Below are 288,358 nucleotides of genomic sequence, written 5' to 3'. Positions count from 1 at the left end.
TCTTAAACCTTAACATAATCATACACTCTATTTTGAAAGAACATGAAACTGATTATAGCCGCATTTACCATAAAGAATTTTTTTTATAATTTTAGTAATCTGTTACCTATAACTAAAAAATCTAATTAATTTATAATAAAATATTGTCAATTAAATAAAAAAAAAACTTCATCTTCACAAGAATATTTTAAAATACACGTTTACAAATTTACATACCAGTGGCATACCTAAAGCCGTTATAAAATAAAAAAATAAAAACTATGATATTTATACAAGCAAAAAGAAAAAATTTAACTGGTTCACGAAGAACATCATTAATTTTTCAACTTTTAATTCTATAATAAACCTGACATAATGTTATCCTAACGCACAAGTAATATGTGTACCTATAAGTATACATATGTTGCATTGCGACACTTTTTTTAATTGACATGCAAAAAATGCAATATTTAAAGGATAGTCAATAAACAGCGGATAACGTAATCATTAAATGGCATGCACATGAAAATTCATTAGAAAAAAAAAGTACACAATTTTTTTTTTCTGTATTATGTAGGTCATCATCATCAGCATTCAGTAATGGAAATTAATAAGTTAAGCAACATTAATGATAGAATTATTCTCGTGGTGCTAAACAAATAAGAATTATATGTACCTATATACATAAAGCAGATATTTATAATATTACAAAATAAAATAAACGATTTGTGTGTAACGTAAGAATATGATAAAATTATATACATAGATAATTCTGTGTTTTCTTAGCATAATCGGATCAAATTTCCTTCTAGTCAAAGCAAGAGACTCAATTAGAATTGTTTCATCCCGTTCTAAACTGAATTATCACGTCAGAACTACACTGATTGTCCGGCGTCGCAATAGTTTTGGACAGGGTTTCCTAAACGTTCGCAAACCGCTGTTTAACTCCGTAAGGGATGTCTCCGGTTTCATACATGGAACGGGGATATTGTAGGTGAGACCGTGAGGAGGCTACAATAAGTCGCTAATGGCTGCTGTAACCAGGGGGATACTCCTGCTCCACTCGGTTCCCTTAGAAATTTACAATCTACCACGTCAGAACCTCAGTAATGCCCAGACTTGCTAGTATGTGATGCTAATCTGCTATATCATTCCAACAAAAATGGAATATTCAAATATACGAAGATCATTTTTTTTGCTTCAACTAAAAATATAAATAATATTTAAAAATTAAACAAATGGACATAGTTAGATTTTCAATTGAACAGCTCATAAATTTAAATTACTTTTAATTGTATACATTTTTTCTCTAACCTTCTGTCACAAAAAAAAAATTATATCTTTTTTTTTTTTACTTTTATTTATTTAACTTTATTTTAGATCTAATATCATAGATATTTTAATTAAGAATTTTCAAATAGTAAAAGTTAAACTTTTTGGAAAAAGAAATAGGTACTTTTAAAGGACATGATGATGAGATAGGAGTCACATTCAAAGGATATTCAAGCTATATGTTCTATATTTATCTTTTTAATTTTTAACCTACTAAGTATTTAAGTATGAACGTAAATGAAACTAAAAAAAAAATTTCTGTTGTCGAGGGTCGTAATTTCTTTCACAAAAAAAAAAATTTTTATGTAAAGTATAATTTGTACATGTGCTATATAAAATTTGTGAATAAAAATAATATTGGGGTTGATGAAAAAATTCTTTCAGAATTTCCAAGAGAACAAAGAAAAAAAAACAATTTTGTTAAAAAGGAGTTAATTAAGATGGAGAAAAAAATTTAATAAAATCAAAATAGAAGTTAAAGAGCATGAAAAAAAAAATACATTTTGAACGACATGAAAAATGATTTTTAAATGCCGCGTAAATTACTTGAGACTAAAAGAAAAGAAAAATTCAAGGACAATGAAACTTAAAAGAAAAATAAACTAAAAGGCAAAATGATAAAAATAATTTACGAATTTAAGAAAAATAAAAAAAAATATTTTTAATTCTCTATAAAGAAAGGAAATCCGTGTGTCAGAAGGGATGTTGTTTTTTCTGTAGAAGAGAAAAAATAAAACGCAATATTACTAAGAATATTTCTTTAAAAAATTAAGTCAACATGTTGGGCTTTAATAAAAATAGAAACAAATTTCAGAAAAATAAAAAAAAAAATTTATTATCCCAAATTTTATATCAGAGGGGGCTGCAATTAATTTCCATTGGTATTCGTAAAAGTTATGATTTTTTATTTAATTTGAATACTAATTGTAAAGTGAATTTTAAGTCTTGTTCCGAAATTAAATAAATTTCTATTGAAACCCTATATTACGCTGGTTCCACAAAATTCACATAACAATAAATCCATAAATAAATTTTTGTTTATTCTGTTATACTCGTGAAATTTTTGAAAATATTTCTCATCTGTCGTCCACACATTTATTGAAATAGCAGTCAATTTGCATAAAATTCGAATTGCCGTCAAAAGAACTTAGCCATATTCATCATGTAATTTGAAAACATTGGTCACTAAGATTGTAAATTGTTGATGCCACTAAGATTGTAAATTGTAAACTAGTAAATATAACAAACTTGAAGTTGTTAGAGTTGTGTTATGAACGATTCGAGTCTTCCCAATAAAATCAATTGGTGTTAAATTCAAACAGTGCACTAAAAAAAATTTATTTTAAGTTATTGTTCAATTTATTTTATAAAACTACAAAAGGTCTTATTTCTTTGAAATAGTTTTTAAATAGCTTTGACAATCCATGATGAAAAATGATTCAGAAAATGAAAAATTTCCTTTTATGAAATTTGCAGCGCAATCACCTTTTAAAACATACAAAATCATATTCGGCTGCAGCATGGATTATAAAAATTTCTCTTATAAAAACTACTACAGCAATATATACAATAATTTGCTATACTCCTTTTACTGGAAATAGATTATCACGGAACTGTTTAACAAAAGTTTCTAAAATTAGCTAATAGGGCATAACCACACAAAAGTTATTTGTCAATAACAAAATAATTTGCTATCCTTCTCAATTTTTCACTTAAACCATTCCGAATTTGTTAAAAAATTTATAATAAACAAAATTTTTAATTTCTTCCTCCTTTATTCGCCATTAACTAAAAATTATCCTGTAACATGCTATTCGACCTATGTAGGTAAAAGTAAAAAATTTGATTCTACATATTACTTAGCAATTAAATGAATTTAGTGACCTTTAACATAATTTACTTCTATTGTTGCTATAATAATTAATTACAAAATATCATGACAGCAAATGACTGCCTACCTTTGTATTTATATAATTAAATATTACAAAAATAAAAGAAAGAGAGTAAAAACGTAGGGTTTTAAGCTATTAACAACGAACGTTTGTATTACAAACGGCATAAACGGAACCTTATCCTTTTCGAAATTTGAGAAATTTTTGCTAACATCAATATATAAAACTATTTAATATAAAATAAATTATTGAAACTATTATTTCAATTGGATCAATTAAAAAATTTAATAATTTATTAACAAAATCTATATAACATGTAAAATAGTTAATATTCACTAACCCATCTAAAACTAACAAACCATATTTTAAAGGAAAAAATATTTTAATAACAAAAATGAATAAATTTTGTTCCCAGAATTATAAAACCACCTTGGTTTAAGCAAATTAATAAATAGACTCATCAAATGTTATGAGTAAGCAGAGATTTCTGGCAGCAACCTCACAATTGATCTATCTTTATGAAACATGCTTTACGGAGCAAGTTAAAATATGTATACAGCTGCCTTCAGACAGAAGATAATTGCAATTAATGTAAATGGTAAGACTCAACTTGAAAACTCATGTGCAATACTTCAATAATTCAATATTAATTGATCACAGATTGGAATATCGTCAAACTGCAAAGCAAATATAAAATTAATATTACTAAATACATATCAAATTTAATGTGAGATTTTAGCATTAAATGAATATGAATATAATTTTATTTTTTAATATGAAAACGCACTTAATTTTATATTTAAAACAAAATTTTTAGAATCTAATAAACACATATTTACTTAAATGTATTAAAAATAAATATGTATGTATAAACATTAAATGTACATAAATGTTATTTTACGATTTAAACTCAGACAACCACATATATTCCATCATCAAAATCATCTTAAAAAAACCGTCGCCATTCATTCCCAGTCTAAAAACGATATTTCAGCATTCTTTAAAGAAATAAAATTAAAACAAATAGAAACCAAAATTACCGCCATCCTCCCTCATATATCTTAAACTCCTAAAATTACTATTTTTATGGGCCTTCACTTCATTAATAAAAACATGTTTCTTTTTTGTTTTCATTTTAAATGTATAAATTTTTATGCTGCTGCTGCTGCTCCTTTTAGTTATTTTTTTTTTTCTTTAATTTTATGTTGAGCATCCGCCGAACATAAATTTAGAAAACTAAAAAAAAAAACATTAAAAAAAACTTGAAACCTATCCGTCTGGAGTAAAGAACACCGTCACATTAAAAGTATACATGTACTTACATAAGTTTCTAAAGGTTACATAAGAGGAATGATATTGTAATTCAACCCTCATCTCATTAGAGTAGAATTTCGTTTTTTTTTAATGATAGATATTTCACACATAAAAAAATATAAGAAACCATAAAGGATAAGTCCTTCATTAAAAATGAAACAGAATATATGAAAAAATAAAATAAAATGAAAAAAAAAAAAGATGAACTAAACAAGATGGTCACAACATGACTATGTCATAAAAATATTTAAAATTTCCAAGAATAAGTGTAAAAAAAATAACCAACATGCCGAGTAAGAAACCAAAAAATTCCTTTTTTTTTTTGTTTTTTTTTTCTTAATTTTATATACAAAGGGGACCTCTTTTTCATTTTCATTATATCAGAACTCTTTAAAATTTTATTACATTAAAGATAATAATTTACACATAACGATAATTCATTCATGATTAAATCCAATGTGCCATTTTGTTCATTGAAACCCTAAAACAGATTATATATTTAATAGTTGTTAAAATTCAATAGCAAGTTATATGTTTTTTAGAACGCAGTCAAACAGAGTCATCGCAAAATATATTTGAAAATTTCAATAAATTTGTAATCAACTTTGGACGCACAAACGGGCGATATAAAAAAAAACACAGATTTGCGGCGAATTGGCTAATAAACTGGAAAAGAACGAAAGCAATAAAATTACAGAGTTAAAATTAATTGACTTTAAACACTTTTCTTAAATATAATGCGGTTTGTCCTGAGAAGCTAATCACTAAGAGAATATTTTATTGTAAAAATTTAAAAAATCTTATTAAACTTTTTACGATAACAAGGAGTAATATAACTGATCAGGTGTACCATTATGCATTAACCAAATAAATGTCCTAATTTAAACATTTGTATTCCTCAAATTTAACAAATTATTTAGTGTTCAAAGCTCACTAATTTGTAATTTCTAAAGTTATCAAAATAAATTAAAATCATTGGAAATATGTATGCTGAAATCCGCTCTCTACTGACCCCAGTAAACATCTTATTCGGACAAATCTTTTTTTGAAGAGTAAATACGCTATGTAACAGCGAATATCAAATAAACAAATGAATCACTGGGAATATTATAGCGTAAACAACATACATACATATATCTATTTCGCAAAGATATTCAAGTATGTATATGATTCGTCCATTTTTTTAATATATTTATTAAAAAACATATTTATAGCTACCATACTAAGTATACAGTATATTTTACTAGGATGAAACCAACACATGGGATGGTAACAAATATTTTAAGTTACATATATACACATTATAGCATTATGATGGTGAATTTGAAGTTATTTTTTAATATAGCTTAGAATGGAGAAAAAAATACATAAAACATAATATCCTTTTTGTCGCAACATAAAAATAAAACAGATGATTGAATATTTTATAATATGTGAGCATTATATATGTACATATATAGTTATAGATACTTGATATACATATACATTATAAATTTGTATATGCAATATGGTTATGAAGATGTAGCCAACTTACATGCTCATGATTACACTATAAAAATATAGTTATTATTCTCAAGCTGATTATAATTTTTGCTTTCCTAAAACAATGTCAATGAATGCTTCATATTTTTATTTAATAATTACTTATAAAGGAAGTTACCTATATTTTTATGTGCTTCTATTGCCTAAAATTGCTGTTGATCGACAAGGTAGGTCGGTAATGTTGCATCTGGTGTGCATGCAGAATGCCCATAATGTGTATAGGTACAACGTATAAGAATGTAAACTACGTATGTATATATCTATGGATACATTAGTATATTCCAGGTAGTTACATATTAATGCACATGTAGAATATGTAATTCCAAATATTTTAGTACTTCAAAAAAAATTCATCCATTTCACGGATATTAGAATTATCCTTTGTAACAGATACAGTTATAATTTGGCACACACTTTGCCTTTTATTTTATGTGGGTCGTATTACTTCGAACACAAAACTTTTGGAAACTAAAAATATTTTCTTTTAAAGTTTTTGTGAATTGAAATTACACGCCAAGCATACTTACATTCTGAGATTTATAATTTCGTATAGATTGATTTTTCATTATAAATTTAAATATTTTTTTTTAAATGTGCAGCTGAATTAAATCATAAAATTATAAACTTGACCAAAATTACACTTAATAAAACAAGCTTTTTGCGCGTTTTAAAAAAAGCAAAAGTAGAATAGGAAAAAACCGCAATTAACCAATGTTAAGCGTCAATTTATTTTCTTGAACAAAAATGGCATATCAAGTGTTGCCGAGCTCGTTTGCAATCAAAATGTAGGGATACAATTTTTGAAGCGTGAAATTTTACAAAACAATGTAAGGTTCTCAAAACTTTTAAAATGTAAAGTTTTCTTCAGTTGAAGAAAACCTTCGAAATATAAAGTTATAGAAGGTTACGATAACTGAAAAATATCGGATAATAAAATAAACAACGTAAGTCTTTCAGTTAAACGCCTACGTAATTATAGTCGTAAATTTGGCATTTCGAAAAATTAAGTGAAAAAGAATAGGCCTTTTCATAAAAGTATGCAACGGTATATAATGAGAACTGCGCTACTTTTGTGTTCAACAGCTAATGCTGCTAATCTAGATTGTTAATTAATATTGCTGGATTATCAATAATTGTCATGATTTACGTAATTAAATAATATAAACTGTCTTGTTTTAATACAATAGTTAAAAATATACTTTATAATTATGTATATTCACCATGTTATTTTTTAAGTATTGCGTTTATGAAAATCCCTAATATTATACAAAATTTATTCTCGATGACTATGTAAATGTTATATAAATAACAAAACGACACAACTTCATCGGTCAATTAAAATGATCCCATAAATTTCGTACGTACTTGACTTGAAATTTCAATCTGCATACATATATACTGTACAAACTTGAGTTTGACATTTTAGCTAACAAGCATTACATACATATTTATATTTTCAATCTTTCAATTTGCGTATATGCAGCCGATTTTCAAGTCAACCTAATAAATTTATCCGATCGACTTGACTTAAAAATTTCAAGTTATACAGCTTTTATATGACCTAGAAGTGCGTTTAGAGCCGGCTTCCAGCTACATGTAAACGCAGTTTGTAATAAGAAAATCAAAAAAAAAAATATACAATACAATCACTTGATACTACTCGCACGCCACCAAATTTTCGAATCCGAAACTAATCGAAGTTAATTATCTTTATTCTTTTATACACACATGTAAACAAACATTTGGCTAAGCGTTTCGGTTAATATTAGATTGTACTAATATTTAACACGAAATTCGTCCTGATTCTGTAAGTAAAGTGTTGTTTCTCACTAAAATGAAACTTTTAAAAATACTATTCAATTTTTCCTCAGTCTTTTAACGATTTTCACTTAACTTAAAGTCATTGTACAATTTAGAAGTGAATTTTTCAGCTATTTTTAATTTTTATCTGTTTATTAACAAAAAAAAAAAACACAAGTTCTCTATAATTAATTATAAATAGATACACAGTCACATAAACAGTCCGGCACGGATAAGTGTATGTTTGTATAAGTTTAAAGTACGTACAGATATGTTTGCACAATGCTTAAAGTAAGTACACATATGTTTGACAAATATATTTTGGGAAACAAAAATTACACAAACTTATTTTTTTTTTTAAATTTTGGTTTTGAATCAAAAGCCGTCCCTCAAATCTATAAAGCTAACTAATGACATATGATGATTTGTCTTTCGATTAACAAAATGTCATTTTGACATAAAAATTTCTAGGAGTCAAAAATGAAAAAATAGATGATTTTTGAACAAAAATACCTACATATACTTATATATGTACATACATATTATGTACAAATGTATAAAACTACTTAATTTAATGTAAGTTTTGAGTTGCTTTTAAACGCATTTTTAAGCATATTTGTTGTACATTCGCGTATTCGACTGTTATTATAAATTTTAAATTGCATAAATTTTAATCATATGCGTATTTCATTCTTCGCTTATAGTGAATTTCAATACAAGAAATAATTTCGTTATCTAATAAAATGTCTAATAAGATATTTTTTAAGAATAAAGATGATAGCTATGGTTAAACATGAAATTCAACTTTTCCTACTTTATTTTTATTTATTTTGAATTTTTTTCATATTATAAAAATTTTATTTTTCTCAAGTTAGTGTCACATTAAATCAATTGAAAGATATTTTTCCGATAAATTTTAAGCTGTAGAATTAAGAATATGAAATATTCAATTAGAATAATTTTTATATTTTTACATACAAACATACATACGTAAGTATGTAAGTATAAAACGTAAAAAATTAAATTCGATCATAATGTAATTTGTTCTTTTTTTGGTTTTTTTCTTAAATTGAAAACATAATTTAAAAAATACTACGTTGAGTGTGTGTACGCAAAACAAAGTACATACGTTCATTTTCATACCTGCATATTTACATACTTATGGATGTGAATAATGCTTGTAAAGTACAGGATATTGAAACTTGTTTTCGCAATATGTTTTTATAATATTGATAAAAGAACAGAATTTTTAAAATAAATTTTCTGGTTTCAGCTTAAATAAGAGTTATACATTATATGTATGTATATGTGTGTAGATAATTTAGTATATTATGCTTATTTATATGGCTTCACCTGTTTGCAACACTCTTCAGTCTTCTTAATAACGATGTTCCACAAATATATTTACTAAAATTTGACGCTTTACTTGTAGTATTGAGAAATAAAAAATATTGGCGTCCAGCGTTCCCACTTGATACATTCTCCATTTTGATACATTTTTGCTTTAAATTTAGCTTGAATACAAAGATACCGAGATCTGCTAAAATGCCGAAATCGGCTACATTTACAAACATTTATAAATATTACAGAACTGTTTAAAATGCTACTAACAAAACTCACATTGCTAAATAAAGCAAATTAATATTAATTATGAGTCGTCTTATTGTACAAAATAAGACGACATAGTATAATAATTCTGTTCTACGAGGTTTTAAGAGGTTAGATACATTTTGGACACATTTTTTTCTCGAAATTGGATACATTTCGTTTTTACCAAGTGAGAACACTGTTGGCGTCTACTCATTTTGGTAAACAAAATTATTTCCTAAAGTCATAATCTACTTTTGTTTTACACTTTGGTAAGTAAGATAAAAATTATTCCTATAAAATGTCAATATTTTTAAAAAATAAAACGAATAAGCAACATACATAAATCTTACATTACCTACATATTATATTCTTCTATACATACATTGCTAAAAATATATTCTTTTGGAAAATATATCGCATTGGCATAAATTTGACATTTTGGTAATTATAGTCATTTCTACTTTCGGCAGAATTGCCGAATGTAGAATTGCCAGATAATTGCCAGACAAAAATTCAAAATGTCATACTGACGTCTTTAATTTTTTTAGATGGCATTTTACTTATATAGTTATTATACGTGAACATATGTATATGTATATGGTGTATGTACTTATATGAAATTCGTAATACAAGTTTAACCCAAAAAAAGTGAATATTACTAATTTCTTTGAAATATTCATAAATATTTTAAAACAATTTAATTTTAAATTAACTACTAAATATACTCGTAATATATGTAGTTTAAATTTTAAAAATTTTAATTATAAAATTTTCACGTAAATTCCTATTTAATTATACACGGCAGATTAATTCATTCATTAGTAAATGTACACAAAATAGTTATTATAGCCGCCATCCCCGATTACATCATATTTAAAATACTCTAAAAATAATTCTTTGGTAGTAGAATTTTATACACTCTCGTTACCATTTTATATTATACCGAATTGTACTCCCGTTACCATGAGTATACTGGGTCTCCCGCACATATTTTACACAGCTGTATATAAACACCCGCATAAGTACAATTATTATAACAAATAAATATTTTTTTTTATGTACATATACTCGTATATCGTTTACAATTTTCCACAATATAAACACTCGTGTTCTCGCATCCTTTACTCCATATTAATATACCTATATATATATATGTATATATATTACGTCATATGGCTAAAGAGGGTTATATAATACATATTTTACATATGCATATATATTAAGTATTGTTATTATGTAGTTTTTAAAATAATTTATTGTCAAAGGATCATGTTGAATAATGTATGTATAATATAATGAAATAATTTAACAAAAATAAAAAAAAATGTATGTGTATACACATGTACTTATAAAAATCAACCGAAATTATACTTATGTATTTCATTTTGATTGTATTACACATTTTATTTATCACAATTCTTTATTTTTTTTTTTTAATAAAAAGGATTCACAGGATACTTGGGAATTTATATTTAAAAAATTTATTTTCAATTCATTTTTTACAATAAAATATATGTATATAAATATAAGTGCATATTGGTTTTGGTAAGGTGTTTGTAAACTAAGTAAAATATTAAAAATAAAGACGATGTTTCATGGTATTTTAAATTAATTCTCAGAAATTCATTCAAAAAATTTTGCATAAATCATTTTAATTCTCAAAAAAATCTTAAAAATTATTTTAGAAATATTCAAATTTGCCCGAACTCAGTTAGGATTTAATTTTAAGCCTGATAACTTAAAGCAGAAACTAATTATATTTATAGTTTATATTCAAATCTATGTAAGCCAAGTCTATGGTAACCTATTGTAAACGTTGAAACTATATTAGCACGGCAAACAACAAATTTTTAGTTCCATTATCACCCGGTTGAAATTAAAATATCTAATTAAAATGTGGTTGTAGCGTGGCAGTTTCGATAGGCGTCAGTTGAGTATTAATAGAGAAGTTTTAATAATTTTCTTTTTCTGGATTACTTTCATATTACTCGTAGAACTGTTCGCGCTTAGAATTTTGAAAATAATATAACTATAAAAGAAAAGTCTAAAAGAAAAATCGTAACTTGATTGTAAATTATATAATTGCAGGGTAACGATACACCGCTATCTTCAAAAACCTGTGATTCTCTCCACTTGAGTATAAAACATCTCCTCATAGGCTGATTCCAATCTTTCTGATGAACTAGATCAGCTATATCTAAAACTATCCCAAATTCAACATACTCAACCATAATAAGGGGATTAACTATACATATATACAACATTTAAGGTAAATCTTTAAGACTACATCTAATTTTTTATAATTTTATATACACACATTAAATTTTTTATTAAGTGCTGAAGAATGCAATATTGAATTCTTTTCTCTTTTCGTAACCTATGTATAGAATTGCATTTAAAAACATATTGTAAAAGTACATACATATACGTATGTATGTCATTGTAAACATTTTGTTGAAATTTAAAAAAAAATAAATATTTTACAGGATTATTAAATATCATGAAACAATTTAAGAATTCAAATTTCATTATTATTATAAAGTAAAGATAGCTATGTTTACAAGGATACAAAAAAACAATAAAATAAAAAATAAAGTATGTTATTTAAGGATAATAAACAGGATATTTTGAAAATATTTTATTGAAATACCTTTTAAAGAAAGGACAAAATTTTTAATGTAATATAATATTTTTATAAAAAACGACAAAATTCCTTAAAAATGTTTTTTATGAAGAAATACCTAGACGAAATAATACAGTGAAGAAAGGTAATTTTTGAAATTTTTCTATTTTTTGCATCTTTATCCTTTCATATTTTCATATTCTCACATTTTTCTATTTTTATCTTTCAGAATTGCCATAGAATTATTAACTAATAGTAGAGTTAACTCTACAACATGTAAATTGTTTGATATGAGGCTTCTTGATAAAATATCTAAGATTATCTTAATGTTTTCCATAGAAAACAAAATCTGATGTGTTCAGAAGATAACCGCAGCAACATATTGTATGCGTTTCGGTGGTATTAACAAATGACACTGAATTTACAATTATTAGGGGATCGCCTTTTCACAATGAAAATTATTTAAAATTTTATAATATCTAGTCTAGAAAATCAATGATTTTGTCTAAATCATTGATTTTCTAGACTTATATCAGCCACAAAATACACCAGTTCTATTCATATACACTTACATACATGTAGAGTTGCTTTACCTATAGTCAAATTTCTATCAATTATCGGATCTAGCTTATTTCGCTAGATCCGATAATTGATTTAGAAGAATGAAACCTATTTATCCAAATTTTATCAATGATCATCACATCTCTCCGATATCGTAATAAAAATAGATGATAGAAGCAAACTATTGCTCTTGAATACAATTCAACAAATGAAATTTGATACGATAACAGTACTTTCCCCAATTACATACGATTCGGCCAAAAAAAAAAACAGAAACCAACCGAATGAGCAGAAAAAACACACCATAAGGGCAAAAAACTTTATGGAATCTCGTATACATTATGTATATACTTTAAAACATATCAACTGGTTGGTTAAATAGTTGATTATTTAGTTGGTTAGGTTATTGGGTTTACTAGTTCATCTTTTAGGATTTTTCATTCTTAATACATAAAAAAAGTGTCATGTAGAGCCAGAATATCGTATTTTTTTCTTTTTTGCGTTTATTATGATATGTCACGTATTTCATTATAAGTGAAATTCGCAGAAAATTTCACTTTTATATTTTCTCCTCTCTCTGGTATACTATCTACATACTTGTGTATATTTTTAAGTATTTTGGGTTTTTATAAAATGTCCTTAAAATAAAGAGAAAATAATATGGTATACTTATGTATATCGTATATATTTTTATTAAAAAAATTTCATGACAAAAATTTTAAAATTAAAAGCAGGAAGTAAAATTTAGATTCTATATATATATATATATATACATGTATGATAGAATATAACAGGGAATGTCAATTCTGTTTATTATTATATATAAGTGAATTTGAATATAATACAATTGTGGTAATGTTTTGGTATGCGTTTGGTGTCTACATATGTAAAATAATTATAATAGAAAAGTTATTAAAATGTTCATAAGGCCATGAAAACATTTTAATAATAATTTATGCAACATATTTTTCAAAATTAAATTTATTTTTCTATTTTCGTAAAATTTAAGAATTAAATTTAAGATTTCTATGTATTTGAAATTTATGAGAGTTTTAAAATTAGGAAGGATCTCTTAAATCACCATAATGGAACAATAAATTTTGTTGAAAATCAATTTGAAGCAATTTTTGAAGAAAAAATTTTAAGTAAATCAGCTATTCCATATTGTTTAATCTTGTAATTTACTCTAAATGGTGGACGAACTGTCAAGAGATTTATTTAATTTTCACTGAATTCAAATTTTCATATAATTGACAAATTTCGTTTAAAAAAATAACATTTAATACAACTCCAAATTTCCTTTTAAAACCCCAATGTTTTTTGAATCCTTAAAGAAAACATTAACTACATTATAATTTCGTATCAATATTTTCAGTTCAATTGGCTCTTTCATAATAAAAATAATCATAAATGTTAACTATATAAAAGCTTAAACAAAAATCAATATTAAAAAAAAAATTCTACTTTGAAAACGACTTCCTCTTTTACCACCACTCCCATCTTCCTCAAATATTCCCTTTATATTTCAGACAAAATACTAAAATATGTACAAGAAAATACCCTAAGTATACAACCAAGTAACTATATAATGTACATATACATAATCACTTATTCAAAATGAATTACCATAAAAAATAAAAAGGAAAAACTTTTTTAACAACAATTTTTTCATTCTTTATCCCCCTCCTCTCTATTGGCCAAAATAATTTTTTTGAAATCAAAAAACCAAAAAACATAACCAAGTTTTGTAACAATATGCCAAAAATAAGATCATAAGACCATATATAACGGCAAAGACGTAAAAGCACTGGAACCAAGACAAAAACAAAAAAAAAATAAATTGGAAAAATTTCTTCCTTTCGATGCGATTCACTTCCCGAAAAATCTTTGCCAAAGGAATTGTTACATATGTATACGTATGAGTGTATGTATATAACTGCGTATTTACAAGTTTTCTTTACTTCTTCAATAAGTTTCTTATACACATAAGATTTCGTTCTTATAAAAAGGTTTTTGAACTACATTCTTATATAAAAAGGTTTTTCAATGTATCTATCAGTCGGCTATGATTTTCAAATACCAATATACCACAAATATGAATATGTATATGTTTGTATGAATGTTTTACACAAATAAGCAAATATCTAGTTATCTAAGTCAAAAGTACTTTACTATAAAACGCAATGCATAAGAACGTATGTAAATGTACATAATCTAATAACTATTATACTGTACTTGAATATCAATATTATAGAGACAGCGGCGGATTAAGGAGAAAATTTGTGTCAAAGGTATATCTGTTGATATTTTTTCAATAGTTTTAATAAAACATGAAATTTGAGAAAAAATAAAGTTATTACATTACTTTTATTCACATATCAAAATATTTCAAAAATTGCATATATTTAGGATGAGAAAAAAAAACAAAATTGAAAAAGGCGTTAATATAATGTTCGAATACAAAAGGGTTAATTGCGTGAGTTAAGAAATATAATTAAATTTTTTGAAGAAATCGGATTTACCGTTAGCTTTATGTATTTATAGAAATTTGGATGCAGTTGCCGAAATATAAGGTGCCGAATATTTAAGTTTTACAAATTTCGGCAGCCGATAACTTGAGAAGGAGCGGAATTGGAAAAAAAAAAACTTTCTTCTAACAAAATGAACTTTTTATTAATACCTAAAAGCTGCTAAACTCTCAGGCTTGTACAGCTTATCGTTCAAAATAAAGTCGATATTAAAAATTTTGGAAAAAAAAAACGGATTTTAGATATGTTCTTTCTTCAAAGGCGTAGAACTTTTTGCAAATGTGTCCCCGGACGGACGGACGAACGGACAAGGTAAAATTAATAAGCCATTTTTTTCAAATTTTTTTTTTTGAAAAGGTGTTAAAAAATAATTCTAGTAAATCATACCCTTAATATAATATACCCTTCCATATAATATGGAATTCCAAAGTTTTTATAAGTATAAGTCAATATTTTTAAAATGTTGTCCATAGTTCAGATAATCGTCATAGAGTTATTGTTCAATTTAATTAATGACATATAATAAAAATATTTAAAGAAATGTTACTTTAAATGTCCTACACGTTGGGTATATAGATGGGTGGGTTATGGTTTTACGAGTAGTACCAAAACATAAAATCAACTTTCGTTAAGGCTTCAAATTTAACTAAAAGCCTCCACTTATTATGCATATAAAAAACCGAATAACATAATATTATAAATACAACATCGTCATACATAAGTAAGGATATTAAACGCTTAAACCATACAAGAAAAAAAAAAAAAAGGATATTAGGTACGACATATAGAGATAAATGAATAAAAAAATGTAGATTATATAACGCGTATAATTGTGTGTTTGTATAGAAAAATATAATATAGTAAGTATATAGGATATAATCTTAGAATAGATATAGGAACGTGTTTAGATTAATGGAGGGTGAGAATAGAAAATTCCTGAAAAGAATTCTAAATTTATATTATAATCAAAATATGGATGATGAAGGAAAAAATAAAATAACAAAATAAAAAAGAAAAATTTTTAACAGGAGCAAAACAAAAAAATGAAAATAATCAATAAGTTTAAAGCCTTAAAAAATATTTTAGAAACCATAAAATTTAAAGCAAAATATTTTTTCGCAAAGATCCTTTTTATTTTTTCTTTCTGATTTTCTTGATTTTGATTTGAAAATATTTAAAATGTCTATATACCCTAAAAATATAAAGCTTGTATTCCTAAATATTTTTCTACTTATATTGCTCTCTTAGAATATTATAAGAAAAATTTTGTTAGTAAGTATTTGAAAATTTTTTATAAGTATTCATGTTTGTTTATATGTGAATATGATTAAGCAAAATACTGATATATATATACTATTATACCTTATATACTTAAGTATATAACACCACATTAAATAATGATGACGATGTTGATGATTATAACGTAATATATTAGCATTTTTATTAATTCTCTTATAGTACTGTTATGTTAGGTTTTTTTTTGTTATTGTTCTACTACTGTATATACATACATATACATATACTTATTGTGGTAAAACATAAAATGACGAAAATTTTGAAAAGAAATAAAATTCCAAGGATAAATTTCATATTTCTATATTAATATATGTATGTGTATATATATATATGTATATGAATGTATATACATAAAAAAATATAATTGTAAATGATTTGCTTATTTTCTTCTTTTAAAAAATATTGTTTTTTTTTTTTTTATTCTGATATTTTGCTTAGAATTTGAATCTTCTTTTCTTTTTGTCTTCTTTTTGTAAAAATAATCATGTATTTCCAATATATAAGAGCCACATATCCTTGTTTATGAACTTATTTGGCACGTGCTTTCTCTTCTATATTAGAATATGAATATAAAATCAAAATATTTGATATTATAGTTTTGAAAATTATATACACACATATATTATATATACACATACATATGTATGTACTTAATATTATTATATATGTAAATTAAAATATGAAAGTGTGATGATTGTTAAAGAAAAATAGATAATAGTAAAAATTATTAACTACTTATTATTTTGTATATATTTTGTATGTATATGTATATGTATATGAATAAGAACATAGAAATTGAAAATAATTGAGTTCATAGAAAGATTTGAAAATAATTGACTTAAATTGAAATAAAAATCGTTAAAATATGTACTTAAATTTTTCACATTTTTTTTTTCACTTTGAATTTTAAATGAATAAATTGAATATAAATAATTGCATATATATGTAAGTATATGCTCATTATTCTCATATGAGTCGTTGTATCTTATAATAATCAGATTTTTTTAAATATAATAAATATATATATATATATATATAGAAACTAAAAGTCTTTCTGAATGTAAAGGATGCATTAAATTTTATTTATTAAAAATTATTATAAAAAAGTTGAAGAAAATAAAATTTAATATGGAATTTGAAACTATACCTTGTAAGTCAGAGAAGAGATCAGTAATAAGTTAATGAACTTGGAGCTTGGGAATTTATAAAGTTTAATTGAAATTTATTCAAAATTCACATCTTTTGCTCAATCACCAAGACTGTCATTTAATTTTTTAGGTGAAGAGACGAAATTTTCAAAAAAGGGAGCTATTTTCAAAAAACTTAAGTTAATTTCTATAGATTTCATACAAAAACAATTTATTAACATAAGAATACAAATAAAATTCTTGATCATATGTTTAACGCCTTATTCACTTTTTCATACATAAAAATGGTTATATATATACATATATTTTATATATAAATTTCATAAAACAGTTTGTATCGGCTTACATCGACGCGTTTTCACAAGTTTGTTTATTTGATACTTTAACTGAGATTTTTCAACTGAAAAACGGTTTTTAAGAATAATTATTAATACTTTTTTTTGGGTGTTAACTGAGGAAAAGACAAAATCAGAGCTAAAATGCAAAAGGAGGAGTTGGGGACATAAATTTTCAAAACAGAGCCAAACGACAACACTCTTTAACACGATATTTAACATACAAAAATAAAATAGAGCGTAAATAAAATGTAAATTTTTGTAACAGATTCTTTTTTACCCATGTAACTAGAACCATATTAAGATCTTTCTCACAAAGAGATTCTCCATCTCTCACTTAGTTTTTAATTTATTACAAACACTTTCACCCGCATATCCTCTTAAATTTGTCTTGATTATGTATATATTTAAATTACTTAAGTAATAATTCACTTACACACACATAAATAATGTACTTTTAATTTAAAAAAATTAATTAACTATAAAATTCATTCTTCTCTCTTCACAATATTTGTAAAATGATTTGAAATTCTATACATATTCTTCTATATGAAAATAGTTACAGTAAAGCTAAGTTGAAGTTAAATTTAAAAAGCCGATATTATATTCAATTTATCATGACATTCTTACTAAGAATCGAACTATAAATCGATTTATAAAGTTAAGTCCATTTGGTTTGTTGTTGAAGTGTTTATTTGAAAAAGTAAAGAACTATAAATTTGACATTTAGCACAGATGCATATTTTTAATGCACGGAAGATATTGGTAATTAATATATGAAGTTTTGTATAATTTGGACTTGTAGTCCTCTTACAAGGTCCCGGTTGAAGGCTTTGAAAAACTTCTTTAAAAATAACAAGCTCATAATTCGGCATATCGTTAAAAAGGTTTCCAAAATTTTTACAACTTTTGTTCGACAACTTTTTTGTACACCGGTTCTCCAGCAACGTAGTCGTCCCGATTATTAACGAATTAGACTATATAGCATATGGTTGTGCCACATAATATTGCAACTTTTTAATTTTTACTGTTTACTTAGGATTTAAAACCTACTATACACACACTGTAATGACTTAGAAAGCTATACTGTTCTAATTTTAGTCTAAATTAATTACATAATGATACTAAATGAAGAACTAATGCTTTGGTAGTATAGTAGCCTAAAATTTAAATCTAAAAACCTGGTAGTGTAATGTTAAAATATTAGTTCTTTTTGGATTATCCTATACCACCAAATATTTCTTATATAACAACTTGTGAATTTTTACTTTAAACTATGAATTTCTGTAAGTTACTATAGATTTTAAACTAGTTCATCGTGTTGGCTGCTTAATAGACTTTCTCAAATTCTGATGTGTAAGTAGTTTACAAAATATCGAACTACATTTTACAAAGTTTATAATTTTGATCTGAGCAAATACTAAATTATATTCAAGTTCGCAAGAACAACAAAGTTTTTTTAACTTATTTAGGGAAAATTTAAAAACTTATTCAAACGAATTTGAATTTCTCTTATGTAAAAAGAAAAACTAAAACTTTCTATTAAATAAAAGTAAAATTTCCCAAACAATATGCATCCCTTTTGCAAAATAACGCTCTAAGGGAAATTTCAAAGTAAAATAAAAATTAGTGACAAAAACAAGAAAGAAAAACAAAATTTAATTTTAAATCTTGAAAATTAAATTTTTTTAAGACCCTCTTTAGTATACTTACACCTACACAAATAATTTGTAAGAATAAATGCAAACATTTTTAAATAAAAAATCAATAAAATCTTATTATTGTCCTTTTATTTGCCTTCCTTGAATTGAAATTTATTTTAATATTTTCCTTCGAAAACAACACCAGTATACAAAAAAAAGTAAAACAAAATTTTTTATGTCTCGAATCCTTTTTTTCCTGCTTTTTGCTATAGCATTTCTTTTGGAATGCCTTTCTTATGTTGTTTTCAAAGAGAAAGAAAAAATAGCGGCGAAAACAAACTTTACTTTTTTTTCTCTCATTTTTTGTTTCTTTACAAAATAAAAACGCTGAATTGGTTTTTCCTTTTTCGTTTCTATCTTAATGCAGTGTTCTTTTTTTTTTTTTTCAAGATGTTTTCAAAATTTATAAGTTCTTAAAAGCACACCATGCCATTACACTTAAATAAATTTCAATGAAGGGTTGTTAAACTTACGATTTTCAAAGATAAGTTTTTGGTACACAATTTTTGTGTGTTATAAAAAAATTTAAATATTTGTTATGTTACAGGGTGATTCAACAATAAGTGCTTTATTGTATAATATTCGTAAAGTTTACCAAATAGGTACCAAATGTAAACAGTTTCTGAAATTATATGTACAAATGTGAAGAAAATTTGGTATAATTTTAACTTGCCCTTTATGCTCTGATTTTAGAAAGACATAGGCATCAAATAATTTTTTTCTTAAAAGAGGCTCATTGAGGGCTTTAACATATAATGTGCTTGAGTCTGTACCCTTTGTACTTTCGAAACATTATAAGAGTATTATAGGGTTGCCAACTATAGGTATGCGTCTTCTTGTTATGTATATAACAAGTCTTAGTATCGTTCAAAAATAGGAGATCGAGAGTCACAAATTTGAGCCCCGAAAAAAAACCATCTAAAGTTCCAACAACCTTCTCGAAAATTCTAGCATTTTGGAAAAGATAAAACATCGTTAATTTAGGAAACAGCTGAATAAATTGCGCTGCTTAAATAGAGCATAAAATTTATAAGCAGGCGGAGAATAACTCAATAATCCTTCTTGTAGAATTATGTGTAACATTCATAAACCGAAGAATATGTTATACGAGCCTCATGACCTGCTTCACAAAAAAATGCAGATAATTAGATTCTTACAAAATCCTTTAATTCATAGAGGGACAGTTGACTTTACAATGCAACTTATAATCAGCCAAGATCTTTGACACTTGACGAGCTGAGGAGTACATTAAATTATCTTATTTGAACTCCTCCTTTACAATTTCCACCCTAAGATGATATCTATAATTCAAACAAGCCCGAATCACATTTATAGAGGTTCATTAACAAAAACACGTTTTATTATTAAAACACGTTTCAGCTTAACCTCAAATCTGGTGTATATCACTGAAATCACTTGAATCACTGCTTATGTTAACTGATAATTTATTTAAAACTCCTCCTCGTTTATAAGCACATAATTTGACTTTTATTGTATAACATTTAATTGTATGCATTCCAAAAATTTTCTATATTCTCAAACCGCAAATTTGGTTTAGAGCATCTGACCACCCTATATCGAACAGAGAACTATAAAAATGTGTCTATGTTTATGTGTATATATACAATTGATAACAATTATTATTGCAAGAATACTTTAAGTAAGTACACAGAAAATAAAAATAAAATAATTTTTTTTTTTTTGGAATATCTTTTACAAAATATTCTTTTACATTTCGATAAAGCTAAACATTCATTTGACTCTTTAACTCTTTTTTTTTTCCCCCCCAATATTATGTATATGTATATCGGCAAGGAAATTTCCGGTTCCATGAATTATACACACGCATCGTTATACATGTAATTGTATGTACATTTCATATACATTGCTATTTAGGTATTTTAAATACACAAAGAGATTCACAGAAAGTATATAATGGCGACAGTTAATATAAATGTTTTGTTTTTTTTTTTTCTTTTTACTTTATTATCCTTTTTTTTTTCGTTAACCCACCTAACTTACATTTTCCATATTCGTACACAAAAGAAAACGATAACGATATATTTGAGGATTAGCCTTTTTTCTTTGAGAAATTCGTCTTGAATTTCAACCACCATTCATTCGAAATGGAGCATGTTATATATAAGATACATACTCATACATACATATATAGATAATATTCGAATAACGTAGTAGTAAAAATGGAAATAAATAAAATTATATGTGAAAAACTTTAAAATACAAAAAAAAAAAAAAATTATATGGTTTGTTAAGGATATTAAGGATTTTTGTCTCTTCTTATTTCTTTATTATTGCTTTTTATTTTTCTTCTTCTTCTGATGAAATAAAAACAAAACATAGTTGTTATACACATTATCCTTTTCAAAGGGTTAATAGGGTTTTTATATATTAGATATGTTTTGGCATCTTGAACTTGTGTGTTATAAATAACAATCCAAAAATAAAATCTTTGAACATTAAAAAATTGCCAAAGAACAACAAAACGAAAAAAAAAAAACAAATATTTTTAAAAAGATCAAAATTGATTGCCAATACATACATACATGTAATGGGGAATCCTTTTTGAATGGACAAAGTTTTCAGTAATAAATTAATAATAAGAACAAAAAAAAATTTATATTTAAAATTAATGGATTCTTGTTTTTCATTTAAAAGTTTAGACTTTTCAACTTTAACTTTCAAAACAACTAAAAAATTCAATTTAGACAAAACAAAAAAGCAATTAGTTACTTAAAAGTTCATGTATATATATATATATATATACTGAATTTGATAGATTATCCTTTTCCTAAATTAATTTTCTATTTTAGATAATTAAATTTTCTGTCATTCATTAATGGCAGTAATATTTTCTATTTAAAATTCCTTAAAAATGAGAAAAACACTCTTATATATACAGATTTTTACAAACTAATAACAAGTCTCGCCAAAAGGATATTTTTTTCTAAAAACAATTCAATTTATTATTAATATCTAACAGTACGGTTTTCTTGAAAATTGAATACAGTTAATTAAATTTTGTTTTCTTGCAGTTTGGACTATATTGTATAGCAATTACATATATGTATATGGCTAGAAGACCGAATTTATGTTCAAACAATAAGAATTACTTGCATTATTTTTTTAATTGTATATTCGGAATGATTATTTATAACATCAGTAGACGCTTGATCTTTGGAAATATTGAAAAACAGGAATATTACATACTATTCCAAAAGAAAAAAAATGTGGTTCTGTTTAAATAAGAAATAATTTTATAGACAGCACAAAATCGTCCCCACTTTTAAAGTTTTACATATGATTACAAAAATGTGCTTTAAATATTCATTCCAAATTCTATGACAAAGTAAAATTAACTAAAGGCTATATTTACTATTAGATAATAAGTAATCTTTAATTGATGTATCTAGAAAAATGTAAAATTGGTTCTTAACAGAGGTTCATTTCCTGTAATCTGATTTCCCTGCAAAGTTTCCAAATTAATTTCGTTGGCAATCATAGAACTCAAATATTACATTTCAAGAAATTCGATCAGTTAACACGTTAGACATAAAAAATTACGATCTTGTGATTGTGTGTTTCAAAAAATTGTGATTGTATATAGCGAACGCGTGCGAACAATACTATTGTTAATCTTGATAATTAATGTATAAGCAATGTGGAGAACAATTTGATGTTGATTTCTTCATATTTCTGTAGTTAAGTTGGTAGGACGGCCACCTAGAAAGTGCGGTGCTCACTGGTGCGTTTGAGTCCAGTTCGAGGACAAATTTTTTTAATTTTTCTGTCTCGACTCGTTCCTTTGGTTACGTCATCCATCTGTTCTACAGTTGTATGAAGGAATTTACTACACGTTTTCATTATTCATTTGTAATTCCCAGACACAATTAAAAACGTAAAATCGGCTTGTAGTACAAGATCAGTTTCGAAGGCCTGAAATATCCCAAAAAAATATTTATTCCGGTTCAATCCTGAAAACTCATATATAAATTTTCATGAAAATCGGTTTTAATCGGCAGTGTTTGAAATTTTTCGTTAAATGAGATCTCATTCATAGTTTTTTAAAACGTCTCATAAAGAGAAATACTTTATCGTAAAAATATGGATTTCATCTAAAACTTTTAGGTTTAAACAAAATTGATATACAGTAATGTACACTCAAGCAGACACGCAGAATGACAGGCAGTCATCGGGTAGGAATAGTTCATAATGCGATATTCAGTCAAAGAGCTTCATCATCCGAATTCGATATTATAAATTTAGAATTTCAATTGTAATATTATTTTAGTTTTTTGTATAAACCAAATTAAGCTTCAATTTTATATTTCTATTCTAATTTAAAAAAAAAATCTCTTGAACACATTAATAAGACCATTTCTCAAATCTCCACACCTTTGCAATTTTTTTAAGGAATAAATATATTACCTTTGGTATTATTTAAATAAATTTTTCTCACGAATATTTCTTAATTTTGACTCTAAATGTAACGATTCCTTTTTAAACAGTTTTTAAGATGGCTTTAGATCAAAACATCAAAAATATCGATTTACCATTATTTTTTATAGCACAATTTACAAAAAATTTTTATCAATAAAAAAAAAAAATCATTTTCGTGGTGTCGTGTTATAAGTACTATCTTCACTTATGTATTTATTTATTTTTTTATTATACAATCATACAATATAGTCAGTCAGTACATAATAAAAAGGAGACCACACCTTGTTCTTGAATTTCAAAATGAACATTAAAAAAAATGTAAAATAAAAAGCTCAGTGCATTTCATTTTTCGATGAAAAGGCAAAAAAAAAAACAAAACAAAAACAAATTAACAAACAAGCGAATTTTATTACAAAACTATGAAGGCGTATGTTGTAAATATTCACTATTTTTTTATCAACAGGTAAAAAATAAAAATATTATATTATAAAAAAATATTTTATTTATTGTGCATGCAATATTTTGCAGTCCTCATGTTAAAAGAATATTATTACAGAGTGTGTCATATATCATAGGTGCACAATGCTATATCTATTGTATACATGGATCCCCATGAGTATAGGTGCAACTTTTGTGCAGAGACAATTATAACAGTTTCCGAGTCATAGATTCTTTAAGTCAATTTCGACTTTTGTTTTACTCTCGATTGCAAAATCACATGATTTTAAAAAATTGGAATTTTTAGCTTTTGATTTTTAAATAACTTTAATTTTTCATGCGATCTAACATTAAAGCTTTCTCTAATTTCAGCACAGATTGCAACTATTTTAACTTTAATTTGATTTATCAGTTACCTTCGACTACCTTCTTGTAGTTTAGAAGTTATTGATTTTTTTCTTCAATGACTTAAAAAAATTTACAAGAAGCGTTTAAAAAAAGTTTCTTTCTTGTAGTATGATGCAAAAATTGGTGACTCGGAGAATATCAGCTTACTAATGAGGCTATACAATGGTATAGAGCAGTGTAATTAAAAACGAGACCCTTTGTATGTAGGTATATAGGGTTTGAACGAGCAATTCTATAAATTTTTTCTAACAATACTTTAATTATTCACCTACAATGATTAATTAGATGATAATAAAAATTATTTTTGTTGTCTATGAAATTATAAAATATAGCAATAATTAAAATTCGGGTTAAATAAAAATCATAAATAAAAGAAAATACGGCAATTGCGAAATTTGCAAGTCACATTAATTATTAGTTAAAAAAAAAATTAATATTATGTACTAAGTATAGTTGATTACTAAGTATACCTTAATATCAAACATTGTTCATACATTTTGTTTGATGAATTTTGTTTGATTATTTATTCAAACTGTTTAAATTAAATTTACTACCATTAAATTTACTAAATATTTAATTTTTAAAACTCTATTTTTCAAATCAAACATAAACTGTTCATTTTCAATTGATTTCAGTGTTAATCCATGAATAATAGACAAGACAAAAGTTATTCCCGAATCCAACTTTTAAAAAAAGTTCAATCAAACCAAATAAAACCATTATGCGAATATTGTTTGATTTCGAAACGCACCCTCATATTCACGGAACAATGAACACGGAACATCAGAACTTTGGAGTATTTGTGCAAAAAATTGACAGATATTGTTGTTGCTTCATCTATAAAAATATGTGCTGATATTTTTCGCTAGACTAAAATAATCTCTCGACCTTGAACTCTAGTGCAAAATTCAAATATTTGGTCAAGCATGTATTTTAATCCATTATGATAATTCGTTTGACGCGCCAGTAAATATTTCACGAAAGGAACCACTTAAGATTTATTTAAGCTAATGGAAGTCGTTCACCTAAGGGAGTATTTTTCGATATTATTTTACACAGATTCACAATTACTTGGATACTCTTAATATTTCCCACAAATTTAAGGCAAAACCATTGTAAAAATTTAGGTTATACTTCAAGCTTAAGATTATTCAAATTCAATTCAGAATAAAAATTTGCTATCTTTATACAATCAAAATTTCAAAATGCAAAACTTTTCCGAAAATGTGAATTTTATAATATAAATTTCAATGATAATTTCAAAAATAATTTATGAATATTAAGAAATTCACGACAGGTTAAATTTAATGCCAATTTTCATTTTATAATAGAAAACAGAAGTACCTACTAATTTTGCAAGTTAAAAATTTTTTTTTTATTTAAACCAAGGACAAAATAGTTTCCAAATTATTTTTATGAGCAATAAATCTTCCTTTCATTTTTTGACTCTAAGAAACAAAAAAATTACTTACTCAACTATACAAAATTTAATTTATTTTTTTTTGTTCTTTCTATATGAAAATTACAAAATGCAGATGTGCAATAAAATTCTCTAATACTCAAAAAGGAATTTTAAATAACAAAAGTGTATATTCAATCAACCAAACTATATATTAAATGAATTGGTGTGAAAATTATTTACCATATTTGTGTGTTTATTTTATTACATTATTGAATATTTTAAGTGAATGGTGGTTAAAGTTTAAGTAATGCAATTGACCCTGATCTCAAAGTGAATATTATTCTCTTATATTACATTAACAAGTTTCCAAATTGGGTTGTAAAAAGTCAACTATTTATATAGAAATAGATAAGGTTTCGTGATTTAGTACTCAGTTGTGTATGGTAACTGAAAGTGAATAAAAGTGTCGGAACCAAGAAGTGAGAGACAAACTCGGACAGTCAAATTTGAAGACCAGGAACTGAAGAGCCGGAGTCAAAGAACAGTGATTGAAAAATATGCTCGATTTTGAAATTTGACAAGAAACTTGGTGAGATTTCAAAATAAAAACACTAAGTTTTATATTGAATTTGGCAGTTGCTAATTTTTAACATCTATTTTACTTTTCCAAAAAACAATTGGAAAATGAGTACTTATTACTTACATTTTATCTGCCCCCTCTAAAAGTGAAAGTGCCCCTCAAAATCCTAAAAATGCCATTGTTTGACTAATTATTGTGTCAAAACCATCAGCATTTTTTAAATTTTGCAACCGCGGAAAAATACCTTCTGGCTTCTATTATCGTGAAACAGTACAGTTAAATAATTAAATGACAATACAACCGTTGAAATTAACTATTATCTAAAACCCGTATTTTGTCAAATTTTTTTAATATCGATTTTTTTCTGGACGGTAAATTGTGGAAGCCTGAAATTTTACCAAATTTTTAAATTCTAATGAAAAATTTACTTCAATAGAGCAAAATTTTCTCTCAATCCACATTTTCCAAATTTCTGTAGAAAAGGCTGTCGGTAAACGCCATGCCACCAAAAAATATAATAATTATTTGTGGCTCTTACTTAACCGTCCGTCCGTCAAATACGACCATTGTATATTAAGGCTTATTTAATTTTTCTTTTTTAGCTCATCCTAAATATATGCAATTTGATATACATTATTTTGGTGTACAGAAAAAAGTATGTATGTAATTTTAATAATGTGCTGTTTACATTGCTAGTAAAAGTAGTATTTTCGCTTGCTATAAGAAAAACTGCTACTTTACAAAACATTAGTTTAATTCGAATTTGTTCTACTACTTATATACCATTTTTAATTTTTGTTTTTTATCTCCATTTTAAAACATTACAATTTATATTGTTATACTAATTAGGAACTAATTTTTTAAAATAATCACATTGTATGGCTTTAATTATTTACACATTGCAACTAAAAGCAAAAAATATGGAAATAAAATGTATGTAAGTAAAGGTATATATATGCATTTATTTTAAAATTAAAAGTGTAAATTTAGAGTAGAACAATTTATATACAAAGCGTCATATTTAGCAAGTATTTAAAAATACTCGTGTGTAATTAAAATACAATTTAGTTTATTTTATTTTTTTTTTATTATTTTACTATTCTGCAGATTACAATAAGTAAATGTAACTAAATAAGTCATTGTTCAATGCCATACAACTTGAAGATAATTAATTATAAAATTTAATGCATTTCATTTTAAATATAAAACTAATATGTACTTAAATAGATTGTAATCATTAAATTCATGACTTGGTTAAATAAATGAGCCTATATATACATTTATTTATAACTCATATATTAATAATATACTTATATATAATATGATTTCATTAAAATCGTGATCTTAAACAATATTCACTTTACAAAATAAAATATCAATCTAATTAGATTTAGCCCATATATCATAAAAATCTGATCAGAAAACAAAACAAAATTTAATTTAATGTTTAAAATTTGTTTATAATTTATTTTTATAAAAATTTTATCATATCTTTTAAATCTTATTAAAATATATATATGTATATGTATATATATAATTAATATTGGTATAAGTTTAATCAAATATTTATGGTATACAATTATAAATGACTACAATTCAAAAGTATGTGTATATGTATATTCGATTGAATATTTATTAGTGGAAAATATTTTACAAACAATTACTTAAAAAAAATTAAATTACATACATATATGTACATATATAATTAACATCACCACAAAATTTTATGTATGTATTTTTGGATCCAGATCATAGCGAACGAGCGCGTTATTTTTTATACCATCATAATAAAATATAGAAAAGATATTAAATTGATTTTAAATTTAATATTTTTCACCACATTTCCAATAAAATTGAAGAAAAATGTGTGTTTATTATTTTCAGTTTGCTCATCCTTCTATGCGTTCGTCTGTTCGCCACTACATCTGTTCGTCTGTTTTCTTTAAAATGTCTACATCTTCTTAGAGAAAAAACGTGGAATTTTAAACACACACAAACGTTAATGAGCTACTAATTTTTTTAGGAAGAAATATTTCACTCCCCCTCCCCCCCCCTCAGAAAAATTATAGCTCCTAATAGTCCTAAAAATTACAGTTTTTTACCATTTTTAAATTTTCGATTTCTTATTTTGCCGAAGCTTTAAGTAGACTTTTCTAAATTTCTATAAAAATTCAAAATCTTTTCTTATCATCAAAAAATATATTTATTTACCTCAACTGACATAACTAACCAACATTTATACGATATTTAATATGTTAATGATTCTTTTAATTTTTGTGCTAATCCTAAAGTTATGCAATAATTGTGGAGCATTTTAACACAAAATTTACAGTTACAAACTTAGTTGACATAATTAATATTTTCCATTTATTCCAGTTAAATGTGCTACTTTACAAACCTAAATTTATTGATTTCATCCCGAATTTATTTACTCAATATCGTAATTGAAAAATAAACACATTACAAATTTATTAAATATGTAATATTGTTCAGATATATGTACGTACATAATATGTGTAAGTATTTACCTGTATTTGTGGTTACGCGATAATTTTTCAATTTATTTTTATTATTACTTTTTTTTTATTACCTTGATTTATCAGAAAATTTTCAAAATACAAGTCCAACCAAAAATTTATTATTTTATTCCCGTACTAATCGCATGCATGAGTAATTTATCATATTATTTTGTTATTTGTTATAGTTGAATAAAAATTATTGTTACACTTATCTGCGGCTAGATGAAATAAATTCTAGCAAAAAAAAAGAAACAATTTAAAATGGAAGGGGGGGGGGGCGGAGGGGAAACCACAAAATTATGATATGATTTCAATAATTTTATTTCTAATTAAAGTTCATTTTATTATTTTTAAATGTGAAAAATGATAAAATTAAAGAAAAATTTAATAAAAATTATAAAATTATTATGTGATTATTTTGTGAAAATATGTTGCAAGATTTTACAAAAAAAAATTTTATCTTGTATACTAGTGAAATTAAGGCAATAATTGAAAGATTTTTGCTATGGTTTCATACTTTTACGAAAGAGTTTAAAGTAAAGACCTCATGGTTTTTGTAAAAATTTTAGTTACTTAAATATATGTACGTACTCATATATTATTAAATTGTTATACCCTTCGAATCGTATCTTGAGTTTTCGATTAATATGACAAACCAAATACAAAAACTTTTTTTAAAAATTTACTTAAAAAAATGTAAATTATTCTTATAAATGTGTAGAATTTTCCGAGTCTGGTTTCTGAGGAGAGAAGAGGATTTATTAACCTAGCGCGGTATGAATACTATGCATACACACAAACATAAGGTACCAAACCGATTTACAAATGGGTCTAAAATAATAGAAAAAAGTATAATGCCCCTAGGAGTCTCTCTGCTATCAAATAGCACTATTGGAGAACAATTTGAAAAAGTTAATTGTAATCTGTATAACAAATTTAAGAAAAACAGCATATATGTATAATATGTATGTACATAACATTTGTATAACATTATAATTCTTTTGTTATTAACTGAAACTTAATTTCTCTTCTTATCTTTAAATAGGTTTATGTATAATATAGACGTACATATTCACATGTAATTCGGCAACAAGAGAAAATAAATTTCATGTAAGATACGTGCATAAATTATATATACATAAATATACTTGTCTATTATATATGTACGTGAAAAGAGTACAAAGCTTTTACATTGTATGACCGGCAAAATTTTTTTTAAATACAAATTTTTATTCTATTATCATTTTTCATAATCTAGGTCCAAATCTAGTTAGCCTCTTTTATTTAAGTTACAATAAACTTACTTTTTAGACAAACTTTTATACACTTGTTCACAATATACATACGAGTAAATGTAATGTAGGTATATATTATGTATATTGCATTCAATATACTGTTTCATATATAGAAATCATCGATCAATGTCTGATCAAAATCATTTCAGGTTTTGAGACAATAGCAAACAAACTAAAAAAAAAGAAAATTTTTAAATATAAAAAATTGTGACGGCACTACTATGAAATAAAAGAAAAATGAAGGGAACAAAAATGATATGAACAAAGGAAACCTGAAAAATAAAACATAATAAGAATTGTCACAACACAATATTTTTTTTCTCGGGTAGTAATATTGATACTTTTTGATTAGAATATTTAAAATTACTCGAAATTGCCCGAATTTTTTCGAGTAGTTTATTATCGGCACTTTTGAAGAACTGGAATACACATTGTATCTATTTAATCAGAATTCTGTATTATCTTAAAAATTCAGTTTGATCCTAGTTCTAAATAAAGTCGAATGTAACTGTGAAGGAATAAATATGGAGCACGAAATGCACACTTCAATTGCACTTACATAAATATTCCCAATATTAGTTGAAAATTTTTTTTTTATATATGTATGTATGTGCATACAAAAAGCTTTGGTTTCGATTACTTAATATAAATATACAAGCTAACCCCCAAAAATTTAGTGCAGTCTTATCTAGATTTAAATATAAAATATATGAAAAGCCTGTACGAAATTCTTCTTATCAATGGTTTGCAGATTTTTCATTTTGGTATAACCTGTATAACTGTTATTATTATTCTATTATATTATAGTTTCTCTTTATTTTGCATATAATTTCGATCCTATCTCAATTCAGTAGAAATTATAATATAGTGACAACTCTCAAAAATACTGAATAGAATAAAAATGAGTACAAAAAAAAAAAATCTGATGTGGTCAGCACATAACCGACCGCATTGTGTATTGTCTAGTTAAATGAAAGTGTTACAGAATATTATAAAAATGTCTGTTAAATACTTCTTTCCAATTTTTAGGACATTAGTAAGCTTATAGTTAACATACTTAGAAAAATGTAAGTTTGGCTCTTAGTAGAGTTTCGCTTTGTGCTACCCGAATTCCCTGAAATACTCGCCAGTTAGTTTGGGTAACAACCTGAACTCAAATATCAAATTTCAAGAAATTCCATCAATTTGTTCTGTGGATATGGTGAAAAATGTAAAATCGGCCCGCAAATCAGTTCTCGAGCCCTGATCTTTCCAAAAAAGTTATATGTTCATTGCTTTAATATGAGGAATTCATATATTAAGTTTCAATGAAATCGGTTGATTATTTCTCTTTATATACACAAAAGTGTATGTTTGGCCCGTAGTAAACGTCTAGTTGCCGATGCCTGATCTGTCCAAAAATTTTACATGTTCATTGTTTTAATACGGGGAATTCATATATTAAATTTCAATGAAATCGGTTGATTATTTCTCTTTATATACACAAAAATGTATATTTGGCCCGTAGTAAACGCCCAGTTGCTGATGCCTGATTTCTTCCAAAAGTTAGGAATTTTTGCGTATGATCGAGCAAAGCTTATATATGAAATTTCAAGTAAATCGGTTGAATACTTTCTTCAAAATGGTGAAAAATGTAAAATCGGCCCGCAAATCCGTTTTCGAGCCCTGATCTTTCCAAAAAATTTATATGTTCATTGTTTTGATACGAAAAGTTCATATATTAAATTTCAATGAAATCGGTTGATTATTTCTCTTTATATACACAAAAATGTATATTTGGCCCGTAGTAAACGTCTAGTTGCCGATGCCTGATTTCTTTCAAAACATACGAATTTTTGCGTACGGTCGAGCTGAGCTTATATATAAAATTTCAAGTAAATCGGTTGAATACTTTCTTCAAAATGTTCAAAAATGTAAAACAGGCCCGCCAAAAAGTGCAGTTCCCGAGGCCTGATATACACCAAAAGTTGATCGATCCGTGCCATGGTGGAAACAAACTTACATATAAAATTTCATCAAAATCGGTTCAGCCGAACTTGAGATACACGCGTGCACACACAGACCGACAGACGGACAGACCGACAGACCGACAGACCGACAGACCGACAGACCGACAGACCGACAGACCGACAGACCGACAGGTTGCTAAAAATAGTTTATTTACACTTCCCTACTATGGAGAAGTACGTTCCCACCGAAAACTCGATATGCAAAATTTGTTGCCATCACATAACCTACCTATTGTTTACACAATACGGTCGGTAAAAATAGAATAGAATGGAAAAGAAGGAAATTCTATTTTTATTAACCTAAACAGATTCATGATTGGAATACATAAATAAATCTTGGATGGAACGCAAAGTAAAGGACAAAAATAACAAAAAATACATACATAAATTGTATATATATACGGCTTCTGGCTATTATCAACTCTGTATAACGATATGGATCAAATCATCTGATGTACTTGTATAGAACTCGGCATCACCTTATTTGAATTAAAGCCCATCAATTCTGATTTTATATACAATAAAAGAATAACTGATTACAATTTTGTATTATTTACCTGTACTTTACACGTATATGTATACATATGCGTGTATATGTAAATATATATGTGCATATAGAAATTTGAAATGTTTTAGTTCCAATATGCATAAGTAAAGAAATGGGATTATGTACATTTAGTACATTCACTTGTACATTAGATATTTATGTATTTTACGTTTATTTACTTATACCTTATAAAAAACTATATATGTAAAAAGAAAATAGTAAATAATTATTTCCATTATAATATTTTCGCCGTATCTTTTTTTTTATTATTTTATTAGAAAGAAAAGAATTTAATTCAGATATATGCATAGATATAAATAAATGAATTATTTTTTAAGATTTCCATTCATAATAGTAATACTATGGGTAATTACCCACAGTAGTTTCAAAAATCTAAGTCCATGTTGTACGACAATCAATACCATCATTTATATTTACGTACAGTTTCCTTGTCAAATAACCTTACAACAACAATTTCTATTAGTTAATTAATTCTTACACTAACGCCAGCCAAACGTATTCAAAACTACTTAGATTCTTTTAAAATCCAAACTTACCATATAGGGGAAGCAATTATTTAAGTACATAGCCACATTAGTTAGACGACCATGTCAATCACGTCAATCAATTTTATTTGCAAATGATAATTATATTCTATTGAAACATTCATTTATACAAATTATCTTTACAAAGCACAGTAACACATCGATAAGGAATGGAGAAAATTCCAAAAATAGACAATCACTTGCACTAGCAATTACATTGTAGCTTAAATTCATGACACCATACCGTTAGGCAGTATTAGAGTTTATGAAGAATTTTGAGGTGAAAGAATTACTCATTAACAAAAACAACTACATACGAGTATAAACTCATGCTTTTTGTGTGCGCTATTATTTAGGCATAGAACAGAATTAAGTATAGATTTCTAGTAAAATATTTACGATTTACCCTATAGTTTACCCTATGTATACAAAACTGTTTTATATTTTTTAAAATTTCCTTCGCTAGTAATGCTCAACTTTTTATATTATATGTATACATATGTATATAAATACTTGTATATAACAATTTAAATTGATATTTTGTTCTTCTATAAAAGTGTAATGAAAATTGCCTTTAGAAATTACTGAAATTATTAAACGTTTGAATAAAAAAAGAAAGAAAAGGAAAAAAAAATAATTTCTGTTTTAAATTTTTTTTTTTCTTTTACCAATTCCGATATAACAATAGTCTAGCGTGCCTTGAACTTTTACAAAGCAAAAAATTGAAGAATAAAAATAAGAATAAAGTATCTCTAATTGATTTGAACGTGTTTTTATTATGTTTGGCATTTATTTGAAATTATAATGATGACTTGTTCTTTTCAATAACTTATTTTGAACAATTTTTAAAAAAACAAAAATTAAAATTATATAGGTACTTGTACATTCAAAGAAGAACACAAGAAATATTTTAGATTACCACCATCACATCATATTTACCTTACATACATACATACAATTATTATAGAAAATACCAATGGTAAAGAATTCAAGTCTAGAAAATCTTGATGATTATTCGTCATAAATTGTTGAAATATCATGCAAGTTTCTTTAAATATATTATAAAACTGGAATTTAATTTTTTCGTTTATTAAAAAATTATTTTACAAAAAAGGAATATTGTATGTAGACTTTATACAAAAAAAAAATAAAGAATACAATTTTTTTTTTTAAAAAAACTTAAAGAAAATCCGAACCGACCGAAACAACACGTGGATTAATTGGATGACTCTTTGTTTTATTATTCTTTTGTTGAATTTTCATTTTAAATCTATGTACACATACATACATACATATATAGTTAATCCTCTTTATATAATAAGAAAGTCTTAAATTTTCTTCAATATTTCAAATTATCTTTTTACATTATTCAAAAATCTCAGACAAAAATTATGAGTTATTCATCATTCACAATAGTTTGATAAATGAGAAAAGATTGTTGAAGACAAAAAAAACAAGTAAAAACGTTTCAGTCGGTATAAACCGATTGAACAATACCCTGCACCTTTCGTTATTGTGTAGCAATTACTCGAACCTTGTGAAGTCATTCTATAGAAACTTCACGGATATGTCTGACCTATAATTGGACATCCGACTGCCAAGTTTCATGAATCTGACTTTATAATTTTTCCAAATATTTAAAATTAGCTTTTGGAGTTGTATGGCAAGTACCTGAACCTGTCAAACAATTCCATCAAAACTTCACAAATATATCTGATCTACAATCGGACACACAACTGCCAAGTATCATGAATCTGACTTTATTATTTTTGCAAATATTTAAAATATGCTTTTGGAGTTGTTTGGCAAGTCCCCGAACCTGTCAAGCAATTCCACTAAAACTTCACAAATATATATGATCTATAATCGGACACACAACTGCCAAGTTTCATGAATCTGAATTTATTATTTTTCCAAATATTAAGAATAAGCTTTAAGACTTGTATGGGAGCTACTCGAACCTGTCAAGCAATCCCATTAAAACTTTAGAAATATGTCTGACCTATAATTGGGCACACAACTGCCAAGTTTCATCAATCTGATTTTATTATTTTTCCAAATATTTAAAATTAGCTTCTGGAGTTGTATGGCAGGTACCCGAACCTGTCAAGCAATTCCTCTAAAACTTCACAAATATATCTGATCTATAATCGGACATCCAACTGCCAAGTTTCATGAATCTGACTTTATTATTTTTCCAAATATTTAAAATTAGCCCCTGGAGTTGTATGGCAGGTACCCGAACCTGTAAAGCAATTCCTCTAAAACTTCAGAAGTATATTTGACCTATAATTGGACACATGACTGCCAAGTTTCATGAATCTGACTTTATTATTTTGCCGAATATAAAAAATTTGCTGTTCGAGTTGTATGGCAGACACCCGAACCGGTGCAGCTATCCCATTATAATTTTTAGAGCATGTGTAGAATATAATTGGACACATGTATACAAAGTTTTATATCTATAGCTTTATTAGTTTTTGAAATATTTAAAATAAACTCTTTGAGTTGTATGGCAGCTACCCGAACCCGTTGTCCGAATTAGTCCAATAACAATAGGGCTCGTTTTTGAGTTATCGTGCGAACGGACGGACGGACGGACGGACGGACGGACGGACAGACGGACATGTCTAAATCGACGCAGAATTTTACGCTGAGCAAGAATATATATATATGTCCATACCGCAGATGACTCCTTCAAGTAGCTACAAACTCCATACCAAAGTTAATATACCCTTCACGAAGTGCAGAGTATAAAAACATCTAAGACAAATAAATAGTGATGATGAATCGATGATAATTATTATTTGTACCCGATTCATCTAATTTTATGTCTATGAACTTTATTAAGTTCAATTTTATGTAAAGAAATGACGATTTGGATTATTTTTTATAGTCACATATTGAACTTACATATTTACTGAATTCCGGATTATTTTAGTTTTGAATAAAATCAATTTGACACAACAATAGTTAATGCCATTTACCGGTTATAATAATAAATTTTTTATTGTCATTGTTACAATTTTCAAATCTAGCAAACGTACAAATTCACCATTATATACAAATATATTTATGTATATAGGGTTATTGATTTATAAGAGAGTGTGTATTTAAAGAAATTGTAGTCAAAAATATCAGGGCTTCAAAAATATTAACTTTTTCATGTCAGTTTTGCATTCTCCCTTTTATTCAACATTTTAGTTAAAATCAAACATTCTAACACAATAATTTATTCTTGTTTTGCATTTTGGTAAGCAAAAAAATAAAGCATCCCTACAAAAATCAATATTTTAAAAAAAATTTAATAAAGTATCAGAAATTTATATATTTTTTTCTTTTGTAAGAATTCTCAACGTAATTTTGTTTATTCAGACTGAGCGCATACTATTTGTTTTCCAAAATTTGTCGAATTCATTTGACCTTTGAAATTATGGGAAACATTAGTAAAATCCATTTTACTTTCTCCAGATTTTACCAAAACTGAAAAAAGTAAAGTTGACGTCATATTTTTAATTTGGTAAAAGCCCTTATATTAGCAAAAGAAGGAGAAGTACGCACAGGAAGAAGGCTTTGAACATAACAAACCCCGATTACAAATTTTCTGTATTGAACAATTTTACAAACTGAAGTCAAAACATGTCAGTATTTTGTAATAAATTCTTTTAATTTGACAGATGCTGTAGCTGTTTAAATTTTATTAATTAATCGTGAATGATTTTTTAACTATTTATTATACTTTTAATTTAATTTGAAACTAAATAAACAATAATTAAATAAAATGTGGCTGCATATTACTTAAAATTATTTAAGTAATATGCAATTTCACTAACGCTTCAATAAAAAACCACAAAAAGCAATTCATTCTAACTTTCATATTAAATGTGTCACACTTCAAATGACGTGACAAAAATGTTCACAAAAAAAAATAAATAACTTATTATTACTTACTTACTTATATACATATATGTATATAATATATATCTAGTTAGATTGAGAAAAATATTGTCTATATAGAAGAGGGAAACATAATTTTATTGATAAAAATTTATGATTGACAATAATTTCCGTTTTAATCATTTACTTAAACGAAATTTATTTTCTCTTTTCACTTTACAATATACAAGTAGTTACTCTCTTGTTTTTTTTATTCTCCTTTATTTCCTATCTGCCGTGTAGTCGACTGTCGCAGCAACGCAATGCTATTATTGTGTTTGCTTTTGAATTTTCACCTTCAAAATATGAAAGCACATTCAATTTTAAACGACTATTTTTTTACAATTACACAGGTAAAGTGCACAGGTAATATTATATAAATATATAGCAAGTAATGTAGCAATCTAGTAAGTTTTATCAGTTGACTAAAAGTTTTCCGTGAAAAGCTACAATTAAAAAATATTGAACATCAAAAATAAAAAAAAACATTATAAAAATTACAGGAATGAAAATTTTTTGTTTAAGAAAACAACAGCTATGAAACTTGGCACTCTCTGTAATATCATGTATTGTACATTAAATTGAATTCAATTAACAGGCATTTAATGTAAAAAGATTGTACATATACTTATATGGAAAATTATTAAGATAACAAATTGATACATGATTTTGATAACATAAAACAGTTATCGTTGAGTGTATAAAACATTGAATCCTATATAGTAATAGGGTCCTATATACGAAAAATTATTAAACAGGCGCGAGGTATTTTTTAAACAATGAAATAATAGAGTTGAATTCTGTCATAATTTTAATTTATATCAGATATAATAAATAGTCGGTACCACTCGATATACTACAATCAGCGTTTGCAGCCCGGACTTTATTATTTTCAAATATATATCAGTATTTACCAAACAAACAAATCAATCTTTTCTATTATACGGTCGGAACTGTATAAAAGTTATGTTAGAACAAAAATGTATGTATATATGATTCAGAATTTTGTTTTTTAAAGGAAGAGTTTGAAAAAAAACAAAAATTGTACGTCCCTTAATTTCTACCATAAGTCCAAAAATAACGTCTGATTTCAGTTCAGCTATCATTAGGTTTTAAATAAATCTAAGTATTGCTATTGAATTTGAACAATTTTTCTCATTGAACTTGAAGCAAAATTTCCAGAGTTTTAGGTAGGCCTATAATCAATCCAAATTTCTATAAATAATTATTTCTATAAAAAATAAGAATCACTAGAGCGACATTACTTATATTAAAATTATTCTCAATAAAAAATAAGCAATTGACTGACCATAATAATGGCATAACAGCAAATTTCCTGCTTTGAACTTATTGAACTAAATAAAAAATTATTAATGTTATACAATAAGGTATTGTCCACAACAAAATATTATACACAGTAATATAAGCATGTCGTTCAATTTATACTCCATAATCTACACTCTTTTCTGTTGTTGATGGGAAATTACAATTAAAATTTACAATAGTGCCAGTAAATAATACTACTTATATCTTACTATTATTTAGCATTTAATTTGTTACTAAACTATAAATTATTTACAATAGTAATGTGATCATACATGAAGCTAATTTAAAACTTGCCCCAATAGAAATGTCAAAAATTCGTATTAAAACTATTAATATTAACCATTATTTTCAATTAATTTTGATGTCATACTGTTTTAATGTACATACATGCATATTATATTCACGGACTTAAGAAATTAAGTATAACAATAAAAAAAAAAAAACAATTTTAAAAATATTTACATCTAATCAAATGACATTTTAAAAAATATTTTAACAAATAACGAGAAATTAAAAAAAAATATAAGTATAACAAATTAAAAGCGGTTAAAAAATTTTTCTTTCAACTGCTCCTTGACATTCTTTTATATTGTATACATACGAGTATCATACTGTATAATTAAAATTTTTTTCTTATTTTTGGTTCAGTGTTATCTATAATGGTCCGCCTATTCGTGTACCCCATATACACTATAAAAAAATTGTTATAATACTTAGTATAATATAAAAACTTTATGTTTAACATGGCTATATGTTTCAACTGTTATAAAATAGTTATATAATATGTCATTTGTGGAACAGACAATTGACCTCGTATAGAAAAAGATATTAAAAAATTGTTTTGTTAATAAAACTTTCTGATATACTCTATTTGTTTTAATAAATTAACCAACCTATTTCATGTGTAAATAATTATCTTCTTGCTATTTGAATTTGTTATATTTTAATAATATTTTATTTAATTTCAAAAATTGTGTATTCTAAATTTAAAAGTATATTTTATTTATACTCAAAAAATTTTCTTGTTAAAAATTCATTAGGTAGGATATCTGATTGTTTTCTGGAACTTGTTATATGCACAACCATTATTAAAATAAACAACAACCTAAATGAAAATGAATATTTTTTGTCAATAAATAAATCGTGAAAGTAAATTTTGAGAATATTGAAAATTATTCTTTGCAATTTGGAATAAAATTTATGCGGAATATTTTTCTCATTATTTAAGCTTCGTCTTTCTGAAATGCAAAAAATGCAAATTATATAAAGGAATAGAATTTCTCCAATTAGAATTGAAAACATAAAAATCCAAAACATTTTACTTAGAAGTATTTTAAACATAAAACAGTAATTGCTTATAAGTAATGTAAGTAACATAAATTGTTTACTTTTTACTACAGTTAACCCTCGTTTACGTCTAAAATTCGTTTTCGGAAACGAACATTTACGAGTTTAACCGAAGTGACTTAAAAGAAGGTAAAACTCCAATTTCTTTTCCATTTTGTGTTATTTATAAAAGGAAAACTTTGTTACTGTACTTTTGTAAAATTTACATTATTACGAATAAATTTTAAATATTTTACGAACAACACCCTTTCACCTTGTCCAACATGACATTACCATTATGAAAACTTTTTTAACCTATTTTCACGGATCGATTAATTTTAAAGTTAACCAACCATTGTATAAATGACAACAATATTGTAATGATTTTATTTTTGAACCAAAAATAAAATGTCTACAATAATAATCCCCGCAGACCCGAAAGGGTTAACGAAAAGAGATTACAAATTTCTATATAGCTGAGCCTTGTTTTATGCCACAAGATATGTCAACAAGTAATTTATATTAGGTTTCTGTGACGGTGTACATAATAAATTAAAATGTTGACACAAACTAATTTTTAGTTCTTATATACGTTATGCACTTATGTAACTGAACAAATTCTCATTTATAACAATTAACACGTATAAAAATTTTATAGTTAAAATTATATGACAACTTTCTCCAAGTTGGACAACTTAATTTTTTTCTAGTTTTATAAGTATATTTTGCGCATAAAAAAAAATGTTTTCTTTAAAATAAAACTTGAAATTAACATTTCCAATTTAAGTGTATACAAGATTTAAATATATAGAGTGTTTATATACCGACCTCAAAATTACTGTGATAAGATTCAAGTATCAACAATTTATCTTAATCAAAATAATTGTGAATAGAAGTAACACTATACATTCATATTAAATTTACCTTTAAAATTTGTGAGTAGAAGAGAGTAGTGAAAACTTCATTCTCAACACTACGTCTTTTATAATAAAATTATTATTTTTGTTTATTTTTTTTGCAAAAAAATAAAAAATAAATGAGAAAGTTCTGTTAAATGCACTTTTGAATGTGTTTATTTAACATTATGCGATCACAATGTACATAAATAATAATGTGTTTATATGTATATATATGGTGTATATGCATAGAGAGTGTACTTAATCGTGAGAATAATAAATTTTCTATATGTACACATAAAAGTACTTTTATTCTTGAACTATAATTTAATATTAGTCAAGTATGTTTAATACAGCTTGAGTATAATTATTTATGCTTGAAAAAGTCATTAGACTCAGTATGAAAAATTCCAAACAAAAAAAAAATTTTATTTACTTAATGATAATACAAGAACGTCGTCAAAATATTTTATAAATTGCATTAATTTTTCGCGACATATTTCAAAGATTTTTTAAATTCATATATTAATTTGTTTGTATAGTAGATATTAATAAATGCCATAATTATGTATGCTGTCTCCTCATGCGTACGAGTATATTCTCTTATTGCACATACATTTTGTGTGTGCTTTCATGACCGTGTCACTGTATGAACAATTTAATAAAAAATATTCAACAAGCATAACTGCAATATACCATTATTGTATTTTAAAGCTCTTAATTTTTAAATATTCGACGTAAAACTTTACAAAAGAATTTCGTTTATTGTATTATTCACAATTAATTTGAAACAATATTGTAGATATTATGAACGTACTAGTATTCCGAATTTGAAATAAAAGCAAGCACTTTTCAATTATTTCTAGGTTTGTATTGGATTTAAGACATTGCTCTTTAGAAGACATTTATTACATTTGTAAATTTAAAACACTAATTTTAATATTTTCATATTTTGAATGGAAACTTGGCCTATAGAAATGCGTACTCAAATGGTTATTGCAACTTTTCTTTTTTAAAACCATATAAAAAATTTCAACAGTGTTTACAATATTGTATAGCCATATATACTTGAAACGATCATAAAATTTTAATGTGTTTGTGAATATTTGCACATTATATGTATGTACTTGGATAAATATCTGCACGCATTCATTATCTTCGGAATGGGATCTAAACTAACACGTTTATTTCACATCTTACCGGAATGTATGTATGTATAAAATATGAAAAATTTAAAACAAGAAAATAGAAAAGTGTGTTAATACATCGAAGTAGCGATTAGATTATTTAAATATCAATATATGTATACTGTTGTATACTAGTTATGTTTATTTTTGTGTTTACACCAACTAAATTAAATTGAGTTTGTAATATATTTAAACCTATTAAAGTTTTAAAAATTCTAATATAAGTATATTTGTCAAAAAACTGTCATTTCTATATTCCTCCCATATTGTAAAATTCAGAAATATTCAAATTTCTAAACATGTATAGGTAATTCTCGTATCTGTCATGGTTGCGATTTATATCATACTCTTGCATAATATTGTGAATTGTGATTAGTGAGTAAGGAAGTATTTCTTTTTACTTTCAACTTGTTGCTTTCGAATAAAACGAAATTTTTATTGGAGAAAGAGACCTGTTAAAGACTTCGGAATACACAAAATTTATTATGCAATTCCTGTTTGCTTAATTATATAAATTCATTGCATGCAATTAAACTATTACATCAATAAAAAACGATTGCGTCAATTGAAAATTGTTTGACTGCAATCAAACATTACAACATGTTTGATTGCAATTATACAGCTTTTGCACCGTGCACATATTCAAATAATTACAAGATGCTTTTAAACAATTACAACATGTTTGATTACAGTCATACAATTGCAAGTATTCCCGCTTCAAAATAAACTTATCGAACACGAATAAACAATAAAACTATTGCATCAATACAAAACGACTATGTCAATTAATTATTTATAAAAAATTACAACATGTTTGATTGCAATCATACAGCTATTGCACCGTGCACATATTCAAATATTTACAACATGTTTTTAAATAATTACAACATGTTTGATTGCAATCATACAATTCATACAATTCCACGTATTCCCGCTTCAAAATAAACTAATCGAACACGAATGGGCAATTAACCAATTGTACTTATACTTACAAAATATTTCCAGTGTGCTGAAGCCTGAAGTATACTTACAATATTTCCAACTGAAATCGAACTTATTAAATTATAGTTTGACAATACAAGCGAATTAGCAATTTTAATACTGACAAAACTTATATAAATAAATTAACATTGTCTTCTAATACTATATATATAAAATATATGCGTTTACATCAAATTTTCAATTGATACTTGCAACACAAACTCAAATTCTTAAAACTTTTTTAATCACATTTTAATAAAAATTAATTGGAATTCGTAATTGAAATTGCTATTCAATGTAAACATAGACCATCGATGTAAGCATCCAAAACATAAAAATAAAATAAAAAAAAATCTTGTTAATTCCGTTATGTTATTTAATTCTCTTCTTTCTCATAAGTTGTTAAACAGAAAAAAATATATATATATACATTATTTCACCTGGACAGGTAACATGATTATATTATTACAATATATTTGTACATTTCTTTTCTTATTCCAATTTTTTTTTCTTTTTCTTCGGATCTATGACTGTACAATTTTATTTTTTATAAAATCAAACATTATAGTGATCGGATAATATTATTAAATTCAAATATACCGATTTAATGATGATATGGATACGGTTTAGTTTTTGTTTTTTTTTTTTGTTATACACACTTATACTTGCGCGTATATTAAAAAATTACAATAACAAGTAAAAACGTTTCAGTCGGTATGAACCGATTGAATTATACCCTGCACCTTTCATTGTTGTATAGCAATTACTCAAACCTGTAAAACCATTCTATAGAAACTTCACGGACATGTCTGATCTATAACTGAACACACAACTACCAAGTTTCGTGAATCTGACTTTATTATTTTTCCAAATATTTAAAATTAGCTTTTGGAGTTGTATGGCAGGTACTCGAACCTGTCAAGCAATTCCACTAAAACTTCGCAGGTATATCTGATCTATAATTGGACACATAACTGCCAAGTTTCATGAATCTAACTTTATTACTTTTCCAAATATTTAAAATAAGCTTTTGCACTTGTATGGGAGCCACTCGAACCTGTCAAACAATTCAACCAAAACTTCAAAAATATCTTTGACCTATAATTGGACACACAACTGCCAAGTTTCATGAATCTGTCTTTATTATTTTTCCAAATATTTAAAATTAGCTTTTGGAGTTGTATGGCAGGTACCCGAACCTGTCAAGCAATTCCACTAAAACTTCGCAAATATATCTGATCTATAATTGGACACACAACTGCCAAGTTTCATGAATTTGACTTTATTATTTTTCCAAATATTTAAAATTAGCTTTTGGAGTTGTATGGCAGGTACCCGAACCTGTCAAGCAATTCCACTAAAACTTCGCAGGTATATCTGATCTATAATTGGACACACAACTGCCAAGTTTCATGAATCTGACTTTATTATTTTTCCAAATATTTAAAATTAGCTTTTGGAGTTGTATGGCAGGTACCCGAACCTGTCAAGCAATTCCACTAAAACTTCGCAAATATATCTGATCTATAATTGGACACACAACTGCCAAGTTTCATGAATCTGACTTTATTATTTTTCCAAATATTTAAAATAAGCTTTTGGACCTGTATGGGAGCCACTCGAACCTGTCAAGCAATTCCACCAAAACTTCAGAAATATGTTTGACCTATAGTTGGACACACGACTGCCAAGTTTCATGAATCTGACTTTATTATTTTGCCGAATATAAAAAATTTGCTTTTGGAGTTGTATGGCAGCCACCCCAACCGGTGCAGCTATCTCATTAAAATTTTTAGAGCATATGTAGAATATAATTGGACACATGTATACAAAATTTTATATTTGTACCTTTATTAGTTTTTGAAATAATTAAAATAAACTCTTTGAGTTGTATGGCAGCTACCCGAACCCGTTGTCCGAATTGGTCCAATAACAATAGGGTTCGTCCTTGGCACAAAAGAAGCAACTTGTGAAAGTTTGGTGTCGATTACATTATTCGTTTTTGAGTTATCGTGCGATCGGACGGACGGACGGACGGACGGACGGACGGACGGACGGACGGACGGACGGACATGTCTAAATCGACGCAGAATTTTACGCTGAGCAAGAATATATATATATGTCCATACCGCAGATGACTCCTTCAAGTAGTTACAAACTCCATACCAAAGTTAATATACCCTTCACGAAGTGCAGGGTATAAAAACACATGGTGGTTAAAATTTTCTCTTCTTCTCTTCTTTTAATTTTTTATCTCATTTTTTATTTGAATTGTAATTTACTGTCTCAACTTTCTCAATAATGCAACAATCTGTTGAATGCGTGGTGTTAAAAGCCACCAAACTGGTAGTGATGTTGATCATATTGAAAGATGTAAAGACACTTGAAATCTTAAGTAAATGTGTCATTTATAAAAATTGTGTGGTTACAAATTTTTATATTCGCACAAGATCTTGTTTTATGATATTTAAAATTTTTATTGATATAAAAATAGAACTTATATACTTAAGTACATAAAAGTAATTTGCATTCACAAAACACTTACTACTTTTTGAGGTGATATAGAAAACGACTAATCTTAGTGCAATGTAATTTTATTCGTGTGCGTACTTGTATATATGTGGAAATTCTATAAAATATAAATTTAATATTTTACACTTAAATTGGATCGTTTATAGAAAGTCTCATGCACATAAAATTGTTCCACGCGTCAATATGCATTTTTTTATTACCTAGAAAACCACAAAATAATCAAAGATATATAAGGTTCAATTATCATAGATATTAATTTCACTACAAATTAAAATTGATTTCTTTAAAAAGCCACATGAATTGATGACGACTTTTGAGACATTTTTTCAATATAGTTTTAAATTCTAGTACATAGTATTGATTATTATATACACACATTAATAGTTAAATTAATCTTTATATTTAGCACATTTTAAGAACAATTTATTAATTAATTTTAAGCTAATCGTCTGTGCGTCTGTTCAGAAATCTTTTACACTGATATATTTACAGTGTTACGATAGAAAGTTTGAACTTAACATATGAATGTTGTCTATATTATGAGGTATGAGAGGGAAATTAATTTATTCATGAAAGAAAAAATTTAATTGAAACCCAAATCAGATTATAGCCCTTCAAAACTTAAAATGCCATTATTTCATAATTAATATTTTATATCGAAGTATTTTAATAAGTTCCATACAAACAGAACGGTGGAAGTAGATTATCTTCTTTAAGTATTCCAACTAACGTGGAGATGTTACTCGTTAATGGCTAATTAAAACACATTTTAAGTTTTTTTTTACTGATATTCGCTCTAAAACGCTAAAAAGGAAAATTTAACTTTAACAGTTTCTATAAATTTAACATTTTAATATTTTAAAAACTCCTTCTTTTTTCATTATTTTCACTCAAAGTTAAGCGAATATCAATTCGCGGGAACTAGAAGGTGATACAAAACGTCTTCTTATAGGAAATTATAAGCATATTGCCCGAGCTTTATTTTTAGACTATTAATTCAAATGTTCTAATTCAACTAGACACACAGTGGTAATGATAAATATAAAGTCACCTGCCTTCAATTTATGCATTCGAATACTAAACTTATTTTTAACATAAGTATGAATATATGATAGAACCCGAAAACCTGATTATGATAGCACGTATCCAACAAATGGAAGATTGCAAGAAATAAATTTTAAGGCACACTAAACCGCACAAAATTTTCAAAATGTAAAATTAAGTGGGGGTATGAAGCGATAAAAAGATAGTGAGGTGTCTTATTTTTAATACTTCACATGTGATTCATTACAGTTAATTTGGTTTATATTTCACCATGGAGGGACTAACAACCAAACATCGCTTCCAAAATATAAATATTTATTTATTTCACGCGTTTTGGATGTGTCAATTATTGTACACGGAAACCATAATTGACGGAACAAGATTAATCTCTTAAGATTATATCAACGATTCTAAGTATGTTAGAGCTTCAGAAAGCCATATTGAACATGCAGTGGGTTCTGCCACTTCTAACGAAACGTTCTTCAAAAAAATTCGAATGAATTTTCCGTACTTACCAACCCATATTATGTTTAAATTTCGAAGATTCGGTAACATTCAATTTTACTTTTATTCTGTTGAATGAATTTTTCTAAGAATTTATTTCCTTTGAAATCGATATGATTACTTTTATTGTGCCGCGAACAACAGTTTTTTTTTTACTTTTCTTACGATATTTGATAACGATACTTTTTTTTACGCTTCAAAATTAATTATTAAACCGCTAGACTTTTTATATATATGTAGACGCATACATATATACATTCATTGTATTCATGCTATTTTATGATAAATATGCAAGGAAATACGTGATGAAACCCCAGAAAATTAAAATGCGTAATATAATATTTTCATTAATAAACTGTTTATAAAAATGGTTACTTAAGTAAGATCGTATATGATAAAGTTATAGTTAAGTAAAAGAAAACTCGATCACATTCGATCTTTCATTGTTTTTTATGTTATGTATATAAGGAACCGCTTTAGAGCATTAAAACTTGATATTTTAAATTCAAATGAAATAAAAATTTTTAGAATTACGTTCATAAAATTTAACGTATTCATACACAATTCATGTATGCACGTACATATGTATGAGTGAACGTTTGTACAAAGTAACTTGAATATAAATGAAATTTTAATTATTTTTTCATAAATTAATTTATTATTTATTTATTCATAACAAAAATGGAATCATCCTGTATATTTTCTAAATAATCCAATTTTGTGCTATAGATAAATAATTTTAATTGTTTTTACGCCATTTTTATATTAAATTAAAATTTTTCAAAATTAAGATGTTAAAACCATAATGCTTGTATTTAATAAAAATTAAATCAACAACATGTTTCTATATATAGAGAAGAATAGCAGCAAATATACAAGAACCAGTATAAAATGATTAAAATTCGAAGAAAAGATTTATAAAATTTTAAGCAGTGAAATTATTTTACAAGTAGTTTTTGCTTTTTCAGAAGGACCTAGGAATTACGACGCTTCTCTACTCGACCAAATGGATCTTTTGTGATTCGGGTTCTATTAACTTGAGCGGAATAAGGCCTCTGACGAATCTTAGCATTACGTCGCCTGAAGAAGTCACAATTCACAAAACCCCATCGATGCTTCTTAGATCTATGAATATATACCTCAAACTTGCAAAGCAGTAAACCCCCTTCCAAGCAGCTCACTTCCCACCTCTTGTCGGGGCTTCATGCAGGTAACGAATGGAAAGGCAATGTTCAGTGAGTACTGCAACAAGTAGCCTTAAATCTGGAAGACGCGATAAGACCTTTCCAACTCCATGTAAAACTTTTTATAGTAATTCGCAATATTTTTGTTTCAATATTATTTTCGTTACTAATTTTACCTGAAGTAATTATTCGTATCATTATTGCCTTTCACTAATTTAACCAAAAATATTTTATTTTTATAGAGTTTAAGCATATACGATAGCAAACTCTTCTGTCATTGCAAAATTAGTTTCCTTTATTTATTTATTTAGAAAGCTTAATTCGCGCATAAATTTTACGATATTATTATTATGCTATATTAAAAGTATAAATAATTGCATACTTAAACAACAAAAATAAAAAGAAATAAATAAATAAATAATAATAATTTCCAAGATTTCTTGTAACGATAATCACAATTGAAATATCTCTATTATCCATTACCAAATATAGATATTAAAAACTAAAAATATTTTTATATTAATGAATGTATATGTATGTACATAAGTGTTCACAAAAATACCAAAAAATTTATCGATAATAATAACTATCAATTTTTCACCTCCAATTCAATCGACACTTTAGAAACCAGTTATTTACTTTTGGCACATTTTACAAACCATTATTATAGATTTTACTTATTACTGTTGAATTTGTAGTATGTACGTAAAAGTATAAATGACAACATTTTGACTTAAGAAAAAAGTAAAAAAAAAAATTGGTATTTATTGCTACATACTCCTTTACCGTTGTATTTTCCTTAAAGGAAAATTACATACATACATAAAACACCTCACCTATAAAAAAAAAATCGGAAAAAAATGTTATAAGTATTATTAAAAACCTCATAATTTCACTTGAATTCACTAAATTACACGCACTTATATATACACACGGCTTTTTTACATACATAATATATTTTATACACATACATATGTACATACATAGAATATTTTATGTTCGGGTATCTGAGGTAAAGTTGACGTGTAAAATCACAATTAAATGAACAAAGAAAACAAAACTTTGATGACAAACAAAAAAAAAAGTATATCGATACATCGATTTTTTGATACAATTAACTTGTTTTCAATATGATGAAATTGTACCAAGGAGATAAGGAATTATACATATACATTTTCTTTATATACATATGTATAAATCGTGTAAGTTTTACAGTTGTTAAAATATTTCAAAAGGTATGATAAGTTTTATGACCCCATTTATAATACAAAAAGTATTGAAATTTGAAATAAAAATAAACTTATTTGGCAAGTGGTCTAAATATCAAATTCATTTCTGCCGGTATATGGAATATGGCCTTTGATACAAAAGGGGTTGACTGATGTAAGACTATAAGATTAATCCCAACAACTACTAGATTAATGCGAAAATTTCCAAAAAAAAAACAAAAGAGTGTTAACAAGAGTTACGAGTTTTTAAAAATATATTTACATAGGCAGTTTCTTAGTACTTTCCAATGCGGCCGAAAAAAATGTACTCATTTCCCAAAATATCGAAAAACTAAATTAACAGCCAATAATCCAGTTTTATGCTCTTTGCTGCCCACTGTGTTGGCAGACAAGAATATGCTGTTATTTCCAAATTTATTTTTGAATTGCTACCATCTTGGATGTACGTAGTTCGAAAAAAGAACTATCGATGTAATGCCGAAATTTATGAAATTTTTCTGAACATGTAATTGCACTAATATATTCAATAATTCATCCTACAATTGGATTGACCAACTATTGGGAGTATATAAAAAATGTATTTTTACTGTCGTCATGTTTGAAATGACTAGCATGTTTTATTGTTATATAGTTATTTGACAAAAAGAAAACATTCATTTTATTTGTGATCATATTAATTTTACAGTTATTAAGGTTAATAATATTTGTTTAATTTTCGTTTTTATTTTTTTCTCTTGTATTTCTAAAAATATCACTAAAAATTTTTTTGATATGTTGAAACATTCACGTATGTTTAATTTATAGGCATCTTATTTCTAAACTTTATTTAATAAATTCATTTTTATTTATTTATATTAATTTATAAAATCTAAATTATTTAATAATTTGTACAACACGATAGAAAATCAATGTTTGAAATGAATAAATATTTCTCTTAGTTCGCGAACCTTCACAGGATTGCTGTCAGTTTATATAAACCGTAACGAGTACAAATACAGTCGGTAAAAATTTGATTACAATGCCGTCACTATTGTGAAAGTACGAGTAATTTAATATGAAAACAACTACTTAAATCAATTGCATATTTATGAACATTTTGTGTTCCTGTCACCATATTCATATTTAGTCATAAGTAAGTATATGAAATCGAATTCACATTTGTAGCTCCTGCTTTATCAGGGCTTTAATGAGGTCATTTATTTGGAAATTGAAAAGATATTGGTTGAATCTGGATTGTTAAACCAAATATAGGAAATGATCTACTTATGGGAAAATATCAATATCAATTTTTGACTTGACTTTTCCTTATATAATGCAATTCTAGTGCTAATACGCAATGAAAGCATTTAATTAAAACTTCTCAAAAAGTTTTAGGGTTTTAAAAGTACGATAACTTATGTTATCGTATTATCAAATAAAGAAAATCGTTTGAGAAATTCTATTTAATGTAATGGAAACAATTACAATAAGTACTCAAGATTTGGAAGGATACCATGGTACTTAACTATATCGTATTTATATTCAGGAACGATTTACATTTGGGAAGAATATTTTGATGAAATAAATTCTAAATATATTGGAAAGACTTGAATTTGCATGCATATTTACAAATCCGTACATTCGTATTTTAAAATTCGCCGTAAAATTTCGTTTTTTCGTAAAAACCCGAAAATTACACGAATGAAAGGTCCGAATAGAATAATCATACGATTCGAGTGAATCATAAACTCCTAGTTTTCGTAAAATTAGTGTTCGAAGATCGTAATAAATTTTTTTAATAATTTTATAGCTTAAAATTGTGCACACCTCACCTACTTACCTAATTATGTTCAAAATTCCGTACTTAACTAACACATATGTATGTATGTAGATATAATCAGTCAAAAGCAATATTCTTTTTTGTTCTCATAACTTTTAATATTTAATAAAAATCTTGTTAACTAAATTCAGTAAAAAAAAAAATTTCTTAACACTTTAATTTAATTTAAATTTTCCAATTATTAATTATTAAAGTTGTTAAAATAAAAAACAAACAAATCAGTCTAAAATTTTTTGTTCCCTTTCTCTCTCTCTCTCTCTCTCTTTCTTTCAACTTTATTAATATAAATTGATTCATCATTTTATTAACATTTGATTTTATGTTGACTCTTATTAAAATTAATTTATATATTGGACAAAAACAAAAAAAAAACAAAACAACCTAGATAATAAGCGGAGAGAAGAAAGACACAAGATAGTTGAGTTGAGTTGAAAAGGGAGATCTAAAGATAAAAAATATGCTGCCGCCGCACCAATTTAAACTTCAATTAATTTTATGTTTTTGTTTTTTTTTTTGTTTTTTTTTGCTCTTGCCTTGTTGTAATGAAAAAAAAAAAGCATTTCAGATTGTTCAATATAATTATGATCGATTGATATCGCGAGCGACTTCGAACCAAATAAGTACTTATGTTTTGTATACATATTGTACACATAATGTAGACGTATGTATGCTATGCACTAAAATTGAATTATATTAGCGCGATCATAAAAAAATATTAAGTTTCAAAATATTTTTGTTTTTTATATTTTTACTTGATTATTTCTGTGGCACAACATCAAAGTTGTATCAAAATGATTACTGTCGCCTTGCTCTTCTTCATGTTACGATACTATGTTGTTACGAATGCTGATGGAAAGCGAACTTTATTTTAATTATTCGAATGTGTCTAAAACAACCTGAACTTACAACAATTTGTGCTTTGATTGAACAGTTATAAAATGAAAGATTTTAGCGTTAATTTTATTCTAAACTTTCTTTGGAATGCGACTTGTTGCAAGGTTTGGAATGCGACTTGTTGTAAACAACATGATTCGACTTATATGTCACATGATTCGACTGAAACCAAAAAACGACATTTCTTCGTTTACTGTGTCAAAACAAAATCCTTGGGACGAAGTTGCATATATGTACATACAAGCATATGTATTTTAAGTTGGATTGTACTTCTGTCAAATTTCGGGTTACACGGAATAAACATAAATTTCTTTTTTATTCAAAAATTACTTCAAAATCAAAAAAAAGGCTCAGGTAGACATAAAATTTTTAGTTTTGCAATTGCTTGATTGCATCAAATTTTAGTTTGATTCAAACACGAACACATGCAACTGGATAATCACATGCAATTTTTAGTTAACTTACTCGATTTAAATTGACGCAATAGTTTGTTTGCTTAGTTGTGCCCGCAACGATTTTGCAATAAAACAATAATTGCAAAATTAAAAATTGCATATCTCTCAATTGCATAACAAAACCAAAAACCAAAAATGCAATAACATTTAACTTCAAAGTTTAAAATTACTCTACTGATGAGTAAGATGTAGAAATAAGTTGCTTTGCCCTCTTCCCATAGATATTTTTTTTCCTATAAATTTTATCAAAAAAGCTGAACAAATATTTACTATTTACTTGAGAATTCGAAAACGATTAGCCCACAATATACTTATACTTTTGTATTTTTTTTGTAATACTTTTACAATACAAACTTTATTGTGTTTATTAAAAAACAGAATAAAAAATAAGGTATAATTGGTAAATTATGTTTTTTTTTGAAATATTGATTATATTAAAATTGATTTGAAATGCTTATAAAAAAAATCGCTGAAAACAAATATAAAAAATACTTGATCAAACATAATTGTATATTAAATATGATATAGGGGCAACTATATCGGGTTTGTGCACCTATTCTGAGCATATCAAAAATTTTATGATTTGTGCCCATGTTGTAAGGTTGAAAATATTTTTAAAATTCGATTCATATAGATTTTATGCATACAAATAGACTTTTGTAAATAAGTAATAATTTTCGTGACTAAAAATTCAACAGATATTAATCATCCGCTGGTGCTTTTTTTGTATTCTACTCCAAACTTTAAGGTTTTTTATTTGTTTTTGTGTAAATGATGAGTGCTTAAAGGCTTTTCATTTATTCAAAAATCATTTTGTTTAGGTTTTTCTTTAAAATGAAAGCCTTTTTGTTGTGTTTTATAACAAAAGTATTTAGGACGAATTAGAAAAGATTTATTAAGTGAATTAAAGTTTATTGAAATTCATTGAATTGCGTGATAAAAGACAGTTTATTGTTTATTTACTTTTATTTTCCATATTTCTTGTTTTTCTCGTTTTTTTTTTGCCGAAATTAAAGTTTGCAGTTGAATCCATATTTTAAGATCTATTGCAATTTTTTTATTAAATACCGATACTAACTTGTTAAGAGATTATGTCGTAAAAGTTCATTTTTTTGGTTAATTGTCGTATATGTGCGTCATGCCGAAAAAGAAAATTGCATTATTGCTATGAAATTTAAAGTTAAGCAAAAAACGAAAATTTCCCTGTTAATAAAATTTCGTAAATACGCGTCTTCGCTTGAAATTAATTCAGGATAATAAATCGAGCTGTCTAAGAAAAACTAATCGCTTAAAACGTTAATGAGTGTTTGTAGTAGAACAGTAAAATGTCCAAGAATCAATGATGATTTCAATAGATTATTGATGGCTCTAATTTATAAAATTTATTACACATTAAAACTTTTGTTATGTTCAAAATTTATTATTCCAAATAATGGCTTATTTCCGATATTTGTGTTCCTACCTAAACCTAAAATCTCTTATCGTAAGAAAAAGAGGCGTATAAAGAAAAATATTTCAAATAAGATATTTTACTTTGAAGAATTCAAATTAAATGCAATATTTATTTTAGAATTCATATAGTTACCTTTAATTTTAATAAACTAGCAAATAAATTAAAATTTGATTTATTTGAATACATATACACGTTAAAAGCTCGACATAAAATACAACCATACATGCTGCCTACAAGAAAAATAAATGTGGATCGATCCAATGACTATTTATATAAAATGAAACACATTTCCCTTGAACGGGGTTCAGTTAGCAGTTTAATTCAACGACCGTTTTGGAATTATGAAATTTGGTTTTTAGGTCTCAATCGGGGTGGCAATACACAGTTTGTTTATGAAATTGCAGCTCTTTATCTTAAACGTACACACGGGTAGAATACCACATATTTCCTTCCAATTCTATTTGAAAGGTGTCATAATTATTTAAGTTTTACTGTAATTAAAAATAACAAAAAAAATTTACACGATTCGGAAAACTTTTCTTAAAAAAAAATAGTATCAAAAAGGAAATTGTTGAAGTTAAAAAAATTTTGTTGTACTTCAAAAAATTGTTAATAAATAAATAGAGAAAGCATAAATTGTTACGTTATGAACTTTTCCTTTTGAACACAATTTTCTTTCTCATTTTTCCGTTTCTTTTTATTTCTTTTTTTTTTTAATTTATCGATAAAACACTCAATTTGTTAGGATTTACAGTAAAAGAAAATAAAAGAAAAAGTTTACCTTTCTATTTTTTGTTTTTATCGTAACAATCTTAAAATTATTTTATTTATGTTTTGATTTTTTGAATGAAAACAACCTGTAAAATAGTCAGTAACGAGATTTTCATAAATAAAATTGTTGTTCCTGTCATAAAATACTGCAATCATTTATCACTTTTACCAAGAAATTAAAAAACTTTAATCGTAATAAAATTCGACTTAATCGTAAATTAAGAAATTCTTTTCTGTGTCAAATGAAAAAAGTCAAGTTATTATAGTGAAAAACTAATTAATTTGTTAAAGTAAATTATACACTGCTCATATTTAAGGGTGTAGCTCGAAATATTAAGAACTTTTTTTTAAATTCTTAAACTAATTCAACCAATAAATAACATAATTTCATTGTATTGAAGGGTGGCCGTCTTTACGACATATCACTCTCTTCCTTAAATCAAAATACATAACAAAAAAAAAAAATCTACTGCAATCACAACATCCTATTCACTGCAGCACGCTATTTATTATAAAACTACAACACTGATTTTAATATTGTAAAATTTAGAAAATTATTATTGAGTGCAATTATAATTTTGACTTAAACATTTTAGTGATTCTCCCTGAAATACGACATAATTTTTAAGAAATTTTATGTATACAGTGTAAATTTGTATATGATATGTACATGATACCTACAGTTTCAACTAACTTTCTTACATAAATGTATATCTATATAGGTATATTATATGTAATTAAAGTAGATTTTTATTTTAATAAAATAAGTATGCTATAATAAAAATTTCTCCAGAGATTGTGTTCATTATACACCATAATGAAATTGTTAAATTATTTTACGCGCATTAAATGCATATAAAAATAATAAAATACATACTTATATATCTACATACATCCATGAGTACTCAAAAACTTAGAATTTGTAATTAAGTAAAATAAAATTCTTATTTCATTCTCCTTTTCAATCTCCTTTCAAAGTCATAAAAGTGTAACTTTTAGACGTATACAATTTTTAAACAGTTATACTTTTTTATATCACTTAAATAATATAAACTTGGAACAATTTTTTTTATATTACCTTAGGGTCACATTTTATTACATCAGGTGAATGTGACTATAAAAAGGAAGAAATTAAAATATAAGAAAAATGTACTTAATTAATTCATTATTACCTACACCAATTTTTAATTATTAACTTGCATTAATTAGTGATTATAAGATATAGAACCCTTTACTTCTTAAGTATATATACATATACAAAAGTGCATAATATCATCGGTTAACAAGAATCAGATTCATAGAATTTTCTTTTGTGAAAAATTTTTTCGGAGCTGCGAAAAAAATATGCAGTATAAATAAATTAAATATTGATGCGGCTGGCGCGTAAGATATGTTTAGGCCAGATGAACTCATCTCATACGAACCAATTCAATAATTTCATAAACCGATTGAGATTCCTTGATTCGCTAGGTTCGTAATTCGAAGAAAGAAATGCGGCCTAAGGAATCTTTGTCCGCCTCTGCCAAAGCTTCAAATAAGCGAAATAGGTGAACCACTGCCTCAACCTGTTACTCGTCTTCATAGCAGCTTCTTAAGAGATCGTTCGCGAAACGGAACATTATTCTGACATGCTTGCCAATCAGATGGTGTTTCGTTATTCCGTCTATCACTACTCGCAATATCACCCTAATGGGGAGTCCTCGCGCACCGCTGATATAATTTAGGCCAAATTAAGTATTTATAAAGTCAATTTTTCTTTAAAGCCGATTTATTTAAAAAATTAACTATTTTTCATTAAGTTATTTTTGGTTTTTAGTCAACCGCCTAATTTGGTTTAAAATTTGTAGAAATATGATTATACGCATATAAATTTATCCAAGTGCCTTAACCACAAAATCAGGTTATTAAAAGGCAAAGAAACTTTAAGAGAAACATTAATAAAATTTTACAAATTATTTGAACTATGCTAACCGTAACTTAATTACAGGTAAACGTTGTTTAAAATTTAATTGTTAAACAAACTTCTAGCATGAATGAGTTTCAGGACTAGCTGTTGAATATTGAATTTCTTATTTCACTCAAAATATAGAGAATATGTACTTAAAATTAGAAATTTTATATTAGATTCTTTAAAAGTATTAAAAACTGTAAGTATATTTTTAACCTCATAATAAATAACGCCCACAAATATATAAGTTCTTATGATAATAACGCCTATTTAGCTATGCAAATTTAATAATAGCAAATTTTTATAAAATTTTTATGATAAAATACAAAATATTTACTTAGTGGAAGTTTAAATTAACGAAAATGCAATCATAGCACATAACACTTAGATATTTTTTATTCATAAACTTAGAATAAACAGCAAGAACCTTTAAATTTTAAGAAAAATTGTAAATACTTATGAGGAAAAAAATTTTTTTGCTTTCGTGTAGATAATTTTGCAACAATGTTTCATTCTGCTTTTATAATAACAGGAATAAAATATTTCTTGCCCCTTAATGCTTGCTATACTATCATACTACTAAGTAGATACTAAAGTGCTTAAGTGCTTTCATTAAATTATACGAAGAATATAACAAAATTCATCAATAAATTTGCATGATTATATATACTTATATTTTTAAATACACGATTTAATGCCAAGGAATACATAATCGTACAATGCATTTTGTAAAGAAAAATGCAAATTTTCTTATAATTATTTCGATTTTTAGCAGACTCGAATTTTCGAATTGAAAAATTATACTTTCGTCACAACAGCTCAAATTTTTATGTACATATGTAGATTCGCAAGTAATAATAAAGTAAATGTGACTACATACGTCGTTCTTTTGCTACAAATTTTACAATATTTATAAAGCGGCCGCCTTATTAATGAAAATTAAACCATATTATTTCTTCTTAATAAGATCACTAATAAGAAAAACCTCGAGTTAAATGTTTTTTATTTCATAAATTTTTTATTATTTTGAATTTGTTTTTCTATACCCTTAATAAGTACAAATAATAACAATATTCTTTTAAAGTTTACATTGAAATTACGTCACATATAAGTACAATTGTTTGGAGATAAATAATTTTAAGTGGATTTAACAAAATTTTGTACCCTCCATATCTTAAAGTATATTTTAATTACACGTTATTAAAATGATAATACTCGTAATTGCCACAATAAAGATTAAGAATCAAATCAAATCATATAGTCTTTATAGCACTGTTTTACATGTGAATATAGATAAAGAGTTATAGTTAAAATCAAATTTCCTGAATGATTTAAAATAATAATAATTTGATAAAGTTAAACACCTCTTAAAAATTCACTTTATTAATAATAAAAGTTATTAGTTATAGAAATTGATGTAGATTTTATTCAATATTCATGCATACAACGTTAGAATACGCAGTATAGAAGCAGAACAAGCATATAAGCCACAAGTTTTAAAGCAACTCAAAAATTAACCATTTTTTTTCATACACTACAGTAAGTTTCCGCTAAATTTACACGCATACATGCACAACTCGGTCAAATGAAATAAATTTTCGAAAAAAAAAACAATATACAAATATTCGTGTTCGGCTATAGGTTGAATTCCCGTTTGCAGTTCTGAATGCGAAAGATCTTATTAGTTTAAACTGTACTGCAATAGAACTACGAAAAAAACTGCCAACGCTGTAAAAAACAAAAATTCTGGTGTCAAAAAGATTCTCTATTAATATCTACTAATATTCTCTACTAATTGCAAGTGAATCTAACAACAACTGAGGGGCTGTTAGGGACTGGTACCATCCTTCCTTGAAGCAGTTCTTCATATGCAAATACTGCCAAAATGTAGAACTACAATTAAGAACGCAACACGACGGATTGCTCGCAGCTATTTCAAAATTGGATGATAAGAAGAAGGTTTTGGCTCAAAAATCGCTGAACATAATCGCTTTATGCAAACTCCGCTAATTTCAATGACAAAATCTAACGAAAACTCTGCTAACGTCAATAGTTTATTATCATGCCACGCAAATGCCTCTCTGAAGGATGTGCTTACGGCTGCTTTTGAAGAAAAAGTCAAAAACTCGAAGTCGACAGAGATCTTAAAAGCATCAATCACAGCCCTACATGAAGACAACACAGTTCCAGCGAAAAGGAGGGACTGCTTATACTTGTATTTCAACTCTCTTAGAAGCCATACAAGATTTACAAGACCAACTAGACAGCATAAAAAAGTGATACGCAATCAATATGAAAAGAAAGAGACCCCCGTTCCAGATGTTAGTTTATTGAGTATTCATAACGAGATTGCTAGTATCACCTGTTCTAATATTACTACGCAGTCGAAACAAAAATGTTACGCGTTAAATATAAAAAAATGTGCTACAATATTTCTTAATAATATAATTTTTCAATAAATTACCCTACAAACCTTTTCCTGTAATTATAGCCCCGAATTCGCTATCGAAGGAATTAAAGGATTAAAAAATATGAATTGCGCTTAAGATAAGTACTAATATCCAAATTTTTTTCTGCATATTCAATTTTTGAGTTTGGGCAGGACAAATTAATTTATTGTATGAAGGTTTTGTTGTAATTTTGGATACACTTAAATTACAAATTGAATAAAGAATTAAAAAAGTCAAAATTTCACTCAATTCATTATTTCAATTTGTATGCACATATTTTGCTTCATTTCATTTCAATTTTAAAAATTTTATTGCCAAAATGAAGTGAACAACAATTATTTAAACTAATTTTCCTATATTTAGGTTCTTGGACATTTAATTTATTAAAAATTATAATCAAAAGATTCTGCAACACAATTAAACTTCTTTTATCCTTTCAAATAAGAAATATGACACAATTTTACTAATATCAGGATAATTTTGAATATTTACTGCTAAAAATAGAATACTTTTTAAGTTTTCATTTTTAATATTTTTGATTCTGAATTTATGAATTAGCAAGATTCTCACATACACGTATCTATGTACGTAAATACCTATTGTATTTAGCTACCTATTGAATTTTACTTCTTCATTTTTGTTCTTCTCCAAATATACGAGAAAACAAAGGCTCAATTGTTCACTCGAAAAAAAAATCCTTTTTTTCATATACCCACTAGTTTCAATTTACAATCAAAAATCATAAAAATTCCGAAAAAAACAAAGTACTTCATTCATTATCCTTTTTATATCCTATGATAAATCCTTATCTAAAAATAGAATACCACAATTTTTTCGGTTTTTTTTTGTTGTTGGTTCTTTTTTGCTTTTAAAATTTTTATTCTTTGATTTAAAATAAAAAAAAAATGAGAAAAGGAAACTCTTTGAATTCTATTTATTGATTCTTCAATAATTCTAAATATATGTATGTGTATATGTACGTTATACCTTCAATTATACATTTGTTATATGTCCTTACAGTTGCATAATTTATATCTACATACACAGATCTGAAAAATTGTGTCAAAACAACTTTTCACAAAATTCAAATTCATTAATGTAGAAAAATTCTCTATGTAGAATATGGTAGGCACAAAGACCTACCTTAATTGCAGTAAATAAGTATAAATATTTCAAAAATATCTAAATACTATAACTATAAGTAACTACAAAATATTTATAAATATACACATATATATATAAGAACTGTATTTAATATTTTTATAATTTAAAATGAATTCTAAAAATAAAAAGCTTAAATCTCAAATCTTAATTTTTTTATAATTTGAAATTAAAATCAGTTCAAGTAAATATTTAATTAGAAGCCTGAAAATCATTTGCCAAATATTTTTACCAAAAGAACGAAAAAGGAAAACAGACCTCTGGGTTTTAACCTATCAGGAGCCAATTGTAAGGGTATTAAAGAAAAGAAAATGAATAAGTCATACATTGCAACAGCCACTTGAGATAATTGTAACGAAGGAATTGGAGTAGAACATGTAGGGTAGAAAAAATGTTAGATGATCCAAGAATACACCGCAGAGAACACTAAAGAAATAAATCACCACGATCGAGATGACATGGAAACATGTAACAAGAATAACCCTTAAGCGAACTCGAGAAAACGAGAAACACTTTTGTGGAAGCCTATAATACTTCCAATACCCCTATAATCTAGCAGATTAACGCAGGGAGGAAAATAAAATAAAATTTAAATACAAAAAGATTACGGCGAAATGTTAGTCAATTTTGATTCTTTCGTAAAAATTGTTGCCATTCCTATAGTAGCAGTCATTGAAAATTAGATCATATAAGAATGATCTAATTTTAAATGACTGCTACTATAGGAAGCATCTAAGCAATGATGTAATAATTTGTAAAGATATACACATGATTGTGGTAAATTCTAAATTTTTAATATGAAAAATATAATTGTCTTAAGACCAAAATATTGTTGGCATATGTTAAAAAAACCGAAAAACCTAAAACACCGAAATGGTAAGTTCCTATTTGAATTTTTATAAAATGCCATTAAGTACACATGCTATTTTTCAATTGAGATTTCTTTGCACAATTGCACAGAATTTTGTTTTTTCTTTAGTTCATAACATCGTCATTCAGAATTAATTTATAATTCATACGGATAATATAAAAATCAAACCATTGCTTAAATATCGAATTTAAATAATTTTGAAATTTAACTTAAGTGGGTTCGATTTGGATCCATCGACATACGTAAGTTAATAACATAAGTATTTTACATATATTCTTATACTTGATTCTATCATTTTAAATATTAAAAGCAAATTGGTATAATATTTTGTCTTTATATTAAATTTTTAATGTACTCAAATAAGAATGAGTATAATAACCGACAGAATATGCTTTTTCAATTGCTATGAACATACTCTCATAAAAAACCGAAAAAAAAACCACCTCAAATGTAGTGATTTCGCAAAAACTTAAAAGGATATTGCTTTTATGTATTACTCTTCCTATTATATACTTATATACCCTTATTATTTATAAAAATACATTTGAACTTACATTCATACTCCCTTTTTTCGCCAACACAAATATTACACTGACAATACCTTATTGTTAAAATCGATTTTTCTGCTATAGGTACGTGTAATCGCATATTAACTTTGTATATTATTCTCTATATACTTATATACATAACATAATGTTATATAATGTGTTATATCACAAGTTTAAGTATTTTTGCAAAAAAAAATATTTTTCATTTTTATTGCATTATCAGAGTCTAGGCGAAAAAATCTCATTTAATAGCTTTAGTATACAAGGAAATCGTCGATAGTATATATAACAATAAGCGTCAGGACAAAATAAATTTCCCCTTTGTTGTTGTTTTTGTTGGCTAAAAAAGAAAGGTCAATTTTTGAATATTTTTTTTCGTGCTTTTTACTTCATTTGGTTTTTCGATTTAGGAATTTGAAATCAATGAAATTTTATTAAAAAAAAAAAAGAAAAAAAAATAAAACTATCGATGGGAAAAAATTCACAAAAAAAAAAAGGTAAGAACTAAAAGTTCTTTTTGAAAATACCAAAAGTTTGGCAACAGTTTTTACAAATAGTAACGGTAAATCTTGTGTATTTTTTATTTTTATTTTGTATAAAAACAAAGGAAGACAAAAAGGTAATATACACACTATAAAAACAATATAAAAAAAAAAACCAGGATATAAAAAGAAGGAATCGTAATGGTCATATTTCATTGCATTAAATATTCATGTACACATTGTTAAATGTAGAGTTTTGCAAAAACAAAGGCACGCACGCACACACCTTCGCACATATTGCTATTCGTACATGCTATTTATATGCTTCACACATATATGAACAGGAGTTATCATAAGTACACGTTCTAAATTTATTTCAGCTAAATAAAATGTATATATATATAAGTATGGTGAATATTTGCAATATGTATATAGACGGGGTTTGATTTTAAAATTTGATAAATATGTAAGATTTTAATAATATATTGTATACATATGTATACAAATTTCACGAATATCCAAATGAAAACATATGGCAAAAATACTCAGTATAGAGAAGATAGCTGCAATTATTGAAAAATTTTTTGCATATTAAATAGAGTGAGATTCTTTAAGTTTGCAGCAAAATATTTGTGATTTGTACGTCTTGCCGTTCACTTGTAATTCACCTGTTATATGCATGATGCTTTTAACGACACACTTATTCATATATGGTCAAATAAAGTTGAATGTAGTTGTTTTAGGTGAATATAAAAGCTACCAAGTTTCGATGATTTTTAAAAATTCTCTGTATTTAACTTTTGATTCGATAACATTGTCACTATTGCAACAAGACAGCGATATATATAAGGCGATATATATATACGTGAGCGATATAAATTCTCTACTTCCGAGAAGAACAGTGGCGTAATCAATGTTTACATTTAATAGCAAAAAATGAATTTCAAAAAATATCAAAATTTTAAATGCTTATAATTTTTCTCCTTAACACATTTTGATGTCTGAGTCGTATCGGTTCCCTTATGATTGAGATTTAAATAAACCACCTGTAATCGTATGTTCGACGACAGCCTATAGCAATTACGGCGTAGCTATCACTAGCAAAACGGCACATTTATGCTAATTGGGATACGATGGCCCTGTTGTACTTGCCTGCACAAAACCGATCAACTAATCTTGCCCATAATCATCGGCTCGTTCCTTACTCATTTCCTTTTGAGGTTTTTTTGTGGGCATTTTATAAATTTTATATATTTTTGTGGAATTTTTGTGGTACTTTGTTTTATTTTTGTGATATCTACAAATTGAAAAGAACTATTTTCGAAATAAGAAATTAACATCACCGATTCTAGAAAATGCAACGATCTAGAGTGTACACGATCGATTGCAATAATAGAATAAAGAATTTTTTTTTTTAATATAGAGACGTTGATATGCGTCTGAGTCTCTCATATACGATATTACGTTGATAAACAAAGATGAATCCACGGGATTGCTCGTTAGTCCATCAAGGCAATTTAATAAACCCGATTGGTTTTGCTAACAATAAACCAATAAATTGCTATTTTCCGCTTTTAGACTTTGCTCTTGAATATTTTATTTTTAGAAATTTATTGTTAATATATGAAATTTTCACATACTTATGTAAAATTGTAGGTTAATTTTAAAAATCAAAATTTATTAATAGTACACTCTTTTAAATGCATCAACAATGCATTTTTCGAAAATTTCGCTCAATTATAGTACATTCGTATCCTTTCCTTTCATTTTCTCATTGCCATTCATTTATAAATACACACATACATACATTTAGGTAAAATTAACACAGACATTTTATGCTTATAGAAATATTTTAAATTAAATTTCTCCCATGGGGTAAAAAAACTTTATTGTTTAGGTTTTACACAGAAAAAAAAAAATTCAAACTTTTCCCAATTTTCTTTTCTTTATTTTTTTGTAGTTTTTAACAAATTTTACTTAATTCATTTTTTTAATTTTATTTTATTTTACATTTCGATATTATACTTATTACTTGGTGAATCTTTCCGAGAATATTTAATCAAAACTTTAAGCCGGAAATTAAATACATAGTACTTGCTGCTTATATACTCGTATATCACTTATTTATATAAGTAATAAGTGTATAAGTGTGTGTATAGAGAAAAATATACTTAATGTTAGTTATTCGAAAGGATACATAGAATTTAAATTTTATGAAAGAATGCATATACTTATATGCATATGTATAACGTATATATATATATAAATAATTCATACAATTGTGTACATACTTTTAAACTATATAGTTGTATGAAATTATTTTTATTATCTAAAACCAAGATCTTAGTAATTAAAACTGCAAAAACAGACAATTTTAAACTAAAAAAAAAAAATGTTAAATTAAAATTTCATGAAAATTGAAAAGAGTATAAGTAAGTATAATGGATAATGAAAAAAAACAGAGAAATGTTAAGGATAATAACAAAGGGGGAAAAATGAAAATTCAAAAGTTAAGTAAAATCTTTTATTTTTATTTTTTAAATTCTGACAATTCTGGTGAATTGCTGAATGTAACTACTGAATGCATATTACTTGCAAAATGATATAATAAGTGTATATATGTAAATATGTGATGAGAATTGGTATATAAGTATACAGGGTGAAATGTAACGTTGTGTAATCGCTCGGGGGTGGAAAGATGGGACAACTTTATGAAAAAATCGTTCCCGAAGGGAAGGACCCACAAATGAATAATTAATCCCCAAAATCATAGTTCAAAATATTTGATTTCGACAAATAAGTGCATCAAATTAAATGGCTATAACTTCTATTCGGTTTAAAATCCGATTTATAATCCGATTTAAAAAAATTATCATGGAGTAAAAAGCTGAAAAGTAGCTCTTTATTTTGAAAAAAACAGTGTAAATTTTTTCAAAACAAATTTTCCGCCAAGTGGCCAATTAACAAAGCATTTACCTTATGTTTGATTTTTAATTGGCCTTCAAATTATCTTTTAATAATTTTTTTTATATAACGCCTCGTTTCCGAGATAAATCGATTGTAAACTGGACGGATTCCAGGAAAAATGAGAACGATTTTTTTTTTCCAAAAAATTGTTCCAACTTTCTGCCCCTCGAGATATTATACCACGTTACAGGTTTAATATTCAAAAAATGTGAATTATTTTGAAGTCTGAAAAATTTTTGGATAAAGAAGGATAAAATATAAAATGGACGCATATATATAACAAATTCATTTCAATTACTTACTTATCTACATTTTTCAAGAGAAAATTCTTTTGTACAATAAGCTTAGAACTAATAACAATTTATTTATTTTAATTCCATTTAAACCATATTTTTTTAATGTTTTCATATTCATAATATGGAAATATTTTGAACAGGAAATGAATAATATTTAAGTTTGATATCATTTAGAAAATATTTTGAAATTTATATTTAAAGATTTTGAGGCCAAGAATTCATGTTCATTTAAAATTTATTGGAGATTATATTATATTGGAGATTATATTATATTGGAGATTATATAGGTTGAATTAGAAAAGTGTGCAACAAAACATAGCTTTGGAGGATCGAATATGGGTAAGAATTTCGAAGGGTATACCAAATATCAAAGAATTTCTACTTTTGGACTTGTTGAAGAATTTTCGGAAAATTTCTACTTGTAATTGTTGTCTCAACAATGTCAATTGCTTTTTAAAATGAGCATTTTAATCAAAATTTATAAATAATTAATGAATATAGGATCAAAAATTAATAAAAAGTAGAATACAGACTATAAGATTTTTTAACGTCTGAGGGCCTAAATTAAAACTCAAGTAAATGAAAAAAATTTTGTAAAAAAATTCTGTAAAAAAAAATTTTTTTTGAAGTTTCCAAAAGTTTCATATAAAATTTTCGGTATGAAGAAAACTAAAGAAATAAAAAATGAAAAAAGAAGTTGGAATTTTCTAAATTTTGAATACTTTTATTCTCGAAAGTGCTGGAATAACCCAATAATGTTGTATTTTGCTTTTAAGCCCTCTATTAACGCTTTCAAAAAAATCTTTGCTGACAACTTCCATCTTATTTCTGAACGGAAATTATAAAGGAACAAACTAAGGCATGTTAAAATATTCTGAAAATGTCCTAAAATCTTTTTATCTTGGAAAATAATGAGATTTGGCAAGCATTCTATAATAAAAGTTTTACAATTTTTTGATGCTCTAAACCTAAACTATGGTATAGATTCTTGCACATCTTTCGGAGTTATCCTGTATAGCACACTTTTTAATTTTTACAAATTTTAATTATCACCGCAAAATTTTGAATTTTTATAAATTTTTACGAATAACAGCGAATTCTTTACTTAAATCTGGTATCCCACTTAAGGTTGTTTAATTCATATTCGAGAATTTTATTTATTAATCTAATCGAAGAAATTAATACTCTCATTCGAGTATCCACTACCAATGTATTTTATAATTGTGTATAAGTATTTATTTTTCAATACTTAAGAGCTCTTACCGTAATGCTATTTGTAATTATGTCAAATATTGCAGAATAAATTTAATTCTTATTGTATTTAGAAGTTCTAATTAACGCCCTGTTATGTTGTTAATTTCATATATGTATTACTGTTACATCAATTACAATTATTGTACTATGTATATATGTATATGTTCATATGTAAGAATGTTACAAGTTATAAATTATTAATTTTTTTTTTTGTTTCTCCAAAAATCTAAATCATGTAATGAAAAGTTGAATTTCTTAGTCCTAGACATCGGTTTGAGTTATTTTATTGAATTTCTTTGTTATAAACTTTTATGTATAGCCTTTAAATAAAATCTTTTCTTTATTTTTCTTTTATAATTTTTACTCTTCTTATCATTTTACTTAATTGTTCTTAAATGAAAATTTATTACATTGGTAACAATGATAAGAAAATATAATAGAAGACAGTGTATAACAATATAACAATATAATAGCATTATATAATAAGTAAAAGATGTAATAAAATTATAATGCAAAGGAAAAAATGAAAGTTTAAAAGAAGTTATTAGAATGATTTACTCCTCCAGTCTGAATATAAATTTTATGAAAACATAGAAATTCACAAAAAATAAAAACTCATAACCAAATTTTTGGCAATATAATATTTAAGCCATTGCGTATACAACATGGAAAACGTATACCATGAAAACTGTTTTATGAATGCGGTTGAATTGAAAGAAAAGCAGAATTCCATGGGAGAGAAAAAATTAGCCAAAGTAGTTTATACAGGCATTCAGCTCCGAAATCAATCTTTTTCGAGCTCAAGACCAGATACGTCTTATTCAAGTTATACTTAATTGTAAAAGCTGGTACATTCACATATACCTTATTTATTATCTTAAGAAGAGTGAATATTCAACTAGATATTTGACTGCATGTTTATTAAATTCAAATTTATTTGCTTCGATATTCAAAGAAGAACAAGTTGACAGTGTTCAAATTTTAAATGATCATCTACATCTGATGGACACACGAAATATTTATTTTAATAATTTCCATTAAATCCATAATATCATCTACAATTTCTACTCCTTAAATTCCTGCAATATTCCTTCTTAAAGTCTAACACAATTTATTTTTTTTATTGATAAAGAAAATTCAATACTATTATACTGAAATCAATCGGAAAACAAAAGCAACAAACTAAGTTTAAACATAAAAAGAGTGAGTGCCAAAACAGTTAAATTTCTTTAATAAGAAATAATTATTAATAATTATAATTAAATTACTGTAATGAATTCTTTGTAGAAATGGATAAGAAAAAGGATAATTACAAAGGATATTGTAAGAAAAGATCTTTGTATTTATAAACAAATACACACACAATTTTATATGTAAATATATAAAGTTAACGGTATACTTAGTACTCATTATGCATAAATTAAATAAATTAATGGTCGTATATATATACTATTTTTCAGATTATTAGAATTGAAATGAGAGTAGTACATAAAATACTTAATCGTAAACAGTAATTGGGTGTTAATTTACATAATTTTGTGTTCTAAAAAAAATAAACGAAATTAATTTCATTATCTTTTTTAAAAGTAAAATTATTTTCTTTTATAGCGTCCAAGTTTTAGAAAATTAAAAAATTAAAAAAAGAAAAACGTTCAGTAAGTAGTAATCCTCGAACTGCTACGGGTATGTATACATAGACAAGCGTACAAAGCTATTTGAAATTTAAAAATTTATTTTTAATGCTTTCTACTTAATATTCTTTGTAATTATAATTAAATTATATGCCTAATTTAGTAGAAAATATATCTATGTAAAATTTCTACAGAATAATGATATTTATCTATCTAGCCAATGATGCTGGTCTAATGGACCAGTGGTTATGGCACTGGCATTGTAACCGAAGAGCCTCGAATTCAAACTCTGGTCAGGTTACTAATTATACTTATTAATATTATACAATATTATAAAATAAAATTCTAATAGAAAAAATAGTCGCCCATATGTCCACAATTAATATTCGATATTGCATACCAACAAAAAAACTACGGCAGGCTGGTTACCGCCTGTAAAACTGGGTGTTACGACTTGCAAAATTGTAGCTTAGCTCTAAAATCAAATGGAAAGGTTATATTTTTATTGTTTCCTTACTCGCCTAAGTGGGGTAACGAAACAAAAAAAAATATGATGTTCATCTAAATTTTTAAGAAATTTTGACAAAAATCAAAGCTTTTCAAGCTAGAATTGTCTTAAAATTTCTTAAAATCGGTAATACATATGTATGAAATTTCAAATATATTCGCTTATATGAATATTGGCTCAATACAGAATTTGATAGCTCAATCATAATTTGCCTAAAAATATGCAAAATTGAAGATTGCTATTTCTACTTTTCCTGTTGAAGATTGCTATTCCTACGTTTCTATAGTTTTTTAAAATTTCGAAATTAAAATTGCTTTACAATAAAATTCTAAAATCAATTACCAATCTTATTCAAATATCGATTATATAAAGTTATTGATTTTACGATATTACTTTTGATCGTAAACATTAAAATTTCTCTCAAACATCTTCCATGCGTGACATCAAATAATTAACAATATCTACTATAAGAATTTGGCAACTAATTTTTATTCTAAATTCTTAAGTTAATTAAAATATAAAATTTCTTTTCAATTTTATCTCCATTTTAAGAATTCTGTTTTATTTATTGCTCTTCTTAGACACTTTAATCAAGTATTATTATATTAAAGTACAAGACTTTTATTTTATTTTATTTTCAAACAAAAATTTTTTTAAATTAATGTTCCTTTAAATAATTTATGACATTGTTGCTTTAAAAATAAAAAAAAAAATCTGCCCACTTCAATTTTTTAATTTTCTTCATTTCGAGACTCGTTTTCATTTTTCTCTTTTTTTTACAAGTGACAGACAAAAAAAAATCGTTTCTACAATCTATTTATTATTATTGTACGTATCCAATTTTCATGTACAAAAATTTTATTCGAATACCCTTAAGGTATGAAATGAACTATGGCAATGTGTACATATTCCTAAATATGTGTGTAAATACCTACTTGAATGCATATTATATCTATTTTCTATATCAGTATTCAATATTAAATATGTATGAAGATGTATCAATCTGCCTTTACATACGATTTTGCAGGGTGCTCCTTGAAATTAAATGCAAAGGACATTCTTTTTAAAATTAGAATTTTATTAAACGTTTGCCAAAAGTAGTATTGATTTTTGAATTAAACATGAAAGGACATACTTTATTCTTACAGAAGGATTTTTTTTAAACCTCACGTCATCACGTCATACCTTTAGAAAATTAATATTCAATAATGAGCATATTTAATTGTATATGTAGGGTGTTCATTTAAGGTGAGTTTGCATGTTCACAAAAAAACTATTTTAAAAATTTACTTTTACTCTCCGTAAAAGAACTTGACTCTCACTTAATCTTAATAAAAGAGAATGTTCCCGTTTAACCAATCACTCGAAGCCCATGCAATATAGGTCTACAAGAAGACCCATCAGAAACTGTCACATAATACGTATAATAATCGCCCCCCCCCCCTCGCTCCATCAATTTACTGTTCTAACGAAAATTAGAAATTAACAAAGCTGCGCCAAATACACCGTCCATAGCTCCTCCAAACTTTCGTAAAAAAACGGTCAAAAAAGACGGGTGCCATAATAACGTTAACAATGTATTTACACTAAAGCTTTCTGTTGATTGCTAATAATGCTCTTGTCCCACCTTCATCTCCGTAAGGCTAGGGCGTCCTCACCGCTTTGCACATAAGAGCGTCTGCCCACAAATCCTTCTCTTTTACTTTTTATATCCATTATATACCAGAATTTCTTTGTTGGCAGAACGGTTGCATCGACCAGATTAACATCATTACTCTTTCAATTCTACTCTTGGTACTTTTGGAAATTTTTAAATCAGTTTCTTAAATTTACTTACTCTCAAATTTCAATACACTACCTATCTATATAGATAATTTGTTCACGAAATACAAAATCCCCTTTCATTCAAAATCACCTTGTATAACTAAGTATACAGATTGCATATATAATAAAATATTATACTTTAAATCTCTTATCACCGTTTCATCTACATGTTGTGTACCTGTATATCTTTGGAATGGGAAAATTCAATTTTTTTTTTTGCTTAAAAAGCACAAAGGCAAGCCTATAATAAACGCCAGGTGAAACTAGAATCAACATTTATAAGTAATTTACACACACACACACACATTTTCACGTATTTGATAAAAAAAAAGGTGAATATATGTACATATGCATATATTCCTTCTATTCTTGTCATGATCTTCTCCGGATGGATGATGGTGAATTGAATACGTGTATATTTTGTTTTTCTTTTAAAAATGAAACTTAAATAAAAATATTTTCGATTTCAATTCTTTTCTATACTTTAGAAAAAAAAATTGTATTTTTTGCCTCTCTTTTCATGATTTTTAACTCAATTTTTGCTTTATTTTTATCCTAGTTATTTATGGTTTTATTATGTTTTGTTACAAATATATGTACATATATATATGCATTTATATAGCCTACAATTGTGATACTCATATAAGTAATAAATGTAAAATGACTGACACATTCGAAGATGATTTAGGACAGAAATATATAAAATGGCAGGTAAGTAGTGAAATTTAAGGTTGTTATCCTTGAATAAGAAATTCAAGAATAAGAAATTCAAGTTTTTTTTTTAAATATTTGTAAGTGTTCATATGGTTGTGTTGATCAGAAAATTTGCGTTAAAATGATTCTAGAAATTTGTATTTTAACCATTTACCCGTAAAGTATGTACGAGTTTCTTTTGAAAACTATTAAAACGTGATATGCAATATTTTCTAAGAACTATATATGATAGAGATAGAGAGACCGATATAAGAACATTTTCTTATTAATTATTTTTTTTTTTAATTTTTTAAGTTTTTAAGGCAATCTACAATTCGCCCTACATTTCTTAAAGGAAGTTCATTTAATATCCGATGTTGTCTATATAAATTTAACACAATATTTTAAATTTTTAGAATAGAACATAATTAATTTCAAATAAAGTCAAAGAAGAATTCTAAATTATTCAATATGAGGGAAAAATCTACCCCTGCAGAAATTATTTTTTTCGTTTATGAAGAATTTTTGGTTTACAAAAACAATCTTTCAATATTGTTACTCTGCTGTAGAATTTGGTAAAAAATTTCTTTAATATTTTTGAATACTCAATTGACAAACCAGACAGTTTGCTATCCCTATTACTATTAAAATATTTAAATCTTTCAAATATGGTACTTACTAATATTATCGACAAAATTTGATTACAATGTAAGTGTACTAATAAGCTAATAAATATGGAACTAATGTGTGTATTAAGAATACTAAGTAATTTTAAATTAAAATTAGGTGAGTTCGGTGGAAAATATTAAAGCGACAATAGAATATTTGAGCATTAATTAAATATTATAGGCCAGTTATCACAGGCTAGTTATTAATTATACTTAGTAATAATTCTAATAAAAGTGTACAAGTCTCCTATTCTAACTCAAAAACTAAAAGAAAATTCACTACGAATCCCTTCTATTATTTTCAAAGTAAAATTGAAAATTCAGTAAAGAAATTTTTTGCATTTCGTATGCCAGCAAGTTTTAGTTCCCCTTTTCTAACCCAGAAAACGCTATAAAAATTAACAAACGTGTACTTGATCCAATTAAATTTACTTAATCAGTCAAAAAATTTTTAATTGAAAAATCAAAAAACAACTAAATTTTTGAGGGAAGAATCCCTAGAATTTAAAAAAAAATTATAATAATATTCAAGAATCAAAATTTAAAAGAGTAAGAACTCTTTATCATTTCAATAAATTTAAAAATTAATAAAAAAAAAATTTTTAAAATAAGACTTACCTTTCCACCAACTTTTAATGAATATCCCATACCGGATGGTGTTTTTAATTGTACTGGACATACAAAACCAATATTACGATGAGGTTGTCCATCAATAAAACCTTTACGTGTATGTATAACTTTTGGTGTATTTGTACGTATTGGACTTGGTGTTGTTGTTGTATTATTTCTATGTAAACACATTTCCTTTGATTCTAATAATGGAAATTTTGAACATTCTAAATTTTCTGGCCAATTAAAATTATATTGTTTCATTAATGTTTCACATTGTCTTGCTGATTCACATAATTCACGACATGGTGGTATCGGTGTTTCTAATATTGTACATACCGGTACATATAATGAACATAAAAATAATTGTATATCAGCACTACATGCTATTTTAACTAATGGTGCAAATTGATGTACTTCTAAACCAGCTTCTTCTTGTCTTGTATGACCAATTATATTTGGCATTATTGTCATATTATATGGTATATCTTTACATATTGATATTGTAATTGGTTCACAACGACCATGATGTGGAAATAGATCTTCACTACCAGATAATTGACTATGTTCTGATATTATTTCACCATTTTGTTGTACAAAATGTGATGTACCACCGCTAATACCAACACCATTATTATTTCCGATACCACCACCATTATTAATACCAGTTGATGATATTGAAGATGATGAACGTTGTCCACATATACATAAATTAATTAATATCGATAATATTATTGAGATTTTAATTAATTTATTAAAATGATCCATGATGATTACGAGAAATTTTCCGTAAATTAATTATATTAAAGATTTTGTGTGAAAATAATTAAATTTTTTTATAATTTATTAAAATATTTTCCTTTTATTAGAAATGTTGTTATTTTGAGAACCTACTATGTTTTATTCATTTGTGAAATAATTTTTAAAAATTTGAGCTTAGAATAGAAATATGATTTTTATTTTAATATTTTATTACACTCATAATAATTATTAAATTTAATATATGAAGTATGACTCTATTGATTATGAATATTTTATTTATTTATGAATTAATAAATGATAATTTTAAATAATAATTATTATTAAATTATTTACATTCATTTTTAATCAAATGCCCATTTTGGAAAATTTTTCATTTTACAACGCTCATCACTGCAGTACGATAAATAAGCAATTTATTTCGATTCTTACAGTAAATTTCGAGAAAAACTGTAAACTATTTGACACTTTAATTAATTTTCATAAAAATTTCACTCACTACTAATAATTATTTTATATTTTTTAATTAATATTTATTTATTATATTTATGTAGAAAAACCAATTCGCTTTTAATAAATTAATATTATTCTTTTATTTTTTACCAATTGTAAATCGACACACTTGACAGATTTTAATAACACTGAGCCAAAATCAAAATACACACTAATTTTATAATAATGAAGTATAATTACTATATTACGCTCGTTATGACCGCACGCTTCTTTTCTAATATTCTGTTATTCTTTATCAAAATTTTTGATGATTAAATTTAATTAATAAAATTTACCTTTTTACAAAATTACAAAAAATTGCAATTGAAAATAAATGAAAATCTTATTTTTCATTTTTTTCCCAAAAAGCAATAATAAAAATTAAAAGATTTTTGAATTATTCTAAAAATAAGCCGTACATAATTTTTATTTATTTATTTTGTTTTTTGTTTTCGAGAATAAAATGACCGACGGAATAACCAACCTTAAAACTTTTATTTCGACTCACATATACGAACGCCGCTTTCAATACTAAATAAAATTATTCATTAAGAATTTCAATAATATTCAGGTTTTTGGTGGAAAAAGAAAAAAAAAATAAAAATGTAAAAATATTTTGATACAATTGAGTTTTTTTTTTTGAGTAATTTTTTAATATTCAATTTGTTTTGATTTTGTTGAAAGGAGTTAAGAGATACTAATATATACCATTGAATGGGAGAATCTACATGGATATTGAAATGAGTATTTTAATATTTAACTTGAAATTAACATATGATACCTTGAGCGGTTTTATTATATTTGAAGCAAAACAAAATACGCTAAAATTTTCACTCATTTTACTAATTTTAAATGGTATATTTGTATTTGTAAATCATATTGATATATTTACTGAGATTTAGAGCATGTGCCTGTTTTATTTACAAAATAAATTAACCCTAAAGTTAATACAAATCCTTAAATTAAATGTATCTCATTAGATCAACTAGGACGTTCTCAGAGTTCTCAGAGGCAACAATTAATTCAATATTCAAATTTCAAATAACAAATCTTAAAAAATCATTACACTTCGGTAACAATAGCTTTATCTTTATACAGTCCTGTAAATAGAATTGTATAAAGACAAAATTCTGTAAATAGAATTGTATAAAGGTAAAGTTAGTATTACTGTAGTTCTGTAAATAGAACTGTAAACATATGAAAAAAAAAATTGTTCTGTCTATGTATTTATTATGGGTAGTTCAATATTTTTTTGAAAATCGGAACTTAATAGATCCAACTTTCATTTGAGTTCGATACAATAGGAACAAATAAATCGACAGTTGATGGTTAAAGAATTTTAATTAGCAATTTCAAAACAACTTTGAAAATCAACATTGTAGGTAAAACTAAACAATAATATTCTCTTTTATTTTCACTCAAATCTAAACATAATATTATGTATATATGATTGTACTCAAACATTTTTTATTGCATATCTTCTTTAAGAGAATATTTTAGTTTCCGAAAATCATACAAAATTTTTTTTTTTTATGGAAATTCTAGAAACTTTAAAATAAAGAACTTAAAAAGTATACTAATGAAAAACGCTCAAGTAATTTTACTCAAGAGAATTGAGAGTAAAAAACGTACTAATTTAGTTTCCGAAAAACTACATTAAACGAAATTCATGAATGAAACCATTCGATTGAATATGAAAAATGGGGTATGAAGTTATATTTGTTGTTGTAGTGCATTTTAAGCACTCTTAATTTAAGTAAGTAATGATGGATTTTAATTTTATGAAATTTTATTTTATAATTTCAAGAAATGGTTGAATATTAATTTATTTTAGTTTGTAACAATTAAATAAAATTATTATAAATTAAAATTTTAATTAAAAAATTCAATCTTTAAATTGAAATATTATTCTTTGAAAAGGTATCAAAAGTACAATAATGTGCAACACTATTCAAAAGACCGAGTAAAAAAATGAGTGTTAAAATAAGTAGTATAAATTTATTTGAGAGAATTTTTTCTTTGTTTTCTATTACTACTCAACTACTAGAGTAAATCAAACATAATTGTAATTATAAATACATACATATGTATAATAAAAGACCAATTCCTTCGATTTTAATTTTATATACATACATACATACAAATGTTTATTGTTTTATGGCTTTTCATGAGAATTGAGAATATTTTGTTTACAGATAAACCGGCTTTTAATGAGATTTTTTATTATTATTATTTTATTTACCTCAAAATAGGTATTTTATGATATACAAACATACGCATACATGCTTTAATAACTAACTTGTATTTGAGAAAAATGAGAAAATATATGAGAGAGCAAAACATTTTTTTGTTTACTTATTTCTCATGCATAATTTTTAAATCACAATTTCTTTAATCAAAATTGAAGATTTTTGAAAGTTTTTAAATCAATTTCATTCATAATTTAAGTAAAATTAAGTAAAATTTTTTAAATAAATAAAAATATTTTAAAATATTTTTAATTTTATATTTTGAATTTTATGCAAAATGTTTAGTTCTAATATTCAAAATGAGCGCAAAATTCAAAAGATTTCATGTAAAATGCATAACACTAACACTAAGAAGTTAAAAGAACTCTTACACGGAATGAGTAGTAAATATTTATAAAAGTGAGTATTAATTACAATACCACGCTATACATGTATAAGTATGTATAGAAAAATGCATAAAAATATTGTTCTCATTTCTCAATTAATGACTGTATAACAAAATAATGGTACGAATATATAAATGGTTAAATTAAAAAGTTTATAACGAGAATAAAAGAAGAGTGAAACTCGTCAAACAACATCTTGTCATCGACCTACAAGATATTGAATATTGTGGCGGGCATATAAACATACTCATAGATTTTTTTTTTATGTCTTTTTAGACTTTTATAGTGTTAAGCAAAAATAATATAATAAAATGTTGAAGATGATTACAAAATGGTAGTGTAATATTAAAAATATTTACACATACAACATGTTTAATAAACATATGTGGGTGGAAATTTTATCTCTTTCTAACAGTGAATAGTACGTAAGTATATCAAAAAAAAAAAAAAAACTGGAATTATATGAGTTTTTTTTTACTCTAAATGAGTTATAATTGAATAATGAATGAGTTTCTGAAGTTTTTGTATAGTAAATATTTTTTGCATGCATTGTTGTATTGTAATTATAGAAGAATAAGATATATTGTTCTTTCATTTCAAATTTTAGATTCTCGCAATAATAATTTGAGCAAGAGAGGAAGAGTGGTAAGAAAATTGAGTTTCTCATTCTACTACTATAATAGCTCGTACGAATCACTCAATCTTTTATATAAAACAGCAGCTACTAAAGTACGTTACGTACAATATAAGATCTAAAACCTTTCGGAACCTGGCTTATAATTGCATTATCGTAAGTATACATACATAAAAATACAAATTACAATATTCAATAAAATTTTCCGTAAAAATCTCGTAAATGAGCGAGAAATTTCGAAAAACTTTTATATTATAAGAGACTCTACTCGCGCTTATATTTTAATTATAATTAATTATTAATCAAAAATTAATTTTATTATTTTTTTTTTTAAATTTAAGAATAATGAAAACTTTTTTGTTGTTGTTGTTGTACTATCACCTTTTTTAAATCAACTTCATATTATAGATTTAATTATCGTCAATCATCGCATTTAATATATTTAAATACATATTTATTTTTCTATTATATATACATCTACAAATATTTATTTGGGGTCTATAATGAAAGTGTTAATGAACTGTCAATAAAAGAGAGAAAAACCAAAAAAAATAATCGTCTTAAAAGTCATGTTATATAAACAAAAATTTAATTTTTTAATAATAGTTATATAAAGTGTTACTGCAAAACACATACACTTACACAATAATATCAAAATGAATATTGAATATTGTATGAATGAATGTGATATAACATTTCTATGTATGTATGTATGTATGTGCCGTAAAATCAAACTTCATAATCTAATTATGATTATTATTGGTCTTTTTATTATTACTTATATACTGAGTGTATAACTCTTCATTCTCAATATAATCCCATTAAAATAATAATTATTATAGGTAGTAAAATAATATATAATTTAAATAAATTTATTTACCTATATTATAATAATTAAATCTAATTTAAAATAAATAAAGAATTTTCCATGATTTCGCTCTTTTTAAGTATTTGCCCATATTTATGCATCATACATACTGTAATAATAATATTAAATCACTTGCTTATGTACCTATACTACATGACTTTAACTCATGTTATTAATTCTCATGTGTTTATAGAACGTATAATAGTTAACGAGTATATAAGTCTACATACATTTATATTTATGATGAGCATAGAACGTACATACTTATGTGCCTCACTGCTTCTACATATTACATATATAATGTATTAAAATAACTAATAATAACCACATGCATGTGATAATGATTTTCTCATGTATTTTATAAAACAAATACCTGTAGATACCTGAATCAATTTACCTATGCATATATTTGGTTTTTGTAATACATACATATTGCTTTTCTTTGACATAACTACTGACATCCAAAAACATTACATATTGGGATCTCTTATAGATATACTCTCTTCTTTAATCAAATACGTATTGTAAGTACATTGTAAAATGAGTGATTTTGATTTTAAAGAGAAAAGTGAGTAAATATTTATTATATTAGAATTTTTTTGATATACTCAAATGTTAAAACCACAGAGATGTGAATTTTGTAGAAAAAATTATTTATTAGTTTTGTTGTTTTTTCGTTTCTTCCTAATTTACTCCCCTTGGGAACCTAGGTTCCATAAAGCTTCTCCAACGAACTTTGTTAGCAGCCATTCTTTTTACTTCTGCCCATGTCATGTTAGCCGTGGCGATTTCTTCTTTTATTGTTCTTTGCCGCGTATTCTTTGGCCGTTCAACACTTCTTCAACCCTGCGGATTCCACTCCAATACCTGTCTTGCAATGGTTTCGGGCGGGCATCGCAATGTATGGCCTATCCATCCCCATTTTTTCTTCTTTATATTATTCCTATTTATGAATACCTGCATTTTATTTGTGTATTCATTTTTCACTAGCCATGTTTCGGAGCCATACAACAGGACCGGCTTCATACATGTGTTGAATATTCTCAGTTGGGATTTCCATATGATCCATAATTTGCCAAATGCCGCCTTGGAAAGTTTTAGTCTATTTTCAACGTCTTCTTTGACCTCTCCCGTTGTCGATATTATACTGCCGAGGTAGTTGATTGTTCAACGTCTTGTATAGCGGTTGTATTTATGACGAAGGGGATAGTGTTTGCTGCGTTGATCCGCAGTGATTTGGTTTTTCTCGTATTTATTTTTAGACCGACCGCTGCTGCTTTTGTATGAAACTTGTTCAATTTTGCTTGCATGTTTGAATGTGTGTGAGACAGCAGAGCGATGTCATCTGCGTATTCCAAATCCACCAGGTGGCTCGTGAAATACCATTGTATGCCCCTTAGAGTGGTAAATTAATTTTGTACTCATCGTTTATTGTCCGTCTGCCTCTTATGATAAATTATTAAAATTTTGAATACAAATGTATTTTTGTTACGGATTTCAGCGCTTCGAAATGAGAAAAATTCAATATTTTACTGCAAGGTTTGCTTATAAAAGTTATTGTAAATCAAAGCGTAAATATTTTCAGCTACTCCAATAATTTGTTGAGATTTGTAGAACAAATACATTTCATAGCAACATTTTTAGAGCTGCTGCTTGATTTATGTACTTAAAAAATGTTTCCATTGTGGTACGACATAATTTTTTTATTAAAATATAACAGTTTTCATTTATGTTTTTAAAATACTAAAATTATACTAATTAGAGAACCAAGAGAAAAATAAATCAACTTGTTTTACTTTGAATTCAAAATTGATTGGAAAAACCTAAGCAATTCAATATAAACTGAAAGCAGGTCAGAATAGGCACGTTGCCATTATTAAAATGACTTAAAAGCGTTACTAAAAGTCTGTAAACAATATTAATATTAAACAAACTTTTATACAAAGAACACATGTTTGTATATACATATATATAAATGTAGGTAATTCTAAATTGTTTCAATTTAAATAACAAAACAAAACATTTAGGAAAAATAAAATTGGTAAATATTAGTTTATAAAATTAAGCTAAACATATTTTTTTACAGAGCCGGGTCTAGTCATCTCTGTTTGAAAAAATGCCAAAATAACCAGGAAATGAGTAAAAAGGACATTTTTCGCTTTGTTTATTAATTCTATTTATGTTGACCTCGATTTTAAATCACACATTTAGCCCCATATTTACCTAATTATCGAGCATCATTTCTCTTAGACCCGAGCCTTTGTTACCATTTTAAAAGTATTTAAATAAAATTTAAAATGTATGTACATAAATTTTATAAATATTAAAATACTAAATACTTAATAAACGTACCTAATAAATATATAAATACAAACATATATCGCACCAATATAATATTGTTGCCAAACCAGATCAAATATTCAAGTTTTATTATATTTCAAGTGAATTTTATATTTAAAATAAGAAAAATTCTTACGATATTAGAAAACTACTGTATCTTCAAATAAGGTTATAAGCAAAAAAATTGTGGGTTTGTAAATTGTGTGACCAGTGCAGTAGGTCCACCGCGACCTGTTTAGCACAAAAACGGCACGTTTTGCTACCAGTACTCCGTCATTGACCATATCATTACAGGTGGTCTATCTAAGCCACCCGAATCTCATAAATAATCTGTTTAAATCCTTGTTGAAAAACATAATGCTAATTGTTCGAAAAAAATTCTTTGCTAGAAACGATATAATTTGCTAAAACCAACTCTCAATATTTTCAAATAAAATGAAATTTACTTCACATCACATTTTTTACGATATCAAATTTTTTTTTACGATATTTTATAATATGACAGTGTTATTCTACGGGTGCGATTTTTCATATTTTCGAATACATACCAGCTATATATGAACACATACAAGTTATATGTGTGGGTTTATGTGACGTCACAATAAAAATTAGGCAAAAGAATTAAACTTCCATTAAATTTTGTTTTTGTTTACTTATTTTTAATAAATTAAAAGAAAAACAAATTACTAATCAAAATTACATGTGTATTTAGTTCTAGGAGCTCAGTTGAAATTAATTATACTACTTACATAAATTTTAGTATTTTAGAATAGATTGTGAAATTATGAACTTGAACATTTTTATTCGTAGGTCTTTGTATTTCCAATTGTTTTTAGCTATAATATAAATTGAAATGAAAATTCAGCCTGTACATATGCAACAGGAAATTTACATTTGAATGTAAAAATTTTCAAATATTAAATTAAAGGTCAAGAACCTGCACGTATACGAGTGAATAAATGCAGATTCTAAGGTAAGTTTGATTAATTATGAAATTAAAAATTAGTCAAATTGGGCTTATTGATTTTGAGTTTGTAGAGGCGTTTTTAATCTTTTCAAATTGTCAGTCAAATAAAACAAGTTTTATACAAATTTCCTTAAATTTTTGCTTTGCAAAATCAAAATTTATGAGTGTGATTTACGAATTGTGGTATACACACAATATACACACAAAAATGCTACCATAATTTAGCTTAAGAGATCCAAATTACTGAATTGTGTATTGCTACAGGAATACTGCAATTTTAAAAGCAAGGTGTGTAAGTAAATTAATTGTTTGCCTGCGTAAATTGAAAATTTGTACATTAATTTAATCAATTACCTAATTTAATTGGTAATGCAAATTTGACACAAAATTTACGTAATTAACGTAAAGTTTTAACAAAAGGGTTGTCATTCACAAAAAAGAAATTAATAGTCATATATGTACATACGTACATATATGAAAGAAATTTTAGAAAAATTTTGTCTATAAAATATTTTAAAAGAAAAATATTATTATTATTATAATAAACATTAACATTATATTTAAATGCAATCCAGTTGGTTAAATATTGAATTTTTAAACATAAGTGGCTTATAAGAATCGATTTAGGTTTTTCTTTCTTTCTCAAAAAAGATATTTGCTAATTTTTTTTTATTGTATATTGTACCCAGCACGTATGTTGAACATAGCGTGCTGGGTACAATTATTGACACCCTTAAACGATATTTCTCATAAAACTTTTCTATGCAGAATTATAAAAAATTGACCATTATATACTATAGAATTTATCAAATATTATATAAAAATATTAAAAAATTAAATTCTACCAAAAATATACCATTGGCGTCAATACCAAAAGGTAGAATTGTTGACACCCTGGTACAATTGTTGACATGCTTCAATTATTGACACCCAAATATAGAGCTGTTACTATAGTATTGCTGTACAATTATTGTTATAAATTGTTATAAATGAAGAGAAAATAACACAATTTAGACAATGATTGCTATAAAGGAAAATAATTAGTTAAAGGAAAATAAATAGTAAAGGAGTTGTAATGCAAAATATAAATTAAATAAACAATTTTAAAAGGAATTCCATTGTACAAATAGCCACATTTAAAAGACAATTAAAATTACTTGGTCCAATTAACACAGCTAGATAACGCATGATATGTAGTATTCGTTTTCCATTTTGCAGTTCTTCCCTTTACTGAGCTATTTCTTTTCAAAAATTTATAAAATATGCAATTTTTATAGCTGGTGTTGTATATAACTATAATTGAGCTGGTTTTGTTTGAAAGTGGTATAAGTCCATTTTTTCATATATTGACATATTTAAGGGTTTGCATTTGAATCAATTAAAAAATATTGACAATAATAACATATTTTGTTTGTTTTTCTGTTTAAGCAGAACTTTACTGAAATTGTGATTGTAACTGTGGATATAAATAAACTGTGATGACAAGATATTGAAAATGTGAGTAGCTCATCAAAAGCACCATTAACTTAGCCTTTTTAAAAAGCGGACCTATACCACTTTCAAAAAAACCAGTTCAATTATGTAATTATTACCTTCATAGAATATAGCTATTAACAGCCCATGTCAATAATAGGAATTCATCGAAAATTAGATCGATTATTGGCACACTTATATCTATAACTAATTTTACCATCACAGAATGCACAAATCAAATTAAAAATATCGCAGCAATCTTAAAAATTACTAATTTTACATATTGAAGTCCCCAATTTTTTTGTCTAAATTGATAATGTCCAATAATTGGAATCCATAATTAATTTTTTGCAATTAATAATTATAAAATACTCGAAGAGCACTATAGCAAGCAGAGTGTCAATAATTGCACCCGTTACACTATATACGATAATTAAAATTTCATTTTATATTTTAATTTTAAAATAAGCACACACGCAATATAAAAATTATTAGTTTAAAAGTGTGTATATGCATTTCAATTTATTTATTATTTTATTTATTTATATTTATTATTTGTTTTTATTAAAATTATTTGCATATATACTTTCTTTTTGCCTATAAAAAGGCTTTCAAACTTCAAAGCTGTCATCAGAAATATTGTGAATTTTTCGCAAATTTAAAATAAAAAGATCATCACATTTTCATCACATACACACACACATAAATTAAAAAATGAAATTCGTATTTTGTATTGTTCGTAAGTTTTTGTTTTTGTTTTCTAATTTATTTTAATTTTTAAAATTTAATTAAATTTTAAAATTGTAATTAATCTTTTGTTGCTTCTATATTTCTTTTTAGTTCTCTGTTTATTTGGATTAGCATTAAGTAATCCAGTATATTACAGTCCAGGTGTAGCATCATCAATTGGATTTGGAACATTTTTCAATTTTGTAAGTTCACCACAATCTCTTATATTCTCACCACCTCCAGAAGATGTTGTTCAATAATGATTTTTAAATAAAGAGAAAAAAAATGAAAATTCACACATGTATGTATGAATATTTTTGTCCACTCCGCATAAATTTTGGATATTAAAAATTAAAATAAATTAGTTAACAAAAATTTATTAAATATTTTTCTTTCAAAAAAAAAATTTCTCTAATAAGTTGAGTGCTTTTGGGGGTCTTTTCGGGAAATTTTTTTTAATTTTATAGAAATTTCAATTGAAACGTGCAAAATTTTAAATATTTTATTTTGTGAGATGAAAAGAGATAGAAAACATTGGAGATTGAAATTTTTTAGAAATTTAGAATAAGTTGTAATTAATAACAATTAATTTGAACTTTCGAGAAAATGCAAATTGAATTTGTTGCTAATTTTAAATACAAAATAATTTATCTTATAATTGGTATAATTACGGAACAATTGTGAACATATTCCAACATTGGGCTGCATATTGACTGGTAAAAGGAAGGTTTGATACAAATGCACAGAACAGATGTAGATGATGTAATCAAAGGAACGAACGCTCTACCAATTGAACTACAGAGGTATGAAGAAATTACAGGCAAATTGTTCTTCACATTGCTTTATACTACAGTCTACATATGACTACTAAATATTGTTTACATGAGATGCTATACATTCAATGTTCTATTTAAAATACACAATCATCCAAGAACACATAAATAGATATTCTGTCTGTAACACTAATAAATATTGCATTGTTTTGGGTTTAACTTAGTTTAAAACGGACTAGGGTCATTTTCAATATTCACACAATTGTACATGTGTTACGGGTAGAGTATTGTGTGTTTTTTTCATATTAAATTTGATGTTTATATTGTGTTTCAAGTGTAATTTTGTAAGTTTGCAAGTTTTTCAATATTGCGAAATGAGTTTTTATAGTGTAATATTAAAGTGGAATTGGTTTGATTGTAAGAGGAATTAGAAATTAGTTGTAAGCCAACGAGACAACAATTTAAATACCATAATATGAAAAATTATTTACCGAAATTTTTTTACGATATGTAATTATTTCAATTGATTTACACAGTTGATTAAATAAGAATTTTATAAGTGTGTTGAGCTATAGACACTAGTTCCTTTTCAGATATAGAAAAATACAAAATCAAACACAGAGTTTTATAATAAATTTATTAATTGTGTAAGTGTAAAATAATATAAAAAAAATATTATAATTTTTGTTCTAAATAAATTTTAAGATTTTTCCTATATAAAGGGTTTTAAAATTTTTTCGATTCTTATCAGATAGTAAGATTTTTTCCATTTGAATACTTTAATATTTCCAGTTCATCTTAATTACAAAATGAGAACAATAATATTCTATTTTGCACGTAAGTGTTTTTCAAAAAAAAACAATTTTTAATTATTTTACGTGTATAGTTCTAAAATCATCATTAAAAAAAAATTTATTTTTTGAAAAGTTCTTTGTTTATTTGGATTGGCATTAAGTAATCCTGTATACTTTAGTCCTGGAATTTTTGCACCAGAAGAAACATCATCCGGATGGGGAACATATTTTCATAGACCAAGTTCACCACAAGCTATTATTCTAACATCAGAACATGTTCCTGTATAACATGAAAAATTGAAAAATTTTTTTTTTGTTTAAAAATTTTGGAAATAGCTGCCCTATATTATTTTATGTACATTATAAGATGTGAAAAATTAAAATGAAGAAAAATGTAGAAATTTTTTTTTTTTGTGAAAATTGCAAAATATTTTCGATGTGAATAATTTTTTTTTAAATTAACTTTATAACAAAGACAAAGTTCAAAAATAAAGGTGGATTTCAATAAAAGCAATGACCATTTTTTTTAATAACAACGCAATATCAGCTGGAGGCTCATTTGTGGCATCTCTCTGTTGTAACAGACGGTAATTCACCTTTACACGTTAAAGACAAATAGAGTGTGATGCGTCATTGGATGAAGGGATTTTTACGGTTCTCCTACCTCTATATTGACGACGCAGACAACAGCATAGGCTATGACTATTAAAGGATATTGTTAAATTATCAACAATGTAGATATTCTGATAAATTTTAAGTTTCAATAAATATAATAGTGGTAATTTTTAAATACATGGTATAATTTTTAAGTTATTTGATATTTTTGGAATAAAACATGAGGTGCATTATATAACTAATAATATTGAATTTTTAATGAAGAAAGAATTAACGGAGTTAAGGCATTATCTTTCCTCCAAAAATTCAAGGATATAGCTTTCAAAATGCATCCAAGTATATGTAGATCATGTCCAATGCCGAATTTTTAATGTAATTTAATTGTCATATAAGAACCACTCTCCTTTAAAGACTCCACTCCGCCTCCCATCAAACACTTTTTGCCCAACCATCTCCTGATCTACTTGAAGAAAATTACAAAGAAATTATATATTAAAATATTGCGCATAATTCTTTAAAGTTTGTTCCTTTTTTTTGTGCTAACAAATTCAGAAATTGAATTTGTGACATGCTGTGGCACAAGAACTAAGATAACAAAAATCGTATGATCTTAGAGATAAAAAACAATAATTTACAAAAATTTTTGTTTTTCAAATATTTACTTAGAAAAAAAAATATTGAAAATATTTAAAAGATCTTTTTTTTTGGTTGGTTGACACATTTGGAAAAAAAAACAAAATACTGCTTTTTTTTATTTACGTCCTATGTTTCTATGTTAACAAATATTTTCCAAATTTTAATTTAATTTAGTACATATGTACATACTTAGTCACATAAAAGTACAATGGTACAGTTAAACAACAGATGTTTATAATTTCAATAATATTCTGTAAGTATGATGAGTACAGGTACACAACTTAAAAGGTTGGAAGAAATTCGCTTTTTACAGAACTTCCAAGGTTTTTGTTCTAGGTTTTCAAAAGCACTTTTTCACTCTGTTATCATTGTAATTTAGAGGTCATAAGGTCATAAGTGTTGAATCGCTATTTACATATTTGCATTATAAATCATAAATATGATGACATTATGATTGTCAAGAGGACCGTCAAGAGTATCTGAAATATTATTGAAATACTTTGATAAGCTGTAAATTACCGCAATAGAAAATTAGCCTTTAGGCTCAATTGAGGTAATTGGCACGTGTGTCATTCAAATAATATAAAAAATTTTAATATTATTGTCCAATTATTTTTAGATAGGGTTTAAGTAGACTGAACTGTGATTTGAATAGGGTTTAAGTAGACTGGACATATTTAATATTCAATAGTTCTATAATACATGCATGACCTGTCGTGAGCATTTTCATGTTATTAATTTTCAATACAAAGCCATTCCCTTTAATTACCGCCCCCTTTAATTTTTTTGGATGTGTTCATTTATAAAAGAAACTTTTTATTAAATCAATCTTAATCAGTTATTGAATGAACGATATCGTTATCTTTAGAGTTTTAAAAATTTTTCAAGGATAAATTTGATAAAGCCTTGAATTAGGGACAATGTGACTTAACTTCATTTAGGTAGGTGAACTTATTTAATTAAATATTTTGCATATCAACTGTCTACATCTATTGAAATTTATTGAAATTAAGAATTAAATTCCTACCACCTAATACGATATGTATTCTCTCATATTTTCGCACAAATTTTTAAATCGCAAATTATTACGATAAGTATTGACTTCGTTAAATTTTCTTTATATTCGAAAAAAAATTTCGCATTTTTATAAATTTATTTGTTTTTCAAATTGCTTAATCCAAAAAAAAAAAAATCAGAACAAATGAAATTGAAACACAATTCATCCGATTAATGTGAAAATGAAACATAGAATATTTTTTAGTACTCATTAATGCCAACCTAAATTAGATCCTAATGCCAACCTATTAGAGTAAATTTCGAATTTTTAGAAAATAGAATTTATGTGGAATTCAATTTCATAAGTATTCGATCAAAATCGCATTATACGATATTAAAATATGGAATTTTAATTCAACGTGCTTGACCGTAGTAGGTACGTTAACACCGATTCCAAATTTACGATGATCGTAAATGTAATTTAATATTTACATCTTTTTTTGATTTTGGTTTTTCTATGATTGGAGCAATTATAAATGTTTAACATCTAAATGTTTAACATTAACATCTAACAATAAATTAGTATTGTAAACACAAACCAATACTATCCGTGGTTTATTCATATTTGGTTTGTGTCTCCAATAATAAATTTTTAATCTTAACGATTGTCACGCTAGATGACGCTCCTTAATATATTTTTTGTGTAAGAAATATCCCAACTCATATATTTTTGTAATAATCAGGAAAAATAAATTCAAAATAAATCGGTCGATTCAAAGTAGGTCATAAATTCAGAAACTGATCTTTTTATTTAAAAAATATTCATTTAAATGATTTCGTTTTTATACTCTCACATTGTAATGTAAATATATTTGGACATTTAAAACAATACAGCGTTCTAGCTCCGAGTTGTTTTAAAACAATTCAGCGTTTCAGATCCCAATTCTCAAAATTTCACTAACAATTTAAAAAATCAGTAAATCGTTCAATTATAATTGTAAATGTAAGAGTCATTCATTTATTAAAACACAATCAAACTGTATATAAGATTAATATAAGCATATTCAATCAACTTGGAAATAATATTTTCTAATAATAATGCAAAATAAATAATTTTGATTACTCTTGAAACCCATGACCAGTTCGAATCTAATTGTAATTGAAGATCGTATTTCAGATATTTATTTCAGAAGTACATAATTTACATTAGAATATAAAAAATATTTTGAAGATTTTGGAGTTTTGAAAGCAAATGATGCTATTTCCACGTATAAGAAATGTTCGTATACATATTTCTTCCTTCATAACTTCTCTTCCCCCTTACCAAAAAAATATTTTTGTTTTTTGTATAAGAGAAGGTACAGGAAGTAGAATAATGTGGCCAAATAACTTCATTTTAAAATCAATTTTTTAATTGCAATTTGTAATTTAGTTTAAAGTTGTTTAGTTTTAAGTTTTAGTTTAATGTAATATTAATTAATTAATTAAAATAAAATACTATTTTTTTTTTTTATGGCCTTAGGTCATTTATTTTTTATGTATATATATATATAGATTTTTTTTTTTAATTACTTTTTAGTTAATATAATTTGTTTACGTTATTTTAGTATAAGAGAATATTATTATTTTTTTTATTTCAAAACATTATTTATATTTATTTTTTTATATTAATATTTTATATAAATATTTAATTACATACATATATATATTTATATAATTTAATTAATAATTAATTATATATAAATTCAATACCAATTTTTTTTTTTTTTTCAATTTGTGTTTTCATTTTATAACTTATAAGTAAAAACAGTTTAGTGTCATATAAAACATGACTAATAATAATGATAATAAAAATAATAATAATAATAATAATGATAATAATAATAATAAGGATAATAATTAATAAAAATAAAAATTATATATTTTTTTATTATATAGCTATTTATAAAAATTCTTTTCCAATTATTATTATTTTTTTTGTATTTATTTCAATTATTGATAATTAACAAAAACAAATAAAGAATTTTTCTCTAATTTTTCTCTAATAGTCTTAATTTTTTAGTCGTTTTGTTTTTTTTTTTTTAAATATAATTATATATAAATATTATATTTAATAATAATTATGTATTTTATGTATGTATATATTATATTATTTTATAAAAAAGGGTTTTCCTACATCAAAATATAAAAATTTGGTTGACTGAAGAAAATATTATTAAAAAGGTACAAGAAATTGAAAGCAAAAATTTTGTGTTATTTATTTATTTATTTATTTATTTATTTTGAAATAATTAATTAATATTTAAATATTTTGATATGAACGTAGTTTTTATTCTAAATTATTTTTTTTTTTATAATTATTTTTACATTTTGTATTAGATACAAAGTAATGATTCTCGTAATTGAGAAGAAATTAAAATTCAATCAAATTTTGTATATTTAGAAAAAATTTTTTTTTGGAAAATATATTTTATTAATTTTATTTTTTGTGTATTTTATGAAAATATATATTTAAGAATAATATTTATATCTAAAAAGGCACTTTGATATATAATTTTAACAAAGTGTTTTTTTTTTCTTTTTTTTAATTATAATAGTAAAAAATTATTGGTAGTGTTTAAGTTTTAATAAGTTTTTTAGTTTCTTTTTAATAATATTTTCTAAAAACAAAATATTCAATAAAAAAATTTAATATTTAATGGTTTTCTCTTGTTTATTCAAATTATAATTAAAGTTTCGAATTCAATTGAATATTAAAACTAAATTTCATATGTAATATCATTTTATATAATTTTGAATATTTTAAATTTTAAATAATTTATCAATTACTTATTGAAATTAAAAATTAAATCTTTTGACATTTTGAATTACGGGGTATTTTTATTAAAAATGCAGTTCGTATTTGCAATTTTGAACTTAGAATTTAAATAGCATTTGCAATAGAAATGAAAAAGTAGTTCCACAGAAATGGGGGAGAGGATTTTCGTTTATTCAGTTCTAGAATAGTTCTAACTTGTAATACGGTTCGCAAATTTACGCTACATATATTGAAAATATAGATTGTTCAGAAATTACTGACTGCAATAAAGTGCGTTCAGAAATTCAATCTGAATGCAAGAATTGGTGTTCAACTTTTTTAAAATTTCAATTTGCAATTGACAATATTCAAAATTTTACTGCACTTTCAAAAATAATATTCTGGCAGCAATTCGGGTAGTATACCTGATTACTAAATATGCTGCAAATTAAATATTATAATTGAACTAAATTATTAAAAACACCCTATTTCTTTCTAAATTTTTTTAAGAAATTAAAATTTTATAATTTTATACACTAAGAAACACTTTTAAAAATTGAAATATTCTTAAATTTCTTTTTCGAATTTCATATAAATTAAATTAACAGTGAAAATTGTTTTGAAACTAAGAAAAGAATAAACAAAAATTCTTATTTATATTTCAATGTGAAACCCTTTCGTGTTTTTTCTTTATTATTATTATTATTTTTTAATATTTTTTTATATGATTATATTTTTGTAGTTTTGTTTTAATTTCTAATATTATAACCATTTTTAATATTAATATTGTTTTTATATAAAAATTTAATAACTCTAATCTATATATTTATTTAATTTGATTCTACATTTAAGTTTTTTGTTTTTTTTTTTGTTTGTTATTTATCAATAATTTTAAAAGTAAAATATTATATATAAAAAATAAAGAAAACATAAAAACTAATATTGTATATATTTTTTTGAATAATAAATAATTTTATAGGATATTATAAATTTAGAACTATATTAAATAAAAATGAATACCATCATAACGTTAACTATATACGAAAAAAATTTAAAGCTCTTAAAGTAAGAAAAAAAAATATTGTAATTGAAAATTAATTTTATTAATATATTTAAAAATACAGAAATTATTTTATTGATAGGAGAAAAGGTTTATTTTCCATTTATTTAAGAAAATTAATTTTCATATTTTTCTTTTTTGTAATTTTTAATAAACGTGTAATATTTAAAATTGTAGAGAGGTATTATTATTAGAATTATTTGTCATTCATAACTTTAAATGGAACCAGTTTCAGACAGTTGCGACCACTCATTTTAATATCAATATTTTATTCAAATTTTTAGCTGTGAATTCAATCAGTTCTGAATAATTGCGGCCAAACATTACAATATCATTAATTTATGATTGAAAACTAACAAAATTTCAATATTTATTAGAAAAAATTTGAAAATTTGTAAAAAGATTAAATAGAATTGGATATGTACAAAAACTAGATAACGAATACAAATTCTATAATTGTAATTTATTAATTCCAAATTTATTTTATTATTGAAATTAAATATTAAATAATAATTTCAAAATAATAATCTGATATAATTTTAAAAATAACATTAAGCAAAATATTTCGTATACAATTAACTTTATAACATTTTAATATTAGACAATCAAAAATCTAAAATTTTAACTCAAAATTATTTTCTGAAAAAAATAGAAACGGAAAAACAGAAAATTAATAATAATAATAGTATTTTCATTATTCTATTAAATTAATATAGTTTTAATTCAAATTTTTTAGTAGAAAGACAAAAAAAAAAAAAAAATAATTTAAAAAAAGTATGTACACTTCATTTCAAAAATATCTTTAAATTTGTGTAACAAATGACATAAATACGGAAAAAAAAAATTTTAAATTAGGTATTTATTTTTTTATTTTAATAATATCATGTTTTATAAATCACAATCAACTCTAAAATTAGAATTTAATTTAAATTTTTGTAATTTACACATATACATATTGCTTTTTAACATTTTACATACATACTTTTTAAAAGTTTTAACAAGAAATTTTACAAAATTAAATAAAAATATTTCAAATTTATTTAAATACAATATAAATATTTTATATAATAATTTTACATAATTGTAATACAAATTACATATTTCATATTAATAAAATTTCAATACAATTTTTTAAAGAAAAATATTATTTTAATTACTTTGCGCACATTACTCTAAAAACACAATAAAATAAAGTACTTAGGAACCATTTTTATAAATATTAATATTATTTATTTTGTATGAAAACTGAATTGAATTAAAATATTAAAATTGAATTATGAATTTGCTTACAATATTACTTATATAGCTATTATGTATAATTAAAAAAAAAATTTATAGAACAAAAGAGTACAATATTTTAATTAGAATAATATTCCAATATAAAATTTTTCCTAAAATTTTAAATTTTTTCAATATTTCAATATTAAAATAATTATTTTTAAAGTTGATTGTGATCTCATTTCAAAACTGTATACAAATTCAAGTTATAATATGTTATTATAATTATAAAAAAATTATTTATTTTAATTTTGCAAATTAAAAATTAATTTTTTATTTATTCAATTCTTTTATTTTTATTCTTTATTAAATTTTATTTATTTTATTTTAAATCTTTATTTTATTATTTAATAATTTATTGGAAGCAATAATTCAATTGAATATAAAAATTTATTTTTTTCTTTTTTTATTAATATTTTGTTTTTAATTTAGATAATTGTAATAATAAAAAATATTTTTAAATCAATAGAAAGCAAAAAAGCAATAATTTTATGTATTTAAAATTTTAATTTAATATTATGAAAAATAAAAAATAATTTGAAAAATTTTAAATTTTTAATGGATGATTTCTAAAAAATAGTGTTTTTTTTTTTGTTTTTTGTTTTTGGTTTTCTCTCATTTTAGTTGTAAAAAGATTTTTGAAGCAAGAAACAGGTAAGTATGGTATTTTTTAATTTATTTAATTAATTTTTTGTTTTTTTTAATAATTTATTCATTTCAATTTGTACATTATTTAAATTTCTTAATTTGATTAATTTCAAAACAAATAATAAATTTTACTTAATTTCAAGAATTTTAAATAATTTGAATTTAATCTTGTTGATGAAATTAATATTGAATAATTCTTGAAATTTAACAATAATTTAAGAAACAAAAATTAAATACTTTTTTACTTTTTGTGAGGGATTGAGGCACTGTGACCCTCTTTTCCCGTTTCGACCCCATAGTGGATCATCTTTTGTGGTAAAATTACATACTTTAAAGTAGTACAATATTTTCTTTTTTTTTTTTTAATTTTAAGGATTTTTCTAGAAACTTGTACATTATTTTTTTGTTTTGTTCAATTTTTATTAAAGACATTTAATATTGTGCTTTCAGAATTAATTTAAAAAAATAAAAGAATTTCATAATATAAATATTTTATATATATAAATTTTTTTTTTTTTGAATTTTTTCCAATTTTAATTTTATTAACATTTTATATAAAACATAAAGTTGACATTTAAAACATAAATTTCTTGTTTTATTTAATTTTAATTTTAATTTCATTACATAACAACAAATCTTGAGTCCTTTCTGGTTTCACCTTCATAAATCATTTTTGTTTTTATTTTTTATTTTTCATTACATTTTAGGAATCATCCAAAGTAGTCCTTTTCTAGTGTACATGTATAAAGTATTTTTTTTTTTTGAAAATTTATATTTATTTTTATTAGTTAATTTTTAATTTATTTAATTTTTATGCTTTAATTTTTTTTTATACAAGCATTTTTTATTATAAACTTTGCTTATTTTTTAATTTTTTATTTTTTAAAAATTTTTTTTTTATTTTAATAATTTTTTTTTTTTTGCTTGTTTTTAACAATTTTTTTCTTTCAATTTTCTTTAATATTTTCGTTTTTTTTTTTGTTTTGTTTTTTTTTTTCAGTAAATACGAAACTAAACCACAAAATCAGTCATATTAGGTTTTCTTTAATTTTTGTTTTTTTTCAATTTTAAATTTTTTAAATAGCAATAATTTTAGCAGCGATTTTTTCTCTTTCAAAGATTATAAAATGAATGCTTCTCTCTTTTACTCTTTTATAAAAATAAAAATACATTTATGTTGATCCACATTTTTAAGAGTGCAATAATGACGATGACGACAATGACGACGACGATGACTACGATGACGACGGCGATAACGGCAACAAAATGCGATCCTCTTCTTTCATACACACATACAGGTATATTTCTTTAAAATTTTCATGCTACATATTATTTGAATTTCGCATAAATTGTTGAATTTTATTGAAGAAGATAAAGGAGGCGTGCAATTTTTATCCATTTTTTATCCATTAATCCAATATTTTTTAATCATATATGAAAAGTTTTAAATAATAATTATTAATGATTAAAAATAAAATTTTCATATTATGAATTTTTTTTTAATTCACAATAGAAGGCAATTTTTGAAAATTCTCCTTTTCTCTCCATAATTCACAACAACAACAAAAAAAAAATGGTTTTTATTTTATTCTTTTGTTTTTATTTTGGAAGATACTTCTGTTTCTTCTCACACAGACACCAACCCACCCAAAAATATTCAAATATTAATCGAATATATAAACACAACTTAAAGCTCTCAGAAATTCACAATTAGAATTTTTTCAGACAAAATATTTTTCTAATACAACAGCGCACAAATTTGTTTCGCAATCAAACTTTCACAACAGTACAAAAAAACAAAAAAAAAAAAAACACCAACTGAGCAGCTATACAGGAAACAAACAAAAATCGCAATCGGAAACGCTATTTTGCGCATTAAAGTCAAAAATTCGCTTTCGTAAAAAAAAAAAAACCTGACAAATTAAAAGGAAATCTTAATTTTAATATTTTTTTTGATATTTTACATTTTAAATATTAATTATGTTTTGTTGTTTTGAGTAAAATATTTTTGAAAATTTGCAAATTTTGTTTAGAATTAATGGAAAAACAAACAAAACGCAGAGACGATATTTATTTTTAATTTTTGTTATTATGTAAGTAAGTAATTATTATTATTTTTTATATAAGTATGTATTTATAATAGAGTTATGAATGTCATTTAAAAAAAAAATGTTAAATTTGTAGATTTTATTCAATTCGTAATTTATTTTTGTTAACTTTTTGCATTTTAATAGAATGGATTTAGATTATAGGTCATTTAAGTCTATTTTTATTTTTTTTTTGTAGTTTAATTTTGATTTTAAAGTTTTAATTTTTTTTTGTATTTGTTTGTTTGCAAATTTCCACACTGTTCAATTTTTAATTTTTCACAATTTTCAAACATTTTCAATTTTCTTTAAAAATTTTCCTTTTTTTTTTTGTTACTTTGTCTTTTAAAAAGTTTTCAGTTTTTTCTTTACAATTATTTAACGAATTTTTTGTTTTTCTGCTTTGTTTTTGTGTTGCATTTTGAATAATTTTTTTCTTTTATTTAGTAAAATGGTTGTTTGATTTTTTTTTTTTTTAAATAATAAAAAAAAAAATGCTTATAGTTTAACTATTTGAATTGCTGTCTAATAATGAACAACCTATTGATTTAACGAGTGTTTCATAATCATCTAATGATGTTTCAAATTGTTCTAATTGCTTTGATAAATCATCAACAGCAATTTCAGTTTCAACTGTTTGTGGATCAGTACATGATTGTAATGGTGGTGCATTATAACAATCTCGATAAAATTTGGCCAAATCACCCATATGAGTGTTAACGGAAGCGAATGGAAAATGCTAAAATGAGAAAGAACAAAAAAAAAAATTATTAAAAATAATTATTATTAAAATTAAAAAAGTTTATATAATTTGAAATATTATTAATAATTTTTGAAATACATACATAATTAATATTAGATTTTGTAATATAAAAATAACGATATGAAAAATTGAAATTGAAATTATTGTTAAAGAATTTACGAAAGTTCTTCAAGATTTTTAATTAATATTCTAGTAAATTTAAATTAAATTGAAATTTTATCTTAATTTTTTTAAGTGATTAACTGTTTAATAACAAAAATCAGTGAACAATATTGTTAATTTCTTATTAAAAATTAAAAATTTTGCAAAAATTGCCTACGATTTACTAGAAGAAATTGTTTTTTAATTCTAAATTATTTAATTATTATAAATTTAATGTTGATTTTCAAAAATTTCTAAAGAATCTCTAGATTAAAATAACTTTTATTTTAACAAAATTGCAAGGATCAATTAAAATTATTGTGATTTTTGTATTCCAAAAGAGAATTTCAATTTGTTGTTTCAATCTAGGGATTGTGAACGTCTACTATTTTATTTAATTGCATAATTATGTACAAAATTACAAATATTTTAGAATTAATTAAAATCAAATTCAAAAAAAAAATATTCCTTTATCAATATTTTAAAAATCATACCAATTCTTTTAAAAGATTTTCATCTTCTTGCGATAATTTTGATTTATTTAAATTCTTTTTTTTTAAATCTTCAACTGGTGCTGCTACTAATAATGATCTAATTGGTGATGTACCACTAACATCTTTTGTTTGGCCACCATTTTGTTGTTGTTGCTGAATTTTACCACCAGTACCACTACCATCTTGACAATTTTGTTCACAATTTTTAAAATTAGCATTATTATTATTTGTGGTAGTATTTGTTGTTGTTGTTGTTGTTGCATTTAATATAGTTGTTGTACCAGTTGTTAATGGTGTTGGCACTTTATCAACTGGTGAATTAAGATTTGATGAAGAACGATCATCTTCAACACTAGTTTCTTGGGATGATTCCTCCTAAAAATATAAAAAAAAAAATATTAATTATACGTTTGTCTTTATTGAATTTAATTGTATGTTTATTAACATTAATGGTAAATAATAACCTAAATTATTAGAAACTGTTGGAACCTTAATGTTAGAAAATATTTTCGAAAAAAATTGAGGTTTACTTAATGTAACCTTAAATTTTATATTTGGTTTTTAACAAAAATTGAAAGAGAGAGATCAAAAACAAAAAGGAAAAGTTATTTAGTTAATTTGTAAGTTTGTATGAAATGTCAAATTTATTTTAATTCTGAAACGTCAAAGTTATATTGTTACGATGTCAGGCATACAATCGGTTTGAGAACGAAGCTCTAAGGCTTAAATTAAAATGTGTTTTTTTTCTTTGAATAGCTATTCAAAGAATTCAGAAGAGATTTGAAAATTTTTCATTTAAATATTATACAAATTAATTTTCATCATATGTATGTATATGTATAATAAATAAACGCGTGCATTTTGTCAATTTTATAATGATAAAATGTCCTATTTCCATTTTTATTGTAAATAAAATATTGCAAAATTTTTATTTGTGTTTTCTCTGCAACATACATTTGTAGCTTATGTCGGCTTAGCGTTTCCTACAAGCAAGATTTTCGAAAAACCGATTTTAAAATTTAGTATTTAATTTTATTTACTTAAAAACTGCTCTGTAGACTTTTGCTTGTTAAAATAAGATATTGATTTTATTATTTTTTTTTTTAAATTTAAAGAGCTCAATATAAATTTAAGTTGCTTGTCCGAAACAAGCACTAAACCAATGATCAACGTCGAATCTACTATATATGCAAATTAAGCATGTGTAATGAGCGCCGAAAACAGGTTGGGGCGATTATTATAGAGCAATTTTCAATGTTTATTGCGTATTGTTCATTGTTTTGTAACCGAGGGAAGAGAACTAGGCCTGCTTATCATATATCATTTTCTATTTTGATTCAATTAAATGTTCAAATGAATTTACATATATAACATAATACAAGTACAAATACATACCTTCGTTCGACGAATAAGCCAACTAAATGGTGGCGTCTCCGGCAAAATATAATCTTCTTCAGTAAATTGCTTAAGTTTTGTTGTATCAACGAAGGCGCCTGGTCTTAATGGCTTATCAAGATCGATAATTTTCTTCTCACTAAAAATAATAAAAAAAAAAGAAAAATATTATATAAAAATAAATAAAAAATTATTAGAAATTTTTGATAAACAATTAAAATATTCCCTTTCTTTTTTTTGTTTTAAATATTTATTTTTATAATAATAAAAACAGATAACAGATGATAATTAGAGGTCAAATTAAATATTTAATTGTTATTATTTTTTGTTCTTCTTATTCTTTTTGTTTATATTTATTTTAATGGTGGTTTTTTTTTTCGGCAAAATTTGTTGATACCAAAATTAAAACGCAATAATTTTATGAGATAGCAAGCGAAAAAAAAACAACAAAACATCTAACCCATGTTTGTACATATGTAATTTTTTATCATATTATTTTTAGATTCATTTTTTAAAATAGTTAAAATAAGAAAATGTTTTAGCTATATAAACACAAACTCTTTGTAGATTTAGTTGTGAAACGTGACATAATGAAAAAAAAAATGGAAATATTTTTTATATTTGGGGAATAACAATTAATAAAATTTGAAAATTTATTTCCTTGTTTTCTTACACTTTTCAGTTCTTTCGAATTTCTTAAAATTTAAGCTTAGTCATAGTTAATATTCTTAATTATATTTTTTTTTTTATATTTTTAGAGAAGATATTAAAATAAATTTTATTAAATTTATTGGTAAACACAAATATTAAAAAACTCTATTCATATGTGAGCTGAGCATTAGTAAAATTTTAAAATTAAAAGTGCCCCGTCTACCGCAATAAAATATCTGAAGTCAATTTGACGTTCTGTATTCAGATTCTGCAGTCAATTTGTTACAATCAGAATGTTAAACGAAAGTAAGAGTGTACAAAATTCACTTTGTACCATTATGTCAAAAAGAAGACGTCAACTTAACATATTTTTGCAGACAAAAATTTCAGTATGCATTGAAAAACGTCAAAATTCGTAATTGAAGTTGTACAGCTGGCTAAAGTAGAATTGTCTAATTACATATGTATATATTATATTTGTTTACCAAAATATTTAACAAAAAGTAAATTTCATATTCTGCGTAAAAATTTTGCAATTCTAGTAGACGCTCATGTACTTAAATTTAAATTTTTGCACTCAATTTGAATAAGTCATTAAATTTTTTTGTTAGAATAATGAAAAAAAAAAATAAATTGAGAAATTAATTTATCGGAAAATCCCCTTAAAATATTTAATTAAATTTAATTGTTTTTTTTTTTTACTATACATTGTTTTATTAATCACAAAATAAAAAAAAAATATAAATTGTAAAATTGACACGAGCACAAATAAAATAAACAATGAAATTTCACAGGCACAAATAGAAAGTAGTATAAAACGTGCCGCAATTATTATCTTGTTAATTATTATTAAAACACTCACACATTTTTCCAAAAAAAAATTGTTGTATTTAAAAAGTTTTTTATCTCAAATTATTAATTTCTTTTTGAAATACAAGAATGTATGCATGTATGTATGTATGTAAAATAATTATTAATAATTAACTTACAAATTATCTTAACAAATTTGCTGCACATATATGCGCATGAACACAAATACTTAAGGCTGCCATATATGTAGGCAGTTTTAAAATTTAATAAGGTTTGTTTTCTCTTTTATTCTGAAAAGTTAATTTTTAAATCAAATAAATGTAATTGAAATTACAAATGTGTAGAAAGAGTAACAGAGAGAAGTAAAGAAATAAAGGGACTTTCTTAGTCAGGTCAGACAAATTAATTTTCAAAAACATATATATTTATGCATTTTTGGCCCAAAAAAGGGGCTAAATTATTTGACACGAGAATTCAATTGTCAGTTTAATTAAAGTTTTAGAGTTAAATACCGAATTATGGCAAATGATATCACGTATCTACATCAAATAAAATTTTGTAGGAGATAAAGACAACTTTCTAATAGGCTAAATTTTTTGACTTCAATTTATATATCGCATATATGGGAAGAATAACGACACAACTCAAAAATATGACATCGACTTCCGGAATTTAAAGTACAATACTATCGAAGGCTAAAAAACGTTGGTATAGAACTATTTTACAATTATATGAACAAATTTTCTGTATTATTTTGTTACAGAAAATCTTTATACATATTTATTAAAGTATAATAGTAATAAAAGCAAGTTTGCGATTCTGCATTTTGACTTATTCAGGTCATTATTCTCGCAAATTTGTGATACAAGATTTTATGAATTGCTACTATGATTTTTATTCTCTTACAGGGTTATACTTTTCTTAATTTTGCATATAGCACGAAGATGGATTACTAGTAGACAATGTAATCTCTTCATAGACCACAGATTTGTTACAATTATTGTCATCCAATGCACTATTTAATTTCCAATTTTTTTTTAAAAGCATTTTTAGGAGTACATATTTAATTGTTATTAATATAAAATAAATTACATAAATAAAATTATTTAAAATTTTATATGTATTTATAATTTGACTTCGTTTTCCAAAAGGGAACGACTAAATTACCCATAATAATTATGGCTACTTTAATAATTTAACATTATTACTAAAATATTTTATCTTGTAATTCAAGCAAATTAATAATCAGTGTGTGTTAGTGCAGTCGTTGCAAAACAATATTCCCAAAAAAAAAGAAAATTTATGCATTTTTTGATTTCTTTTTCAAGTAAATAATAATAAGAGGAAAAATTTATATATATGTATATGTATATGTATGTAAACAAAAAAATTAATAAATCTCGCACCTTAATAATGAGGTCAGTGAGTTCTTTACTATTTATTTTGAATCACTGCAATTTGTGTACAAAATATTAACCCCATATTTTTAACTTATCATAATTTTTGATGATACTGTTATTACTGGTACCATAGCCATTATTTACTCACTTGAATATACGAAAATGAAATTCCAAGTAATTTAATTGATAATTATTTTTATTTGGTTTCAGGAGTGGAAAAAAATATTTAATATATTTTAATCAAATTAATTTTTATATTATTTCTTTTGACATTATTTTTCAAAAAACGAAAAAAAAGTGAAAATTTTCCTCATAATAAATTACGTTTTAATAATATTAAACAAATTAATAAATGCATACATAAATATTTAATTTACATACATAAACATATACATACTATATATTGCATATTATGTAAGCAAGAATTTAAAAAAAAATCAATAAAAATTACAAAATAAAATTAAATTTCATTATAGTTAAGTAAATTTTATGTATGTACATATGTTCGTATAGGCTATGTTTGTCCTTATTGTGGTATACATAATAATGTGGCGGACAGACAATAAATAAAAATATGTAAACAATAATGATTTTATAATTGTTTGTTTACATTATAGAAAAATATGCAACATATGCTAAAGACTTTCAATAATTCTCATGAAAATTTTTATTATTAATATTAATATTTAATAAAGTTGGGTCAAACCAATGGTTTGTATTGTAGCACTTTTCCCTTCAACAAGTGAAAATACTGCTTTTAAAAACAGTCTATGTATGTTCACCACACTATTAAAATTATTTTCATTTATAAACGAAACTATTTCTAGGATTGCATATATTTAGGATGAACCATTTATGCAGTCTTTGAAATAAAGCAAAAATTAATATAAAATGGGGTTAACATAATGCTCGATTTTAAGGGTTAATTGTGTGAGTTAAGAAAAATAATTATATTTTTTAATGTCATGGAATTTACCGTTAACTTTTTGCATTTATAAAAATTTGGAAAAGCTTGCGGTTTCGGAAATATAAGGTATTAAAAATGCAAATTTTACAAATTTCAAGAGGCCATAACTTGAGAGGGGGTGGAGATGGAAAAAAATTTTCTTCTAGAGAAATGAACTATTTGTTAATGTCTAAAAGCTCCTAAAACTTCAAGCTTCTACAGCCAGGGGTCTAGGAGAAAACCGACATCAAAAATTTGGAAAAAAAAGACTGCAGATAACGGTAAATTTTAACGGCCATTTTGTTTTTCTAAAGTTTAACTATAGTATACCGCGGTAGGGGAAGCAAGCCACTGCCTTTCTGCGTTTGCAAAATTTCAAAAATGCTTATGGTTTCATTGCAACAAATAGTTAAAATAGGCCATTTTTAGTGCTTTGGGGGGGTATAACTTCTAGAGGGGGAGAGATAGGTAAAAATTTTGTTCTACGGAAATAAGTTTCTAGTAAAGATCTATGTACGTATTAAATTTCAGCTTTCTATCTTTAAGAATGTAGAAGTTTTGTAAACAGACACACGGACAGACGGACGGACGGACGGACGGACGGACGGACGGACGGACGGACGGACGGACGGACGGACGGACGGACGGACAGAGTGAAACTAATAAGCACTTTTTTTCAAAAAATTTTTGGAAAAGTGCTAAAAAATGAGAATTCGCCGAGTTCTAATTTGCTTCATACGCCATTTTTGAAAATTTTGACTTCAGAGTGATTATATAGATTTTGACGGGTGCTCTTTCACATTACGCAAACTATTTTTTCCTATCTTCCTTAGTTTGTAAGATATTCGGTGTCGTTTTTGCTCCATAAACAACATTTTACTGATTTTTATGTGCTTATTTGCTCTATAAACCATTTTTTTTTTGTCAATTGAGCACATTTTACATGTATATATAGTTAAATATTGCTGAAATTCCATTGCAAAGAAGTCAGTAAGTGTTAAATAAGCTCATTGAATATAGAGCAATGGCAAAAATGACCAACTTCAAAACAACAAAATTGAATTTCTCTGAAAAATCTTAGACTTGAACAAATGAAATTTTACTCTATTGTACATAAATAATTAAAAAATCAAACTGGAAAATTTAAAAATAAAATTATTTGAAACATATTTTTTTTAATTAAAGTTCAAAATTTCTTTTTCAAATTTCTCGAATTCCTGTTGGTGGCGAATGGAGCAAATTAGTAGTCAGCTAACGAAATTTGTTGAAAATTTGAATGAAATTTTTTAAATAATAATCAATGGATTTTTATTATCTGTAAATAAATATGATGCATATGTGTTAATAATAACAAATTATAAAATTTATTTTATTACATTCAGTCGCCAGAGTTAATAAAAAATGGCGAAAAAAAAATTATTAAAGAATTCATTCTTTTTTTTTTACAGAATTTTTTTTTATAATATTCGTATAACACTTATCATAAGAAAAATGAACTTTGAAACTGATTCTGTTTTAAAATTCCCATTGAAAAATTAATAATTTTGGTATTCTACTCGATAATACTAAAAAAAAAAAAAAAAAATCAGATTAAAAAAAAAATTAAATTATTTTATTTTTCTCTTTTTTATAAACATTAAATTTATTGAATATTTAAATGAATTATTTAAAAAAGAGTAAGCAAAACGCATATTGTAGAATGCAAAGTGCATTATTTAACACGTAATTACAAAAAGAAAAAAAATTTAATTGAGATTTATTATTAATTTAGGTCAAATGTGGAGAATCAAAAAAAAAAAATTAACAATAAATTAATTTAAATAATTGTAAATTTTTGATTATTGTTTGTATAATCACGAGTTCAGTAGTGATTCTTGATTTTATGAAATGCGGAAATTAAAAATTAATAATAAAATTATGTGTGTGTCTATACAAAATTTTGATACTTTTTTCAATTGACAAATTGAACTAGTGTGCACTTATTACAATTATCATTAAAAGAGTAAATAAAAACAAAAACGAGAATTGTAACTTAGTAGGCGTCTTCTCACAAAACTGTATTAAATTTTAATTCAGTTATCTTAAGAAATCATGAATTCAGTGTGAGAGAAATAATGAATACTTCTCTTTAAATATCAACATAATTTCTCTCTACACATTTTACTTACAATATTACAATACAAAGCATATTTTTATTAAAATATTAAAATTAAGAACTTAAAGAACTTCATTGATGTTAGTAAAATTTCCTATGGGAAATTTTGTTACAGTTGAGTTCTGAGATTATTATGTATAGTTACCGCTTTAGAACAATTATAATGGGAAATAATTTCTCATTAATAAAATTCAATATAAAATTAAATGAGAAAATTTTATTTTTAAACTTTCTCATGAAAGCATTTTTTGTTTATCAATGAAATTGCCGGCATGTTATGTTAATTAGTATAACAATTGTAAAGAATCTGGATTTGAATTAAGAAGTTATATAAGTATAAATTTAATATAATATATGTATGTACAAGTAAATATATATTAATATTTTTGTTAATAAATTTTTCTATTATATTCTGTAATTATTATTTAACTAGTAATTTATAAGGTACCTTGTTTTATAATGATTGATGAGGTACCTTTTATTTTCAATTTGAACTTTAATTCTATTTAAGATCATAATAGTGTAACAATACCTTAATCTAGTTTCTGATCATATGGTTAACGAAATTCACATGATTTCCTCAAATTAACAATAGCTATATATTTGAAAATTTTTTCAAATATATATAAAAGAATAGCCAAAAATTTTATTAAAGAAATCATAAAATAATCTGATTGCATTTGGGTATAAATTCCTACATACCAAATTGCCAATGAATTTTTATAAAAAATTATATAATTCTTAATTTCTCTATATTGAATACGCATTTATATACATATATATGTACGTGTATTCGTTTCTTATACTTATAGATCGTTGCGAGCACATATAAAAATAAAAAGAAAGTCTTCTATAAATTATTAACGAATAAATGAAAATTGATAATGGCAAAATATGTGCATACATGTATATACATGTATTAAAACATATGTACGTATATATGTATAACATAGATAATATAAATTCTATTTAAAGAGTTAGATTTAAATAAAAAAAATGAAATTATGCGCAATATTACAAACAATACTTAAATACTATCCCCAAAATAGCTCCGTGTGGTTCACATGTTGATATATTCTTAACAATATTATGTATGTATGTATGTAATTCATAATGTTTATGAATTTAAAGTTTGTGCAAAAATATTTTCAAAATAATTTCACTTCATTATAAAGTAAACACTATCCAAATAGTGTTAAAAAAATTAGCAAATCTTTATTTAGTACAAATAGAAAGTTCTAATTTTTATAGTTAAAAAATTTTCACTTTGAATAATCTAATAAGCAATATACACATTTACATACAATCACAAATATTGTATAATATAAAAATTATACAGAGTAGATAGAAATTCTTTAGAATTAATAAATTAGCACTTATAAATATTTAAAAAACTATCATGATCATCATTATTATTATTATTATTAAGATACATCAATAATAATTATTATAATTTCTTTAATATAATCATCTTTTCTATATTTATAATAATGACGTTATGAAAACTGAATAAAATTGTTGACAGATTGAATTTAGCAAAAAAAAAAAAATGCAAGTTTATATTTGAATTTTTCTCTCTTATAGTTAAACTACTTGGTATATGTATGTATGCATTTAATTCAAATATGTATAATGTAAGTATAGGTATATTCAATATTGCTCTTCAAATTTATCGATATCTGAATGTTATTTCCTCTGAAATGCTATCCACATTGAATTCTATTTAACACACAGTGAATTTCATATACTATACATACGGCGCATACTAAAAATATGCTGTGTCATACTAAAGAAACTCATAATAAATCAAGATTTTTGCAATATTATCAAAAAAATTTTTATGGAAAATCAAATAAATAATAAAATAATTCTTTACTTATCAACAAAATAATTGAAAAGAGAAAAAAACATTTAATATTAAAAATACGTTTATATTTTTAAAGCATAAATGTACATACATACATTAATTATGATATACTCATTCATATTTTGACATTTCAATTAAAAAAATAAAAAAATTATTATTGACTTGGCATCATTTTACGTGACATTTAGTACCCCCCGTTACGATTCTATGTAAAACTTAATCAGCGATTAAAAAAGTATGGAAAAAAAATAAATAAATAAATAAAAAAAAAATCAGATTTTTATTTTTCACTAAAAAAAAATTAATATTTTTCTAAAAATATATGCGAAATAAATAAACAATTTAAGAAAAGCATTGAAATTCTAATTTGTATTTGTGCATATTTTTTGCCTTTCAGAATTTTTGAAGAAAATAATATGCTTTTTTAAGAATGTATTACTGTTTATAAATATGTACGTTTGTATAAAAATGTAAGAGTACAGTAAAACACTTTTAAATGTAATTGTTTGGTTAACAGCCAAAAGATGGCGAAAACAAAGCCAGAATAACTGAAAATAAATCGTCTGTTCAAAACTGTTAAAGAAACAATTAAATAATTTTATAAATTATAAGAAAAATGTGAAATTAACAAATCCATTAAAGTGACATCTATAATGTTATTCTGTAAATTTTATAGAAACAATTAGTAATTTCGGTATATTTCCGAAACACTTAATATATGTGTGTAGACAATAAAATAACAGCGGTCTTCCGCACCTCTTCTGAAAGCCAAACGTAAGGAATACCCAAGAATAAAATAAAATTGTGATTTGTAATGGAACTCTCATACTTTCAGGAGGCGTAATACTAGTACAAATCGGTTTAAATCGGTTTTTAAGAAAAATTCTAAAAATTAGAGAATTGAAAATTGACATAATTTGAAAGTTAAAAATATTTTACTGTATTCTTAAAAATACATGCAAAAACTTTAAAGTTTCTGATAAGAAAACTGTAAAAGAAACTGTAATAGTTATGTATTAAACAGATAACAGCTGTAAAATTTGTTTATGTTTTCGAATCCCACTGGGGTCTACAATTTAAATTCTCTATAATTTTCAGCATATGTAAATTATAAAAATAATAAAAATAAAAAGTGTTTTTATCACTATTATTTTTTTGTAGTTTACCTCGAACTAATCTAATCTTTCACGTGATTTTATGTTTATTTTTTTAAATGTTGTGGTTTTATTTAATTATCTTTCATTGTTTTTAAATTAGAATTTTAATAATAATGTGCGGTGTTTTATAATACACTTGTTAGTTGCAACATACGTGAATAATAATATTTAATTTTAATTAAAAAATTATGTTTTTTCTATGGAAAGGTAATTATGGCTTTTTTTTTTAATTTGTTTACTATACGATTGAAAATTATATAATTTATTGATATACTCAACTCATTAGCATGTACAAAATCTAAAATTAAATATACAACAAAGTTTGATGGCCGTTTATACAAATCAAACTGATAGAATTCAGAATTTTCGACAAAATTTAATAATTTTTTAATAAAAATTATAATCAAAATAAAAATCACCTGATTCCCGTTCAAAACTCTCACAAAAATTAGTTGTTGCCATCCTACTTTTCAAAAATCTAGCAGTACAGCTAAGAATATTCTATTATTTGCCGTTACACAGAGTTTGATATCAAACAATGTTGACATAATACGATTTTCTTCAGACTCAGATTAAATTTAAAATTTTATTGTTATGTGTAAATGCTAGATACTTTATAATTAGAGAACTCTCTCTAAAATACTTTAAAATATTTTGTTGAAACATGTCATTTAAAATTTTGACAAAATATGAGTCGTGTATGAGCCTTTTGAGCCATGTATGAAGTAAACAACTTCAACTACATTTTTTAAATTACGTTTAAGAGAGGGAAGTGAATTGATAACATTTCTCCAGTTATCTTCTCTATCTTCTCTTATACCTTCATCAATACCGTAAAAAGTACTACTCAATTATTTTAATTTTTTTTTTTCTTGTATAACAATATTTTATCGTTTTGTTATTTTTTTGGATTAGTTAGTAATTTAATTCGATACAATTCGTTTTACATAACATCAACAATAACAATTTAATAATAACAATAAAAAAAAATTAATAATTACAATAATAAGTGTGTGTATTTACCGTGAATGATAAAATGAATATAATAATACTTCCGCCATCATTTATAGTAATTTAATATTGTATAATAATATGGAAGAGCAATTATATAGTAAACTAGTTACAATTACTGTTATGAGTGTTAAAAAAAAAATTCGTGTAAAATAGTATTAAAAATAATAAGGCTATTATTGGTACTTGTTAATTTCTTATATACACAAATAGGTATAAACCCTTACTGAAATTCGTGTTTTGTAAAATATTACACATGAGAGTCAGCGACATACCTATAGCATCTACATTCATGTACTTACAATTCTTGACTTAAAACATTAACACTAACTATATTTGTTTTATAAATTTAGTAAAAAAATTTCCAGTTAGAATTGATGTTAGAATAACCTTCAAAAATTCTATTAAATGAAAAAAAAATAATAACAAGTGTTTACGTTTTTTATTTATTTTATGTGCTTACATACATACACACTTTTAGCTTTTTATTATCTTCTAAATGAATTTCCTTGAACTTTATTTTTTAAGACAAACTTAGTAAATAAAATAATAAATTTTATATTTTTATATTTTATAAGTATATTTTTTTTTTAATTTCAATACTTTATCTGGATTTAGCAAAAAAAAAAGCTTATTCTAATAATTGTTTCGTTTAGAATTTTTCTTAAAATTTTTTGCTTTGATTCTAGCGCTAAGTACATAGGCTAATGTAAAATTTCAACAGAAAGCAAACTATTAAATTTAATTATTTCAAATAGATTAGATTATTAATTTTATATTATTTTTTCAATTACCTATATTGAACTATTATAATAGATAAGAGGGAATGTGATGATATGATTAATTGCGAAAAGAGTGCTGTAACTTTAAATTTCGTAAGGTACAGTTTTTTCAAAAAATTACTCTCCTGATACTTGCCTGATTTACTATTAACAAATACTATATTATTCACATTATAACGTCTTAACCGAAAGAAATTGAACTTTCAGTTTCTTAAAAAAAGCTCTCTTCACTCTAAAAAGAATTGCTTGCGTCTAACCGACATAATGCAATATAACCGACAACAATGCACATATAACATCACTCGCAAATGACATTTCTGATTATTTTCAATATCTAGTAATGGTATTTGTAAGGAGTTGTTCTATTTATGAGCAACTAATTAGGTGTTGTATATTTTCTGTGTAAAATTAAAAATTCATTTCCTAGTTATTTTGATTTTCAAAAAGTTTTTAAGTATTAAAATGGGCAAATAGGTATATAAAATTTAATTGATATTTTTGACTCTTTTTTCCCCGTAGAAACAAAGATTTTTAATAAATAAAAAAAATGTGGGCGATAAATAATCAAACGCCCCATTTTTAAATGTTTAATTTTGTACAAAAAAAAAATAAAATTTCATTCTAAAATAACTAAAGTTCAATGACTGGCAAACACTACAGAAAACTAAAAACAATGAAATTTCATCAAAATTCTTAAAATTCCCATTCCTAGAGAGAATTATTCCCTGAGAGCATTATTAATATTGAATTTACCAAATTATAACAGTTTTGAACTTTTTTTTTTTCTGATATATAGAATTGATTTTCCATTTCAATACTTAATGTTACCGAAAGAATAATATTAAATTTCATTTTTAATAAGTTTAAGAACAACTGGTCAATTTTGAGGTTATCTAACATTAAATCTAATATTGTTTTGTTACTTACATACATATTTTTTTTATATTTTAAATTTAATTATGTAAAGTTCTAACATTACAGTTTTCTAAATATAGCACACATTGTTGTTGTTGTTTTTTTAATGAAAAAATTACGAAAACAAGTTTTTAGTTTTGTTTTTTTTTTTTTTAAAGTGACGTTAAACAATTTTGACAAGAGAAAAATAAAATAAGAGAACAAAGCGAAAATAAAAGTGTAAACAACAATTTTTTTTTTGTTTTTCTTCTCATTTGTTTTAAATAATTTTATAAAAAAAAAGAAAAGAAATAGAAAATTTTTATTGTTTTTCTACTTTTATACTATACTTAATTCACATGGCGTTTTCAAATCAAAAAATAATAAAAAATGAAATAAAAAATACAAAAAAAAAAGGATCATAACCTATTAGGTAATTAAATTTTTAATTCTAAAGTAAGAGTACTGTTGTCAAAGTATGTATAAGTAGGTAGGTACTTAAACTCTTATATAATTTTTGAGGTTAGAAAGGTTATAAAATAAGATTAAAATTAATTAATTAATTAATGCCTTACCAAAAACCAAATTACATATATTTAAGTACATACACGCATACGTACATACATACATATATATATGTATATATATATGTATATCAGCTCGTATCAAGCAACATAAACTTCGAGTAACTGTGTATTATTATTGTATGTCATTTATGTAAATAGATGATTAAACATTCATACAAGATCAAACAAAAACCCGTACACATGTATACATACTTAAAATAACGTATACAGAATATTTATTTAGAAGCATGAATTATGCTAAATAAACTTCAATAAATTTTTTATGTAAATATTTAAATTTTATTTCTAATATTTGTACAATGTACGGCAAAAAAAAAAACAATATTAATGAATAAATGAATATACAATTAAAATGAGAGATCAATGAACTCTCAAAAATGCTATAAGTACATAATACTTAGTATAAAGGTAATTATAATATTAGTTTTTTTATATGTTCTAGTTTAAGTAATTAAAAATAATCAGAAATTTATTTTATATTTGAATTTAGTTGCTAGTCATCGAACAAAATAATAAAAAAAAAAATGTTTAATAATCTAAATTAAAATCAATAAAATAATTTGTAAAACAATTTCTTTTCAGAAAAAGTATAAAACAATAATTACTTAATTTCCCTATCAGTTTGATGTTTGAAAGTTAAAAGAGTAAATAGAAGGATGGGCTGACTTTATTTGCAATACTCTTGCTAAAATTTCAAAAATTTCTGTAAAAGTTGTCTATTTTTGCTGTTCAATAGCCAAATTGCAATTAATAACTTTGCACTTACTTGTTCTATTCTAATTCTAAATAAGTAAATTACCAAAAATAAACAAATTGCAATAGAAATTTTAGTAAAGATTTCGGTCAGAAATTTAAAATCTTCAAAAATTTTGTAAAATTCATACAAAATTAAAACATTTAGAGCTTGATTGTGTATCTCGACTTTTCAGTCTCCATTTTTATTGATTTTCAAATCGGATTTCGAGTTTGTTTTAATTAGACTTGTGATTTTTTAAATGTGACAATTAATTTTTTCAAATAAATTTTCACAAAATTGTATGTGATTACTTAACAATTTCAAAAACAAAGTGAATGCGGATGGTGACTAAGAATAAGATTTTGAAAAAAAAAAAACGGAATATGAAACTATTCTTCTCACTTAAAGAATTATACCAATATAATAATATCATACTCATCCATTCGTTACACTCGGTGAGTAAAAAGACGAGATACATAATCAAGCGCCTGTAACAACTAAATTTTGACATTTTACAGTTAAAATATGCATTCTATTCTGTGAATAAGATCTACATATTTCTCATAATTTAACCTAGTGGCTAATAGTAGAACTACAATAATTGAAATATCAATAAAAATTATTATAATTTGGTACCATTTGTGTTAGCACCTATTTAATTAGAAAAACTTTTAGTACAAAATAGAACAAACAAAAAATTGATAATATTTTATTAAATTTTAGATTAAATAAAATGAAAATAAATAAAAAGATTAAACGTTTCTTGTGTTTTTTTTTTAAAATACACAAGTAAAAGTAAAAAAAAAACAATAAGATAATAAAATAAATGTTAAGTTTTTTTTATAACTGTTATACTTAGTAACTGTTGATTTACTCATACTTAACAGATTATTTATTCAAGTTTAATATTTTGTACATTTTATTTTCTTATACGTTTTTTACTTAAATAAATATTTAATTATGTAATATTATTTCAAGTAATTAATATATGTATGTATATGTTCCACTTATTATTTAAATTATATATTTATTTTAATTTTTATTATATAAAAATTTATACTTAAATAAATAATTAAAAATTTTTTTAAGAAGTTGTTCTAAAAAAAATTTTTGTTTTTTCTTTGTTTAAATACTCAAAACAAAAATTTAAACTCAAAGTATACAAGACGAATGATGGAGATTAAAATGAAATTAAAAATTTGAAATGTCATGCATATGCTAACCAAAAAAAAAGTTATCACGTGTCAGACTTCTTGATCTTAATATTATCACAACAATAATTATTTATAATATTGTGCAAATAATAAGAATCAAATTTTCTATTGTAAGTACCGTTAAGTATATAATATTTTTGTGAAAAAAAAACTTGCAAAAGTAGACACTAGAACAAATCCGAACCCCAAAACAAAATTGTTACAAAATTATTCTCATCAAATTGGACTCAAATCAGCTCCGATCTCCGACCAATTGCAAATGAATGAAAAATATTATAAGAAAATTCTCCAAATTGTAAAAGTTATATAGCAGTTATACAATTAATATTAAGTGTAAAATATAATTATACAATGTAATAGAGTTATACACACTATGTATAACAACAATGCTTTATTACTATTTCTAACAATTTATTTAAAAGTTTTACACTTTTAGGAGAATTATTTTATATTTTAAAAAAAAATGTCAAAGAATTCCAAAAATTTATACAAAATTTTTAAAATTTTAAATTTTTTTTGTTATTGTTTACGCAACATTACAGTCACCTAAAACGAACTAATGAGATTGCTATAGTTTTCCAAACTAATCACAATATTTTTCAATAAAATTGCTCTCAATATACGGTTGGGAGAGTTTGATTGGAATATATCAATAATAACTATTCTTTAAGAACTTCTAAAATATTGCCTTTTTTATAAAATATTTCATAAATAATTTAATTTTTGCTGTTTGTAATTTTGTAATTGCTACAAAACATTAAATACGATGGAAATAGTGTCGTAATACTATCGTAATTATTTGCACTCATGTAAAAATATAAGTAAGAGAATTTTAAATTTGAGAACAAAAATGTAATCAAAGTTCATATGAAAAAATAAAAGAGCGCAAAAAAAAAATTCTTAGTTAACCTTCTGAAAAAAAAAAAACAAAAACAATATAAAAAAGAAAGAATTTGCTGATGAAGGCCTTCCTTAGCCTGGTGTGCGACCAAATATTTTTAATTTTATTTTTTTTTTAAGACACAAGTACTTGTGTAACAAATTGTTGGCGGCAAGTTTCTCTGTTTTTTATTTTATTTTCTTTTCTTTTTTTTAATTTTTTATATAAAATATTCATAATTAAATTCATATCATATTACAAAACAAGAAATAATTAACAAGGAACGTAAAGGTAATTAAAAAGGTAAAAAATGAAAAATAGCAAAACACTGAGAAAAATAAAAGTTTATTCAAAGAATTTGTGTGTACGTATAAAATAGAAATCAATGTATGTATAAGTATGTATATGAATGGTAATTGACCTCAAAAACTTTATACCCATATAAGTGATATGGACATTGCCTCTGTCCCCACTAATACATATATAACACTAGTAAGTGAATAAATTCTTTGTTTAAAAAAATTGACTAGTTTTCATTTTCTTTCTATAGTATGTGCTTTGTTGTAATTTTACTCAAAAATACTAGTTGTACAAAAAATAAACACAAAAAAAGCTTGGAAATAAAAAAAAAAAAAATACCAGAAAAGTTGAACTTCTAAAAATAGTTTGTTATGTGGTTTGAATTTTGTTTTTATTTTTCTATTCCATTCACATTTATTCATTTTTAATTGTTAATTTAAAACTAACCACATTCCAACTACATAAAGTTAGACCACTGCGCGCTTATTATCTTCTTATCTGAATAACTAAATCTGGCCCATAATTCTATAAGTACTTTTTTATTGTGTTGACTATTTAATTAAAAATTTATTTTGTACTTTGACTTTAAAAATGATTTTTCTTCTCCCAATAGATTAAAATATTTAAAATGCAATTGCAGTAATTTGGAAAATGAATTTGTATGTATATGTATGTATGCATGTATGTATGTATTTAATTAATTAGCATAAAAAATTTTACACTGTGATTAAAATTATAATAATTTGTTTTTTGTTTTCTTTTTTTCACTTGGCACTTTATCACCAATTTTAAAGGTGCATTTAATTACATTAAGTGAGATGTGAACGAACCATAAAATTTAAAAATACATAAAGAAAAAGCCTATCACAAAGTGTTTTTTTTTTAAATTAGAAGATTTAGAAGGAAAAGGAAGTTCTTATTTGATTTTTTTATTAATAGTTTAAAGTACACTCAATATAATAAAATGAAATTTTTGGAAAATAAGATGCCATCCGTTTGGAAACATTAGAGATTTTGTAAATTTTAAACAATATAAGTTATTCATAGTTAAAATTAAAGATGCAATTCCAAAACTATGCGATTTCGAACCCAATCGGTGTTTTTTTTAAATTTTAAGTCATAGACTATAACTTCAACTTTGTTCTCTGTTTATATTTAATCCTTTGCACTATGAAGTCACCTCTGACAAAAATATTTTTCTCTAAAACCCTGAAAGTACCTCTGGCGTGACAAAACTGTTATTCATGCATGGGCAATGCAATTATTGTTAGTATTGAACAAGTTTTAAAATTTTCGACTCCAACAGAGAAAATCAAATTATTTTAAAACATTAATTTTGACTCCGAATTTCTACTATACAAATATAATATATCAAAATAATGAGCTTTGATATTTAAGAGCAAATAATGAATTAGTTATACTTAATTAGTCTCTCCGATTTATCACTCTTTTATATTCCGCTTGATTCACGTTCACTACACAACACAAGTGATTGACAGGGTAAAAAGTAAATGAGAGAACATAACACATTTAATAATAATGTTACTTTCATTTTTTAAAAGAGAGGAATATTTTCCAAATTACGTAAATAATCTCATTCTCTCCAGAAATATCACTTTTTTTAGAAATGTGATACTTAAGTGATTAAAATATTTAAATTGAAAACATTGAGAAATTTAAATACTTACTCTAATTCGATAATCGATCGTAACAGGCAACTTAAAATACATAATGAAATCCTAAAATATTAACAAATATAAATAGAATTTTCATCATTTCTCTAATTACATTTAATTAACAGTATAGTATTTGTACGAACTAGAATAATAATAATAAAATTGTTATAATTTTGGCATTAAGTATCAGGAAAATAAAAATAATCAAATTTAAATAATTTTGGCAGCACTTTCAGCCAAAAGAAAAACAGAAAACCAACAAGAATTAAGGAAATTGTAATAACACGAACACAACACTTTCTTTATACTCATTCCATTAAAGAAAATGAGAATGCTAATGTTAATTGTTAGAGTCCCTTTGTAATTAATTACTAACCGTATATAATGTACTTGATATGCACTTAAAAAACGATGACAATATTATATTCACAATAAAGATTTGTTTCCGGTTCCTATTTCTTTCTTTGTCTCGGATTTTTCTCAGTTCTTTCTTTTTATAAAATTAAAAAAGAAAATTTTTTTAATTGAAATTTTTTCTTTATTTTTAGATTTGTTTTTTACTTTTTGTCTTTATTTTTGTGTTCGTCTGACTGTCTTATTTTTTTTATTACTATTTTGTTTTTTTTTTGATATTTTCTGAGATATTTTCAATGTTTTCATCAAAATACGCAAAAATAGAAGAAAAAATGTCTTCATCGTAAAATACGAATAGATTTTTTTTTTTTGGTAAATAAAGAAATAAAAATATTACCGCCGCCCGGCACTTTTTTTGTTTTCTTTTCCTTCTGGTTGCGAATAATTACGAATGTATACGATACGAATTGTCGCACAAGTGGGTATAGTGGTATAGATAAAAGATTGAATGTATGTAGGAACTGTTATGATATAAAATATGTGGCCACCTCGATACATATCTGTCCTAAGTTCACTTTTGGAAAAACTCATTTGTCTCACATTAATTTTGTTGCTAATGTGAAAACATTAGACTCCTTCAGAACTTCTTTTTTTTGGTTTTTTAAAATAAGGGAAATTTCAAATGCTTCTAATGTAAAAATTCATACATAAATGGTACCAAATGAATTGTTAATAATTTTTAATTACAACTTAATTCTAGAACCATTTTGAAAACTATTTAAAGCAAAAAAACACTTTAAATCAACCTCCTGAAAAATTTTCAAAATGTGATATAGAATGGCTCTGATTTAAGAGACGACAATATGCATGAATGTGCAAAAAATTTATTCTACATGAATTTTTTTTTTTCTATTTAAAAAAAAACACATGAATTCAATTTAAAACTCATATTTTTCGCGTCTATGAAAAATAAAAATTTTTTTTCACGAATTCCGTAAATTAATTTGGCATTTTTTTTTGTTTTCTTTTAGATTTTACGATACTATAATGCTATTTAAAGATTTTTTGAAATTTTGTAAAAAAATATAAGAAAAAAAAATAAGAAAGCAACAAAAAAGGATATTTATAAAATTTTTATACAAAATTATTAAAAAAGACGGAAAATATGATTTTGTATTTACGTATGTATATACATACATAGTATATATGTATGTATATAGAAAAATTTTCTTCAAGGTTATAAAAAATTGCAAATACATAATGTTTCCTTTAAGTAGGTATATAGGAAAATACAGTAAAACGTGTCAGAAGCGGAATCGCTCTAATTTCCCAAATTTTTCGACCTCCTCAGTTCAAGATCAATTCATAACTTTTCGTGAGCCAATTAAATATCTAATTGATATTGGCAGAAAATTTTCAATTTGTTAAAATTAAACTAAAACATTTCAAACCAAAGGATAAAATTGATAGGTTCCGATATTGCCAGCCGTACAAAATTTTCAGAAATGTTTAAAAATATGTTAATGTCTAAATATGTTAATAAATTTGTGGAGTTTTTAGTTAATTTGTGTTCGGCAGCTTTTTTCTCTTTTACTAATAAGAGCTCAATTTTGGAATTGGATTTTTGTATACCAAATCGAAATAAAACCGTATTTTTTTTAATGGGTTTTACTGTACATTTTAGAGATCGTAATTCATGTATTTGTATGTACATAGATATATAGTTAAATTATATTAAAAAAAAAAATAAAAATTCAAATATAAAATAAAGAACAAAAAAAAAATGTTTTTCTTTTCTATTTTTCAAGTTCAATTTCAATAAAAATAACATTTACTTATAAAGAGAAGCTAAAATTTATGTATTTTTTCTTGTATTTTTTTGTTTTCTACATTTTTCGGATAAAAGTAAAATTAAAATACAAAAATAAGATTATATTTTAAATTTTACTTTTCCTGCATGGTGTATTAAAAATAACAAAACAATAATAAATTTTTGAAATTAATGGGGTGGTCAGAAAATAAATTTATTAATAATTTATTATTCTTTATTATACTATTTAATTTATTAGTAAATTTTAGTATATATATATATAATAAAATACACATATACATAGAGTCACTAACTATAGCTCTTGACAGTTAAAATATTAAGAATTCGAATGTGATGTCCCAGATATACATACATAGCCATACATAAGTTTATCTTTCACCATTAGAAATTTTAAGGAAAAACTATTGCAGAAGTACATTTTTGAACTATCTCAAAAAATTGCTGTAAATTGCAGTGTACTACAAAAAAGAACAGGGTTCGCCTTGAAATAGGCAATATTACAATTTATTATTTTTTTTTAATTTTTTAAGATATTATGTATAAATCTATATGAATCCAATTGCCATTTGCCATTTTTCCATGCGAACGCAAATTACATATTAACTGTTTTTTTATTACATAAATTTTTTTGACATTTTTTAATTTAAATAATTACTACTGAACTGTAGTAACGAACGATAAGAAAAAAATTTAATAATAGTTGAATTTTAAACACGTTTGCAAATTAAAAAATTTATAGGTACTTTATATGTTAAATAATAATCATTCATGAGTCATAACGCATCAGTAATGGGCGTAAATATAATATTGATCCATATACATACTTTGTATCTACAGTGGAGTCCGCTTATAGTCACACAAAAAGTTTCATAAAAATGTGTGACTATAAGCATCATATGCCTATAAGCGTCAGTAGAAAAAAAAAATTTATAAATAAAACTCAAAACTTTATTTTTTTTGTAAATTTAATTTTAAATTAAGTACTTATATGATTATGTATGTACATAAATAAAAATCGTCTTTTTGAATTGCAAATTAAATTAATGACAAATTTTTGTTGTGGAAATAATGTACCTATGTATGAACATCCACAAAAGTGACAGAAAAAAATATTTAAGTTACAACATTTGCCGCTACAAATTCGACAACAAATATTGTGATTAAACTATTTGCCGTAAAGTAGGTAGTAAAACTACTTACCGCTTTAAAAAAAAAAGGCGTTCAGAGTATGTGACTATAAGCGACGTCAAATATATGAATTAAGCAATATGGTTCACAAAAAATACGATCCAATAACCGTATGTGACTATAAACAAATGAAAATACATGAAAATATAATAAAAAAGATGTTGACAACGAAATTGTTGACTGTAACCGAATTATGACTATAAACAGTAGTGACTATAAGCGGATTCCACTGTACCTACATAATATTTATGTATGGCCTTATATATAAAATACGCCTATAACTGATATCAGTTTTATTAGTAAATCATCTTTAAAATATTTTAATATGAAAATTTATTGAACAAAGCACAGCAGCTTACAGTATGTTTACAAAAGCTGTAATATTATTTTAATACATAAAACTCAACAATACATACACACGCACATACAAAAATACGCGTCACATAACATTTTAATAAATAATGTGTTAATTGTAATCACGTGACGCATAAAATCTTTTATCTTTAAAATTTTACAAAGAAATTTGTAAAATTAACAATAAAGTACAGTTCATTCTCATGTAAATATTACAACTTACGTAAATATAAAATATGTTATTAAAATTTATAATTAAATTTATCATTTAATATTGTAAGCTTAATGTAAACTTAAAGTACTTAAAAGTATTCGATTACAATTCCAAGTAATTTATTTAAGTAAGTATATTGTAAACTAAATACCCACTATAGACTCTTACGTATCTTATTTTAAACATTTAGAATAAATTGTAAAAAACAAATTCCAGTTAAAACTAGTATGTACATATGTATATGCATACAATATGTATACATATATTTTTTTGCAGTAAATTTAGCAAATTTGTTTACAAATAAAAGCACACTGCAAATAAAAATAATATGTAAAAGAATTTTCATACAAAATAATTATTTAAATAAATATTTTTTAAAATTACAAAATAAATGGGTACTTAATTATTATATTTTTTTTTTTCCCAACATCTGTCGCTAAAAAAATTGTCAACAAGAGATTAAGTAAATAAGATTATTTTTTTTCACATTTAAATATTTTTGTTTCCCTTCTTGTTTGTTTCTTTTTTTTTAAAATCCCGGAATATTCATCTAGTCATACTTATTATTTTAGTAAAATTAGTAAGAATTCATAAATTTGAATAGTCAATTTTTAATTTTGATTTAATTATAAAAATAAATATTTTTATTTATTAATAATTATGATTTTAAATTAATGGTTAAAATATAACAGAGTTTCTCAAGCTGGTTAATTATTTTAATAATAAAATGACAAAATATTTATTTCAATTTAATTAGCATATTATTACAATTACAAAACTATTAAGTTTTGTAAATTTAAAATTTTCTTAATTACGTATTTGTTAATTGAATTTGAACACTTTAAATATTGAAAATGTGGCAATACCTACTAACATCCAATTTCGAAAACGGAAAAAATATACAGCATTCTTCTATAGGCGTACTTATAATATATCAATTTGAAAATAAGCTTATTTAATAATTTATTTAGTAATTTCCGTGAAAAAATTCAAATTTACACTCTGACACTGATTTACGATCCTTTTCGAATTTTCATTAAAATTTTCTGATTAACACCTTTTTTGTAATTAACGTCAATTAATTCTGTCTTATTTCATTTCGATCAAGTTTACGACAAAAATTCAATTATGTAGATGCACGGCATAAAAAAAAACATTCTAAATATAACCATGTTTCGCTCTTAATCTTTAATACATTAATATTCAGTGTCGTTGCATATGTCATTAGAATCAAATTCCCATTTAACGTTGATTACATTTTTAACAAATTACTTATGTACATAATTTAATAATGTTAAAAAAATTTACGGGATAAACATTTAGAATTGTGTAAATTTTGGAATGCAGTGTCTAGAACAGAAATCGGGTACCAAGTAAATTAGTCGGTTATATCACATTTACTAAAAATGTTTTTAAAATCAATTCTTTGAAATTCTTTACACAAAATTTGAATATTCACAATGAATATTTACACAAAAACAAAGAAAATATTCTGATTATTCGAATACCTAAATCTAATGTTAATGAAAATCATTTGAAACTGTTTACAATAAGCTTGCAATTTCTTTAAAAAAAAATGCCGAAATTAACAACATTTTTTATAATAAAAATTATTAACTATTAAAATATAAGTAGATTCACAATAGAAAATTAATTTGTTTTTTTTTTCTATTATTTAATTTTTATATTGATCAGGAATGTTCAAATTAATTGTCTAACTAAAATCGATTTAAATGATTAATTGACATCTTAATGAATCGGAATTCTACTTCTAAGTTTTTGTTTACTTACTGAACAGTGTTTTTTTTTCTATTACTACTATTAGTCTAATCAAATAATAACAAATTACATAAAATTAGATAAATTGCGAAAAAAAAAATTGTTTTGAACAATTTTTTAATTTAAAATTCAATGTTTTAAAAAATTATAAGCTTTTTATTGTGAATTGAATAAAAATTACCAAATGGCGCCAAATAATTGCAATTTTAGCTTTAGTGGCTTTTATATTTTACTGTATATAAATATATATGAATGTAGAAATACATAAATATTTTTTCTGTAAAATTGTAAATGTGAAAAATAATTAACAACTTTTATTGATAATTAATATTAATGTTGTCAATTATTTTAGTAATTTATAGGTTATGTTGTAAATTACATAAAATATTATTCGAATAAAATGAATTTAATTTTGAATTAAATATGAAATCAAATTTATTTTGGAGGGAAAACTGAAAATCAATAATTTTAACAACAATTTCATATAATAGAAAAAATGTATTATGTACTTATGTACTTAGTACTTAATTTAATATCGTAATTACAAATTCATTGAAATTTATTCCTAAAAAAGGACTTTGATCGCATTTCTTTGTAAATAATTTTTATTTGATAACCATGTAAAATGCAAATTTTAAGGCAAATGTGAAATTAATTCAAATACTTAATTATTATTCATGAATTGAAAAATACTATAATTATTTACGACAGACAGAATATTTATATTAATAAATTATTGCTATTATCATTCAGAAATATTTGAATATCGTCATTTATTCACAAATCATAATTGATAATCGTAAAAAAATAATAATATACGAGACATTAAATATAAAGTAGGGCAAATTTAATTTTTTTTTATTTGTTTCTTATTTGAAATTTTGGAATATATCAAAATTTACCAGAAAAGCAATTAATTTTTATGCGTTTTTAAATAAATATTTAGAAAATCTAGAACAGGCATGGGGAACCTGCGGCCTTAAGGCCGCATGCGGCCTTTCAACTGTTTTTTAGTGGCCTTTGTCCTTAAAAAAATTTATTTCTTATATTTCTTAAAAATTAAAATTTTGCTGCCAAATTTTTGAAAACAAATCAAACATTTAGAAAAATAAACCGTGCACATAAACTTTCAAATTTGAAAACTAAAAATTGGAAAATTCAAAGCCATGAAATTTCTAACAACGTTTGAATTCAAAATTTACATACATATTTGTTTGAAAACAAACCCATATTAATATTTGAATCCTATTAATATTATGAAATAAACTGTTTTATGTTATTTTTTATATTCTGACATAATTTTGTTTTCATCAACCTACACAAAGCAAAAATTTATAACCTTTGGACTTTTTTTAAACTTTGCGGCCTGATTGACTTTGCATTGACTAAAATTTGGCCTTATATAGAGAAAAGGTTCCCCATCCCTGATCTAGAACAACGTCGTGAAATACAAAAAAAAAATATTTGGGTGATTTTTGGACGAACAATTAAATTACAAAGAAAACCAACAACAATAAAATATAATTTTATAGCTTTGTAGAAATTAATCAAATTGAAAAAGATTTTGTACATTTTATTCTCATGCTTATTTCTAAATAAACAAGATGACCGACGTTGCCGTGACAAATTGAGCAAGCACACCTCTTCTTGGGCCGGGAACAACCTTCTGCGGAATCCCACCACATACGGTTCGAGTAGAATTAAGGAAGGGAATGGAAAAGTGGCGTTCGGAGCGTTAGTGAGGCTTTCTGGAACTTCGACAGGTCAAGGACCTTCTGAGAAATTACAACCAGGAGTGCTTTAGGAAAATTATAGAATTTGGTAAGAATCAGTTGAGAATTTCCACCGGGATATCGACGGCGCATTGTAGGCTTAGGCGGTCACCTTAGAAGGCTGATGAGGTTAGGTAAAAAGTGAAGGTGTACGCAGATTTTGCGGGGAAAATAAGGAAGCCTCGGTACACCTTCTGGAAGAATACTGGGCTCTCACCCGCAGGAGAATGATATTCACTTTCTATTTTAAATTCGATCATATATGAAGATAAAATATTTTAATGTATCAGAATAATAGATTACATTTACAAAATCACACAAATGTAATCTCTGTTTCTCGACGATTGTTCGCTCATTTACTCTATCGTAGTAGATTCCTTTTAACTTTTTTAAAAAAGAAAATTTCTCCTAATATTTTACAGACTTATTTGGGATCCAAACCATTTTCTTTTTTTTGTTACACATACATGCACACACATACATACCATGTACATAAATATTAATATTTAATGAAATTTGAAGTTATAAAATTAAGGTAAAACATCAAAGAAAATGAAAACAACAATATTATTAAAGAAAAAATAAAAAAACAAATAAACAATTTTCAATTATTTTGAAGTTTACAAACCACTGAGTTATAACAAATATTTATATACACACGTACATACATATGTACATAGTTACTTTACTTGTTGTAAACATTTTTATGTAATTTAATTATAAAAGCGGCTTAGTAACAAAAGACTTATTATACTTGCCTACTATAGAGAAAAAAAAATTGATGTTTTGATTTCTTCTGTTTCACTCGTAAACAAAATAAAACTTTTCTTCATTTTTTTTTTTCTTTATTTTTTTTTTAAATAAAAATTCTATTTAAAAATGGTATGAACTTTGATGTCTCTTCAAAATAAAAATAAAATATATTTGTATGTATGTATGCACGTATATTAAATTAAAATCTATTTAAATTTTTTTTTACATTATACTTATGTGCATAAATAATATTTACTTTTTTTTTTTATATAAAAAGCACAAAAATCGCCTCGGTAACAAAATAATTATTTTGCATAATAAAAATGTACATACATATATGTATGTATATATTGGAATGAATGTATATAAATGTTATACTGTGTATATATATGATTATAAGAATGTAAATTAGTTTTGTTTTTTTTTGCTCTTTTTTTAGTATTTAGCAACTCATTTGTCGTTGTTGACGCCTGCCAACAAAACACATTTTTCATGTTGGTCGTCAATTCTGTGATTCTTTTGTAAAATTATAAAATTTTTATTTTTATTCTTTTTTTTTTAATATAATTTGCATAAAATTAATTTTTGTACTTTAAAATGTTAAATAAAACTAATGAATAAAATATTTTTAAAAAATTTTTTTTTTTGCTTGCTTGCTTGCTTGCTTGCTTGCGACTTGCTAAATTATAAATTATAATTTTTATTATTATAAAAAAAAAATTTGTATGTAATTTCGCTTTTTCTTCAAAGATGCATTCATGAGAGAGAGAGAGAGGGAAATGCCGGTTTTATTTTATAACAATAAAAGAATTTTTTTAATAATAAAAATTTTAGTTGTCAATATTAAAATGACAAAAATGTAATGACAAAATGTCAAGAGTGTCAGCAATGTAGCTGACAATTTAATAATTGACGTATTCTTGCCCTATGTAAATAAAAATATTTGACAAGTCATATTGTAAATGAAACAAATTATCGGCCAAATATTCGGTATTTGGTTTTGGAAATGTATTACGTACCTATACATCTGTCAGTAATTGAAAGGGTGTAAAATGTCAATATATTAACTGATATTTTTTTGCAAAATCTCTTTTATACAGTAAAATTTCTTGCTGTGAGTGTAGGAGTGCAGAATGATTATTGTGCTAATCACAAATGTTTCCATTAAAAACGATTTTGAAAAATATTGAGTCACTTTTGATTTCACCTCGTGAATTTATTATATCTCACCATATTGTAGTTTCATTATACTAATTAAATAAATATGTATATATTATTAGAATTCCTTAAAATTTTCTATACAATTTAAAAAAATCTCTCATAATAGATTTCGAAATTGTGTATTAAAAGCTTTTATTTTTATAGAGTAGTTTTTAGAATTTGCAAACTTGTTTAATTTAATTTAAAATATTTTTAAAAATATTTGTTCAATTCTACATCTCTTTGCTCATATTATTCAAGTTAATCTAAAATACGGATAGTGTTGCTATCCTAGAATAAAAAACATTTACCAGTGATTATCAAACTGTATAAATATCTCGTGATATGCCAAATACAAATACATTATATACACTCTATTATTATGATAAGTGCATAACAGCGTCAAGTGATTCAAATTAAAATGTAAGTGTTGACTGCTAATGTTACATACATATATGTATGCACACATAGTATAAAGATATAAAAATACTAAATAATTTTATTATTATTATTTATTTTAAAAATAAAAATAAACAAAAAAATTAATCTAAATTTAAATATTACAAAAAAATAAACACTGTAATATTTTTCTCTTTTATAATATGGCGAATAACCAACAAACTGCATTTAATGTTAATGTGCACTTACTGGGCTCTTCAACGAATTTTATTGTGTAAAAATGTTTACACGGATGAATTGCCTGTATAATGTTTGTATATATAAATGATATAATATATAAATATGTATATACGAGTATATATGGATAAAATGGCAAAATACATTTAAAATCAAAATAAATTTATTTATTTATTTTTCTGCTTTTGAGAATTTTTAATAGCTGACCTAGGACAATTGAAATAGTTTTGTGGTGTTGCAATAAATTGTTGATTTAATGCTTATTAAATTGTAAAAAAAACAACGTACATAAAATTCAATAGTAGAATTGCAACACCAAAACAAAATGAAAGAAATAAATTGGAAAATTATTCGAATAATTAAAAAAAAAAAACAACAAAAATATACGCGAAATGTTTAAATTTTTTAAAATTTCTCATTGATTTTTCATTGTAACTACAAATTAAATTTTAGGAATTAAAGCAAAATTTATTTAAATTTACAAAATAAATTCATTAAAATATTAAAGTTTGTGTATGAATCAATGCTATTATAAAAAGTTTTGGAATTATTTTATTTTGTTATTTAAAATTAGAAAATTATTGTGGAATAAAAAAACCTAAGTAAGCAAAATAAACAACCAAAATATTTACAAAACTAAATTTTGTTTATTGTTTTTGCATTTTTTGCAAAAAAAAATCAGCTTCCATTACTCAAAATAAATAAAAATACTTAATTAAAAATAAGAATTTGCTCAAAAACAGAAAAAAGAAAATATTTTATCAGTTTATTGATTTTCTTGGAAAACATAGAACCAATTAATGATTGTCGCTAAGTTTTACTAATAAAATATTTAGTTCTGGCCCTACAGCGAATAAACAATAAATTTATTTTAACCCCTTTCCGTCTTACAGTAAACCGTAATTTGGCTATTTTATTTGAATTGTAACGTATGTATTATGAAACTTATCATGATCGGGACGAAGATAATCGAATAAACTTAGCGAAATTATAGCAACGTTTCAATGAATGACTGATTTTATTCGCCAGATTCAAAATGTTCCTATACTTCAAGACATAAAAATTACATTATCATTTATTACCATAAAAAATATAGTGTATGTGATTGGAATGATTTGCTTTCATTCGTCAAACTTGTTACACAGAAATTTAAGCGGATTTGCAAGTCATGGTACTGTAAATGTCATTCGTTTCGCCGCTCATGGTAAAACACTATAAAAGAGCTTCGTCGGCTGTTACATGGAATTATTAGAATTGGGATTTTTTTAAATTTACTATCCGATTTCATCAACATATGTAAGTTTATACCGTTAAATGAGCGAAAATTTGAATATGATAAAATTTTTTCTTTTACGAACACCACCTGTTATCATAGCTGATTGAATATTGCTGATATTTTAAAAACAGAACAAATAAGAGACATTTTTATGTATTTTATGAGAAATTTTCAAAACGACATACTAAATTTATCTTGTTAGCAGAACTTTCACTCATACTTCCTCTTAGAAACACAGAATTTTGATTCTTATGCTTATTAAAGAAAAAACTAATTCCAAATTAATTAGGAAAATAAAAATATTTTTATTCTTTCGAATTCAATTAAAAATTAAAATTATCATTTAATTAATTACTATGGATGCTCTTCTTTTTTTCTCGTAAAATTAAATCGGAAATAGTTTTTCTTATTATTATTTTTCTAGAACATTTTCTCATATACACACTCGCACTATTGTAATGTATGTTTGTATGTTTGTATTTATCTAAATAGTTTCTTTTGTCTCGTCATCTCTAACGTCAATACTTTATTTTCAAACAATGAATGAAATATTTTTGTCAAAATAATAACAATAAAGTAAGAAAAACATAAAAACAAAATGCTTAAGTATGTAGTAATCAAAAATTTTTAACCTCATTTCTCTTTATGTGCCTTAAATAAAAAAAAACCATATTATGTACGAGTATGTACGTTGCTATATTCAGAGCAAATTCCAATTTTTAATGAGTTAGCAAAAAAAGTGGAATTTTTTTTTCTTGTTCCTAAGTTTGCCATTTCCTAATTATTGCGAAAAGTGTAATTTTTTTGTTCGAATCTTTGTATAACAATAAAACTTTATCGTAAATCACAAGAGTACATACATATACATGTGTAAATGTAAGTATGTAATTATTAATTAGAAAACAGTTATAATTATAATAATAATAACTAATTATTATTAAAAGTGTATTAACCCTATTTGAGAGGAAATAAAAAAATACCACGAGCAAAGAGAACTTATTGTGAGAAAACAAAAGAAAAAAATACTCAGTAATTTTCCATATTGTGTGTACTCAAACAATTAAAGAGTTCAATGTATAGTTATTTAGTAAGTACTAAGCTAGTAGCATGCAAGTTATTAATGCCCATATAATGTTCTTATCAAATACGGTACTATAAAATACGGTGAATGAACTCATTATTGTATTGAATTTTAGTATTCAATTGAAAATTTTGCAAAAAATTTCATCTCGCAACAATGTAAATGATTTTAACAAAAAATGAGAAAAAACACAGTCGATCCTGTCAACTTTGTGATAGCCGTATGAATACCTTCTATAGTAATGATTTCTACAAGCAAACTGCTTATGGAATTCTTTTGTATAACAATAATAAGTACTTTTGCAATAGCAGTATATTTGGAAACTGATCTATAAAAGATCTAAACATCTTATAAAACTTCCGATATATAATCAAATTATGTCTAGAAACAGTATGGGGGCAACCATTTTAAGAACTTATAGAAACACAAAAAAATTTTTCGAATTATTGGCCCCACTAACAAATTAGTTTATGTAAATTTTATTAACTCTATTTGCTTCACAGTTTCTATATAGAATGTCTAAATTATTTTGTGCCAACTATATGGTAGGTATTTGAATTGAAACTTTAAGTAGCTGTCATACAACTAAGAATAATTTTTAAAAGTTTGGTTAGATTTGTTCAATACGTTTTTTGAATTATCGTTGGGACAGACTTACTGACAGACGGAAACATATAGCTGAAGCGGCGTAAATTGCATCAAAATACAATTTTAAACGTTCATTTCTTAGAGTTATAAACAGAGTTATAAATTTGTAATACCTTTCGAACATTCGTTAGTACGTGTGTGAAGATGATAGGTTAAAAATCTAGGAATGATTAGCTAAAATGCTGACTTTCAAAAAATTTTTTTGTTTTAAAAAGTATTCTCATTCACTTAAGTTTGAACGAAAGTAATCAACACACCATTAGAGGCCACTTCGGGTCTGATAATGTGTTCGTTTTCAATTTAAAGTTTTATAAAACACTGAATAGATAAAAATTTGCAATTTTTGCGAAAATGATTTGTAATTTTACTCCAGCATACTCTGCAAATTTTGTGTTACTTTGTAAAAATATTTCCATCAAGAGAATTTATAACACAATATAAATAAAATGTAATCGATAATCTCTGTAACACTATAGCACTAACACACTGTAACGAAATAAGATTAGATTTAATTTATAAAAAATTTCGTCAATAACCTTATACACACTTATGTAGGTATTTTAACAATTTGTGACGGTAGGGAAAAGCATATAACGAAAATAGAAAACTAAAATTTTCGTTACAATTATTTTTCCTTCTTTTACAAAATAATTAACTTCCGTGAATTGCGTTTAAGTGATTTCAAAAGAAGCTGTTAATTTGTGGAATAAGAAAATATGATCTGATATGAGATACTTTGAATTTAAAAAAAAAAACATTCGATTTAAATTGTAATTAAATTAAAATTTGTATATATGATAAAATGTCTCTAATACTGACATACTTCGCAACAAATTCAACTTTGACGTGAGATATTTTATATGTGGGACACTAAGAGCGATCGTGTTTCAGATTTTTTGAGTAATTTAGATAATTAAGAATAATGTTTTTTATAAAATTATTTTATCAAAATATATTTTAATTCATGATTTTTCGATTAAAGATGAAAAGAAAAAATTTTGCTAATATTGACCTATGCGCAAATGTTTGTATCTATTACTGACAGTTTGTGTTCCTAATACTGACAATGTAATTGTCATATGCTGTAATCTATATTCTATATATGAATACAGGTTTAAAATAGTTAAAATGATAATATTCAAGAAGAATGGAATAAAAACTTAGTTTTCTGAGGATATTTCATCTTGTTTAAAGAATATTAAAAATGAATAAAATTATAAGTGAAACAAAAATAAAAAATTTTAACATGCTAATCCAATTTTAATAATAAAATTTAAAATAAAAAAAAATCATCAATATAAAAATGATTTTTAATTAAAAAAAAATTTCATGAGACCGTGATGTAAGCAAACTATCAGCATTTTCAACAGAATTAAAAAAATCACTTAAATATTTCAAAAATTAAAAATAAAAATAAATGTTTGTATGTTATATGTACCTTTATTTTTATTATTAAATTCTATATATGCATACAAATTTGTGCAAAAATTTGTTTTGCTTTAATTTTGCAATTTGGCGCATCAAGAATATTAAAAATAAAAAAAAATTTGGTAATCAGATCTCGTGATCAATTTTGTATTCAATAATCGCATCACTACTTTTCTATGAATATTACGGATATTTTAGGTGATTCATTCACACAAAAATCTATTATCGTAAATATATAAATATATGTATTGTTGTATATGTACATATTTTGTTATTTTTAAAAAAAAAAAAAAGTTGTTTTTGTAAAAATATTACGTAAGTGCGATATTTTTTCAATTGTATCACGAATTTAAATATGTACGTATGTGTGTTCATATGTTAATGTTTTATAAGCACACATACACGCATTTATATGAATTTATATCTATCGTTTATACCTTTATAGTTCACACACTTACTAACTCTCATATTTTTATTTTAGAATTTGCAATTTAATTCACGTGTCATTAGCACCTGGTCACGACAATTTAATATTACATAAGAGTAAAAACATGTTATATGTAGGTACGTATGTACGTAAGGTTGTTTGTAATATTTATTTCATATGTATTTTTTTATCATGAATTTTATAAAAATTTAAATTAAAATTAAAAATATCAATATATGTATATGTATGTACATATGTTTTCATTAAATATTAAGCAAAAACATGAATAAATTTTATAATATCACGCTCAGTAAAGGATATAACACATTCACTTATCATATTTATATTAAAACTATCTATTGAAGTGAGTGTATATACCATGTGCTACAACATGATCGTGTTTATTTGTATGCAAATTAGTTTTATTTTAAGATTTCAAATACAACCAGTATTTTAATTGCAAATATTATAAATTTTCATGCGAAGCCATAATTTTTTTTTATTTTATTATTTCTAAGAAAATATTATTAATATTTAATTAACTGGAATTATTGGCAATGTCCCACAGAAATTTGAGTTTAATTTCTCAATTCATATTTATAATAATGTGATAGTCGGCAGGGTGTTTTTTAAGAACACAGAATTTGATATGATCAACACAATTCACTCACCAAATATTTTCAAATTAAATTTTTTCGAATTTTTCAACTAAAAACAAATTTTGAAGGAATATTAATAATATTAAAATATTTTAAAGGTGAATATAATTTTATATAAAATTTTTTGTAACATGATAATTATTGTTGAGGTGAACTGCTATTAAGACAGTATATCGATTAACTAAACTTCCTTGACCCAACTTTTTATTCGAAAATATTGTAATACAATTAACATTGTATGTAATTTAATATTATAGTGCAGTTATTAATAAAATTTGAGAGAAACATCGTACATGCATGCATAAATTTTATGAAGATTTTTTTTAAAATGAATGTACATATACAATGTATACATATAAGAAACGTATGGTGTTACTAAATATAAAATTACAATTATGTAATCGAAACTATATCATAAAAATAATGTAAAATAAGAATAAATAACATTTAAGCATTTTGAGAAAAATCAAAAACTCTCTTGTACCGTCGTAACTCGTAACATACGAGTGACAAAATTTACAAACCATTGAAAAAAAAAGAAGAAAATGAGATTTTGAATTCCTAATTGAGTTTTCTAAATTGTTATAATATTAATAAATACCGTACATACATAAATGTATAGATTTTTGTGACACTATCATCCCTATGTTATTGAACTCTTGTAATTTTAAGAATTATTAATCTCTTGTAATCTCCTGCAATTATAGTAAATGGTGGGATGGATGTAGCGCATAATATTGATTCCAAAGTTTTATGTATAACACTAAAAACAAATTCTTTTAATCCAATTAGGAATTACGGTTAATTTGTAATATTCTTATTATATATTAAAATACATCCAACAAAATTGAAATGATGAAGGTAGCGAAATTTGGTAATGAATTTATCTTAAATTTTTATAATGATTTAAGGAAAATTAACACCAAAATATTGTATTTTCTAAAAAAAAAAAAAAATTTAAAATTTTAAATTATAGCGTATATACAGTGGAATCACTATAACACAAATCATCATTATTAACAGTTCGTGTTTGAGAGAAAATGTCGTTTTACGTAGGTTCGTGTCATATTCTTCGGTTTGACTATACATAATTTCAAAATGAGTTTACTTTCATTTCGGTTTAAGTTCTGTTCGAGAACACAACTGTGTATATATGTAATATGTACATATACATACAAATAAATATGTTTATTTAATGTATGATAAGTTTTTTAACTTAATTTAAATTTTAATTCCTGCTATTCATTTGCATTTTTATTCAAAAAGGAAAATCATGCAAAATTTTAATATAAATTTTGTTGTATTCGCGGTACATTACACTAATTTTAACTTATAAGTACTTAAGTACTTCAAAAAAAATTTTTTTTTAATCGGATCAAAAAATTTATGCTTTTCTTTTACTTTATTCGAAAAAAAAAAATTGTTTTTTTCCAATAAAACCATATTTCAAACCAAAACATTATTATTAAAATTGAAAAGCTGATTTATGTGTACACATTCATACAAAATTATATAGAACGCCCCCATATTTTCTAATCATACATTATTTATGTATACATATGTATGTAGTGTAGAGAGAGAGTCTATGATCTTTGCATGAAACGAATAAAGAATAATAACCACCACAATAAAATAAATAACAATAAATAATCTTTTAACAAAAAAAAAAAAATAAAACATTTAAGAAAAAACTAAAAATTTATGGGCTTTCATGAAAATTGCATTACAAAACGCATATATGCAAATATTGGAACAAAAAATTTGCCCTAAAAATGCAAAAATCTTTTAAATACAACTTTGAGTATTTCTGTCTCATTGCATTTTATTATTTTTTTTCTTATTAAATTTTTTTTCCTCTAAAATTTACTCTCATCTATTAAAATTATAGGAAGAAAAAAAAGCGCTAAAATAGAAAAAATTAAGTTTTTTTTTTCGCCATTTTTATATTTTTTATCCGGTTTGTCTAGTCTAGACGTTCAGTTATACTACTAGACAACTTTCAAAAGTTAAACCGAATAAAATGCAAATATGCAATAGAAAAACAAAAAATGAAAGAAAATCAGCTATACTTTTTTTTAAAAGAATGAATATGTGAAGAATGTACATATGTACGTGAGTATGTTTTGTAGTTACAACAAGTTTGATTGTGTGTTTTATGGGAAAATGAAAAATCTTTTGTACATTTCTTTGAAATGAAAATAAAATTTTTAAATAGTCATCTAAAATAGCAATCAAATAAGCATATAAGTGCTCTGTATGTATGGATGTATGACAAGGGAATAGCTATATTCATTGATGATAAAAAAAAAGTAAAAACAACAAAAGAGAAAATGAAGAAAAATAAACGTCATCTGAATTGTCAATTTAATTAAATGTAGCGATTACCGACCCAGACAAAATTTATGATTTTTTGTTTTTCGAGCAAATTTAGAATTATTTTAAAATTGGAAATAAAATAGTGTCGATCGAACCTCCATAATACAAATAATCATTTTACAACAAAATTAATTCGTGTTAGAGAGGATTAGCAACTGGGGCGGTATGTGATCCGAATATAAAAAAAATTTATCACCCAAATTGCAACAAAACAATTTGTGTTAAAAAAAAAATTTCGTCCTACGTAGGTCAATCAATAAAAATTTTAATTGTTTTAAAAATAATCTAATAAAATTTCTTAAATACCTTTGACTATTTAGATTAAAACTATTAATCTAGATAATCTTAATAACGTACATACACTTAAATGTATAAAAATATATCGCCAAATTAGTAATTGGAAAATTACCTCAGACCCAACAAGTACTACCGAAATTATTAATTACTTAAGTCTTATCTATTATTTCGAAATTAAGTCGTCATTAAAGAAAGTGTGATTGTGAATTTTGCAAATGCTGTGAGCATTAACAATATTGTCTAGCCCCACAGCGTATCATATGAAATGCTTATCACATAAGATAAATATATTTATAAATAATTTTAATGCGTAATCTAAGTAAAAAAAATTTGTATGTTTCATACTTTTATAGTATGTTTACTTTTAAATATAGAAGAAACAAAGGAACGTGTGTATAATATGCATACTTAGCTATCAAAATTTAAAGTCTACGATAGCAAATCTTTCGATTTAATATATGACGCCATAACGGTGAGATTATTCATAATCAATGATTATATGAATAAATTGTCTCAAAATTTTAATCTCATTATTTGTATGATAAATAAATTTACCGTTGTGTTTGAATAATGTTGTACGTACATTTATGTATGTATGATTATATTAAAATTTATCTCGATTTTTCTTTATATAACTGTTGTACATTGTACAGATTATTATCATTATAATTTTATACATAAACAAGCGTGTTTATAATAATATTAATAAAATGTTTAAAGAATCAATTAAAAATATTCACTATTGTTTGAATTCAATTCAAAATACAACATGTTTGATTTGAATCTATTAAATTAAAATTTTCTCAACTTGCTTACAGTTATCTTCATTATTGTGTTTTATTTAAATTATTCTAAATTTTTTTTTAAGAACTCGTTGTGTTTTTTTAATATTGTATTGAAAAAAAAAAATGTTGAAGGTCTGTTGAATTTTTGTATACTTTGTTTTAAAGGGTTATGAATTTATCAATATTCAAAAGAATTGTTTCCGGACCTGTTTTTTTTCCTACATTTTTAAAATACTCAAAATGTTTTTGTTTGCTTTTGTGTTTGAAATCAAGATAAATTAACATAAGTGTGGTCAAACATGACTTATTTAACGTATAACATAAATTAATTTCAATATTTTTTACAGTCCAACGTTTAAGTATTTGGAATAAATGGTAAAGAATTCATAATTTTCTGACTAGATTTTTAATTTTTAAAATATCAATACTAATTAATTATCTCCGGTGTACAATCGATGAGAAATTTAAGAAATTTAAAAATTATTCCACTTTAATGTGTTATTACCAGTAAAAAGTAGGAAAATGTTATACAACTACAACAAATTAAGAATTAATTTCCCGTTGTTTTCATTGACGATACTTGTTTGATACTTGTTGGATCAAAAAATTTTATTGAAAAAAGTTAACAGGCGTAGTTATGATTAAACTTAAAATTATTTGAAATAATAATTTTTTCGTAATGAATTAGTTCACTTTCGAAAGCTAATCACGCCTAGGAGCAGTCGTAAGCTTTTCAAACAACTTGACATTTATTTATTCAATATCAATTATTATTCTGAAGATAACTAATAGAAATTATTCATTTTCATCAGAATTACTGTCAGATTTCCTTAAACTAAAATAGCGAAAATGAAATTTTTGTGAGAGTGATCAGATCAGCTGATTTTTATTCAACATTTTGAAATTTCAAAAGACCATCAGACTTCGTCATGGATTTAATCTTAGATTTTGTCGTAAATGTAAACGACACCCTAAAATTTCAATTGAAACAAAATTTCTCCAACAAAAAATGTAATAAAGACAAATAATTGAAATTAATTTTTAATCAGACTAGATGACTAGCTGACTGACTGACTGACTGACACCTTGTCGTATGGTTATCAGTTGACATTTAATTTTTAAAACTACTTTAATTGCACATTAAAAGCAAAAATTAATACTTGTCGGGAATTTTTTTATTTTTCATGCATTTCTTTTAATTTTTTCTTATTTTTGTTTTTTTAAACAAAACAATAGCACTTAAACATTTCTTTTAAAAGAAAGTTATTAACGCAGAAAAAAAAAAACAAATGAAATCTATATGCGACACATACAAGTAGCAAAAAAAAATCACTTATGATAAAGAAAAAAAATTAACAAAATAACACAACCAGCATTTTAACCACCATCACATACTAATAATAAAAATAATAGCAAATTTTATACTTGAGTATGTAAGCATGTATGTATGTAAGCATATTTTAATATTCAACCATAAATTAATATAAATGCAAGATTCTATGGTACCAATAGTACCATTCACTGTCACTTAAATTCAAGATTAGATTTTCTTTTTATTTAGCTCTACATATTACATGTATGTATGTATGTATAAGTACATAACATTAGTGTAATATATGAAATATAGATGTAGGTAGTATAGTGTATTGCATAAATTAGTGTAGGAATAAAATTTTTTAAATTTTTTTATTTTCTATTTAGTTATGATTATCACATTTTTATAGTTTATTATTATTAACTGCAAAAGCTAAGTATACAACAATATCTTGTGTTGTGACAGTCAACCATATACATTATAGTTACATACCATAGTTTTATATTTTGAATGCAATTTTTCAAATACTTATGTCGTATGTTGTTGTGGTTATATAGTTTTTCTATACTTATTATATTTTTCTATTTAATATGAAAGGAAATTGAAATTCAAGTTGTAAACACAATAAATATTTATTTATATATGAATGTAATTATGTGAGCATATTCACAATATAATTAAGTGAATGCATTTAACAATATTATGTATGTATACATACGTACTTATATAAAATTCATTCACGTATACAATATTATGTATACATGCCACAAATGTGAATGCTTGTACATACATTTACATATATATACATGTTCATATTTACATAAATAGCTACTTATGAGCAATTCACAATAATTATATTTGAAATTGAAAATAGAAAAAGAGTAATGACATATACGCTAATTTTATTAAAGCCCCGGTCACAATTTCTTTTTCTCTTTTCTTATAAGCATGTATAAATAAATTTAATAAATATTTTATATTTTTATACTGGTTGGTCGTAATTTAATAATAATATTATTAAAATAGTAAAAAAAACAAAATAATAGTAAAAATTTTACAAAATAACAATAATATAGAAACTAATTTGTTTTTGAATAGCTTGTTTAGTTATTGTGAGTATTTTAAGTGAAATGAATGAATGAATTAATGAATTTAACAGAATTGAATGAACGAATTCATTATATGTTGATCTTTTGACAGATGCTTTAAGTAAAGATTAAAAAAATTTAATGTATGTTTGTATGTACTTACAAATTTTAAGAAGATTTTTAATTTTTAATTCATTTTTTTATTTAAATATTGGATTTATGTCAAAAAGATAAAATAAATAAAATTTTATAACTTTATTATTTTAAAATGTTTTAATGTATACGTATAAAATTTAAAGGATTTAAATAAATAATTTGTTTTATTAATTATAAAATATGTGATTACAAGGAATAACTGTGTAAGTCATTTTTTGGTAATGCTACTTTCGCTAAACGATTATTTTATCTACCTCATCAAATTTTGACACTATGTAAATCGAATATCGCAAATTTGTGTATGCGATAGTAGCAAAATTGATCCTACAAAATTCTACTTTCGAACACTTTTTGATACTTTTCATTCATTTGTCATTTTGTTTACGAATCTTATTGCAAAATTCTCGAAATTTTCGATCAAAATCAAATTAAATAATGTCACTTTTATTTTGCTTTATTACATTTACAATGAAAAAACTGTCAGAACTGTCAAAAACAAAAATTTTAGAAAATGCTGCCAGCCTAAATTTCTGACAATGTGATTTTGTTACATAGTACCACATTACTTACGCAAGTCGCAAATCAACTTAACGCAAATTTGTGACTACATTTCGCATTTTTGTTTAGTAAGTGAATCAGGATTCGAACACAAAAATAATGTTAAAGGAGTAAAAAAGAGTTAAGTAAGTGTACAGATTTTGTTTCAGTATTGTATAGCACAATTAGTTTCAAAATTGTGATGAAAAATTTAAAAAAATTAAATTTAATTAACTTTGAATTTAATCTTACTCAAAACACGTATTTTTGATTTAAGCAATTTTTCCTTTAAACCACGGAATTTTTTTTAAATTGAAAACTTTAATATTCTTTTATTTTACAGTAAACAAAAATATGTGTAATTCAAGGATAACAGCAAAAATTTTTGGATTTGTATTTAAACGGACATCATATGCTTGTATACAAAAACAGGATTGAAATTTTGATTTTGAAAATAAATCGGGTGTTTAATATTATAAACCGATTTTACATGGATTTAAGTATCAATATAATAGATAAGTAATAATCATATAACAGCTTTAAAATCAAATAGAAATTTAGAAATTCATTAATTTATTTGTATAATTTATGTTAACACATTAAGCCATTGGGGATAGGTTGCTTGCCATTGCTTCGATTGTATTTCGAGCGGAAAAATACAGCAATCGCTTCGCTTCGTGCAATCGCTTAAATTACTTTTGTCGAATGTAACTGGTTTAATTTAATATTTAATAAGATGCTTTAAAAATATTCTCTCTAATCATAAGAATTCGAATTGAAGAATTCAATTCTAAGAATCTTCAACGCATAATTATAATATTGCTCCACTTTAATTTTATTTCATAATTCTAAAACAATAAAAATGTGACATACAAGTAAGAAAAAACAAATTACTTAATAAAAATTTTTATTCGATATTGAATCTGTCACAAATAATAGATTGGTTATGACATTTTTCGATTTTTGTTTTTTTATTAAAATTTATGATTTTCAAAGTAATTTTCTTAATTGAAAAACATCTTTGTTTTGATTTACAAATTATATTTTTCAAATAATTAAGTAATTCCAATTGAATTTTCATAATAAAAATCTATTGTTTAGATCAGAATTATATTTAAAAGATTTAATTGTAAAGAGTATAAAATGTCGACACAAATCATGGCCACATTAATTTTGAAGTAATTTTTGTAAGATTGGTAATATTTGATATCTTATATAAATTTAAAAATAATAAAGAAGAATAATTATTTAATTGAGTATGTGTTATAAGAAACAAAATGGAAATAATTTAAATAGGTTATTAACAAAATGTACATATGTACATAAAATGTTCATTCTTTAAATATGCCTCCAAATTTTACATCTTTTAAATTCTCCTCCGAATTTGAATTCGTGGAGGAGAACAGGGTGGATTAAAAATGACGGAATGATTGATCCATTTTTGTTAATTTATAAGAATGTTGACATAGCACTTCCAAATTCTATCAATGGAAACTGATTTCAAACGGTGAAAAAGCATAGTATGAGATTAATAAAGAGAGTTTTCAAAAAAAGGAAATTGGATCTTCACAACAAAATCTGACACAATAATCATTTGTCGCTACAAGGTTCTAAAATTTCATTATTAAACATTATTCTATTACAATAACTAGCAAAATATTAATATTACATATATCAAATATCTTATACTGTTTTCGATATAATTTGCTCATTAAAATTCTAATACATATTTCCAACATTTTTCATAATTTACTGCAGAAATTTTTAATAATAGAAAAATTTAATATAAAAATTTGAATTCTTAATTTATAAATATTTTAGATACAATTTATAAGTATTAATTTTAAACAAAGACCAATTGAAGAAAATTTAAAATTAGCAAAAAAACGAAAATAGAAAATATTCTCTATAATAACAAAGTAAGCAAACAAAAGCTACAAGTTGTTGTTAAAAAAAAAAATTAAAATTATGAAAATACAGAGACGATAAAATAGCACAGTAAATAGCATAGCAATTGGCATAACACAGCAGCAACACAATATTGTTTATCAATAAAGAACGAACAAACAAACTGCAGGAAGAGAATTTTGAGACTTGAGAGAATTTTTTAAAAGAATTTTCAATACAAATTTTTTTTTTTCTAGTAAGTTTAGAAGAAAATTTTATTTGGACTTTATATACAAAATACAAAGAGACAGAAAATTTAATCGAGGTTATTAAACGCAAAAAGAGAAGAGAAAAGTAAAAAAGAACAAAACTACACTTTGGACAAATGCAGTTTTTTTTTTCTTGTTTTGTTATAAAATGCATTTTTGAATTAAATTTTAATTTGATTGACAGAGGAATGCACTTTCTCAATACTTTTATTTTTTTTTTTGTGTTGGCTTGTTGTTGTTAAATTATAATAAGTAGGGAGAAAATAGAGGAAAAATTGTAAAGAAAATCGTCGCATTTCTGATTAAATTCTATTGTTAATAAAAAAAAAAATATAAGTATGGGGAAATATTTAAAGAAACAGAAACTGTAAGAAAGAAAACTGTTTTATATTAGCCCAGATTTTCTCTATCAAGTATCAACTTATTAAAAAGTCAACAGAATTTTATTTATTATCAAATTGCTTTTAAAAAGTTTTTGTAGAGTATAAAAATTAGAGTAGAAAGCAATTGGTATAAATGCTGACTTTATCATTACTTAGCATAATGAAATCTTTAATTTTTACAAAAAAAAAAATTAACAGTTATTAACAAAAGAATTAAGACACTTTAAGCGAAATTTAAAAATATACTCAAAAAAAAAAAAAGAAATTCGTATCTGAATTAATTTTGTAATTATGCACTCGTGTATGAGTAATTCCCAAAATTCCCAAACTAGAATAGTTGAGATTTTTTGTGAATTGTAACAATTATGACAATTACTAATGCTATTCAATAGCCTAATATTCATTTTGCAATTTCTCCAATAAATTCGAGTTATAAGAAAATATTTCAAAAAGAGCATATATACAACAATCTTAATTTCTTGTAACACTATAACACTATATCCAAGACCAACATAAGGTAGTATAACTGAGAGTAGTAGATATACCAGTTTGTTCCAGTTTGTATTTTTGTATAAAGTAAGATATGTACTTAATATTTAGATTTAAATGTTAGTTTTTACGCTTCAATTACAGAATTTCAATTCAGGAAGGCATTCCATTTCAGAAAACGCATCTCTCTGAACTATTCTTTTAATAAAAGGAATATGTAATGTAGAATAGTAATATATGGAATAGTAATATACATAGAATACATTGAAACACATGCATTAATTATGGTGTAATAAAAGAATTCTACGGTAGAAAAACACACCCGAATTAAAATTAGTAGACAAAGACACTTAAGCTTCAGCAGCAAAATCTATTTTAAAATTTATCTTCGTTTTTTTGTTCATAACTGTACTTGAGTGTATAAATAACATAAAAATATTATTGATATTATTAAAATAAATTCCAGACGTAATGGTAATAAAAAAAAGAAAGGAATAAAATTTTTTCCTAGACTTGGAAATGATTGAACGTACATAAAAATTTAATTTTTCTCTCTTTTTTTTTCAAAAAAAAAAAAAAAAATTTATTCAAAAAAATTTAAATTCAAATTTTTTTTTTTTTTTCTAGCACTTATTTTCTTTAGCCATTATTGGAGTTGTGTTTGTATATTAAGCTACTTGTGTCCGTCAGCAATAATTAAACAAAACTGAAAGAAAATAATCATAAAGACTATAAGGCTAGCTGCTTTTATATTTTCATGGGGGCGTTGAAAAAAAATCATTTTGATTGCAAAAATTTTAGCAAAATTTGAAGAAGAAAAAAAAGTTTTCCATCTTCTCGCTGTTTTTTGTAGTTTTAATAGTTTTAATTAAGATTGGCGTTTTTTTTAGTGTTTTGGTTTTTTTCTTTCCCTTTTCATGAATAAAAGTAACCATTAAGTTTTTAACAATAAAATTAAAAATTATGAAAAATAAGAAAGAAAAGAAAATTAAAGTAGTGTGGGTGCAGAAATGAAAATGGAATTTTTTTCGAAATGATCGTAGGTTTTTGGTCATTTCTTCAAAAATCAAAGAATTTAAGGTTATTTTTTTATTTTATTTTTTCTCTTCTTCTTCGTCAACTCTAAAATATTTTGTGTGTTTTCAAGGTAATCAACCGGTGATTTTGACGATTTTATTTTTATTTTTTTTTTTTTAACAGTAAAATTTTACATTTCTTTAATTTTATTTTTAATCCTTTTTTGATTAAATTTAATTGTAGGATTGTTTTAATATTAAATTCAATTTAATATTTGAAAAAAAATCTTACATTTTGACAAATTTTGTATTGTGTTTCGGAGAATATCAGCAAGAGTGGAGGAGGGAGGAGATTACCATATTAGATTTGATTTTTAGACCAAAAAATTTGAGCAGATTTTATGCTTTATTTAATGAATTTTTTATATTTGAAATTATTTTCCATAAATCAAATATAAAAAGTGAAATCAAGTGTATAAAATATTTTTTATTAATAAGTAATTATAAAAATTTATTTATTTATTCTTGTAATCTTTTAATCAATAATTTTATAATGTGAAATTATTTCCAATTGAATAACTAGAATTCTTCTTTGATTATTGATATTTAAAAAAATTTTTTAATTATAAATTGAATTTAATGTAATCGGAATATTATAAAAAACTACTTACAGAAATTTTTTGTAGAAATGTCACCTTCGAATTTGACAGAAAAAGAGATGTTTTTGAAATGAAAGATGAAAGGTGAACAACGAATTCAAATTGCATCAAATTTAATATTCCAAAATTCGAGAAATAAAGAATAATTTAGGAAAAATTAAATGATAAAGATGTTATGTAGTACACTGGTGGTTAGCATATAAAATTATTTGCGCCTACAAGTATGCAAATCAGTTATGTCAAATATTAATTTTTCTTTTTAATTTAATGTATAATAAAATATTTAACTTACATTTCACGGTTATATTATTGGTATTATGGAAGAGCCATAAAAAAAACATACTAACCGAAAAAATACCGAAAATACTATCGTTATAGTTATGCGGGTTTTTTATAAAGATATTTTAGAAAATTTTAAATTTTTCTGTATATACAACTCAAAACTCTCAAAGAGGTAATTTCGTGACAGCTAATTTAATTTGTAATTTTAAATAAAATATGCATAATTTCTTATAATTTAATTCTATATGCACTGCAATTTTATTAATGTCAGAAGAGCTAAGTTGAATTAAAGAAATCAACTAGAATTAAATTATCAACTAGAAACAAGAATAATTAGTAAACCAATTTTAAAAATTTGAAATTATTCTGATTTATTTGAAATACTACAAATTCCTGTAGTGTTTGAGTTGATAGTGCACTATTTTTTTTATAAGGAGTTAGAAGAAATGCTTGTTATACTCTTCAACTCTGACATATTTTATGCATTTTTTTAAATAAATTAATATCTACTTAGTTATAAAATTCGACCTTATCAATGGCAACCATCTTAACTACTATAAGCAATCTTAACTACTATTGAGTAAAATAATATTTCATCTATGGCTCAAATTCTCTTCGTTAATTTCATCGTACGGGAATCTTTAAATTAATTACAATTTTAAAAATTGTAAAGACTTGTACATAATTTTTAATATTATCAGTCATTCTTCCAGTATGATAAACAAAATGAACAATTTCTTCTTACTTATTGAAATTTTTTTTTTTCTTAAATTCAAAACACACCACCACTTTAATCTTAAATTCAAATATGTATGTATCTGAACACAAAATTCAGGAAACAAAAAAATTCATGATATGCCGACCAACTAACCACGAACTAACTCTATTAACTTTACTAAATATGCCTGTATGTATTTTTTTCTTAAAACATTTTTTCTTCATAACTTTCGTAATCAAGGAATGAAGAAGCTTGATCGTAAGCAAGCAAGCAGGCAACCAAACCAAAATAATTAATAGTTTCCAGTTTCATTTGATATCAATTTTAACCCAGTTTTGCTTTGCTTTTTTTTTTGTTTGTTTTTTCTATTTCTTTTTTCATATTGACATAGATTTTTAAATCAGAAAAACAAAAAAAAAAAACTAGCTGAGCTGAAATATTGCCCAAATGAAAAATTTTAGAAATAAATGATGTGTCGTTTCGCATGAATGATAAGAGTAACAACAACAAATAACACGCTGTTAAAATTAACCAATAAAAATGTTAAGAGAAAAAAAAAATTATTGAGTTTTTTTTTTTTACTCTTTAATCGCAATAAATCTTGAAGACTACAAAGTAAAATTATGGTTGATAAACAAGGTAGTGTAGAAGAATTTTTTGTAAAATAGTGATAAAGAAACCACCACCAGCTTAAAACTAGTTACGTATATTAAAATTTTTGTCTCATAGTCAAAAAATTCAAATGAAATTGAAAAAACATGAAAAAAATTTTAATGATAACGGTAAAAACCAAATGTAAATTTTTATAAATATTTTGCAATTTTAAGTTTAAATAAAAAAAAATTTCAAAATAAAATCGAATTGATTAAAATTTAAAAAAAAAAAAATATTTGGATATTTTACAATTTTTTAATATTTCCAAAATGTCTGAATGGGATAGAGAGAGAGAGAGAAACGATAATATAAAATTGATACCAAATTAAAATGTTAAATGACTGCCATTTTAGTTATAACGGTAAAATTCAATTCATTTCAATGACAACATTTTAAATCAAACCAAATTCAGGTTTCGAATAATACGAAAAATGCGAAATAACTTAGTTAATATTCAAAATTCATAGTTTATTCGATTAAAACCAACACGACAAATCGAAAACGACACAAAAAAAAAAATAAAAAAGAAATTCCCCACCAATAATTTGTTTACGATTTTATTTTTTTATTCTTTTCGTTTTTAATTTTTTTTTTCTGCTATTCTACCTTAATCAACAGGTAACAAAGGGGAATTGATTTTGCACGAGTCTATTTAAAATAAAATCAATGAAAAACTAATAGTGTTAAAGATTTTAAATTAAAAAAAAAATCAGATTAAAAAACAAAAGTACATTCAAATTTTTTTGATTTGCGTAAAAAATGTTTTCGTAATAATTAAAAAAAAACAAGCAAAAAAAAAATGATAAGCGTGTCAACACATCAATTTTAATTTAAGCGCTTTTTGAAATAAGCGTCCAATTTTTACTTTTTATCGAATGAATTAAAGGCAAATGAAGTACTTATTATTTTCGATTTTTGTAAATTGGAACGAATTAAAGATTAACTATGGATCAAATATTAAGTATAAGTAGGTATATGAATAAATTAAAAATATTAAATTTGTAATTAATTATAAATTGAATAAAATCGGTATGACTGTGGAAATTGAGAAAAAAATTGATACTCAATTTCATGGATTCTTAATTAATTTTAAAATTTCCATGTGAATTTCGTTGGTTTGAGAATCGAATCACAACTCAAAAATCAGAATCTTGAATTTAAAAAAAAAACAAACAATTTTAAATGTTTGACTTACTGAACTGGACCTATATATGGAATCGTAAGGTAATCAAAGATTTTTACGACATACAGACAAATTTTACGGGATAGACAGATTTTGTTCAACTAAAACTAAAAATTTATTAAATTTTTTGACCTTCCCAACATCTACACTGTAACTTTCCTCTTTAAGTTAATAAGAAGGTACATATATCAAAGGAATAATGACAATTTTTTTTTTTCAATTTAAAATATTTTTGCTAAATATCTTGTTTTAAATAGATTTCTTCCGCTAAATTAGCTTTACTGGTAAAAATGTTCAAAAATATTGAGTTCTTCTAAAATTTCTAAAAAAAAATTTTACGACTTTCGCGTTTCACAGTTATTTTTGTCTTTTTAATACTAATTACTTTTCCAAGTATTTCAACTTGGCGTTTTTTCTTTCGGTAACCATACATTTTCGTCTCTTAAAGGGTCCGATTTTGACAAGTTTAACCAAAAATGTAAATGCCATATTCTTAAAATCAATGCAAACCAGTTTTCATCACAAAATTAAAAATTTTAACTTTTCGTCACATACTATACAGCTCTTAAAATAAAAAATGCATAAATGGCTTTCGAATCTGACAAGCTGAATTTTTTGAATTAATACACTTTTGTCAAACAGAACCTATTCTAAGTACATATGTGAGTAAATATGAATTTTTTAAAATTTATGCATTTGTATGATTTCATTAAAAATCAATTTAGAAAAATCGAACAGGATAAGATTTACTTTTCAATGTGTTACAAAAAAATTCAACTTAGAGAATATTTGATGTTATTGGATATTTTACATTTCTTCTCACAGTTTCGAATTCAAATTCAAATCAATTATGAATAAACATTGGTAAGGATTACCTAATTCAATTGAAAATCAAAAATAATTTTTAAATTCTGCTACTTATAAGACACTGAATTTTCATCAACAAATTTTATAGGGTACCGACTTATACAACTTAAATTTCTCTTTACAAAAAGCATATTTCCTAGCAGTGTTGCTATACTGCAACTTAGTTAAAATTTTAGTTTCGCTTCAATGAAATTTACAGAAAAAAAAAGAGTCAAAATAAAAAATTTTAATTCGATCATGTTAAAAAAAATGTTTTCAAGGAAATCTGAGTAAAACTTCAAAATATTTTTTTTTAAAAATAAATAAAGAAAATTAAAAATTCATAATGATCAATGTCATAAACTTTTATCGAAAATTATTATTAAAACGTGTCACAAAGTATTCAAAGTATTTTTGCATACATAAAAATTGTTGAAATATTGCTAAACATTTTAATTTTTAAGAAATTGAAAGCTTAAAATTCCCAGCTTTTTTTTTAAATATTTTTTGCTATTTATATTATTTTTAAGTAAAAAATGCTTGAATAAGGTTCTTTTGAACAATATAATTATAAAATATGTTAGTATGCAAGTAAATAATATCCCAAAAAAAAAAAATGTGCAAAAATATCAGAATTTTGCATATATGTTAAGTAAGTATGCACAATTTATATTTCAACTTCCTATGTAAATGCAGCAAAATTTTTAAAAATTATGATTATTTTTTAAAATTTTTTTTTATTTAAAATACATAAAGGTCATTCACTACATTTGACTTTAAAGGTCACGTGTAATCAACTGCAGTAACTAAATTTTATGTATGTTAAAGGGATATACAACAAATTAATGTGATTTAACGTGCTTTTGTAACTAAATTTCATTGGCAACACTGATTTAAAGAAAATGCACCAATTTTATTATTGAATTTTATTATTAATTTTATTTATAAATTTAAAATCATTAATTAAAAAATTTTTGTTTTACAATTTGATCTTTTGAACTTTATTGCGTTAACGTAAATGAATAAATTAGAAATTCTAATTGTAGAAAAAAAAATATTAATGACCTTTTCATAATTTTATACAAATTATTTAAATTACATAAATACGTAGACATTTTTTTTTTATATTAGGAATAAATAATGAATTAATAGAGTAATATTGATAATATTATTCAAACTTAGCATTGAACTTGTAATCAATTTCATTAAATTGTAATCAGTTTGATAATTTAAGTATACTTAGGTACTCAACGAACTGTCAAAAATTCTAATTGAAAATTAGATACATCGCAATTTGATTTGTTAAATTTTACTATCTACTACAAAATATGTAAATTATCAGTCCTTACTTTAAAAAATCATTTGAATTCTAAAATTCAAAATACAAACTGTATTATCGAATTTATCATATCAAATTGAACAAAACGTGTCAACAATTAAAAATTTGAGATTAATTTTTGAAGTTTGATTACCTTAGTTCCGATATCAAAGTTTCTCGGTCAGTTTGTAACCATTGTAATAACCACCAAAGAAAACAAGTCCGAGACTATGCCCCGTTTCCTTATCAGTACAATTAATTATATAGTATAATTTAAAATTAACAGATGTGAAAGAATCTTAAAAAATTTTTATTCCCTCCGGTAGGTAATACAAAAATAATAAAATCGAAATTTTCTGAAAATTTAACAGCTGCACTTTTTATATTTGAACTGAAACGAGTGAAAATCCTATATTTAAATGATAAAAGAAATGACCAAATACGTACTAAAAAGACAGAATGAGCTCATTTTTGCAGCAAAAACATTTAATATTCATTTTATATGCGTAATAATGTAAAAACATTCTTCGATAAACCAAAGCTTCAAACTCGTTTCTTGCCAAAAACGTCAAAAATACATTCAGAGACTTATTAATTTATAAAATGCTGCTATAAAACGTTAAAAAACTCTAACTACGAATTTGCTACAAAAATTAACTCAATGATACTTGTGACTATTTGACACTTACCAGCGTAGCGTCACTAAAAGAGTAACACGCTGAAATTGCCAGTAGCTTAGCATAAATACCGTTTTTTTTCGAATTGTACAAAATTTTTAGCCAATATCTACAGTTTGCAACGAATATTCTAGGAATAAGTAACATTTTAATACACCATTGTCATTTGTTACCTTGCCTGTATTAATTTTAAAATTAAAAATTAATTTTAAATTTTTGTTAAAAAATTAATTTGGAAAAAAAACCTTATAAGTACGTACATTGTGAATTTAAAAATAAACTAATTTAATTAAAAAATATTAAAAATTCATAATGTTATAATTAATTTTGTGTGTGTTTGTGATTTTTCAAAAAGATTTTCTCAAAATAACCATAAATGGTGAAAAATATACTTATACAATATATGAAAATGAGATTGAGTATCGCGCGCATTAATCCCACTCATAAATTCCATATTAATTTAAAAAAATAATAATAATATAAAAAAAACAAAATAAGAAAAATAACACCATCACAAAATTATAGAAAAAAAAGTAACAAACATTTTTTTTTTTTGTAATAAAAAACGCAAACTCAATTTCATTCATTAAATTGAGAGTCTATTAAAGAATGAATCATTTAAGTAGGCATGTATGGAAACACGTATGTATACATAAATATGTAAGTATATTACAAATAATAAACATTAAATTTGTACACATTGTTTTTTTTTTTGTTTTTGTTGCAGCACGTAAACTATAATACAATAAACATACTCAAACGACATACATATCAAACGACATCATGTATATAATTTATTGCAAAGAGGCTTGAATTTAAAAAAAAAAAATGAGTTGGCTCAGTTTTTTTTTTTATGACACTTCTTTTCTGTTATACATACTTTATTCCTACTCTATGGAATTTATTTATTAAAATAATAAAATAACAAGTAGAAGAAGAAGAAATAAAAGAAAAGAGTTAAATGAAAATAACATAAAACTAAATAACTTAAATACCATTTCAATGGCACACCCAATTAAATTTTTATATTATCACATTTTGTACTAAATTTTTTTTTTGTTATACCATAAGTAGCTCTAACAATACTTATGTATGTATATGATTGGGTACATGAGCACTATTTAAATATGTAAGTATGTAAAATAAATCTACAATATTATAAAATAATTTTGACAAATATTTAAAATTCCTTGCTTCTGTAATGGCACACACTGTAAAAAATTATAAAATTTTGTTATTGTTTTCTCATATTTTAATGTTTAATTATTTAATATAAAAAAAAAAAATATTAAAATTTTGCCACATCAAACCATAATTTTTTTTTTTTTGCTTCGTTTTTACTGTTATTTTGTTTGTTTTTTATATTATTTTTTATTTTTTTTTAGCAAATGCCACACTATAAAAATTAATTATTTTCACTTTTACTTTACTTTATTTTTTTTAATATGTACATATATTTATTAAATTATTAAATAAATAATTGTAGGTTGCTTTATTGACATTTTAATAGCCCCCATAAGTAATTACAACCAAAAAAAAAAATATATTTTAGACCTCTAATTATTCATGTTTGGAGAACCCCCCTTTTCTTAAAATTTAATTAATTTTTTTCTTTTCAATTTACTAATATCATTTTCTTTTTAAAATTAATAAAATAAAATAGAAATTAAATAATAATTAATTAATTTTCACAAACCTTTTTTTAATATTATGATATCGAATATGTTTTGGACTTAAATCCTTTAAAAAATGATCACTTTTTAACATAATTGCATTATCGCGGCCCGTTTGAGTCGGCGATATTGTCATTTTTGTACGATACGCGACAGACATGTTTAATGTTCCAACACTGGTACTCAACTGTCCAATACGAACTTGTTTATTACCCTCGCCTGTTTAATAATTTGTAGGTTGGTAGTTTTTTTTTTTTTATTTGTTTGTATTTTGTTTTTTATTCGTTTTGTTCACCGCATTTTACATTCATTCATTTTATATACAATTTTTTTTTTTTTTGTTATTTTATTCATTTTTCATTTATTTATGGTTGTATTGAAGAAAAATGTTGTTGAATATTTTATTTTTAGCATTTTTTTTTTTTAAATTAATTTGATTTTACAAAATTTTCATCAATGATAACGGTTAGTTTTATAAATGAATTTGAAATTATGATTAGAAAATTATAAGAGAGAGAATGAGAGAAAAATAAATTAGAAATAAAATGTGAGAGAGATAGAAAAGGAAGAAAATATTGTTAAAGTTTTTTTTTTTTGTTTTATTTTTGCACATTTAATTCGTCATCATATTTTAATATTCACCAATTTGTGTTTGTATTCATAGATGTATGAATGAATGTTTGTAGAGTGTGTTAATTTAAATGATTATAAAATTCAATTTGCAATAGTAGTTGTCATTATTATTATTGTTGTTATTTTAATTCAATTTTATTATCAATTTAAAAGAGTATAAGTAGTGGTGGCGTCATGGCGCGTTTATTTTAGTATTGGTGAAATTTTATTTTATATTTTAATATTGTTGAAATTTTTTTTTTTTTTGTATTATTGTTTTTATTTTTTAAGTTCAAATATCATGCGCGTCACATTTTTTAAATATTTTCAGTTAATTTTTTTTTTTTATTATTTTTGTTTTTTCATATTGTATTCGCACAAATTGTAATAGTATTGGTGAAATTAATGCAATTGTAGTTGTGTTAAAAATATTATGTGGTTTGATATAATTTGCGAATTTTTTTTTTTTATTTAATTTTTTTGTTGTATTTTATTTTTGTTTGTTTGTTTTTTTTTTCACATAACACGTAAATGTGTGTAATTTCAAAAAAAAAAAATAACAAAATGAAATAATTTTCACAATTTTTGCACAATTTTAATATTTTTAATTCAGAATGTTGAATTTTTTTTCATTTTTTCATTTTTGTTGTAGACAATTTGTTGGATCGTCATGTTGTTCGATTGCATAATGTTTGATTTGAAAAAAAAAAATTGAAAAAGAAACAGCAAACACACATTTTATTTTATTACCAGGCACGATCAAACACCCCAATGTTGACATATTTTAATTTATGATACGTTGTTTGGGATTTTTATTTTTTTTTGTTGTTGTTTTGTTTTATGTCAAAAAGGGAAATTACAAAATTCATTGTTGAATGATGGTGCGCGTAATTTTGTTGTAATATGAAAAGAGAAGAAAAAAAATAATATAAAATTATTATTAATGGTATTTTTTTTTAAAAAATTTATAAATAAATATTGTATGTAAATATGTAAATTATAGCCATTTATTTGTAAAATAATATTCATTAGCCAATAAGTATGTATGCAAGTAATTTGTATATCACAATTTTCTTAGAGTATTATGGTCGCACACGCATATTGCAAAAGAATAGTTACTATAAATCATTCGAGCAAGACATTAAGAAATATTAAAAATATTTTATGTAAAATAGACTTATAACATTAAATTAAGTGTTGAATGCTGTAAGGGTTTCTGACTAAATTTTTTGATTTTATTTTCCATATGCAATATATGTATATGTATGTGGGTATGCGCATAGTATATAAATCAAAGTTCATTAGAATAGTAGATAATAATAGAACTGTCAAGTCAAATTATGGTGGTACGCACATACTATGTACCCACATGCATATACTTACATACACACATATGTACATACCCACATATCTCATATTGTTATTAAAGTAAATTGATCCTAAAAACCACAAAAAAATTGTGTAACGTTGATTGTTTTTTTTTTTTAATTTAATAATTTATTTTTGATTTTTAAAAATATAAGTACATGTGTACATAAAGTATGTGTATATACATATACCTATGTAAATTGAATTTTAGATAATTTTAATGAAATTAGAAAATTGTGGCTGACATGGTGGTTAAAAGCGTACTCAATCGTTAATAAAATAATCTATAACAAGAGACCATTATAAAAATACCAAATATACCACTTGTAATGTTCTACATAACGTAAATACATGGTTATTTAATTATCTACGGATTAAATACCGCTAATGTGTAAAATAGATAATAAAAAAAAAATAAGATTTGAAGGTTTTATAATTTTTAGCATGAAAAATTAATTAACATGATAATAATTTTTTTTTTCGAAATAAGTACATGTTATATAAATTTATAAAAATATTATTTTATGTACATGTTTAACACAAGAACACTGTGGTTTATTTTTCTTACCGTACATAAGTACTCATACCTTATATTATATTGAAATCTAATATTAAATTAATTTACAAGAAAAATTAATTATAATATAAATTAATAATCAGATTTAGCATTCACATAATAGACCATAACATGTAAAATACCTACTTATGTATGTATAAGTTATCAAACTTTAACGCAAGTTGTAATGAAGATTCTGTATATGGGATTTGCTTTTATTTTTATGGGCTTTGCTCTCTCATCATTTTTAATAATTAAAAATTTTTATTTTTAATTATTAATTATGATTTGAAATTTCCCAACAATATGAAAATTTATAATATCAAATTTCAAATGTAATTTAATAATTACATTAGACGTTAACGTTAGCTGTACTAACTGTTATAACTACTTATATATGCACTTACACCTTAAATTTAACTTAAATACAGAATATACGGACGAATTTTTATCGTAATAGCAAAGTAAAGTAATAAAATACGTTTCTTTTTTAATTAATGAGTAATTAAGAACGAATTCAATCTGTATTGAAATATTTCTAAAATTCCAATTACTGATTTATGATTTTATATATTTTAGTTTTCGTAAAATTCTTAATATATTCAAAACCTTCCAACGAAACTTAAATGTCCGAAACTTGTCAGGTATAAATTTATATAGCTATGTTACAGTTCAAAACTACGTATGTATATATTAAAGTTACAATAATTGAGCTTTTTTAATTCAAATCATTACAAGGGTCTTAAAATGATCAGAAGATATTTTTTTTCCGCATATGCATTTACAAAAATATATGGTTGGTGAATTCGTCTAAGCTTTAGAGAAATAAGTTGTCGAACGTCTCGAATAAAAATTGTGTGAGACTAATTAAGGCGAATTAACAAGAATTGAAAAACAATATTTTGAGGTTATGGTAATGTTATTTTTCGATTTCTTGTACTAATATGTTTAGGGATCTAGTGACAGAAACTAATAATGGTGACAAATTCGCCCAGTTCATTTGATTCGCTTACTTTTTTTTTTCGCCGATCTTGATAAGGTCGTCAATATTAATCAATTTTGATTAATAATTTTGATAATAGAAAAATCGAACAATAGCAATACAAAAATGAAACTGTTATTAATAACAAAGTTAGGAATTTTTAATTTGTTCTATTAAAATTTACTTATAGAGTAAGAGCTTTCAGCGAATTTAAATCTCATACTACGTTTTTATTGGCTTTTTTATTCGGTAATCATTTTGAAGACAAATTATTTTTTATAGATTTAAAAAATACTAGAACAATATATTTCGTTTTTGAAGAAACCACTGGCAACAGTTACTGGAATTTACAAAACAAAAAAAAAAGAGGAAATGATAAAACTGTAAATCTGATTTATCACAAAAATTAAAAAACAAAAACAACAAGAATAAAAAAAATCAACAATTGCACAAGTTATACACATTCAACTTTTTTTTTTTTTTGTTTAAATTAAAATTCCGGAAATCAAAAATCCTAGTCCAGAAGCAAGATAATAATTATAGATAATATAGAAAATACTTTATGGTAATTATTATTATCGTATATAAAATTAAATACAAAATGTGAATGTGTGTGTGTGTATAGTCGACGAATGTGTTATGTGAATTATTTCCAGTATTTAATTTCATTTTGATTGTTTGTACATCGGTTCTTGTCTCGCGCCTAAAAATTTACTTGTTTGTTTTTTAAAATTGTACGGTCAAGTGCCTGTCAGAATGCCATGCAATGAAAAAAAAATAAATACCTAGATTTGTTAGTTTTTTTTTTTACATAACTTAAAAATTATTTTTGTGTTTTTTTTTCCTTGTTCATGTCAATTATTTACAACGATTCATTCATTACATCACAGTCACAATTACATTACATCGTAATAGAATTTTATTTTTTACTCATCTCTTTTTTGTTTTCTTTGCATTTTTCTAGTGAATATTCTAGAGACCGCACACATTTGAGTATTACTTGTTTGTAAACATATACGAGTAGGCATAACATACATACATATTTATACGTAAATGTTTATAAATAAAAATATTTATAATACACCTTGTAACCTACATACCAATTACATGTGTATGTACATTCATCCCCTCAATAAAAGGGGTGAAAAATTTCAATGTAAACAATTTTTAGTTGTTTTTCTTGTTTTTTTAATTTATATTCTAGTTACACAGCTCTTATTACACAATAAATCTATTATAATTATAGTAGTATATATGTATGTATGTAGAAGTGTAAATGTATTTGTACAATTTTGTATGAGTTTAAGTTCAATAATTTGTAATAATAAATAGAAAAACAAAGTAATAGTAAAAAAAAAATTATGAAAATAAGTGGTGCGGAGCGGAGCGGTGGGTTTTGTAATACAATAAAAAAAAAATTCGTAAAAACCCAGTATTTCCGCATACCAAAAGTTTCTAGTCAACGTTTCAAAACAATTTTGTTAAGTGTTTTTTTTTGTTTTGCTTTTTGTCTAACTTTTTACCCTTTTAGCATTGTCATCTTCAAAATCAGTGACGGATTAAGTTAAAAGTAAATAATGTAGAAAATAAAGACTTTTCAAGAATTCAGTTCTAGTACTTAGTTAGAACAGTAAAAGCTTTATGTATGTCAATCTATACTGGAACTACTGGAATTCTTCAATTTACGAACTTAAAGAGTTGAGTTGTTTCAACATATATGTATACTTCTAACTTTAATAACTAATTATTTACTAAAATTGCAAAAAGAGAAATGTCATATGTACGTATGCCTCATTATGTAAAATCTTTACATAATTAATTTTAATTTTTTGAGACCAAAGGTTGAATACCAATATACTTTCAACTCTTTTTTATATAGTTTTCTAAAAAATAATTGTACGATGTCAATGTCTCACTGCTATTGAAAATTTAAGTTCTTCCTTAATCCTGCACTGACGTATAAATATTTAAGTACAAATTTGATTTCCATTTGTGTATAAACATATAGACTTAATAAAAAATATTGAAATTTTCTAGAAAAAACGATTGAATCCCATTTGGACTTTTTCTTGTAATATTTCAGTTTATAGAGTATTATTTTATTGTTGTAATTTTGATCTACATAGAATACAAGCGTTTTCTTGAAATTACTACATATGATTGAAATTAAAGAGAAAAAGAGATAAAAGTTTCACATATACAAATAGTGGCTTTCTTGTTTATCAAACAAGAAATAATAATTGAATCAAAGAAAACTCATAAGGAATATTTGATATTTCGGGACACTGCCTATTGTTTTCTAAAAACGTTTATATAAAATCAAGCATTTATACTTGTGCAATATTGTGGCCAAGCCGTGTCAAGAGTAATTTAGGCCGTCTTTGAAACTTTCATATAAAACGAAACACTATACCCTGTATAATATTGTAGTCAGTCAGAACCAAGAGGAATTGGGCCCGTCTAAGTTTTTATTTTTAATATTTTAATTATTTCGATTGAATTTTTTAGCGTATTGAAATTTTAATTATATAACTTAACAAACTCAATCTCAAAATACTTACTGGGTAATCACAATATTAATAGTGAAACGAAATAAAACTATTACATTATTACCATACTTTACCGGTATATAAAACTGAAGTAATAAAAAATAAATAATAAATCAAATGATAGTAGTTGTTTGTAGTAGTTTTAGTAGTGGTAGTAGTAGAAATAGTAGTATTATTAATAATAGTTTCGTAAAACTAAATTAAAGCTTTTGTATGCGCCACTGATTCATAAAATACCTTAAAGAGCCACGTAAATAAAATGATTATTTAGCAAACATGATTGTAATAAGTGACTGGGAACAATAACGAAAGGTTGACGGTAAACAAAATAAAAAAAAAAATTTAAAGATTTTTTTTGTACGTCTGTATTTTTTGGGGAGTTTTAATTTTTATTTTTATTTTCTCTGCTCGGTCAAAAATACAGGTCAATATCAAAAAGTTGTACAAATATGCATAATATATGTATGTGTGTATGGATTTTTGTTTTTATTCATAACTATGTATGTATATGCCGTAATTTTAAATAATTAAGTATAAATTAAAGGTAAATAAAACAAAATCAGTATTAAAGCACCTGTTAGAAAAAAATTTATGAAAACAGAAAGCAAAAGTATGTATAAAATTTTAATGTATTCATGTACGTATTTATGGATGTGTGCAGTTTAGTTAACGATCGTAAAGAAGTGACCTTCATTCAAGGTTATATTAAATCGTAACCTGAAATCTTATTGTTGTATTGCTTTTTTTATTTTCTTCAGAAGAAATATTACAAAAACTCAAAGTTCAATAATTTAAAAATAAAGAATGGATGCAAAAAATTTAATATTCAAGTTTTGGATATGAAATCCACAGTGCAATCTTTATTTATGAAACTTTATGAGAATAACCATAATATGTGCGTACATACATACATTTATACATAGGTATTTGAAGAGACGCACATTTACTTATTAGCAGTGAATGAAACTGCTACTACCACAAAGTTGTGTCAAATTTAAAATGTAAAAGGAAAAATTTTTTCAAAAGAAAATTACATTGATTTGTGAGGGTGTTGGTCTTTTTAGATTTAAATGCTAAGGGCTCAGGCAAACATGCAATTTTTACTTATTGCAACTGTTTGATAGCTTGTTTCTTTTGTATAGGTTTGTATTCAAGCCCGAAAATATTCAAATATTCGATCGTAAGCAATCAAACAGTTCGTAAATTTTGACAAAACTGATTACAATTTTTAGTTAATGCAATCGATTTAAATTGCCGCAATAGTTTATTGGGTTAGATGTGTGCGGAACGATTTTACAATCAACCATTATTCGGAAAACTTAAAATTGAATTCCTGTCTGAGCTCTAATATGAAAGTCGAACCTTAAAAATTTTTAAAAAGAATGTAAGTACTTTCACGGCTACTTCCAAAAATGACAAAAATTCGCTTGCAACTTGAACTTGTATCCGGTATTACTATAAACGCCCGTTCAACAATTATTGTGTAAAGTTACTTTGGTAACAATTTAGCACCTACATTTGTATAAGAAAATGGCGAAGACATTTTTTTACTAGCATAGGAATAAAGTATTTCAAGGTTGCGTCCAACAAAATTCGTTGAAATTTCGTTCAAAATTGTGTTTGATACTATTTAAACGCACACTGGGGGAGAAAATGTGTTAAGAAAGAAGTTCGGTCAACATTTTTTTTTTTATTTTTTGATTTGACGAAAATCGAATTACTTAATGACGACAGTCTATTACAAGTGCATTTAGTTTAAATTTTTTTCCTAATAATCTGAACCTGTTGACAATCCAATAATTTTCAATTTTACTGTATTTTGCAAAGTACTTTCGTATATTTTCTAATTTTTGCAAATATTAAAATAAAGATTTTGTCTTTATTAGGTTAAGAGTGAAGTAAAAATTTGTATTATGCTTTGTTTGAATAATTTGGATAGCGACCTTGATTCAAAAACTAAGTGAGAAATAACACTAAAGTCATAAAGTTCTCTTTGTGTAGAGACGGAGATGTAGAATGTTTTTTGTTTTTCTTAATTTTTATTTGAACTTTTGCTTTTGGGTTTTTTTTTATGATTTAAAATTTTTGACAAAACATTAATCAAAGTTATTGTTTGTATATGACAATAGTTATATAATAAGTAAATCTTTTATAATATGCAATATTTAAATTAAAGCGGAAGTCATTTTTCTATATGGAACAAAAAAAAAAATTTTTTTTTATAAGAACGAGAATGAAAAGAAATATTTTTTTTCGTGTCTTATTTCACGACTTAGGTTCTTTTATAACAAAATATGTTAATATTAAGATTTCACATCAAATTTTACTCTACGTATGTGTATGATATGCAAATTAAAATTGACATAGCCGAGTCTGTTTAACAAAATATGTTTCATAAAGTTTAATTGGTCGGGTTCTTCAAAAGAGAACTTAGAACTTTTGATCAAGTGTTCTGTTTAGTATAATTTACGATATTTAGTGGTAAATATTTGATTGTTTATGCTTTCACATTTTTTTTGTTTTGTCGGTTTATGTCCATCAAAATAAATTCGGAGAAACATGTGAACGTTGAATGGACAATAATAAAAATTTTTTTCAAATTATTTGAAAAATTTTCGAAATTTTAAGTTAACCCATTTCAATCAGGACAACAATCTAGGAAAGGAATTTAATAAAGATCATAAACAGGATGTGAAAGTAATGAACAAAATTGCTCTCCAAAATTTCAAATTAATAGTTTATTATAATATATATAGAAAATTTGCCCGCCATCTTGTCGAATTCTCTTTCTGTTTTTAGTTCTATGCAAAAAAAAATTTTCTTGGAATATGTGTATTGAACCTAGTGCTCATAGTATTTTATCTGTCTCATTTGATTAGCTACGTGTAGTATCGTTCAAGATGCCGTTTACACATACGACAAAATCTAAGATTAAATTTACGATTGATGATTAAAATCCAATTTCTGCTGAACGCCCTTTAAAACTATCTCAAAAATCAATTTCCTCCATTTCATCTTTTATAAATTTGACAGTTAATCTGATAAGAATAGAGTATCTTATATATTTTGTCATCAAACAAAGTCTGATGTCAGAAAAAATTTACATATCTCATTAGACTTCGACTTATTCTTAGATATAAGAATATGTTAGCAGTAGCTAAAATTTCACCTCTCGGACATGTAAATAAGTATCAGTTCATATCATATGACTATTATAACTCCCGTTAGTTTTATGCAATACTTATATTTTGTGAACCCCAATAAAGGGGAACAAGTGTGTGTAGTTTAAATTTTAAATTCTAAATAGAAAGTTGTTGAAATCTAATTATATTGAAAGTAGTCATGCTATATGCAATTTTAATATCTAATCATTAAATTTATAATCGGTTCTAATAACTAAAAAATTAAATTTATAGTTTTTAATTTTTGATATAGAATTTAAGCACAATTTTTCTAATGAAAGCCTTGTTGTGTATGTAAGTGCTCGTGAATTTAAAATTATAAATTTTTTTTCTAAAACAAAAAACCTTTACTTTTACATTATGTACAAACAACATTTTACATGATAATATTAAATATTTTAATCCATGTCATTTTATAACAGATTACAAGGCAATTAAAATATTAAACATAGAAACACACCACAGACCCTAATACCACAATTTAAAATATAAAAATAAAGTCGGCTATTAAAAAAAAAAATTGAACAATTTTTTTTTTTTTACATAATTACAAAAATATTAAATAATAATTACGTTCTATTTTACGTAATACTCTCACATCAGTTATTTATAATTAAATACCCTGATTAAGTTACATACTTTATTATATATGTATAGCGTGTATATGTATAATTAGAAAGGTAAACTATCGCAATTTCACTACAATATTATTATTTTATCAGTATACAAAATTCAAATTTTAAAAGTTGATTTGAATTTGAATACAATTTAATTTTAATTTAAGCTTATCTGTAAATTTTATTGCAGCACTTTTCACCTTAATAATGAATCTCTGGCTTCAAAATTGTTAAAAAAAAAATCAGTCGATAAGCCAACTTTAAATAGCTCCCAAAATCTAGAAATGCTGCAGAGTAAAATATTTAAAAAATATTAGGTTTACATCATGGAACAAATTTGAAATTAAAAATTGTCAAAATCGTATGTATTTTGACATTCGCATATAATTTTAGCGTTTGATAGCTTGGCTTAAAAATTACCAATTTCTTAACAATTTATGTAGGAAATAGCAAAATAAACTAAAAAAAAAATTATTATTTTATAGCGGAAAAATATAAAATGGGTTAAATGCATTCAACTTGCAATATTGCATTCTGGAACTTTATAAAAAACCTCAAAATATTTTTTGAGATGCTTTCCCTGCTTTGTCCTGATTGAAAATGGTTTTTAAACAATATGGAATAGAACAGCATTATCAACATTTCTGCACAATTAATATGAAAAGTATACTTTGCCGAAACTAACGCATTTTATATACAATTTGGAAATCACCCATATTCATCTTGTTTCATATTTTGCAATTTTGCATATGTACATACGTACACAATGTATTTGAATAAATAATATTTATTAATTTGTAGTATTGTGCTTATAAAAATGAGTATAATCTACAAAAGATTTGTGTGGAAAATTTTGACGGAACTTTTGAATTCTTAAGTAGGAACACAATAAAAAAAAAATTTTTTACCATATATGTATTTTAAAAGTTTATTTTATTTAATGCATATAGTACGTGTATAGCAAAAAGTATACATATTTATGTATTAGTTATATAACGCAAATTCAACAAAATAACAAAGCCATGTTAAGTAATCTAAATAAAATGAATTATATAATCAAGTTTAAATCTGTTTGCAAATTTTAAAATTAAAGAAATGACATTGAAATTTGTCGATTTTTTTTTTTTTTGCCAAAATAGGTAATAAAAATATTTGAATGATTTTAGAAATAAAAAATTATATTTGCGGAAAATCAGATTTACTTATGCAAGACTTTGTGACACAAAAACAAAAATGCTTTCATAACTATTTACTGTTAGAAATAACGGTAAAATATTGTTAATTTTAATGTTTAAGTACTGTTATAGTCTGTATATGTGGGCACATGCTCGAATAATAGATTGATTTGATGAAAATTCTAAAAAAAATTAATTGAATGAGTTTATGGCATGAACACTAGGCATAAAGCAATGCCATGGACGGCAAGAGTGCCATATCAAAATTTAAAATCTCATTCTGCAAGCAAACTTTAGTGAAAAGAGTATTAATATTGATATGGAGTATTTAGCCACTTAAAGGAGCCGTCTACATTCTGGTTATGTATTTTATATATTCTTACTCAGCACAAAAATTTGCATTAATTTAGAGATATCCCTCTGTCCGTCCATCCGTCCGTGCATTCTGACGATAATTCCAAAAAATTTTTGTGGAACGACTTTTTGTGGAATGTTCGATTAACTGGCATACAACCCTAAATTTCATGTAATTCCCATTACCCGCTTACAAAAATTTCTTATTAAAATTTCTAATATCACTTATAAAATTTTGTTTTACTAAATTTATAAGTATGTGTATCTGCTCAATTAAAAAAAAATTATATAATTAAAATTGAAATATGTAATAAAAATTTTAACATTTATTATTACAATTTAATTTCATAAATTAAAATTTTTCAAAAAGAATTTTACTTTATTATAAATTAATTAATTAAAATATTTGGAATTATAGGAAAAGTTTTAAAATATTCTATTGCACGTGCTTGCATATTTTATTTGAATATTTTAGAATTTACACAAGTACAACAAAATTATAACTGTTTGGTGTCTTTTATATTATGCTGTTTGGTGTCTCAAAATATGCTTCATCTAAAGTGTTATACGAACGAGGAAATATTCATTAATTAAAATTTAATTAATTAAGATTCTATTTAAAATTTAACAATTTTTCATTATATTAGTTTTGAAATATGTAAATGACAAGTGTTACAAATTTTATTATATTAAATTTTGAATAATAATTTTAGCATTTTATTAAAAAATTATGAAGAATTTTGTTATATTTCTTACACCTTAAATTTGTGAGTTTAGATGCACTTCGTGTCTTTAAGGAGTGACACGTAAATTTGTAAGGTGTCACTAAATTTCCTGACAATTAATATCTACTGTAATGAATTTTAGTTTACTGTTGTAACTGGCATACACGTACGTTCTATTTTTTCCTCTTTTAACATACATATTTTGTTATACTGAACTCTTTTACAATATCCTTAATAAAATTCTTAAAAAATTTAAGGTTCTCTCACGTAATTTGATTCGAAATTCTAAATTTACATCTGTAGTTTTCCTCAAATATAGGAAATAATACACACTTGCAATTTCACATGCATATGTAATGCATGTAATATATTTATTAATAGATATGGTGCTATTATTTTATGTAGAAAATTTTTATTACAATATCCAATATATGCGGTCATAAATTTTATTTGCATAATAAAAATTGTTTTTTTTTTGTTATTGTCAGCTATAATAAAAAAAATAATAATAAATTTTCTATATACATATATTTTTGAAATATTAAAATCAAAATATTTTATTTGATTTTTACAATAAATTTCTATTTTATTATCATTTTATTGAAATTTATTATTCAGTTTTGAAAAAAAAAAAACAAAATCAATAATTTAAGATTTATCTTTGAAAAATATTTATTTTTAGTAAATAAATTTTATTATGAATTTTTGTAGTATACAAGAAGATAAAAGCGATTCCTATGTGCAATAGATTCAGATAGAACTATTAAAGAGTACTTAGAAAAATAATAATAAAGAAATTTTATAAGATTCTTTTGAATGTGCTTCAAAGTTTAGAGCAAAACTTAAGGAATGTGAAATGAATCTGTAAAGACGTCATACAATAGTATAACAATACAAAATCCAACAGTAACCACGTATTATAGAAGAAGGTTTAATGGTATAATGTCATCTTAATAAAGGATTGCACTAGATGTCAAGAAATATTACTCAATTCTTTGACTTCAATTTATAATCATATATTAATTAGTCATATAATAATCGCAATGTAATAGAATTTCTGCGTTGGTTTTTGCGAGTACATTCATTTTTTAGTTTCACTTTATCACTTTAGGGCCACAACATTATTAAAAATAATGTAAAAAGCCACCCAACTTATAGGGAATGCATGTGTATCATACAAAAATACCTCTAAAGTACACCCCTAATCTTCAAATATGCAGAAACTTAATTATTTTTTTTTTCAATTCAACAACTAATTTTAAAAATATCATGTACACAATCGAAATAAACAATTAGAATTACTCGTAAAGCGGTAAAATTGCTCTCGCCATATTTCACTTGCAATTTTTTTATCCAAATCTAAGAAGAAACAAATACGTTGAAACATGAAAATTTTAACTTTTTTTTAATTGATTTATTTCTGTGTTTGTTGTCTTTTCTCACAAATCGGCCTGTACTAATGCTTGTTTGAGAAATTGGCTGTACTAAGAAGATTGAAAATTCTATAACATTTGAAATGGAATGCACTTACTTCTCACTTATATCAATTTTAAATGAATTTCTCAGAGCGAATTCAAACTTTCATACAAATATTTATTATTTTAAACAAAATCCTTTATTTTACTTGAACTTTTTAATATTCTTAAATTCCCAAATCATATAACTATTGTACTGCATTTACGTTGGTATAAAATTAATTCTATTAAACAAAGAAAATATACTACAATCGTAAAAATTTTCTAATAAATCAAAAATAATTAATTGAATAAAAAGCATTGCCTCAATAAATTTTAAAATAAAAATTCCTCAAATTATTTATACGAGTATATCCCTATTAAATATTTTCATTGTTTGACTAAAATAGCACTTTGCATTAATTTTATAATTATACTAAAGAAGTATGGTTAAAAATTATAATTGTGTGTTTGAAATAAATTTTATGTTTTCCCATTATTAAAATATTCAAAAAATTCAGCAGCTTTATATTAATATTGACAACAATATCGTGTGTGTGTTTGTGTAAAAATAAAAAATGGAACGATCATTACAATTGCGGGCCATTTTTGTAAATACATAAGTATTCGATCTAGGAAGTCTACTACTTGAAAATTGATTTCTCAATGATAAAAATAATATTATGTAATATTTATTGCATTTTAGGTCCAAACATATGTAAGTACGTAGGCATTGGCAAGTTACGAATTACTACTAAGGGTGATATTAAAAGTTTGAGTAAAGAATAAGTTCCTTTAGAATGAAGAACAGTAAATAAAATCAAAATTGGCGAGCCGCACTTATTAATTAAACATTCTTACACATTATGTACTTGTATAACATACTTAAACATGTAGAACTAACTGCATTGTTGTTCAATTACAAATCACAATCTCAGTATTCATATTATACAAGTACAATTTAACATGTAAATCCCAAATATGTACAATTGTACGTATGTATGTACATACATACATACATCTGCACACATTTGAGTACATGCAACGTGAACGTCTGCATATTATAATTTATTCAATCTATAAAAAGAATTATTATTGGCGTATATGTACATAAATGCAAAGTCATTCATACCGACATATACATACATACATATGTATAGCTTTACATATTATTCTTTTCTGATTTACATACCCAGTACTCACCACATAATATACATTTATATGTACATACGTGCACTCTAATAATAGTTTAATTGAAATTTTTACACACCCCCAATTTTTTCTCTCATTACTTACTCCTTCTATTCAATCTATTATAGATAGAGAAATTTTTTTGTTTCTCTCCATATTATTTTTATTGTATAAAAATTAACAAATTACTCATCCGTTTGAACACGAAAGCATAAAAAAAAAAATTCGACCTTTACAATATGTAATTCTATATTTTTCGTTATTTTTTTTTTTGCTGTTATATTTGTTATACTATTTTTATTAGCGGAATTTCATTTATATTACAATAAAAAAAAAAAATAACATCAAAATTAATAAAATCAAATCAACGAACAAAATAATTTTTTTTTTTATGTAGTAGTAATAAATTTTTCTATTCTATGTTTATTTTGCTCTGCTATTTATATGTATAACAAATTAAAAATTTACTATTTAAATTCATTATCGTTTTGTTATATGATTCCATCAACCAAAACTATATGTATACATACATCACACATACATACATGTACTTATAAATTATAAGCAAATTTTTTTTTTAAATATTATTGAAATAGCAAAAATTCGCGCGCTGGCGATTTATCATTAGTTTTATTTTGTATACCAGTTTAATTTAGATAATACATATATAAATTAATGTATGTATAATGTATGTATGTATAAATTAATGTAATTAATAAATTAATTAATTATGTATGTATAAATTAATGTAATTAATAAATTAATGTATGTATAAATTAATGTATGTAGACGACAAAATTTAAAATTAAATCTACGATAATGACCGTTTACGTATCAGACTGAAATTATGCCAGATTTTCCGTTAAAATTTTACAATTACTTTTTTTGTTATACAGAACTAAAAATTAATCTACAAACAATAACTATGTATTTAAAATATCTTCTATCCGCATAAATTTTCAATTTAAACACAATTGAAATTAGTTTAGTAGAATTAGTACAGTTAAATTTTTAATTTAAACAAAATATTTGACATAAATTTTTAATAGAATATTTGTACATACATATGTTTGTATTAAAGTGTTATACACACTAAAAAATCAAATGGTAAATTTCAATAAATTTATTTTCATTATTCTAAACAAAAAATGTATTTTATTAAAACTGTTATACACTTCAGAAATATGTATATTTGCCATTCTTTTCTTGTATTTAATTATTATTTTGCATTTAAGTTTAAACTATTCTAATATTCGTTGAAATTTGTATAAAAGTCATTTGAAAATCTTTAATTTTATAATAATTAAATAATTTACACTTCTATTAGCGTTAATTTTTTGTTCGTATTCAAATAATAAAATGTTTTTGATTTGTTTTGAAGGTTTTTTGCTTATAAAAAAGCTTTGAAGATTTTGTAGTTTTTCTTTTTTAATTTTTTGATTTTTTCATTGTTCATTTGCTGGTTTCAAGGAATTTTCTAGATTCTCCGAAATTCCAAAATGTTTATTAATAAAATATTTCTTCCATATAAAAGTTTTATACTTATGTTTCATGAATTTTTCATTTATAGTTTTTCATTTCTAAAAGCATTTTAAGATATTTTTGGGGGTTTTTTTTTCTTTAGTTCGTTCAGAATTTTAATTGAATTTTTATATTTTATAACCGGATGCATTAAAAAAAAAATTATTCATTTGAAGACCAAATTTATTCTGTGTATGTATGTATGTATATTAAATCGCTAAACGCTGGGAAATACTTTACAAATCAACTTCACTTGGGAGTTTGATTTAATTTCAAAGTAAATAAGATTTTCTAAAACTAATTTGGTAAATAACGTAAACTATTTTGATAAATTTTTTAAATGAATTGAGTACGCATAAAGACACGAATAGATTAGTACTTTAAGGTTTACTTTTGAATTACGTACATGTGTATGTATGTTTGTACGTTCATTTAACACATAAAAATGCCTCAATTTAACTTTAATTCAAGACGTAAACAAAAATGAATTTATGATTCCCTAACTCTCGCTTTACGTAAATATAACAGCGATGCGCGTATTTTTCATGTTTGCAATATAAATTCTCATATATATATACACACACACATATGCATACTTACATACTATTTATTCAAGTGTTTATATAATATGTGTGTTTACACACCTTTATTTTAATAATATATGATCTTGACTTGCAAAAACCTACATAAGTATATACGCTACATATTCTACTCACTACATGTTTACAATAATGCTAAAAGATTGCTAAAGATGCTGACATTTACATTGATTCTTTCTACATGTTTCTCGTGTCTTTTTCTGCATTGTGTACTTTTTGCGAATTTTTGCCTCGCGAAATATTTTTTTTTTTTGATGTTGTTTTTTTTTTCTTTTTTGGTTTTTATGATCTTGTTGAACAAGTTGCGTGTCAATAATTTTAACTCTTCTTTATGAATTTTTATTGCTACTTTTGATTTCTTGTTGCAATGTGTTTTTGTGTATCATTCGTCGTAATACTCGAGAATATTTTAATTTCTTTTTCGTGGAAAAATGTAAGACGTCATAGAATATTATTTTATGTACATATAAATAGATAGCAGTATAAACCAGTGCAGAAGAGTAAAAGCACTATTCCGGGTAAACGTACATGTGTGTTTATATATAACGGGTGATTTTTTAACGATTCAGTTTTAAAGTATTAAATGTGCAATCGTGTTCTACCAAACTATAATAAATCGTCGGCTGAGAATTATTTTATTCCACGCGCCATTTAGTCAGTTTCGAGAAAATCGAATTTGAAGGTTTGATTAAATTTAATGAAAAAACTAGTCGAAAAATGACCCTTTTTTATTATTTAATAATAATATTGGAACATTTTTCTTTAAATTTCAAGGTTGACCAAGGACACTCTAGAAGCTAGTTTAAAAGTTATAAGCACTTTTGGAAAGTAAGGTCACAGAATCGTTTTAGTCCACCTCATACATTTGTTGATTTTTTTTTTTACATTGTATGAGGTGGCCTAAAGTGAGTTGGATATGGAATACTATAAAATAAACTGAAAATTTAAAAGTTCTTTTAAAAGTCTTGCCGTATGGCCTAAATTATTTTAAAAACTAAGAATGTGAAATAACAACGAATTGTTCTTACTTTTTGTTTTTATTTTTTAGTTGAAATAATTTAAAAAACATATTAAACATAACAGCTTTTTTCACAGTATTTTTTTTCGTTAACTAAAAATATTAATTAATGATAACAATTTAATTTAAAAAAATATAAAAAGTAACAACTTCAGCCTTAAATATAATAATAACATTTTATCTTAACAGTTAAGAACTTAAAATATTTTTTTATAAAAAATTAGTTTCTGGTTTTTGTTTTTATTTAAGTTATTAATAAGTCTTTTATATAATTTATTTTTTGCTTTGTCACTTCTGTTTTGGTAGATAGAATTTGTACTTTACTAGTACTAATTTGTAATATATTTTTTGATGTCAGCAATGTTTTCTTATTGCTTTTTTTAATTAAATTTATTGTTTGGTCTTCCACTTGTTTATAAGACGTTTTGTATTTTAAAATAAGTGGATACTCCTTTTCACACAACATTATTTTTATTTTATTAAAAGGCACTTGCTGATAATCCATCTGTTGAGAAATTATAGAAAATGACTTAAAATCGTTTGCGCACCTCTGTATGATTTTCAGTTTTACTTCATCAAAATTCATAGCTTGCAGTAATTTAATTAAATGTAATGGACTATATATTTCCAAGTCATGCAAAAATCGGTCTACACAAAAATATACGCAATCCATTTCTTGAATAAGGGAATGGCCTGGTATTGAATATTTATGAAAAATTTTTTGTATTTTATTTGTTTGTAAAAAGAGTTTAATTGCTGTAGTATTAACTTGATTTTTATTTTGCGGTACGCAAGCGTCACTCCACAGCGTAATTATCTGGGTTTCAGGAAAATCTTCAATTAATTTTTCCAGAATTTTAATTAAAGCCGAAGAAATCTCATAGGCGGATCTGCCATTATGTGCTTCAGTCCATAGGGCACAATATGTAACTTTTTTATTTTTATCAGGTGTTATTGCAGTAGCAGTCAGGTTGAATGTATTAATTTTGCGTTTGTAGTAAAAGGATGAAGCAAAACATTTTGGAAGACAGAGTACACTTTGTAAATCATAACAAACTACCACGTGGTCCTTATCAATATTCGATCTATCCACTTCTCTATCAGATCTGGATAACGCCTTTTCTTTTTTATGTAATTCAAATTGTAAAGTCTCTAATCTTGAAGGAGTTTTTATATTTTTGTACAAAACACATTTGTCACACTGATCTTTCTTCGGCTTATAAAATTCCAAGTTAAACTCTAAATTAAATGTTTTGCGATACATAAACATAGATAGTGGATTTGATATTTTTTCCTTGTATAAAGCATACATTTTATTGAGATTTAAATGGCTTTCTAGATATTTTTTCAAAAACAATACTGAAATTTTATTAACAAACTTATAAGCTTAAATTGCATTTTATATGGATGTGGAATATAACAACAATTTTATAAATTTAGTTTTATATTATTCCATGTCAATATAAACTCATTTAAGCCAGAAACGTGGAATAAAATAATTCTCAACTTACTTCGAAACTTTAAATCCGGACACGTGTATGGCGGTGGATATGGAATATTATAATTACAAAAAGAAAAAAACTCATTTATCTATGGATATGGAATAAAAAAATTCAAAAATGGCGTTTGGCATAAAATTATGCCGACAAAACGAAAATATGGGTGGATATGGAATAAAATGAAACTCTGTATCTTGAAAACGGCAAGAGATAGGAAAAAACCGATTGCAGATTTGAAAAGAGCGTGCTTGAAAACCCATTACCCTATACTCAGTTTAAAAATGTCAAAATTGGCGTATGGACTAAAATAATTCTCAGCCGACGAAATGTCGGATAAATGTCAATAATTACGATTAATTAAGGTGTTGCTTAAAAGTTTTTGCCTGTGTTGTAAAATGGAAAATGAATTGAGGTGAGGATTATTAAAACGTATCACACGTCAAATTTTAAGTGTGCGAAATGAAAGTTGAAAAAATCACCCATTATTAAAAATAAATTAGTAAATTTCTTTTTTTTTTCTGATTGTTTTCATCTGCATATAAATTTATGCAGATTTTATAGATTTTATTATTATATTTGAATATACATACATACATAAGTATGTGGAAATATGGGATATAACTGGTTTTTTCTGGAATGGTAAACCGCATCAGATCAGTGGAATGTTTTTTAGTTATTAAAAAAAAGTATGTAATTTTTTTTAATTATTATTTTGTATACAGAAATCTAAGGAATGCCATAATAGGTGGGGAAAAAGTAAATTAAATTTCTAAAATTATCTGTGCATGTATGTATACATACAAAGTAAGTTTTTTAATAACTAGGTACATATGTAGATACATACATATGTATAAAAAGCAAATCTTTGATGTACAATGTACATTATTAGAAAAAGGTTATTCTGCATAATTTTAAGAATATCAGAGGATTTTAATTTACAAACAAATTAAATACGTATAAACTAATTTGAAGATGCAAAATTTAAGAACAAAATCGCTAAAATATATTAAAACAGAATGTGAATTTGTTAAAATTTCCGGAAATTATATTGAACAAATATTCATACGACATACCCTATAGGTATCTCGTAGCATCCTTATAACAATCACAATTGAATCTTATAAATTCACTTTTTATAAATATGCTCACATACATATGTACATATCCCCTGTTTGCTGTATTACTGACATAACTCCAAGTTTGTACATCTTGAGAATGCTTTAATTAGCGCATGGTTTCTGTATAAATAACCTAGAAATCATATTTTTTGATTTATGCCTTTGTTGCAATAAATGAGCAATATATACTGTAATTGATCGTTTAAATTACTTTAAAAATATCGTAAAATATTTATGTTAAACGATTAAAATTTTTATTTTTAATATTATGTATGTATAACATATATATACCGGATATATGATTTTTTAAAACTTTAATAATTATACATACTTATATAAATTTATTTTCCATATAATTTTTATGTAGATTGACAACAGTAAAATTTCACTTACGTAAGCAATGTAGCAATGTACGTTAAGGGTAATTACGGTAGCAGAGAAAAAAAATTTTATCATTAAAATTAACAAAATCACCATTAAATGATTAATTAACTTAATATAAATAATAACTTATAGTAATATTAAAAAATTAATTTTTTTATTAAAATTTAATAATCAAATTTATTGAAATTATTTACACTGTTTCCGGAAATTAAAAAGAAACTAATTTAAATAGGTAGTCGTCTCTCTTTATCACTTGTACATAAAATTCTCTTTGTTCACTTTAGTAAGTATATAAAAAATAAAATGTTATCGGCGCGTCGTTAAAGTTCAACGATCAAAATGTCAGAGTTGCTTTCGGAGAGGAAAGTTTATATTACCTATTACAAGATTTACATAATTTACAGGCATACTCTAAGTTTATTTTTTCAGTGACGTAGCGTCATTTTAATTGATATTGTAGAGGTAGATGATGAATTTTTAGTTTTATTAGGGACGATACAGACAGGAAATTAATTTTGAAAGACATGATTTCTCAAGACAAGTGCTGTTGAAGTCTCCTCAATGCAAAGACTATAAAATAATAATGCAGATATGAAAGGAAATTAGAAAGGATTTTAAACCTTAAACCGATAATATAGGATTTTGGAAATATGTACTAAAAGTCTTGAGTGACAAATTAGCGGCATTTTAACTTAATAACATTTCGAAAGCTATGCTTTTGTTACAAACTCATTTCATATATTTCAATGTCAATGAAATATATATCTATGCATATTTTTCTATGTCGGGCACAAAAATTAAATTTGGTTGTCATTTTATTTCTCCCGTCCATTGTCAATAATATTATTAAAATTAATGTCATTTATTAATTTTAAAGAGGTTTTTCATTTTAGCAACCACAGTTTAAGGTTTATATAACAGAATCTCTTATATTTACACTAATATATTAGAAGATAGGATTTTTGCATAAAATACAATGTACTAACTTTGTTCAGGTTCAAGAAGAATCAATTAAAAATTCTCGTTTTCGAATTTAATTCAGAATTTTAAATAATTAAAGAAATTTTTATACATATAATTTTAAGTAATTAAATTAAATAACAATCCTGAAAAATTATTGAACCGTTTAAAAGTATGTGTGTACCTACATCGTACTATAGTAAATTTGAATTTTTTCCTGGTATACAAGTTATAATTAATAAATATTATTATACAATAATAATTGCATGATGAATTTTTGATTAGAAGAGAGAATAAAAGTTATTTAAATAAATCATATAGAAATTATTAAAATAAATTACTGAAGCGAATATTAGACAGTTGTTTACTATTCTTTCTATATACTATAATTTTTTTTTAAGTAATCACTACACTACTGTATAACAGTTCTGATGTATTAGTGAACATTGTTTTTATTTTAGCAGCAGCATTTCCTTATTTGCAATATTCAAGTTTTTTTTGTATTTTTAATTTGCATGATAGTTTCTGGCATGATATGGTTACGTTTTCGTTTTTGTTTTTCTTTCCTATAGGGGGAGAGAATCAATAAATGCAACCAGTTTCTAATTTATCGTGTACTTTCTCCTCCAATTTTTTATCCACCTACATTTTATTTAGACTTTGAACATATTTCTTTTTTATATTTTTTTTTTTTTTTTGAAAATGATTGTAATTTTAAGGAAACCAGTTAAATTTTGCGATTAAAATTAAATTTATGAAAAGTATTTGTATAATATAAAGAACATTGAATGCATTTTTTTATTTAAAATGGACTCGATAAAAGTGTATCATAATTTTTTTTTTGCAACAAAAATATTGAATTAAAATTTTATCATAGTTTTGAACTTTGAACTATAAGAAAATTGAATATAAATTTTAAAGGGGGGAAAAAAAACTATTGTTTAAACGAAAGATCTAAGCAAGGATTAGAAAATTTTTGAAAGACTTATGATGATCGTTTGATAAACTTTGTTATACTTCTTTTTACTTAAATATTTGTGAATGGAAGAAATTTTTGAAAAGTCTAGTAAGATAGGAATTAAATTAACAATAAAAATTTTAGTTTCAATTTAGTTTAATTTTTTCGGATTTTCACCATTAGCCTTTTGCATTATAAGAAATTGGTTATGGATTTTTGATGTTAATAGAGCAATTGACTGTAAATTATTTGTAGGTGAGAAATTTTGAGGCACATAATAGAGTAAATTGTAATGGACAAATACACTGTTACATCAATCAAGATGACTGAATGCTAGCGATTTCAATGAGAAATTTTTCATTCAGAAGTGATTTTGCTCATTAATATCATGCTCTACTCTTTAATTTCTCTGGTATAGTAGACAAAATTAATTTTTAGAATAAATTTATTTCCGAAATTTGGAGAAAATTAAATTTGTTCTAATTTTTTCAAAAGTGCAGTGCGATTTAAATATTGAATTAATTTTCGTGTTAATTACATAAGTTTTAAGCAAAATCAATATAAATAAGGAAACAAGATCCAAATATTTTAAATTCAATATTTAAATTATTAAACATGTAGTTATTCGTGTTATTATTAATCGAATTTTAGCTGTAAATTGTAATAGCCTAAAAAAAATTTTGTTCTGAAATTTTGTCTTACAATTTCATATAATCGTATGCAATTTGTGTGCAAGCCTTGATGAATATTCGAAATTTGTTTTTAAAAATGGAAAATCAAGATTTATTGAAAATGTTATTAAGTTTTCTTTTACTTTTCGTTGCAGATTCCTTTGAAACTAAGCCCATTTTCATTCTTAAATGCTCCACATTATATAAGAATAAATGCTAAGAGTAGAAAAAATTTTGTCGGTCCTTTTGTAATACAAAAAAAATATCCCAATTTGATTGTAAAATAAAAATTAAAGTAAAAAAATATTCTCTTTAGGAGTATTTTAAGTGTTATTATACAATTTTTTTTATGAAATTTATTAGCACAATAATCACAAAGAAATGCTAAAATAATCTCGACATTTAAAGTTCCCAAAGCGGCAACTAAAAAAGCAATAAAAATATACGGAAATTTTTTTTTTCTGTAAACTTTTATTTTACTAGCTTTTCAGGGTACTTTCATCGTAAATCTTTTTTTCAAAAAAAAAAAAACTTTTATCAAAAATATGCCACAATTTCTGTAGCATAGAAAGTCTAAGCAACTGATAAAATTTCTTTCTCTTTAAAAAAAAACAAAAAAAAAAAAATTTTTTTTTTCTCTTTTCTATTGTCTACCGAATAAAAATTGCATTCAATTGCAAATTTTTTTTGTTTCCATTTTCAGATTTTCTTTTTTCATTTTTTTTGTTGATTATGCACTTCTATTGTGACTCATTTAAAATAGTATTGTGACTAATATTGTTATTGAAAAACAATTTCTTTATTGAATACCTATTCCATTAACTACTATCATAGCAGTAGATATTATGTACATAATAAACATTGCTTTTGAAAGCTGCTGTTGGCGATTGCAATGAAAATTGTAACAAAAATAAAAATAAAAAAAAAAATAAGAAAATCAATTTGGTAGACTAAAATAATTATTTATTATTATGGCCCGAATACATTAAATTCCTAAGAGAATTTTTTTTTGAAACAAGACAGAGAGAGAATTTGATAGCAATATAAAATGAGAATATTGTTTTATTAGACAATAGACTAGCATTTATAGAGTGTTAAAATTATGCTATATATATTAAAATGTATTCGTATGTTTGTATGTATAGTACAAGATTATGGAAAAAAAAATTTATATTAAAAGAAAATTGGAAAAATGTTTGGAAATTTTTTTCAACAGTTTGACTATTTTGTTAAAATTAATTTCGAAAAAGATTTCATTTCTTCATTTTAATAAAAAAAAAAAATGTTAACAAAAAATAATCGCAAAATTTTTGAATTCGTAGAGTTTTTGGTTTTTTTGTTTTTGTAAAATGATTTTAAAATTTTATTTTTTATTTTGGTTTTGATTTTATTGTTTTTATTAAGACAGAAAGGTCACATTCCAAGTTATCATTTTCGAATACCATGGCATAGTTAAAATTCAAGGAATTAAATTCCAATCACTTTAATATTTTTTCTTATTATTTTTATTTTTTTTTTTTAATTTTTAATTGATTTTATTTTTTTTTTATTTATTTTAATTTCCCGATAAAAAAAAAATTTGCACGATTCAGTAAATTTATGGAATTTGAAATAAGAACGACGGTAAAAATATGAGAAAAACGATTGTTTTGTTATTGTAATTAAATATTTTAGATTATATTTATAACATATTTTTGTACATTGTACTATTATATGTATGTATATATATATATGTATGAGCATGTACATATGTATGTTAAATACAATAATGAAATTTAATTGAATTAATAATAATAAGATTGAGTTGAAATTTTTAAAATATTTACTCATACATAAGAGAATAATATTACATACATATACATATATTTATGTATGCAAGTATGTATATAGTAAGTACAGGTTTCCCTCGATTTACGTCGTAAATTTTCAGTCCCAAAAACGTCGTTAAGCGAAGGATACCTGTACATAAATATTTATTTCGTTAAATTCAATTTTATATTATTAAATTTCTTCAGCAAAAATTTTTCTAGATAGGTACATACATCATACATGGAATTTCAATTTTAGATACATATAAAAGAAAAAAATCAGAAGCTTCATCATAAAATTAAGTATGTACCTACATACAGTTAAAAATTAAATTCTTGTAAAATTTTTAGTAATGAAAGAAGAAAGTCTAAGCTCCTAGACTTAAATTGTGTTAGAGACATACTTGTAAATACATATGGACCTGTATGCAATTTTATTTACGAATTTTCAAAAAATTTGAAATAAAGCAAACCAAAAAGGTACCTTCTCGGAACGTTATTTGAAAACAACTTATAAAAGTTGTATGAAACCTAATACTATTCGACGGTACCGTTATGATTTTCACTTCTAAATTGTTAGCGTAAATGAGTGTCACTTTTTGAATTTTTTTATCTTCTACTGTATTTTGTAAGAACAATATTTTAAAAAGAGTTCTTTAACTGCATATCATTGGGGAAACAACAATGAAAGTTATTGGCGTGATTGTCATCATTTTCAGATTATGATTCTGAGTAAGTGCACATTTCTTAGAGTCTTCTTCAATATTATTTTCAATATCATTATTCTTAAAATTTAAAGGTCAAATTATTCTCAGATTTATTATTTTTACGAAGGAGAAATTCTATAATTGAAGACTAAGGACTATTTTATTGGAGTTAATGTTGTCCGTCGGCTTTAGTCGGGGAGTAATTAAAGTTATATAATATTACATTATGCTGAGTTTTGTATGAATTGAGCTAGCAATATTTCAATTAACTGAATAATTTCAGCATACCAACATAACATTATTAACTAGTATTTGCAATAAGAGAATAGAATAAAATATTGTAGTTGCTACACTTAGTTTCTGGCATCACAGATATAAAATCATGATTCTTGATTCACTTTCTCCAAAATGTGCATAAATATACGTAAGGTATTTAAGTTCTACAGGATATTATGTACACATTGAATTCGTATTCGTATAATTTAGTTTTCACTTTAGAAAATAAACTCCACTTGAATTTGATTCAAATAGTAAATACATAGATTCTATGGAAATATTTAATAAACCAAAAACACATGCATATATACGTACATAAATAAATATTTAATTTCTAATACATAATTTTACATTTAATGTAAAAATTTTCTATTTTGATGTGCATACATAAGTACATGCATAGGTACAAAAATTAAATTATCAAATATTGTCAAAGTAAGCTATAATTATTTATTTTAATTTTTTTAAGTGATTTTTAATTAATCAATATTTGCATATAATTTTTAAATGATAATTATTAAAATAAATAATTATAATAAATAAATTTCCAAGTATTTTAATAATGAATAATTAATGCAAAAAAAAATATTGAAAATTTCAACACAAGTTTTAATTAAATTCAACGTTTTGTTAAAAGCGCATATTTCCCATAAAAAATAACGGTGCGCGTATTTATTGAAAAGTAATTTTCATTTCAAATTCTTTCAATTGCCCACAGTGGTTTAGGTATGTAAATATGAAGAGGTTGTAAATATGAACAAGTTCCTTTACGCTCATTAAACTACATTTATAATAATTTTTTTTTTGAATTTGAAGAACTCAATCATATAAATAATATAGACATACTTGGGTACTTACATAAAATTACATACCAATTTATTATTTGTCAAAACAAAACAATCAACAATGTCAGTTGAAAATATTATTTCTTAATGTAAGTATAAATAATGTAAGCAACCCGAGTGTTCATACTGATACTCACATAGTACATCTTTTCCCATAACCACATCTTTATATACATTATTTTATAAGAGTACATTATTGGAGTTTATGCCATAACCCACAAAAGTTTGCCTACGGTTGTTGTATAATACAATGTACATATAAATTTATTTACATTACATAACCAAATATTGACCAAATTTCAATGCAATCAAACTGGATTATGGCTATACAATCATTTGTTTATCCATAATCAAGCAATACAATCAAATTTTATTCCATTTTATATTTACATACACAGAGAATTTTTATTCAACTAAATAACATTTTGGTTATTGAAAGGGTAAGACAAAAATTTTGACTTATTTTTTTAAAGAACATGTGTATGGATGAATATAAAAGAAATAAATAAAAAAAATTATAATTAAACAGGTTTCTAGAGCCGAAAGATGATACAAATATTGCCGCTACTTTTGAATCAAATTTACTTGATTAACTCGATTTTCTTTAAACTAAAAAACTCAAAAACTTTTAAAATTTTCTGTTTCCTATTTTGACTTTCATAAGGAACATCAATGTTGAAAAATCGGCCGCAACAGACCATCAACAACGAGCAAACACATTTTTTTATTTTTCAAAACAAATTTTTTTTTGAGAATTTGCCAAAAAAATAAATTTAATGAATTTGTCAATATGAGATGAGATTTACGTGTAGATAATTATTGTGTTTCAATTTGTGATTTAAAAATTAAATTTGCAATTCAACTGAAATTCAATTATTATTTTTTTTTTTTTAATATTTAAATTTGTATTCTTGCATGAGTATCGATATACTAATAAAAATCTATTATGTAATTATATTTTAGTATTGTATTTGCGTCAAAATATCGTCTGTCTTTATAAAGAAATTTGGTAGACACCATAAGTACCTATGAATGTACATATATATATCAGTCTTTTTTGAAAATATTAGAAAAAGATACCATATATTCGCAACTTCAGCCGTCTGTTTGGCTATAACAAGCAATTTTTATTCTAGCAAGGGTGTCCTGAGCTCAACTTGCCTTTTGCTTTTGGTATACATATATAAAAATTTTCAGCTTATTATCATACATTTGCCGACTCTCTTTTTCGTACCAAACGTTATTAAAAGTTATTTTGAGCTCAAATAAAATTGGATGTGGTCTTTAACCAGGTGTTCTAAAAAATCAAGTAATCGCTTGTTCTAATTTTATATTTGTTTTGACGTTGATTTGCTTACTTTAAATATTTGAAAAATATTTTTAAAAAATTTTTTAACTTTTGGACAACACTTATAAGATAAATATACGATATTTGTTCGACAAACAATCAATATTTACAAAACAACGAGTTGCCATTTATAAAACCATGGTAGGAACGTCGCTTCTAAGAATTCATATTTGATTTTGTTTGCGACAATGTGATAAAAATTAGAGATTGACGTCAAGACTTCGTTTTGTGTTAAATTATGTAATTTTAGTGTTTTTAAATAGAAATTCAAAAAAAAACTTAATTAGTAGAAAGTAATATTGGACGTAAATGGCGTAATAGTAACTTCTATGTCTGATATAATTTGAATTTAAATGAAATTAATTGTCACGTCAGCGAAACAAAAAAGAATTTTAAGAGTGTGCTCTACAAATTTAATTCAAGTTACCAGTAAATTTTGAAATGAAATAATGAAATAAAATTTCGGTGACAATAGGGTCCTTTAGCAATATTTGACATCTAGGCCTATTGTTAAATTAATGTCATTTGTTTAATATGGAAATATTTGAATGAAATTTTAAAATTAACTGTAATTTATAAAAACGTTTTATATACAAAATTATTTTATGTTAGACACAAGAACAGCATTTTAATTGTTTTTAGGTACCATTTAGTAGCATTTTTGTTTGATTGGATCAAATCAATATACAAATAATTAAAAGTTCTCGAAAGTGTTCCAGCCTTACACTGTGTGAACGATTTTATCAAGTCTCGCTATTCCTAGACTTCCGACGTAGGTAATATTTAATAATATTTAAACGCATAGTAAGACCGAATAATTGTATTTTTTGTATCTAACGTACTCATTATTGATTTTGTTAAAAAAAATTAAAATTAAGTGAAAATAATTGCAAAAACAAAATTATTTTTTTGTATGTGCAAACCATAAATTCATGATTATTTTTTTTAATTTTTTCCCCCTTCAGATAGATAATTTGTATCTGCAAATTTCAAAAAAAAAAAACTGTGTGTGTATAATTAATTTTTTACAGTCGGTTTGTCTTTATTTTGTATGCTTCTTTTACGTAAATTAGAAATCATTTAAATTTGCAAATGTTTACATAAAAATAAACAAAAATTAAAACAGAAAAAATATTCAATAATTATAAAAAAAAAATTAAAATATTAAAAAAAAAATTGTTATTTTTTTTTTATAAATTAAAGAGAAAAAAAAAGTACAAACAAAAAAAATTCTTTTAATTGAACATGTGTGAAATTTTAAATAAAAAATTCAACAAAAAATTATTTGTTTCTCTGATTATATTTTAAAATTTTTAAATTTTTTCACAAATAAACAGTTTTTATACTAGACGTAGATTGTCTACTGCAGAAACTATATAAGGGCATGAAAAAAAATGCAGAAATGCTAATAACAAGTTGTTGTTTGAGTAAAGGGGTTCAAGTTGCTCTTTGTGTAAAGGTAAAAAAATGAGAGAAATATTTCTAAAAAACTTTTGAATAGACTTTGTTTAGGAATTGTAATTTTTAAACGGAAAATCTTTTAATATTTACAGTAAAAAACACTAGACTATTATACACTAAACTGTTATACACAAAACTGTTATACATAAAACTGTTATACACAAAAACTGTTATACACTAAAATGTCACATCTACTATAACTGTTATACAATAATCTCTTATGACAGTTCCATAAATTTAACTTTTATAAGTGTTGTGCAATCTAATTTCATAATATGTATGTATAATAACTGTTATAATTGTTACATACCTAAAATATTATTTAAAAGAAGCGATTATACATTATATATGCATTATTTGACAAACAATTTAAATTTAATTATTACTCATTATTCGGACTCGTTATGCAGTCCGTTAATATCTACATAATTTTTATTAGGGTGCTTTATTTTTAACAGTCCGAGTATTTTTATGGTAAATTCTCGAATAAATCAAATATAGCAATTATTGCTTAAGATTATTTTTTTAAAATTTCTCAACAAAATATTAAGTAAATAAAAGATCTTGTTATTTATAAAAAAAAATAATGAATTTTTATTTTTTAATTAAACTTTAAATGAATTACAAGCAATCTAAATATGAGCGCATTTTTATATTTACGTATGCACTACAATTTCATAAAAAATTTTATTTTTCAATAAAATCGATTGGTCCTTGTATTCAAAACACAAATTAAAATAATTATGATGTTATTCGAAAAAAAAAAATTTTTTTTTTAATTAATTTGTTAAAATAAAAACAAAAATATCCATTAGAAAATAAAGTATGTATAAGATAAAAATAATTAAATTTACTGATCAATTTAAAAAAAATAATCGACACCATAAAATAATTATACGAAAAACCGCAAACTAATTTATTAAGTACAATAATAATTTATTATTTAAATATGTTGTCAAATTTTCAACCATTATATTTTCATTATTATTATTATTTTATATAATGAATATATGATTAAATATATGTATGTATTATTATGTGTGGTGGTGTAACAGATTAAATTTAACAATAATTCATTATAAAATTTTTTACATAAAATTTAATTTGAAAATAATTTTTGTAAAATTTATTTTAAGAGAAAATATTTAAGAAAATTTTGTACGTATAAAAATTTAATTGAAGGTCAATAATTAAAGATCATTAGATTTAGTCAATTTTTAATTAGTCAACATTATCTCATTTTACTCTACCATTATATTTGTTATAAAAAGCAAATTGAAATTTGTTAAAAATATCTCTTTAAAATATTTAAGAATAAAAAATATTTTCTAAAATCTAATAAAAAGTCTATAATATTTATGGTTATTTAATGTACGTATTTACATACATACATCCATATACACATATACATTCACATAGATAATTCGAAATGTACACAAATCATTTTTCATAAATTCATATAATTATTATAGTAGTGTGTTAGAGAATTCAATAAAATTTGAAATCTTGGTTTTTATATCCGGCTTGAACGAAAAGCCTTCTAAATTTATCACTCCCCTTGTAACGGCAAGAAATAAACGTCTGAAATATAGGCACAAGTATATGTTTTTGATCAGTATCAAATTTTGAATCGATTTAGCCTGTTCGTGTGAATGTCCCAGCGGTAACTCAAAAATCCATTAAACAAGACTAAGCAAATTTCTATAAATTTAAAAATGCTATTACCATAAGAAGCCTAATTTGAACCAAAATTAAATAAGGCGATTCCAAAAAGGTATCATACAATTCTAAAAATAATTTGGTCACACTTCTGGAAATGTAAACTTAGCAGTATAAAAATTTCGCGTAAATGAATGAAGTAATAGGGCAACCATACTCGTTATTTGCTTGTGATTATATTGTTGCACTAGTCACTGAAAAACTTCATAAATAGTTTGGTCGTATCCCCGGGGTAATAAAGCATGTATGATAGATACACTATTCCAGTGATAATTTTGCTAAGTTGTTACAATAGCTGTCATACAAATTCATACATAAATAATTTTCATTCAGTAACCAAGTTTAGTAATACAACCATTCTGAAAAATGTTAGTATTAATTTTTTTTTGTTAAGATGTCAAATAGTCCCTTTTCAAAAACATTTGTCTGGGTATAACAGAGTTGACACGATCAACTCTTTTTTTTCTCTCATTTTTTGTATGGTATTTGATTTAGAAGAGTGTATTTAAGCAAATGATATATCATTTAAAATTATTAAAATTTTAATAATGAATAATAATAATAATTAAAAAAAAAATTTAAAATATTTTATAATTGTTTATTATTTATGAGTAAAAACAAAATTTCTACATAATAATTGATAATTGTTTGTTTTTATTGATTAAATAATGAGAACACTTTCTATGTACTTATGTGTTATAATATAGGTATGTGTTGTAATATAGGTATGTATTAGAAATCAATAATTCTATATGTGCATATGGAATTTTTCAATTCCAAATTTTATGTTATATAATATGTATAAAAATTTTGGGAAATTCTATGATTTCCAAGTTTAATATTCTTTGCTTTGGGTATACTGTTATACAGAGTATTTCATTTGAAAATCACAATTTTGAACACATACATAATTTTACACACATTTATATTTAATTTTTGTTTATTTATTTATTAATAATTATTTATTAATAAATATTTGAATGTATTATCAAAATTCTTAAACATAAGGTAATTCTGAAATATAATTATAAGTAGCTCCCACACGACACATATTATTAAAACACGGTTACTGCCGACAAGACCTTTAATTGAAACTAATAATTTAATGTACTTAACAATTGAATTTGCCAATTTTCTAGCAGAAATAAATTACTTTTATACAAATGGATATATACGAGTATATCGAATATTTTTTGAAAAGTTTTTAAAATTTTGCACGACCCCCTATCTTGGCAATTTTTTTTGCAAATTTTTTTAAATTTTTTACCAAGTTGAATAGTGGATGGGCAGCATTATATTTATGTTATATGACTTTGAATATCTCATATTTTTAATGCTATATGTGCAATATGTATAAGAGTCATTAAAATAGTGAGTCACTTCAAATCATACATCTATGTATATAAGAGAAATATTGTAAATCATCTAATTATGGAAAAAATTAAAGAAAAAAAATTCAGAAAATAAGAGAATTTTAATCTAATTCAGAGTTTTATTCAATTCCAAAGTGTTTTTTTTTTTTTTATTAAGTAATTGAAAATTGAAACTCTGGTGTAGGAGATCATTAATTATTGATTTATGATATTATGTACATATTTTAAATTTTTTTTTAGGAATTCGTCTGTTAATTGTTGTATTTATAAATAACAAAATTTCTTTTTGTTTCAGTTTCACCATGAACACAATACTGCAAATTCAAAATAACAAACATTTTTTACACATTACTGTCAAAAATATATTGCAAATGTATCCCCTGCGTACGTATCACATTACTGTTTTGCAATATTGTGTTTATGAAAATGCCTAATATTATAATTGCAAAATATTTAGTAAGCATGATAAACAAATACCCTATATAACATACACTCTTTATACACTCACCTAGATTGGTAATGTATATAAGGAATTTTTGATATAATATGAATAAAATGTGCAATTAGATTTTATTAATATGCATATTTTGTATATGTACACACAATTATATAGAATTTTATAGAAATTATAAATATATGAATTTTCATTATAAATTCAATAAAATATTAAAAAATAATTAAGGAAAAACTATAAATTATTTTAATTAATTGTCATTAGTATATACATATATGAAATATGTATTCAAATTTACATATACATGTACACACGTATATTCATTCACATTTAAATAAAATAATTTTTCACAATTTTATGATAAGAAGAAAAATTTTCACTCAATATTTTTATTAAATGAAAAGAGAAAGAAAATCAAAATTATTATAACGTATGTATATGAAAAATTCAACTTTTTAATTTAATTTGACTTTTTAATATTTTAGTTATTTACCATAACTATTAGGCTTTTTTTTTGTTTAATATTACTATTATTAATAATTTTTGTGAAAAGAATTGAGTATTATAATATGAAATATGAATAATGGTAGTCATAAAAATACAAACAGGAAATTTCCATTCATTTAACTTAATTACACAATAAATAAAAAATTCATATAATATTTACACATACATAAATACTTATATTATTTTATTATATTTTATTTATTTTTATATATGAATATGCAAAAAAAAAAAAAATTAATTTTCGTGATCCTCTTAAAAATTAATGGTGCAATTTCTCGTTTACTACAATATTACTGTATAATATTATTATATGAAAGGATGTTAAATGTGCCAAATTGTAAACATAACTATGTTTTATATAAATAGTATTGTGGCAGAATCACAATGCACAAATTGTCTATAGCCAGGCATATGTAACTTTTATAAGACTATGGGCCAAAATTAAAAAGTAGAAAAATTCTACTGACTAGAAATTTTTAGTATATTATTATAAGTGAAGTTTTTTATATTACGATAGATGGCGCGTACATTTTTTAGGAAGTATTTGAAATACAACATAATTTTTATATTATTAGCAGGTCATCATCATTTAGCTTTACAACCTTTGACCTTCTGCACAATTTTCCTCCAAGTTTTTCTTTCTTGCGCTGATGTTTTACAATTTTGTACTCTCACCTTTTTGGCATCATCTTCTACATTGTAGACAAAAAAATGTTTCAGGAATGTATGTAGTAGGAGTGTAAAAATTCAGCCTCTGAATTTACTGAATTCTGATGTTATATTTTAATTTTTAAATAATATTTCTTTCGGAAAAACAATTAGATTGTTTCAATAATTAAATTTTGTTAACAATGGAAAATTATATTCACCGTAAAATTTTGTTTTTGGCATTGCCGGGCTAGATTCAACAAATTTTTTTGGAAATATTATTAAACAGTTCATATAAATTAAAGATGCCTGATGAAAATAATAATATCTAAATTGCATTGTATAGTCATTATATCAATAAAATCTTGTATTAAATTTCCATTTTTTTTCATTCTATGTATTTTTACATACTTATAGGAATGTTATATATATTTTTTTTATTATTATTTAAAGTTCAATAAGCATTACGCCTACGAATAAAAATACAGAAATTTTTTATATACTCATACAGTACTCTAAAAATCTATTTACATACGAACGTAAATATTTATTATACTCTAGAAATTCAAACAATTTCGAGTAGGTTTGAGTATTTTATTAAACAATATATAAAATGAAATTTAACTGTTTTATGAAAGTTAAAAGTCAAATTATATATATGTATATATATGTATGTATATATACAGATTATAGAATCAAGGATTGCTTTTACTTTAAAAATATTTTATATACAAATTGTATACATATTTTATGATTTTATTTTCACACCTTCACTTTAAGTGAAGTTATATTATAGCTATCAAAGAACTTGCTTTCACAAACAATACATACACATGTTATGTATTTAATAGAAATGAATAAAAACATTTTCCATTACTTTAAAATCCGGTCGGCAGAGCTCTTAAGTAAGTTTGAGAGCAAAAAAAAATCATTTTTAGCTGAGTTGAGCCTCTATGTGAACACAAACAATACATGCGAGATAAATAAATTTCCAATCATGCAAATGTAAAAATATTTTATTAATTTTTGCTATCATAAAAAATATTTTTAAATATTTATTATTTTTTTTTTATAAACTTTCATAATTTAAATGATTAGACAGTTAAGACATTTCAGTGTATATAATTAATAATAAAACTAGATTCTTTTAATTATCATGACTTTTAAAATATTATGATCAATCAATCAAATTATCCCGGGTTTGAAAATTTGCTATATTTAAAAATCTAAAATATTTTTTGATAACAAATTGCGGTATAACACTTGCGAATATTTATAAAATATAAGAGAAACTGTCTTTCAGTTTTCAGTAATAGAAAACTGTCCCCCAACAAAATTTTATCAAATTATATTTTTAGGGGAAACATTCTATTTGTTTCGAAAATCTATGATTAAATTTGAAGAAAATATAAATAAAAATTTTTAAGAGATAAGTTAATTTACAAATTTTGACCTCTATGGCAAATTTGCCTTACTACATTTAAGACTGTATGTATTAACAGTTTATTAAAAATTAACAGTTTATATGTATTAACAGTTTAGTAAGAATCTTTGAAGATAATTGCTGAAGATTGAAATCTAATGTCGGAGTGCTGCTTTATACATTTAAGAACGACTTCTTACTTGGAATTCGAACGATTAGATCCGAAGACCAATTGAAAGACAGCCATATTTAAAGTCCAATTCAGTTAAAGATTGAAAAAGTAGTCTAGATGATAAATATTCCACAAGAATTGTTTACAATTGCTCAATTAATATCTGCACATTTTTGATTATCACAGAGAGAATTAGTAATTTTTCACATATTTGCTAATCTTTCTACAATTAATTTTATAAATTTCTTCATTTCATTCAAAATTTTTTTAGAAAATCATGTTCGTGTTTATTGTAATTAATAAAAACATTTTTTCCTATTAAAATTTTTATTATTTGTAAATATATATAAATGCATATAGTAAACAATCAAAATGACATGGTCATTATTGTATGCCTACATTAAAAAGTCAACAAATCAAACATATTTTAAAAGTTGATAATGCAAGTCAACATGTGCAATTTTTTATGAGTATAAAATGGTACAAAACTAAGCATTAATGGTTAAACATTTGCGTTATTATTTTAATATTATTATATTTTTACCGGTGATTTGTAAGACAGTTCATTCACTACCTACTACTATCTAAGTTACTAGCTAACTTGCTATCAGCCTACACAAAATTTAAAAAGAAAAGTAGTTAAAAATAAAATATTAATGAAAATATTTATTTTAATGTTACCGCATTAATGTTAACTGTCATGCAAGTAAGTATGTACTACTCTTATATGCTATTTGAATTTGCCCTCGGCCTCTTTTATTTTAAAATTTTAACAAAATACTTATAATATTCACTCAATGAAAGTTAAATACTTGAAATACATGTAGACATTGTCATATATTGCCAAATAACTAACAGTTAAGTGTTAAAATTACTGTTTTTTTTTCAATATTTTATTATCTTATATGAAATCTTTTAAATAAATAATTACACACTTAAAGTATAGGAAAAATGGAAATGGAAATATGAAAAAAAATAAGTTTGGAAAAATGCATTAAAAGTGTTTAGTGTCACTCAAATCTTAATAATTTTGTGATTGTTATTAAAAATGGTAAAGTGTTCGTTAACGATTTTGTATTTCAATGCTGTCTAGCAATGCCTTTTATTCGTCACTATTAATAAAATAGTCAGAAATCTTGTAATTTAAAATAGGATTAACAATTGAATAAATTTGTTCGTGCGTAATGTGTCGAAAAGTATAATTAAATAACAATAGCTAACAAAATGTGAAGGTAAATAATTTTGGTACTTGTTATGTTTATGAAAGTTTTTAGATTCTATCAGGAATATTGATTAATAGAAGTTATTCTACAATTTCATAATTTTTTGATCTTTGTATTTCCACTGCTTTCCACATGCTTTTCGAAGATTTTAGACAGTTTTGAATAATTATTGAACTAAATAGTTGAGACTTTTTCTTAAAAGCACTACCATTCAAATTACTTTCTTATAGTCTTCTTTTTATAGCACTAGCACTCATATTCAAGTTTATAATTTAATTTTTATAGCGTTAGAAAATATGAAAGTTTCACTATGAAGAGGATATAAAAATTTTCCTTTATTCGCTATATGTTATTTCTGAGACCATTCGTCCGTCTGCATTAAAATAAAACTAGTCGAATTTAATATGGAGGCAGGTGACTTTGTTTGTATGACAACTATTGTATATACATGTGTATGCAAATTTGTTTTCCTAAAAAAAAGGATGCTACTATGTGCAAAATAATATTGAAGCTTTTCTATAACAATCAATCAAATTCTCTTATACAGACATATAACTTCAGGTGCGATTAGAGGATATTGTTCCAAATCAATGAGGTTTTCAATATTTAGAAATATGAAATTCTAAATTCGAATTTGATTTTGTTCTGAAAATTACAAATTCATTGAATCGCCATCACGCTAAATGTTTATCCAACTCCTTATACAATTTGATGTCAGAATGAGCGTAATGAAAAAATTACGAATATAAAAACTATTATCCTCCAATTTTGCTATACATTGAATTTCTATTTTTAAAGTGGTTATTTTAACTACATATACTACACGTGTAATTGCATTATTATTTTTTACATATGCAACATGGAAAAGCAATTAAAAATTCTCATGATGATGCATAATTGCAAAAAAAAAAAATTTTATTTCGTGTTTTATGATTTAATTACAAACATTTTAAATTTTGATTAAAATTTCCAAGAAATTTTTATAAATTCACAATACTCCAAACATAAAAAAACTTGTAATAAAATAAATAGAAATTTTAAAATACAACAACAACATTTTAAAAATGGTGTTTTACAAAATTTTGTTGCAAATCAATTGATTTTAAATTTGCATTTCATTTTCATTTTTGCAATAACTAGCTATAATTGGATTTTAAAAACATCAGACACGTTTATTTTGAACTTTTGTAGCAGAATATTGTATTCCAAATAAGCGAATTTGAATGCATTAATTTTAAAAAAAATTGGTGTTGGCTTTTTTTTTCTCATACATTTACAAAATAACTAAATTTAGTGCTTAAATATTGCAAAATAAACATTAAAAATTTAAAAAAATAACATTTGTCAAACATTTGTTTTCAATTAAAATATTATAGGGTAAATATTTCTTAAACGACATGTTATAAAACAAAGGAAAAAAATATATGTATAAGAATTTTATATAAGGTTTGTGTCTATAATCTCATTGGATTTAGAGCTTCAGTTATCTAACATTCAGCGTTCACTCAGTTATCAATTGCAAAACTAAAAGCTGGGAATAACAGTGATAGACATCCGTCCTCCATGCAATTGAAAGAAACAAATTATACATGGTTTGGTGTTATAAAAATTTGATATTACTATATTAAAATGTATTCGAGATAAAATAGTTATTCTGTAGCCGATATTGAAAATACGGTGATTAAAGTTATCGACACTAAAAAATTGCCAAAGAAATAAGTGTGTAAAAACACAGACGAAATTCTTGAATTGATAAGCAATCGGATGATAAAACTAATTTTCTATAAAGCAAGTGTAATATAAAATAAAATTGAAAGAAAATTTTAGTAAACGCAGTCCTACATGAAAATATTAACTTCGCTTGTATGAGTATTTTTATTCAAGACTAATAGGATTCATTTTGAAAAAAAATTCATTCACGTTTGCCAAAATTTTTAAGAATTAATTTTAAGGATTGTTTAAAATTATAAAATGTTTTGGTCATTAACAACTTGCTTAAATTGAATAATGCTTTGCAATTTGCAAATAAAAATCGAAAAATTTTTCAAATAACATTTTTTTTTTAGATTTTGAGTACCTCATAATTTTGTAAAGCTCAAAATATATTTTTAATGTATTTGTTATTTAAAAATAAATTACGTGAATTTTTACATTTAAAAATATTTTTCTAATTTTACCATTTTGAAACTATTTAAAGAACAAATTTTTCTAATTTTAACTCAAATGACCCTCTTATAATTACATATTCAAGTTTTTATTTTGAGCGTCTTGGAGTTATTAATAGATTTGGTATATTAAGTATACAAGATATTTTTGACTTTCAATAAGAGTGACATAGAACAAAATAAAATTTACGATGTAAAATTTCAAACCATTTAAAAAAACATTTAGGGTCTTATGTCATACCTATATTTTATTTTAAAATAAAACATGCAATTATATGTGAAAAATAAAAAAATTACTACGAGCACATCTGTATGACATCATACAAAAATCAAAATGGTCAATGACTTTATTTTATGCAATTATAAACTATCAATGATATATATGCACGCACAATACATACATATATCTTTCAGGTCATCAAGCTTAGAGAGCAAGTTTAAAATATGTAAGAAAATAACAAGAAGTGTTGGAAATACTTAGTATGAACGAATTTCATTAAAACTTTTAACTCGTCTAATTCTACATATTATATTTTTTTTTCCTTCTTCACTCCTAGGAGGAATATAGGGCTAGTGCATGATATCATGCACTAGTTTCATAATGTCATAGAGTTTACTAGGTAGGTGACTAGCCAGCCGTAATTCTACATATTATATGATTGCTTCGAATTCAAATTGAAAAAAAATTGGTGATAAATTCGCTAGAAAAATTTAAAACAAAATCAATTGCAATTTCGAACGTGTCAGATTTTTTAAGTCTTCCAAATGGAATGGGAACTGTATTACAGAAAAATTTTTAATTTAACTCAAAAATTAAAAAAAAAAATTCTGAGCACCTTCAATATTTTATTTTATTACATAAATAGGGAAAATATAAAAAAAAATTTAGATAACCTTTGAAAACACACGTAAAAAAATGAGATAACTCAAAAATTTAACAAAAATATTTCAATCGGAATACTTCGGAATATCAAACACTAAGCATTGTTTTTATAAATTTTGTTACTTCGGAATACTTCGGAAAATATGTATATCATTCAGAATAACTGATATATGTAAAGCCTTATCAATTCCAAAATTTCATTATTTTTGATCTATTAAGTAACTAATACTGAAATACTTGTATAATTTTAAATTAAAGTTAGTAATACTAAAATAAACTGAATTTATGAGTTTTTAGTTACGGTATCTAAATATATTCCTACGGCCCCCTCTCTACCTATAATTATTTAAAATATCATGGATTTTCTCTTTCAAAATCTAAATGCAATTTCTGTTGCAAAGAATTTTATTTAAATTTTAATAAAATTAAAATATCTATTTTAATAGTCTATATAAGCTTAAAATCTTATTAAACTATGCAAATTTATTAGACAATATGTAAACATATGCATTTGTACTTACATTTGTACATACATATCGTATCGTATAAATAACGTAATTGTAAATGGGATTCATGGAATTTCATAAATAAAAGTTTTTATTTTTGATTAATATTTTAATAAAATTAACATGTGACATTTCCACGTGACAATTTTTATGTAGGATTTAATAATAAAATAAAAAATTGTTTATTGTCTTCCTATTGGAACTTTAAACAGACGAATAATTTATTAAATTTGTAATTTTAATTTACTTTTATTTAAAAAATTCATATTTTGCATAAATATTGTAAATGACATATAGTTAAAATTGAAATATTAAAGAGATAAATAAATTAATCAATAAATATTGTAATATAATAGGAAATATTTGACATTTATGATGAGATTTTTATAGTCCAAATGATGAGCTCCAACAAAAGATTATTGTTTCTGACAAATTCACAATATGCAAATCACAAATAAAATGTTATGAATTACGTACAACAATTGTATTGTAAGTTATAATAAATGGAAGACAAATATCATATAAGAATATTCTGTTATTCTTTTAATTAACATGGAATACAATTTATTCTATGTTAATTATGCATGTTATTTCCTTAAATCCTTTACATAACTTTAGAATATCTAAACATTACAAATGCTCTGACATAAACATCCTCTAAGATCTAACATAATATAAGATCTATATTATAATCCATTTTTTAATAAATTGTCATTATATTTTATAAGTATAACAGTTTAATATGATTTTGAAAGTGAGTGATTGCCCTAAAGATCTATACTACTGCAGTATTATAAAGAATGATCACTAATTACTAAGTTTTGAATATGAGAGTATTCCATACTAGTGTAAACATTTCAAACACTCGCATAGATTAATTAATTGATATTTGGATTAATTGTTTGATATGGAATTATAATGAATTGGTAGTTAGAAATTTACTTTAGAAGTAATTTTAACTATGTAATTAATTATTAAATAATAATTTAATTGTAAGTATGAAAATAATATTAAGAAAATGTTTTTGTTTGAATTGTAGTTTAACTATTAAATTTAACTTCAATTAAAGTGAAATAATAATTATTATTAAAGTACATAAAATTTAACGACATAATAATATTAAAATTAATTTGTTACACTAATTGTATTCAATGATCAAACTTATAATTATAACATAAACGAAAGACAAATAGAGTTGACCGTGTCAACTCTGTGATACCCGTACGAATACATTGTCCTATATGCGAATAAATATGCCATAACTGACTATGGGACAGACTATGACTTTAAGTTGCCGTGTAACGTTATTGCTTTAAGCAAAATTTCTATTGAAGTTGTATGGCACCTACCAGAAGGAGCCAAGCAATTTCAACGACTTTTACGAAACACATTGCCTACTAATATATTCGCTTGTGTAAAATATCAATATTACAGCTTTTATAGCTTCTGAGATATAGTCAAATAAATTTTGAAATTGTATGGCAACTACCCGAACCAGTAACACGATAATGTCCAATTTAAATTGGGTTCTAGCACTTAGCTTAATTAGTTTTCGAGTTATCGCTGGGACGGACGGACAGACAAAGGTAAATCGACTCAGAATTCGACGCTGATCAAAAACGTACACATGAGTCTATATCTCAGAGCATTATTTTTTAGCGTTACAAACGGTAAGGCAAATTTAGTATAATCTTCGAACATACGTTCTTAAGGTATAAAAATGGATATTGCAAATACAAAAAATTTTATAAAATTTTAATTATTTTGTGTAATTAAATTTATAAAAGGTTTAATCAAATACATAAACAATTTTATTTGTAAATAAAATACATAGTATGATTTTCAGAGCTTTTTTTTTTTGTTTATCAACAATTCATTTAAAATTTTGTAAGTTGACCGAAATGAAATTTACGAATTCTTCCGAATAATGGCATGTCATTCTGCTCACATATAGTGACATTCAATACAATAGCAATTGTATATACGAAAAAATGTGGCGATTTTTCATCTACGCAATCGTACTCAAAGCACATTTTGAAAACTTTGTTGAATAGAAAACATGTAGCGATGGTACTGAAAGCACTACAGAGGGTATTAAGTGTTATACAATAAATTACAGTTCAGTATGAATTTTATTAGATCAAATAGCTGTTATTTCAAACAAAATGCTTGAAAATATGAATCTTTTAAGAATAAAACTGAATTTAAATTTATTTACCAATAAGGAAATAAAATTGTGCGTGTATGACACAAAGAAATATTCGATATTTTAAGTGAAGTTTGTATAATATGACATTATAAATTCTATATGCAGATATACATATGTATGTAAATTATAAAATAGAAATTTTTTAAAAAACTCACCTAAATTATGTATTTGTGGTTCATCAACATATACTCTATAATAAATACTATATGAATCTGGACTCTGACGTCTTGATAATTTATATGCAGGTGTTGCTCTTGTTATTGATATTAATGATTTTAATAAAATTCCCATACGATTATAAATTGCTTGTGATGCTTTTAACATTGGTTCAATTTGTTCAGATACTAATCCAAGTGACCATACTTCTAATATCATTGCATCACCCTCAACTGTTTTCAATGAAATCTCCACACACAATGGTAAACGTTGTAATATTGTTTCGGTTGCTGTTAAATTTAATGCTTTCTTTGTTTCAGCTAAAACATCCGGATGATCAATTATAACGATATTAAACTGCAAAAAAAAAAAAAAAATGAAGGAAGAAAAATAATTTTAATATTTAAAATTGATTACAAAGAAATTTTATTAAATGAATCACAAAAATTTTCTAGAATAATTTCATAAAGAGAATTTTTTTTCTTGTTGCTTTTTCAATTTTTTGTAAATAAAGTCTGTATTTTAACCTTTAAACTGTAACAAATGCTGTAAACATTGATTTTATTATTACTGTAAATTTTTTTTTCTTTTTATGGTATTTTTGCGTTTATTTAAGTTTTGTGACCTTCATATATTTTAATAGTAGCTTCCCAGTATAAATTTTTAAAAATATTTTTTAATACCAACGAATTTTTTTTTACTAATATAATTTTTTTGAATGTCACAAAATTTCACAGACAAATTGATCATAAATTTTTAATTCTCAATAAATTTCAACAAAAATCAGAAAATTTTTTTTTTAATTCAAATAATTTCGAATTGAAAAATACGTCAGTAAAAAATAAATAAGTCCGGCTTAAACACGAATGCATAGAGAGCACATCCCCTCTCCAATAAAAATAAAATTATTTTCACAAAATAAATGTTAAGCACACACTTTTCTTTGGGCTCGTTATTTAATTCGAAAATATAAATTAACAGTCCGTATTTAAGAACACGTTTGGAGAAAATGAAAATGCGATACTCTTATTATTATGTTGTGTATATTTTGGAAGGGAGCATTCAAATTTTGATTTTACGTACATATACATATTTCAATCCGTACATATATTTGTTTTCAAAATTAAGAATAATTTATCTATCCTGACTTTAACTGTAAGCACTCCCACCTTTCAAATAAAATAATTCAATTAAAAAAAAATCAATTTTTCGAAAGTTTAACATAATTTTCTATTTTTTTTTTTTAATTTTACAAAATAAGTAACTAAGTAAAAATCTCTCTCTATATAGAGTGGATCGAAATTTAAAATGCGATGATTTGACAGCGAAATTGACAATTATTTACCGTACCTTCGGAATCTGAATTTACTTTTCACGGTTTTTATTTGAACATTTTGAAAAACAACTATTGCTAATATGTGTGATGCTTTTAGAATTTTATACATGCTTATTCTATAATAAGTTTATTATGGGTTTACATAATATTTATACTCAAAACAATATTAAGTAAGCATACAATATTATTAACTAGTGTTGTAAAGATTATATAAATCGTGACATTTTATAATTATATTATTATAATTAAAATTATTATTCCACGTGTCGAACTATAAATATTTACAATTTAAAAGAAAGTGTAAAATTTTATGGCAACAGCTTATTTGTGTAAAATTTTAAATTAAAAACTTTTGAATTTGAATTACAAGAACACAAACGAAACTAAATTTTTAAAATTTGTGAAAATTTTAATTTAGAAATTAATCCTTAAAAAAATCCTTTTAAAATTATTTTTACTGAGAATATTTTGAATTTTGTTAAGGTTTTCTTATACATGGAGTTATGTTCTATAATTATGTATTTGCTTGTATTAAAAGTAAAATCAGTAAAGTAAGAATTGTAAAAATAAAAGTTTTTTAAATTTCAATCCTTTAGTTTCAAAATCTAGCAGCAATTTATTCAGAAATTCAATTAGAAATTTTATTTTATTGGTTTTTCAATTAAATTTTCCATATTTTTTCCAGAGAAATTCAAAGAAATTACATATAATATTTGTATAGATTCGTAAATTTTTAAGAAACATTTGCTTACAAAATAACTGTATGTACACTAGTAGATGTTGTTATCTCTCTAGTTTGCAAAATAAAAGAAATTATTTGGTAATAAAACAGATAGTGATCATTTTGAACAGTTGCTGTACAATATTTTAAGTCAAAAATTTGATATAAAAAAACACTTGCTGTAATCCAAGTGTTTCTCTCAATAGCTTCTAAACAATAACAGGAAGGAAGACGACTCACAAACCAAATTAAAGTTAACTTAAAAAAGTTTTGCAGCTGTGCTAAAATTAAAGAAAGCTGCAATGTTAAGTGACCTAAAAAATTTAACGGTTTTTAAAAATGAAAAGTTAAAAATTCAAAATTTTTGAACTTTAAAGTAATGTGATTCCGAAATTTGAACAGATTATAACTAATTCAGATATTTATAAGAAACCATATTTATTGCCATGCGCCTATCCATATAATGCGCCAATCTGGCACAGGAACAGAGTTATATACTTTAAATTTTAAATGCAATACAATGTCTCGGTCGAGATTTAAATTAAGTCGCAAAACATACAAAAAATTTATCCTAATCTTAAGGGGTATACAATGGCGTATTACAATAACGAGAAAATCTGAACAAAATTTCAATAAGATTTGTTTTGCTATTATTTTTAGGACTAACATCTTAAGAACCAACAAAAAGTACAGCTTTAATTTCAGAAAACTATTAATGAACTGAAGCAATTTGAAACAGAAATTTTTACAATATTTTCTAATTTTATATAACAAAGTCTTAATTTCATATTAAATCCTTTAAAACTTACATTAATAACATTTTTATGGAAATTTTTTAATTTTCACTGAATTTATGGTTCATTTATTGAAGAAGAAGCTTGAGTAGATGAAATATGCATGTAAAATTAATATTTATTTTTTATTTTAACAAAGAATAATACAATTTGTAACTAGTATTATTAAAACTATAGAGAAGAAATTGAAATTGTAAATAATAAAAAAATTTCACAAAAATAAAAAATAATAATAATATTAAAATTATTTAACAAAAGAATTTTTATCATTAACATTAAAACAATGTTGAAAATAGTTGAGAATTTTTCAAAAAAAATAAAAAATTAACAGTAATAATATTATTAAATAACGGTAATGGTCAAAAGATGAATTCTGCTCAAATATTTTTTTTTTTTCGTTTTTGTTTCATGTTCTCATTTTGTTGCTTTTTAATGATCTCCTAATTTTCTCTTAAAGAAATAGAAGAAAATTTTTAACATTTTTTTATTTTCAAAATTACGGAAAATAAAATTCATTTTTAATTACTCTATGAGTATTTTTCGTTTTTTTTTTTCTCTCATTTATTTTTCTTCCCTCGTTTTTTTTTTTTTTAACTCGTTTTATATGTAAATATATTTTATAAATAATATACTCTTTGTGTAACTGTTCATAATTTTGTGTACAGTTATCTTTTGTACTTAAAAAGAAATTGTTATTAGCAAATTACTCTTGAAAAAACAAGGGATGAAAATGAAAAGGTTTTTCATTTTTAATGAAATGAAAGTCTTCTCTTACTCGTATTTTCTCTTAATTTTTTTTTCGTTTTCTGTAATGAAAATGATTACCAAATAATATAAATTTTTTGAAATTTAATACAATAGAATTTTTTGAAAAATTTATAGTTGAAAAAATATTTAAGGAATGCTAGGTAAAATGTACGAAAATTTTTTGATAGAATTGAGATTGAATTTTTCTTGAAAGTCAAATTGAAAAATTTAAAAAAATATTTAATATTAAAATATTGAATAAGAGTTTTTATTTAAGAACTGTAGGAAATATTGACATTTGTAAATATGTGAAGGTATAAGTGAATTTTAATCTTAGCACATGAGACAAATTTAGCGTTTTCCCGATCAAAACACAAATAAATAATCACAATATGCCTTGAAAAAGCTCACTTTTCTTATATTATATTTTGGAAAATGTTAACAACCATTAAAATTATTAGATAAATTGATTTTGGAGACCTTACTTCAAACCGGAATTGGGCGCTAATTAATGAAAATCTTACAATACAATTAGCCCTTTTCTGGGTATGATACAAGCATACATCGTTCTTCAATTTTAATTTCCAAGTCAGTATACAGTAATTAATATAAATTTAAGTAAATTCATTAATCTAAAGTAATATTTTTAGCACTAAAAAATGGCCAACTATTCAAATTACACTCGATGTCAATTTCAATTATGTATTTTAAAAAGAACTTTGACTCAAATTAATGCAAAATGTACTTCACTTTCAAAAAGGTTGCTGGTAATAACAGAAACCTCCCAGCAATAATAATATATCAATTTCCATTATTCTGAAATATCTAAGTATTAAGTAGACATTCGTCCATTTTGTTACTTTTATTGTTTATCAGAATAAAAAACTCGAATATTTGTTATACAATTAAAGAGAACTGAACAAAAATAGATACTTATTTGTTTCTAATTCTTATGAAAATTCAAAAGTATTTGAAAAAAAAAAATTAAAATTTTCAAGAAAAATTCCAAATAACCCAAAGTAGTTTGAAAAAACCAAGTTTTCTAAATTTGCTAAATAAAATTCACTGCTGCGCTACTATTCTTCAATAGCCTTCGAAATTAATTTTAGTACAGAAATTAGTAATTTGGGCTAGAATTTTGTTCTACATTGTAGTTTAAATAAATTTCTTTGCAATTAAGAAAAGTTAGGAAATATTCTGAAATATTAAGCTTTACCAAAGACTCTTCTTTATGTCAAAACACAAGAACGTATTTTTATAAAATTTGGAAGAATAACAAATTTTCCTACTTTATAAATTTTTTTTTTTTTGTTTTTTTAATTCTGTTCAACTTCAATTACAGTCTTTTTAAATGCCCATATTATTACTATTATTATACGAATTTTTCTTGCTGGAAATTAAGAATACAACAATATACGCTATATATATACAAAATATGTATGTATATATGTATATAAAAAATATCCTTTTCAAAAAAAACAATTTTATTCTTTATTTTTTTACGGTTATATTAGCATAATTTAAAAATATATTTTAGGTTTTTTACAATTTTTCTTTTTGTAATTTTTTTCTACAATTTTCATTTTTTATGTCATTTTGTAATGTTCTAGAATAAAAAATAGCAAAAAAAAAATAGAAATAATTTTTTGGAACATGTCCTTAATGACGCAATCAAACAGCAGTTATAATAACTGTTATATAAAAATAAAAAGAAAACAAAAAAAAATAAAAAGGATGCGTTGTTAGTATTTTAACATTTTTTATTTTTTTTTATTTAATTATAATTGTTACCCTCTAGATGGTTATTATTTGTTTAAAATTTTATCATTATTGTCACTCTTTATACTACACTATACTATTCACAATTGATTATTCTTTTTTATTGTTTTGTCATAATGACACAAATTATTATTAAATGACACTTTTTAAAGAGTTTATGTCCGTTAGCTAGAGCTAAAAATGTAGGAAAATAAAAAATAAAAAAATTGTTATACTTATTAAAATTAATAAAATTTTATAAGTTAAAAAATTTAAGTATAAAATTTAATAAAAGAAAGAGTTAATTTGGAAAAAACAGAAAATTTCGTTCATTCTATTAAAGACTTGGGAATTTCAAAGGAGTTAGAGGGGGAAGGGGGTTTAGGAGGATGGGCTATTAATGAAATTAAATGACACGAAGAAAAATTTTTTTTTTTTATATTTTAGGAATTTTTATTATTGAATTTTTTGAATAAAAACATCTGGTATAAATTGGATATTAAGAATTAATTATATAAGGATAATTTAACGATTATTTATAATAAAATATCGAACAAATATTATACACACAAACAATACAATTATAATATTTTTATAAAAAAAATTTATATGGGCGGAAATAATTATGAATAGTTTTTGATAATAATTCGTTTAACACAATGAAAGAAGAAAAATTTTTAAATAACTGTTATACTTATAACATTAATGTGTTAAATAATAAAATTAATGGTTTATGAAAAAGTTTTATTGTAAAATAACACTTACATAATGATGCAAAAATGAAAGCATGTAAATATTTTCATTGATAACATTCGAATATGACAATTTTATAGCGCTAGTTTTGAATGAATTTTTTTAAATTGAGAATTTTAAATTCCATTTGCATTCATAAAATCGATGAGAAGGAAAAACTTATATTATTTAATGTAGCATATATACTAGAAGTGCTAAAAGTTGGAAATGAGTAGCTCAGATGAATTAAATCGCAATAGCATACTTTTCCTTTTCTTTCAAATTATTTCGGGATTACTGTATATGTGTATAAATGTGTAATTGCTCACATTCTAAATGATTGGAAGAAGAAGAAGTAGACTAAAGCGTACTAATCGAATAGTTAAATTTAACTATTTTATTCCCTTTATGTTACATGCCTCAAACTGGTGAAACGAGAACCGGATCCGTTGTATCAGTGACGTCTTTTGGAGCTAACACTATTGGTCTATTGGTCGGTGAACATACTGAACGTTGTTTCCCTGAGAACCCATTAGAAAAATATAGCCGATTTTAGTGTGACAATAACAATTAATAATTAAATTGTAGTAAGTATAAATTATTATATTTAAAAAAAAGAATGTACTTATACTAAATTCAGATAATTTAGTTACAAAACCAGTAAACTGAAATTCATATCTTACTATAAGCCAAAAATTAAAAAATTTGTTCTAAAACATATTTAAAGAGAAATCAGATAAAAATTTTTAATTGAATTTTACATATAAAAATCTTGCTTGAAAAATAATTAATATTCAGTATTTTTTACAAATTTTACCATAATTTTTATATCAACTAGTTTAAGTTAAAGTTGTCTTTGATATGAGACTACCATTTTGTTCCGAATATTGTTGTCAATTCACTTGGTACCATTTTTCATATATAAAATTTGCAATTCAATACTCAATACTACTTTTATCGAAAAAATTGACACAAAAAATCGTAAGATTTATTCATTAAATCAAAATAAATTATCTTGATACGGATTTAAGTTTAAAAATAAAAGAAATGTGAAATAAATTTTATAATATTAATTTCCTGTAAAAATTTCTAAGATTTTTTTTTCTTTTATATTTTCTTATTTTCGCAAAACTGTACGAATATTTTTAAAAACTTGTACGTAAAATTTTTCACAAAGTAACAACAAAAAAAAAAAACCTATTCTCTTTTGCAATTTTTTAATTGTCGTCTCCCCCCCAGGTAATTATTTGATCTACTTTTATTACAGCAAGGTAATAATTCAGCTGCCCAAACATTGTCGCAGTTTCCATTTATAACTACTTTTTTTTTGTGTTATGTTTTTTTTTTGAATTGTTTTTATTTATTTTCTTGCATAACGTTCCATTGGATCTACTACATGTATTTAATATTTTAAAAATATAAAAAGTTGATCAACAAAAAAAAAATAAGATATGGAAAAAAAATGTTTCAATATTTTCTAATTGAACCTTGGCGGCATTATTTTTGTAATGTCTGGCCAGACAGACAAACTTGCAACACAATTGTGACCATATGTTTTTTTTTTCTGTCTTTCTTTATTTTGCTAAAACTTGCTTGCATAAGCGTAAAATTATAACGTCTTATGCAAAAATATAAAATATAGCCAGCATGAATTTGTTTTTCGTATTTTGTTGAGTTTAAATAAAATATAAATGAACTTTAAACAAATAAGTGATATTAAATGAAAAATATTCAAAAATTACATCTTAAAGCAAATATTTTAAAATAAATAATAAAATAAAAGCCTTAAGGATAAAAGGCCTACATGAATTTATAATGAAATTTTATATTGATAATTGGATTTTTCCTACGTTTTTAGAGTAACTAGCAATTACTTTAAAATTTATTAGTTTCACGTTTAAAATTTTTGAAAGATTTTCATTTTATCTAAAAGTTGATTAAAATTGTAATGACATTTATACTGATATAAATTGATTTCAAACACATACAGTAATCGAAAATTAATTGTAAAGAAAAACTTGAAATTCAAAACAAACATGTTGCAAAACGATTTCGAACATGTTCGATGTGTGTTTTGCGAGTTAAACAAATTGAATTATTTTCAAAATATGCAAGATTTTTGGTTTTTGAAGGAATCTTGATATACCGATTCCTTAAATATTGTAGTAGATACTATTTAATTGATTTGTCTTTGAAAAAAAATCCTTACATTTAAATAAGATTAAACTAATTTTATTATACAAATACCTCATTTCTCATTTCTTGAAATAAATATTGCATTCATTCTTGATGAAAAGAGTCAAGTCTTGTAATTTAAATTTTCATTAATTTTTTATTAATAATTTCATTAATTTCTTTTTGGTCAACGTAGTTGTACTTCTTTTAAATTATAAAATATGTAAAATAAGAATAAAAGTATAACAATTTCAAATGCCATTAAACTGGACCAAATTAATTAAAAATCGCGCAGACAATAAAAAATGAAAACATTTTGTTATTATCGAAAAGGTCAAAACAATTTTTTTTCAAAATGTAAAATTTTAACAAAATTGCAGTTGGTTAATAATTTAAGCATCTTATAGTTGTAATAAATCACAAGTGAATGTTTGCGTTATTCAAAAACATTTCTTGAATAATTAAACCAAATTTTTGGGAATTTTCCTCTTTTTTTTTGGGTATTATTAAAAATTAACACAATTTTAATGGTGATAATTGAAATTGTCGAGTCGAAACAATACAATGAGGCAAGCAAATATAAATGCTAATTCAGATTGTTAAAAATGTAAGAGAACGTTTCTATTTAATATTTACTATCTATATCTTATTATCTATAATTACATATAAGAAAATTCCTAGTGATTAACGACTAATTGAATATAACAAAAACTATAATTAGTACATTACGATAACAAGTTACTTGATGTAGAATGTTTTAGAATATGGAAATTTACCAAAATGTAAAATAACCCATATGTATGTATGTATGTATGCACCTGACCATTGGGGTGCAATGGTTATGGTACCACTCCTTTAACCAAAGGGTCTTTGGTTCAAACATCGCTCAGGTCACTATAAAAATTATAGTCAATATTAAAGGATAATATACAATATTTATAAAAACATTAACATATTATCTAGAAAAGTGTACATTTGGCTCTTAGTGAAAAGTTCGCCAGTTAGTTGCGGTAACAACCAGAACTCAAATATCAAATTTCGAGAAATTTCATTGATCCATTCTGTAGATATGTTAAAAAAATTAAAACAGCCCCAAGTTCGGTGCCATAGTAAAAATAAACTTACATATAAAATTTCATCAAAATCGGTTCAACCGAACTTGAGATACACGCGTGCAAACACAGACAGACAGACCGACTCATTACTAAATAAAAGTTTATTTACGGTTTCCTATGGAAATGTAGGTTCCGACCGAAAACTAGGCATCTTGTATACAATGCTTTTGGTACAAAAAACTAAGGCAGACTATTTAAAAATCAGCGGCAGCCTAGTTAAAAACTCTATGACGCAATGAAACTGTAGCATAACTATCCATGGCACTATGCGTTTGCCCTATGTTCCTTCTAGGAGTGAATAAGGAAAAAATTAAAATATTTTTAAAATTATTCCGAAGGGTACACCTAAACCATTGAGGCCCGTTGTGATGCCGCCGGATCCCCCGTCTCTCCCTCACTAGAACCAGCCCGAGTTCCTCAGAAACTTAATTTATATTAATTAAGTAGTGATAAAACAGCTAATGAAAAATAATTACAATTGCTGAAATTTTTTTTTACTTTCATTAAATATTTGCGTATACTTATGTCAGAGCAAATCAAGTAATGAGCATCCAAAGTTAATGCTTTTTTCTATAAAGCTGTTTAGGCATAAACAGGAAAAATCATTAAAGTTTTAATTATCTATGTAAAATAATTTATGGCAAATAATTTACATATTTTTGCTTTTACATTGTGGTTTTCCCATTCGCATCATAGAAATTTTTATAGAATTATTATACGTCACAGAAATATGAAATTTTTAATACAATAAAGTTGGGTCAAACCAGTGGTTTGTATTGTAGCACTTTTCCCTTCAACAAGTGAAAATTCTGCTTTTAAATACACTCTATGTATACCTATCACACTATTAAAATTATTTTCATTCATATACAAAACTATTTCTAGGATTGCATATACTTAGGATGATGCAAACATGCAGTCTTTGAAATAAAGCAAAAATTAATATAAAGTGGGGTTAAAGTAATGCTCGATTTTAAGGGTTAATTGTGTGAGTTAAGAAAAATAATTATATTTTTTAATGGCATGGAGTTTACTGTTATATTTCTGGGTTTATAGAAATTTGAAAAAGTTTGCGATTTCGGAAATATAACGCGTCAAAAATTCAAATTTTACAAATTTCAAGAGGCCATAACTTGAGAGGGGGTGGAGATGGAAAAAAACGAAGTGAGCTACTTGTTAATGTCTAAACGTTCCTAAAGTTTCTAATGGCTGGGGTCTAGAAGAAAAATGACATCAAAAATTTGGAAAAAAAGAATTTAGATAACGGTAAATTTGAACGGCCATTTTGTTTTTCTAAAGTTTAACTATAGTATACCGCGCTGGAGATAGGTAAAAATTTTGTTTTACGGAAGTAAGTTTCTAGTAAAGATCTATGCACATATAAAATTTCAGCTTTTTATCTTCAACGGTGTAGAAGTTTTGTAAACAAAAAAAGTGTCCACGGACGGACGGACAGAGTGAAACTAATAAGCACTTTTTTAAAAAATTTTTTGGAAAAAAGCTAAAAAATGAAAATTCCTATTCGAAAACACATATAATTTTGCATTGTACCATTAAAAACAGAAACGTATTTAAAAACATGTTTGCTATCGTTTTTGTGTCATACTAAGTGTAATTCCAAATATTATTTCCAAAAATAAGTACACATAAATATTTTGAAATTTCAAGAACAATAGAAAAAAGCTTGAGGCTAAATAAATATTATTGAGAAATCTATACATTGTAAATTGGAAAAAACAGATACCATGTATTGTAAAATTATAAAAAAAACTAAATGTCATGTATAAGGTATGCATATTTTTCAATAATTTTTAAAATTTACAAGCATAAATTCATAAATTTTGTATAAATTGTAAAGAACAATGTATGAACAATTTAAGTAAAATATTAAATTGTATCGAAGAAAAGTTACAAAATAACTACTATTAAAGATTGTTGATTAAAAAAAATTATATGAGCATATTTGTGTATTACAATGTATTTTTTGGTGCATAAGTATATGCAATTAGTTTTACTGAAAGTCACTGTAAGTAACTTACATTTTATGTAAATTGTATTCAATCTTTCACATGCCTTACCAATTACTTATAAATATAAAAACAATATTAAAATAAATGTTATTTTATTTAAAAATCTTATCGTATTAAAAATGTGACATTTACATTAAAAATTTTATTTAGAAATGTATATGTAAATGTATATGTATATAAGAATGTAAATGTCATTAAAATGTAAGTGTCATTTAATGAATAGAATAAGAAAATATGTAGAAAATATTTCGAAAATAAGAAAGTTGTTTTTGTACAAATATTTAGAATTACATTTGAAATTGCAACATATTCTAGTAATTTTGTATAACTTTATTAAAATCACTTTCCAATCTCATATTACAAAGAAATTATATAGATTTATATAGATTTTATAAAATTATTTATATTAGAGCAACATAAAATAAAATTAAAAATTTGATTTGCAAGTGTAATTTGTATATTTTGAGTCATGCTGTTTTCAAATATTTTCCTAATTTTGTAATCAAAATTTTAATTGTTAATTTGTTGACAAAATTAAAGTTTAATATAAAAATATGTAACCACTCAAAATCAATTACCAGAATCTTAAAGAACAACATAAAATTTGAGAAAATGAGCGCTGAGAACCTAACTATACATTTTATGTATATATTTATACTAAAATTTCTAAAAGAAGAGAAGAGAAATTTTAAAAACTATGAGAAGTTTAAAAGACATTTAATATTTTACATAGGCATTTCACTGAAAATTAAATATTATATTAAATCAGGTATCAAGTTAAGTAAACGCCATCAAGTTATAAGTAAAACAAAACAACACATTTTCAAGTAATACACTTATTAATAATAGACCTATGTGATAATGGGCATTGGTTGTTACGGCGAGAAGTGTAGTATATTTTCAAACCTATTGTGAATAGTCCGAAATGTATTTTAAAGAAAATTGCATAAAATTGACATTGAAAGATGATATGAACACGTTAATGATATCACAATGCAATGTAAAACTGTTTTGATTGTCTGAAAAAATTGTATAAAGGTAGTCGGCTTATTCTATTTTTTCGAAAGCTTTTGTAAATATAGATGTGAATAATGTTTCCAGATTCATTTTTTCAGTGTATATTAAGTAGTTTAGTTCGTAAACAATACAAAAACTTCGGCTAATTTAAAATTTTTTTAAATAAAATTTTCCCAAGTGAGTGCACCAATAATTTTCCCAATACATTCTGTTGAATAAAATACAACCTCTCAGCCTCCCCCTTTTTAATTGAAAATAATAATCTTAAAATTAAAATCAATAAATTTATCCTCAAATGACGGCAACCTTTATACAGATCAGACTAACTCAGAAGTCTTCAAACAAAACGTAAAAATCTTTTTTAAAAATGTACAATTCAGGAAATATTTCCTTGAAATTTACATAGGTATATGTACTTACATATGCAAATACATATGTAGTTATACAAATTCCAAATAAGCGCCACAAAGGCATAGAGTGTTATGGGACGCTACTTAAATATTTAGTTTAATTTAAAAAACCAAAATAAATTTTTTCTATTATATTTTGACTAAATACTAATAAAACCAATTTTCAAAAGATCTAAATTAAAAAGTCCTTGATTTTAACACACACACACATATATTTTGTATTTTCATATTTTTTAAAACATACTCTTTATAAATAGAAAAATTCTTAATTCTTTTACTATTCTTTTCTTCCAACCACATGTAGACATACATAATCATGTATATTTGTTATAATGTATATAATGTAAATATATGGGTGAAAATTTAAAAGTTAGCACATTTCCGTCACAAAAATGTACACTTAAATAAATAATTTTTTAGAAAATAAATCAAACTATAATTAATAAAATAAAAATTATAAAATCTTTAATTTTAAATAAAAAAAAATTTTTAAATTGTAAAAATAAGTAATTTTGGAAAATTTTGAAAAATTGTCGGAGCGCGTTTTCTGTTTTCATATAAATGAAACTTGTCACAGACCACATTTTTAATTTTCAATTTAAATTTTCATGAACTTCCTCCACAGAAGGATATATTTTAAATTATATTGTAAAATTATTTCATTATTTTTAAACAAAAATCAAAAATTAGTTTTTAAGTTTTAATTTATTTTAATGTCATTTTAACAGAAAAAAAGTGTGCCACTAGAATTGTTCAACTGCGTTACTTCAACTATGTTACATCATAAAACTTTTTAAAATTAATCATTTTTTTAAATATTTTGGCATCATTATCTGTTTTAAAGAATACGCAATAAGTCTGTTCGGGCTTGTGGTGAATGTTGTTCCAAACACATCGCTGGAGATAGTTTGAATTTTTTTTGCCGTGAATGTAAAACGCTTTTTTCAACTGTGTTATGTGGTTTTTTTTTAAGTATTTTTTTTTAAATTCAAAAAAGTGGCATATTATTAAGCAAACCCAGTAAACTAACCAACTGTATACTTTAAAATGCAAAAATATGTTGTAGTTTTATGTTAATATACTTTTTATTTTAAAATATTCTACTGCGTTACTGTTCAACTGTGTTACTAAATTTAAGAATCGCTACTGAAGACATGGTAACAAAGTTGATTTTTAAGGCAGTTTACTCTAAGTTGGTGAATAAATTCTTAATAATTTTAAATACAAATAGGCGATAACATGTTTTATTGATTATTAGACAAAATGCCGCTATCTATTTTATATTTTAAATATGTATATTACGAAAAATGCAAATGAAAAACTTAACCGAATATATACAATTTCTTCGAGAGGAAAAAAGTTAATATCTTAGCATATTCCAGAACAGCAGGAAATTTACTGTTTTTGTTTTAATTTTTTTTGTTAATATATTGAAGACTGAATCAAATTTTTCAACAGTGTTACTATATTTTCCACTGCGTTACTGTTTTGTCACAAAAAAAATCAAAAAAAAAATATTGTTTTAAACATTTTTCTTCATATTTAAGCTCTTAAATTTTTTGTTATTGACATTTTTAGAATAAAAAATTAATTTTTAAAGCAGTTATGTAAAAATTCCTGCAAGAAAAAAACTATTAAATAGTTTTATTTTAAAAATAAAAACTTTAAATTTAAAATTAGTAACGCAGTTGAAATAACTTATAATTTATTTTTTTATAAAAATGATTTTTCAATATTACAGAATAAATTTATTTATAACTTTAATTACAAATGAGAGTAAAATATGAAAATAATAATTTCTATTGAAGAGATCGAAAAATTTAAGCTATTTTTATCGGTAACGAAGTTGAACTAAATTCAAACCTGAGCTTACTTTTTTGGTTATAATTTCTAAAATATTTACAAAACCTCCGGACCACTTGAGGAGGTTGAACATTATATAATAGGCAATTATAAAAAAATAATATTAATAAAAAATTCTAAAAAAAAAAATTGGAAAAAAAAAAATTCATTTGTGCCAACTTTTAAATTTTGACCCATATACATATATGTACATATAATAATCATTTATGAGTAATTCATTTACAAATCTTAATTAAGTAAACCATCTTAATTTCGTACCCCGAAAAAACTAAAATTATAACAATAATTTTTTTTATGATTTTTAAATTAATCAAACACAACAATTTTAACAATTTGATGGAACCGATATGAAATTTTACTGAAAAAAAAATTTTATTAAAAAATACAAACAAATAAAAAATCATCAAAGAAATTCTAGAACACACAATGATAATAAATTGTATACAATTAAGTAGTACAATATAACAGAATAAAGGACCTTGAATTTTTAGGTGACCGAACTACTTTATATTTAAACAAAAAGTATAAGTATGTAGGTCAAGGTAGTTCACATAATTTCATACTAATGTAAGATTCGCATACTCATACATACATGAAATAATACTGAAGGTATGTATGTATGTATACATCAATATGTAACATTAAATTTTTATTATCTTTTTAATAAAAATTTATCACGCTAGAACTGTAAGTATTAAGAAAAATTTTTCTATATTAACAAACATTTTTACAAATTACTTATACTAAATTGATGGTCATAAAAAATTCTTATGAAAAAATAAATTCTTACATATGTAAGTATTTATATAATAACTATATACATAGGTAATGTAATTGTATGTAAGTGAAACTAAAACTGTCCAACTATAAAAATTTATTTGATTACTTGCTACAAACTAATAAAATAGCCAAAAAACAAAATTTGAACTTAAAAGCCGTAAACACTAGCAATTTATATTTCTTAATATGTACATATGTATGTACATACTTACATGTGGATGTATGTACATATACATTTTGGTTCCTTCTATATATTAATCACAACCGTACAACTTTTACAATGCGCATGAATAACATTTTCCATATACAGTTATTAGAAATATCTTAGTATTAACATTCGGTTTGGGTACTACATACTTACCCAATGAAATAAAAAATTTTTCTGTAAAACGTAATTATGTAAATTCATGAAATTTTGAAAAAGTGCCGACGATATTTACATCCAATTTTAGAATATTATTTTTTTTTTATTGTCTACCGACACAGCTGATTGTTTTCATCAAGGTCGCAATCAAAATATATATATATATATATACATATGTACAAAACTAATAATTATAATCTGATGCGTAAAATAAAATTGAATAAGTTGGAATGAGTCTTTTATACTACTCTTCTAGACTTTAAGAACAAATAGAGTCTTGATATAACGGTAAATACTTTTATAATTTCTTTTGTAATGTGAAACTAGCACAATTATTTTGACGTTTTTGACCAGTCAACTGGTCATCGAGATATGCAACTTCAATAACCTTCCGTTTAAATCTCCTATGTATCCAATACCGATCACCCGACATTTATTGCAAACTGGAAAACAATATTAAAAATTGTAATAATACGAAAATTTTAGTACTTACAAAAAGGGAATCAAAGCAGAAGCATTCGAATAGACCATCCAAAATGTAATCGTGACAAACATTTAGGTGAAATTATATTAAGAAATAAGTGAGAATTATTGATTTACAAAATTGGAATATTATTTCAATGTTTTCTATAGGTACTAAGTTTATCTAAACTCTATTCATCCATTAGACTCCAAAAGCACAAAATTTCTCTAATTTTGCTTAATTAAGATTTTTAGTGAAGTTCTTGAATTGTTGTCCTTGGAGGATTGTAGCATCGATTTAAGCATCCGTGAAAAAATTACATACAAAAAAAATAATCCAATTTATTTGTTAAAAAAAAATTTAAAAATTATTAAAAATTTTATAATAATTAAACTTATTATTTATGAATATTGTTGAATTTTATAATTAAGTAGGGTACTTAAGTGAGAATTATCGATAATAATTAATAATTATTGTGAATTCCATTCAATATTTAATTTTTGTTTTCTCACGCTTACATCCAATTTTATATAAAATTTAAATATTTATTGCGCTCCAATTCTTTTGTTAATAATGAATGTAATATTTAAATAATATATGTACTTAAATTTTAGTAAAAAAAAAATATATAATTACATAACCATTGTTATATGATATTATTTTTCATATGTATATGAGCAGTTATGTATGTATGTGCATAAATAAAATAAATGACATAAATAAAATTTATGAATTGTGGTTTCTCTAGGTACATGTTTATTTTTTGTAATTTAAGAAAATTAAATGTACACCGAATAAGTTAAAATATAAGGCTATCAAATTCCAATTGAATGAGTCAATAATTATGAAATTACGTACATACATATGCTTATATATATTGGGTATGAGATAGAGAGTATCGTAATTAAACTTAAATTAAAATTTTTAAGAGAAAAAAAAAAACAGTTAATTTTATATCTCATTCTGTTACTTGAGAAATAATATCCAATGAGCGCCACAATTAGAGTGATCTTATATCTATAAGAACTAATGAAATCAATATGTCTATCAACCGGTTAACAGCTATCGGTCTGGAGCGTGTTATAAACATTTCGAAATGAAATACATAAATAAGGAAAGAATAAAGCAAAATGTAATCATTAAATGTAATCGTTATAATAATTTATTGCGATACTCTTAAATACTTCCAAATAAGTACATATGTATGTCACTTTGTTATTAAAAATAATAAATTATAAATTATAAAATTGCGCGACATTTTCTTTCATGATTTTTCAGATTTCATTGTTTACTTTTGTTTATTAAACAATGTAATTACATTTGCTTGCAGCCATTCATATGAGTTTTCATAGACAGCAAAATGTAGTTATAAGAAATATAAAAGAAGTAACGATTAATATTTCTAAATTATTAAAAATTTATTATTATAAAAATAAATAATATTTGTAACCAAGAAAGACGAAAAATTCTATTCATTCAAGGCAAAATATTAAATAAGAAAACAAGGAAAATTTTAGAGCAAATAAATGACAAATATAAAGAAACCAAAATAAAAGTAGGTGTTTCGGTTATAATTATTTGATTAAGTACTTTTTTTGAAAATTAACAAAATAAGTACTTACAAATTTCATATTTTATTAACTTTTTAATTCTATTAACTATTGAACTTTTTATAGAATAATTTGAAATAAATTTTACAATTGTCATTTCATTTATTTACATTAAGTTCTATTTCTATTTCGTTTGTACTTCATATATTTACTTCATTAAGTAGGTACATACATATATAGGTAAACAATCGAATTTTATAATAAATTACAGAATATGACCAGCTACATTAATATGTAAATAAATGTTTTCATTAAAATTTTCAATTGGAATTTTGAATTTGAACTAAAAATGAAAAGATACAATGAAAAATAAAAACAATAATGTCAATGTACTCTTGTGCAATGTACTCAATGTTATATTTATTTTTATGTACTCACTATAATTGTACTCGTACAAATTTTGTAAACATACTCAATTGCAGTAAATAAAATAATAAGTATACTCGCTCTATGCTTTATTAATATGTAATTATAAATATTTATTCCTTCGTTGAAAGAAAAGGGAGAGAATTATAAACAAAATATGTATAACATGTATAATGTGACATGTTATACATATTTTATATGTATGTAATATAATATATGTGTGTATGTACTTTTTTAAAACGTAAAAAATAAAAAATGCAATATTATCATTTTGTTAAATCGAAATTAATGATGGCGCCATTTTTTTTTTACCTTACTCTTTCTCCTTAATCCTATTTTTTATATAAAATAATGAAAGGAAAATCTACATACGTACATATTTATGTAAATGTATGTATATAAAAAATTTTCGCGCCAATTGAATTTTTTTATTGTCATAACATTAAAAATGAACCAAATAATTTTATTATTTCAACTAGGATTTTGTATAAAGCACCTACATAACATGTCTAGTACCTATGTACATGTCTGTTGAAAATAACAGTTATTTTTCTATTTAAATAGGTTTCAGATGTAATTACAGTGGAGTCCGCTTATAGTCACACAAAAAATTTCATAAAAATGTGTGACTATAAGCATCATATGCCTATAAGCGTCAGTAGAAAAAAAAAATTTATAAATAAAACTCAAAACTTTATTTTTTTTTTTTAATTTAATTTTAAATTAAGTACTTATATGATTATGTACATAAATAAAAATCGTCTTTTTGAATTACAAATTAAATTAATGACAAATTTTTGTTGTGGAAATAATGTACCTATGTATGTACATACACAAAAGTGACAGAAAAAAATATTTAAGTTACAATATTTGCCACTACAAATTCGACAACAAATATTGTAATTAAACTATTTGCCGTAAAGTAGGTAGTAAAACTACTTACCGCTTTAAGAAAAAAAGGCGTTCGGAGTATGTGACTATAAGCGACGTCAAATATATGAATTAAGCAATATGGTTCACAAAAAATACGATCCAATAACCGTATGTGACTATAAACGTTTGTGACTATAAACTAATGAAAATACATGAAAATATAATAAAAAAGATGTTGACAACGAAATTGTTGACTGTAACCGAATTATGACTATAAACAGTAGTGACTATAAGCGGATTCCACTGTACTTACTTTTGAAATTTAAAAATTTATTATAAAAAAAAATTTTTATTCCTTTTGCTTATTGTTTTGTACACGTTTTTTAATCCCTTTAAATTTAATGTGTTATACACTTTGATTAAGTTATATTTGGATATTTTTTGTATTTTTTTTTTGTTATATTGTGTAATTTAGTTTGTAATTTCTATAACTGAATCAATAAATAATTTTGTTATACAAATGAAATTTTCACTAAATTTTCACTTTTTTTTCAATAAATTCAATTGAATTTTCAAATTTAACTCACAATTTAATTTATTTTTTTTTATAATTTATAGCAATTCACAAGTATTTTTTTAATAAATATTACAAAAACATTTTTTTAAATTACTCCAAATGCATGAAAATATTGCTTTTCAATTGATTGCTTACAAAGTAATGAAAGCATATCGTAAATATTAAAATGGAAAAACGAATTGAATTTTTAAGGAACCCCGACAACCATAGTTAAAAATTACAAATTCAAAATAACAACAAGAAATTTTTTTTTATTATATTTATTTTTTTAACTTCCAAAAATAAGAATATTTTTTATTATAAAACATCTGCTTTTATCGTGTATTTTACAAGAATGGTAGATGAAAATGACGACGACTGTTATAATAATATTATGAATAAGAGTGAGATAGTAGATGATAAAATTAACCTCATTTTTCCTTACACACGAAATGTTTTTTTCTTGCTCTGTTATTGTTTTTTTATTTTTACTATGAAGAGTCACGAGCATCGTATCGCGTATATCGGTTATTTTTCATCATTAATAATCAACATCAAACACTATCAACAATATATAATACCGAAGCGAATTTCTTCTGTTTTTTAATACATTTTATAAGTAAGTGAATATGTGTGCGTAAATTTAATACATTCACGCAATTTATAATTGTGTTTGTAAGCGGTTACATGACCATATTGCATAAAATGTGTTTTCTTTTTGTAATATTATTAAGAATTTTACACGTTTATTATGTGTGTGTTTAGTACAGTATAAAAAAACAAGAAAAGTTGTAAAAAAAAAAAAACAAGAAAAAAATGAAAGGGCCAGACGATATAAAAACAAATAGAAAAAATAAAAAATAATAAAAAAAAAGAACTCAAAAAGGAAAAAATTTTGTACTCTTCGAACACTCATATTTTCTTTACTCACTCTTTCTCTTTACTCTTCTCGAAATTGAGTGTAGATTGTAGATGGCTGATGGGGAAATATAAAAGCAATACAAAATAAGTATACAATTTATTTAGGTAAATGTGTAAATTTTATATAATCAACAAGAAAAGAAAAAACTGGCGTTAGTCCAATCTATTTTAGGATAAACACTTTGACAAATGGCACAATAATGTAATTTCTTAGAAATATGCCTGTAAATATGTGTACCTAAACATTTACATATAGGGCTTCAGCTATTTTTGAATATTTGCGTAGTTTGAATTTTATAAACACACATACATTGCATATGTACATATAAATGTACAAGCATTTATACATTTTACACCAATCAAGTGGAACAAAATTTAAAAATAATTTCGTATGAATTCACAATGTATTAAAAAATTTTTTTTGGTATGCAAATACTTATATGACATAATTATTAATGCGGTAACAGCAAATTAGATTAACCTTGGAGTTATTAAATAATAAATATAGAATTTTTTTTTTGTTTTTTATAAACACTTGATAATGAATTTTTTTTATTATTAATCAACACATGAAAAATGGTCATGCACATACATATCTATGTATTGTACATTCGGGACTATGGCATAATATAGTAAAAATTTAATTAATATTAATTGGTTTCATAAAATTACTTGTAATTGTGAATGGCTGTTAGCTACTCCAGAAAATTTTACGGTTTAAAAATTAACCAACACCAATTCTTTTTGTTAGCAAGTTTATTTCATTTTTTATATAAAATTACTATAGTAATAAGTAAAATCACTTTGGCAGTTTTAGTAAATACCTCCGGGAATATTTATATATTTATACATACACATATTTTAAAACTTTTTTACTTATGCTTCTTGTAAATACTAAAATTTCTAGTAGTACAAATTTTTTTAAGAGGAACAAATTTAGAGGATGACTTCCATCAAATTTTATTTATTGAAGTCATTATCTTGTATGTAGTTTTATTATTTGTTTCACCTTATTGTATCTTTTCAATTTCTATTACATAATATTTATCGGACCATATCACGAAATTGAAAAAATGTAGCTCATGTCAATAAATAATGACATTTGAATGTTATTTTAAAAAAAATATTCTTTTCATAATTATTCTTGGAACAATTTTTTTTCAAATAGTATGTTTGTATGTATGTATTTTGCTTTTTAAAAAAAAATTAAGTCAAAATAATATTAAATGAATTTGGAATTTAAATTTCTACGATACAACCAGATAGTGTTACTACATATACGTTAACTACATAATCACAATAAAATATCTAAATAGCCGTGATATTTTATATTACCTAGTTAGATAGTAAACCTATAAAGGGAAAGGGTACTTCATTATACGTGATATTTAAAATGTTGTTGAATAAAAATATTATCATAATGAAAATAAAAGGTCGGATGATTTTTTTATGCAAATGTGTATCTTAAATTTGGTTATTTGTATGCATGTGTGTATTTATACACAATATACAAACATATACAAACAAAGAATAACAAGAACAGAAAACATAGAATGTTAAAATTGTAATAAAAAGAAAAATGATTCTTCTTTTTTGGATACTAGATTTTTACGTTTTTAATTTGGATATTCCAGAATTTTCGTTTCCACAGACAAGAATTTAATACATATACATATTCACATACATACATATGTGTGTATGATGTACAAAGATGTAGCAAAAACAATTTTCTGTAAAAGTAATTTTCATTACAAATTTTATATTTTGAAGTAATACAATTTTTTTAGAAAATATTCCCAATTAAAACCAACCATATTACAATAAATATATGTATGTTCACAATAGAAGTTATAGTTTTCCGCAGTGATATTGCATTTGGGCAATGTCAATTAATAAGAAAATATGTAATTTTTTATACTACCCACGTAAGAGAGCTTAATCAAGTAAGCTAAATTAACAAGGAAATGAAAGGTTTCGTGCCAGTAAGTTTAAATGTTGAAAGGTCTCCTGCCAGTAAGTGAATATTGTTATTGTGAACTGTTTCTATAATATTAAATTTTTAATAAGTAATATTAATATGTATATTTGACATATGTATCTATTTGGGACTCAATTCTTTGAGTCCAATTTAGCTAAACCAATAACTGCAAATACTACTGAAAATTGCTAACAACGGAAGCACCAATAAATTATAGATGTAATTTGACATTAATATGAACATACGCACAATATTTTTCGTGTATAAATTTTAAATATGACAATGACAACACTACACGACAACCATGTGTACACCTTAATTTCTACAACACAAAAAAAAAAAAGAAAAAAATATGTAAACAAAGTTTTTCTGTATACAAACAAAAATTCCTACCATACAAATGGCACGTAGGCATTAAAGGCAAGCATGCCGATTCTCTATAGTAAAATATTATAAAATAATAAGAAGAAAAAATAAAAACAAAAATATAACAAAACAAAATCAAACAAAAAAACCCGAAACGACCATGAAGTTGTTTACAAGTTGAATTGATAGTTCAGCGACATCTGTGATTTTTTATTTTTTTTGTTTTTAGATCAAATATTTTCCGAATAGTTTTCATTATGATTTTTTATATGAACATACTTACGTAGGTATACATGTTAAAACGCATGCATGCATAATAGTCTTAATGCCGATAGAAGCACATAGATAATATTGTGTTGTTGGATACATAGAATATCTTGTGGGAAATAATATTATAATATTCTATTTATATTTATCTAAACTGTTATACACACATGCATTATTGCCTACAAGGTATAAGTACATAATGCGTGCGTACATAAATGTTTTTCCTAAATAGAATAAACATATAGGATGTAGCAATTTTATTGCATTCAATATGCTTTTGCGTTGTAGTTTTTTTTATAAACAGATCGGAGTATTTAATTATGTGGGTACCGACGGTACAGAATGCACTATTTTTTGATTTTATATTGTTAATATTATATGTGTACATTAAGTTACATTCATGTACTTGAAACAATTTAAATCACTTAAATTAAGTTTTCAATTTAAGAATTTCATAAATGAAGTGGGAATAGATATGTATGTATATGCCGTACACTGTACAGTATGAATAAATTATACAGAAATAAACGCATATTACATTGATGTTATTTAACAGTTTGATATTTAATGTTTACATATTGATTTTTTTATGAGATGAAACAAACAGACTGCTTCTTGTAATTTTTATGGTTATTGATTCAAATTTTTAATATTTATTAAATTTATTATAGAAATTTGGTAGTTTTTAATGAATCTGAAATTTTTTTTAATAGAACCCATATGTATATATATACATGCGTATGTATGTGTAGATACATACATACGCATGTATATATATTTAATGTATAAATATGTATGTTAATTTAAAAGAAAATATTGTAATTTGCAGTAATTTGAGAAAGAAATGCAGAATAGTTATGATCCGTAAAAGTATCACCCTTTTTGTTAAAATTGACCGACATGACATACAATAACCAACTGATATGTGCGATGACGCTGATTGTAATGCTACCTAATCAGACACTAAGGGTTCAGTCATCATTTTATCAAATATTTGGCAAAACTTCAAAAAATTAATTTATTTTATGTAAAACTCAAAAACAAAAAAATCTATATTGTAAGAAAGAAACTAAAACCGTAAGGTCTTTGGGGTTATTAAACCATATTCATTTAAAAACTCTATTCATTCAATATGTAGGTAAAAAAGTCAAATATCTCATAATTTAATAAACAAGAACATAAGTGAAACACATAATAAGTAAATCGATACTTTTTATTTTACCACTTAATTTTGCCAGATCACATTACGTTAACCATTACCGGGTGTCATATTTTTTTTTTCAACCATTTGTTTTCACTTTTATTTCAATTTTTTTTTTAACAATACAAACGTATGCTCAAAGGGTATTATAACTTTTCCAAGCGGTTTATAACACTAAGCTATAACTGTCTGATAACTCATAACTGATTTTCATAAATCATTTGTTACATTTAATACTGGAACCCTACTTGAATGGATTGTGGTCGAGTCAACGGCTCACGGAGTATTCTTACAACTCCAAAAGTTTTTTGTTTGTACATATTATGTATCCCAGAAATTATTGACACCTGTAGAACAAAAAATTTCGCACAAAATATATTTATATTCATATCATTAGGTGTTGCATTTGAAAAAAGTAATTGCAATTACTTGAATACTTGTTTGTAACTGCCATGCAATTTCTAAAATTAATTGGTAATTTATATCAGAAATTATTAAAGCTACAGAAATCAAACGGATTGGCAATTATTATACAAATTTTGAAAATCTTTTATTCATTCTAGAGGGAGTCAGAAAGTTGACATGGTCAACTCTTCATATTCCCGTTTTTATCAAAAACTAACCTAACGTTGTTGACGTGTATTACATACATACATATATTGCAAAAGTATGTGCATTTATACATGTATGTTTGTAAGTATATAATTGCCTTGATAAATATTGTATGAGAATAAGGAAAGTAAAGCAAAAGGTATAATAATACTAAAAACCGCTTAAAACTTAAATTAATAGAGAACTACTAACTGTTATACAAAAGGGTAAATTAATTTAAAATTTGATTTTTCTCTTTTACTTACTTAGTATGTATGTAGTACTATAATAACGTTTTAAATTTAAAACAAAAACTGATATCTCTTGTATGTAATACAATTATGTATACATAAATATGTATGTATGTAAGCGTATTTATAAATTGTACATAATATTATATGGGAAGTAGGTTCACGTTTATTAAAATAAGGAAGGCGTCAGTTTTATGTTGATTTGATTACAAATAGTATACAATAATAACAAAAAAGTTTTTTTTTTACGTATATTTCATTACTTCGGTTTTTTTATGAAAGTAACCATGTAATATATTTTATATATATACATATGTACATATATAAATGATAACATGCACGTGTAATACATGTGTACATTATTGTATGTACATACATAAAAGTAATCGGACTATAATGTGATTTCATTTGTTTTTATATGGGATAAGTCAGTAAAATTGACGGAAGAAAAGTGTTTTAATCACTTGTAAATACTTCGTAAATTGAAAATTACAAAAAAAAAAAAAAAAAAAGCTTAATAGAGCAATTATTATGGATGTACGTACATTTAATGGGCAAGTGAATAAAATACGAATGTGTATGACCTATTGTATACATTATGTACATACATATGGATGTACTCGTAGTTAATATTATGCATTTGTGGATTAATTCGATATTCAATGGAATAAACTTATTGATAAGCTTGTGTATGCATGTATTTCTATACCTACATACATACATATATAACACAGATATAGGAAAGTTAATTTTGTAAAAAGAAAGCTGAAAATTAAAAGAGTTGAAGATTAACAATATTAAATTTAAAGTTCATTTAGTTCATTTGATAGATTAGAAGCTCAAAATAATGATTTTGTTATACGCCATTATCATAATTATTATAATTTTAATAAATATTTATTTAATTGCTCAAATTATATAAAAAAAAATGTTTTCGCGTTGGGTGGCAACTTTTAAGTTTTCTTTCTATTTTTAAAAATCTTATCTCAAAATTTTCGCTCGCACGCAAAATATTTCTAAAATTTTTTGAAAATTCATATTTGTTAGCGAAATTAAGGTGAGCAGCCTTTCATTTTAAAACAAAAAAAGATGCATGTACCGTAATGCATCATTCTAAGTATTAGCTCAGAAAAATTTTGTACTCATTTTGAGAATATTTAGTTTTTTTTTAAGGTTTTAACCTCAGTTTCTCCACGGCAGATACGCATGTTACTGAGACTTTGTGTACATTGTTATATCAAAAACCTCTCAATTAGTGAGGTCTTATTACGAAAAAATGTCGATTTAAGGAAAATTTATTGGAAAATTTTTTTTCCTATTTCCATGTTTTAAATTTGCACTCAAATATCCAATGATATGCTGTTGGAAGAGGAATTTCTGAAGCTTTTCCTGTTATATTTCTCAAGTTATCAGTAAAAATGTAAAAATTGAATGATTTTCAGAAAATCCACCTTTTAGACCTGGTCTCATTTCACTTTTGGATGCCCGAACTTAAGTAGGGGCACCAAAAAGTGAAATGTCACTAAATGTTTTTTGTTCGTCTAAAGTTTCTATTGTTTTATCATTTTGCTTTGGGACTATTGTCGAGTCTCGATGATTTGTATAAGTATGGTAGGTAATTCACGAGAATTGATTAACATATGACAAAATTATTAGAATTGACATATTACAGTTGACATATCTTAAGTCAAAATTGACATAAGTCAGTTTTTCACAGAAAATTCGCAATAATTGAATTCAATACACGTTATTACATACATATTTTGACGCGATTATTTTAAAAAAATTGAAAATTAAAATTTTTATTAGTTTTATGTAAAATATTAGCATCACAAGTTCTAAATATTGTAGATTACAATTTTTTTCTGACTTTTCATTCTATTGATTGCAAATAATCATTTTATCATTATTGTAGCAAATAATTCAAAAGTTAAATAAATAAAAAAGCGATTAAAAACATTTCATTTTCATTTTTTAATTTTAAAATCGGAGCGAAAATATGCCTTTTAAGTTTTTTATTTATTTTGATAGTTTATTTGTCTGTTTTTTTAATTTAAAAATCATCAATTTAAAATTCTAGTTTATTACTTTTTTTTTCTATAACCCCAAGCATATCACACACATATGTATGTGTATGTATATAAATATATATGTAAATATTATGTGTGTAAATTGATTTTGAATCGTACATAATTTGAATTGGATAAAGTTCATTTGGATTCTTGTATGTACTTTGCATATAATGACATATACATACGTATATAAGTATGTGCAATATATTGAATTATAATGCAGATGCACTTATTGGTTGCAACATGGAAAAACACTTATGTATATTAGTCAATACAATATTAACGCAATATATTGGGAAATAAACATGTATACCTACATATATATTTACATTTGGTGTCTATATCCAAAAACTTGCTTCCAGTACTGTAAACATATTTCAGCTATATATATGTATCTAATGCACTTATTTGAATTGAGTTCAATATAAATGAAAATGGAGTTGCTTACTACTTATTTAGAAGCATAGAAATTGTTTTTTTTTTTCAATTTTCATACCCAATAAAGTAGTGCACCATATGTAATGTCTGGTCATTTAATATTGCCTATTTAATGGTTTTTTTTTCTTGTTTTTTTAATTCTAATTTAAAGTTTAGATGATAATAAAAATTTTTTCATTTCATCTCAAAAAACATTTTGCATCTACATATACATTTTAGGCATCTAAACATGTACTTTTATTTTTATCATATAGTGCTTTTAATGGTATTTGCAGAGATCAAGTAAAACGCAAAGTATAAGTACAGTTTATGTGAATATTGGTTTCAAGCAAATGTTTCTCCCATGAAAAATTTTACTTTTTGCCGTCACTTGCATAGGAGCATGCGTGTATAAATGCGTGTAGTGTGAATAAATTCCTAGTTTATTAAATCCGCAGTCTCAAACCATTTTTGGACCCTTCACTGCTTTTTAATTTTAATTAGAAATTTCTTATTGTATCTTGATTAGTCAAAACCGAATGGTTACCCATGTTCAGAATAATTGAGATGGCTGGACTAATCTATTATTTTTAAAATAACAAAAGGTGTTCACTTTTTAGCAAATGAGCCAATCTTAATTGTTTTACTAATTTTTCGTTTTACAAAATTTTAGATAAAATTAATTCGAAATTAGATTCTAAACATTGAAGTTCAAAGTTCATTCTCATTAGAATTCTAATAATAATCATATAATATAGCCTCCGGCATAACTTACATTAATTATCAAGTAATTAACACCGGCACAAAATAAACTCGTTTTTTTACTTGAATTTAGGAATAAATGCACAAAATAAACTTGTTTTTTACATATTTAGGAATAAATGCAGTGTGGTTTGAATTCAAGTTTCCATTTTCGCTATTAAAAAAAAAAAGAAAACGAAAAAAACAAAATAAGTGTTCAATAAAACAAATCTATATTCATTGAATCGGAAATTCGAAAATACGCATTACTCGGGTACACAAAATATGGGGTGCTTTTTTTTGATCTCTCACTGACATAAAAGCTTTATTTAGTTGTCAAATTTGACAGATCTGTTATAATTTCGAAAATCTGTTGTATGTCTGTAAAAAGTATATCTTTAAATTTAATGGTAAAGTATGGTACATCCAAGTTATTTGACGGTAACTCTTTAAAAAGTAAACAAATTAAAATTTAAGAACATATAGAGAAGCTATTCCATAGTTAACAAGTCTTTTGTTGCTTGAAACGATGCTATTTAATATTGATCGAATTCAACAATAGATTTCTTGGAGAACAGGTGCTGCAAATTAAATAAGTTACCTGATCTATAGATTATAAACGATGAGAGGACGGCAAAACATATTCTGTGTTATTGTTCTGTTCTGGCCGTCAAGAGGCGCAAATGGTTTTCTCAGTGTTGGGGAGCTTATGTCCAAATCTCTGTATTTACTTGGAATCGGGGCAGTATATAAGTGGGATATGTGAGGGCTTAAGTAAGAAATGACTTGCTGCAGTAGTCGCGTAAGACACCCAGTATTATAATTGTAGCATAAAAAAAAACAAAAAAATCAATTTCATTCAGTACTTAATATACATATATATTTGCCTTCTTTCACCTCAAGAATATTTTTTGAAATTGAAACAATTCAGTTTAAGACCCAATTTCATTGGTTAAAAATTAATTTCGAAGTCTTTTGTTTATTTTATTGCCGCACTTAATTAATAATCTTTAAAAGCTTAATAAATTTAGACTTGATTGAGAAGTTGCGGAGGAATTTTTTAAGCCATTTACTTTTATCCGTACCAGCTGTTGTTTATGTTTTTAGATATTAGGAAACTACAATCTCTTGGAGGCATAAATTTTAATTGAAACTTCATTATACATAATTCAAAATTGAATATTTTTTCTGATATTACAATATTACAATAGCGGAACTCACGTCAAATCATAGCTCAAATTGCAAATTAGCCTCCCAGTTTTAAGTTGAAATCCAAATTTTTTGTAATGAAGTAAAAAATTTTTTTCATTTTTCATAATACGTACATACGTATCACTACTTGGATACGTGCTGATTGTATCATCGCATTGGTAAAAATTGTGACCAACGGATTACAAATTTTGCAAATATTGATTCAAAATTCGTACATGTACACATGTATGTGCGAACGTATCATTTATTTTGAATATTGTGAATTTTCTTTATTGCATTGATAGACATACATACATACATACTTGTATGAAATTGTATTGTACTTATTTATAAAACGAATAATCGCACAATCGTAAACAAATGGCATGTGGTAAAAAAAATACACAAAAATGGAATTTCAACAGTTTCTGAAAAAATTATGATGCACGGATCTTTTTTTAATTAAATCAGTACGTATATTGAAGTGCATACTATAAAGGTTTCATATTTTCATATTCTAAAAAGCTTATGAAAGATAAAGCAAAATATTACTAGAAATTTACACCGTTTTTTTCACTATAGAAGTTGACGCACCGGGAACAAACCAAATATTTTTTGTACTGCAAGTACTTTGTTTTTTTTTTGGAATTCTGTACATTAGAGTAGCAATTTTATAGGTGTTAAGTATCAATCTTCATTGATAATTTTGACAATAAAAAATAGTAATCTGACAGCTAGAAATGCCAATTTAATAGATAGAATTATTTTTCATCCAGCTGATTTAACCGAAATTGAGTAAACTATACCGTAATTTTAGTATTTTTTTTTTCCTTTTTTGCAAATTATTTTTTTGATTTCCATGCTTCTTAATTCTTCAAGGAACTGTTAAAAATTCATATTATAACATCAATATTATGGTTGATTCCGTTGTTGTTATGGACATTGAAAATTGTAAACAACTTTGTTTATTATGAAAAAAAAGGGGATATTTTTTAATTATGCAGAAAAAGTATAACAACAAAAAACGATAAAAAAAATCAATACAGAATTTTTTACTTTTATTAAAACGATGGCAACTCAATAAATTTGAGTTAATTTGTTTTTCTTTTATTTCATTTGTTATGATCTCTGTTATTCGCTGCATAAATGAAAACAAAAGGCAGATAAAAAAAAAATGAAAAAAAAAAACAAAATAAAAGAACGTGACTTATTTTTAATATTATTTTCACGGGAAAGCGTAAAAACAAATATTTTTACTTTGCTTTGCTTCTGATTTTTTTTACGCGCGATCTGTTCCCAAAAAACATTAAAAAAAAAACAACAAATTCAATTTTTTTTTTTAACCTCTTCCTTGATGGCTGTTGACAGTGTTGACAAAGCCTTGCTTTTTTTTTATTTTTTGCAAAAATTTTCAAGAATATTTTAATATTATTTTGAATTCTCAAGGTTACCTTGAAAGAGACACAAGTAAGCGGTTAACGCATGCACTCACAACAAATAATATTTAAAAGACGGGGGTGAAAAGAGGACGGATGAGCGGGTTATTTTCCAGTTTTTTTTTTCTTTTTACATAATAATAAAAAAAAAATACACAATAATTCAATTTTATTTTTATTTTTATCTTTTAAATTTAAATTGCAAAGTAAAGTAATAAAAAAAAAACCTGCATAAAATAATAATCATAAAAAATAATTTATAATGACGTTAGTTTGCGTTTTTTTTTTTTTTTGCTTTTTATTCTGCTCGTTTTTCTTAAAATAAAATTATTTTTAAGTATTTTCTGTCTATCTCATGTCTATTTATTTAACGCCAACAATGTGAAATTTTGAAAACAAGAAAAAAGAAATTTATTTTGGCATTCAGGAAATCATCATTATTTAGGCGTCTCTGATTCATGCCTTAAAATTTATAATACGAAGAAAATATTTTATTTTAATATTAAATCAATATTAAAATATTATTTTTTTATTAGACAAAAACAAAAATTATTATAATTTGACAAAAGTAAAAATTTCTCTACGTTCATAAATAAATTCTGCTTTATTTATTAATTTCTCTATATAGTTATGCTTAACACTAATTTATAACGATACGGATCAAATGATTCATTTCCAAAATTTTTGGCCAGAATTTATTTTCCAAATAAATTTTAAATTATCAATTTACTTTTGTCGAGAAATACGAGTAGGTTTCTTTTACGTTTTATTCAAAATTCTTAAGTGGTTTAGAAATGCATTACCAAAATATTATGGTGAATTTCGAAAGTGCCAATAACTAATAAAAATTCTGGTAAAGTCAGGCGAAATACATAATTGGCTACATACATATTTATGATTGGACTAACTTGAACTGCATTGCCGTTGGTAAGAGTATTAAAAAGTTTTTTTTACTAGAATTGGAAAAATTGTGAAAAATTTGACTATTAAAATTGAAGACAATTAATGGCTTCCTTTGTAGCACATTTGAGAATTGAAAGTAAATATCAAAAATTTGAAATCCCCACTAAAAGCTATTAGCATACTTAATTTTTTTAATAACGTAAGCCAAAAATATTAGTAAAATATAATATTATCTCATAAAAATAACGGCATTTATTGCCTTTTTATTGATAGTATTTTAAATTTTACTATAATAATTTATATTTCTGAAACACGTAATAAAAGCATACTTGTATGAAAATTAAATAGTTTCTTTAAATAGGAATTCTGTAATCGATAAGGACATGTGACTATCATTCTAATTTTATTATACATACATACATCAAGTCCAATAAATTATAACGAGGATATAAATTATTGTACATACATACATAATGCATATAAATGTTACTTTTAAAATTAGTTATCGTGAATTGAATAAAAAATTCAAAATATAGTTTATGGAATATTAGAGTGTAGAGGAAATATTAATAACTACGTGATTAAACCTAATTTTCGAGTTCCATATAAATTTTAATATAAAATTGATCAAAATATCAACATAGAAAATCGATAGAATCCCGCAGAACATCTCGTGGGACAAATCGATTGGGATTTTAACCGAAATATTTACTCGTGCAGGATTATAAACCTATAGTAACCAGGAGAAATTTGAAACGTAGAGGCTTTTCAATAATTTTTTTAACGGGAACGCCATAAGGAAGCCATATATATCTAAGGTAGATTCTTTAAAACGACAAGGTAGTTTTGGAAGGTAACCTTATAATATTAATCGAGTTTCGGACAAAAACAACAGTGGAAACCAAAAGGCGCTCGAGAAAAATTTAATTTTTGACAAAAATTATTATTTATGTCTACGGAACAAACTAAGATAGGAAGATCAAATTAGACAAAAAATGAAAAAGAACCTTCTTTTTCATAACACAGCTTACATTTCATCTGATTTTTAAACAGAATTCAGTAGGATTGTAAATTAAATCAGATATCATTTCCTTTTGCGTGTGAAGGCAATTTCAAAAAACGATGATAATTTTTTCCAATTTAAATTTTGCCAAATTTCTTCATTATTTTTTTTTTATTTGGTTCCGTATTTTTACTTTTCAAATATTTTATTTGATATTTTTTAATTATATATACATACATATTTATATATATACCAATATTTTGGTAAGAATGTACATAAGAAAGTTATGTCAAAAGCTCTTTGGTTCGATTTTAATTTATGAATTGTCATTGAAAACTGAAATGAAGGCTAAGAAATCTCAAAATTCCTACAAAAAAACCCGTATACCGGTATTCATATTTAAAAAATTTCTATTCAAATGAGAAAAAAAAACAAAATAATAATAACTAATTTTTAAAAATTTGAATTATAAAATTATAATTTAATTAAAATATTTTAAATAAAGAATAAATTTATGTGATTTAGAATTCTCTTTGAATATAAAAACCGATTTCTTTTATTTTCTAAATGAAATATGAACTGCAATAAATTATCAATAGTGTTATTTATAAAAAATTAGTATTCAAATCATTCAAATTATAAGAATTTGCGATAAATGAGATGAGACAATACAGTAATAATTATTTGTTATTATTCTAACAAGATCACATTACTGAAGTTTTCCATTTGCCGCCTTGCTAATCATGCAATATACTCGTACATACATACACACATATTATATCATTTCTGAGAATTTTCTTAAAATATACAAGAACAAATTAACTACTTATATCTACATCAGTGCATAATGTGTGAAATAAAGCTAAAATATGTATGTATAAATGTGAAATTAATTTTATATGAATTTAAACAAAAGAAATTCTAATCAATTTATTGTGTAAAATGGAGGGCGAAAATGAAATTTATGTTTTTTACCGATCGCATTGCATATAATAAGGGAGGCGATGTGATGGCACCAAATTTTGCATGTCGACTTTTCGACTGAAATTCGTTTTTCAATGTAAATTATGCATTTTAAGCCAGATGAGTGAGTTTTCGTGAAATTATTTATTTGTATCAGCTCATGTGAGCAGAATTCACATTTTTGCTCTTACACGGAGAATAAATCAACCAATTTTCTTGAAATTTAGTAATTTCAATCTAAGTTAGTTATTAAAATAATGAACCATTAAATTTCTCGGGAATATCAGGGCTTGGAAACAGAACTCTGACTAGAAGTTGATTTTACATCTTTTATTGTATCTAAGGATTAGTTCCTTAACAGAATTTTTTTTTGAGTTCTCATTTTCTTCAAGAAATTAAAACTGGTAGCGAAACTGAATCATGAAGACATTAAAATATTATGAAATAAATTTACATTCTTCTAGATGCCTTAACAGAAGGCTATCCTTTGTATGTTTCTTTTAGAATTTGTAAATCATTGTCAGTGCTCAAAGGAGATTTTCATAATTTTATGTAAAAATTTTAATAATATGGTCTGTATGGTGCTGTTCACATCAGATTTTTTTGTTAACAAATTCTTTAATAGATAAGAATGCAATGACGTTCATTAAATTTTACAAATGATTCATCCGTCATCGCAGTATCATTGTCATATTAAAATAAAAAAAAAAATTATATTTTAGTCATCTCATCAGAAAATCATCCGATGTTTTTATATGTACATATGTATGTACATATACATATATATTATAATTTAGAATTATAATAATATATCATAGTTGTGCATGCATGTGATTATGTTTATATTATTTTCATATATTCTATATACTTTAGTATTTATATGGTTATAGATACATGCATAAGTATGTAGTGAATTTATGATATACACAGTAGATCTCATATTTAAATATACAATACGAATGTATTTATGTACCTATCTATGTACATGAATATACGCATAAGCTTTCTATGTACAAGCATTAGGATCATATTAACATTTGAAGCATAATATAATGCACATACGTACAAACTTATTGCGGTATTTTTATAATGTTGATAGTGTAAGCTTTTAATATAATACTTTGATATTTTAAATTTGTTCAAGCAATTTCTAAAACGATATTTGAAAAGTATGTCGGAACAGCGAATATACATATGTCATTTTGATTTTAAGATTAATAAAATGTTGCGATTATGTTCTCAAGTAGGTAGACACGTTACACAATATCAGAACACTTGGATATTACGAAAATGTTAAAATAAGGCATCTATGATGAATTTGTTCCGAAAGAAAGAATACAAAAAAGAGTTGAAAGAGGGACATTTTTCTCTAATAAAAAATAAGAATTATAGTTATAAAATCAAAGGAATTGTAATTAGTTCCATTGGAACATATTTGCAATTGGTCCTATTTGAACGTAACAGAACATATTTTCTTTCTCTCAACAAATTTTGAGTGATTTATCGTATTTGAAATAATTTGCTTATAAATGATTTCCTTTTTAAATCTTCTCACATTATGCTTCTTAAATCGAATTATAATGTGAATAGATGGTGCGAATAAGATGAAATAGTTATTACTCTCTCAAACTCAAAACATAACAACACTGTATATTCTATTCTTACTCACAAAATATTAAGTGACAGGAAACGAAAAAAAAGTAATAATAATAAAATAAATTTATTAATACATACATAAAATCCATATTATATACATACATACATACACTGTACATAACATCTGTAAAATGTGAATATCATTTCAATGTAATTGGTGCATATTACACACGCATCATAAATCAAACATTATACTTGATATTGCGTTGAAATTTTCAAAACTGCACTCTACTCTACATACATATATAATACAATAAATAATACAATTTAATCATAATATAATTTCACTTGAAATTTTAATATGATGCATCACATATTTTATAATAATATTATGTATATCATTAAAAAAATTTTACTGCGGCTCTTTTCAAATTAAATTTGTTATTATGGAATTAATTCATGTTATCAAAAATGTGTTGATCTCAATAAATTCAAAAGTTAATTTTAACTTTAATTAACCAAGGTTAATTTAGTTTTAAAAAATAATTCTAAACTAATATGAAATTGGAGCCTAATGTACATAGATATACTTACGTACATACGACGATGTATAAAGAAAATTTTCCTTCCAAAATTTCAAAAACTTTAGAAATAATATGAACAACATCGGACCAACCAAATTGTTCAAATTCAAATAACAAAACACATTATTTTGTGTAATATTGAGATAAAGTTACCAGGAATATGAATTTTAAGAGTCTAATCGTATATCTCGCTATCTTACTCATCAAGTGAAGAAAGTGAGAAGAAAGTGAATCATTATCATATATTTTAATTATTAACTATTTGTATAATGTAATTTTCATGTGATGAGAATTATTCCGTATTACCCTAGAGGTAATTTGAGAAAAAAAGCAAAAATCTAATTGAAAAAATTACAAATTTTATTGAAAAAATCAAATATTCATTAGAAAACCGATGAATTCCGAATTGAAATTGAATAAAATATGAGAAGATAAAATGAGATACACACGATTCAAAAGCTGCAAGATTCAAAACATCGCTAAGAATAAAAATACAAATTGAATTAGGAAGTCTTATACTTTAAAAATTCACAACTGGGAAGTTGTGTTTTGATATAGGCCACAATTTTTTCGAGTACTTTTAAAAACAAATACTGAGTCGAACCAATCGATATAAAAAATATTCAAATTTAAGAATTTTTCTAATTTATTGTTGAGTTAGTAGCCGCAATTACATGTATACCCAAATTTGAATGAGCTAGATAATTTTGTATGTTACGTATTTCTAAATCAAATTAGATTGGCATTAAATAAAATTTTTCTACTGCTTCAAATATTTTATTAATCAAAAGACCACAATCCATCATTTTTAAATTTAAAATTACAATTTCTCTTTGATAACCCTCTAAATTTATAGTAATAAACCTTATTTTAATTATCAATTCTAAATGCCTACATAACAAGAGCATTTAAATTTATTTATTGCATAAAATATTTTTTGAAAAATTTGAAAATATTGAACAAATTTATTTTTTATTTAATTATTAAAATATTTATTTGTACACAAACATAAGTATGTATGAATGTGTAAATAAATGTTGAATTTTCATAAATATTTTATTAATTTTGCGTTCATGCCTTTGAGAATCTTCTTTTCAATAATAATGAAAAATTTCAATTTCATATTTATTAAATATTATTAAAAACGAAAATGCTTTCATCTACATATGTACATATATTATAATAAAATTTTTTTTTTTAAAACTCATTATTTAAGATAAAAATTAAAAAAACAAAGCACAACAGAACAGTTAAAATAATTTTGTTGTACTTTTTTTTATATAAACAGCGCTGATCAACTTGCAGCTCCATGCATAATAATTTGCGGATCACAAGTAATGTTTAGAAATTCATAAAATAGTCAAAAAAATTTTCAACAACTTTGGAAATAGAATCAATTAATCACCAAATTTATGAAAATTTGCTGCAAAAATTATAACAATTGCTAACTTTGCAATTGCTGCTTTAGTTTACAACTAAACTATTGCGTTAATTCAAATCGAGTACGTTTAATAAATAAAATATTACAAACTGCTTGATTGCATGCGATCATACAGTTGCATGAGTGCGCGTTTGAATATAAACCTGTGGAGTACAAAAAGCTCTCAAACTGTTGAAAAACTAAAAAGTGCATGATGGTCTGAGACTTAATAAGACTTTGCATAATCAGTTGAAAAAAGCACAGTCTAAAATTGAAATTATGTAATTTAATTGAATTCGGTACCAATTGAATGACCAATCTTTGATATCAACTTTGTGGGCTTAAAACTGAAGGAGGAAGAGAAGGATGAAAAAAGTAAAATATCTTCTCAAATTCAGTTGAACTGATTCTTTCACAATCTGCATATAAAATCGTAGAATTTTATTTTTTATTTCTTTAGTTTTGGTTCATTTTTCAGTTAAGGTTGATCAAACCTTCATATAAAACAAAGATCATGCCGCGTCGAATTTAACAAAAACCATTTAATTAAGAGATGTGAAGCAAAAAGCAAGAAAAAAAAAGTGTAAATAAAAGAGTTCAAACAAAAATATGGTAATACATATTTATTAAAAAATAAGAAAAACATAATAATTGTTTAATAATTAAAACAGTATAGCAAAATGTTTGAATAGAATCTACTTTGTATGGTGTAAATTAATATGGTGAAATCTATTAACACCAAACAAATGGTAAATGAATGCTTGTTATATGAATGTTTAATTGTTATTTTTTTTATCATTGATACAGTTAATGATTGTTATAGGCAATTTATATAGAACAATATGCTGGAAATAAAGCTGTGTATGTTCGTCTAATACATGTATTGTGTTTTATATATCGATTCATACAAATTGTATGTATGCTTTATTGGAAATTTTTTTTAATGATACTCGATTGAAAAGCTTGCATTGCAATTAAATTTGCCTCTACTTTCCTCTTAACCATTTGAAATTTAAATTTTCAATTTCAAATTTTTCAAACAATAAAAATTATTGTTTTTTAATGTTTTTTAATTAAAAAAACATATTTGAAAAATTTTTTTTTTGTTTTCAATTGTAATTGAAGTTTAATTGAATTCTTTGATTCGGATAGCTTTCAAATTATTTATAGTGTTTGAATACAAAATGTGAACGATTTGAAAATACATACATATGCACATACATGCATACATAATAATGCATTGTCAAATCTGTGAGTGTAAAACGGAGTTTTTAGCCGGCACTTATATTGATAACTACATTATTAGTTTTTTGACAAACAACAAAATTATATTTGACATACATACAATCATTTTAATTCAGATTAATGCGGCTAAAAAATAAGCATTACAGACTGTATAGATCATATTATGAGGTTTTCATTCACAGCTAAATTGGGTATACATTTTTCAAAAACATTTTGAGCCGAAATAAAAATTTTTGAAAATTTCTCAACAAAATTCAGAATTGAAACTTATTTAAAACGGAATTGAATTTGGAGTTTTAAAAGTAAACCTTGAAGCAGTATTGCAAATTTTAGTTTACTTCATTATTTCAACAACCAAAAATATCGAGTTCTCGACTCTTAAATATGCATAAATATTTATATATGAGTTAGTAAATATTTGAAGGATCATCATAAATTAGCAACATTAGAAATTAATGTTGCCTTTTCCATCATATAAAGTAACCGTTCGCTTTAAGCCGTTTTGAGGACCGAAAATTTATGACTTCAAGCAAAATCACGTCTGAATTTTATATGTATAAGGAAAATTATTCAATGAACATTCAGCGACGCCTAAAACATTTCCAGTGAGTAAATGTTGTTAAAAATTTTAGTCATTTATACGAAATTTTTCTGTATCGAGGTTTTTTTTGCGAAAAAATCAAAAAATTTACCACGCCGTCGAATTATTTTTGTAAGTCAAAATAATATTGCAAAATTTATAGAAGAAAAGCATAAAAAAAATTGACTGAATTTAATCATTATGCGCCTTGAATACAATTTTCATAGATTAAAGATAAAAACTTGTTGTTAAAAATAAATTTTTTTTATATTATCCTTGAATTTCAATATCAACGCGAAGCCGATATATGTATATACAAACGAATTTGCATAACATTCATTCATTTTTTACATGATAATTTTATGAAAATATAAAAAAAAAGCATTTATGTATTTTACATGGCTGATATTTTTAAGATAAGAATAAAAGAGACAAATATTAATAAAACTGAAAACATAAATTAATTATTAAAATAAGAAATGAAATATAAATTTATCACTGATTAATTGAATGATCAAATTGATTTAAAAAGTGAAAAAAAGAGAGAAAACGCTCAATGTCGGATAATAAAAGTTGTCTAGCAATTTCATATTTTCATTGCAGTCATCATTAATGCTATCTATATGAAAAAAATCATTAATTTATGCAATATCAAATATGCCAGCTTATTAAATTTATATAATTGAATTTAAAAAAAAAAAAAAAACAAAATATTCACGTGCATATTTTGTACAAAAGTTAAATTTTAATTGAGATTTCTGCGAACCTTTAAGATTTTACACATTATATGATGGTGAGGGACGATTTATGGTATACAAATCCATTGATATATGAGATGATTGCTAAAAATTTTGATAAAAATTTTGAATTCTCGTTTTAACAAACAATTAAACTGGGCCGATGATCCCAGAAGTTGATCGGCTGTGCGTGATGTTCAAAAGTCGAACTTAAACATTTTGATATGATGTACAGCGCGATTTATTAGATTCATGTAATTTGTAGTGATTTTTGCTAAAGTATATTTTACGTCACTGGTTCTGTAACTGAAGGGTCTCAGATTCAAATCCAAGTCAGATTGTACTTAATATTATTATATAGCTTAATATACAATATTGCAAAATAGTTTAAGTATTCCAGAATACATCCATAATATTCGAAATTGAATACGCTTAACTCAATAACTTATGCGATTGAAACTTGATCTAATGTTCGCAAATGAAGTAAAGAGAAAAAAAAATATATTTCGCGTCTATAATTAAAGAAATTCATGGTAAAATTTCGGTAGTAAAATTTATGTTCTAGTTAGGCTTTTAAACTAAATTACAGTTAATCTGGAGAATTTAAATGATTGCTCGTACATCTCTTAGCTCCTCCTAATTTCTTAACTACTCCTAATTATACATGTTAAAATTTTCACAAAAATATTCATTTTCAAAAGGAGACAAAATTCAAAGCTCATAAGCTTCTTAAAAATTTTTTGTTTTTCAAATCTAAAATTTATTCATTTCACAAAACTATTTTTAATGAAGTCTTTTTGCATTATGAATTAAATGAGTACATGTTATAGGTTTCCTTTAAAAATTTTATACAATTTTGAATTCGTCTAGCCATCAAGATTTCAATTAACTGTAAATTTACCAGGTGTGATTTAATTTTAGTGAGACACATAATTACATAATATCAAAAACATATAGATAAATCTCAAATAATAAAATTTATAATGAAAAGCTGACTAATTTATAAAAATGAAGAAAACAAAAAAAAAAATATTGTTGAAATTTAATATTTTTTTAAACTCAATTTTTTTTTTTGCTCAAAATAATTTCCATAAGTGGCGCCAAATAAAACATTAATTATAGTTTTTGTGTATGTACCTATTTAGTTATAGTTCTACATTTAAATATATTGTGAGCATTTTATAAAATAAATAATTTTGTACATGCAAACAAACAAAACAAATTCAATTTATCCTCCCAAAAATCTATTCAAAAGACTACTCAATTTTTAGTATTTTAACAAAAAAAAAAAGAAAAAAATGCTTGAAAAATTTCCAAAATACTTGAAAATTTGCTAATTGTATCACACACACATTTCACCCACTCATTTATTTTCTGAATCCTACCAAAAAAAAAAGCGAAACTCATAAAAAAAAATTTTTTTTATTTCAAACAAAAGTTCATTATTCTTTGGGTCTTTTTTTGCTGTATAAGTTTCCATTGTGAACTTATTTTATAGTGTTTGTATGTAAGTTTATTATAGCGTGTGTATGACAATAGAACAGATAAGGAATGTGTATATAGAATCTATTTTATTTATTTTATTTTTTGTGTAAACTTTTGAATGGAATAATTTCAACTGTTATTTAAAATTATAACACTAAACTACAATTAGTAAAGTGTAAATGATTCATAATTAACTGGTTTCGTTTTGTTATTACAAATTGAATGCCAGACTTTTTTTTTTTGGAAATGAATTATATACTAGATGTACTGTATCTTTTGTAAATTGTTATGCTATTATGAGTAATTTTACAATGTTAATTAAAAACAATGAAACTTTTTAATAATTATATTATGAAAATTAGCATACGGAAGTTTCTTGGTTTATGCTTTTATGAACTCGATCAAATATTTTCCAAATTTTTAGGCAGAAATGAGCTCCTTGTAAAACTATAAAAATTATTTAATACTTACATATTTTTCTATGAAAAGGCCGACAAGCTAGCTTGATTGGAGCCGTGGCCGACACTGCAGTGTCAGTGCTGCCATCCTTAGGAGAATTGAAGAACATTATGGATGAGGAAACTAGAAAAAGGAGAAACTTGCTTCGAAGGTTGGGTAATTCCTCATCGAATATTTTACGGGGATAGGAAATGGTATCGGGGTAGTAGAGGATATGCGTCACGTACTCCGATGAGGTGGTAAAGAGGCTACCTTGAACGATATTGGTTCGACGGATTGAAGGATCTCTGGGTGCGCCTGTGTGTGGTCTTTCAAGAGACTTCAATGAATTTTGTAGGAAGAGATGTGTTGCGGAGGGATGGCGATGAGCCTTCTACTGGCCTGGTACTGTTTGGCAGCGTTAAAGGTGTCACTTCCCCTCTCTAAGTATTTTTCTACGATATTGTTTTATGATATCTTAAATTTAATAACTAAAGTATAGATAACTTTAAAATATTGCACATTTAAGTCAAATTCCATAGTTTCTTCAAACAAAACTATTACAATGGTTAGCAGATTTAAAACTCATTTTCTTTGCTCATTTATTATTAATAACTAATATCTTATAAGTTATTATTCTTATTTTTAGGATATCTATTATTAATTTTATCAAAATTTTTCGGTCTCATTCAGTAAAATATTTGATTTGCTTTTATCGTTTAAAGGACAATAACCTCCATAAGAAATGGAAAATTTTGAAAATAAAATTAAAAATTTTTGTGTATAAAAATTGTTTGTACAATCATTTCAGTTGTCTTTTTATTCTTTCATTCATTTTTTAGAAAATTTGTATTTCAAAATGTATAAAAGTGTTCGTAATGTTTTATACAATTTAATGATGTTAACAGATTTTTGTTTTAAAGATATTTTGCTGGAGTCATACTTGAACATTTCAAAAATTTATAATTCATCATATAAGGATTAGAACTGAGTTCAAAATTGGAAATAAGGGCCAAAATAAAAGTCAATGTTTAGGACTGATTTTAACTTTAATAAAGCAATGCAATTTTCACAAGGTACTGAAGTTATTTTTAATGGTAATCTTCATAATTTCTTATTATAAAATCAATAAATTCTGGAACGTTTATCGCTCTGCCGATTATCGAATAACAAATACAAGATATGAAAATTACAATAAAAGAAAATTAAATAATTCAAAAAAATTATTAAAAATTAGAAAAAATAGAGTTGATCATATCAGGTCTATGATACCCGTATAAACTTGTTATTTTGCAGGCGAACAATTATGTCATGGCTGACTAAGAATGAGGCTATGATTTTAAGTTGCCGTAGTATCATATTAATTTATGCAAAATTTCAATACTGTAATTTCAATAGTTTCTAAAATAAAATCAAATAACTGTAAGGCAGCTACGCAAGCAGTCGAAAATATTTCAACAATTTTTACAACAATAATATATCAATAACAACTGCCTCAATAATATATTTGCCCGTATGAAATTTTAATATTTTAGCTTGAATAATTTCTAAAATACATCCAAATAATTTTTAAAGTTTTGAACCAGTTACCCGAACAATTATCTGGATTACATCCAATTTAAATAGGACTCCGGCATAAACCATTTATGAAAATTTGGTAGTTTTTGATTTAGCTCAATCGTTGGGACGGTTGGATTGTCGAACAGAAAGATAGACCGACAAACATCATTAAATCTATTCAATTTCGACGCTGACCGAAAACCATAATTTTTAAGGTTACAAACAGGTAAGGGTAATTACAATATGTAAGATTTTAAATAAATTTTTTTTTAACTAAACCATTGAAAATTCAATTGAAGAGAATAAGAAACATAGAAATAATTTTTTTTTTACAATATTTTTTGCATACACACATACTTACATATCATATAATCGATTTCTTTTGAAAATTTTAGAGCGATACGAAAACTACAAGGATTATGTATATGTTTTTTTAATTCATTCCCTAAAGTACAAAATTGCATTATGCAAGTTCCATTACATTTTTTTTTAACAAATTTCAAATTTTTATTGAAAATAACATGGTCAAAAATGTTACTTTAAAGACACAATTTTTAAGGAGATTGGAAAACAACATAGAAACCTGAAAATTTATTTTCATGAATTTTTGTATTGGTCTGTAATGTTTAACAAAGATTTTCCTTTATTTTTATGATCGCTTTTGGTTATTTTTCTCTTACTAAGTAGTTTTTCTCTTTTTATTACACACCACATATCAATTACGATATAATTTTCAAATAGTAAAGTGTTCAACTCAATTAATTACGTTATTCATTCACAAGGTATTTAAAAACCAATTTACTAAATTAATTTACAATACTCTCAAATGCTCTCATTTCTCACACTTTAAATGTAATTACATTTTATTTTTATAGTTTTGTAATATCAAAGATAGTTTTACAATGTGAAAATTTGCTTTATTAAGGAAAAAAAAATTTTTCTTTTTGATTTGCAAACTTTGTATTTCTTTCTTTTTGATTCAAAAAAGAAGAGGAGCTTATCTTTAATAAATTAGATTGTCTGTGAATTTTTAAATTTCTTTTGATTTTTCCACATAAATGCATTTATAAATATTTTTTTTTTAATTCTGATCAATTTTCAAATTAAAATTTACGGTCTAATAAATATCGATCTCATTAAATTTTACTTTATATTTAGATTTAATTGTTATTCTTCTTTTTTATTTTTTTTTTCTCATTTTGAGTACAAGATTTTACAACAAGTATGTCATTATGTTTTTAATAATGTTGGAGTGTTGCCGTGTCATGTACTTTTTAAAATGCTTCTCTGAATAAATCAAATGTAGTTTTTACACGAATATCAAAAAACATCTTAAAAACATTCTGAAAATTAAATTCTATCCAGTTCCATTCGTAACGCATATTTTTTATTAAATTCTACGTTAAACAGCTTCTCATATTCTGTTAGCCGCATTAATTGAGATGAGGGCATATTATTGAAAAATGTTTTGGTTTTCAGTATAGAATTTCATATTTCGAAATTGACTTTACTCAGAAAAATATGAAATACCGTTAACAACCCATCCGTTAAGTTATTCGACTAACAAAATTTTGGTGATATACCTAGTCTTTTGTCACAAAAATTCAAGTGGCAATAAAATATCAAACTTATTCTGTCTTCAGGGAGTGTTAAGAGTCCATTTCTTTATGGAAATTCCAACTAATTAATTTATTATAATTTTATTAGTTTCAGATAATTTTACAAAAAAAAAAAGAAAATTGGGGTCGATGGTAAGAAAAATGCGTTTATGATAACCATTCTAGATCTGGAAATGCATATACACATTTGTATATTCTGGACACACATTTGTGTATTCTATAGACACACATTTGTGCGTTGGAGATTATTAATTAAATAAGTATTACAGCGGCTCAATTATGTAAGAGAAATATAATGACGTTTTTGCCTATAAAATATAATTTTTTTTTTGCTTTTAGGTCTCAAAGGAATAATTTATCAACTATTGACAATGAAATGTTTCTTAATGAACAATAGAAATATGATAGATATCACTGATAAGATTTTCTACGCGCACAACAGTTATGCAGTTTATATGTAAATGCCCAAGTGAATCCCAAAATAAATTTATTTTTATGAATTCTCTAAAAATAACTTTATGTATTTGAATTTTAATCACAATTTTTTTATGAATTTTATTTATTTAAGCTGGTAGGTATATGAAATTTTAACACATTAGTACTTTCTATACTTTCATACGTACAAAATTGAAAATGTTTTCATTAAGAATTTTCTACTACTTTGTATAATTGCATTACGTAAAATTTTATTGAATAACCCTGTTTACTAATTCAAAATATCATCTACTAATATCATTTACTCAAATAAAAAATTGAAAACAATATTCATACATAATTACAATCATACAATAACAAAAAACAACGACAATAAAAAAAAATGGTATTTAATATCTTTTTTAGTAAAAGAAATATTTAAAAAACGTTTAAAAAGCAAAGAGGTAAAAAAAAATAGATGTGAAAAATAATTTTCAATAAAAGCATGTTAAACTCACATGAAAATTGACCTACTTAGTAAAAAAAAAAAGAAAAACACCAAACTGATTAATTATGAACATGGAAGAAAAACTTAAAATTAACAATAAAATTGTTAGTACATTTGTACAAACATATTATGTATACGTATGTATGCGCATACACACATACATAATTACAATAATTATTATTAAATGATGATTGAATACCATTTTCTCTCTTAATTATCATTACCGTCTGTGTGCCTCTGTCTGTTGTGTACCGTATACTTTCGAATACTTGAGTCACCACATGATGAGTAAAATTTAAAAAAAAAATTACTGAGATCATCTTCATTTGGGGATTGGGATTAAAAAATTTTATAAAAAGATATTTGTACGTATGTACATATGTTATTTTAATGAAAGTAGACATTTTAAAATGTTTGAAATATTTGATTGATTCACGCAACATTTAGAAAAAAAAAAAAAAAATAGAAAAATGAAAATTACTTTTTATTTTCATTTTAAATGGGGAATTTTTATTTTTAATTGAATAGAAAAAAAACGGCGCTCATTTGAGTAAGCATAAGAAAAAATTGAGTGAGAAAAAAAGAAAACAAATTGAACAGGTGTACTTTTTTTTTCTCTTAGTAAACTTAAATAAGAGTTTAATGGCATTTAAGCAATAAGAATAGGTTAATTGATAAAAATTATGAATAATAAATTGTAGAAATTAAATTTTATTTTGAAAAATTTTCTAGTTGAAGGTTGAATCACATACGTATACACACATGCTCATCATTTCGAACAATGAAACCATTTGTTTACTTAGAGTTTTTTAATTAGTAAGTTTACAGGGTGTTTCGATTGCAAACAATTAAGGTGGAAAATAATTGATAATTGATTGCTCTTTATTTTCCATCTTATAATCAATTTAGTTTTAGTCATAGTTTATGACGATAAAGCTGGTCAAAATCGAAATTTTAGTCTTTTGAATATCTGTAAAACAAGCCCCCGATGATTACTCCATGTTGTATGATTCGGAAGTTGTAGGCATTTGTTTATATGCAGGAAAAATCCAGTACCTTTTTATTTCAAATAGGCTGTAGCTCAGAAACGAGTATATATATCTGCACCTCCCTCCACACTCATACAATTTTTTGCTAGAAATTGATCAAAGAATCATGCGAAACACCTGATCAACTTATGCGAAACATCCTGTATACATATATGTATACGTACATATGCACATAATGAGTAATTTATTTTTAAACGTGTTTAATTTTAAATTTGTGATTTTAATGCAATTTTAGAAAAAAAAAAAATTAAAATTTAATTACATATTTAGATTTAATTCTGAAAGAGTTGTTTTTGAGGTTATGTGTACAATAAATTTTATGCACTAAAAGAGAACTGTCAATCGTGGTTTAATGAAAAAAATTTTCATTGATTTTCATTGAATTAAGTATCATTAAGAGTGTGTAAAATTTTTGTCTTTTCTAATAAATTGTTTTAGTTTTCAATGTTAATTTATGAAGAAAGAAAGAAATTTTTTCGAATACCTAACTATGCCTTGGAACAATTGATAAAAACAATTGATAAAATAAAATTGGATTGAAATTTTTTTACTTTAATACTTAAATAATTTAAGTAAGGAATTTGGTTCGATTATATTTTGGACACGACAATTAAATGTGTATGCAAAAATTTTCTAAATCTCAGACAGCTGATTAATTTGACAATTTACTGAATTGACTTACTAAATTTGACTAAGTATTCAAATGGGGCCATGCTAACAATGAAGAATTGGACAAATTGACTAAGTAAAGAGTCAATATTTTGAATCAATTGATCATTTAAATTCACAAACAACACAAGATCAAACCAGCATAAATTACAGTGTTAGTGTTAAAGATCATTAAGCATAAAAATTGCGTGTTTTAGTAACAATCGATTCAGCTACTTATAATTTAAATAATAAAATTTTAAAATTAATATAATTTTATCACACATACCCTTCTAATTTAACGCCTTAGATGTCTTTATGACACAATTTTTTAATAAATTGTAGATATGTAATTATTATCAAAGTTTGCTCATAAAAGTTCCGTACATTTCTTATGTTCTTTGTGTGTTATTTTTAGTTAATAAAGATCTAATCAATTTTATTGCACTATTTTTTAAAATTAATAAGTAGCACTTATGATTAATACGATAATAAATTTTATGCTTCCATGGCGTAAATTTTCAAAATTTTTATTGTATTCCAGGCATTTATCAAAAAAACAAAAAATTATTTTAAAAAAATTAAATTTCAATTTTAATTATCAATAAATAGCTAGTTCCATAAAAATTTTTTTTATCATTTCATTAAAGAAAACATTATGGTAATAAAATTTATGTTAAATCTGATTGCCGAATAGTTTATAATCTTATGTATTTAGTTTAAAAACTATTGAGCAATATATTTGAAAATTAGTGAATTAAACTCATTAGTAGGTACCTAGTTAATTTGAACCTCATATTTTATATAAAATTGAAAGATATGTACATATATAATTTCTATATATGTATTACGGCGCAAATACAATTCTAGAATTCAAAATTTTCTGATATCTCTTTAAAATTGAATGCTTACTTTTAAGAGAATATTTTAAAATATCGAATTAGAATCGATTTCCTAGTTAGGCGAGTTCTATCAGAAATAATTCCAACTTTCATTTATGTATTTTCAATCTTAGAAAGCTTAGTTTTACGATATTACACAAATTAAATGTACCATTACCGTTTATATTGCTTTTTGAATTCAATATGCACAAATTGCAAAAAAAATTGTTCAAAGACAAAATATACCAATTTTGTTATTTGAACAAAAAAAAAAAAACACAAAAAATTGTCATGAGTTAACGTGTGATAAAATGCAAGGAGAACATAAATTTTGTCTTGTTGTTTCAAAAAACGAGAAAAGACAAGTAACTAAAATAAGCCAAGGACTTTTTTAAAATAAAAAAAATTGTCCAAATTTTCTTTTATTGTTTCGTGATAAAATGAATTAAATTTAGACTAAATTTAGACTCCATGCACTTATATATCTATCTATCTCTTTCTATGCATACTTAAAATAAATATGTACGGAAAAACAAAGGTACTTAAATAAATTATTCCAAATATCCTTAACACTAATATTTCAATTTATTTATTTAGTTTATTTTTCATTTCCTTAAGAAATTAAGGACGAATTTATTTTCAAATAAAATTATATTTGAAGTATTAAGGTAAGAATAGTTTTTTTTTTCAAATTACCTTAACCAACTACTATTATTATTAGATTAAAATTTTTTGGTAGAGGTGATAAAGAGACAGCCAATAAATTTTTATAAATATATAGGCACTTTCGAATAGATGTACGTCCTAACTGCGTAAAAATAAATCTAAATATAAATAAATTATTCTAAATAATATTCATAAATTTATTTATGGTATAAATAATTTGATATGCACTTGTTTACATTTTCTAAGAATTTCAATAATCAACTATAATCAACTTATCAATTTAATATGGTCTCTAAAAATACATTTAATTATTTTGTAAATTATGTCGTCGCTTATTATTTATTGATTGAGCATGATTAAATTTATATTTGGACTAAAACGTTTTTAAATATTTTTATCTTATTGATTTTGATATGAAACACCTGTATTTGGAAAATAGTTAGGAATATGTAAAGTAAGTATGTATGTAGGTACTTACCTATCTATTTGCCTACTTGCAATAAATTTTAATGTAAATTAGATTTACATATAAAAGCTTTTATTAGAAAATGATAATGTTGACATGATTATTTATTATACAATGATAAATTTGAAGCGATTGAAGCTATTTAAATATTCAATCGGAGGAATTATGTAAGAGAAATTTATTTATGAATATAAAATTGAAAATAATCTGATTTTAAACTAGTGAGCATAAGAAATATTAAAAGAATTATTTGAATGTTTCGGTAGGTACACTCATAGAAATTAATTTGTGATACCTATATTAAAAATATTAATGATTAACCTAAATTTAATGCACATACATTTACTATAATATGAATAAAATTATTTAATTTATTAAATTGAGTAAAATAACCAGAAATTGGTTTTCTTTCCTCTCTGTTTTTTTATTAACACTTAATTTATGTTAATAAAATTCATGCGATCTTATTTTTTTTTTGTTTTAACAAATTTAATCTTCGTTTCCTCGACTTTGAATTTCTTAATTAATTAATTAATTTATTGATCAATATTTATTTGCAAGGTTAATCTTTTAATATTACTTACTGAATCTTCTTCATAGTTTTACACTGACAAAATATAATTTAATTTTAAAAATAATCATGAGACTTCTCAAATCTATTGAAATAAAATGTTGTCGCACATGATCGAACACAAAAAACAGTCACGCACTTATCACTAATTCAAAAATCTTGTAGTTGAATATATAAAAATTTTAGAACGTCACAATTACCTACTAATAATATTTTAATAATACCTAAATAAATTAAAATTCCAAGTCTAGTAAAATTTAATTTATTCTTATTTATAATTTTATTAATTATTGATTTTATTCAAAAGAAAGTATGCGGCAGAAATAAATGAATTTTTTTTTTTCACTAATTTACATACACAAATATAACTACCTAACCGTAAATTTATACACATGTGCACACCGTACATATTATACTTTTATATTTATAATGTATTATAGGTATACTTTGGTAAGTCTGGTATACTAAATTTTCTGTATATGTAGTAATGGCCTGATGACAGTTTTCATTTTAAAATTCCACGTGGTTTTTCAAATATGTACGTACATTTTTTTTATCTACATATATGTATCTACAATACTGGTATTCTATAGAACATGATATACATACGTATACTTAAACGAACACTTATGTCATATACATATTATGATGACATTTATCATTAAAATCGATTCAAACATGACTAGTGCGAAAATATTTTGCAAAATTTTACATATTTTAATATTTCCGCAATAATTTCAAGAAATTACTTGCCTTAAAATTAAAATTTTAAATTTATAAATATTCATTTGTAGATTAATATGTAAGTAGACCCCAATAAGTAGGTAGGTAGGTACCAACATAGCTATTTATGTATATACATACATACATACGTGTATTTATTTGTAATATTAAAAGCCGGTCATTATAAATTTAAAATACGTATTTCTAAATAAATTTTATTTTTGCATAATATCAAGTAAATGATTCAAAAATAATAGCCCTTCAAGGACTTGTTTTATATATGTAAGTACATATAAATGTACATATATGAGTAAATAATGAAATATTAAAATTCTACAAGGTTAAATTGGTAAGTAAATAAAATTACTTATAAGCATATTTATAATATAAATATATATATGAATACAATGTTAATATTATAAGAAAAAAATAACAAAATAAGTAGGGACCTGTCTGCATTCTTACGATATAAGAGCAAGCAATACCGACGTAACCATTATACAAAATTTTATTTAAAAACGCAAAAAATATCGTTAATTTTACTGTCACTAGTAGTCAGAGATAGATACTTTGGTATGTACATACTTTGTATATGTATGCATCCATATATAAAAATAAGAAGAACATTAAAATATAAAATCGATGAAATATTTTATGCAATCATTCATAATGCAAAAAAAAAAAAACATTAAAAAACAAAAAAATTGAAAAAATTTTCAAAATTTTTTAGAGAAAATTTAAAGAGCTGTGGGTTTAAGAGCTGTTCAAGGTAGATATTGAAAAAATTAAAGGTCAAGCAATGATTCTTTTTTTTGAGGACACCTGTGTTTCATAATAACGTATCCAAAACTGAAATTCATGATTGAATATGCAAATATTTTAAAAATCGAAAATTAATAATTAAAAATATGAACTAATCAATTGAAAAGATTCATCTTTTAAGAGTAGTAAACTGGGAGATGTAATGCAGAAAAAATCATCTTATCTTCATCTTTTAGATTGCATCCGAATTGTTCACGCCTTTATTGATTATGCGCATTAAAATTTCTGATTTTATTCTTCTTATTTTAAAATTTCATTCAATAATTATTTTAACATTAGCAATTTTCAATATACAATTGCATTTTTATGTAAGATTTTCAAAAAAACATTCTTATAGTAACTAAAAAAACAAAGATAACAAAATTTTATTGTTTTATATCTAAATATGTAATCATTTTAAATTACCCAGTCATTGCCTCCACCATTTGGATTCGATGGTGTTTTAATAACTTCACCTAAACGGCTTTGAACAATAACTTGAACCATTTTAAATGTTAAAAATTTAAAATATTTTTCTAAATCTTTTTCACCCGCAATTATTTTTACCGTAGACATTTTTATTTACGATATTCACTTTTTCTTAGATGCACAAAAATAAAAAGAATTGTAAAATAAAAAAAAAATCACTTGTCACTTTTGTGTTTTTTTAAATTATTTCCAAATCAATTTTTTGTATTTTTCACTTTGCATATATATATTTTTCTTATGTGGGATGTAATATTGCAAAAATATATATAATCTATAAAAATAATTTGCAAAATTTTTGATTTAAAACACAAAATTAAAACCAACACACCATTTAAATGTCAAAAGCATTTTAATGTTCTTTCATTTTTTTCTTGCTGAAAGAAAAAGAGAAAAAAAAAAGACTTTGACATTTATTTTTTCAAGAATGTAATAGATTTAAAATAAAGGAAAGTAGTAGAATTTGACAGTTAAAATACCCAATAAACTTTATGAAAAAAAAAAACAGGAATTGCTTACTTTACAATAATATTGCATATATTTAGGAGAACGTTAAAAAAGAAAATTGAATTGGAAATTTTTGAAATTTTTTTTTCTGATTTATAAGGATAATATTTTTTTATGGATTAATATTATTAAATCTAAGATTTGAAATATTTCGAAAGAGCATAATAAAACGTTATTGAATTCATTCGAAATATTAAATGTTATATTCGCAATATAACCTGGAAAACTATTAAGATACTTTGGGACGTTACTTCGTTTCTGTTATCCGCAAATAATTAAATGTATTTCTATAGAGTCTATGTGTTTGTTAATAGACTATTAATAGACTAAAATTTAAAACTAAATTAAATATACCTACTGGGGGTTAATTAAAATAAATAATTATAATATAAATAATAAAAATTCTTAAAAAAGGTACTAACATTTAGAAGATACGTAGTTACTTCACATGAGAGGTATAACTGCAGTTACATATATTAAAAGAACTCAGTTTCTACTGTATTAAAAGAACTCAATAAAAAGGTGCTCTGTCTAATGTAAATAGTGTTACCGCGTAAATATTACATTGCATCATAGACATATAAATTAAGAATTTACAATTACAAATTCGATTTCCGAAAATTAAAACTTAACAAAATTTTTAATATCTTGATTATTATAATTAATTAGTATTTTTCATTAATATAGAAGAAATTGCGGTACAAACTTGCATTTTTATTTTTGACATTTTAATTATAGTAGAGCAGAAATAAATTCCTTTTTATGGTTAATATTGTTTTCATATTTTGAAATTTCGCATAATTTTTTTTTAATGCTCAACAATTTAAATTATAACAAACAACATGGAGTTGATCCAGTTAAGAAATGTTGATAGTTATTGTTGTATTATTAATTTCATTAATTTTGAAAAAAAAATTAAATTTATTTCGAATAAAATTTTGTGACACCGCCTTGAATAAATGTCGTTAAAGAAGCAAATTTGTCGCAATCCTTTAGAACAGGGTGAAAGGATAAACTTATTTCTTATGTTAGTAGAATCTTAAACAAGTTTAACGAAAAATATTTCCCCAATGATGAAGAACCTTTTAAGAAGATTAAAGTTCTTTTTCATTATTTGACATTCATATGTACAATTCTGTTACATTTTAAGCTCATATTGACGTTTATATACCATAGTTATAGAGCTCAAGTCAAATTCAGCCTGAATTATGTTTAACTTAGACTCAAGCTAATACGAAGCAAATGCAATATAAAATCCAAAATCAAACAAAATACTTTCCGTCTTTTTGTAGTATTTCTATACCTTCATTTCTTCAAATTTAATGGTGGAAGTAATAAAAATTAATAGAAACAATGGAAAATATTTAAATAATAATAAAATAAAATTTAATTATAATAATTTATTGTTATATAAAATAAATCAAATAATTTGTTTTTAATCAGATTTATTTATTTGCATAAACAACGTACGTGTGCGTGGAATGAGTACATAATATATGTATATGATTTTATGCCATATACAGGGTGTCACGTTTTTCAATTTAATAAAGTATAAAACTAGTGAATTTTTAGTGTAAAATTAGAAATTGGTTACCCAATTTTATTGAGGATCAAAGTACCATTCAAAGTTCAACTGAGAATTTACACACCTATACTAACTAACATCGAAAATTGTACTTTTCTTCATCAGAATTATAATATATGAAGAGCACAATTTCTACGTAAGTTTTAGTGAAAAAAGTAAAACCAAATTAGACGAAAGTAATTTAAATTTTTTATAGGTACAAGTGTATATAATATTTTGGAGATAATAGTTTAAGTTCAGTTGATAGAGCATTCGTCTTGAAGATCTTGAAGAAGGTTAAATTCGAGAAGTTTTTAATAGTTCAGCTTTGGGATTCGTTTTAGCGTCTATTTTCTGAAAATAAAGATTAGTAAAGCATTTCTAAAACAAAAATTACATTTCTAATTTTACCCATTTTCTGGAATAAATTTTTGCTTATATTGACTGACTGTGTTTTAGGAGTACGCATGCGATATTTAAAATTTTATACTTAAGGAAGCCTGTAAAACTACTTTATTAATTTGATTTCCCGTATTGTGATCTTTCAATTCTTCTAGGTTTATGTCTGAAAATCAAATAATTTGTATTAAAAATAAAATTATTTCATAAAGAATTTCAAGTCATAAAAAATATTTTTGGGCCACCTTGTACAATGAAGTACGAAATGGTTGTTTATGAGCTCAATCAAAAAAAAAACAAAGCAAAGAAATCATTATCTTTAATTAAAAAATTAACAGAAAAATCTAATAAACAAATTTCAATAATTTCTCTAAAGTTTTTGCTAATTTTTCGTAATAAGAAAACCCTCATTGCTCTTATATGAAAATTAATTGTAACAAATAAAAAACAAACAATTTTTTTTTTACGTAGGCAAGGTGTTTGCATTGCACTGCTTTACAAAAACATAATGAAAACGTTCGCGGTACAAATTAATAATAATATTTTTTTTTATTTATCAAATAATTTCAAAAATGGCTATGTAAAGCGTTTTAATTAAAAAACAGAAAAATAGTGTTTAGGTTGCATTCGATTTCAATTTGAATTTTCCTATTTCCCCATTTTTCTATTTCACGTGACAATTCTAGATAGAATAACGAGATGTCGCATGCAAAACATTCTTAAGATGTTATAAAAATGATAAGAAGTGTAGAGAGAGAGACGATTTTGAAATTAGATTGAATAATGAGCGGTTCAATTTGAAAATAAAATTTTTTCTTTTTGTCCATTTCATTACCAACCGAATTGAATGTAAAAAGGAAAGCTATCGGGTGGGGTAAATTTTCACATGTCGTATTTTCAATAGAATTGCATTTGTAAAGCACAAAAGAAATTTAGCAAGATGGTGGTCTACTGGTTCAACATGTATCTCAACTTCGCAAGAATCGATGTTAATAAATATTTATAACTGTATTTCAATTGGAAATATCACTAATTATGAATTACTCCGGAACGATTTTATAAGACCCATCTGACGACACAAAAATCCAGCCAGGTTTTTGAAATGCCAGTAACAAGGTTCTTACTATACAACTTTATATTTCAGTCCATAAATTTATTTGGTTAAGATTTAATATATTAATTGTGATTGTTAAAACAATAAAAACTTTCTTTTTGAGCTTGAAAACCGAACTTTCACATTAATGGACAAAATTTTTTGAAATTTAATTTTTAAGTTCTGTTTAATACCGGAACAAAATTTTCAAGGGAATCAAATATCAGAAAGTTAACTTCTACTCAGAACCATATTTACATTTTCCTATAGGTGATTAATTTGAAGGTCCCATTAAATTTGAAAGATCTTGTGCAATATTTTCGCCAAACCACAAAATATATTTTTTGTTCAGGTATGTGCTGACCACATCAGTTAGTTTTGTTTTTATGTTTCAATGTTTTAATTCCTTTTTTTTTTGTATTTTTGCACAAACCCATGTACATATGTATGTATGTATGTATACATAGGCAATAGAATGTTCAATGAACTTGAACAATTGTTTATTTTATGTTGGACTGTCATTATGTTTTGTTTTGATTTTGCTTTTATTTTTGTTTCTATTATGGTATTTTTATAAACAGATCGTTTTAAACAATGTTCAATTTTTATTAAAGCTTCTGATTACATAACATTTGTCTTATATACCTACATACATACCATCAGTACTAGAATTAAAATTTTTAAAAAAGTCAAAAGTATTTGTGTGCTTTCAATAGAGATTTTACACACCTACACAATATTGAATTTCTAAAGTTGTTGTTGTTGTATGTATGCTAAGCTTATTTCAATGTTTGTTTGTTGTTTTTTGAAATTCTAAATGAAAATTACGCGTATTTTCTTTTATAATTTGCAAACAAAATAAAAACAAGAAAAAATCTCTTTAACAATGGAAAAATAATTTAAATTCTTAATTTATATAAGTTGGAATCAATGTATACGGAGATCAGTTCTGTTTCTTTATTGTATGTGCAAATATTTCTAAAACTTTGTTAAAGAAAATTCATTTTACAAAATTTCCATAATTAGAATAACATAGAAGGTTCTGTGTGAAATGTGTTCGGGGTAAAAAAAATTAAAAATGACAAGATGTTTGCGTTGACGGCTCTTGCAAATCAAACATTGTTCATCGATTTTTTTTGATGACAATTGGATGGAATTCTATTTTTCCCATCAAACAAAATTCGCGAATTTTGATATACTCTACTCTTATAAAATTTTCATTAGATCATACAAAGCCTCTTACTCGTAACTTCATATCCCTGAATTATTTTCTGTATAATTTGACTTGCCAACATTCTAATTCTGCACAAAATGACATATAAATGATTATGAGTTTAGACTCTCTAATTTTTTAGGTCTATATTTAAAGAATGTATCGTAGAAAACGATGTTGCATTTAATTAAAAAATGAAAACACAATATTTAAAAGTGTTTAGAGTTTAAGGGTTGCCATTTTTGAGTGACCATATTTTTTGATAACTAATCAGCATTGCACGCAGATTTTTAGCAATGTCAAAGAGCTGCATTTTGCTCTAACTTTTGAGTGACGACCAATAATACATACTAATAAATTTAACAATGGCAAAAGTAAGTGTACGAGTGTATATGAAAATCATGACTTTTTTGTATAACAACTTCTATTTTTATTAGAACGAAAGTTATATGCAATAAAACTTAGATGTGTTAAAATTTCGCCAATTTTTTTTAAAATCTCTGTAGCTCCGAAACGATTTCGATTTGACATTATGTTCTGAATAAAAATTTTACTTATTTTCGATTGTCTCTCTGATGTTATATGGCTCGTACCTTGTTATTCATGAATCTGCAGAGTGTTCATCCTGGTGAACATTGAAATGTTTTTCTAAAGATCGTCACTTAAATAATTGACTCTCTCTCAATCAGTATTGCCTGACAAGATCCACTATCCAGTTTTATACTTAAAATTAACTACATACTGTTAAATTTTAACAATATGTTATGAAAATAACTGACAATTGTGCCATAAACCATTAAATCAATTTATAGACCCACTGATAAAGAGAGAAAATAATTATTCCAAAATTACTCCGCAGCAAATTTTAAGCAATTCTATCCCCAATGCTGCTTTTGATTTTCTAACTGCTGTGAAGAATAAGGAAGGCCATACTTCGCTCAAGTAAACAAAGTTTTTACAATACATAGGTCACCATAATTAATTGACATTCGAACTGACATTCTTCAAAACAAAATTGTATTTTTTTTTTGTTTTTCAAATTATTTACTTTCGAAAAAATGACCTAATATCAAAATGTTGTATAAAATTTGTAAAGGGTTGGAAATATTTTATATAATATAAGGAAAATATTTACCCATTGTTCTAATTATATTAAATTTCAGAATTCAAATTTGACGCTAAGTTTAATAATATATAATATACATGCTATATATGTACGAGTATACATTTAGACACATTTTTGTTTTAATTTTGCATAGTTTCCATTGTGTTTTTGTTGTTTTTGCATTTACAAATAAAAAAATGTAACGTAATATGATTTGATTGAAGCTTCCAATTGTACCCTTTCTTATTTCTTAAAAAGGAATTTCTACTTTTATATACTTGTATAATTTTTTAAGAAATATATTTTTTTTTTTTGCAAATTAAAGATTCAATTTATGAATAAAATTTTGTTCTTCAAATACATTTGCTATAAAATTTTTTAATATATTCATTGTTAACATTTATACAAATTGTTTGAATGGCTTTATATGTGTGGTACCACACGTATAGATAGCTTTATTAGCAATGAATTTGCGTCATAATAATTTTATAAGAATTTTAAAAATATTTTAAATAAAAATTTTTCAGATTTAGCAATTATTTTTTTTGTATTTAATGTATAAACTAAAATTTAATAAAATGAAGGTATTCTGGGATTAAATGATAAGATACCAAGCTCTTACACGAGTGACAGTGATTTCCAATGTTTTCCGAAAAAATTTGCTTCTCATACTGCAGTTGTGAAGACGAGTACCTCGAGTTCTTACTATTATATGCTATATAAACTTTATTCTACTATCTATTCTATTACAGGAGCATGTAAACTACAATGACTTCTGGTGTGTGATGTGTATACAGCTTCGCAGTCATTAACATTTTTTATCAAAGTTTGCGCTTTTATACTTTTTATTATTTGAAATTCTTAATTTTCTTATACAGTTTTAAAATTTTTTATTACACTTTAATTATCAAAATTACTAGCTTTATTGTTTTTGAAATATTTTCAACTATAACACAAGCAAATTCATACTGGTACGACACATTAAATTACTAATTAGGTGTTCTTAACATTTTCCAACCATGCTTGCTCTTCAGAAGAGCAGCTGCTTTAACTCGTTCTTTGGTTACATCATGTGTTTTTTTCAATGTTTCAGTCTGTCTTTCATGCCTACAATATATTTAAACATTTCAAAGAACAGACTCACTCATCATATTGAAATTTTGTGATTTATTCGAACTAAATCGTAAATTGGTTGTATCAGCGATTAATGGCAAAAATCCAGGGATATGGTAGTGATGTATGAATTAATTGTAAATATTATGAGCGTCTCTTGGAAGATTTTAAGGAGCCAAAATATGGCAGTTTTTTAATAATATTATGGCTCTTTATTATGAAATTGTCATAATATGATAATTGTATTGCACGTGTAATATTTTGCTTTATCCATTCAACAATAATATTACAATCTGTTGCAATAAATCATAAAATAAAATAAAAAAACATTTCATAATTTGAAGGTCTAGGAAAGTCTTACAATAAATTATTAATTTTGATATCAAAACAAAATCTTTAAATAATTATTTTCAATAACTTTTATAAATTGTGTTTGTAGCTATATAGAAAAACTTCCTACAAAGTTGTAAAAAAATTAAATAAAAAATTGTAATAAATGCATATATGTTATTTTTATATTTACAGGGTGTTTTTTAATGTAGAATTTCAGAATTTTAACTTTTCAGATTATTGCAAACAGATAATTAACTTTTGTTTTTTAATATTAAATACACAGTACAAGAAAATAGTAATGAGGGTAAAGATTTGGAAAACGCCTCAATTAGTTTTCAAACGTCTATAATATATTCATAATTTTAAATGATAAATTAAATTAGAAGGAAGTGAACCCTACTGAAATTAAAAAAATTTCGTGCACAAGAAGAAAATCGAATTTTTGTGCGAATTCAAATATTTGTTTTGACTCTCTTTGGAGTAAAATTTTGAACTTAATATAGAGTTTTCATAATTAAATTTATAGTTTTGCTTATCCTAGTTTAGTTTTGACTACAATAGGTCTTCGAGTTGTATAACACCTTGATATATATGCTAATATGAATGCAGTTTAGATATAAAAAGTTCAAAATCATCTCATTATCAGAAAAATATTATTAAAGTGAGTTGATTTATTCCAACATTGCCCTGACTATAATTCTATTTGATTGGTCCATAATTTAATTGCGAAGCCTACCAATTAAAATTCCTGAATTAATAATAATTATATATTGAGAAATTTCATTTTTATTAATTCGTATATTACCAAAAATTTAAATTAAATTTTATAAAGATTCACGCGCCTTTCAATATGAAGCCCCCAGATATATGCAAATTTTACAATTTTTATTTATATAGAAAATTTTATAACAATAAAAATAATTTTTAATTTTCTTACAAAATAAACGAAAAAAAATAGTTTTTTTTTTGATAAAATAAAATATTTGAAAATTTTCATTCATTATCAATTTCAATAAGAATTTTCATTTGTCATCACAAAAAAATTATATGAGAAATTACTTATGTAATTTTGAATATAAAGAGGATTAGAATTTTTCTTTGTTTAATACTTTAATAAAATATCAAAGTTAAACAAATTGAATTTTTAAGATTTAGATAAAAAATTTTTTTTCAATGATATTTTCATAATTTCGAAAGTTTTCTATAATAATTTCACATATCTATAGCTAGTTTGTTTTATTTAATTTCAAAACTAGTATAATATTTCAAAATACACTTCTATAGTTGTTTAAATATAAAAATAGCTGATGCACAAATTTCATTGCAATTTTATAATTCAAATATAAATAATTCAGAAACATTCCAAATGTTAAAGAATGTGCAGTTCTGTTATGTGCGAGATCAGTACTGGCTTTGGTAGAGTTGCAATTGTCTTTGGTAGAGTTTCCTAAGCGTTTGGGAAGTGCTGTCTAATTCCCTTTGGTATCTCCAGTTTTATATTTGGAATAGCGTGCGTATTACAATAAATCGCAAATGACTGAAATTGCTTGGAGGATATGTCCTGTTGCCTCATTCGGTTCCTTTAGAATCTAGCAATCTACCAAATCACATTAGAATTTCAGTGTTTCTCTCATAAATCGAAAAATATACAAAAAAAATTTAATAATAACTTTTATAACTCAATAATTATTCCTTAGTAATAAATATTTTTATAAAGTTTTTTCTCTTATAAAAATACTGTCATGCAATTGGTCATCATCATAAATAATCGCATTTAATACTCTTTTAATGCGCTATACTGATTTGTTCTCAATTTGCATGCCTTTTATATAAAACACAATTTGTATGATTTGTCACTCGTTGTATGAGTGTTGTGATACAAATTAAGAACATTATAACTTTTATATGAGCAATCATATTTAACTATGTATTTATGTAAAAATTACAAATATCATTAAAAATAAATCGAAAATTTTTGCAAATACATGAAAATTATTGTGAACAAAATAATAGTAAATTAAATTATTTTAAATACAAATAGGATCCGCAATATTTTTTACACTAAATATTCTGATTATTGTTATTGAAATTTCTTTACAAATTGCATTATGCAACTGCACGTCTGCAGCTTAATTCATAATAGCATTCATAATAGCAATGTTGATGTCGAAAGTAAATTTTATATTTAAATATTTCATTATTTTTTTTTTAATAATAAATAATTTTAATTAAAATTTTGCGTGAAAAATATTTTTGAACTAATATTTATTAAAAATGAAAAATAACAATATCTAAAATTTTTCAACGAATTGTTTATAGGAGTTCATGTGCTCCAATATTAATGGTAATGGGCAAGCATGTGTATGTACGTATGATAGATCTATACATATTAGGCAAGGATATAAAACTGTTTTATTATATAATAATTTATAAAAAAAAATGGTAGTGTTATTTTTAAAATTTATATAGAATTCTTAATTCTGTTGGAAAACTGGTATTGTTTTAAATACAATTCTTATAAGAGTAAAAATTTAAAAAGTTTATATTTATTTAAATTTCTCTTTTAAATAAAAAATGGCATTGATCTAAATTAAATATACAAAATATGAAGAGTAAAAATTAGAATTTTTACATATTATTTTCTTTATCAAAAATATGCTCATACTTCACTCAATAATTAATTATTTCTTTGGTATGTTAATCTTTTATATTAGTCACATGCCAAACTGAGAGAATTGATCAGTTTCTCATTGAAAAAGTTTTGAGTATAAAATGAGAATATTCATGACGTTGATTTTATAATAATACCTTATTGAGCACTTCAATATTATATTGCTCAAATATTTTCTTGTACGTAAACCTAAATTTGTTACTGTTACAACACTTCATATTCTGTTGGTACTATTAATGTTTGTTTAAAATCGATTTACCAAATAGTCTAAAAGCAAAGTATTGGCAATTGTGTATATAGTTTTTAATGCTATACAGAAGAAAATTTTTGTAATTACACAATACAACTACTTTATTTGAGTAGAATTAAATTAAAAAAAAAAAAAAACTTAATACTCGTTAGCCCCCAAGTAACTTGTTGTTTAATTACAAAAATTGCGACCTATATAGCTGTATAAACTATACTCTGTAAGCGATGTTCTATAAACTCTATAAACACAATGGTATTAGTATACTGCAGAAGTCTTTTTTGGTAATCATTTACTTATTTGCGTCATTTATATGGGACATTGGGATCACTAATTTCCGCTATATTGTCAATACTAATAACATTATGTCAGTTATAGTTGAACAATTTTTTTTTGAGAGAACAATTTTCACAGCGTTGAAGTAATTTTAGTATAATGTTGTTATATTTGAACTGTTAGTTATTCACTTGAAACATCTTAAGTGAACAAACACTCAAAAACTTTCAATGCATTTTTCATTTCATAACACACCTTGTAATCACAAGATATAATATTTTCCTTTTGTTTTGCTTTTTTTTTTTTACATAATAGTGTAATTAATATTATTATTTTTATATATTTACATTTATAAGCGATTGTTTTCTTTTAACAAATATGGGCAATATTGACTTTTCTTATGTAAAAAGCATAAATTTTGCCTCTTTCAAAAAAAAAAAAAAACAAAAAATCATCCGTAAATGGTTGACTTTTAATTACAGCATTTTATTAAGTACAACAAGAAAAACGAAAGCCAAATCTAAAAAAACAAACAATTAGATCTAGAATTTTTGCGCGCGATTTTCTATAATCTTCCTACATGAAAATTGAAAGCAAAAAAAAAAAAAATAAGAAAAAAAATATTAGAATAATTTAATAAAGAATTGAAAAATAAAAAGTGAAAAATTTATTATTAAAAAAATTAAAAAAAAAAAGTTATTATAATTATTTTATTGCCATTACAGAAAGCGCAGAAAAAGCAAAATTAAAACACAAAATCAGAAGCAAAAAACACCAAACAGCTTTTATTATTTTTCCTAAAACAAAAGAGTCAATATAAAAGCGGATGAATTTTAAGTAAAAAATTTTAGTTAACGAAAAGCGTTTGAGAAAATAGCGACTTTAAGAATTTTTTAATAACAAAAAAAAAAAAAACAAAAATTGTAAATTCGGATTTTTTCAAAAAATAAAAAAAAAAAAATATTAATAAATAATAACAATAATTAATAATTTTTTTCTAATTTATAATTAAAAAAGAAAAAAAAAAATTTTCAAAATTCGTTTATCAAATATAACGAGAAAATTAAAAAATTCGATTAAATCAAATCGAAATTCAAAAGATCCAAATATGGCATTAGTACCAGCACGTACAACAACATCAACAGATCCATGGGATCCAATTGAATATCGTCCACGTTATTGGAGAGATTGGGATGAATTTGATTTAGCATTAAAAGAGGCCCGTGCATTATCCGATTATCCATTATATCGTTCAAATTCATTAGCATGGTTAAATTTACATCATGGTTTAATAACAAAAGATGGTTTTAGAGTATCATTAGATGTACATAAATTTAAACCAAGTGAAATAACAGTTAAAATTGAAAGTGATACAATTGTTATTGAAGGTAAACATGAAGATCGTTGGGCCTATGATAAATTAACGAGACGTGATTTTTGTAATAAATATACATTACCATTGGGTTATGATCCATGGCAAGTAACATCAACATTAACAGCTGATGGTATATTAACAGTTAAATGTCCACCACCACGTAGAACAGCAATACAATGTTATAAACGTTATGTACCAATAACACATATTTAAGATTCAAAAAAAAAAAAAAAATCAAATCAAATCAAAGCCTGCGAATATTAATTTTTTGGGGTGGTTTTTGCTTTACCACAACACAAAAGATCAAAACAAAATGGAAAAATATTGTTTTAACATTAATTTTCAAAGTTCTTTAAAACATAAAACATGTATAGTAGCACACAATAATTTTATAAATTGTTAAAAATTTATGTTTAAAACCGTAGCCCCGAGCATATACAAAGGAAACCAGTTATAAAAATATACCAGTTATTTTATTTTTTTTTTTTTTTTGGTAATTTTACACCATTATTTAATTGAATTTTTGCCAATATATATGTGAAAAAGAAAGTGTTCTATTTTTAAATGTTTTATTTTGTAAATGGTTGAAATTTCATCGGGTTATTGAAGTGGTGATTTTCACTAGATGTGATAATCTACTAGATATCGCCTGAGTATTTGAGAAAAAAAAAAATAAATCAAAGTTCAATTTAGTTTTAAATGTTTGTTGTTAAAGTGTAAATCAATTTAATTATTATTTAAAAATCACAAAATAAATAAAAAATTAAAAAAAATAATTTCTAATTCTAAAAATCTGTGAAATAACAATAAAATTTCTTTAACAATGTCAAAAAATAAAGTTTAATATTAATAAAAAATTTGAAAAAAAAAAAAATGTTAAAAATAAATCGAATTTTTAGAGTTTTTCTTATTCTTGTCATTTTTATTACAGTTTCAGTTTCCGAAAATTTCGAGTTAATTCCGAATAAATTCGATTAAAGTTGATCGGTTAAATACTTCGTAAGTATTCGTAATATTTCGTTTCTACTATTGGAATAATGTCCAAAGAAATTCAATATCATTGAAATTTAAATTTTTTATAAGAATTCTTTTATACATATGTATACTATATTCATAACTGTTATATATTTACGTACATATTATATATATGAAATTAAGACGAAGGACTTATAAACTTAATATAAATGATTATTATTTTCTACAATTTAATAAGAAAATAATTACAGTAGAACTTTTATATAACGAACTATTTTGATCCAATTAATTGGTTCGTAATATAGTAAGTTATAACGTAGTAGTATAGTAAGTTCGATAAGTTAGAGAAAATTAAATAAAATTCAATTCTAAATTTTTCTTATGCTACAACAGTTGTTCGACAAATAGAAAAATTGTTTATATAAGTGGTTTACTGTATCGAAGTTTTAATTAATTAACATTATTTTTTACTTCTTATTCTTTAAAATATATTAAAATTATATTGATTTTTATATTTTTTTTTTAGCAGAAAAAAAGTCATGAGGGCCGAAATTTAAGAGAAAACTCAGCTTTTTCAAGACTTACTCGTATACAGTCTATGACTGAAATACCATGTTTTAGTAAAATTTCATAAGTAAAACATTTTTAATTCAAAATAATATTGAATTGATTTTTTTCAAATAAAATTTGAAATCCTTAATATAGGAATTTTAATTATTCACAGATATATCAAATTCCAACTTAGTTTTACTGGAATACGTCCCCTATTAATTTCAATTACAGTAATTTCTGTAAGTAATTCAATTTATTTTTCAAAGTAAATATGTATAATATGATCAAAATATTTGAAAAACATGAGATATTCTAGCGTCGTGTTTCTGAGAATTAAATTTCCTAGAATTGAGGGCCGAAATTTTTGATTTATAATGCTTATGCAATGCATGAGGAAAAATTTTGAAAACTGTAATGTACAATACTATTTGATATCGGTATTATTGGTATAGTTGGTATATTGGTATTATTGATATAATATTATTTGATATTGGTAAATAATTAAAATTTTGTATAACAGTTAACATTAACTCTTATACATATGTGTAAAGCAGTTAAATCATACTTTTATAATAGTTAATGTTGTCTATAATGTACATATAAATTATTGTTATATTTTTATACGGTATTTCTATTTTGAATAAACGCCATTTCCTCCTCAATTTGTACCTGTCTATTATATTGTTAAATAAGAATGTATATAGAATTTTAACTTATTAATTTTAATAACAAAATGCGATTTGTCAGCTATCATATATTTATATTTCCACAAAATCAATTGCTTATATTATTTAATAATAGAATATAACAATAAATTATTAGTATAGAATAAAAAAATTATAACAAAAACAAATTATTTAAGTAAAGATACAATTCTTCTCTTATATGGATTTTGAATATATCATTAATTATGAAGATTTGTTAAATTGTTCTACTCTTGCTAATTTATTCAAATAAAATTTGTGATACAATCAATTAGTTATGTACATTAAAATCACTTACAATTTAATATATTCATAAAAAATATCTCATTCTCTCATTCAGAATTTTGTATAACAAAAAAAAAATCTCAAAACATATTATTCACAATATAAGTTAAAATATTGTATATAATAATATATTCAAAAATTTTACCAAAATTTTTAATCAAATTAACTATTTATAAAATATAATTACCATATTAGGGTATAAGGATTTTTTAAATATTCTTATAAACGAGCCACAAATACTTTATTCTAAAATTTATTCATTGTTGTTCTATATTTGAGTATATTATAGAATAAAATTCTTAAACATTAGCTATATACATTATATTATGTTATACATTATTTATAATGTATAAAATAATTATAAAACAATTAAAAACTAAAATATTATACTATAGAATAAAAATATAACAATATCACATAAATAAACACATTCATACTTACACAACACACAATAATTTGTATGAGTAAATTTTTATAATATTAAAACCATTTTATTATTGTTAAATAATTTTTTAACCTTGACCATCAGCAAAATTTTCTATTGTTTCATATTCAATTTTCCTCCCAAAATAAAAAAAAATTCTATTCTAAAATACTTAATAAGAAAATCTTCAATTCGCTTTCAAAAATAAAAAACAAAGTTCCCAATAAAAAACGTATTTAAAATGAAATCAAGCATTAAATCGAAAATTAAGCTTAAAATGTTAGAAGAAATGTTCTATAATCGCTTTATCAACAGATGTTTGTATATATGTAAATAGTCTGCCATAGAATCCAAAATGACTATAGCGAATATAACGATAACTATGGTAAAATAATAAATATATACCTTACGTTACGTTACGTTAGGTTATGTAATAATCTTCTCATTTCATTTATGGTATTCTTATTATGAGAGAGGAGGGAATAATTCAGAGAAAAATGACGATTGATTGAGAGGAAAGGGGAAGCAAATGTCCAGACTTAAGAGAGTGTATACAGAAAGAGTTTATAAATAATTATTTTTTAATTATAAATTTTAAGTGTATATTTCGTTTCGGTCATTTTGTTTTTATAACCAAATTTGCAATATAACACTTAAGTGTAATTGTTTATATTGAAATATGTATATAACATGTATGTAAGTAAGTATGTTTATATATAAATACGTGCAAAAATTTATTAATTTTTTAATTAAATATTAAAACAAAAAAAAAAAATTCCAAAAAATTGTATTACAAAATTATTAAAAAATAAAATAAAAATTGTTATACACACCCCATTTTTATTATAATTATAAATTTTCACATCTCATAAATTATTTATAAAAATGTGCATAATAAATGTAGGTATACTTATATACTATATGTTGTATAACATTATTATATGTTTATTTTATGATTGTGTACTTATATATTTATTTGTATATATATATATTGTAATAGAAATCATATATGTATATGGATATAAGAATAAATTAATATAAGAATAAATTATCGGATAATTTAATTCAATTAATTAAATTATTAACTATTATATAATTAATTCAAATTAAAATTTTGTCAACAAATTATATAAAAAAAAATTTTGTACATATATACACATATGCGTGTGTGTTCATTAATAAAATTTTACATATATATTTATACGTAGAGGATTGTAATATTTGAAATAATCTAATTGCTCATATTAAATGAAAACTTTTATACTTTCATGGTATCAAATTAGAAGCAATGAATAACTTGTATACAACTTTTAGTTTTTTTGAAGATTGAAAATCATAATTGAGTTGATGTTTTATTTTTGATTGATATAATCATGGTTTTGGATATAAGACACTCCAGTGTAAGTTCAAGTGTTTTGTGGAAGTCAAATCATTCTACTGACTCATACAGTTGTAAGTGATCTCACTTCAAGTAAAATTTTTCGTTTAAGACAAAATATTACTAATTTTGGTTTCGATCATTTCTTTTTAATTAATTGAACCATTTTTAATTTATATTATATTTATTTTTTTTTTTACATTATGTATTTGGAATTGTGAGACTCATGAGATCAATTAGAATATTAAAAATTTTACTTTTTTAACGATGTATCTGTTTGGATGCTTGGGTACCATCACGTATAGTGAAACCTGCCTGGAGGTATACAAAGTGAACTACTATAACTTATTATCGAACAATCAATCGGGTTTCATTTGATTTCTTAACTCTTTTTGACTAACATTTGTAAATGCCATTTCAAACGATAAGTAAGGTTGTCTTTTGGAAAATTTTTGTGTATGTAGTCAAAGATTTACAAAAATCAGTACTAGAATGGAATATAACTTTGCAAAGATTGAAAATTTATTGAACTTTAGACCATCTATTTCTTGTCGAAATGCTATATAAAAATAAAGCTGCATATTATTCACTTAATTGAAGTGGCAGTAGAATAGTAATAGCATACTAGACAGATAAAACATTTTTTATTCCGGTTTTGCACCTATAGATACTATATTGGTATTAGGTGTCTTATTTTGTGTATCAATTTTTTTTTCTAAGTGTGGTAGATGAGTGAATTGAATATCCAAACAGTGAATTGCATATGTTCGAATAATATAATTTTCAAGTGATTTAATAGCAAATTATACTATTATTTCCCTATATAAATTTTTAAAAATTGCATATCTTGAGGCGTAAAATAAAAAGATAATCATTATTTACAACACTAAATATGTTAATGCTTTCTTTTTTAACGAAAGCTAATATTCAAACATGATGCGCAAATTGACTGTTCGGCTTTTATCGTTTATTTTCCACAGAACCATATTCCATATACGAAATATAGTAAAATAAACCATATTCCTAATACGAATATAAGTAATAAAGTTTTTGAGTTTTTTGGATAAGTTTTTTAAAATGGAAATTGTAAATAGATGAAACAAAACTAACTTTTATATTAAAATGCTAATTAAATTTTTCATGTTCCAATGGACCGAAAGTTTAATTAAAATTATTATACCCTCTCTATTTATTTATAAAAATAATCTGGCCTCAAGTTGTATATAATAAAGAATAATAATTTATAAAAGAAAATTGTAACAATATTTTACAATTCTTTTAAACAGGATAAGATTTGGCACTGTATCGTGTACTTTAACACAATATATAAGCTAAATATTTGATTATCACTTCTAAAAAACCATTCAAAAGATCATAAACCAATGATTGCTCAAAGAAAGCTAAATAAAATGTGCATGAAAATCACATTACCGTAATGAAAATTCATTTTAGTTCCTGCTCCTCCTTCCTATTATTTCCTACATATATTTTTATATGATTATGTACACAATAAATAAAAATATTTCATAAAAACTTAATGAAAAAAACTTTTAAAATAACCCCAAATATTCAATACAAATATATGTATTTGATTTTTTTTATGAATCGCCATCTTCTCATTTCGTTTATCATTCATTATTGCCTCCTTAAATTAATTTTTAATATACCATTAATGCGGCTATGTAATAACCATTACTATCATAATTTTTGGCAATAATCTACGATACAATAAAAAAAAAAAATATTAATTTCATTTTTTCAACTTTCTCTCTTATCTTTTTGGTAACAGAAATTCAGGATTTCCCCATTATTATCCTGGTATTGGAATTGAAAATGTTAAACAATTATTTTGTGTGTAATAGACCCAATTTTATTGATAGAGGAGAAAAACGGAAAAGAAAAAATATTAAAAAGAAATCCTTAAAAATTTTCGTTTGCGAGTATAGTTGGTTTGCTATAGGGTTCTGGACACAAAAAATGATCCAGCATTAAAAAAAAAGATAGAAAAAGAAAAAGATAAAAAGTTCAATAACGCAATTTGAGTAGAGAATAAAAAAAAATTAGTTTTTTTTTTTTTTTGTAATTTTTGAATGCTTTTGTTGTGGGTGGTTTTGATGTGAGATAGATTTTTCTCACGTGTTTGCACCCACCAATTGTTTGTTCATTGAACTTGAAAAATTCGATTAAAATTTCATTATTACTTTGTTTTTTCTTTTTTTTTGTCTCACTATCTTATTACGCAGTATTATTAATTTGAATGTAGGTTTATAATACTCTGTTTGAAGTGGTAGACTTATTGAATTTAATTTCAAGTGCGTTCTGAGATCACACAAAAACGACAAATTTCACTTATTACAATAAATAAAGTAATGAGATTTTAGAGTTATTTATGAGAATCACACAAGATGTTAACCTTCTCTCAATGAATTTTCCAATCTCAAAACAGAATTACTCCAATTAGAACGCACCACTCATAGGCTCGTATGTAAACGTAAAAAAGTTACAAATAGAAGGGTTTTCAAAATATTAATTCTTTAAGAGAATCAAGTTCGGCAAATAAAATTTTTATAGAAAATGTGAAAGCATTTGCAGACACAATAAAATTCGACATTTTAATGAATCCAGCCAAAGATTATTCTTTGCTTTACTTAAGTACTGATTTTAGTTTAAGACTGATTTAGTTTTCTTTATAAAACTTGCCTTCTTTCTAAATTCTTTTTATAAATATCTCCGTGTGTTCTCCTTGCGTACCAACCTATAATTTACTACGATATTGTACTCGGAAAAAGCATCGGAGACGAACCTCGTCTTTTTACTTATTTCTTTAATAATTGTTTAAATGTCTTGTATGTTTCATTGTCTTGTACTATGCCTGTTATTGCCTGCTCAAGTCAGTCATGTAGAATTACGCCAGGTATTACTCACAGAGAAATTTCCGAAACTTTGTGATACGAACATGCCAAAGTGTAACATAACGAAGTCTTCTTCATTGTATGGTAAACATTTCCTCCACATACTTTCTTTCAAGAACGTTTTTCGAAATTATTGTCATTAGTTCTCTTAGTTGCTTAATGCCTGCTACCGCTTTATCTGCCGTATTCGTATATTAAATACAGGGCCAGATCTTGCATCGAACTTTAATTTTTAATACTTAATACTGCTTCCTTTGTTTGAATTACTTCCGTGACTTCTTAAAATAATAATCCGCATCTGGATTTATTTAAATATAATTTTCCATTTTATTCAATTTTCTGTTCCCATAGAAGAGTCTATCGCAATATTTCAAATATTTTTAGTTGAGTTTTCGTTAATCTTTTATTTCTTTTGTTAAAATTCAATATAATCAATTAAGTGAATAATATTTTTGATGATAGTAGGTATTTTATGCACAGCCCGATAATCATAATAATAGAAACGATTTAGTAATAAAAAACTGATTTTTTTTAAATTCAAAGTTATTCATGTAACGAGAACAATAACGACCCGCATAATAACAGTATAGGAAAATTCAAAAGAGTCATTCACACAAAATGCCCATTTTTTTAAATAACAAAAAAAAGAAAAAAATTCAAAATTTTATTGTACCAAATTTAGCACTATTGAAAATTTATTTCTATCACTTAAATTGAATTTAATACCAATTGACATGATGTGAGGGTAAAACGGCCGCCAATATATTTTAAACCATTTTTTACATGTTTTTAATATTGTTTGCTGTAAAAATAAAAATTACATCTATGATTCTATAAATCCAATAAAATCAATAGAAAGGGAGAGAGAGAGAGAAAAGAGAGAAGAACAGTACATACACACACATACATATATATAATTAAAAATATTTTTCTATTAAATTTTATCAAGGATTTAATTTTTGAGGGCCCAGTTTCAAAGTTTTTTCAATTTGAAAAATTTTATACAACAAAATAAACATTAATTTTCTAATAAAATGTAAACACATACCACCACACACACATATACAATATAGTTAAAAATTCACAATAGAATTTTTAAATTGTTCCCTAAATAATTTATTTTAATTGTTTTGTAAATGAAATTAACTTTGATTTGAATACTTACATGTCAGCCAACGTACATACAACAGGGTGAGTTAAAAATTTAAATTTAATCTGATTGTTAATAGATTTTTAGATTCCTGGAAATTTTGAATTGCTGACAACTTAAAGACTGGAATGTGCGTAATGTGATTAATGTATAAGTACTTGCCACTTAATTATAAGGAAATGGAACTGCATAAATGTCCGTGAGGAAATAAAATTTTCGAAATCAGATGAAAAATTGACGACAAGATGAATTTCTATATTAGTTATTTTTTTTTTTTATTTCGGATTCTAGCTTTTATAGATTACTATGAAAGCAATAAGACAAAAATTAATTAGAGATTTCATTTTCGAAAAAATTTGATCAATTAGTGTAAATCAAAATAAAATTGGGGTTTAAAGAAGAAATTTGACTTTTAGAAAAGAAAGGTTAAATCTTATGCAATAAGTGACGCATAACATTCGGAGAAGAAAAAGTAAAACGAATTCCAAACCTTGTTCAGTAAGTAATTCAGTATACAACATTTCTAATTTTTTTTCTTTTCTTTTTTTATTCATGTGAAACTTCAAATGGAATTTCTCAAAAATCCTATTGTATAAAAATAGGCCATTTTCATTATGGTGACTTCCTTAGTTTTGTTGCGACATCTATTCCTTAAATAAGTTAAGACAGAAATCTAAACGTTGTCTTTATAGATAAAAGATCATCCCATATTAAAGATGGGCTTGGAAATTATGCATTTTAATTTTCCACACGTTTTACTGAAGCACCTTGTACGAATGTAATTATGTTGAAAATCCATTAAAAAAATTTTTTTTTTTACATAATTTTTTCTATGATTATTTTTCTTTTTCTATTCTTTAAATGAAAATTATTTGTTATAAAATAACAATGAAAGAAAAAAATTAACAAAATAATTAGGAATTAAATAAATAAATTATATAGGAAAAAAAAAATGAAGAAAATAAAATGAGATTTTCTTACAATTAAATTGGTTTTTCATTGTAACAGTTGTAATCGATACAATTGAGGTGGAAATTGTTTAATATTTTTTAATGGCAATAATAAATTGTTAGTTTAAATTCAAACAGGTTCATTTATTAAAATTTTAATAAAAGATTGCAGATTGAAAATGAAAAATGCCTTGTATTGAAAAAATTTATTTTTGGTTGTTGTTCTTAATAAAATTTGAAAAGTGTTACCAGATTGAATAATAGTGAATCAGAAGCATCTATGAAAAATACCAATCTCTAGATTGGTAGAATTTCGGAAAGTTTCCGATTTTCTTAAATATATATTTTTTCAATATTGAATTCATTTGGTGTAGAACGCAACCCCACGTAAACCTGTTGAGTAAGTCCTATAATTTTTTGCGATTTTTAAAATTTAATTATCGATAATTGACTTTGATTCCGTGGTTCAAAAATATGTCAATTGCTTGCAAGTTTGTATACAGAGGAAGCAGAATTAGGAAGTGTTGGTTCTCTGCCCCATTATATTGTAAAAATTTATAATTTTTTGCCGACTGCCAATCATATAGTTCTTTCAATTTTTCGTTTTTAAGAGGAACAGAATCAGAGTAACAAGGCTGGTTGCTTACTAAACTCAGAAAGCTTTATATAAATAAATTGAATTCGCAGTAAGATTTCCACCCGAAGTAGAAATTTTATACAGGAATTCCGAAAAAGAAAATAAAAAGTTTTCATAAATAATGGAACTCCCGAAACCTTTTAAAATTAACATTGATTTGATATTTAAAAAAAAATCCCAATTAATTAATTGTAAATTCGTAAATTTGCGTTTTTATTCCGAAAAAAATCGAAAAACTGTGTCAACACTATCAAAAAAATTTTTGATATTTTCATTGAATGAATTAACATAAAATTAATTTTATTATTCAAATTCAGAGTTCAAAAATTTATTAACTTAAGCTGAATAAATCGCCCATATATACAAATCTAAACTTAGACAGACCTTGTCTAATTCTACATTCAATTTTTATGAAATCTAAGCCGCCAATAAACAAAAGAAAAATCAAAAATTAAAATTTTCAATTATAATCGAAAAGGTTTTTGTTCCCCTCTTCGTACTTAACTACCCTTTTCATATCGTCACAAGTTCAAGTTTTTCCTGAAAAACTATGAAAAACAAAAAACATAAGAAAAAACGAACAGAATGTGAAAAAATCAAAGCTTTTTTTTTCTTCACTGAGATTGATGGAAAAATTTTTGTTTTTTGTTTTTGCACACCCTAATCGTAACCAATTTAATTTTAAAGTGATGGTGGTGGTATTCCAATTTTTCTTGATTTCAGAGCAATAAAATATTCTCGTAGTTCTTATTTTTCTTTATAGTTTGTTTGCATGTGATATATTAAGTATAGTTTATCCACACATTTGTATGTGTGAGTAGATTTGTAAAGAAAAACTTTTAGACAAACACAAATGTCGTATTGAAAAGTTAATAATAGTAAGAATAAAAAAATACAAAAACAAAAATAAACATATGATCCGCGTATATTGTTAACGAAAAAATTTAAAAATAATAAGAAGAAACAAAATAACAAAAAAAAATTGTAGCGAAAATCACTGTCATCAATGCGCGATTTAAGGCTTTATAAATTATTCTAATTCATACACACACATGTACACACTATATAATATACTAGTACATAAATAAAAAAATCAAAATTAAATTTATAAAAAACCCTAAAAATTTCACGTATAAAAGCAATCACATTACTTGAAATTAAGTTTAGTTAGAAAAAAAAGCTCAAACTATAAAAAACAAAAGATCCTCCTCGACAAAATATAAAATTAAATTTTTTTTTTTTTCGGTTATCGGTTTACAAAAATGGCATTAATACCACGTCCACTTGATCCATTGGAACCATTCGAAATAATTGATAGATTGGATTTTTGGGATCGTTTAAGACATTGGAGAGCATTAGATTATTTTGATTCATTGATACCATCATTTTTTGCACCACTTGTACCATCACGTATATTATCAGCACCGCCACCAAAAGTTGTACGTTCAAAATCAATGACACATTTACAAGTTGGTCAAGAAATTGTTAGTAGAGATGGTTTTGAAATACAATTAGATGTTATACGTTTTAAACCAAGTGAAATTGAAGTACGTATTGTTGAAGATTGTATTGTTGTTGAAGGTAAACAAGAAGAGAAATGGGATAGTAAAACAACAACAAAATCATTTGAAAATCGTTATTCATTACCAATTGGTTATGATCCATGGCAAGTAACAGCAACATGTCATAATGGTATATTAACAATAAGAGCACCACCACCAACACGTTCAATAATTAAATGTCATAGACGTTTTATACCAATTAAACATATTTAAATATGAAAAGGAGAACACTATGAAAAAAAAAAAAAAAATTATATAGAGAAACCAAAAAAAAAAAAAAATAAAATTTTTAATTAAAATTGAATTTTAGTGAAAAATTTTATTCCTATACAATAAAAATAAAAATATACTAAAAAAATAATATTTATTAAATTAAAAAATTTACAAAAAAAAAGAAATTTATCTCAAATTTTTGCAACACTAATTGGAAACAAAGAATTTTTTTTTGTATTTAATTTACGAAAAATCACATAAAATTCGAACAAGTATTCGAAATTTTTTTAAATATGGATTTTCTATTTTCGACCAATTTTAAAAGTTATTGGTCCTTTAAAAATTTTTTTTTCTCGAAATTGAATGGTTTTTCTTATGCAATTCACAATATTTCTTATATACAAGAAGAATAACAAAAATGGAATCAAGATTAATCCGACGAAAAAACTAGTCTCATCAAATTTTTAGGCAACAAGACAAAGAAGACATGAGGAACAAGTATAGAAAAGGACGAACAAGCAGAAGAAAGAATTACAATCAAAAGGATATTTTTTAAAAATTATGAATTTTGTAGATTTTTTTTTGCACAAAAATTATTAAAAAAAAAAAAAACTAAAAAGTGATTTTTAAATAGAAAACAAAAACAAAAAATGGATAACATGTTTTAAATTAAAACTTTAGAATAATTGAAAACAAAGGACTTTGAATTTTGAAAGCAAAAAAAAAAAATTTCATTTGAAATTTAAGATTTTTTTTTTTTGGTTGTTGTTGTTGTTGTTGTGTTCATTGCCCCCACTCCCACCTTAATTTCTAATCACAAATTTTAACTATATTTCTGTTCTGCTTTTTAATTTTTTTTTTTATACATATTAAGTTTGAAATAATAAAATAAAATTATTTTTAATAAATAATTGGAAAAAAAAGTGAGTTTTTTGTTATTTTTTTTTGTTTTTTGTTCTAATTAAATTTTTGTAAAAATATTTGAAGGACTTTGAGTGAATTACAATTATATATATACCTATATAAGATATTGTAAAATATTGTATTACAAAGAACATCATTACGTGCATTCGTTTTACGTGTGCCTACCATATCGATCAAATATTTGGTACTATAGGTATACATAAGTAAAGTATAAATTTCGGAAAAATTTTCGGCCTTGAGAAATTGAGAATGACTTACAAAGAATAATAAAGAATGGAAAAGTTGAAATATGGTTAATATTCAAGAATTATATTTGATAAATATGCGAAATATAATATAGACACCAAAGCATGCACGTATGCAAATACAATTCAAAGGGTTCTAAGTAGCAGTAAACTAAAACAAGATTAATAAATTTTTGATTTTTTTCTATAAAAAATTAACAAATTTTTCTGAAAATGATCAGGAATTTAAGAAAAGCTTTTATATTTTATAATAAAAGTTCATCTCAATTAAATGATATTCGATTTTCAACTGGGAGGGATTTCACATTTACAAATATCTACTCGTAGATTAAGATTTATAATCATGTAGGCATGGATACGAGTATCTGGATTTTCTATATTAGTTCGAAAATTAATATTTCGAAATTTTCGTCATTTTATTAAAATCTTCACAATATAATGTAAGATAATTAGAGAGAATCTCGGATAAATGACATAACAAACGAATCCTGGCATATTAACTATAAAATTTTTAAAGTTTTCAGTGAACTAGATTAAAAGTCTAGTTTTGAAATATCTAGTAAAAAATAACGCATATTTTTCATTTCGAAATCAAATCGTTATTAGTAATTCATTAATTAATCTATGGTACCTTCATTACCTCCAATATATAGTTATACAATAATGTCTGATATATATATTTACTTACACTAAACCAAAGAATTTTATAAGAAATATTAAATACCTCTAATATTTAGAATATTTGCGCATAATTTTACAAACCATATATTTTTATAATGTATTTAGATTATCGCAGACTCTATAGAAACAAGTTTGTCTATAAAAATCACTTCCGATTTGAGCTAATATGACGCATTTTTAATACGAGTATAAAAGGTAATTAAAAAATTAAATGCACAAAATACATACAGTAATAAAGCCGAACGATCACAATTCGCAATAATTTTATTCTATGCATACATTTTTTTTCATAAATTCCCTGCATATCTATAAACGTTCAATGCAAATGTAAATTTGCTGAGGGTATGAAATTACTGTACCACTAATCTTTTGTTTACTCTTATCGAGTTGAATTTAAAGAGAGATTTGAAGAGAAATTGTTACCATAATTTTTCATATAAACAGTTCAAAAATTGAGCTGATAATCCAAAATCTTAAATTCTCTTTTAAAAAAGTTTGTTTTTTCTATAATTAATTAGGCATCGTTTTGTATTGCAATGCAATCTACAAAATATTATCGAATGTGGAGACTTGAATTTATATAATTTATAAAAAGTAAACAGAAATTTGCATAATTTTCTCATAATCGAAAACTTGGAGCCTCTTAATAATTAATTTTCCTTTCTAAACCTCCCGTTCATTCGTAAGTAGGATTTGAGCGTAAGAGATTTGAGCGATAACAAATTGAAAACCAACTAAAACCATAGAAAAATTTTAAACAAGTAGTGAAAGTTAAACGATCGGTCGTTGGCATTCGGAAATTTTACAAAAAAAAATTTTCATTTAGAGAATTTCTGAAAGCAAATAATTAATTTTAGTTTTTAGAATTTATGAGCTTATAATATCATATATGTATTTAATTTATTTTCAGAATATTATTCTATTAAAAAACAAAATATTTTTTAGTATTGAAAATATAAAAATATTTTCGACCTATACCAAAATATTTACTATATGTAATAACATTGTTTATTGTCATAAATTTTAATTATAGAATTTTTGGTAAAGGTTAAAATTATAATTTTTAATATACAAACATATTATCTACCTATTTGTAAGTATTATAATAAAAATATTCTGAAAATAATTTTCAATACTAACTACGAAAATCATAAATTCTATAATATTAGTTAATGTAGGTTTATTTGATTTCAAATACAACTCTTAAATAATATTTTGAAAAATAGAATTTGACATTGAAATTCTATTTTTATTTAAATGGTAGTATATCTATCGCTATTTGATTAGAAATTCTATTAAACAATTTCGATTCAAAATCAAATTCGATATGGGGAACTCAAAACAATGGTCAATTGAAAAACAAATCTAAAATGAAAAATAAAAAACATAGAGAGATCGACTTGATTTGGTGATTTATAGCTTACCCATTGAGTTGATAAATTTGAAAATAACAATAAAGATTGAAGAAAAAAATAAAAATGTTGTAGAATACAAAAACTGTTATACAAATCAAAATACGTAGTAAGTATAAGGAATATAAAAATAATTTTTTTCAAATTTTATACTTAATTTTAAAATAAGTTCTCTCTGAACTACAAATTGTGCGCAACATACAAAATTTATCAAAGCTGATTTTCGGATCTTGAATCATAGAGTTGAAAGCCGGCTAGCTTATGTTTTATGAAACAATTCGTATTCTCTAGAATTCATTTTTGCATACTGGTTTTCTTCCTGTAGCTCTTAAATTCTATTTTGACCATTTTCTTTCGAAAAAATGTTTAGATAATTAAGAAATTTCAAGACCTTGGTCTATAGAATATCTCACTTTCATTGACTTTTACTCGATATGAATTTTATTACAAAATCAAAATAAACCAAAGAAATTGTTCAAAATTATTTTTACTACCGTTACATACGTGGCTTTCTGCTTTCATAATGGACAACTAGATAATATTCAAATCGTGCAAGAGATGTTATGAAACAATGATTCTAATACCCGGATTTCAAATAAAATAATAGTGACAACAAAAACAAAACATCACTTTTATACGTTAAAAATATTTCATGACAGAATGTACGGAAATATGCTAAAAATTTAATTGACTTTTACTAGAAAATTAAGACAATCGCCGTCATCAAATCAGGAAATAAATGTGGACTAAAAAGTTTCCATGTGAAGGGAATTAATGTTACTTTTTTCTGAAATTGATGTGACTTAATTCGAAATATTCATGGAACAAATATTGGTGGATGCATTGAAAGTAGAAACCGTAGGTGCGCTTATTTGTCGTTCACAAATATTTTATTTTTATAGATATTGGCGTTTAAACAGAAATTTTAATTCTAGATAGAAAGTTTAAATATAGAAAATTTGAGGATTGGAAAATCTTTAACGTTATAAACTCCATTTGATATGAAAAAAGTCTATTGTTGATAATAGCCTTCATAAATCAAATTTACATGAATTTCGAGCTCAATAAATTATGGAAAATATTTATAATCTAAGGGAATGGTAAGTAGTTTTAATATTCAAGCAAACGATATGCAAGGAATAAGTTACTAACGTGTAATATGAATATTAAGGTAAGCTTATATTATTAATTTTGAAAATTTCGCTTGTTGAGCATTATTAAAGGAATTTGCAGGTGAGTATATTTGAAATAAAAAAAATTCTGTTATATCGCGATCTCGATGGTGTTTCGGACAAAAATTGTAACTTTGTATCATTTCAAAATTCATTTTATCATTCATCAAACTCACAGAATATTCATCGAATCTTTATTCTCAAATTTTTTGTCAGTAAGAGTTCTAAGTAAAGAATTTTACAAAAATTTCTGATTTGAATTCTAGTTCTGGGATTATTCCTTAATTTTAGATTTAATTAACTTTTATTTCATATAATTTTTAAAGATTTTTAAATTTTTAATGTTCAAAAATGCATAGAACATATGCAAAATATCAAAACCTTATTATTTTTGCCTTATATTCTTATTCAAGGTGTTTCATACAGTAGCGCACTAACATATGTACACAACGTGCAGATCTTCATTAATAAGGAAAAAAATTGTTCCAAAAGCTGCCACCTTATGCCACCAAAAACCGTTATAAAAAATTGAGAAAAAAAACGAGAAAATTTTCTTTAATTTTTAAACGACTAACATATTCAAACTAGTGCTGTAAAGTTCGTTGTATATGCTTGTGCAATATCCTACTGAATCGCAATTCTAGCAAATTGTCATGTCTGTATCATTATATCAAAAAATACCGTTATAACTGAGACAGCCAATGTTATAGTCTACTCTCAATAAAGATTGCCGAGACAAAATTTGCCTTTAAAAGTCTCCAGTTCGTAAACCGGTTACGATAGGATATTGTTCAATAATTTGGTTTTACTTTTTAACAAAGATTTATACGCTGATATACGTCAATTCACCACTATACAGAGGGTGTGCTGTAATATAATTTATATATAATATAATTTTGCTATCATAAATCCGTATTAGATTCATAATAGTTAGATGATCTGCAGACAAGCTTTTCTTTGTTGTATATAACAATTTTTTTTTTCTCATGAAACAAGAAAGAAATGCAATATAAATTAAGATTTTTCTTTGGTTTCACTCAATTTCCCTTTAACCTTATATACATGTATAGAGAAATTTTAAACTACATAAATCATATTATCAACTTGACATCGCAGTTAACACTTTTACTATTATATAACTTTACACTTGGTTTTATGCATAGTTACCTCGTATTATTTTTTTAATATTAAATTTGTATGTAAAAAAAAAAGATACCAAAAATAGGTAGAGAAACAAAAAGTAGAGTAAAAAACATTGAAAGTATCAACAATAACCATTGGGAAAATTTTTTATTTTATTACAAAAATATTTTTATACACATACATACATATATATTTTGGTATCTGAATGTTCTTGAAACTAAAATATTTAAAAAGTTGCAAGGAAAAATTAAATGAACTTTTTAAACTCTTTATTTAACATGCAAATGTAGATTGTGAGTTTACCTCAAAGAAATACATTTACAGGGTGTGTCGTATAAGGTGGGAAATAATTCTTTGTCCAATTTCCAGCAAAACAAAAATTTTAACTCTGACCGGCTTTATTTCCAAAATTATGGCTTAAATCTCGTTGATTGTAAGAAAATAAAGAGCAATCAATTTCTTGTAAAATAAGCCACCGAAAATTACTGTTCGCCGTATGATTCCGAAGTTATAAACATGTATTTATATGCACGAAATATTTGGCGAATTTTTTTTCACAGTAGCTCGAAAAGTAGGCTGTAGCTTGAAAACGGGTATATTTGAACTCCCTTCCCACCTTTATTTCCGTCCTCACCCTGAAATTATCATGAATCATGTCTGAAATCATTTGATTTCTTATGTAAAACACCCTGTATATAGAAAAATATTATTTTTATACCATCAGCTTTTCATTTTCTCATAAAATTTTCCTTTTAAAAATAATTTTGATTTTTATGCATTATTCTTTTAAATATTTAAATTTAATATAATTTTCAAGTTAATTTTGTATATACAAGTTTATAAATACAAAAGAACAGAGCAATTCATTTTAAATATGGCAACTATTGAACTTAAATTATAAATTTTAATATTTAGGTTGAAGTTTTTCTTTGTTTGCTCGGTTTGTATTAGAAAAATAAGAAATAATTTTGCTGATTAAAGAAAAAATTTGTTGTCTTTAAATTTTCAAAAAGTTAATCGTACTGTAAGTGCAAGCTGAATGTTTGCGCTCAAATTGTTCAATGGGTTTCAAGCTTCTTGAATTTGGAAATTAATTTATAGAAATAAAGTAAACAATTAAATAATTATTTTGAAATTTTTGCAATGTCAATATGTCACTATTAATACAATCAGTTGCGACATCTTGTTTCTGCCCATTAATCTACTCTTTAAACAAATTAACTAAAAAAAATTAAGCTATGATAGTTAGATTGGGCAATTTAATATTACAGCATTCCTTCGGAATTAACCATTCTTATTTACTCGAGTCACTTATAAGGGCGCAGAGTATCACATATTAGGATTATAAATAGTTGAGCTAATGAGACAATAATATATTATAAAGAATATCGTAAAACTGACATCAATCATCAATTGACAAAAATTTTCCGAAAACAACGTTGTTCTAGCTTCAACAGTTTTGAATTTTGCTATAACGGGAATATTTGACTGACAAAATTTTTCAATTAAATGTTTTTAACCACTGAATTTTTTTTTAAAACTACCCCCAGGCGGCCCAGTTATGGTCTCCCACCCAAACGAATTTTTCCTAAAAAAATTCTAAAGGATTTACCAAGGCTTTAAGATATTGCCCAGACCACAGTGTATTTTCCGAAATGAAATATTTTGAAATACCAACAAGAGTTCAAGCAACTTCAAGTTGCTACATTAATGAAATTTAATATGGTTTCAGAATTTTTATATACCCATCAATGAGAATAAAATAACTTATACAAGATTTTTTATGTAAACTGTATAAAGGAATTTTACAATTTCTTTAATAGAACACTACGCTAGAACAATTCAATATTAAGAAACTTAATAATAATGGCTATGAAAATATTAAATCGATTTTCATATTAATGAAGTGTACATTTTATAATAAAAGTTATTGAATTTAAAAAAAGAAAATTTAAAAATCTAATTATGTGTAGATATTACATAACATGTTTTGTACGTTAAGGTTGCCAAACATTTTGGTAATCGATTATAAGCTTTCTAGTTTAGAGTCTTATTTTAAAAATTAATCATTGAATTGAAAAATATCTTAAGTGCATTGCTACAATTCGATTAAATTAAATTAAATTATTTAATGAGGCAATTTATAAGTTCCGTGTAAATTTCTATAAATTGTAAGTGACAAGTGGCAGCAAATTGAAAATGACTTGAAATGTCAATCAAAAAATTAATTTTTAATTATGTGCAAACAGATGTACTGTTCGTCAATTCATTAAATCAAATTAATTTTTCTATGTTTTTCTACTTAAAATGTTCTTATGTAATTTTTTATTGTTCACAATTTATCGCAAATTAATGTCATTAAATTATCACTATAAGTTTTTGAATTTAATTTAAAGTTGCAAAAAATTAATTTTATTCACCAATTAGTGACATATTAATAAGATAGTAATATCAGGGTATTTGTATGTTATCTTCTAAAATTTCTGTCATTTCAACGCCAAAGATCTCAATTCTACATTTTTTTTATTAAAGTTACTATACGTCCCAAGAAACAGCAACTCACCTTCTATGATAATGCCCACCGCTTGCGAATTTCAGGTACAGATTTCTTGGACCTTACTTCTTTTGTTGTACTTATGGATTTTTTGGATTAATATTAGCAAGTGTGCTGAAAAATATCATGGACATTTAGTATTCATACAAAAATAATCCAAATTTATAATACACACATTCTTTATAAGCTAAATGGCAGCCCAAGGGGAACAAAATTTTATTCCATATTTCATTGACATTAACTTGTTACATAAACTCGAAAGATTACGGCAACCTTTTCCTATACTTTTTCTCTATGTACAAAATTTAATTTATTATTTTATAATAAAAAAAATTCATAAAAAATCTTTAGAATATAAAATCAATAAAAATTGTTTTGATCTATTTTTCCGCTTTTCATATCGTATTTAACATTCACCCGTTTAAATTTTAACTCCATAAACCTATTTACTAAGTTTGTTATATAAAAAGGTTTACTTGGAAAAAAAACACAATTTTCTGCATTTTTCTTTTTTTTGTTATTTTGAGGTAGGACTTACAACATTTTATTTAATAAAGGCAAAAAAAAAAATTCAGCAGAAAAAATGAAAACGCGAGCAAAAAACAAAACAAGGATAACAGAATATTTTTTTTCATAATTTTTTATTTTTATTTTTATTTTGGAACCATCACGTACAAATACGTTATGCTAAAAATCATTATTTCCGGATTCTATGGTAAAAAACAAACACAAAAATAAAATAAGAACAAAAAATATTAAAAAGAAAAATAAAAAAACAAAACTTGTACCATATCGTATCAGTTACGAGCTTTTATTATTGCATACTTTCAGGATAAAGCATTAAATTATTTTCAAATGCTTTTACAGTAAAAAAAATTTTTCCCCTTCTAATATCTTTAGAAATATTCGTGTGTTGAATTTTGAAGTGTTTAGTCTGTTGTAAAAATTGGGTATAAAAGATTTTTTATTTTTCTCTCTAAAAAATTGAATAAAATTTAAAATTTTCCATTAAAATAATTGCATTTTGGTGGTCGCGTAACTTTAAATTAAAAAAAAAGAAGAAAAAAAAATTGCATAATTGCAACCAATTGGTTTAAAAAAAAATTTTTTTTTTGTCTTCTCAACAATTTAAACTCAAATCAAATCAAAAAATCAATTAAAAGTTAAAAATCTACAAAAAAAAAATGAGCCTTTGTCACGTCGATCATTATCCGTATTCGTGTGACGATGATGCATTACATCATGTTCATCATCATCATCATTATCCACATCATAATTGGTGTAATGCATGGTTTCATAATTCATGTTTAACTGGTCAAGTATCAATTACAAAAGAGGATGGTTTTGAATTACAAATCGATGTACGTCATTTTAAATATGATGAATTAAAAGTAAAAACAATTGGTGATTGGATTATTGTTGAAGGTAAACAATCAAATGAAAAAGATTTACCAGTTTGTATAACAAGACATTTCTCTAGAAAATATAAATTACCAAGATATTATGATTCAAATTTAATAAGTTCAAATTTATCATCTGATGGTATATTAATAGTAAAAGTTCCACCACCAGTTAAAGAACCAGATAATGAAGAAAAAATTATACATATTGAAAAATCTGGACCATATTTTAAAAGTGGCAACAAAACAAATGATAATAATAATAAAAATAATAATAATGAAAAAGAAAATAATAACAAAAGTCCAACAAAAAAAGGTAATAAGAAGAAAAATTCACAATATTGATAAAAAAAAGGGATAAAAATTTAAAAATATTGAAAATGTTTCAGGTGCTGCTACTACTGCTGGTGATCAAAAACCTTCTTCTAATATTCCAAATGAAAATCCTGGCCCAAGTACCAGTAATGTTGGTGGTGATGGTGGTGACGGTACTAGTGGTGTAAAAATTGAAGAATTGAATTCAAATGATGATAAAATGAATAATGATAATGATAAAATCTAACATAGGAAAATTTATTGGATATTTTTGAATGTTGAAAATCTACAAAATGAATATAAAAAGAAGAAAAAATGGAGGAAATTATTACAGATTATTTCCAATAAATTTAAAAAAATATTTCAATAAATATTATTTTGTATAGTTAAAGAAAAAAAAAAGGGGGTGGTGAAGAGAAAGAATAGGGGCTGGGGATGAGGACATGTTATTCTTACTACAAAGAGAAAATATATTTTTGTGCTCCAATGTGGATGAGCACCGGATTGCTTAGTAATTTTTCATAAAAAAAAATTTTCTTTTCAATAAAATATAACTTGAATTTTTCAATATTAATATAACAGTAGTAAAAGTTTCATTTTCTTCTCTCTCTGAATCCCTGACTTTCTATTCAAATTTATAACAAATGAATAAAATCATTGAAAACACTCAGTTTAAGAAAAGGAAAACAAAATTTAATTTTATTATAAATGAAAATTTATTTGAAATTTATCACAAAAAAAACTCTAAACACACTTAATATTATTTGTAAGCGCCTTTGGAACAGAGAAACTTATTACTATTTATATTGGGAAAAAAATTTCAGGATTAGAATAAAAAAATTTTTCATTTGATCCCTAAAAGCTATAGCAAGTTAAATTTCAATTGTATATGTGCAAATTAATAATATTAAAAATGTAATAAAATTAAATTAATAACATTTAAATTAAAATTATATTTTATTTCATGAAATATTGTAATTTATAAAAATAATTTTAATAAAATGTTTCCTAATATGACAAATTTATTTTATTTTAAATAATAATCAAATATTAAAGAGATGAAGGATAATAATAAATCGAGATTAATCAATTTACACACCCAACATCTGGATAACGCGTAGGTTATCGAAACTTAAATTACATATACCAGACATACTTTTAGGCATTTGATAAATTATGGTTCATAAATTAAGAGTTTTTTCAAATTGAAAGAATAACTGGGCAATTAAAAGTTATGACAGGGCAACTATTCCAACAAAATTTTATTGCCGACTGCATATATTAAGGTACTTAAGAGAGTTTCGAAGCAATTTTAAAAAATTTTTAATGCTTACAAAAATGAAATTTAATTTCATTGGGAAAATTTAGTAACGAGGTCAACATTCTATTAAAATATTGAAAAGAACTCCATGTGAATTGTTATCTTAAAGAATCAAACTCTTAGAAATCATTATTCGTATGGATATTACAGTGTTGATACGCTAAACTTCATTTTATTTTATTTTAAAATAAAAATATAAGATTTATAATATATTGCTAAAATTGCACGTTCTCTACAGAATTTCAGAGTGAGACAAAGTATTACGTAATATACAATTTCAAGTACAGTTACTGTTTTGCAGTTTTAAAAACGTTTTAAAAAATAGTTCTTAAACAATATTGTAGCACAATTCATAATTGCTTGTAATTCTTCAGATTCTTCATTATCCGTTTGTAGTTCATAATTTTGTAAAGCGAAATAGATATACATAGAAAAATAGGAGCTTATTTATAAAATAGTTGGAAGTTTGCTCATTTTGCATACCTACTTTATTCAACAAATTTTTATTCTCTTGATATTTCGAAAATTAAAATATTTAGAGCGTTTTGTCTTGAAAATATGAAACAATGAAGTTTTTTAAAACAATAAACTTTCGAAATTTTAATAATGTACAGATTTAGCTAATTTAGCTATTTATGTGTTACAGATTTAGCTTATGTGTTACAGATTATGTGTTATACAGATTTAGCTATTTATGTGTTAACTCCGAAAATCTAGTATGTTACAGTTATTGGGATTTATTTTTTATATATCAGAAGGTTGCATGAATTTGTTCCCCATATATTATCATTTTGTGACAGTAATAGCCTCTTGCAATAAGGTTGTTTCCTTATCAACTGACTCAGATTTTGGTGCTCTAAAAAAGAACCTAAAAACTTTTCATTGTCATATTGACATTCTAATTGTTAGATTGTAGATTTTTCAGGGAATCGAGTGGGACAGGAGTAACCCCCCAAGCCACCGCGCCCATTCTTGAACTATTGTACCCCCCCACGCTCTCATCTATAATTGTTAATATTAACGTTAGTAATATTCCACCCTTTATTGATAGTGATTTAGTTCTCCGTGTCTTCTAATAATTGTTGATTTTTCAATTATTGAATTGTTTTTATTAATTGAAGTCTGTCCATATATGCTTTTTAAAATAATTTTGAATTGAATGAAAAATCTTTGAAAATTTTACGAAACATTTCTATTTGAAATTCTTTTGAGACACCTTATAAAATTCAGCAAACTAATTTATATTCACAATATTTCTTTAAATCTTATTTTATTAACACATTTTTTTGTAATAACTGATAATGATTGCCTCACCAAAAACAATGTGCATATATACCATATAAAAAACCTTATTTTTTTCGCTTCTATATAGAAAATAATTTATTGTTAAGCCACGAGGATACGACAACTTTCATTTCACTAGTTTACTATTCTATATATATATATATATATATATACATAATTCATTCATAAACATGACAATATTTCCATATTATAATAAAAGTTATGTATTTCCTTCAACTATATACAAATATCTATAGAAAATATCGATTGTTATTCAACATAAATGTACAAGTATAATGACGTTAACTATTCCTTTAACTAGGATAATAGCTTTTATATTTAAATGACTACCTATTAATTGTATAATATGAATGTGCATATATAGTAAGTATATATGGTGTAATATAAAACTTACATAGTTACTAATATATACATAATATAAAGAACGATAAAAATGCTAAAAGGCAAAAATTCATTTGACATAATTAAAATGCTTAACATATTTGCAAAAAAATTTTTCATGAAAATTTTCTTTATTATGTTTAAAGAAACACGAAAGACTAAAAGAAAGAAAAACTAAAAGGCAAAAACATTATTAATAAACCTAGATAAAGTAGTTAAAATCCTCATATATAAAATTGTATGTATATAAACTGATTTACCTTATCCTATATACAAAGAATAACATATTTACTTAAGCAAAAATATTCAACGATTTAATTTTTCGTTTTGTGTTTGTCTATAAAATAAAATATTTCGATGGATTAAAGAAATATACTCGAACATTGTAAAATAAAGTTGATTTCAACACTGTTTTTGAACGCATCGAACTTCGCACTAAAATCTAAAATCTCGCACTATTTTTTTTCCTCAAACTCCGAATAATATTTATTGTGTACGGACCAGATCATAAGAGTATGAAATATGACAATATTTAACGAATATTGTCATAACCTTCACAAATATAAGCGAATAATAGTAAAATAAAAGTTTTCTTCGGTACTGTCACAATAGTTTTGACATAAAAATGTATGCCATTTAATACTAGTTCATATTGCCCTGCCTTGTCAAAAATGTTTTGTTTTTTACTAATTTTTTTGTTTTTTTACTAAAAATTTTCCATTTTTTGCCAAGGTATGAAGTCGTGCAAAATTTTAAAAAATTATCGATTTTTTGCCCAGGTAGGGGGTCATGCAAAATTTTAAAAAATTTTCGATTTTTTGCCAAGGTAGGGGGTCGTGCAAAATTTTAAAAAATTTTCGATTTTTTGCCAAGGTAGGGGGTCGTGCAAAATTTTAAAAATTTTCGATTTTTTGCCAAGGTAGGGGGTCATGCAAAATTTTAAAAAATTTTCGATTTTTTGCCAAGGTAGGGGGTCGTGCAAAATTGTAAAAATTTTCGATTTTTTGCCAAGGTAGGGGGTCGTGCAATATTTTAAAAATTTTCGATTTTTTGCCAAGGTAGGGGATCGTGCAAAATTTTAAAAAATTTTCGATTTTTTGCCAAGGTAGGGGGTCGTGCAAAATTTTAAGAATTTTCGATTTTTTGCCAAGGTAGGGGGTCGTGCAAAATTTTGAAAATTTTCGATTTTTTGCCAAGGTAGGGGGTCATGCAAAATTTTAAAAAATTTTCGATTTTTTGCCAAGGTAGGGGGTCGTGCAAAATTTTAAAAATTTTCGATTTTTTGCCAAGGTAGGGGGTCGTGCAAAATTTTAAAAATTTTCGATTTTTTGCCAAGGTAGGGGGTCGTGCAAAATTTTAAAAATTTTCGATTTTTTGCCAAGGTAGGGGGTCGTGTAAAATTTTAAAAATTTTCGACTTTTTGCCAAGGTAGGGGGTCATGCAAAATTGTAAAAATTTTCGATTTTTTGCCAAGGTAGGGGGTCGTGCAAAATTTTAAAAATTTTCGATTTTTTGCCAAGGTAGGGGGTCATGCAAAATTTTAAAAAATTTTCGATTTTTTGCCAAGGTAGGGGGTCGTGCAAAATTTTAAAAATTTTCGATTTTTTGCCAAGGTAGGGGGTCGTGCAAAATTTTAAAAATTTTCGATTTTTTGCCAAGGTAGGGGGTCGTGCAAAATTTTAAAAATTTTCGATTTTTTGCCAAGGTAGGGGGTCGTGCAAAATTTTAAAAAATTTTCGATTATTTGCCAAGGTAGGGGGTCATGCAAAATTTTAAAAAATTTTCGATTTTTTGCCAAGGTAGGGGGTCATGCAAAATTTTAAAAAATTTTCGATTATTTGCCAAGGTAGGGGGTCATGCAAAATTTTAAAAAATTTCGATTTTTTTCCAAGGTAGGGGGTCATGCAAAATTTTAAAAAATTTCGATTTTTTGCCAAGGTAGGGGGTCGTGCAAAATTGTAAAAATTTTCGATTTTTTGCCAAGGTAGGGGGTCGTGCAATATTTTAAAAATTTTCGATTTTTTGCCAAGGTAGGGGATCGTGCAAAATTTTAAAAAATTTTCGATTTTTTGCCAAGGTAGGGGGTCGTGCAAAATTTTAAGAATTTTCGATTTTTTGCCAAGGTAGGGGGTCGTGCAAAATTTTGAAAATTTTCGATTTTTTGCCAAGGTAGGGGGTCATGCAAAATTTTAAAAAATTTTCGATTTTTTGCCAAGGTAGGGGGTCGTGCAAAATTTTAAAAATTTTCGATTTTTTGCCAAGGTAGGGGGTCGTGCAAAATTTTAAAAATTTTCGATTTTTTGCCAAGGTAGGGGGTCGTGCAAAATTTTAAAAATTTTCGATTTTTTGCCAAGGTAGGGGGTCGTGTAAAATTTTAAAAATTTTCGACTTTTTGCCAAGGTAGGGGGTCATGCAAAATTGTAAAAATTTTCGATTTTTTGCCAAGGTAGGGGGTCGTGCAAAATTTTAAAAATTTTCGATTTTTTGCCAAGGTAGGGGGTCATGCAAAATTTTAAAAAATTTTCGATTTTTTGCCAAGGTAGGGGGTCGTGCAAAATTTTAAAAATTTTCGATTTTTTGCCAAGGTAGGGGGTCGTGCAAAATTTTAAAAATTTTCGATTTTTTGCCAAGGTAGGGGGTCGTGCAAAATTTTAAAAATTTTCGATTTTTTGCCAAGGTAGGGGGTCGTGCAAAATTTTAAAAAATTTTCGATTATTTGCCAAGGTAGGGGGTCATGCAAAATTTTAAAAAATTTTCGATTTTTTGCCAAGGTAGGGGGTCATGCAAAATTTTAAAAAATTTTCGATTATTTGCCAAGGTAGGGGGTCATGCAAAATTTTAAAAAATTTCGATTTTTTGCCAAGGTAGGGGGTCATGCAAAATTTTAAAAAAATTTCGATTTCTTGCCAAGGTAGGGGGTCGTGCAAAATTTTAAAAAATTTTCGATTTTTTGCCAAGGTAGGGGGTCATGCAAAATTGTAAAAATTTTCGATTTTTTGCCAAGGTAGGGGGTCGTGCAAAATTTTAAAAATTTTCGATTTTTTGCCAAGGTAGGGGGTCATGCAAAATTTTAAAAAATTTTCGATTTTTTGCCAAGGTAGGGGGTCGTGCAAAATTTTAAAAATTTTCGATTTTTTGCCAAGGTAGGGGGTCGTGCAAAATTTTAAAAATTTTCGATTTTTTGCCAAGGTGGGGGGTCGTGCAAAATTTTAAAAAATTTCCGATTTTTTGCCAAGGTAGGGGGTCGCGCAAAATTTTAAAAATTTTCGATTTTTTGCCAAGGTAGGGGGTCGTGCAAAATTTTAAAAATTTTCGATTTTTTGCCAAGGTAGGGGGTCGTGCAAAATTTTAAAAATTTTCGATTTCTTGCCAAGGTAGGGGGTCGTGCAAAATTTTAAAAATTTTCGATTTTTTGACAAGGTAGGGGGTCGTGCAAAATTTTAAAAAATTTTCGATTATTTGCCAAGGTAGGGGGTCATGCAAAATTTTAAAAATTTTCGATTTTTTGCCAAGGTAGGGGGTCGTGCAAAATTTTAAAAATTTTCGATTTTTTGCCAAGGTAGGGGGTCGTGCAAAATTTTAAAAAATTTTCGATTTTTTGCCAAGGTAGGGGGTCATGCAAAATGTTAAAAAATTTTCGATTTTTTGCCAAGGTAGGGGGTCGTGCAAAATTGTAAAAATTTTCGATTTTTTGCCAAGGTAGGGGGTCGTGCAAAATTTTAAAAAATTTTCGATTTTTTGCCAAGGTAGGGGGTCGTGCAATATTTTAAAAATTTTCGATTTTTTGCCGAGGTAGGGGATCGTGCAAAATTTAAAAAAATTTTCGATTTTTTGCCAAGGTAGGGGGTCGTGCAAAATTTTAAGAATTTTCGATTTTTTGCCAAGGTAGGGGGTCGTGCAAAATTTTGAAAATTTTCGATTTTTTGCCAAGGTAGGGGGTCATGCAAAATTTTAAAAAATTTTCGATTTTTTGCCAAGGTAGGGGGTCGTGCAAAATTGTAAAAATTTTCGATTTTTTGCCAAGGTAGGTGGTCGTGCAAAATTTTAAAAATTTTAGATTTTTTGCCAAGGTAGGGGGTCACGCAAAATTTTAAAAAATTTTCGATTTTTTGCCAAGGTAGGGGGTCGTGCAAAATTTTAAAAATTTTCGATTTTTTGCCAAGGTAGGGGGTCGTGCAAAATTTTAAAAATTTTCGATTTTTTGCCAGGTAGGGGGTCGTGCAAAATTTTAAAAATTTTCGATTTTTTGCCAAGGTAGGGGGTCATGCAAAATTTTAAAAATTTTCGACTTTTTGCCAAGGTAGATTTTAAAAAATTTTCATTTTTTGCCAAGGTAGGGGGTCGTGCAAAATTTTAAAAATTTTCGATTTTTTGCCAAGGTAGGGGGTCGTGCAAAATTTTAAAAAATTTTCATTTTTTGCCAAGGTAGGGGGTCGTGCAAAATTTTAAAAAATTTTCGATTTTTTGCCAGGTAGGGGGTCGTGCAAAATTGTAAAAATTTTCGATTTTTTGCCAAGGTAGGTGGTCGTGCAAAATTTTAAAAATTTTAGATTTTTTGCCAAGGTAGGGGGTCACGCAAAATTTTAAAAAATTTTCGATTTTTTGCCAAGGTAGGGGGTCGTGCAAAATTTTAAAAATTTTCGATTTTTTGCCAAGGTAGGGGGTCGTGCAAAATTTTAAAAATTTTCGATTTTTTGCCAGGTAGGGGGTCGTGCAAAATTTTAAAAATTTTCGATTTTTTGCCAAGGTAGGGGGTCATGCAAAATTTTAAAAATTTTCGACTTTTTGCCAAGGTAGATTTTAAAAAATTTTCATTTTTTGCCAAGGTAGGGGGTCGTGCAAAATTTTAAAAATTTTCGATTTTTTGCCAAGGTAGGGGGTCGTGCAAAATTTTAAAAAATTTTCATTTTTTGCCAAGGTAGGGGGTCGTGCAAAATTTTAAAAAATTTTCGATTTTTTGCCAAGGTAGGGGGTCGTGCAAAATTTTAAAAATTTTCGATTTTTTGCCAAGGTAGGGGGTCGTGCAAAATTTTAAAAAATTTTCGATTTTTTGCCAAGGTAGGGGGTCGTGCAAAATTTTAAAAAATTTTCATTTTTTGCCAAGGTAGGGGGTCGTGCAAAATTTTAAAAAATTTTCGATTTTTTGCCAAGGTAGGGGGTCGTGCAAAATTTTAAAAAATTTTCATTTTTTGCCAAGGTAGGGGGTCGTGCAAAATTTTAAAAAATTTTCGATTTTTTGCCAAGGTAGGGGGTCGTGCAAAATTTTAAAAATTTTCGACTTTTTGCCAAGGTAGGGGGTCGTGCAAAAATGTAAAAATTTTCGATTTTTTGCCAAGGTAGGGGGTCGTGCAAAATTTTAAAAATTTTCGATTTTTTGCCAAGGTAGGGGGTCATGCAAAATTTTAAAAATTTTCGACTTTTTGCCAAGGTAGGGGGTCGTGCAAAATTTTAAAAATTTTCGATTTTTTGCCAAGGTAGGGGGTCGTGCAAAATTGTAAAAATTTTCGATTTTTTGCCAAGGTAGGGGGTCGTGCAAAATTTTAAAAATTTTCGATTTTTTGCCAAGGTAGGGGGTCGTGCAAAATTTTAAAAAATTTTCATTTTTTGCCAAGGTAGGGGGTCGTGCAAAATTTTAAAAAATTTTCGATTTTTTGCCAAGGTAGGGGGTCGTGCAAAATTTTAAAAAATTTTCATTTTTTGCCAAGGTAGGGGGTCGTGCAAAATTTTAAAAAATTTTCGATTTTTTGCCAAGGTAGGGAGTCGTGCAAAATTTTAAAAATTTTCGACTTTTTGCCAAGGTAGGGGGTCGTGCAAAAATGTAAAAATTTTCGATTTTTTGCCAAGGTAGGGGGTCGTGCAAAATTTTAAAAATTTTCGATTTTTTGCCAAGGTAGGGGGTCATGCAAAATTTTAAAAATTTTCGACTTTTTGCCAAGGTAGGGGGTCGTGCAAAATTTTAAAAATTTTCGATTTTTTGCCAAGGTAGGGGGTCATGCAAAATTGTAAAAAATTTTCGATTTTTTGCCAAGGTAGGGGGTCGTGCAAAATTGTAAAAATTTTCGAT

The 288,358-nt window shown here is 24.4% G+C and overlaps 5 protein-coding genes across 5 annotated transcripts; 3 read left to right on the top strand and 2 right to left on the bottom strand.

The window, feature by feature from the left end:
- Positions 1 to 73,156: 73,156 nt before the first annotated feature.
- Positions 73,157 to 74,130, bottom strand: LOC129611585 (frizzled-like). Its single transcript, XM_055524793.1, has 2 exons — positions 73,297 to 74,130; positions 73,157 to 73,179 (listed from the first exon to the last, which is right to left on the bottom strand). The coding sequence occupies exons 1-2, from the start codon at positions 74,057 to 74,059 to the stop codon at positions 73,157 to 73,159; spliced, it is 786 nt and encodes a 261-aa protein (XP_055380768.1). The 5' UTR covers positions 74,060 to 74,130.
- Positions 74,131 to 95,284: 21,154 nt separating this feature from the next.
- LOC129611592 (autophagy-related protein 13 homolog) lies at positions 95,285 to 246,121 on the bottom strand. The gene is made up of 6 exons (XM_055524801.1): positions 245,744 to 246,121; positions 193,315 to 193,672; positions 149,963 to 150,158; positions 98,666 to 98,804; positions 97,271 to 97,645; positions 95,285 to 96,611 (listed from the first exon to the last, which is right to left on the bottom strand). Exons 1-6 carry the CDS (start codon positions 245,891 to 245,893, stop codon positions 96,378 to 96,380), a joined length of 1,452 nt encoding a protein of 483 aa, XP_055380776.1. The 5' UTR covers positions 245,894 to 246,121; the 3' UTR covers positions 95,285 to 96,377.
- An 11,064-nt stretch (positions 246,122 to 257,185) lies between these two features.
- Positions 257,186 to 257,938, top strand: LOC129611572 (heat shock protein 27-like). The gene has a single exon (XM_055524774.1). The coding sequence runs from the start codon at positions 257,433 to 257,435 to the stop codon at positions 257,910 to 257,912; it is 480 nt and encodes a 159-aa protein (XP_055380749.1). The 5' UTR covers positions 257,186 to 257,432; the 3' UTR covers positions 257,913 to 257,938.
- Positions 257,939 to 268,851: 10,913 nt separating this feature from the next.
- On the top strand, positions 268,852 to 270,321 carry LOC129611571 (heat shock protein 26-like). The gene has a single exon (XM_055524773.1). The coding sequence runs from the start codon at positions 268,929 to 268,931 to the stop codon at positions 269,439 to 269,441; it is 513 nt and encodes a 170-aa protein (XP_055380748.1). The 5' UTR covers positions 268,852 to 268,928; the 3' UTR covers positions 269,442 to 270,321.
- Positions 270,322 to 278,642: 8,321 nt separating this feature from the next.
- LOC129611570 (heat shock protein 23-like) lies at positions 278,643 to 280,152 on the top strand. Its single transcript, XM_055524771.1, has 2 exons — positions 278,643 to 279,288; positions 279,362 to 280,152. Exons 1-2 carry the CDS (start codon positions 278,757 to 278,759, stop codon positions 279,532 to 279,534), a joined length of 705 nt encoding a protein of 234 aa, XP_055380746.1. The 5' UTR covers positions 278,643 to 278,756; the 3' UTR covers positions 279,535 to 280,152.
- Positions 280,153 to 288,358: the final 8,206 nt, after the last annotated feature.

Source organism: Condylostylus longicornis, unplaced genomic scaffold (genome assembly GCF_029603195.1).
Source record: "Condylostylus longicornis isolate FDR11 unplaced genomic scaffold, ASM2960319v2 ptg000053l, whole genome shotgun sequence".
In the NCBI taxonomy this organism is placed as follows: Eukaryota; Metazoa; Arthropoda; class Insecta; order Diptera; family Dolichopodidae; genus Condylostylus; species Condylostylus longicornis.
The sequence above is the reverse complement of the archived record's forward strand: the minus strand, read 5'-3'. Positions and strand labels throughout refer to the sequence as shown.

Excerpts from the sequence above, each read along its gene's own strand:
- LOC129611585 (XM_055524793.1), bottom strand. The coding sequence starts at position 74,059 with ATGGATCATTTTAATAAATTAATTAAAATCTCAATAATATTATCGATA. Across the intron at positions 73,180-73,296 it reads AAAAGTTGGTGGAAAGGTAA|GGATTCTTCCCTCAAAAATT; the intron begins GTCTTATTTTAA and ends TTTAAATTCTAG.
- LOC129611592 (XM_055524801.1), bottom strand. The coding sequence starts at position 245,893 with ATGTCTACGGTAAAAATAATTGCGGGTGAAAAAGATTTAGAAAAATAT. Across the intron at positions 193,673-245,743 it reads ATGGTGGAGGCAATGACTGG|TTTAATATCGTTATAATTGA; the intron begins GTAATTTAAAAT and ends TTTTTTTTGCAG. Across the intron at positions 98,805-149,962 it reads TATCATAATATTAAAAAAAG|TGAGAAGAAAATTATCGATC; the intron begins GTTTGTGAAAAT and ends TATTATTTTTAG.
- LOC129611572 (XM_055524774.1), top strand. The coding sequence starts at position 257,433 with ATGGCATTAGTACCAGCACGTACAACAACATCAACAGATCCATGGGAT.
- LOC129611571 (XM_055524773.1), top strand. The coding sequence starts at position 268,929 with ATGGCATTAATACCACGTCCACTTGATCCATTGGAACCATTCGAAATA.
- LOC129611570 (XM_055524771.1), top strand. The coding sequence starts at position 278,757 with ATGAGCCTTTGTCACGTCGATCATTATCCGTATTCGTGTGACGATGAT. Across the intron at positions 279,289-279,361 it reads CAAAAGTCCAACAAAAAAAG|GTGCTGCTACTACTGCTGGT; the intron begins GTAATAAGAAGA and ends AAAATGTTTCAG.